General features: G+C 44.9%; 4 protein-coding genes across 5 annotated transcripts; 2 read left to right on the top strand and 2 right to left on the bottom strand.

Annotated features, from left to right (window-relative positions):
* Positions 1-21,669: 21,669 nt before the first annotated feature.
* CLSTN3 (calsyntenin 3) lies at positions 21,670-94,435 on the top strand. Of its 2 annotated transcripts, none has more exons than XM_073552978.1 (19): positions 21,670-22,016; positions 22,447-22,609; positions 51,413-51,535; positions 51,690-51,885; positions 52,977-53,185; positions 53,658-53,807; positions 55,644-55,829; positions 56,491-56,760; positions 57,074-57,186; positions 62,081-62,243; positions 62,606-62,656; positions 62,853-63,004; positions 67,893-68,041; positions 68,589-68,815; positions 69,133-69,297; positions 69,382-69,527; positions 81,511-81,643; positions 81,722-81,912; positions 93,595-94,435. In XM_073552978.1, the coding sequence occupies exons 2-19, from the start codon at positions 22,537-22,539 to the stop codon at positions 93,676-93,678; spliced, it is 2,781 nt and encodes a 926-aa protein (XP_073409079.1). In that variant the 5' UTR covers positions 21,670-22,016; positions 22,447-22,536; the 3' UTR covers positions 93,679-94,435. The 2 variants fall into 2 exon arrangements, with proteins under 2 accessions (XP_073409079.1, XP_073409080.1); XM_073552979.1 differs by lacking the exon at positions 21,670-22,016 and adding an exon at positions 22,047-22,135.
* Positions 94,436-98,136: 3,701 nt separating this feature from the next.
* On the bottom strand, positions 98,137-106,316 carry EMG1 (EMG1 N1-specific pseudouridine methyltransferase). Its single transcript, XM_073552982.1, has 6 exons — positions 106,158-106,316; positions 105,484-105,585; positions 103,089-103,230; positions 102,948-103,006; positions 101,917-102,066; positions 98,137-99,149 (listed from the first exon to the last, which is right to left on the bottom strand). Exons 1-6 carry the CDS (start codon positions 106,278-106,280, stop codon positions 99,036-99,038), a joined length of 690 nt encoding a protein of 229 aa, XP_073409083.1. The 5' UTR covers positions 106,281-106,316; the 3' UTR covers positions 98,137-99,035.
* A 55-nt stretch (positions 106,317-106,371) lies between these two features.
* On the top strand, positions 106,372-118,484 carry PHB2 (prohibitin 2). The gene is made up of 9 exons (XM_073552981.1): positions 106,372-106,529; positions 108,308-108,437; positions 108,509-108,593; positions 109,790-109,869; positions 110,622-110,806; positions 117,434-117,563; positions 117,929-118,034; positions 118,168-118,243; positions 118,356-118,484. Exons 2-9 carry the CDS (start codon positions 108,311-108,313, stop codon positions 118,434-118,436), a joined length of 870 nt encoding a protein of 289 aa, XP_073409082.1. The 5' UTR covers positions 106,372-106,529; positions 108,308-108,310; the 3' UTR covers positions 118,437-118,484.
* A 3,951-nt stretch (positions 118,485-122,435) lies between these two features.
* On the bottom strand, positions 122,436-199,798 carry PTPN6 (protein tyrosine phosphatase non-receptor type 6). The gene is made up of 16 exons (XM_073552980.1): positions 199,231-199,798; positions 183,786-183,908; positions 181,453-181,647; positions 151,515-151,695; positions 147,863-147,976; positions 147,543-147,656; positions 145,880-145,976; positions 144,021-144,100; positions 143,602-143,751; positions 143,182-143,301; positions 142,526-142,680; positions 141,469-141,536; positions 125,365-125,516; positions 125,090-125,169; positions 124,864-124,989; positions 122,436-122,571 (listed from the first exon to the last, which is right to left on the bottom strand). The coding sequence occupies exons 1-15, from the start codon at positions 199,236-199,238 to the stop codon at positions 124,869-124,871; spliced, it is 1,758 nt and encodes a 585-aa protein (XP_073409081.1). The 5' UTR covers positions 199,239-199,798; the 3' UTR covers positions 122,436-122,571; positions 124,864-124,868.
* Positions 199,799-232,049: the final 32,251 nt, after the last annotated feature.

Raw genomic sequence — 232,049 nt, 5'->3', positions numbered from 1 at the left:
GTCTTGCACTTGTCATGTTTGATTTCTTGGGCGGAATGGCTGATTGTTACATGTATTCATGTTATAACTTGTTCTTCTGCACTTTGCATTGTGAGAATCTGTTTGTGGTGTAACTGTGATTCTTACAGAGAGCAGGTGTGTGTGTGGGGAAAACCGCCAGCACTGCGGTCGGCCATTTGGTTAGGAATTTAAGGGGTTATTCCGATCTTTATAAATGAATATTTTCAGATAGTGCTTGTAAAGTGAAGCAAATTTGCAATTTACTGCATGTCCAAATTTCCACTCGTTCTTGAGATATTAACACTTTTCTTGTGTTTAGAACTCATCGCTTTGGAGTCCGACCACCGCTGGTAGACAGCAGAATATGTGCAGTGCTTACAAACTCTTTTTATAGAGCTTGTAAGTACTGTTTTGAAGCTGGCCAGGATCGCTTCAGCCCGCTGTTACCTCTTAATCCCGGCCAGCATCAATGCAGCGCTTACAAGCTAGACAGCAGAGGTGGTCGGTCTCCTAGGCAACCAGTTGTAAACAAAAGAAAAGTGTTAATATCTCAAGAACTGTTGTACAGTTTAACAAGCAGTAAATTACAAAAGTTCTTGTTTTTACAATCTCTGCCCGACAATGTCCATCTATGAAAATGGGATTTACCCTTTCAGTGTTTTGCTGACAGAAGTGAAGATTTTTGAGGGTCCTAGCCTTCTGTGCTCAGCGTCTGTCTCAGGCGAGTGGGCAGAGTCCAGTGCTTCTACAAGTGCCTGAAACTTACAAAAAGGGGAACGGGCATAACTGACATTGCTATGACGTCGTAGGTTATAGGGAGTTTGCTTCTGCGAGTTGTTCCTTGCAGAGAGAAGATATAGGGAATGGAGGAGAGACGCCCTGCGAGAAACGCATCCTTTGTAAAGCCGCAGCTGTCAATCAAGGAAAAAAAGGATGGAGAATGAATCGCTAGAAAGGTGAACTAATCTGCTCGGCCACGCCCAGGAAGCACCAAACACTTCATTAGCATATCTGAATATCAGAGCAAATTCTGGCAAACACTGCAGAGGATTTGGACCTAAATTTGCCTTTGACAATTAATTAAAGACTTCACTCCCCCTCATCTCCTTCTTCATTACCGACATATAGCCAAAGATGAGGGCAAATGAATTAAAATGCATGACTGTCGGGTCAGGTTCATCTGTAATCTGGAAATCCATTGTTGGAGGAAAGGAAGATTGACTACAAGACCAATATTTCTAATGATACCTGTGGCCTCCTGGGGTAAGTGATGGAGTCAGCGACTTTGTGCTCCGTCACTACTCGTAACAGTAGGGGTGTCTTGAGAACACCGATTCTGTTAACAACGTAGCAGACAAGGCATCCCACGACCAGACAGACCCTTCTGGCATTTGCCAGAATTGCCAGATGGCCAGTCCGGCCCTGGACGGAGATCTGAGTCATTATCTCTTGTGCGAGTTGCTGATGACATCGGGTTAATGACATTATCCTACAGGTTATTTCTGCAAATCGCATGTTGTTAGGAGTTCACAGAGTTCACGCCGGCTGACCCGCTGCAATACTGTCTATAAGAATAAATAATAACTGTATTCCTAGAACGCTAACATATTCCGTTACTTTCTGCATTTATCCCCTGGCACCGCTGTTACCTTCTCTGATAGCAGACAGTAAATGAGAACATTGGTGTTTACATCCAAAGGATAAAAAAATAGTAAACATTTGATACTTTCCTTGGTGTTGGATAGAATTGTATCCCATCTATGCCTCTTTCACACTTCAGTCTTTTGTCGTCAGTTGAAATCCGCCATTTTTTGGGGCGGAATCCGTTTTTTCCCATAGACTTACATTAGTGACGGATGGTTGTCCAGTGTATCCGTTTTTTGACGGATCCATCATAATTTTGGCGTCCACTGTCCGGAGTGGACGGACATTCAAACGTTTTTTGTCTGCGTTGAAACGGCGGATAGCAACGGATCTGTCGCTGTCCGCCAGGTGCTATAATGGACGCCTATGGGCGACGGATCCATTGCAAACCGTCAATTGACGGAATCCGCCAACGGATTCTGCTTTTTTTACTGAGCATGCCCGGAAGAGCTTCAGTCAGTCTCTCTCTCTTTTTGCAGAGCGGAAACGGATCCGTTTTTTCACACTTTGGCGGATTTCAACTGACGTCAAAAGACTGAAGTGTGAAAGAGGCCTAACACATCAGCATTATACAGCCATAATGGCCGGATCTTAATGTATCAATGCTGGTCACTGGCGTAACTACCGGGGTAGCAGCCGAAGCGGTTGCTTTGGGGCCCGGCCCATATAGGGGCCCGGGGCCCCGGCTCTGATCGGCGCTACCCGGTAGTGCAATTTAAGTACATTACTGCAGCGCTCTGGCGGGTGCTGTGGGTGGCTACGCTGTCTTGGGGGCCCGCCGGCCCGGTGCGTGTAGTGTAGGGCAGGGGTCCCCAACCACCGGTCCGCGGGCCGTTGCAGTGCTCTTGCCGATCCGCGGACACAAGGGGAGCCGGCGGCTGTGTAGCAGCTGATACTCACCCTGCATAGCGGTCCCTGTCAGCGCGGCGGTTTCATCCAGCGCTGAGCTGTCAAGTGTACCGCTCATTTAAGGTCATGAATATGGACGCCACTCCTCTCCCATAGACGTGGCGTCCATATTCATGCACCTTAATGAGCGGTAGCACGTGACCGCTCCGCACAGGAAGAAGCTGAAGCGCCACGAGATGCAGGGAGGGAAGTTCAGCGACGGGAGAGTAAGGATGATGGGAGAGGATGGGGGAGCCATATACACAAGGGACTGGTAAAACTATCTGCCTAAAGTACAGATTCTCTGTCTCTTAATGTTTTCCAGCCCTGGATACAACGTGCACTTGTGCCAGGCAATGTGATTAGTGCAGGAAGAGCAGAGATCTGGACCCTTTACTGCATTTTATAGCTGGAGTCTCCATGTATTGCTGAGAAGAAGAGCAGCTCATCTCTATGGGGCAAGGAAGGCACGGCTTTGGATGTGGAAAAAAAATTGTTATCATATTAAAGAGATCAATTCAGGAACAAAAAGATACAAAGAACAGGTGTATAACCCAGGATGTAATGTACTGTATGTACACAGTGACTGCACCAGCAGAATAGTGAGTGCAGCTCTGGAGTATAATACAGGATGTAACTCAGGATCAGTAATGTAATGTATGCACAAAGTGACTGCCCCAGCAGAATAGTGAGTGCAGCTCTGGGGTATAATACAGGATGTAACTCAGGATCAGTAATGTAATGTGTGTACACAGTGACTCCACCAGCAGAATAGTGAGTGCAGCTTTGGAGTATAATACAGGATTTAACTCAGGATAAGTAATGTAATGTGTGTACACAGTGACTCCACCAGCAGAATAGTGAGTGCAGCTCTGGAGTATAATATAGGATGTAATTCAGGATCAGTAATGTAATGTATGTACACAGTGACTGCACCAGCAGAATAGTGAATGCAGCTCTGGGGTATAATACAGGATGTAACTCAGGATCAGTAATGTAATGTATGTACACAGTGACTCCACCAGCAGAATAGTGAGTGCAGCTCTGGAGTATAATATAGGATGTAATTCAGGATCAGTAATGTAATGTATATACACAGTGACTCCACCAGCAGAATAGTGAGTGCAGCTCTGGAGTATAATACAGGAGGTAACTCAGGATCAGTAATGTAATGTATGTACACAGTGACTGCACCAGCAGAATAGTGAGTGCAGCTCTGGAGTATAATACAGGATGTAACTCAGGATCAGTAATGTAATGTATGCACACAGTGACTGCACCAGCAGAATAGTGAGTGCAGCTCTGGGGTATAATACAGGATGTAACTCAGGATCAGTAATGTAATGTATGCACAAAGTGACTGCCCCAGCAGAATAGTGAGTGCAGCTCTGGGGTATAATACAGGATGTAACTCAGGATCAGTAATGTAATGTATGTACACAGTGACTGCACCAGCAGAATAGTAAGTGCAGCTCTGGGGTATAATACAGGATGTAACTCAGGATCAGTAATGTATGTACACAGTGACTGCACCAGCAGAACAGTGAGTGCAGCTCTGGGCTATAATACAGGATGTAACTCAGGATCAGTAAAGTAATGTATGTACACAGTGACTCCACCAGCAGAATAGTGAGTGCAGCTCTGGAGTGTAATACAGGATGTAACTCAGGATCAGTAAAGTAATGTATGTACACAGTGACTGCACCAGCAGAATAGTGAGTGCAGCTCTGGAGTAAAATACAGGATGTAACTCAGGATCAGTAATGTAATGTATGTACACAGTGACTGCACCAGCAGAATAGTGAGTGCAGCTCTGGGGTATAATACAGGATGTAACTCAGGATCAGTAATGTAATGTATGTACACAGTGACTGCACCAGCAGAATAGTGAGTGCAGCTCTGGAGTATAATACAGGAGGTAACTCAGGATCAGTAATGTAATGTATGTACACAGTGACTGCATCAGCAGAATAGTGAGTGCAGCTCTGGAGTATAATACAGGAGGTAACTCAGGATCAGTAATGTAATGTATGTACACAGTGACTGCACCAGCAGAATAGTGAGTGCAGCTCTGGAGTATAATACAGGAGGTAACTCAGGATCAGTAATGTAATGTATGTACACAGTGACTGCATCAGCAGAATAGTGAGTGCAGCTCTGGAGTGTAATACAGGATGTAACTCAGGATCAGTAATGTAATGTATGGACACAGTGACTGTACCAGCAGAATAGTGAGTGCAGCTCTGGAGTATAATACAGGATGTAACTCAGGATCAGTAACGTAATGTATGGACACAGTGACTGCACCAGCAGAATAGTGAGTGCAGCTCTGGAGTATAATATAGGATGTAACTCAGGATCAGTAATGTAATGTATGGACACAGTGACTGCACCAGCAGAATAGTGAGTACAGCTCTGGAGTATAATACAGGAGGTAACTCAGGATCAGTAATGTATGTACACAGTGACTGCACCAGTAGAATAGTGAGTGCAGCTCTGGAGTATAATATACAGGAGGTAACTCAGGATCAGTAATGTAATGTATGTACACAGTGACAGCACCAGCAGAATAGTGAGTGCAGCTCTGGAGTATAATACAGGATGTAACTCAGGATCAGTAATGTAATGTATGTACACAGTGACTGCACCAGCAGAATAGTGAGTGCAGCTCTGGGGTATAATACATGATGTAACTCAGGATCAGTAATGTAATGTATGTACACAGTGACTGCACTAGCAGAATAGTGAGTGCAGCTCTGGGGTATAATACAGGATGTAACTCAGGATCAGTAATGTAATTTATGTATACAGTGACTGCACCAGCAGAATAGTGAGTGCAGCTCTGGTGTATAATACAGGATGTAACTCAGGATCAGTAATGTATGTACACAGTGACTGCACCAGAAGAATAGTGAGTGCAGCTCTGGAGTATAATACAGGGTGTAACTCAGGATCAGTAATGTAATGTATGTACACAGTGACTGCACCAGTAGACTAGTGAGTGCGGCTCTGGAGTGTAATACAGGATTTTGCTCAGAATCAGTACAGGATAACAGAATAAATCCAGTCTTGTGGAATCAGGGCCATAGTTTTTCTGCATAAAGAGCAAATCTACCCAATCACTACTGTTTCTGTATAAAGTTTTGAGTCCAGAGAGAAAATGACTAATGAAAATATAGAATTCTGGTTGAAAAGTTGTTGGGAAAAGTGTTTACAAAGTTTGAGTGAGTCATAAGATGAGTCATTTTCTTACATTAAATATTACAATAAAATATTTCTTGCCATGAAGTGACATAAGGAGAAAACTGTCTACCGTGCCTAGCGAACTGCAGCATATTATTTAGTGTGCGTCATTTTCACGTCTTCTAGGACCTTCGTGTATAATATTGAGCTCAATAGTATATCAACATGCAGTGAGCTCCCCCTAGTGGTGACTGCGGACAAGCAGAATCTACATCTATGCAGGGGATTTGGAGCTCTGCGTCAGAGAAAATGAACTTGCGATTCCCAGGAAGATACATAAGGAAATGAATCTAAACAAAACTTTGGCAACACTTGAAGGATTTAAGGTATTACATAATTATTGTACAATATTATTTGATGCTGGGGCATCAAGCAGCCCGGAGCGGGACGTGAGGTACGCTATGTATTTGTTTAGGCAGCGATATATCCATCTCCCCGTGTATAATCCTGTCTGGATAATAAGTGAGCGCGCTGGGCGTCTCTGCGGTGACAAAGAGTTTGGGATTAGGAATTGATCCCTATTCTCTGTTTTATCCTAATCCCTTCACTACTGGCAGGATCCTGTTACTGAGAACACACAGAAATTACATAAATCCTTTACATAACCTGCTCTACCTGCGAGCAGAGCAGCGGGTGCCCAGCGGGCGATACATGCAGCATGGCAGCTGGCACAAACATATTACCGTATAGGTTCATTGGTGCAACCTGTGCAGGTCCGGGGGGCCCAGAACGTCCAGGGGCCACTACCACTTCCAAAACAGGTGGAATTGGGCATTACGATGAAACAGCGGACTGCAAATCTTCTGCTTGGGGGCCCTGTTCTGTCTGTGTCCACCCCTGTATAGGACGCAATATCATCCCATTCCCCACCTATTTCCCATTTTTTTTTGCACTTTGAAGTATTAATATATAAAGTTCCTTCAGGGCCCCAAAAGGTAAAACCAGTGGAATACCCCTTCATTTATTGCATAATGAAAAGTTTGGTAACTTTATAGTAAACTTTGACACTTCAGTCCTTCAGTTTGTTCAATACCTCTGCTTGCTGCCAGCGAATGTGAACATTTCTATTCAATGCCAAACTCCACCCCCCCGCCCATACCGGTACGGTACCCAACAATTAATTTTATACATACAGCCCTATGTCTGAGGCTGATGGCGCAGCGTTACACATGACTGCAGTATCAGTCTGCGGTCTGCGACCTCACAAAAAAAGGCTCCGATTCATCGTTGCCTTTGCGCCTGTTTTTTGTCCAGTTTTGTACCCTTTTTTTTGTTTGCACCTGCAATTTTTTTTTGCGACATTTTGCTACTCGAGACTTTTTGTGCTAAGAAGTCTAAAAAAAACCCAAAAAACAGTTCAAGACAGAGAAATAGACCAATTTTAATTTTGTAAAAAAGGAATGAATTGAGTTGCACTTGCCATTTTGAGGAATTTGGCACAAAAACGGCAACTAATACCACAAGACATAAAAAGGGTAAAAACGCGATTGACAGGGACCGTAGATACAAAATAACAAAGACTTATTTATTTCAGACTATTTGCTAATCTGGACCCTAATATGGCTGATAACAGGGGGCAATAGATTGCAGCTTACTGAAGCTGTAAAGAGAACAGGAAATGTATATGTCAGCGTCCATCAGTGCGGTCATCACTGTGATATCCTGTGCAAGCCATTGGTTCCAGTATCCTCCCTGTTACACTGCCCCCTACTGGCGGAGGATGCAAATACCCATTCAGACATGAGTGCGCGACATCAGACGTCAGATCACCTGACAGGTGACGCCACCGTGAATCTTAATCACGCATTGTACAGAGCTGGTATTAGATTACTATGTATGCAGTATATTTTTGATTACTGTATATGGGTAATATGTGAGCACTGTATGGCAGCATTACAAACACTTTGCTTGTGTATGGCTATGCTTCAGTCATCTGCAGGGAAGTATTTGCAAATGACGTTTAAGTAGCATATTCTATGGCACTTATAATTCTGCACTGTATGGAGCAAATATTTATGTACTATATGGCACCTGTAATTCTGCACTGTGCAGTGTATGGGGCTGATTAGTATGGCAGTCTAATTATTTACTGCTTGGTGTTTATACTTATATACTGCAAGTAGCTTTGAATTATGTACTATATGGCTCGTATATGTATGTAATGTATGACGCTTTTAATTATGTACTGTAATGGGATTATAATTATGCACTGTATGGCACGTATACGTGTATAATGTAAGATGCGTTTAATTATCTACTATATAATTGTCTAATTCTGTCTGTCTGTCTGTAATGGAAATCCCGCCTCACTGATTGGTCGCGGCCTAACTGCCGCGACCAATCAGCAACAGTTGCTTAGTCGTCGCGGCAACAAGGCCGCATTGCTTATTGTACAGGCATATTACAGCCGTTAAAGGCATCACTGCTGCATCGCTCATTACACAGGCACAGTCCTGTACATATTCTGGATTACAATACATTAAGTAACAGCAGAACAGTGACTGCAGCTCTGGGTGTAACTTGCGTACAATACATTAGGTAACAGCAGAAAAGTGACTGCAGCTCTGGGTGTAACTGGAGTACAATACATTAGATAACAGCAGAAAAGTGAAAGCAGCTCTGGGTGTAACTGGAGTACAATACATTAGGTAACAGCAGAACAGTGACTGCAGCTGTGGGTGTAACTGGGCTACAATACATTAGGTAAAAGCAGAACAGTGACTGCAGCTGTGGGTGTAACTGGGCTACAATACATTAGGTAAAAGCAGAACAGTGACTGCAGCTCTGGGTGTAACAGGAGTACATTAGGTAACAGCAGAACAGTGACTGCAGCTCTGAGTGTAACTTGCGTACAGTACATTAGGTAAGAGCAGAACAGTGACTGCAGCTCTGGGTGTAATTTGAGTACAATACATTTGGCAAGATCTGAACAGTGACTGCAGCTCTGGCTGCACCAGGAGTATAATACATTAGGTAAGAGCAGAATGGTGACTGCAGCTCTGGGTGTAACTGGACTACAATACATTAGGTAAAAGCAGAACAGTGACTGCAGCTCTGGGTGTAACTGGAGTACAATACATTAGGTAACAGCAGAACAGCGACTGCAGCTCTGGGTGTAACTTGCGTACAATACATTAGGTAACAGCAGAACAGTGACTGCAGCTCTGGGTGTAACTGGAGTATAATACATTAGGTAAGATCTGAACAGTGACTGCAGCTCTGGGAGTAACTGGAGTATAATACATTAGGTAAGAGCAGAACGGTGACTGCAGCTCTGGGTGTAACTTGCGTACAATACATTAGGTAACAGCAGAACAGTGACTGCAGCTCTGGGTGTAACTGGAGTATAATATATTAGGTAAGATCTGAACAGTGACTGCAGCTCTGGGAGTAACTGGAGTATAATACATTAGGTAAGAGCAGAACGGTGACTGCAGCTCAGGGTGTAACTGGAGTACAATACATTAGGTAACAGCAGAACAGTGACTGCAGCTCTGGCTGTAACAGGAGTATAATACATTAGGTAAGAGCAGAATGGTGACTGCAGCTCTGGGTGTAACTGGACTACAATGCATTAGGTAAAAGCAGACCAGTAACTGCAGCTCTGGGAGTAACTGGAGTACAATACATTAGATAACAGCAGAAAAGTGAAAGCAGCTCTGGGTGTAACTGGAGTACAATACATTAGGTAACAGCAGAACAGTGACTGCAGCTGTGGGTGTAACTGGGCTACAATACATTAGGTAAAAGCAGAACAGTGACTGCAGCTCTGGGTGTAACAGGAGTACATTAGGTAACAGCAGAACAGTGACTGCAGCTCTGAGTGTAACTTGCGTACAGTACATTAGGTAAGAGCAGAACAGTGACTGCAGCTCTGGGTGTAATTTGAGTACAATACATTTGGCAAGATCTGAACAGTGACTGCAGCTCTGGCTGCACCAGGAGTCACTGCTGGCATCACCAAGGCATCACTGCTGCATCGCTCATTACACAGGCACAGTCCTGTACATATTCTGGATTACAATACATTAAGTAACAGCAGAACAGTGACTGCAGCTCTGGGTGTAACTTGCGTACAATACATTAGGTAAGAGCAGAATGGTGACTGCAGCTCTGGGTGTAACTGGACTACAATACATTAGGTAACAGCAGAACAGTGACTGCAGCTCTTGGAGTAACTAGAGTACAATATATTAGATAACAGCAGAACAGTGACAGCAGCTCTGGGTGTAACAAGAGTATAATACATTAGGTAAGAGCAGAACGGTGACTGCAGCTCTGGGTGTAACTGGAGTACAATACATTAGGTAACAGCAGAAAAGTGACTGCAGCTCTGGCTGTAAATGAAGTATAATACATTAGGTAAGAGCAGAATGGTGACTGCAGCTCTGGGTGTAACTGGACTACAATGCATTAGGTAAAAGCAGACCAGTAACTGCAGCTCTGGGAGTAACTGGAGTACAATACATTAGGTAACAGCAGAACAATGATAGCAGCTCTGGGTGTAACTTGCGTACAATACATTAGGTAACAGCGGAACAGTGACTGCAGCTCTGGCTGTAACAGGAGTATAATACATTAGGTAAGAGCAGAACGGTGACTGCAGCTCTGGGTGTAACTGGACTACAATACATTAGGTAAAAGCAGAACAGTGACTGCAGCTCTGGGAGTAACTAGAGTACATTACATTAGATAACAGCAGAACAGTGACAGCAGCTCTGGGTGTAACAGGAGTATAATACATTAGGTAAGAGCAGAACGGTGACTGCAGCTCTGGGTGTAACTGGAGTACAATACATTAGGTAACAGCAGAACAGTGTCTGCAGCTCTGCCTGTAACTGGAGTACAATACTTTAGGTAACAGCAGAACAGTGACAGCAGCTCCGGGTGTAACAGGAGTATAATACACTAGATGGTGGCCCGATTCCATCGTATCAGGTATTCTAGAGTCTCTGTTAAAATAAAAAATAGTTATATACTTACCTTCCGACTGGCCCCGGACTCTGTCCCGCCTCTCACCATGCTCTTCCTTTCCCAGTAATGCTTAGCGAGAAGGGCTGGAGATGACGTCACTCTCGCGAGAGCGCGACGTCATCAGCGGTGTTTCGCGCTAAGCATTATTGGGACTGGAAGATGCCGGGAGCATGGAGAGGAGAGAAAGAGTCCAGGGGCCGTCAGGAGGTCACTATTTTTTATTTTAGCAGAGACTCTAGAATACCCGATGCGATAGAATCGGGCCACCATCTAGTCTACTATATAATTGTCTAATTCTGTCTGTCTGTCTGTCTGTAATGGAAATTGGAAATCCCACCTCGCTGATTGGTCACGGCAGTTAGGCCACAACCAATCAGCGACAGTTGCTTAGTCATCATGGCAACACGGCCGCATTGCTTATTGTACAGGCACATTACAGCCGTTAAAGGCATCACTGCTGCGTTGCTCATTACACAGGCCCAGTCCTGTACATATTCTGGAGTACAATACATTAGGTAATTAGGCAACAGTAGAACAGTGACTGCAGCTCTGGGTGTAACTTGCGTACAATACATTAGGTGACAGCAGAAAAGTGAATGCAGCTCTGGGTGTAACTGTAGTACAATATATTAGGTAAGATCTGAACAGTGACTGCAGCTCTGGCTGTAACAGGAGTATAATACATTAGGTAAGAGCAGAACAGTGACTGCAGATCTGGGTGTAACTGGACTACAATACATTAGGTAAAAGCAGAACAGTGACTGCAGCTCTGGGAGTAGCTGGAGTACAATACATTAGATCACAGCAGAACAGTGACTGCAGATCTGGGTGTAACTGGAGTACAAAACATTAGGTAACAGCAGAACGGTAACTGCAGCTCTGGGTGTAACTGGAGTACACTACATTAGGTAACAGCAGAACAGTGACTGCAGATCTGGGTGCAACTGGAGTACACTGCATTAGGTAACAGCAGAACAGTGACTGCAGATCTGGGTGTAACTGGAGTACAATACATTAGGTAACAGCAGAACAGTGACTGCAGCTCTGGGTGTAACTGGAGTACAATACATTAGGTAACAGCAGAACAGTGACTGCAGCTCTGGGTGTAATTTGAGTACAATACATTTGGTAACAGCAGAACAGTGACTGCAGCTCTGGGTGTAATTTGAGTACAATACATTTGGTAAGATCTGAACAGTGACTGCAGCTCTGGCTGTAACAGGAGTATAATACATTAGGTAAGAGCAGAACGGTGACTGCAGCTATGGGTGTAACTGGACTACAATACATTAGGTAAAAGCAGAACAGTGACTGCAGCTCTGGGAGTAACAGGAGTATAATACACTAGATGGTGGCCCGATTCTATTGCATTGGGTATTCTAGAGTCTCTGTTAAAATAAAAAATAGTTATATACTCACCTTCCGACGACCCCCGGACTCGGTCCCTCCTCTCACCACGCTCCCGGCATCTTCCTGTCCCAGTAATGCTTAGTGAGAAGGGCCAGAGATGACGTCACTCTCGCAAGAGCACGACGTCATCAGCGGTGTTTCGTAGTACTGCATGGCACATATAGATATATACTGCATGGTGCATATAGATAACTACTGCATGACACATATAGATATATACTGCATGGCATATAGACATTGTTGCAGGGCGGAGACACTATCGAAGGCCCAGAAACAGCAGTGCTGGGAGTTACTCCAGAAAAACAGGGACCTGTTTTCAGAGTTGCCGGGGTGCACGAAGGTGGTGGAGCACGAAGTGCGGGTGAACGTGAAACCGTATCGTATTCCTGAGGCTCAGCGAGAGGTAATCTCCAAGGAGGTACAGCGTATGTTGAAGCTTGGGGTCATTGAGGAATCCAAGTATACAAACAAAAACCGTTGGCACTACCCTTGAGATACCGGAATGGTGCACAAGTAGGATCCCAATCCGTGACTATCAATGCATATAAACTTGGCACACACCCAAACGAATGATGTTGCAAAATTGGTGATTTTAATAGATGGCAGTACATACATAAACGTTTCGGTCTATGACCTTCATCAATGTACGTTAGAATGTACTGTGAGCACTTTGTGAATAGGTTTTAAGGAAAACCAATGCTGCAGGGAGGTAACTATCGCTGTCCCACGTGCAATACTGTGGCGTGTGGATGCGGTATCCGCCACAGTGAGCGCCATAGGATCCGCGGCGGATACCGCATCCACACACCACAGTATTGCACGTGGGACGGCGATAGTTACCTCCCTGCAGCATTGGTTTTCCTTAAAACCTATTCACAAAGTGCTCACAGTACATTCTAACGTACATTGATGAAGGTCATAGACCGAAACGTTTATGTATGTACTGCCATCTATTAAAATCACCAATTTTGCAACATCATTCGTTTGGGTGTGTGCCAAGTTTATATGCATTGAGGAATCCAAGAGCGGCTGGTCGAGCCCGATTGTCCTGGTCCCAAAACCTGATGGTGAATGGAGGCTCTGCAACGATTACCGGAAGCTGAATGAGGTCTCCAAGTTCGACGCTTATCCCATGCCACGCGTTGATGAGCTCATCGAGAGACTTGGACCTGCCAGGTACATAACCACTTTGGATCTGACAAAGGCATACTGGCAGATCCCCATGGCACAGGGAGCCAAGGAGAAGACGGCATCCTCCACACCAGACGGGTGCTTCCAGTATGTCCGGATGCCGTTTAGCCTGCAGGGAGCTCCAGCGACCTTCCAGAGGGCTATGGATAGAATCCTTGCACCTCATAAGCTATACCCTGCTGCTGTGGTGCCCCTGAGGCTTAGTCGCCACAGAGGTACTGCACCTTCTCCTAAGGTGTAGTGCCCCACCACCTAGGTAAGTTGGGAACTCCTTTCCTCGCTCCAACACCTGCATCCCACACACAGGATAGTGCAGCACTGACCACATTGCGGCTTCATGCTTAGAGGGTAGCAGAGCACCTTTCGTGGTTCCTTGCTTCGTAACACGAGATGTGCTGGGAGGTGGGTGGAGTTAGATATAAAAGAGTGGGAAAGTTTAGAATTGGAGGTCAGATTCACAGGAGAGTGAGAGTGAAGGCAGTCACTCAGACAGGAGTGAGGATCCCTGGAAGAAGGGATGGAGGAAGAAGTACTGCGGCTGCCTCAGTGATCTGAGCCAGCTGGCACGGGAAAGGAACAGAAGGAGAAAGACGTAGAACTGCAACCAAAGCTTCCATAAGAGAGAGAAGGAACAGCGCGGAACGAAGGAGTAGGAGAACAGAGAGGAGTTGTGGATTGGAAGAGGAACCCTGCCTATAGGTTCTCAGCGCAAGGCCGGGGCCCGATCCCTGAGGTTGTATGGACACTTATGGTTCTGCAGCAGACACCGGTGGAGTAGTTGGCTGTAAATGCACTACTCCCATCTAAGACTTGGGGCACAACAGCAACTGAATAGAGAGCCAGGACTCCGGAGAAGGGAGTCCCCGAGAGAGGCTACAGCTGTCTGTCATACAAGGAGCGTTGTTAGGAACATCTGACAGGAGGAACTTCAGAGTACCACAGTGTTATGATTGAGTCACCGTAGGAGGCAAAAACAGAAAAGCTAGCTAAGTCCAGAAAACCAGAGAAGTTGGCAGCTATCGGATTGCAGACCCCTGAACTTATCAACACAACTAGCAGTAGCCGTGGGGGGTTCCTACGATGCCCTAGACCCCTCGATCACAGCCGGAGATATAAATAGGCCTAAAGAAAGAAAGGGGAAATCTAAACTTCCCCAGAGCAGACCCCAAAGCAAAAGGCAGCCCCCCACAAATAATGACAAATTGGTTTTTAACAGGGAGAAATGCAAAGTACTACATCTGGGCAATAAAAATGAAAAAAGCATATATAGAATGGGAGGAATAAGGCTAAGTGACAGCACATGTGAAAAAGACTTGGGTATACTAATAGATCACAGACTGAATATGAGTCAACAGTGTGATGCAGCAGCAAAAAAGGCAAATGCAATTCTAGGATGTATTAACAGAAGCATACAGTCTAGATCACGTGAAGTAATTATTTCCCTCTACTCCTCTTTGGTCAGACCTCATCTGGAATATTGTGTCCAATTTTGGGCACCACATTTTAAAAAAGACATCAACAAACTGGAGCAAGTTCAGAAAAGAGCGACCAGAATGGTGACCGGTCTGCAAACCCTGTCTTATGAGGAAAGGTTGCAGGATTTGGGAATGTTTAGTTTGCAAAAGAGAAGACTGAGAGGAGACTTAATAGCTGTCTACAAATATCTAAAGGGCTGTCACATTGTAGAAGGATCAACTTTATTCTCATTTGCACAAGGAAAGACTAGAAGCAATGGGATGAAGCTGAATGGGAGGAGACACAGATTAGATATTAGAAAAAACTTTTTGACAGTTAGAGTGATCAATGAGTGGAACAGGCTGCCACAAGAAGTGGTGAGTTCTCCTTCAATGGAAGTCTTCAAACAGAGGCTGGACAGACATCTAACTGGGATGATTTAGCGAATCCTGCTTTGAGCAGGGGGTTGGACCAGATGGCCCAGGAGGTCCCTTCCAACTCTACGATTCTATGATTCTATGAATGACGGTGAAGCAAGATGAAAACACAAACACAGACAGAAAGATAGGCTGAGCAAAGACGGGGCCCAAACTAACTATATAGAAATGGACAGAAAGGCTGCTGTCTGCAATCCGTGAAAAACCCTATGAAAATAAGAGCCAACAGACTGACAGTGAAAAATGCCCTGAAGACGCTAGGCTTCAAAAAGCTATGTCAGTACTCAGGCATATACTGAAGACAGAGCTACAGGCAAAAGGAGATTCAGCTCACCCCAGCAGGGAATGGCAGAATCCAGAAAAGAAAGGAAAACAAAAACTAAACACAAATGCAACAGGCAAAGCAAAAAACTTAGCTTTAAGAGAGCAGGAATCAGACTGGTGTCCTAGGAGTCCACAGAGAAATCACCCGCAGGGCAGAATGGGCGAGGCAGCCTTATATCCAGTCTGTGACTCCACTCAGCCAGTCATCATCATTAGTCTCAGGTGTCTGATAATCAGGCTCACTACCTTTCCTTACCAGAAGAGGGAGTTCCCCGGGCCTCAGTGATGAAGGGGAAAATGAACTCACAACACCACAGTACTGGAGCTCTTCACACTACAAGGCGCAATAGAGGAGTCGTTCAGGAGAGGTACATGTTGGCGGGGTGTTGGAGAGGAGAATCCTGACTTGCCTGGGAGGTTGATTGAGTCTCTGCCCTGGAGGACACGGCACGGAGGCAGGCACCAGTGTGTACCACGAACTGTGAGTAAAGCTTTGGAACTGCAGGCCCTGGTGTCTTCCATTCATTTGTGCGCTAACACCGTCAGCACTGCTACATCTGGGTACCAACATTCCTCACACCGCTTGCGCCTATTCCCATCTTTTGCAACTACACTGCCCTGGGGTTACAGCTTCACCTGTGGGGAGCTACACCATCTATGCTGCAACACACCATCAGCCCCAGAGGATCTGCACGCAGCGTTGGCTTAACATCTTGCTTGCCAAACACCACAGGTGGCGTCACGAACTATCACATAAACTATATCACAAACCACCATTGATTTGGGCGCCCAGGGCCACGGACTGTGACACATCCCGCTGACACCGGCCTGGTACCGAGTACCCCATAGCCCTGGGACTGGGAGACCCAATTTTGGCGTCACAAACAGGATTACGAGACCCGATGCCATCGGGTTCTGTGCACCTGAAATTTGTGAGACTTTATACTTTTGAAAATGTGCAGAAGACCTGATTTGATAGACTGTAAAATGGACATTAGAAATGGCTGCTGGCGCGGAGAAGAAGGGCGTGAAGAGATGGGAGGTCCTAGGAAAGACCGCAAAGAGTATTGGGCCGGGCCTTCCCTGCCTGAATTACTATGTGACAGATACATGGCCCACCCCCCGAGGGGTTCGTATACTGGCTTGGTATGGAGGCGCTGGAAGAAGACGCCGCCCCTGGAAGGAGGGGCAGAAGAAGCCAGTGGCGGGAAAGGGGCCGAGGCAGGAAGAAGAACGCCAGAACGCCATTTTGGAGAGTGAGGGAAGGAGGCCTGCAGAGCACGGGGAAACGGATCTCCCTGGCGCCATGGCTGACGGCTCCAACCCGATCTCAGGAATGAACTGCCAGCAGCTAGAAGACGAAATTGCTGAACTGACCACCCATCTGCAGCTGAGGCAGGAGGCCTTGGAGCAGCTGAGACGGCAGCAGGCCCAGGAGGGGCCTATGCCTGCGGTACCCGCTCCACAGGTACCTGCTGACGCTGCAGCGGACTGTCCTCCGGCAGCGCTGATTTTCACTTCCACGCTGTCCATGCGGCTGAGTGTACCGGAGGACCCGAGAGCTGAGACCATGCCCCGCCTGGACCTGTTGCAGCTGCGCAGGTCCCGACCGAAACCCCCGCGGACCCAGAGCTGCCATCGGCCTCACCATCACCGACAACCATTCCGGTGGATATCCCTGCAGCTGCCCACCGTCATGAGCCTGCACCGGAGCAGAGACCGCACCGCCAGGAGGCCTCAGGTACGTCAGATGTTCCTCCACCTGGGAAGGCCCTGGGGTGCACCACGGCTGCAGTGGCTGGCCAAGTTGTGCTAGACCTGGTCTGGGACCGGGATGACTGTCCCCAGGGGGAAACATTAGAACCCCTGATAGTGGCGCCGCGGTGTAAGACAAGCTTGGAGCGGTCCCGGGAAGAGCGGGAGGAAGAAGAGAACTGGGCAGGATGTCGGACCACTATCCGGCAGCTGGCAGCTGAATACCGGGAGAGGGAGCAGCGCCGGCTAGAGATACTGGGCCCAGATCTGGACCGCAAGGAGAGGGCCCGTGCTGGTCATTACGGCCCCCGGGATGCAGCTGGATGGGGACAAGTGCTGAATATGAACAAGGAGAGGGGTTTTGGATTTATTGCGGACCCCAAGAGGATCAGTGACTTGTTCTTCAACAGGAGGGATGTCGAGTCACATCTGAGGAAGGGACATCCTGACAGAGACCTGCAGCCTGGGGAGTATGTGACATTCACCCGGCATGAGGGGCTCAGGGGGTGGTATGCCCTGAATGTACGTCGTATTCCAGATGAGCTTATTGAGAGGTACAAGCCGAAGCGAGCTGTTGCTGCCCCTCCACCCACTGTTGCCACCCAGACTGCCCAGGTACCTGCTTCCAGGAACCAGGCTGCTTTTACATCAGCTCCAGTCCGGCAGCCCAAACCAAAGATCCCTGGCTTCACACCTTGGGAAGAAGACTATTTAAAAATTGTCACCGATTACCTTGAGTCTGGTAGCAGTTCTAGTTCAGCTTCCAGAACCCCAGGAGGGGAACACAAGTAAAGAACTTTCAAATCTCGTTACCCAGGAGGGTTTGTTTGCACCAATTGTGCCTTTTTCTATTGTTCGTTATGTTTTTGTTTTTCTGGTAGCACTTTTGTTGCCTCGTTTTTGCAATGGCAGCGTTCGTCAATTTTGAACTAGCGATCATGAACTTGGAGTGATCCAAAAACTCTCACCTGTAAATAGTTGCACCTCTTTAGGTGTTCTCTCTTGGTTTTACATATAAAAGACACTTTGCGAAGATAATGTTTTACATAAGGGCACGTTGCGAAGATAATGTTTTGCATGGACACTTTTCGAAGATGATGTCTACCTCAAGGGACGCTGCAGGAGATCTCGGCTGGGAGCGGTGTCCAGCACTTACAAGAATAATTGTTGAGTGTTTTACTATAAAGTATTTGATAATGTGTTTTATAAGAGTATTAGTAACTGAGAAATGGCTTTTGTAGAAGAATTAGGAATGTCTGATATAGAGATGAGTGATATGAATAAAGAATTGAAAGTGACAGGTGACGGACCAGGTATTTGCGTTCAGCGTCTTGCGTCTAGAAAAAGAGAAAAATGAGAGAAAAATGTGTTACAGAGAATAGCACTTTGAATTGAGAATTGCACTTAGAATTAAAAATTTTAGAATTTAAGATAGAATTGTTTGTAACGTTCAAGATGAGTACCTCCTATACTAGGAAGATTAGTATAAGAAAGTTTGTTATGCATTACATAATTTTTGTATGTTTCTTTGCTGTCTACTTTGTTACCTTGCAGCCCGCGGACGTGCTGTGTTTAACGGGGGGGTATGTGGTGCCCCTGAGGCTCAGTCGCCACAGAGGTACTGCACCTTCTCCTAAGGTGTAGTGCCTCACCACCTAGGTAAGTTGGGAAGGTGCTGTGGTTAGAGTTGACAAAAATTGAGTTCTTTGGCATTAACTCAACTCGCTGTGTTTGGAGGAAGAGAAATGCTGCCTATGACCCAAAGAACACCATCCCCACTGTCACGCATGGAGGTGGAAGAATTATGTTTTTGGGGTGTTTCTCTGCTAAGGGCAAAGGACTACTTCACCGCATCAATGGGAGAATGGATGGAGCCTTGTACCGTAAAATCCTGAGTGACAAACCCCTTCCCTCCGCCAGGACATTAAAAATGGGTCATGACTGGGTCTTCCAGCAAGACAATGACCCAAAACATGCAGCCAAGGCAACAAAGGAGTGGCTCAAAAAGAAGCACATTAAGGTCATGGAGTGGCCTATCCAGTCTCCAGACCTTAATCCCATAGAAAACTTATGGAGGGAGTTGTGGCTCTGAGTTGCCAAGCGACAGCCTCAAAATCTTAATGATTTAGAGATGATCTGAAAAGAGGTGTGGACCAAAATTCCTCCTGACATGTGTGCCAACCTCATCATCAACTACAAAAAAGTATGACTGCTGTGCTTGCCAACAAGGGTTTTGCCCCCAAGTAATAAGCCTTGTTTGCCAGAGGGATCAAATACTTATTTCTCACTGCAAAATGCAAATAAATGTATGTAATTTATACAATGTGATTTTCTGGATTTTATTTTTGATATTCTATCTCTCAATGTTAAATACTTATTTCCTTCATTGTATAGATATGTACTGCATGACGCATGTAATGAACGAGGTGAGATCGTGCATCGAGCTCCAGACCGAGGAAGATTGACAGTCATCTTGTGTTTCTCCATTTTCTAATAATTGTGCCAACAGTTGCCTTCTCACCAAGCTGCTTGCCTATTGTCCTGTAGCCCATCCCAGCCTTGTGCAGGTCTACAATTTTGCCTCTGGTGTCCTTAGACAGCTCTTTGGTCTTGGCCATGGTGGAGAGGTTGGAGTGTGATTGAGTGTGTGGACAGGTGTCTTTTATACAGGTAACAAGTTCAAACATGAGCAATTAATACAGGTAATGAGTGCAGCGTAGGAGGCTTCTTAAAGAAACAGGTCTGAGAGAGACAGGATTCTTGCTGGTTGGACAGTGATCAAATACTTATTTCATGCCATAAAATTCTATTTAATTATGTAAAAATCATATAATGTGATTTTCTGTGTTTTTATTTTTAGATTCTGTGTCTCACAGTTGAAGTGTTCCTACAATAAATATTACAGACCTCTCCATTCTTTGTAGGTTGGAAAACTTGCAAAATCAGCCGTGTATCAAATACTTATTTTCTCCACTGTATATGGCAAAGCACAGCTCTTATAATTATGCACTGTATAGCGCTTACCATTATGTACTATGTGGAGCTTACAAGTATGTATTGTATGGCGCCTATAATTATGTACTGCGTGGTATGTTTATGTGTATACTGTATAGCACTATACCTAAGAGGAGGCACAAACACAAGGTGTCATTGCTGGTACCATCCAACATAAGGTTAGCACTGCACATGATGACACTCCTTACTTCCAAGGTGATGATCAAAGTTCATTACTTGTCTGATATTTTGGCCCTTATGGCTTGCTCACACAGGCGTACAACACGGCCGAGTGCCATATGATATTTTTTCGGATAGCGCTCTCTCTAATAACGTACTTTGGGGCAGAGCAGATCTGCGATTATTTTCACATGCCGATTGCTGCGAGTGGCTCCAATATTTGGATCACACGCACCCATACAAGTCAATGGAGCATGTACAATATCGGGCTACACTCGGGTGACATCTGAGTGCAGTCCGATGCCCGCTCACATAGACAATGGAGAAGATGGAGAAATTAATGTTCTCCATCATCCCCGCAACCTGTACTGCGATACTCTCCTGTGATCACACTAAGGTGACACTTGAATCAAACTCCGACAGAGTAAAAAATGGAGTCTGATGGAAGATGTGCTATTAAATATTCTGGATTTATGGATGATAATAGAAATGTATATTTGATGTGTTTGCTAAGGTAGAGAATCATTCTACTACCTAAATATATACACTTCTTTCGGATCTGGCAAGTGCTGAATTTTGAGATATTCTGGAATATCAGACAGACACAAAAAGATTGAAAGATAAAAAATAAAAATGTGTTCTGATTTTCCTGCAAATGTGACCTCTTGTCTCCGCTGGATTGTTCGGATTATTATATGCCAGAACTTCACTGTATATATATATATATATATATATATATATATATATATATACTATAAATATTTTTTTATTTTTTTTTTTAAAGGATGAATGGAAATCTTTCAGAAATTTTCCACAGAGAAGCTTTTTATTTTCTGCCGTGGATTTCCTTGCCACTTCATTAGCCTTCACCTGTTGTGGCCACGGATGCACCCTGCCGGCCTGCCAGTATGTATATTACATGCGTACAACAATATTGATCTTTATGCCTGACTGCATAGTTTTCTATATATTTACTAGAACGCCATTTTATTTTTAGCTAGGAAATTTTGTGACTGTGCCCCCCTTTTTATCTCACGTCTTGGCTGTAGGGACCTTGGGGAGACACTAATGTGGGAAGACAGAATGTAATATGATGGGTGGGGGAAAGGGAGGGGAGACAAGCGGAGAGGACATGAAGCACAAGGTAAGGGAAGGGAGGAGGGTGAGGACCACCGAGGCCCTCCTCTCCCCTCCACCACCTGCAGCAGCTTTTCCATTGGTTCTGCGGAGCTGCCAGTCTATGGCTGATGTCATCCTGCAGTGCTGCTAGACTCTGCTCCATCCTAAGGACATTACACAGACCCTCCCCCGGAGCCAAGTATCCCCCCTAAAGCTCCACATCTCCCTCCCCAACACAGAGCATCTTCCCCAAAGCAGAGCATTTCTCCCACCCCCTGGCGTACACCTCTTAGCAGATCACCGAAGCCGCCAACCTGACTGAAATTTTTAATTTTTTAATTTTTTTGCAATTTTTGCCATAATCCGTCAAGGATCGCCCCCACCCAAGGCAGAGCATTACAGGTGAGCAGCTGCAGAGCATCACATACGCAGAGCATCCCGCACACAATCAGACCAGCAAATCCATAGGAGCAGCATCTTCATCCGTGCATAATCCCGCCGCACAGGGAGCAGATGGGCAGGTTGCAGATCCCAGTGTTGGGGGGGGGATAGAAAATGGGGGGCAAGATGCAACCAGTGACATTGAGATTACTGAGTGACAGCGAGACTGCAGCTGATTTAGACCTTGCGTGACAGTGTAACAGCACAGGACTTGTGTAGAGGGGTAATTGCAAAAATGTAATATCATGTTTAACCCTTGTGCAGCCTGAGTTACTGCTGGTAGGAAAGAGACAGCACAGGTTTGAGAGACGAGACTGTCTGCGATGTCACAGAAGGAAATCATTCGTCTAGATTGATTTTGGGGGATTTTCTTGCCATTCTTTCCCTGCAGAAACATCACATGAGGTCCGCAGACAGCGCTGAATAATACCGCGAGATAGCCCCCTCTTAAGTGCATCAAGACCACTGGCGACAGCTAAGAATGATCGGGAAACTCGTCTGCCTGACGGTCCTTCTGGTCGCAGCCGTTCTGCATGCTGTTACCTGCAATAAAGGTCAGTATAGAAATGGGCGGGAGTGCCTGTATATATATATATATATATATATATATATATCTATATATATTGTGTTTTCAATACCATACAGGACTCAATGTTACAGTAATTCTCCCTAAAAACCCCCCAAAACCCTGTCTGTGAGTCGTCGTCTTCCCAGCAGAAACAGTCTTTTCGGTATCTGTTTCCGGGAAAGTTGGGTGATACCCAATATGGCCTCCACTATGGCTTCTGCGCTCCCAATAGGGAAGTTTTCACCGAAACTAGTGGTAGTTCCTACTACTATTGGCAAATATGCCAGTCTGTAGTCTGAGAAAGCTCGGTGACAACCAAACTATATATGTTACCAGTCACACAGCTTTCCCAGAAATGAAAATACGTCAGTGAATATAATTTTTAACAACACGATGGTTGCATTAAATATGAGTATTTGATAGAGAGCAGCTTTGGAAATTGCAGTATCAGGTGCAGACAGAACATGCTAGGAGTTATAGTTTCCCCACAACTGAAGAAACACTAGGCCTCATTTGTGAACACTCGCTTTGTTGCCAATAGCAACCTATCAGAGCTCAGCTTTCATTTTTTAAACTGCTCTCATAAAATAAAAGCTGAGCTGTGATTGGTTGCTATTACCAACTGAGAGTTTTGATGAATAAGGCGGCTCAGTGGCTCTTCGGTTATTGGGAAACTACAACTACAAAGACAGTTTTTACTCTTTAGGTAATTTTCATAAGCTGACTATATATGAAAACTGTCTAAAAAGAATAACTGTACTTGCTGCCCATAGTAACCAGTCACAATGCAGCTTACATTTTTCAAGAGCAGAGTATGAACTGAAAGCTGCTCTGTGATTGGTTGCTATGGGCAGCAAGGCCAGTTTGGCTTTTAGGGTAATTTTACATTACTCCTTTCTGCACGTTGATTCGTCCCATCAGGGCATACGTCTGAACCCTCCACAAAACGGAATCCGGACTTATGCTCTGACAGGGCAATAGACTATAATGGTGTCGGCAGAGCGATGTGCGCTCTGATGTGCATCATTTTCAGTCCTACTGGAGGCGGACACCCAGATGCAATCTGGTTCCATTGCTCCTGTATACCATCAGGCCCCATCATTCCTTCTGTATAACATCCAGCACCATTACCCCCTTCGCTCCGGGGCCGGTGTATAATATCCACCCCCTGCCCCGCCATGCCCTCTGCCTTTACTAGGATTTGGCAGAATGGCTCATGGTGCAGAGCTCACAGACACCAGTGCGGTCCTGTAATGGGAACAAACCAGTGTAATAAATCCATCCATGACATTTCTTCCTCCTTAATCTTCCCCCATCACTTGTAAGTCAGTTGACTGAGAAGTGGAAGGAACCGCAGCAACTCTTAACGTTACCGAGCGGGGTCACCGAGTGCTGATGAGCAGAGGGCAGAAAAGCCGCCACCACTCTTGCTGACCCCATAACTACAGAGTCCAGACCTCCTCTGGTATTAACATCAGCACAATCACTGCGACCCCCTCGAGGAGCTTCTTGGCCGAGCAGCTGCATGCAGCCGTACATCACCAAGCACAATGCCGAGTGTCGGATGGAGTGATGTAAAGTCGCCACCGCTGGACTCTGGAGGAGACGTGTTCTGTGCAGTGACGGGTCACACTTCTCTATCTGTCGTCTGATGGCAGGGTCTGGGTTTGGTGATTCCAGGAGGATGTTACCCCCTGACTGCATTCTGCCCCCTGTACAGATGGAGGAGGAGGATAATGCTATGGGCTGTTATCAGAGGTCGGCCTCGGTCCTTAGTTCCAGTGAAGAGACATGTTTATGGTTCAGCACCAGACATTGAGGACATTGAGTACAATTTGGGGATGATCCTTTTGTGTTCCCCATGACTGTGCCCAGTGCGCAGGGTCCATACAGAAATGGAGGGGGCGTTTGATGGAAGAACATGACCGGCTGCACAAAGCCTGGACACACCATCCAGTGACTAGGACAGAGGTTGTGAGCTCGGCCTGTCCCCAACAACAGGGTCTAACCTCACAAATGCTCTACTAGATCAAGGGGCAAAATCCCCATAGACACCTCCAAAATATTGTAGAAATGTTTCCCAGAACAGCGGGAGCCGTTTATATCTGCCGAGGCACGACTCCATACTAATGTCTATGGATGTAGAATGGGAGGTCAGAGAAGCCCCATGGAAGCGGAATATGTTGGTGTCCCAATACTTGTGTCCATATGGTGTATCTAAACTTCCTAGACTCTGTGCTTGTGCTTCTGTGACATTTCATAAAAAAAAAAACCCATAGTCCAGTGATTCTTAACCTATGATTCACCATTTGCAAAACTACATCTCCCAGCAAGTCTCAAAAGCCGCAGAGCCACTCAGTTGGCAAGCTAAAACATTGCAACCATCTCCCTACATCTCAGCATCCTTGACCCCTGTGATTGCAGCTGGTTAATTGCAGTCACCCCTGAATGGCCAGGTATTGCGTGGAGTTTCGATCCTATTTGGATGGACCCAGCATATGCATGCCAGCATGGCTGCAGCACCCTGCACTGGACGTTGCTAGGCAATGCCCTGCGTTTCGCTGAATAGAGCTGATGGGAATGCGCAGGGTGTGAAGGTCGGGGAGCTCTTGCCGAGGATCATTACTTATGTTAGAAAAAAAAAAATCAATCCCCTTTCATACCCGGTCGGTTCAGCTCGGCGTGATCCTAATATAGCAATGGCTGAGGATGCTGACGGGTGTAAAGTGACAGATGCTCGTCGCACGTTCTATTTGTGCTCAGAAGCAAAAGGAGTTAATGATTTATGAAAACAGCTCGGCAGACAAAACGCGCATGTGATCGTATGCATAATGTATGGGGTAAACAGATGCAGAGATCACTGTCATACATGCAAAAAAATAGCTCCCGAGGCAATCACATCTCCAAAATATGATATTATAAATCATCTCCTGGATCTCCAGCTGTAGAAAAACTACAACTCCCAGCATGCTCTGATAGCATGCAATGCAAAATCCGTACTAGGCCACCCATTTTGGTCTTGTTATGGGGCAAGGCGGCAAACTGCACTCTATTGGCACCAGCTTCTGGGTGCAAGTGCTATCTGTGCACCCTTGAGGCCATGACCCTGCTGGGATGCTGAGATGTCTGATGCCCACCCTAACTGAGGGAGCAATCCATAAGATATAATGGCTAGTGAGTGGTCACAAATTCACTTCCAAAAGGGGCCCATTGAGGCTGGGGACTAATGGATACCCAGACCCAGGAGAGGACACAGACGGAAGGGGGCCCCTGTGCAAGAACAATATATGGAACCGTCGCAGTCTAATAGCTCATTATAAGGCACAATTACACCTGCAATGCAAGTGCAAGTGGGGCCCCTGACCTCCTGGCCCCCTGCTCGGCTTCAGAGATTGCACCATTGTTATGTCTACCCCTGCCCAGACCCTTCAAAGAACCAATTACACAGCACATTTCGATCCCAATTCCCACACCTTTCTCTTACATGCACAGTGGCTCAGTGGTCAGCACTGTATGGTGGCTCAGTGGCTAGCACTGCAGCCTTGCAGCGCCGGGGTCCTGGGTTCAAATCCCACCAAGGACAACATCTGCAAGGAGTTTGCATGTTCTCCCCGTGTTTGTGTGGGTTTCCTCCCACATTTCAAAGACATTCTGATAGGGAATTTAGATTGTGAGCCCCATCGGGGACAGTGATGATAATGTCTGTAAAGCGCTCTGGAATTAATGGCGCTATATAAATGAGTAAAATAAATACAGTACTGCCCTGGATATATTCTGGAGGAACTTTTATGAATCATTTCCACTGTGCCCCAAAGTTGAAGGTGTCATTTTTCTGAATTTCTGCTAGAGTTTTGATTTTTGTTTCACTGTAAGGGGTTAAAATGATGAAAACTGTTCCCAACCCATGGATCTTCTTCTACATTCAAGCAAATACAGTATGTGCTTCTTCATTCAAGCATATGAACATATAACATTTAGATGGGGAATGCTTGCTAATTTCATGGTGGCTTTACACCACTCCAGCAGACGCTTGGCATTGTGCAGACCTCTTAGGCTTGCGTGGTTTCTCCATAAAGCTCCTGATGTACATATCCAATCTTGATGTTGAGACGGCTATGAACTCAGTTGTAAGTGTTCCTACAGAATGATTTCATTAGCGTTTTAATGTTTTGACCTCCCTGTATAAACTCTTACTGGTAAAGATATGCTATGTGTGTCCCTGAACCTTGTCCATCACACAGGGTGTCCTCATACGTCCATCTGGCTATGCCGTCTCTTTATTCTATGACCTTTTTAGCTGCAGTTTTTTGTCATTGATCGCTACAAAAATATTACTTCTGTGTTACACTAAGAACCCAGTGATTCTAATAACAGCCATGTAATACTGTACGTCTCCAGTGTTGGCGCTGCAGAGGATTTTAGCACTTGCTTCTCGGTACCTCTACTGGTTACTGGTGTTCCCAGCAATGAGACGACCTGAACCTGTTCTTTTTCTTTCAGTTCTTTTCTCCCCACTTTTATCTTTTATCATCCGCCAATGTTCTTGGGTCGCCCTCCCAGGCCTGTGGGGTACTCGGTACCGGGCCGGTATCAGCGGGATGTGTCACAGCAGCAGTGACCCGGTCCGTGGCCCTTGGCGCCCAAGTAATAGGGAGATTGAATTATGGAATGTAGTTAATTGAATGAACAGTTCGTGATACCACCTGTGGTGTTCGGCAATTGAGGTGTTAAGCCGACGCTGAATGCAGATCCTCTGGGACTGATGGTATGGTGCAGCAAAGATGTAAAAGCTCCCCACAGGTGAAGCTGTAGTCCCAGGGCAGTGTAAAGGAGATGATAGTTGGGAGACGTGGATGGTGCAGAAATGTAGCAGTGCTGAGGGTGTTGGCGCCGGAATGAGTGGAGGACACCAGGGCTTGTAGTTCCAAAGCTTCACTCACAGTCTGTACGTACACACAGGTGCCTGCCTCCGTGCCGTGTCCTCCGAGTTAGGGACTCGGTCAACCTCCAGGCAAGATGGAATCCTCCCTTCCAACACTCCGCCAACATGTGCCTTTCTGAACGTCTCCTCTATAGCGCCTTTAAGTGAAGTACTCCTAGTACTGAGTCACACTGGAGTTCCTCCTAACAGATGTTCCCAAGAACTATCTTTGTGCGGCAGACAGCTGTAGCCTACTTCGGGGACTCCTTGCTCCTAAGTCCTGGCTCACTATCAATGTTGCTGTTGTGCCCTCAAGTCTTATATGGGAGTAGTGCATTTACAGCCCACTACTCCTCCGGTGTCTGCTGCAGGACCATTAGCATCCATACAGCCTCGGGGACCGGGCCCCAGCCTTGCGCTTAGAACTTCTAGGTGGGGTTTTACTCTAACCCACGTCCTCTGTTCCCTTTTTCTCCTACGTTCCGTACTAGTCTTTCCTTCTTATAGAAGATCAGGTTTCTGTTCAATGTCTTTCTCCTTCTTTCCTTTCCCGTGTCAGCAGACCCGGGTCACTGTGATCTGCTGCAGCTCCTCCTTCCTCCATCCCTCTATCAGGGATCCTCTCTCCTCAGACTGACTGACTGAACTCCTAACCCTTCCCGCTCTTTTATGTATTCTAACTCCACCCGCCTCCCAGCACGTTTCGTGTTCCAAGCAGGGAGCCACCAAAGGTGCTCTGCTACACTCCAGGCAGGGAGCCGCAATGTGGCTTTGCTACACTACTTTGTGATGATGGGTGCAGGTGTTGGAGCATGGTCAGGAGCCTCCAACTTACCTGGATTGTAGGGTACCACACCTCAGGAGGAGGTGCAGTACCTCTGTGGCAACTGAATCCTCAGGGGCGCCACACTCTTACCTTTTCACAGCTGTACTTTCTTTATTTCCCCCCCACCCCCTTTCCTTCTTTACAGGGAACCTGTTACCATGCTTTTACATATGGGAATAGTGGTATGGGTGTGTAGGCGCTTGGCCTCAAATAAATATTATACCTTTTTTGTGGAGATCTGATGTGCAAATCATGAGAAATCTAATGTAGAAGCCATATGCAAATCAGGCAGAAGGTGTACCGGGGTGTGTCCATGCACTTGGACCACCTTTTCCAAGTGATTTGACACACACCCGCTCTGCACTCCCACCCTGATTTTGATATGGCTTCTACGCTAGACTTCTTCAAACTGGTACATCGGAGGATCTCTATTGAAAAAGGTGTCATTTTGTATTGTGGCACAAGCGTTCCACTACCTCCGTGTGAAAATGTGCTGACAGGTTCCCTTTCATTTTACACACTCAGCTTTCGTTCTTTCTTTTTCATCTTTTCCCGTCTTCTGTCCATAGTTTCCTTCTTTTTCCCTCCTTCATTCATGATCCTCTTGCCTCTTCACCTTTCCTCTTCCTCAGTCTTTATCGTATGTTCCTTTTATTTATGGTCTTGTTCTTCCACTCCATACAACTCGTCTTTTACGTCTTCCTCGGTTCTTTCTTCTTTTACTTCCTACATCATGGTATTCTTACGCTCTTTCCTTCCCCAGTATACATTATCATTCTCACCCTGGTTTTTATATTTCATGTCACCTTTCCTAATCTTACTGGTAGACATCTTCTGCTGTATCTTCATGATCTTAATCCACTCCCCTCTTTATCCCTTCAATGTCCATCTTCTGTCATCGTTTTCTCCTTTCTTCCTCTTGCCTTCTCATTACACCATTAATTGTATTGTCTATCTTTGTGTGCGCCTCCTGATGAATTCGGTGTATATTTCAACTGCTGTATGCCATCGCCAGAAAGTTACGCCACTTTTGGGGAGTAAATTATGGTGAATTTGTCGGACGTGCTTGGCCATGTCCATGAGCTTTTGTTGCTTTTTAAAGATTTGTCGTAGTTGACCAGTATTGGTGTAAAAACAACAAAAATCACAAAAAAAAATTGTGATTCATTTTCAAGCAGTTTAACCCCAGGATTCTGTTGAATGCTCCATATACAGTATTATCCTTATGATTTTGATCTTCACTTTACACTTCCTTTATTCTTCTTCTCCTCCTTATATCATCAAGTTATTGCTCTTTTTCCTTCTCCATTTTTATACTCTCAATCCAGTTGTCTCTTCGCGGCATCGTTATAAATCTATCTTTATTTTTATATATATATGATTGCCTTCTTGCTCTACTTTACAAATTCTTTAGATTCTTGATTTCTTTCGTAGATCATCCATATGTTCTTGATCTCCTCCCTATAAGATCGTTATATTCTTGATATCCTGTCAACATCATCATTATGCTCTAACGTTGCACCCTACATTATGATGATGTCCTTTATCTCATTCCCTTCTTATCTTTATATTTTTTATCTCCTCCCTACATGATCTTTATGTTCTTCATCTACTCCATACATCATGTCTATGTTCTTGATCTCTTTTGATATTATCTATATCATCCTATGTTCTTGATCTCCCTCCATACACCCATGTTCATGAGATCTTTACATAATCTTTATGATCTTGATTTACTCCTTGTAACACCTTTTTCTTTTTGATTTTCTTCCCATATCATCATTATTTCTTTCTCCACATTTACACTCTCCATGCACTTTTCTCTTCATCGCACCATTATACTTTTGTATCCTTATGTCCATGATCTGCTCCTTACTCATCTTTAAATTTTTTGTTTCCATATATCACATTATTCCTCCTGACTCCTTATCGTACCATTATTTATATTGTTTCATCCTTGTGTTCTGGTCTCTTCCCTAGATCATTTTTATGTGTTTGATATCCCATCTCCATTGTCAGTATGTTCTTCTGTAGATCTGCTCTCTACCTTATCTTGATGTTCTTTATCTCATTCCCTCTTTGCTTTTTATATTTTTAATCTCCTCCTGACATGATCTTTTTGCTCTTGATCTCTTCACGTCAGTTTTATGGTCTTTATCTTTTCACTAGATGGAGGCCCGATGCTATGGCATCGGGAGGGCGGTAATGTCACGATGGGGGCAGGCTTTGCAGCGTTGAGAATCTCTCCCCCCATGTGCTCACCCACCTATCCACTCTCTCTTTCCCCATGTGCTGACTTCTCCCGTCTGTGCTCTCTTCTTTGACCTGTCTACCCCATGTGCTCTCCCCCTTGTCTGCTGTCTCTCTCCTTCTTGTGCTGTGTTCTCCCCCCATTGCTGTCCTGTTTGAGCTGTCTACCTCTGTGCTCTGTCTCTCACCCCTGTGTCTGACCGTGTACAGAACATACCACAGCAGGGGAGGAAGCAAAAGACAATACTGACATTACAGCAGGAGATCGAAGAGGATACATTTTGTGAGGTAAAATATTGTTTAAAAACAGTCAGTGAAATATTTTACCTCCTCTGTGATCCCCTGCTGTAATGTCCGTATTGTTTTTTGCTTCCTCCCCTGCCCAGGAGATGTAGTATGCTCCGTACGCGGTCAGACACAGACAATTTTTAAAATGAACTTTCGTTCGTGGGAAAACCCATTTAATGTGACCGACTTCCTCTGCCTGTAGACACGTTGCACATCTGCCTCCGGGATCCGCCGAATGATTCACTGCGCCTGCGCGGAATTCGCGCAAGCGCAGTGCGACGGTGTTCCACTGGTGGTACTGGGCAAGAGGCTGCGTGAGAGTGTGAGTGTGTGTGGTGCGACGGTGTTCCGCTGGTGGTAACGCACAATAGGTTGGTACCAGCAGCAGTTTCCATATTGGGACACCCATCACTTGGGTGAACCAATATGGCGGATGGTGAACTTCCTCCGCTTGGAATTCTGGGATACTGTGACATCTGGACAGAACAAGAAATGAAAACATTACAAGCAATTATATAAATAGATAACCTGTCTATTAATTTGTTTTGTATCTCCTTGCTTTACAGCCTTTATAATCTTTATCTTTTAGATCTCCATCCGTCAGTATCATCTTTATGTTCTAGTTCTCCTTTCTTTATAATTACATTTCTGTTCTAGATCTCTTCATATAATCATCTGTGTTCTAGACTTGCTTCATTTTCATCACCTTTATGCTCTAGATCTCATTCCACTATCATCATATTGATGTTTTAGATCTCCTTTTTTCATCTCCTACCTTTATCATATTCTTTATGTTCTAGATATCCTTTCTTTTTCACTTTTACGTTCTAAATCTCCTTCATTTATCGCCTCCTTTATTCTCTAGATCTCCTTTCTTAATCACCTTATTAATGCTCTAGATCTCCTTCCTTAATCACCTATTTTATTCTCTAGATCGCCTTCCTTAATCACACTCCTTTATGCTCTAGATCTCCTTCCTTAATCACCTCCTTTATGCTCTAGATCACCTTCCTTCATCACCTCCTTTATGCTCTAGATCACCTTCTTTCAATCACCTCATTTATGCTGTAGATCTCCTTCCTTAATTACCTATTTTATTCTCTAGATCTCCTTCCTTAATCACACTCCTTTATGCTCTAGATTGCCTTCCTTAATCACCTCCTTTATTCTCTAGATCTTCTTCCTTCATCACCTACTTTATGCTCTAGATCGCCTTATTTCAATCACCTCCTTTATTCTCTAGATCGCCTTCCTTCATCACATCCTTTATGCTCTAGATCGCCTTCCTTAATCACCGCCTTTATTTTCTAGATCTCCTTCCTTCATCACCTCCTTTATGCTCTAGATCACCTTCAATCACCTCATTTATGCTGTAGATCTCCTTCCTTAATCACCTCCTTTATTCTCTAGATCTTCTTCCTTCATCACCTCCTTTATGCTCTAGATCTCCTTCCTTCATCACCTCCTTTATGCTCTAGATCGCCTTATTTCAATCACCTCTTTTATTCTCTAGATCTCCTTTCTTAATTACCTTTTTATGCTCTAGATCTCCTTCATTCACCTCCTTTATTGATCTCTTTTCTTTTTTTTGACATTCTCAATTCACTTGTCTCTTCTCACAATTCTACATCTTCTTCCAGCTCTGTGTAATGATTTCCATCCTTTCTCGTTTCCGTTCCTCATTTTCTAAATTTATAGATCTTCATGCTCTAACTATTCTTCTTTCCTGTCGTCCACGTTATATATTCCTCCCCGATATTCACATTCTCAGTCTTCTCATTTCCTCGTGTTATGTACAGTATGTCATCTTTTCTTCCTTGGATGTACCTTCTCAGTTGCTTTCCGTCTTCCTATTCACTTTTTCCCATCCTCTCTCATCTTTTACTTCTAGACCTTCTTTCTTTCATATTTTCCCATTTTTGTACCTTCTTGATATTTCCATCCCTTCTTTCATGTTCTTTAAATAAATCTCAACCTGTGCATATTATTTTGTTGTGTTTACTTATAAGGTTCAACGTTTTTGGTGCAATTACGGTTTTCAAATACCCTGATCTTATAATTATCTTATTAAATTATTGTTTTCTGCAGCCACCACTTGAGGGAGCTGATGAGCTTACTACATACTGTTTATACACGGAGCTCAGTAATAACACATTAGATGGTGAGCTCCCCCTGGTGGTCAATGCAGGGAAACGGGGGCTCTGTGTTGTAAAATGTCTACTCCAAGTAAGTCCCAAAAAAACAGGGCATGCTGAGGGATGTAGTATTGCAAAGGTTCGAGAATCATGAGCTAGAGACCAGTGCTCTAAAGTAACATGGTCAGCTGCTATCATTGTGTGTTATCCATCACACACTTCAGCCCTGCTCTGTGCAGCTAGAATTCTCACTGGCTATGGGCGCTGACTGCTGGGTCACGCTCATAGTATTCCGGCAATGACTACAGGCGTCTGCTGCAGACCCCGGGTTGTCATGCCGACCCATCGGCGACCCACGATCATGTGACACGTGCGCCGATGGTTGGGATTAGTGACACGCTTCTGGAGCAAGCATGTTAAATGCAGCTGTCAGAGATTGACAGCGGCATTTGACTTGTTAAGAGCAGCGGGTAGATTGCGATTCTCACAGAGGCTGTTAGGGGCACATGTCAGCTGTTCAAATCAGCTGACATGTGCTGGAAAAGTTGCGGGCTCATCGCCGGAACCCGCATCATGCAGGGGGAGCCCACCTTAGACGTCACTATACGTCTAAGGTGGGAAAGGGTTAAAGTTATGTATATCTTTACAATGTAAATACATTATTTTTACATATTTTAGTGGTTACCATTAGTTAATAAAATTACACTGTGTTTCCACCTTCATTCTTTCATTCAATTTAAGACCCCCTGATATGCAGTTTGCAGCCTATGCACACTTTGGATTTTTCTTTTGTGAGAGTGTATATCACAGTAATATAGGTTGGATATAAGGTCTGTGTCTCTCAGTAATGTGGGCTGGATGTGAGGTCTGTATGTATCTTGCTGGAAGATACATACATACATACATACAGACCTCTCCTAGTAATATAGGCTGGATGTGAGCTCTGTGTGTCTCTCCCAGTAATATAGGCTGGATGTGAGCTCTGTGTTTCTCTCACAGTAATATAGGCTGGATGTGAGCTCTGTGTGTCTCTCCCAGTAATATAGGCTGGATGTGAGCTCTGTGTTTCTCTCCCTGTAATATAAACTGGATGTGAGCTCTGTGTGTCTATCCCAGTAATATAAACTTGATGTAAGGTATGTGTGTCACTCCTAGTAATATACGCTGGATGTGAGCTCTGTGTGTCTATCCCAGTAATATAGACTTGATGTGAGGTATGTGTGTCACTCCTAGTAATATAGGCTGGATGTGAGGCCTGTGTGACTGTCCTAGTAATATAGGCTGGATGTGAGGCCTGTGTGACTGTCCCAGTAATATAGGCTGGATGTGAGGCCTGTGTGACTGTCCCAGTAATATAGGCTGGATGTGAGCTCTGTCTATCCCAGTAATATAGGCTGGATGTGGGCTCTGTCTATCCCAGTAATATAGGCTGGATGTGGGCTCTGTGTAATCTCTCTCAGTAATATAGGCTGGAATTGAGGTCTGTGTCTGTCTCCTAGTAATATAAGCTGCATGTAAGATCACTGTCTTTCCCAGTAATATAGGCTGGATGTGGGGTCTGTGTGCCTCTCCCATAGTAATATAGTAATTTTTGCCAATTCTCTGTGAAATCTAGCCCTATCTCAGGAAAAATATATCTTTGTACTGTGTTAGCCAGTTGATAAAAAAATATTAAGAAAAATATTACAATTTGAGAGTGCCCAGTGGTTGATGCCTATTAATGGCGAACGGAAAAGATGGTGATATATAGCAGTTTTCGAGACTACTTAGGTCTCGTCATCAGATTCAGTATAACAGGAAATAAGACAGGTGACGTGCAGCCATTGGCAGCAGAACTATTAATATAGGAAGAGGAGAAACAGGTGTGGCAGTAAATATTGGAGCAGTTCATAGATAAGAAGTGTGAAAGCTTTATTGTCCTCTGATTGAGGTCTGGTCCAGAGTTGTGATGCCCCCAAATGGTCTGAGGAGCACATCCCTTAATTAATTGCAAAAGTAAGGTGTTCCTCATGTTGGAGAGGACAGAGGACTTCTGACAATGATACTTCTTAGATTTGGGGGCTACCTAAAACATGAAAGTGGGAGGAAATATAGTTTTTCATCAGGCAACTTTTTGCATAGAGATATTTTTGTACCAGAAGTCATTTGACCACCCAACATACCTTAAGGCTACTTTCAGACTTGCGTTATGAGGCGCAGCGCAGGGCCGCTGCTAAGCTCCGCTCCCGACCGCGCCTCCTCTGGTCAGCTCCTCCTATGGGCGCATGACGCTGCATATATTTAGCGTTGGGTACGCTGGTCATGCGCTGGTACACTTTTGCCGGCGCATCCGCCCTTTTGGCGCTGTGCCGAGCGTGCAAAAATGCAACACGGTGCGTTTGGTGCACGTCGGCGCAGCGCCAAAAGGGCGCATGCACCGGCAGAAGCATACCAGCGCACAGCCAGCGTACCCAACGCTAAATATAAGGGTACGCTGGTCACATGCAGCGTCATGCGCCCATAGGAGGAGCTGATCGGAGGAGGCGCAGCCGGGAGCGGAGCTTAGCGACGGCCCTACGCTGGGCCTCATAACGCAAGTCTGAAAGTAGCCTTAATGAGACAATTTTCATCCAAAACGTGAAAAAACCTCTATTTAAAAAAACCCCAAAACATATTATATATGTTCCAACCCTACATATAGAGACGAACACCTTGGTGGCCTCAGAAATACGTTTTTGATTTTGTAAATCAAGAAAACAACATCCAGCCCATGAATGGCAGCACTTCCCAGGACTCACATCCAAACATGATATTTCATATTTTTTGGATAAGTTAAAATAGAGAAGATACAACGCGTTTCGGATAAGTACAGTATAACAGTATATATCCTTCTTCAGGTATCATAAAAACACAGTACAAATTCTACTAGTATAAAATTCAATTACACTTAGATATAGTAGCAGTCCTTTTATACCAGTCTCAGAAACTTGATTTGGGGTGTGGACCTAGTTCAGGAACAATCCCACTGATTGATCCAACCTTGACAACATAGATGCAAAAAAAAAGAAAAAAAAAGAGGAAAAAAAAAAAAAGCAACGTTGCTTTTTTTGTGTGTGTTTAAGCACTTAGGGCGCCGCGATTTGTCTGTTCTTCTCTCCCAAACAGGGTTTTTTTTTTTTTATATATGTTTTTTGATTTTGTGTTATACTATGTCTGATGAAGAAACCTGATTAGTCACGAATGCATATCAAAATGATTGCACTCAATTGCATTAAGGCATGTCAATGTGAAATACATGAAGTGTGACTAGCGTAATGGCTTTTGAAATTTAGGAAAGATGTAAATACTTATGTCACCCCCAAAAATTAAGAAAAGTATTCAAGGTGTGATACCTTTATTGGCTAACCAGAGAAATTATATTTGCAAGCAAGCTTTCAGGGCTCAAAAGGCCCCTTCATCAGGCTATATTACAAGTGAATTACTGAGAAAAGATGGCAACATTTAAATAGGAATTACAACAGGACATGAGATGATGCTAGCTATAGACAGGCCAAGGAAATCAAATTAAGGTTTTTGTTACACATGCAGATGAGGACCAAGTGTTCTATTAGAGAGGTGTGAACTGTGTTCATGTAATGAGTCATGAATCCAGGTGTCAAATTCAGTCCTATTGTTAGCGATTGGAACATATTTATAAATTTAAACTCCCAAATCTTCCTTTCTCTGTCACTATTAAAATGACTTTTCAATATTAGGACTTTTAGATCTGCCAAGCTGTGTTCAGGTCTAGAGAAGTGTATTCCTACAGGTGTGTCCAGCTCATTTTTTATTGTATGTCTATGCAGATTCATCCTTGTTTGTAGTTTTTGCTTAGTTTCCCCGATGTATGTCCCTGCATTGCACCTTGTACACTGTATCATGTACACGACATTGGAGGATGTACATGAAAAAGAGTCCATGGTCTTATAGTCCTGATTTGTGTTGGGTATGGGGACTTTATCTGTTGGTGATATGTGGGTGCAGGTCTTGCATTTCTTACTGTTACAAGGGACTGTGCCTGTCTCGGAAGGTGATGCGAGGGCACTTTTGACAAGGATATTCCTTAGGTTGGGAGGCAGTGGCAGTTCCAGGAATATTGCTTTCAGTCTGTGGTCTTTGTGGAATATGGGTTGGAGGTCAGCGCCAATTTTCCTTAAAATGTTCATGTGAGGGTTGTACGTGACCACAAGCGGCGCCCTGTTGTTTTCCTCCTTCTGTTCGTAATCCAGGAGGCTGCTTCTTGGGATCCTTGTAGCTCTGTGGATCTGTTCATCAATTACAAGTGGATGATATCCTTGGTGTAGGAATGTTTTCCTGAGTGATAGTAGTTGTAGTTTTCTATCCTCATTGTCTGAACAGATCCGAATGTACCTTAGAGCTTGACTGTAGATTATTGATTGTCTCGGATGAAAGCTGTTCCATCTCAGGTATGCCGGACGTCCTGTGGGTTTACGGTAAATAGTCGTTTGTACGGTATTGTCTGTGATGTATATAGTTGTGTCCAGAAAATGGATTTGGGATTTTGAAAAGTTGAGGGTGAGTTTGATGGTTGGGTGGAACTTGTTGAAGTTGTTGTGGAAGGTAAGCAAGTCCTCCTCTGAGCCTTTCCAGATTATTAGTAGGTCATTAATGTAGCGGAAGTATGCTAGAGGTTTGATAGTGCAGGATGCGAAAAAGAAATTTAGGAAAAACACATGAGATGCTTAGCACAAAATTTGGCCAAAAAATGTGAGCCCATTCATCAACGTCAAGGTGATCTCATGGATCAGATGGGTCCCTGACCTGACCACCTAGTGTGGACACTTACCTCTGGCTAATAACTTGGTAAAGCCAGTATTTATAGGAAGGTCAGAACCAAATGTGATTGGATGTAATTAAAACCACAGCTTGGTGAAGGGCGGAGTGCTCAGTCAGAAAGCTAGCATACAAATAACAGAAACAGGGCCCATCTGATTCATGAGATTTCCTTGACGATGGTGGATGGGCTCACATTTTGACATGCCTTAATGCACTTGAGTGCAACCATTTCTTCATTTTGATATATAAGCTGTTTTTGGGTATGCACTTGTTCAGACTAGTTCTTGATGTGCCGTCAGATTTCTGTTATTAGTCACGAATGCAGCTACTTGTTACCACTTTTCAATTAGCCATTAGAAGGTATAAACCACCGAGGACTCTCGAATTTTAATATTTAGCTCTACCTCAATGTGATTGGATGGAGACGTCGGTGATCAGCAATTTTCACGTCTTGCCACAAACTCTCAATGGGATTTTTTCTAAACCATCCATTGTCCTTAAAGAAGGTGAACTCATGCCCCAATCTCAAGGCTTTTCCAGCCACTGACAGGTTTTTCTCCAGGATTGCCCTGTATTTAGCTACATCCATCTTCGCATCAACTCTGATCATCTTCCCTGGCTCTGAGGAAGAAAACCTTCCCCACAGCATGAAGCTGCCACCACCATGTGTGACGATGGGGATGGTGTTTTCAGGGCAATGTGCAGTGTTAGTTTTCCGCCCCACATAGAGTTTTGCATTTAGCATAAAAAGTTCTTTGGTCTCATCATCCGAGCCCTTTCTTCCACATGCTCACTGTGTCCCCTAATTATAGGGTGGATATGAGCTCTGTGTGTCTCTCCCAGTAATATAGGCTTGATGTGAGGTCTGTGTGTCGAGGTCTGTGTGTCTCTTCCAGTAATATAGGCTGGATGTGATGTCTGTGTGTCTCTCTCAGTAATCTAGGCTGGATGTGAGCGCTGTATGTCTCTCCCAGTAATATAGGCTGGATGTGAGATCTGTGTCTCTCCTAGTAATATAGGCTGAACATGAGTTTGAATTTCTCTCCAAGTAATATAGGCTGTTTGTGAGTTTTGTGTGTCTATCTCTCTAATGTAGGCTGAATGTGAGCACTGTGTGTCTCTCCCAGTAATATAGGCTTGATGTGAGGTCTGTGTGTCTCTTCCAGTAATATAGGCTGGATGTGATGTCTGTGTATCTCTTCCAGTAATATAGGCTAGATGTGAGGTCTGTGTCCCTCTCAGTAACATAGGCTGGATGTGAGTGCCGTGTGTCTCTCCTAATAATATATGATGAATGTGAAGTTTATGTGTCTCTCTCAGTAATATAGGCTGGATGTGAGATCTGTGTCTCTCCCAGTAATATAGGCTGAACATGAGTTTGAATTTCTCTCCAAGTAACATAGGCTGTTTGTGAGTTTTGTGTGTCTATCTCTCTAATATAGGCTGAATGTGAGCACTGTGTGTCTCTCCCAGTAATATAGGCTGGATGTGAGGCCTGTTTGTCCCTCCCAGTAATATAGGCTGGATTTGAGTTAGTTTTATCTCTTCCAGTAATATAGGCTGGATATAAGTTATGTGCGTATCCAGGTTGCTTCATTAACTCATAAAACAGCACAGTTTCTATCTTGCAATTATTTTTTTGTGATTTTCTCCATGTCTTATATTCTCTTCTCTCCATAAGAATTTAGATACTTTCTCCCCTTTCCATAGTAGTCTGTGTAACTCCCACCCCTCCTCCTGCTATTTTGGATGTGGTGCTGTTTTGGAAAAAAAAATCTACCATGTTTTTCTTATTTTGTACAACCCCTTTAATGCGGCCCTTTGATATTACTCAGAGCTGCTCTTGCGGTTTCTTTCCATTGTATTTATCATTACAAATCTATTCTCCCTTTAAATGTCATAGACCAACTGCAAAACCGTCCTAATCCCACAAGACACCGGGGGAAACACTTCTTCTGTCTCTGAAGGTCACTGCCGTCAGTAGCTGTAACTCTGCTAAGATGACACTAACTTGCTTTGCAAGAATGCAGATGCTGGCACTAGTCCGTGTAAGAGGGTAGCAGATGGCTGCCGGAGACTGTGCATGAAAGCCGCTTACAGAAGCCTTTGGATTTTGGGTGCCAGTCAAATATATTCAGAGCATTATCCTGGCGTCTGGAGGTAATTCATGATGCAGAGAGGGGGAAAAAAAAGTGCTAAACCCTTTTAGAATGTTTAACGATTAGAGCAGGTGTTTCTCATAGTAACTAACAAGGCTGTACTGCTGGTTGCTACGCGGAATGTTCCTGCAGGAATTGCTTTGCAGACACTTACTAAATTTGCACGGGAAAACTGCCTTTTTACAAAATGACAGAAGATATGGTGATAATATATGGTGTTTGCAAGTGGCGTAGAAGAGGAATCAGGCAGAGGAAGTGTGCAAAAGACAAGTGCAAGGATGCTGTCAAATCCTAGACTGTTTCCCTAGGGTGTAATGAGACAACTTGTTCCCATGAACCCTTTGGATTAGGGCAGTACCAATTACCTCTATGGATTAAGGCAGTACCCATGACCCCTTTGGATTAGGACAGTACCCATGACCCCTTTGGATTAGGGCAGTATCCATGACCCCTTTGGATTAGGGAAGTACCCATGACCCCTTTGTAGTAGGGAAGTACCCATGACCCCTTTGAATTAGGGCAGTACCCATGACCCCTTTGAATTAGGGCAGTATCAATTACCTCTATGGATTAAGGCAGTACCCATGAGCCCTTTGGATTAGGACAGTACCCATGACCCCTTTGGATTAGGGCAGTATCCATGACCCCTTTGGATTAGGGAAGTACCCATGACCCCTTTGTAGTAGGGAAGTACCCATGACCCCTTTGAATTAGGGCAGTACCCATGACCCCTTTGGATTAGGGCAGTATCAATGACCACTTTGGATTAGTGCAGTACCAATGACCCCTTTGTATTATGGCAGTACCCACAAGCTCTTTGGATTAGGGCAGTACCCATGAACCTTTTGGATTAGGGAAGTACCCATGACCCCTCTGAATTAGGGCAGTACCCATTAACCTTTTGGATTAGGGCAGTATCAATGACCACATTGGATTAGTGCAGTACCAACGAGCCCTTTGTATTATGGCAGTAGCCACGAGCCCTTTGGATTAGGGCAGTACATATGAGCCTTTTGGATTAGAGCAGTATCCATGGGTCCCTTGGATTAGGAAAGTACCCATGCGTTCTTTGGAATAAGGCAGTAACTATGACCTCTTTGGATTAGGGTAGTAACCATGACCCGTTTGGATTAAGGCAGTACCTATGACATTTTTGGATTAGGGCAGTAATAATGACCCCTTTTGATTAGTGCAGTACCCATGACCCCTTTAGACTAAGGCATTACCAATGACCTCTATGGATTAGCGCAGTACCCATGACCCCTTTGGATTAGTGCAGTACCCATGACCCCTTTGGATTAGTGCAGTACCCATGACCCATTTGGATTAGGGCAGTACTCATGACCCCTTGGAGTCAGAGCAGTACCTATGAACCCTTTGGATTAGGGCAGTACCCATGACCCCTTGGAGTCAGAGCAGTACCTATGAACCCTTTCGATTAGGACAGTACCAATGACCACTTTTGATTAGGGCAGTACCCAAGACCCCTTTAGGCTAGGGCAGTACCCATGAACCAATTGGATTAGAACATTCCCAAAGACCCCTTTGAATTAGAGCATTAACATTGACCCCTTCGTATTAGGGCAATACCCATGACCCCTTAGATTAGGGCAGGTTAAATTTTTGCAAAGTTACTGAAAATCTGTTGTTAGCAAGTGAAATAAAGGCACCGCAAGTGTTCAAAAAACAAGTGCAAGGATGCATTTCAAGTTTTAGGATGTTTTGTTTTGGTGTAATGATGTATCTTATCTCCATGACCGCTATCAATTAGGGCGGGTTTATTTTTGAAAAATTGCAAATAAAATTGTGTTTGCACGTGATGTACAGTTGCGCTCAAAATTTTACATACCTCGGCAGAATTTTTGCTTTCTTGGCCTATTTTCAGTAGAACGAAGTGAAGGTTCTGGAGTGGCCATCTCAGTCTCCTGACCTTATGATTTAAAAAGAGAAAACACAGTAGTTTGACAATAAATGGCTTCACCCAACCACTAACCATGAGTGGAGGAAAAAGCTTTGGTGTTATCATTCATATTCTCTGAAAAAAGGCCAAGAAAGCAAAAATTCTGCCGGGGTATGTAAACTTTTGAGCACAACTGCAATTGCAGTGTAAGTGTGCACAGAACAAGTATGGATCGCCCCCAGGGGTCGCCAGGTTGGCGGGGTACTAGGAGCCAGGCCCGGTGGATTTCAACGGGAGATGTCACGGTAGCTGTGACCCGATCCGTGTCCCTGGGCGTCCATTGTAAAAGGGGGTTGTTGAGTGTGTGGTTGATGATTAAAGTTTATTAGTGAATGATTCGTGACGCCACCTGTGGTGTTCGGCAATGAAGATGTTAAGCCGACGCTGCAGACAGATCCTCTGGGACAGATGGTGTGGTGCAGCAATGATGTTATAGCCCTCCACAGGCAGGGCTGTAGTCCCAGGGCAGAGTAGGTGAAGTGACACGTAGATGGTGAAGTGTCGGGGGCAGGGGATGTAGCAGTGCTGGGCAGGTTGACGCCGGAATAAGTGGAGGACACCAGGGTTTGTAGTTCCAAAGCTTTACTCACAGTCTGTTGTGGCACAAGAGCCCGCATCCGTGCCGTGTCTTCCGGGTCAGGAGTTCAGCCAACCTCCAGGCAAGATGAAGTCCTCCCTTCCAACACTCCGCCAACATATGTGCCTTTTCTGAACGTCTCGTCTTTTAGCGCCTTTGAGTGAAGTACTCCCAGTACTGAGTTACACTGGAATTCCTCCTGTCAGATGTTCCTATGAATGCTGCTTGTACGGCAGACAGCTGTAGCCTGCATCGGGGACTCCTTGCTACAAAGTCCCGGCTCACTATCGTTGCTGTTGTACCCCCAAGTCTTGTGTGGGAATCAAGTGGTGACAACTTCTATTCCTCCGGTGTCTGTCGCAGGGCCATTAGTATCCATACAACCTCGGGGACCGGACCCCGGCCTTGCGCTGTGAACTTGAGAAGGGTTCTGCTCTAACCCTATTCCTTAGTCCTCCTCTCCTTACGTTCCGCACTAATCCTTCTTTCTTATGGAGAGAGTCAGGCTTTCTTTCAATGTCCCTGTGCCAGCGGACCTAGGTCACTGAGGTCGGCTGCAGCACTTCCTTCATCCATCCCACTCAGGGGATCTTCTCTCCTCCACTGACTCTGTCAGACTGACTAAATCCTAAACTCTTCCCGCTCTTTTGATGCAAACTAAACACCACCCGCCTCCCAGCACGCTTCCTGTTCCCAGCAGGGAGCCACCAAAGGGTGCTTTGCTACACTACTGTGTTGTGTGGGATGCAGGTGTTGGAGTGTGGTCAGGAGTCTCCACCTTACCTGGATGGTGGGGTACCACACCTCAGGAGGAGATGCAGTACCTCTGTGGCGACTGAACCCTCAGGGGCGCCACAAGTACAAGGGTGCATCTGGAATTTTAGGCTGTTTCCTTAGAGTGTTGTTATGATTGGGTCACCGAGGAGGAAAGCAAGACCAAGCTAAGCCACAGAAAACCAGAGATGATGGTAACTAAGCGGATTGCAGACCCCTGATCCTATCCACACAACTAGCAGTAGCCGTGGAGCGTACATACGATGATCCTAGACGCCTTGACACAGCCGGAGAAATAAATAAGCGTAAAGCAAGAAAGGGGAAATCTAAACTGCCCCAGAGCAGACTCCAAAGGAATAGATAGCCCCCAAACATATATTGTCGGTGAGACAAGATATAAACACAAACGCAGGTAGGAAAATAGACTGAGCAAACGATGGGGCCCAAACTAACCACACAGGACAGGAAAGGAAGACTCAGTCTGCAATCACACAAAAAACCCTGGTTCAAAAAATGCCCGACACGTCTGATAGAAAAATACTGAAGTCACTAGACTTTGCCCACTATATCAGCACTCTGGTATATTCTGTAAACAGAGCAAAAAGAGGCCAATCTAATAAGGGACAAAAACAAACTGGCACAAGCAGTAACATAAGGATGGAAATTCAGCACAGCCCCAGCCGGAGCTGGCTGAACACACAAATCTGAAATAGACAAAACCAGATCAAATGGGAACATTAGCAAAAGAATACTTAGCTGAGCATGCAGGGACTGAGCTGGAAACTAAGACCTCAGGAGGCAGGAAAAAATCACCAGCAGCGATAGAGGGAGTCGGCAGTCTTAAATCCAGTCAGAAAATCCAGATCTCCAGTCATCCTCCTCATTATCAGTTGGCAGGCCTCTGTTAATTAGATCAGCTCCATTACCTCCAGTAATCACCAGAGGGAGCCCGGAAAGAGAACTCACGACCCCTCTGTCAATACAACCAGCTCCTCTACCTTCACTAGTAACCATAGGTAGGCCAGAAAGCGAATTCACAACAGTACCCCCCCTTGAGGAGGGGTCACCGAACCCTCATCCACGCCACCAGGCCGATTACGATGGGCCCGGTGAAAAGCACGAACCAAACGAGAATCCAATATTTTCTCTACCTCATATTCCACATTGCTTTTAACCAATACAGGGTCAGGAGGTGCAGCCATAGAAACTACTGGCTCCACAAACCTCTTCAACAGAGATTTATGAAACACGTTATGAATCTTAAACGTAACTGGAAGAGCCAATCGGAAAGAAACAGGATTAAGAATCTCCAAAATCTTATTGTCACGTGGACCCGTCCTGTGTGACACGACCCGCAGGCCGGTAACTAAAACAACAGGACATGGCACGTGTAACTGTCCTGTGTGACACGACCCACAGGCCGGTAACTAATACAACAAGACACGGAGGAAGGGGAAACAGTTACAACGGTGGGCCCTGCGATAGGGAACAGGGACGTGGAGACCTTCTGCACTCCCCTTAGTCAGTGTCCCTCACACTCCTAACGTTCCCTAGGCCGGTTCAGCACAGGGCGCCGATCAGGATACCTGTCACCCTAGCACACCCTACCCCTATCCCTTGCTAGAGAGCTGGGTGGTGCAGGCACTGTCCCCACCGCTGCTCTAATACACACCAGGGAAAAACACAAACAGGGAAACACCACTTAGCTTTGCTCTGTAGCTCTTGCTCCCAGCAACATAGTCCAACACCAGAGTGCAGCTTTCCTCCTGAATAGCTGCTACCAAGCTCTGTCAGAGCTGCAAGGAAATCCCCTCTGACTCCTTCCACACCAGGACTCTGACTGTGCTGCAAGGAGCTCTCTCTTGCTCCTTTCTCCACCAAGGATGGTTGGACATGAGCAATATCACCAACACCTGCTCATAGACCATGTGACCCAATATAGGAAATGGGGAAGGTCAAATGATCAGGGGCAAAAAGCTGCTATATCCCCACTGGCCACCGGGAGCAAAAGGCAAAGCAAAGAAAACATCAAGTGCAATGACCCTAATGGCCACCGGGGGCAAACTATCATTAAGCACACAGCTTAAGGAAAAAAAAAGAGGTTACTAGTGCACTTTATCTGTCATGATCCAGCATGGACCATGACACTTATAAGGTCCAATGAATCTTGGCTTGAACTTTGGAGTCGCAACCTTCATAGGAATATTCTTTGACGACAACAAAACCATATCGCCAACTTTAAACCGGGGACCAATGGTCCTATGCCGGTTGGAAAACCGTTGGGCCTTTTCCTGAGAGAGGGACAACTTATCCACCACTTGGTCCCAAATCTGCTGCATTCTCTCTACCACAGTGTCAACACTTGGACAGGTCGAAGATTCTACTTGCCCTGAAGAAAATCGAGGCTGAAACCCAAAGTTACAAAAAAGGGCGACATCAAAGTGGCAGAACTAACTCTACTGTTTAGCGTGAATTCGGCCAAGGGCAAAAATGAGACCCAGTCATCCTGATCAGCAGATATAAAACTTTTCAAATAGGACTCCAAACTCTGGTTTGTTCTCTCTGTCTGCCCATTGGTCTGAGGATGAAACGCAGAGGAGAAAGATAACTGAATTCCCAGTTTGGAACAAAAAGCTCTCCAAAATCTGGAAACAAACTGGACTCCTCTGTCAGACACAATGTTCTCAGGAATCCCGTGCAACCGAACCACCTGTTGTAAAAACAAGGGTACCAACTCTGAGGAAGATGGCAACTTTGGGAGTGGTACAAGGTGGATCGTCTTAGAAAATCTATCACAAATCACCCAGATAACAGTCATTCTCTGAGAGACAGGAAGATCAGAAATAAAATCCATTGAGATATGGGTCCATGGCTTCTTGGGCACCGGCAGGGGCATCATCAACCCACTAGAACGAGAACAGGGTTTAGACCGAGAACAAGTTCCACAGGACTGCACAAAATTCCTGACATCACGAGATAAGTTAATGACACATAAACCAGACTCATATTATCTAAGCACCGGATGTGCACACACCCTATAAGTGCCTTACAATACTCCACTATGGACAAACTCAAAAACCTGAGGACAATAGGAGTTTTAAATAAAATATGTATATCCTTTATTGCTACATACAAAGATTAATTAAAATGACACACGGACAGACAATAAGATAAAATAGACAAAGTAATCAAATGGACACCAAAACCGAGAAATGTGCAGTGGTGATCAAGCCATGTTAATCAGTAGATCCCTCCCACAATAGTATTCCCCCATAATGAACATGAATGAATGTATGCCCTCACAGCGCTATCCTAAAGTCCGGCTATCCATAGCCCATAATGTCCTACTCAGGTCTGAGTAGCGCTTGCAAAAGAGGGAACCACAAGAGCACGAAAACAGGGGAGGCAGGAGGGAGATGAAGAGTAACTACTCACATGGCAGAGCACAACGCCAAGTCCCGGGACACCCGACGCGCGTTTCGCTAGTACACAACTAGCTTTCTCAAGGGAAAGTGTGGTAAGTGTTGTTCCAGGGCCTTTTTGACCACATCCCAATTGATCACGTGACTAACAGCTGATCTATGGCCCTGACGCCGTATGCAAAGCGGCGCATGCGCCCATCCCCAGCATCCACCAGCCCGCAGCGCCCGGCGGCGCCCTGTCAGTAAGCGAGCGGGGACGGCACGTCCTCAGTCGCAAACCGACCCAGGCATTGCCGGACGGACCGGGCCAGGGGAGATGGGAATGCCGCGCAGGCGCGCAGCAACAGCGCCAGGCATTGATGTTCAATATAGTACTCATGTCCACACCAAACAAATAATTGTTACATGATGCAAAGATTTAAAAAGCAGAAGAAGATGAATTGATCCTTTGACATCTGGATATACTGGGTATATAGTCATGGAAAATGGTGATCATAGGATATCAAGAGATCGTCCTTGTATGTCAGGGAATCCAACCTCTCCATCATGTAATTGATGTTATTTGAATGCATTACTAAAAGATAGCTGAAAAAAGACAAACAAACAATATTAAAAACCAAGAAAAACACAAACCCTTAAAAATACAAAAATTGGAGGAAATATACCAAATACAGATAAACATCATAAGAAGGGACCAAAATTAAGGGAATCATTCAACCCAGCGGGTTTCATTGTGCCCAACTGCACAATCCATTTCAATTCTCGTTGCGCGAGCAGCCTTTTTATGTTGCCGCCCCTAATCCCAGTATGGACCAGCTCAATCCCCCTCACCATAAAGCCAGATGGATCACAATTGTGTACCGCCTTAAAGTGACGGGGGATTGTCTTGAGATCACAATCATCACCCACTTTTTTTGCTGCAACTATATCACGAACATGCTCCCTCACACGTATCCTCAATTCCCTAGATGTAAGACCAATATAAATGAGGGGACATCCGCAGATGGCATAATATATAGCATTACTGCTATTACAGGAGATATACTCCTTGATGTCATAATTTCTCAAACCATCTGCGGAAGAAAATGAATCTATTCGAAGGACATTACTACAAGCCAAACAATGCCCACATCTAAAACAGCCTTTCACCTGTTTAATATATCCAAATGGATTTTCCTTTGGTGGCACATAATGACTTTTCGTTAGTAAGTCCTCCAATTTTTGTATTTTTAAGGGTTTGTGTTTTTCTTGGTTTTTAATATTGTTTGTTTGTCTTTTTTCAGCTATCTTTTAGTAATGCATTCAAATAACATCAATTACATGATGGAGAGGTTGGATTCCCTGACATACAAGGAGGATCTCTGGATATCCTATGATCACCATTTTCCATGACTATATACCCAGTATATCCAGATGTCAAAGGATCAATTCATCTTCTTCTGCTTTTTAAATCTTTGCATCATGTAACAATTATTTGTTTGGTGTGGACATGAGTACTATATTGAACATCAATGCCTGGCGCTGTTGCTGCGCACCTGCGCGGCATTCCCATCTCCCCTGGCCCGGTCCGTCCGGCAATGCCTGGGTCGGTTTGCGACTGAGGATGTGCCGTCCCCGCTCGCTTACTGACAGGGCGCCGCCGGGCGCTGCGGGCTGGTGGATGCTGGGGATGGGCGCATGCGCCGCTTTCCATACGGCGTCAGGGCCATAGATCAGCTGTTAGTCACGTGATCAATTGGGATGTGGTCAAAAAGGCCCTGGAACAACACTTACCACACTTTCCCTTGAGAAAGCTAGTTGTGTACTAGCGAAACGCGCGTCGGGTGTCCCGGGACTTGGCGTTGTGCTCTGCCATGTGAGTAGTTACTCTTCATCTCCCTCCTGCCTCCCCTGTTTTCGTGCTCTTGTGGTTCCCTCTTTTGCAAGCGCTACTCAGACCTGAGTAGGACATTATGGGCTATGGATAGCCGGACTTTAGGATAGCGCTGTGAGGGAATACATTCATTCATGTTCATTATGGGGGAATACTATTGTGGGAGGGATCTACTGATTAACATGGCTTGATCACCACTGCACATTTCTCGGTTTTGGTGTCCATTTGATTACTTTGTATATTTTATCTTATTGTCTGTCCGTGTGTCATTTTAATTAATCTTTGTATGTAGCAATAAAGGATATACATATTTTATTTAAAACTCCTATTGTCCTCAGGTTTTTGAGTTCATCACGAGATAAGGCAGGCCACCAAAAAGACCGACTCACCAAATCTCTGGTACCAAAAATACCTGGATGACCAGCCAATGCGGAGCAATGAACTTCAGACATCACTCTCTTCCTCCACTGGTCAGGAACATACAATTTTCCCATAGGGCAACGTTCAGGTTTGTCCTCCTGAAATTCCTCCAGGGCCCGTCTCAAATCGGGTGAGATGGCGGAAAGAACTACCCCCTCACCTAAGATGGTAGCAGGCTTGGTCACAATAGGAGAATCAGCAAAAAAACTCCTAGAAAGGGCATCTGCCTTGACATTCTTGTGATGCGCTATCTTGTCCCCATGACTTCCTTTGGATTAGGACGTATTTGTAAATGTAAATATATGGGTGTTGCTCAGAAGAGGGTCGATTTGAAGTTTCTTGGGCCCAAGACAGCCATAACGTGTCATTGGCAGGTCTGGTCTCCTCATATGGGGCACAGGAATATTTGAGCCCCCCAAGGTCCAACATCCAGGCTATAACACCATCCCCTGCCTTTGATTTAGACCCGCCCCTGCGGATCAGACTTTCTAACCTTCGAACGCTTTACAATCAGAAGCATCATGTCTATTGAGATGCACCCATTCCTGAGACAGGTACCGCTCCAAGCAAGACATACACTCGTGACTCTCATAAGGCATTTGCCAGACTGCGGCCATACTGTTAGGATTAAACCTATCTCCTAAATGTAGGCAGAAAGTGGCACTGCAGCGACAACTGCAGCAAATTTTTCAGATGACCTTGTTTTTTTATTCCCAGTGACCATATAAAATCCTCGTCATCCTCAATGCCGCCATAATACTGCTAACCACAGTGTCACATTGCAGCATGATGACACAATGATACAACTTCAATAAATAAAATTATTCCAAACAGTGACACGAAAACAACGATGGTCCTTCAGAAACCGAAAAACATTACCGTACCAGGCAGCACATTGCTATACGAAACTGAAAATAATGCCGCCAAAGTGGTCACATAAAACCGCAATATAGTGATGAAAGAATGTGATACGGTAGCTGTCTATAGATCCCATGAAGATGTGAGCAAAAAATAAGGAATGGAAAAAAAGACGCCGGCAAAAAACATTGCCACTGCCTCCATCTGTGCTTTGTTGTAAATGCATTATCTGGGATGGATGCCAGCGGGAAGGGTCGGCCATGCTTCTGTGGGACAAGGGATTGATCTTGGCCTCCAGCCATCAGCTATGGGAGGTATTTCACCTTTCCAGCTAAACTGAACATTAGCCATACATTTAATAGTGAAAATTGTCTGTCTGCCCAAGACTTCTACCCCTCTGGTTAGGACAGGGTTTGCGCAGGGCTGCCGTTAGGGGAGGGCAGACTGGGCAGTTGCCTAAGGCCTCCATGCACAGAGGGGGCCCCATTTACGGCATCTCATAATGATGTATTGATTTCAAATTCAGGTGTTTTTTCCCCCCATTTTCAGTTGCTCTGTTTACCGTCAGTGAATTGAGACCTTCTAGTTCACACGTAGCGTTTTTACTAGCTTTGTTTTCCAAACAGGTGGGAAATGACGCAGCATTTTACAGAAGTCTTTTCTTTGTATTTTTAATGCAGTTTTTTTTTTGCATTTCTGTTTCCTTGATGTTGTTCGGGAAAAACCACAAGAATTGGCATGTTATATTTAAAAAAAAATAAAAATAAAAGCAGCATGGGTTAAAAAAGCAAGTAAAAAAAAAATCCAACATGTGAATGCAATTTTAGGAATCGTATTCCTTTTGCAATTCATGTAAAATGGATGGAAAAAAAACGTAGCCGAAAAGCATTTTTTTCCGGCAGTGTTCTGCAAAAGCATCAAGATTGATGACATTTCCAAAACCTCATTCACAAATTGCATTTATGTAATTGCCGTTTTGACTTCTATTACTTTTTAAAACTGCAGCTTGTCAATTCTATAACCTTTATTTACTGATTTTTTTCACCAAATTAATTTAGAGGTCTGGGGGTGTCAAATGAGTTTAGGGTTTAGGTGTGATGCAGATTATAGGGTTTGTGGACATATTTATCCACACCTTTGCTGTAAGACATGACCCTTAAAAATGCTACATTTAATATTTGTACCTTACTCAATGCTGGAGTTTCACCCAATGAAAGGCTTTTTCATGGTCACATCTCCTGAAATTCCCTGAAAAACACATTTTGGCAAATTTCATAGGAAACTAACTGACCTATCATGAGATGATAGGCAACTGAATATCCTGGATGGCACCCAAGGAAGCATGAGGAGGACATGAGTGTTTCTCCTGAACCCAGGTGGCCATGGTGAGGGTTTTAGGCCGGAGTCCTACACAACAAATGTACGGTATTACCAATGTAGGGATAGCCCTGAATTTTTCGGATCGTCTTTGTCTTGTACTAATTACAGAATATCCCAAAATCTGCTTCTAGGTAACAAACACAAGCCATGGATGGAAGCCCAGTACCAGGGGATCATCATGGAGAATGACAACACAGTCTTACTCAACCCACCTCTCTTTGCCCTAGATAAAGATGCTCCATTGAGATACGCAGGTACTGGTCCAATAAATGGAAGGATACATCATCTATCAAAGTGATCTCCAACCTGTGTACCTCCATATCTTCAAAACTATCATTCCCATCATACCAGGAGGGCCCCAGGTTGGACATCTCTGATTCGTGGAATTAATTATCTTCCTTATCGCAGGGGAAATCTGTGGGTTCCGGATTCATGGAGCAGGAACACCCTTTGAAGCTGTTGTTCTTGATCGGACGACAGGTGAAGGTCTGATTCGAGCCAAGGGTCCGGTGGACTGTGAGGCCCAGAGGGAGCACACCTTCACCATCCAGGCACATGACTGCGGAGAGGGACCCGACGGGAGCAACAGCAAGAAATCTCACAAGTGAGCAAATTTTAGTGTGACCAAAGTGTAGAACAATGAGTCAAGATCCCATGAACGTCATCTAGAGGCCTCCTTGTAGGGCCTCCAACATTTATCCTCGTAATGTCCATTTAGGGGTGAGAACAAAACACATATGGGTCTGAGCTTTTGGAGCTGAAACTGAGTAGAATTTTCCAACTCTACGGTACTTTAAAATCTCAAAACCCCTCAAAAACTTAATGGCTATGTGTACGCGGAGTCTTTTTGCTCAGCTTTTGAGAGGAAACTGAGCAAAACTTCCGTTTTTGAGGAGGATTTGAAGAGCTTCCTGTCAAATCTCCTAAAATAAATGCTGTACGCACTCCACCACTTTCTGCTCCGAAAACTCAGCAAAAACCCTCTGTGTGTACGTACCCTTAAAGTCAAAGGGTATGGAGTTTTTTGGAGCAGATTCTCTCCAACATCCTCTTCAAAAACTACTTCAAAAACTCTTGAAAAACCGTTCTATTTCATTTCTATGGGAATTCACTTTGCTGTTCATACGAGGAGATTTCGAACATTTTTTTTTATTGTAAAGGTTTTTACATAGTTACATAAATTGAAAAGACCTAGGTCTATCAAGTTCACCCTTTCTCCTCCAATTATTGAAAAAAATGGTGGGGGAGGGAAAGAGAGTTTGAAGGGAATCCTGAAGAAAATATCTCCAAGCTAGACAATGTCCAGTCAAAAAGATGGGAAAAAAAGTCTTCCGAGTAAGAAACAATTCCAAAAATTCTTCAAAATAGCTACAGGAAAAAGAGAAAGGTCTTCCCAAAACTCCACAGAAAGGAGCGTTTCCTGAAGTAGTTTCTGCTTCAAAAACTGGAGATTGTGCTATTCAAGCCTCGTAGCCTCACAAAATTCTGTATACACATAGTCTTTGGTGCTCTGGTAGGTTGGCTGTTATCAAAACATAGTCACCCCTCTAATATTTGGTTGTTGTATGGGCATATTGGGACACCACCAGTTCTTTTACCAGCGCCTCTCCCAACTAAGTGACCGTCACAGCCGTCATGCCATCTTGTTAGCATCTCTCACTTATTTTATTTTTCTCTCTTCTTTGTCCGCCATAGAGCCACAGTTCACGTCCGAGTCAATGACGTCAACGAGTTTGCCCCCGTTTTTGGTGAACGGGTCTTCAGAGCTTCAGTCACTGAGGGTCGTATGTATGAACGGGTACTCCGAGTGCAGGCGTGGGACCAGGACTGCTCTCCTCAATACAGCCAGGTCTGCTTCTACCAGATCCTCACCCCCAACGTGCCCTTCACTATCGACAACGATGGTAAGTCACATCCATTCATCTACTCATCGGTGTAATCTACAGGGGGGGCCATTTATGTGGAAACACCTGGGTGGGCCATTTATAAAGTTGGATCCAAAATGGCCGACTTCAAAATGGCCACCATGGTCATCACCCATCTTGAAAAGTTTTCCCCCTCCCATATACTAATGTGCCACAAACAGGAAGTTGATATCACCAACCATTCCCACTTTATTTAGGTATATCCATATACATGGCCCACCTAGGTGTATCCATATAAATGGCCCACGCTGTATTGTTCCCTGGTATCGGCCATTTCAGGAATCTGAATTGCTTAGAAAGATTTTTTTTTTTGTAGGAGTCTGAGAAAGTCAACGGACACCCCCTTTAATCGAAGCCTTAATAGTTGTCACGCAGAAACAGAATTTTTATCTTTTATCGTTGACTGAATTGGATCTTATGGTTTTTCTTAGTTGGCTTTGCTTCTTGACAGGTTATATAAAGAATACGCAGCCTCTGCAGGCCAGCGGGGAACGCTTGATCAGATTTACGGTCACGGCGTATGACTGTGGGAAGAAGCGAGCCGTAGAGGACGCCGAGGTGGAGATCCAAGTGAAGCCCACCTGTAAACCCAGCTGGAGAGGTTGGTATCATGGAGCCGCTTCCCCATAAATACCTTCTTGTTGTGGACTTGGTTTGTGACATTCAGGATTACGTACCCAGGGTGACGAACTGTTATTAGGGCGCGGAATACAAAAGCATCACTGATTGTATGTGCCCCGAACAATGGTGCTTTGACTCCTGGAGCCCAGAGAACAATGATGCCCTGACACACGAGATCCTGGCACCACGGCACGCTCATAATGTGCCAGGATATAAAATGTGCATTATCCAAAAATTCTATAGCGGCTCATCGGCACATTTTTTCCTAAACTTTTTTGGGTTTTTAAATACGGTATATATTACAATTTACCTCCAGGGATATTCTGCTGCCCACCCTGGCATCGGCAACTGCAGCTGGAGCAAAGCAACCACATGCCAAGTAAATGTCGTGCAGAGACGTCAAACCTGCAAAGGGTGATACCCGGGCTTAAATAAATATATTTAGACCCTTTATATTAACCCTTTTCCAATATCCATTGTACGTGTGCGTCATATGTTGTGTGCGCACCGTATACTGCTGCGTCATACAGCCAGCACCTGCCTCTAACAATCAGCTCTGCGCTATATCGTGGTCAGTGTCTAACAGGGTGTTTCAGTGGCTCGATCCCAGTGGAGCGTCCATTTGGGCAGTCGGGTGGACATGGCAGCAGCGGGCTGAGCTTCATAGCAGATCATTACATTAAATATTGTAATACGGAAGAATTACAATAGTTCAAGCAATCAAATGATTGCAAGTTCAAGTCCCCTAGGGGAAGTAAAAAAAAAGTAATAAAAGAGTTTAAAAAAAACAGATTTGAATCACTCCCTTTTTCCAATATGAAAAAAAAAAATAAGAGAAAAATAAAAGTAATATGAAATATGAAAAAAATTAAAAGGGGAAAAAAGAAATATTAATATATACATATATATATATATATATATATATACATATTTAATTTATTTATTTTTTTCAGTACATTACATAGTAAAATGGCTGGTATTATTCAAAAATACAACATGTCCTGAAAAAATAAGTGATGAAACAGCTATGTCCATGGAGCAACAAAAAACAGTTATGGTTCTTGGAAGAAGGGGAGGAAAATATCAGACTGGACTTCAGTTGTCAAGGCTTGCTGAAAGTTGTAGGTTCTCAATAGGTCCTACTCTGAAGCTTATGGTGTAGACATATTACAACTGGAGGACGCAGGACAGTAGCCCGGTCTTTTGGTTCAGTGGTTCTCAATCAGTGGAGGATCCTCGTGGGCGGTTACCTGCAGGGGGCGGAGCCGCTGATCACCTGACTCTAGATAAAACATGTAGGACGCAGCAGAGGAAGAGTGGAAAGGAGGAGGAGGTGCTGCTGTGTAACACTGGGCAGAATGGTAAGAGCACAAGACGGGGGTCTCCTGGGGTGTAGCTTTGGCCCCAAGACCCCAACAGACTCCAGTATTACAATTGGGCTCTTTTAGAGTTTTTTAGTTGGACGCACAAGCTTCAGTCAGTGACTCTCCATAAAGAGAAGGAGGTGCCGCTGTGTAGCACTGGGCAGGATGGTAGGATGATAGGACTGTGTCTCCAGGGGTGCAGCTTTAGGGCCCTAGAGCTGAGAGGCCCTCTGCTACATAATTGTCATGCGGTAGGTAGGGGCTCTTTTATAAATTTAGGAATTGGGCCCACCACGCTTCCTTGGCTGTTAGGGCATGCTGAGAGTTGTAGTTCTGCATCAGGTCCTGGCCAGGTGCTCGTGGCATGTACACACACCTCATTGCAGCATGGTATCTGTGTATTTCTCACTGTTTGTGCCGTTACATTAAACCCGCGGTCTCTGCCCCGACAGGCTGGAACAAGCGTATAGAGTACGTTCCTGGCACCGGCAGCCTGGCCCTGTTTCCAACCATCCACCTAGAGACCTGCGAGGAGCCAATCTGGAGTATTCAGGCCACGGTGGAAATCCAGACGAGTCACATTGCCAAGGGCTGCGACCGCGATAACTATTCAGAGAAATCATTGCGCAAGCTGTGCGGTACGTCCCTCGCCGTGTAACACAATGCCCGTGGGGCTGGGAGATAAGGCACATAATTCCCTGGTATTACGCTGTAATAAGCCGCCGGTGCACAAACACAGGTTACCGCCAGCCGTATAATAGCTAGAGACAATGCAGAGCTAAATACGGGGCCCCTGGGACTTGGGGCCCAAGAACTTTCTGCTAAACCTCTGTTTTATTGCAGAAGTCCAATTATGAGTCTGGGGTGTCGGGAGATTATAAAGGGTTTTTAATTTATAAAACCCACCATATTAGGAAATATTATCTGGGGTGGTCTTTGCTTCAGGACCGAGAAGCTAGTACTAAGAGCTGGAGGACCCAGCATTATCTATATAGCTGTTGATTTACATGTAATTATTCATTTTTCCTGCAGGGGGCGTTGCAGGGAAACGGAATACTAGCTGCCAGAGATTACAGCTTTTTGCCAACAGACAAGCCCCTTAGAGGAATGTGTCAGGACATTGATAGTCTAGCTGATCCCAATCATAAGGATAAAGGGGTCAAAGCAGAGCGCCACCCTTCCAAGCGTGGTTGTGTCTGGTACTGCAGCATTAAAATAGGAGCGATCAGAGAACTAAGCCCCTTAGTTAAGAAACAACCATGTTTTATTTTATGTGTTAATACCTCTGCTTGCTTTTAGGAGCTGCTCCAGGCGATGTTGACCTTCTACCCCCATCCAGCCCCACCTATAACTGGACCCATAGCGTTCCCATACAGGACACACAGGACAGTAGCCCGGTCTTTTGGTTCAATGGTTCTCAATCAGTGGAGGTTCCTCCTGGGCGGTTACCTGCAGGGGGCGGAGCCGCCGATCACCTGACTCTCTCTTTCTGGCTGAAACATTCAGGGGGCAGCGGAGGGAAGAGCGGAAAGGAGGAGGAGGTGCTGCTCTGTAACACTGTGCAGAATGGTAAGAGCTCAGGGCGGGGGTCTCCGGGGGGTGTAGCTATGGCCCCCAGACCATAACAGACTCCGGTATTATAATTGGGCTCTTTTAGAGATTATTTAATTCAATCAGTGACTCTTCAGCTTTAGCAAAACTCCTCCTCCCAGCATTGTCTGATAGGATGCCTCTGTCAGGACACGCTGGGGGTTGTAGTTTTGCAATAGTGAGTGAGTGACAGGTTAGCAATCATTAGCAAAAGGGACTGAGCAAGCGCTAAAGGCCCACACCGCATTTTTCTCATTGCTTAGCCCCTTTTTTCATTCCCCCTTTCCTCCAGATGGCAGCTTCTCGCACTACACGCTGGCCGTGCACGGCTGCAGGATCTCATTCCTCTACTGGTCCCTTCTGGACAGCGCTCACCCGGTCAAATTCCTTTGGAAGCTGGAGCAGGTAATGATATACAACTATGACAATTGGGCATGAGAGGGTTAATGAGATCCGGTATACACGGATGCGTTATGGGGGGATACGATGCCCCAGATACCGCGCCTGTCATTTATGCCCCCCCCCGTGCTCATTGATATCATCCCACCGCCCCATAAAAGATCAACATAGTCCTCTCCTGAAATACTCTGTGCTGCTTCCATTATATAATTCCCATCTCGTTTCTTCATGCGACGTGCGGCCCCATATTCACCAACATCATCACATGACTGGACAGGACTCTGACCACCCCAATCAGTTTATTACACTCCATTACTGAAATACTCTGTGCTATACTCTTAAGAGTTTTGAACAATTGAGAACAGAATTTCACCTCCCGCACGTCTTCTTTTATCAGTACTTACAGCTAAGACATGCATTGGAAAAACAGAGAAGGACAAATCCGGTGATAGTGACACATAATCAAACACTACATATGCTACTTACATCTGAGTCTTCTAGGGGACTTATCTCTGAATTATATAAAAGACTATTGCCTGCCCATCTGGAGACATATCCACTGACTGCTGCTAAGAATAAGTGGGAACGGGACGTTGGCCCCCTGACGGAGGACCAGTGGTCCGATATTCTAGAACAGGTCCCTAAAATGGCGGTTTCTGAGTGCCAGCGGCTTTCGCAAATATATCTCATTCACAGGGTATATAAAACACCCAGCTTATTATTTAAAATGGGACTTAGGCCCAATACACAATGTGTTAGGTGTGGGCAGGATGATGCCCACTTGATGCATGTTATGTGGGAGTGCGGGCACATTGGGGATTTCTGGAGGCAGACCCTGGGACTCATAGCCCAAGTATACCATATCACAATACGACCGTCACCTCGTCTATGTTTGTTGAATTTGTGGGAGGAGGGGGTTGACCCGGACTCTGCAGTGGCCCTGGGAATAGCACGCATCCTGTATCAGGCAAGAAAGATACTTGCATATCATTGGTTGGATCCTATGCCACCAACGTTGTCAGAGCTTAAAAATAAACTAAATAATGTCATCAGATTGGAAAGGGGGGCTTATTTAAAAAGAAATGCATTAAGAAAGTTTTACAAAATTTGGCAGCCATGGATGGAGTCACCGGGTCTCCCCTCGGGCGCACTGGTACGGGATGCGATGTTGGACCAGTTGCTGTTGTGCTTGCGATGAGGGGATGCTTGGGGGGTGAAAATAAAGTCTAGTGCCCTTTGTGGCGAAGTAGATTTTGAGTGGCGCGGTGGGAGGGAGCTGGGGTGGATTGGACCTGATATCCGTGGGGGGCGGGGGGGGGCGAAATATGATGCGGAGTGGCGCGGCTGGCGGGGATGGTTTTCCCGCTGAAATGAGGCACTGATGTATAATTTTGATTTTTGTTTATTTGTGGAGCCATGTTGTTTATAGGCTCAATTTTATGCAAATATCTGTGTTTTGAGATTTCTTCTTTTTATTTATTCTTACACAGGAAGAGTTTTACCCTTTAAATAATATTTGCTCTCAATGTAAATTTTACTAGCTATATAAGATGTCATATTCTTTCTGTATTGATTCCTGAATGTTTAATAAAAAAGATCTGATTAAAAAAAAAAAGAAATACTCTGTGCTGCTAGCGCTAAACTTGCCCATCATTATTAATAAACTGTGAGATAGGCGCCACTGCATGAGGACAAAGAATCCGACAGGTTAATATCCCACCTGTCCGATCTACGTGGCCCCCTACGTGTGCAGGTCCCACATCTTAGATTGGAGGGCGTTAGTGGCTGTCAAGCTTTTGGGGTACTATAATTCTCAGCATGCCTTGCCAGTCTGTTTCTGTGCGTTATCAATTCAAAACAAAGTGATCGCTTGTAGATCCCTGCACAATACCAGTCTCCTGAAATCCTCTGTGCTGCTGTAGAGATCTCTACTATTATCATACTGTATCATAATAAATGCTCCGCGGTGGTTTCAATATTCACATTCTCAGGGCAGATATAAATATTCATAATAATCCATAATGAAATGATGAATATTCCTCATACAATCACTGACGGCTCATGCCAAGGAGGATCTGAGAGGAAAGCGGGAGGACAGATGGGAAGGAACATGTTCACACTGGCTGCAACCATCACTATGTATTAGAGAATCGCATGTATAGCAATTCCCTAAAATACTCCAATGACTGAAATCTCTCTCTTAATGAGATGGTCCGGTAATACTTATGGCCGACTTCAGCCTGTCTACGAGGGCTGACACACTAGATACAAGTCTAATGGTGCTCTTACTGGCCTGTTCACACCATCTGATGAAAACTGATCATTCTGTCCCCAAATAGCATCATGTTGTCGGCAGCATATTCTCAGTTTATACAGGACGATGTGCTGGCAATAATGACGATGCTTACACTAGCTACAATGTTGCAGGCTTAGAACTCATCATTGTTGCAACAACATAGCAAGAAGGTTCCGGCAGGGACATTGACTGATCCAGACATTGACTGATCCAGACATTGACTGATCCGGGTATTGACTGATCCGAACATTGACTGATCCGAACATTGACTGATCCGAGTATTGCCTTATCCAGGTATTGACTGAACCGGACATAGACTGATCCAGGCATTGACTCATCTAGGTATTGAATGATCAGGACGTTGACTGATCCAGGCATTAGCTCAACTGGATATTGACTTATCCGGACATTGACTGATCCAGATATTGATTGATCCAGGTATTGATTGATCCCTTTCTGATGATAACTATGCAGTCGATGATTTCTTCTGTGTCATACATGGCTCCTTATCTCACCTCCTCCTCATCACTCCTGTGACATTTCTTCTTCCCTGCATCTTCCTTCGTTCTCCTCTTGTCTTTGCTCCTGTGTGTTGTGTAAACCAGAGGAGGCACCGGCCCGGGGTGCAGAACCCAAAAGAATTACGTTTGTAGGTGTGAGGAGGAGATGGATGGGAGACACTTGACATGTCGCTGCACCACCTGCACACAGCATGGACCCTTCCCCCTCGCCTGGATTTTCCCTCATTTTGGCCTATTTTTCTTGGTGCCTATTGTACCAGCTTGTATCTCCTGTCCTCATTTACTGATCAGCCATTGTATGACAGGACATGTAGTGACATTATGGGGCCTTTACTCTCCACGTCTCTGCTCATTCTACCTCACCTTCTCCAATCATCTCCTTCTTTCCTATTATCTCTATACTGTGTACCCCTGACTGGTTCTTCCAGTCTCCCATTGTGTCCTCCTTCCAGATTCTTTCTTCCTCACCTAACTCTACCATCTCCACCTTACTAATGCATGCCTATTCTTCTCCTATCCTTCTCATCTATCCTCTCCATCTTCTTCAGTCATTTCTTTTCTCCTCCATAGATACTTATTAGCTCCTACTTACTCATTACTAATTCCTTCAACCTCAATAACTTCTCATCTCCTTTTTTTCTCCTTTCTTTTCTTTTCTTCTCATCTCGTCTCCACTTTCCTTTTACGCTCTCTTCCTCTCCTATCTTCTTTTTTAATTTCTTCTTATCTCTTTTCTCTTCTCTAAACTTTGCCCCTTCTATATTCTTGTTTCTACTCCTCTTATACTCCACCTCTTTCTTTTCATCTCATCTGTTCTTTTCTTCACTTTTATCCTTTCTTCTTTTCTTCTACTTTACTCCCTTCTTTTCTCCTCTCACGCTCTTAGCTTTCTGTACACTTTTTTTTCTCCTTTCTTCACTTCTCTCTTCTCTTCCCCCATTCTGTTGTTCTCTCCTCTCTCATCTTTTCTTTCTTTTTCCCTTCCTCTCTTCATTTATCCTCTCTTCTCCTTTCTACACTTATCCCCTCACTTCTCTCAGCTCATATGTACACTTTCACCTCTTCTCTTAGGTTCACTTTCTCTTTACTTATATTTTCTTCTACACACTTCACACCTCTTTCTTCCTACACTTCTCTCCTCTCTTCTTCCCTCTTTTCATCTCTTTACCTCTAGTTTCTCTACTCTTCTTCTGACTTTTCCCCCCACAACAACTTGTGGAAGAAAGAAGCTTAGTGCATGTTGAATTTCAACTTATTCAATTATTTTGTTCTCTGGGGAAATAAGTTGCTAGTAGAGGCATGCTTCCACCTCTTTCTTTCCTACCTTCTTGGTTTCTTACCCAGCACCATCTTTCCTTCCACCTCTTTCTTTCCTGCCTTCTTTATACCTTCTTGGTCTCTTATCCAGCACCATCTTTTCTTCCATCTGTGTCTTTCCTCCTTTCGTTATACCCTTCTTAGCTTCTTACCCACCACCATCTTTCCTTCTACCTCTTTCTCTTCTCCCTTCTTTATACCCTTCTTGGTCTCTTATCCAGCACCATCTTTCCTTCCACCTCTTTCTCTTCTCCCTTCTTTATACCCTTCTTGGCCTTATCCAGCACCATCTTTCCTTCCACCTCTTTCTTTTCTCCCTTCTTTATACCCTTCTTGGTCTTATCCAGCACCATCTTTCCTTCCACCTCTTTCTCTTCTCCCTTCTTTATACCCTTCTTGGTCTCTTATCCAGCACCATCTTTCCTTCCACCTCTTTCTCTTCTCCCTTCTTTATACCCTTCTTGGCCTTATCCAGCACCATCTTTCCTTCCACCTCTTTCTTTTCTCCCTTCTTTATACCCTTCTTGGTCTTATCCAGCACCATCTTTCCTTCCACCTCTTTCTCTTCTCCCTTCTTTATACCCTTCTTGGTCTCTTATCCAGCACCATCTTTCCTTCCACCTCTTTCTCTTCTCCCTTCTTTATACCCTTCTTGGTCTTATCCAGCACCATCTTTCCTTCCATCTCTTTGCTCGCTTGCAGTCTTCTTCTCTCTTCATCCATTGCACTTTTCTCCAACTACATCTAAGCAGCTTGTGTCTCTCAGGTCTGTGACGTGGAGTGGCATCATTATGCTCTGAGCCTCGAGTTCCCAACTGTGTCTCTGTATGTGGACGGGGTGACATACGACCCGGCACTCATGCACGATAATGGAGCCCTTACTCCTCCCAAGCGCCAGGCCAGGATGATGATTGGTGGCTGTTGGACGGGTAAGAAGGAGTCATGGGAAGCAATAATGGTGATAATGAGACTTGGAATCCTCTAAGGATTTTGGGTAAACAGTGGAGGAGATGTTCAGGCTGAAGCTACTAGTCTTGCATAGGTCTGACTTATTAGACCAGTGGCTAACTTGCCTCATTTCTCATGGTCTTACCTATTAAGCTGCTCACTTCATCTGCTTGTCCAGTGTTTCCAACTTGTCCTGCATGGACCTAACCTTTCCAATCTGTACACTCTCCTCCCGACCAAGGCTAGTACTAATTTCCCAATCCTATAAAACTCATCCTAGCTACAAACTAGTCATTAAATACCGAAACACTTTGCACAAATACGTATTGGTTTCTTTTAACAGAGGAGAAGATTTCAGTAAAAGTGAATGATGGCGAAACTTCAAGAACTTCAGGTACAATGTAAAATTGCAGCAAAAGTGCATGTGAGGTGCAAGGGCTTGGCCCACCCAAAACTGGAAACTGTTACAACCCAAAATGTTCAAAAAAAACCATCAACACACTATAGAAATGTGGCCCATTTAATTGCGGGGTCATGGTTGATCAACTGCAACTATTGGTGGCTGACCCCCATCTCTCTCTTGCACTCAGGGTCCACTGTCAGCCGCTTTTTGCGTGGTTACATCTCCGGCCTGTCACTGCGCCTGGGTCCAGTGGATTCACGGGAAGTGATCGAGTGTCTATATGCTTGTAAGGAAGGTCTCCAATATACCGATTTTGACAGCCTGGGCAAAGGAATGAAGGTAATGCAGGTGATATAGGGTGGGTCATGTGTTATGCCACATCAATATCTGTATGTATAATGTCAAGGATAACAGCAGGGAGAGTCACGCAAATCCCATCGCTGTCACCAGTTGCCAAAGATAACAGCCGGGTGGGTCGCGCAGATCCCACCGCTGCCTCCAGTTTGTCAGAGGACGCAACCCGGCTGCCTATAATCATCAGGGCAACTGCGCAATTGACTGATTAGTGATGGAGGAGGCTGCGGCTGCTTCCACTACTAGGCCGATTATTGGGGAATTCACAGTGAGCGTATGGTATATACACCTCCGATTCCAGATCATGGAATATATATATATACCAGCTGAAGAGCCCGGCGCTGCCCGGGCATAGTAGCTAACTGTGGTTAGTTATAACAAATTATAAATATCCTCCATCCCACAGTCCCGTGCCCATATACCCATCATACATATCCTCCATCCCATAGTCGAGTTCCCATATACCAATCACACATCCTCCATCCCATAGTCCCATGCCCATATACCCATCACACATCCTTCATCCCATAGTCCCGTGCCCATATACCCATCATACATGTTCGCCATCCCATAGTCAGGTGCCCATATACCCATCATACATATCCTCCATCCCATAGTCCAGCGCCCATATACCTATCATACATATCCTCCATCCCATAGTCCCGTGCCCATATACCCATCATACATATCCGCCATCCCATAGTCCCGTGCCCATATACCCTTCACACATCCTCCATTCCATAGTCAAGTGCCCATATACCCATCACACATCCTCCATCCCATAGTCAACCATTATGACATCCTAATGAGCGGCGGGGCTTGCAACCTATGATGACTTCAGCGTCGCCATGGCAACCATTATGACATCTTAATGAGGGACGGGGCTTGACGCGCACACACTGTTTCCCCATTATGTAGATAGGGGCAAAATTGTTTGGTGAATTGGAACGCGCAGGGTTAAAATTTCGCCTCACAACATAGCCTAGGACGCTCTCGGGGTCCAGACGTGTGACTGTGCCAAATGTTGTGGCTGTAACTGCGACGGTGCGGATGCCAATCCCGGACATACACACACACATGCATACATACAGTCATGGCCAAAAGTATTGACACCCCTGCAATTCTGTCAGATAATATTCAGTTTCTTCCTGAAAATGATTGCAAACACAAATTCTTTGGTATTATTATCTTCATTTAATTTGTCTTAAATGAAAAAACACAAAAGAGAATGAAGCAAAAAGCAAAACATTGATCATTTCACACAAAACTCCAAAAATAGGCCGGACAAAAGTATTGGCACCCTCAGCCTAATACTTGGTTGCACAACCTTTAGCCAAAATAATTGCGACCAACCGCTTCCGGTAACCATCAATGAGTTTCTTACAATGCTCTGCTGGAATTTTAGACCATTCTTCTTTGGCAAACTGCTCCAGGTCCCTGATATTTGAAGGGTGCCTTCTCCAAACTGCCATTTTTAGATCTCTCCACAGGTGTTCTATGGGATTCAGGTCTGGACTCATTGCTGGCCACCTAAGAAGTCTCCAGTGCTTTCTCTCAAACCATTTTCTAGTGCTTTTTGAAGTGTATTTTGGGTTATTGTCCTGCTGGAAGACCCATGACCTCTGAGGGAGACCCAGCTTTCTCACACTGGGCCCTACATTATGCTGCAAAATTTGTTGGTAGTCTTCTGACTTCATAATGCCATGCACACGGTCAAGCAGTCCAGTGCCAGAGGCAGCAAAGCAACCCCAAAACATCAGGGAACCTCCGCCATGTTTGACTGTAGGGACCGTGTACTTTTCTTTGAATGCCTCTTTTTTCTCCTGTAAACTCTATGTTGATGCTTTTGCCCTAAAAGCTCTACTTTTGTCTCATCTGACCAGAGAACATTCTTCCAAAATGTTTTAGGCTTTTTCAGGTAAGTTTTGGCAAACTCCAGCCTGGCTTTTTTATGTCTCGGGGTAAGAAGTGGAGTCTTCCTGGGTCTCCTACCATACAGTCCCTTTTCATTCAGATGCCGACGGATAGTACGGGTTGACACCGTTGTACCCTCGGACTGCAGGGCAGCTTGAACTTGTTTGGATGTTAGTCGAGGTTCTTTATCCAACATCCGCACAATCTTGCATTGAAATCTCTTGTCAATTTTTCTTTTCCGTCCACATCTAGGGAGGTTAGCCACAGTGCCATGGGCTTTAAACTTCTTGATGACACTGCGCACGGTAGACACAGGAACATTCAGGTCTATGGAGATGGACTTGTAGCCTTGAGATTGCTCATGCTTCCTCACAATTTGGTTTCTCAAGTCCTCAGACAGTTCTTTGGTCTTCTTTCTGTTCTCCATGCTCAATGTGGTACACACAAGGACACAGGACAGAGGTTGAGTCAACTTTAATCCATGTCAACTGGCTGCAAGTGTGATTTAGTTATTGCCAACACCTGTTAGGTGCCACAGGTAAGTTACAGGTGCTGTTAATTACACAAATTAGAGAAGCATCACATGATTTTTCGAACAGTGCCAATACTTTTGTCCACCCTCTTTGTTATGTTTGATGTGGAATTATATCCAATTTGGCTTTAGGACAATTCTTTTTGTGTTTTTTCATTTAAGACAAATTAAATGAAGATAATAATACCAAAGAATTTGTGTTTGCAATCATTTTCAGGAAGAAACTGAGCATTATCTGACAGAATTGCAGGGGTGTCAATACTTTTGGCCATGACTGTACATATACATACATATATATATATATACTAGCTGAAGAGCCCGGCGCTGCCCGGGCATAGTAACTAACTGTGGTTAGTTATAACAAATTATAATAATCCTCCATCCCATAGTCCCGTGCCCATATACCCATCATACATATCCTCCATCCCATAGGCCCGTGCCCATGTACCAATCATACATATCCTCCATCCCATAGTCGAGTGCCCATATACCCATCACACATCCTCCATCCCATAGTCCCATGCCCATATACCCATCATACATATCCGCCATCCCATAGTCCCATGCCCATATACCCGTCATACATATCCTCCATCCCATAGTCCAGTGCCCATATACCCATCATACATATCCTCCATCCCATAGTCCCGTGCCCATATACCCGTCATACATATCCTCCATCCCATAGTCCCGTGCCCATATACCCGTCATACATATCCTCCATCCCATAGTCCCGTGCCCATATACCCATCATACATATCCTCCATCCCATAGTCCCGTGCCCATATACCCGTCATACATATCTTCCATCCCATAGTCCCGTGCCCATATACCCATCATACATATCCACGATCCCATAGTCCAGTGCACATATACCCATCACACATCCTCCATCCCATAGTCCCGTGCCCATATACCCGTCATACATATCCTCCATCCCATAGTTCCGTGCCCATATACCCATCACACATCCTCCATCCCATAGTCAACCATTATGACATCATAATGAGGGGCGGGGCTTGATGCACACACACTTTTCCCCCATTATGTAGATAGGGGCAAAATTGTTTGGTGAATTGGAACGCGCGGGGTTAAAATTTCGCCTCACAACATAGCTTAGGACACTCTTGGGGTCCAGACGTGTGACTGTGCCAAATTTTATGGCTGTAGCTGCGACGGTGCAGATGCCAATCCCGGACATACACACACACACACATACATACATACATACATACAGTACATACACACTTGAGCTTTATATATTAGATATATACCCCGATATGATCACTGCCAACTCCGCAATAATAAAATAACCACTAGCTGCCACCACTAATCTTTTATATAGGCCTATTGGACACCCGTTACAGGTAGCGTATGGCTTCAGCGGTGCGGTTTACAGAGCAAGAGGAACAGAGCTGTTAAATTTTAGATATTTAATCTGGAAAGATAATCAGTGTGCATAAAAAAAAATATAAAAAGATAATACAACATGGGAACATAACAATATGGTGTATACAATGACATAAAATAAAAAGGATAGTGAAAAATTACTAAACCTCATGTCACAGAAATGGTTCAGAGCTTAGCAGACGGAGGTACTCATAAGGAAAACAGACAGAACCAACAGCAAGCTGTATATACCAGAACTGAGGAATGACCAAACCCAAATTCTGCTTTTATTAGATCAAGGTTATGTCCACAGAACTCCCCTTGGTGTGCCCATGCGGGGGCCTGGTTTTGGGATGTCATAGGTCCTTTACAATTTTATGAGATCCCCAACTTACAGGATATCTTCAGCCCTGGAGGTTCCAGGCAGGAGATATTGGTGTCATATTTCTAAGCGCGATTCGACCTATCTATAAAGATGAAACATGGCCTGGATAGCATCATCCATCTGACCAATATAAAATTGGATGGGTTTTGCCGGTCTTATGGTAATGTAAGTGAATGTGCTATGTTTGTCCCTCCACTATGACACCGAAAATATATGTCCTGTAAATATTGGATCTATGAACCCTGATATTCATCACCTTCTAAAGGTCTGGGAGCAATGCATTGAGCAGAGGAAGCATACTCCTGGGACGTGTACTTCCCTGCCTCTGCATAAACGAATCTTAGTATTGGTGTCTTTTTCACAGAGCAAATATCCTGTTATAATTACCTTTTTCACTGCAGGAGGCCCCTACTTCAATGGAGGCTGACATGTCCGCTTTCTCTCACTTTCTCAGTTATAATTAGTTTCTCTCTTCCTCAGCCACAATTAATTCCCATTGTGAGGGTGATATGTCCCCTCTCTGGAGATGTTTTTATGGATTTTATTATTTTCTATGACATATAATATATGCTAGTACTATATAGTCCACCCCTCCTAATATAGGATGAGCCGATGTATCTCGACTATAAAACTCTTATAACATGATTTCTCAGGTCCACGTCAATCCTGCTCAGTCACAGCTGACCCTGGAAGGGGACGATGCCCTGTCCTTCAGCCGAGCTCTGCAGCATGTGGAATACCTCAACTCTTTACAGTTTCCAACACCAGGAGTGAGACCCCTGAAACTACAGACGACGGTGAGGTGGGTGCTCCATGGCCAAGGTCAGTGGCTCAGTCGTAAGGACACCTATGGAAGTTGCAATTGCATTTGAACCTTTTTGCATTGGGAAGTCGGAATCGTTGAGGTGACCCTTCATAGTACCAGTGGATCATTAGGTGGGCTTATGTTTGACAGCAGAGCCCAAGGTCCAGCATAGTTCAATCCTTTATGAAGATTATTTTGGAGCAGCTCACTTGCGGTTGCTTAAATAGTTCTCGATCCTGGTACATACAGGTATATATACATATAATGGTTCTCCATATAGATGCAAACCTTTTACCACCACTAGGGGGCTGTATTGGTCCATGCACATTCGCCAGCTCCACACACATCGCCCTCTAGTGGCCAAAGCAGGTAATTGAGATCTTATCAAGTAAATTATGGAAATGATGATTCGTACTGAAGAAGGAGAGGGCCGACCCCTCATCACATATACGGGAAAAACAATGGTGTCTTCTCAGCTGCTGACTTCCTACAAAGAAAAGGCAAATGGTTCATACACTTTAAGCTCTACGTCTTCTTTTTCCAGGTGTCTCACGGATGAAGGATGTCTCACGGTACCAGATCTTGACGGATATCTTGTAGTGCTGCAGCCTGATGCTCCACAGGTCCAACTAGCCGGGTCCCCTCGATCAGCGCACTCTGTATCTGACTTCCAGGGGACACTAGGTGTTCCAATATTTCCAGACCTGAAGATTACCTGCACAGTTTCTCATAATATATCTCCCAACAAGCTTGAAAGAGCTCCGAGATCCGGTAAGTGACTTCTCTAGATCCTTCCTTATGGTCTCCTAAAGCATAAAGGGGAATTCCTATATGGGACTTATAAGATATATCGACAGGATATGCCATAAATGGGCCCCAATGCAGGGTGTCAGAAACAGAGAGGTGGCTCCACAATTGGGGTTTTCACCATTAATTCCTATGGGAGCTCCGAAATCTCTCACCTGCATCTATTGAACCTTTATGGCATACCAAACCAAGCCGATAAACCGTAAATGTCCCAGATTGGAATACCCCTTTAAGTTATATCTTCAAGATCCCAAATATGAATCTATTCTCTGTGTATCAAGATGTGCAGTCCCCTGACGGCATAGAGTGCGCCCTGGAGAGGTGTGAGATCGGAGTGGTGGGAGAGGATCTGAACCCAGAATATGAGAGCCTGTCCTTAGATGTGTCGTCTGCCTGGCAGCGGGGACTCGAGACCGAGAACAGCTCCCGGAGTCTGCGAGTAACAGGTTAGAGGCCTCACCAAGAAAATCAGATAAGTATACCCAAAACTCAGTGCTGTGTGCAAACCCAGAGCCGTCTCTCTTATCCAGGTGTGCAGAATGTAGCAGTGTACGAGGACATCCTCCGCAGTGTCAGCTACCGCACAGGGGTCCGAGCATCATTATATGCAAGGAAGTTTCATGTATCCTGCAGTGAGATGAATGGGAGATATATAAGTAATCAGCTCTATACTGAGGTATGTGCAAGATAGAAGTACAAGGATAAAACTACTATAATACTGCCCCTACGTACAAGAATATAACTACTATAATACTGCTCCAATGTACAAGAATATAACTACTATAATACTGCTCCTATGTACAAGAATATAACTACTATAATACTACCCCTATGTACAAGAATATAACTACTATAATACTGCCCCTATGTACAAGAATATAACTACTATAATACTGCTCCTATGTACAAGAATATAACTACTATAATACTGCTCCTATGTACAAGAATATAACTACTATAATAGTGCCTCCTATGTACAAGAATATAGCTACTATAATACTGCTCCTATGTGCAGCAATATAACTACTATAATACTGCCCCCTATGTACAAGAATATAACTACTATAATAGTGCCTCCTATGTACAAGAATATAGCTACTATAATACTGTCCCCCATGTACAGCAATATAACTACTATAATACTGCCCCCTATGTACAAGAATATAACTACTATAATACTGCCCCTATGTACAAGAATATAACTACTATAATACTACCCCTATGTACAAGAATATAACTACTATAATACTGCCCCTATGTACAAGAATATAACTACTATAATACTTCTCCTATGTACAAGAATATAACTACTATAATACTACCCCTATGTACAGCAATATAACTACTATAATACTGCCCCTATGTACAAGAATATAACTACTATAATACTGCCCCATATGTACAAGAATATAACTACTATAATACTGCCCCTATGTACAAGAATATAGCTACTATAATACTGCCCCATATGTACAAGAATATAACTACTATAATACTGCCCCTATGTACAAGAATATAACTACTATAATACTGCCCCATATGTACAAGAATATAACTACTATAATACTGCCCCTACGTACAAGAATATAACTACTATAATACTGCCCCTATGTACAAGAATATAACTACTATAATAGTGCCTCCTATGTACAAGAATATAGCTACTATAATACTGTCCCCTATGTACAGCAATATAACTACTATAATACTGCCCCCTATGTCCTATGTACAAGAATATAACTACTATAATACTGCCCCTATGTACAAGAATATAACTACTATAATACTGCCCCTATGTACAAGAATATAACTACTATAATACTGCCCCTATGTACAAGAATATAACTACTATAATACTGCTCCTATGTACAAGAATATAACTACTATAATACTACCCCTATGTACAGCAATATAACTACTATAATACTGCCCCTATGTACAAGAATATAACTACTATAATACTGCCCCATATGTACAAGAATATAACTACTATAATACTGCCCCTATGTACAAGAATATAGCTACTATAATACTGCCCCATATGTACAAGAATATAACTACTATAATACTGCCCCTATGTACAAGAATATAACTACTATAATACTGCCCCATATGTACAAGAATATAACTACTATAATACTGCCCCTACGTACAAGAATATAACTACTATAATACTGCCCCTATGTACAAGAATATAACTACTATAATACTGCTCTTATGTACAAGAATATAACTACTATAGTACTGCCCCCTATGTACAAGAATATAACTACTATAATACTGCCCCTATGTACAAGAATATAACTACTATAATACTGCCCCATATGTACAAGAATATAACTACTATAATACTGCCCCTATGTACAAGAATATAACTACTATAATACTGCCCCTATGTACAAGAATATAACTACTATATTACTGCCCCTATGTACAAGAATATAACTACTATAATACTGCCCCTATGTACAAGAATATAGCTACTATAATACTGCCCCATATGTACAAGAATATAACTACTATAATACTGCCCCTATGTACAAGAATATAACTACTATAATACTGCCCCATATGTACAAGAATATAACTACTATAATACTGCTCCTATGTACAAGAATATAACTACTATAATACTACCCCTATGTACAGCAATATAACTACTATAATACTGCCCCTATGTACAAGAATATAACTACTATAATACTGCCCCATATGTACAAGAATATAACTGCTATAATACTGCCCCTATGTACAAGAATATAGCTACTATAATACTGCCCCATATGTACAAGAATATAACTACTATAATACTGCCCCTATGTACAAGAATATAACTACTATAATACTGCCCCATATGTACAAGAATATAACTACTATAATACTGCCCCTATGTACAAGAATATAACTACTATAATACTGCCCCTATGTACAAGAATATAGCTACTATAATACTGCCCCATATGTACAAGAATATAACTACTATAATACTGCCCCTATGTACAAGAATATAACTACTATAATACTGCCCCATATGTACAAGAATATAACTACTATAATACTGCCCCTATGTACAAGAATATAACTACTATAATACTGCCCCTACGTACAAGAATATAACTACTATAATACTGCCCCTATGTACAAGAATATAACTACTATAATACTGCCTCCTAGCTGTGAGGTTGTGTGTCAGTGGTTCTCCTGATGTCTGGAGCAAGCCCAGGGAGTGGCCACCCTGGGCGGGGAAGCTCCCCTGGCAAGGCCCAGGCTTCCCGGCCTACACTGGGACTAGCCTCTCAGGCTTCTACTAATGGGAATGTTAATCCCAAAGCCACTGTGAGTCCAGTGAATGCAGCGAGTCAAAGCTGCAGCAGTTCTATGAAGAAAGAAACAGTTGTGAGTAAAGTTTTGGGAGGAAAACCTTCTCCAGTTCCAGCAAAGAAGCCAGAAGGAAAAGTCTCTGTGAGTGATGGAAACCAGCAGAATGAGAAGTCTTGTAGCTCCCCAGTCAGTAAGCAGCTCCTGCCAGGTGCACAGGTGAGATCGGCCCCAGCTGTGCAGATCACCTCTCCTGCTTCCAGGCAGAGACGGACGTCTTTGGAAAGGCAGACAATGCAGGAGAACCTACAGCAGCATGGCAGTATGGCGCAGTCAGGACGCACACGGTCACAGTCAGGTGGCAGCGATAAACCTGCTGCGGAGCCTGCATCCAGCCAAGGGGCCACAAAACCATCTATGGTGGACCCGCACAAGACAGGATTCAAAACCCCTGTACCCGTGGTCAAGACTAAGCCTGTGGAGCCGGTGCGTGCACCCGAGCTGCAGCTAGCGGATGAGATACCAGGACTTGTCCGAAAACTGGGTGAGTTACAGCAGCAAAAAAAAGCGCTGCAAATGGAGGTAGACTTCATCTATAGTCTAAAGACCGCTAATCCTGCCAGTAATGACGCCTATGACCTGAGACTGAACACACTGGGTGTACAGCTGGCGAGTGTTGTGCAGGACACTGAATCTGTGCTGGAGAGCATGGGGCCCCTGGCAGAGACCTACAGGAACCGCGAGCGGTTCGCCTCCTATAAGCAGGACTGTGCTGTAGAGGCCAGGACCCCTGATGTTCAGGACGGGACCCCCCAGCAGCGGACACGGCCAGTGTTACAGGCTGCCCGCTTCTGCTTCCAGGAGGGTAAACAACTGCAGCAGCAGGCAGCTCAGTGTGAACAGGAGCATACACTTCAGACTGCAGCAGAGGCACCACAGGTCCCAGAATGCCCCACACAGGAGCAGGACAGTATATGTGAGACTGTTTGTGCTGATGAGACAGCCGAGTGTGAACAGGAGCACACACTGCAGACTCCAGCAGAGGCACCACAGGTCCCAGAATGCCCCACACAGGAGCAGGACAGTATTTCTGAGACTGTTTGTGCTGATGAGGCTGAGGCACAGACTGTGGCTGGTGATGCTGTGCCCATGGGGTCGGGGGTTGGAGGGGTTTCATATTCTGTATTGGACGTCGCACTGTCTGATGATAATGATGCTGCTCATGATAATGTGCATGATATGTGTGATTATCCCCCTTTGCCATCCAGTCCACAGGGTGTGACAGCCCCCCCTGCTGCAGGCCCTCTCCCTGTCAGTCAGCCCAGTGTGACCCGGCAGGTGCCCCCCAGGAATGCCTGGAGCCGCGGCGCCCCATCCTTCACTTCCAGCGCCAGGTATACCGGCCAGACATTCAAGCGCATTAATGTGGTGCGGTTTAAATACATAGGTGCCAAGGAGGATCTGCCACAACGCAGGTATGTGGTGAGAGAGCTGCTCTGCGGCCAGATGGGGTTTGTGGCAAATGAGATACTGGCAGTGTCTAATCTTCAGGACAGGCAGGGCTACGAGGTCAGCTTCAAGCTCATGTCTGACCTGGATAGATTCTGGGCCAATTACCCCAAGTTCAGAGATGCTGAGGGCTGGAATAAGTTTGTGTTGGTTCCTATCTCCAGGCCAGACACTGTCACAGTGAATATCACCTTCTGGAATGAGGCCGTTCCTCCACAGGACATCGAGGTGTGGCTCCGGAGACACTGTGACCTCATCTCTGGACTCACCAAGGTCAGAGATGAGGATGGTATCTGGACAGTGGGGTGGCGGGTCTTGGTAAAATTACGACAATGTAATAACATCACTGCCCACTTACCCAACTCCTTCTTCATTGGGAGGGAGAAGGGAAGGTGTTATTATCCCGGGCAACCCAGAAAGTGCTTCAAATGTGGTGGGAAAGGTCATCTGGCTAACGCCTGTACTGTGGTGAAGTGCAGTCTGTGTGGGGCAATCGGCCATGTCGCTGCAGACTGCCGGGACGTCAGGTGCAACCTCTGTGGTAAGATGGGCCACCCTCACAGGGACTGTCCAGACGCCTGGCACAACATCTGCAGAGTCTTCCCTGATGAGTTAGTGATGGCAGGGGCAGAGGCTCAGGAGGATGAGGATGTGGTGGCAGGGACACATGAGGAGGAGTGTTTAATGTCAGGAGAGATGTTGACCAGCTCAGATGCCCACCAGGAGTCCACTCAGGCAGCACCAGAGAAGCAGGGTGCAGAGGGGAACATGGAGGTCGTCCATCAGGTCCAGCAGCCTCAGATAGCCCCCCCTTCAGCATCGCTGTCTGTATCTGATGACTGGAACATTAATAATAATAAAAGGAAGAAAAAGAACACATCCTCCCGTAAACCTGAGGCAGAATATGACACTGGTCAGAGTGCTAGTAAGAAGGTTCAGAATTCTGCAGGAGTGATGGTCGTGTCCAACAAGTATGGAGTTTTATCTGACTCCAATGGTGACGATTATGAGGAAGAGTTGAGGAAAGTTGATGCTGAGTGTGACAGGGACATAGAGGACCATCCCCCACCAAAGCGGAAGCCCTTATCTGTAGACCCTCAGGTAGAGTCTGACATGGACACCAGTGGTGGACAGAACATCTCTGACTCATGATGATGGCTATTACTCTGCTCTTTCTATATTGTGTTGTGATGGCGGGGTTCTCATTGACAGTGACCTCGAGCAATGTGAATAGCATTAAGCTGAGGAGAACTAGACACACGGTGTATGAACATCTCAAATATCTGGACACAGATGTCATCTTCCTGCAGGAGACACGACTGACATCTCTGGGGCTTATGAGAGAGGCTGAGAGGGAATGGCGGTCCGGTCCTTCTTTCTGGTCACTGGCTGTGGAGCCTTACGCCGGGGTCGCTGTCCTGTTTAACACCAATGATGTGACTGTGCATAGGATGACGGAGGTGGTCATGGGAAGATGTCTGGTCCTGGAAGTCACTGTCCATGGGAGGCGACTCCGGCTTATTAACATCTATGGGCCACAGACAGTGACGGACAGGATCCAGCTGTTTAATGACGTCAAGCCTTACCTCTTCACTTCTCTTCCAGTGGTGATGGCGGGGGACTTTAATGCCATAATGACATCAGGTGACAGCTCCTCGGGCAGGGCAGTGACCAGGGACGGTAAGGTCCTACATAACGTTATAATGCAGGCAGGACTGGCCGACGTTTTCACACAGGGTGGGCGACAGCCAAAATTCACGTATTCATGTTCCAACAGGAGCAGTAGGATAGATTTTGCTTTTGTCAGTCCTACTGAGGCTGTCGGCGCCCTGAGTGAGAAGGTCGTCCCTTACTCTGATCACCTCGCCTTGTGCTTCTCTTTGGGTTCCTCTAACCGTCCGGACATTGGTAGAGGGTTGTGGAAGCTTAATTCCAGTCTCCTGGATGATGCCTATGTTCAGAGCCGTGTTCACTCCCTTATCCAGCTTCATCTAGACAGGGTTGACTTCTATGACAACATGACCGACTGGTGGGAGGACGTCAAGGAGGATATCAGATCCCTCTTAAAGAGACTGTCAGTTAATAAAGGGAGGAATAAGTACAGCCAGTACCTAAAGCTGCGCAAAGAATTGGAGTCACTGTATTCGGCGGGCGGGGATGACAAAGTGAAGATCGACCGGCTGAAATCTGAGATAAAGCAGTATCAGTATAGCAGGTATACCTCCCTGGTTCTTGAACGGGATTATGGGTCCTTAGGGGCCCCTGATCCCTTTGAGAATTGCAGGGAGAGGGTGGCCAAAAAAATGGTCACGGGTCTCATTGACTCCCAGGGTGTATTGCAGGATTCACGGGAGGGTATCCTGGAGGTGGTGAGATCTTACTATGCTGACTTGTTTCAGAGGAAAGTTTTGGATAAAGATAAGATGGCTCAATTCTTGGAGGCAACTCCAGCGCCTGATACTAATGATCTGGACTTTTCTCCTTTGACAGCAGAATTAACGGTGGAAGAAGTTAAGGAGGCTATTGATAAGTTATATCTGAAGAAGGCACCAGGTCCAGATGGTATAACAGCAGAATTTTATAAGAAATTCAGAGACCTCCTGGCTCCAATTCTCGTGGATGTGTATAGAAATTGTCTAGAAAATCACCTGATGCCTCCATCCATGAGAGTGTCCTCGTTAATTCTGCTGTCTAAAGGTAAAGAGCCGAGTGACATCAAGAACTGGAGGCCGATTGCCCTCTTGAATGTGGACAGGAAGATTCTAGCAAAGATCCTATTTTCTAGATTAGTCTGTTTGTCCCCGGCACTGTTGGCAGGCTCTCAGTTTGGCACAGTAAAAGGGCGGAACATCTCTGGAGCAGTCATCTCGATACGAGAGATGTTTGAGAGATGTAAAGCTCTGCGGTGTGGGAGATATGTTGTTAGTCTAGACCAGGCTAAAGCCTTTGACAGGGTTGATCATGACTATCTGTGGGCCACTTTGTCAAAGTACGGTATTCCGGGACAATTTGTGGATTGGGTGAAGACGTTGCACAGAGAGGCGGTGAGCTTTCCTCTGATTAATGGTTGGCAGGGTGACACTTTTGGAGTTGGGGCGGGGGTGAGACAGGGTTGCCCAATGAGTCCGCTCCTGTATGTTTTTGCCCTAGACCCGTTTCTGAGGTCACTGCAGGAGTGCGATTTTCAGGGGGTGCCGGTCCCCCACTGCCCGCCTCTGAATGTTGTTGCCTATGCGGACGATGTGACGCTGGTGATCTCCAATCCTCGTGAGGTGCAGATGTTATCTGCGTCCATCAGAAGCTACTCAGAGGCCTCCGGGTCTCTGGTCAACCTTGAAAAGAGTCAAGCTCTGTGGACATTAGATACTGAGCCCAGCTTTGATCTGCCGCAGTTTTCCAAAGCCTCCACCCATATTAAGATCCTAGGGGTTAAATTTGGGAGGGATGATAATGCCACGCTAAATTGGGAGGAGAAATTGGAAACCGGAAATGCAAAGGTTCAGCGATGGAAGAACTGGAGGCTGACCTACAGAGAAAGGGTCACAATGTTGAAGACTTACCTGGTCCCCGTTTTCTTGTATGTCTCTGTCATTTTCCCTTTACCAGAATCTTTCTCAGCGAGGCTCTTCAGCCTGTTCTTCCAGCTCTTGTGGGGGAATAGGATGAACCTGATAAAGAGGGGAATAACATACCTACGGCGGAGAGAGGGTGGGCTGGATATGTTGAATCCAAGGGTTTTCTTTGACTCCTTGTTTCTAAAGGTGAATTTTGGGAACATGGACTCAAAGAGTAGCTCCCTGTGGGTAAATAGTATCAGGTACTGGATATTGCCTTTTGCAGAATCTTGGGTGCGAGGCGGCAGTCTCAAGAGGAGGAGATGGACAGGTGACCACCTCCCCCAGTATCTGGACTATGGTCTGAAGTGTGTTAGGAGGTGGGGACTGGAGAGGTCTTACATTGAGAGCAGTACGAGAAGAGACCTGTATGCTCGTGTATGTAGGACTTTCTTCTACTCTCCACTGGCCCTGAGAGATTGTGTCACCACCACCCTGCAGGAAAGCCTTAGGTTCCTAAACGGGAAACGGCTTCCTCCTAAACTGTTTGATGTCACTTGGCTTTCACTGCATAGTCGGCTCTTTGTCAGAGGGAACCTGAAACATCTGTGTGTCTCTGATCGGAATTGTCCCCTTGGTTGTCAGCAGGAGGAAACTATGGAGCACTTTATATGTGATTGCTGGGGAGGGAGGAAGATCTGGGAGGAAGTGTCAGATAATCTAAAAATCCCCAGACTGCGGACTCTAAAGTATCCTGACATAATCTATGGTGTCCCCTCCACTGTTAGTAACATCAACAGAGAGACGATGTACATTATAATCAGTGTCATCAAATACTATCACTGGCACATGAGAACCCGGGTGTCACTGCACAATGAGCCGTTCGATCACACCGCTGCCGCCAATCAGGTTATGTCAGAACTCCGGTGGATAAAATCACTAGAAGTTGGAAGGAGTCCAAGAAACATAACGTTATGGAGAAACGTAAAATTCAGTTAGAAAATATGATAATGTTTTTTTTTTTTTTTTGTGTTTTGTTTTTTTTTTCCCCTCTAACTTTCTTTTTCCATCCCCAGGTGTGGACACTTTAATTTATTGATGAATATGATCTGATTATTAGTGCTGTGTATATATTACCTAAGGGGTTTGTGTTTTGTAATACTGGATGATTTTTGTTTTATTATAATTGTATTTATGTTTGGGTTTTATAATAAAAATTGCCCCTATGTACAAGAATATAACTACTATAATACTGCTCCTATGTACAAGAATATAACTACTATAATACTGCTCCTCTGTACAAGAATATAACTACTATAATACTGCCCCCTATGTACAAGAATATAACTACTATAATACTGCCCCTATGTACAAGAATATAACTACTATAATACTGCCCCATATGTACAAGAATATAACTACTATAATACTGCCCCTATGTACAAGAATATAACTACTATAATACTGCCCCTATGTACAAGAATATAACTACTATAATACTGCTCCTATGTACAAGAATATAACTACTATAATACTACCCCTATGTACAGCAATATAACTACTATAATACTGCCCCTTTGTACAAGAATATAACTACTATAATACTGCCCCTATGTACAAGAATATAACTACTATAATACTGCCCCATATGTACAAGAATATTACTATAATACTCCCCCTATGTACAGCAATATAACTACTATAATACTGCCCCTATGTACAAGAATATAACTACTATAATACTGCCCCTATGTACAAGAATATAACTACTATAATACTGCCCCTATGTACAAGAATATAACTACTATAATACTGCCCCATATGTACAAGAATATTACTATAATACTGCCCCATATGTACAAGAATATAACTACTATAATACTGCTCCTATGTACAAGAATATAACTACTATAATACTGCCCCTATGTACAAGAATATAGCTACTATAATACTGCCCCATATGTACAAGAATATAACTACTATAATACTGCCCCTATGTACAAGAATATAACTACTATAATACTGCCCCATATGTACATGAATATAACTACTATAATACTGCCCCATATGTACAAGAATATAACTACTATAATACTGCCCCTATGTACAAGAATATAACTACTATAATACTGCCCATATGTACAAGAATATAACTACTATAATACTGCACCTATGTACAAGAATATAACTACTATAATACTGCCCCTATGTACAAGAATATAACTACTATAATACTGCCCCCTATGTACAAGAATATAACTACTATAATACTGCCCCTATGTACAAGAATATAACTACTATAATACTGCCTCTATGTATAAGAATATAACTACTATAATACTGCCTCTATGTATAAGAATATAACTACTATAATGCTGTCCCATATGTACAAGAATATAACTACTATAATACTGCCCCCTATGTACAAGAATATAGCTACTATAATACTGCCCCCTATGTACAAGAATATAACTACTATAATACTGCCCCCTATGTACAAGAATATAGCTACTATAATACTGCCCCCTATGTACAAGAATATAACTACTATAATACTCCCCCCTATGTACAAGAATATAGCTACTATAATACTGCCCCCTATGTACAAGAATATAACTACTATAATACTACCCCTATGTACAAGAATATAGCTACTATAATACTGCCCCCTATGTACAAGAATATAACTACTATAATACTGCCCCCTATGTACAAGAATATAGCTACTATAATACTGCACCTATGTACAAGAATATAGCTACTATAATACTGCCCCCTATGTACAAGAATATAACTACTATAATGCTGCCCCTATGTGCAAGAATATAGCTACTATAATACTGCCCCCTATGTACAAGAATATAGCTACTATAATACTGCCCCTATGTACAAGAATATAACTACTATAATACTGCCACTTTGTACAAGTTGCTTGTTTTTACAATTTTACTCATTTAATTAGATGAGAAAACTCCTTTAGGCTATGTGCCCACATTGCGTTTTAAACCGGACTCCTTCCCAGAAATTGCGCGTTTTTTTCTGCGCGATTTTGCCGCGATTTTCGCGTGCGATTTTCTCAAGCACTTTCCAAGCGATTTGAAGCATCGCTTGGAAAGTGATTGACAGGTTGGTCACATAGTGTTTGACAAGTGTGAGCAGCTTTTTACTATTGAGGCCGCCTATGCAGCATCAATAGTAAAAGATAGAATGTTAAAAATGATAAAAAAATAAAAAATCGGGGTATATTTACCTTCCGACGTCCCGCGCAGCCTCAGCGACGCTCCCGTTCCCAGCGATGCCTTGCGAGACCTGTGATGACGTTGGTCTCGCGTTGCTATAGCGATCTCACGAGAGTCACGCGAGACTACGTCATCACAGGACCGTGCCGCAAGGCATTACTGGGAACGCTGAGGCCGGGATGGCAGCGCGGGACGTCGGAAGGTAAATATACCCCGATTTTTTATTTTTTATTCTTTTTTTTACAGGGGTATGGTACCCAGGGCCTGGAGGACAGTCTCCTCTCCTCCACACCGTGGGTACCATCCGCACATGAGACGCTTAACTTCCCGCATGGTGGGCATAGCCACATGCGGGAAGTCAGCGATTCTCATGCATTCCTATGGGTGCGGAATCGCGGCAATTCTTTGCGATTCCACAAAAAGAATGAGCATGCTGCATTTTTTTCCGCGATGCGATTCCGCCGCGGAAAAAAACTCAGCATTAGCACAGCATGTGCGGAATGCCATAGGAATGCATGCGGGGCGTTCTGTACACGATTTTTAAACGTTTTCGCAGTGTTTTTGCGCCGAAAATCGCGGCAAAAACACTTAAAAATCGCATCGTGGGCACACAGCCTAAAGGTGTCTGTTACTTTTCTCACACAGATCTTGAAATCAACCCCTAATACCTGTGAAATGCTCTTACATTGTGCTACATCCTGTGTCATGTAACATCTCCACAATAAGGAGAGTTTTGCAGGTGCAGATGGGTTTACACTGTGTGGAGCGGTATTATTATATGTAGCAGGTTCTGCAATGAGATAAGAGTGGGATCGCTCACAGCTCAGCAGGGCTCGTTTATCCATCACGTCACGGTGTGATACTTGGTGATGACATTCTGTGCCAAATTAACCAATTCAGTGCGCAAAGGGCCCCAATGTAAAAGTGGCCCCAAACCGCTACATAGTGTGTTATTACATGGCACCTTATGGGACTTCACTGACCTCTATGGATGCATACAGTCATCTACACGTGTGATCCTCTCATCTTCTCAATGCAGGTTGACGTGTTACATGGGATTCACGCCGTGTCCCCCAGTCACCTCCTATCTGCTCAGCAGTTTATTCACAGTGTGCACCAGGCCCCGGCGGAGTTATCTGGCCATGCACCGGTCAGCGTCAATCACAGCTCAGGTTAGTGGCAGTGAAGACCCCCGAGCTCCACGCCCCTTGGTGCCCATCATACATGCAATCATTTTCTCTTCCTTGTAGTGTTTCCTGGGGTGGCTATGGTCATCATCGTTGTTTGCATTGGTTTCTTGGCCCTGATTGTTACTCTGGGGCTGTCGAGGATACACAACGTGAGACAAAGAGGTTCTGAGGGCGCCGAGCTAGAGGCAGCCAATCAGCGAGACCCATTCTGGGAGGACTCGGCGATGACCATAACTGTGAACCCAATGGAGGTGAGTACATTTATGTCAGGTTCTGCAACTTTCAGATATACCTTGTACTCCGATTTTTCACCATTTACAAGAGCTCTGCTTGTTGACAATGAATGGAAACACTGTCGTTGATAATTAGAGGCTGGAAATCCCACCTGACCTAATTCGGCTCATATGGCTCTTGGATTTGTTGTAATGTATATTTTATAACCTTCTATAAATTCAATACTAATATCTCTGGATACAGTGTAACATACTGCACAGGGGTGGGACTACCGGGGCAGCGGGCGAAGCAGCCGGCATGGGGCCCATCTCCATTTAGGCATGAGGTGCAGTTGGTAATAAACACAGATGATGGAAGAATGTTGTCACAATCTGAATTATCCCTGTACTGTGACATCACACTAGTTATTATCCCTGTACTCTGACATAACTGTGTACATTATCCCAGCACTCTGACATCACCATAGTTATTACCTCTGTACTCTGACATCACCGTGGTTATTATCCCCGTACTCTGACACCACTGTGGTTATTATCTCTGCACTGTGACACCACTGTGGTTATCTCTGTACTGTGACATTACTGTGGTCATTATCCCTGCACTGTGACATCACTATGGTCATTATCCCTGTACTGTGACAATACTATGATCATTATCCCTGTACTGTGACATTACTGTGGTCATTATCCCTGTACTGTGACAATACTGTGGTTATTATCCCTGTACTGTGACATTACTGTGGTCATTATCCCTGTACTGTGACAATACTGTGGTCATTATCCCTGTACTGTGACAATACTGTGGTCATTATCCCTGTACTGTGACACTACAGTGGTTATTATCACTGTACTGTGACATTACTGTGGTCATTATCCCTGTACTGTGACATTTCTGTGATCATTATCCCTGTACTGTGACATTACTGTGGTCATTATCCCTGTACTGTGACACTACAGTGGTTATTATCCCTGTACTGTGACATTACTGTGGTCATTATCCCTGTACTGTGACATTTCTGTGATCATTATCCCTGTACTGTGACATTACTGTGGTCATTATCCCTGTACTGTGACATTACTGTGGTCATTATCCCTGTACTGTGACATTACTGTGGTCATTATCCCTGTACTGTGACATTTCTGTGATCATTATCCCTGCACTGTGACATCACTATGGTCATAATCCCTCCACTGTGACAATACTATGGTCATTATCCCTGTACTGTGACATCACTATGATCATTATCCCTGTACTGTGACATTACTATTGTCGAGGTAGCTATTTAGGGAGGGCTAAATTAACCCTTCACGGTTGAGCCAGTGATTTCCAAATTATTCCAGTGTTGCTAGCAACTCAAATGACCACACAGAGACTGGGGTCTCTACTGGAGGATCGAGGCAGATCACTAAGCCCCTTTATTTTAGTCACATATTTTATAATATTTTGCTTAATTATGCAAGGTTCTCAAGTACCAATAGCATCATTTCACTTTGTAAGCCAATAATATTGCAAGAAAACCGGAACTGTATATATGTCCGTACCTAAATAGCGTAGAAAGTAGTATAATGGCACATTCTTCAGAGTTTTACACTCCCGCCTCCCTTATCTTTGCACCTGATGAGAACAGTCTGGTTTCATGACAGCCCATGCCAATTATAAAAATTTATCTTACAGCAACAAAAATGAAGAAACGAAACCTTCAGAGAATGGATAAAACGAAACTTCAGCTTTGATTTTAGTATTAACCCTTCACACTATGATCATTATCCCTGCACTGTGACATCACTATGGTCATTATCCCTGTACTGTGACATCACTATGATCATTATTAGAGTTGAGCGACTTTTGGTTTTTTAGGGTCGAGTTTCGTTTCGTGAAACCCGACTTTTCCAAAAGTCGGGTCGAGCAAGATCGTCCGATTATAGGGAAAAGTCGGGGTCGTCCCGAAACACGAAACCCAATGTAAGTTAATGGGGAATAAAAGTCGGCAGTGAGAGGAGGACAGGAAACACACCTACAGTGCCCATTTGAATGCCAAAAGCATCAATTCTTCTTACTTAAGCTTGTCAAACTTAGTTAACTTCATAATACAAGTTACGCACTGAAAAATGGGGGTTATTTGGCTAAAGTTGTGGGGGGGTAGGGCTGGCTCCAGGTTTTCATGTGCCCTGGGCGAAAGAGCGCCCCTTTAACACATACCACAACTCATCATGCTCCGATACGGCAGAGAAATAGCGGTATAGTCCAATGAAAAATACCTCACTTTTTACATCTCATGACGAGGCCGATCTATTTCTCCATACAGAATCATTGGTCCCATATAATGTTTGAAACAGTATATGATGAGCTCCACATAATGCTACAGTATATGTTGGTCCCCATGGATGAAGCTCCACTGTCTTATGGGCCCAAATAATGCTCCAAACATAATGGGCCCCATTTCTAATGTTCTAGTGTATAATGGGCCCTGTAAATGCTGCTCCAGTGTCTGATGTCCACCTTTGAAATGTTCCAGTGTATGGTGGGCCCCATCTATCATTCTCCAGAGTATAGTGCTCCCCAAAAATTGCTGTCCCAACATTGAAAACAATCAAATAAGTCTCCTCGCTAGGGAATCCCTGTACTAGTCTGGACTCCTCATCGTCCCCATCTTCCATCTCACTGCACAGTATTTCAACCTTGCAAGTGCTGTGATCCTGAGCAAGCAGGGGGGGTCCACTCGTTGGCGACGGCACTGGCACAGGGCCCCTGATAGTACGGTGGTGTGTCTGATGGCGGGTGGGCCGAACCTGCACTTTCATCTGCAGCTTCCTCTTTGTCACCGTGTAAGATGGAACTGTATATGGGAAGGGTAACCTGAGTTTCATCAGGGTCAGATTCAGGCCGTGTAGCGTGTGAGGGGAATGTAGTGGTCTGGGTCAATGTACCAGCAGATTCATCGAGCAGTGGCTGGGCATCAGTGCACTTGTGTCGCCCCCAGGAGTACGGTCGCCACAGTGGCATTACCTTCCTCCTAGGGAGTGTGATGTCATGCTTGGGAGCAACGAAGGATCTCTCTAGCAGGTTAACTGATTGGGCGGCGTTATTCCCACGAGTCATGACCCTCCAAACAGCGTTCATGAAGGCAAAGTGTTTGTTTTACGTGGGCAGTATGGTTGCAAAGCTGAACCTTAAAGGAATGTCCAGAAGGGCACCACCAGGAGTGGAGCCTACGGTTAAATTCGACTCCACCTGGGAAACCTCAACCATGCAAGCTACAGAACAGATGCACACATTGCAAGCTTAATTCCGTTAACGAACGAGACTCCGTCATGCCCCGCGGTCCGAGTCCGGCTTACTAGAGGGACACGTGAGGCTCTGGCACATGAGATTGGCCAATAACTGGTGTGTCATGCCCTTACATGTCCGTGGCTGCATGTGCGCTACACTGAAAAGGCCAGCGTTTGTCGCTTACAGGTGCAGATAACCCGCTGAACAACGTTAGTGATGGGGATCACTGATTACAATTATTACCCGCAAACAATGATTTCCCAGTAAGTGCAGGTCAACCGCAGTTCCGGAATTAGGCCTAACCGTCATTCCTGAAAAAATGAAAAACTTACGTGTGCAAACCACAGGTGCTGTAGCTTGCTTAACAGCTCGCCAGCCGTTCTCACGCCCAGTATGGATTACACGTGATTGCACAAAGGTGAGAAAGGGTACCGTATCCCCAGATAACATGTATGGATAGCGTACACATTCAAAATATATGTCTATACATCAGGAGGCAGGCTCAGACGGTGTCAGGCACAGTATGGATTTGACGGCCCAGACTACACAGCGGAGGAGCAGGGAGAGGTAAAGATTGCAAATGCTGGGGCCCTGCCCAAGCAAGGGGGGCCCACTCGTGGGCGTCGGTACTGGCACTGGGCCCCTCATAGTACGGCGGTGTGTCTGACGGCGGGTGTGCACCACCACCGTCAGAGACACTTGATTGAACTATGAGGGACCCTGTGCCAGTGCCCGTGCCCAAGAGTCGGCCTACCCACCTGTCCAGGGCAACGGCACTCGCACGGTGTCGTGCGCTAGGTGGTGACCCCGGCCATGGGGGGGGGGGAGGCAGCACAGTTAGGGAGTTTTAGAAAGTGGCATATGTTGATGTTGGACATTCAGCTGATGCAAAAGGCGAAATAGGTCAAGTCCCAGGAAGAGGTGGACCAAAGCAAGCCATTTTTCTGTCACCCTATGTGTCATCAGGGGAAGGAGGGACAAAATCCTTGGAAACCCATGCGTGGTTCATTTTAATGAAGGTTAGATCATCCACATTTTGGGTTGACAGACGGGTCCTTTTTTCTGTCAGGATTGATCCAGCTGCACTGAAGACTCTTTCCGATAGCACACTTGCAGCTGGGCAAGCGAGCTCCTGTAAGGCATATTGTGCCAATTCAGGCGAGGTGTCCAGTTTAGCGGCCCAATAGACAAAGGGGAATGACCTGTGTGGGAGAACATCGATATGGGAGGAAAAGTAGTTTGTTACCATAGTTGACAACTGCTGTCTCCTGTCACTTTCCATCGATGCTGTATTACCAGTTGTGTGAGCGGTACTTGAAAAATCAGTCCACAACATTGTCATGAAACCCCTGTCTCCAACGCCACTTCTGCTGTGTGCACCACGAACACCTCTGCCAAGCTGCCCCCGGCCCGTACGGCTCGTGTGAGAACCATCACCGCTGCTGTGTGGTGGGAATGCCTCAAGCAACCGATTTACCAGAGTTGCTTGTTTATTAGCCAATATTAGGTCAAGGTTCTCCTGTGGCATGATGTTTTGTAATTTGCCTTTATAGCGTGGATCCAGGATGCTGGCCAACCAGTAGTCGTCATCGTTCATCATTTTGGCAATGCGGGGGTCCCTTTTTAGGATCTGCAAGGCATAATCTGACATGTGGGCCAATGTTCCCGGTGTCAATGATGCACTGCGAGTGCTGGTTGGAGGAGCACTTTCTGGCAAATCCACATCCCTCCAGTCACGCACAAACCCTGTACCAGACCTTGCCACGCCAACATTTTCACTTGCCCCACGAGATGCATCCTCCTCCCCTAAGTAATCATCCCCATCATCCTCCTCCTCCTCCTCTTCTTCCTCCACCTCGTCCAGGAGAGGTCCCTGAGCAGACAATGGCTGAATGTCATCAAGGATTCCCTCCTCCTCAACATTGGCTGCAGACGCCTGCTCCTTATGGTGCGTCAAAGTTTGCATGAGCAGACGCATAAGTGGGATGCTCATGCTTAGGATGGCGTCGTCTGCGCTTACCAGCCGTGTGCATTCCTCAAAACACTGAAGGACTTTACAGAGGTCTTTCAGCTTCGACCACTGCACACCTGTCAACTCCTTGTCTGCTCTCAAAGTGCCTGGCCGTGTATCCTCCCACAAATGCATTATGGCCTGCCTCTGCTCGCACAGCCGCTCAACCATGTGCAGAGTGGAGTTCCACCTTGTTGGAATGTCGATAATGAGGCGGTGGTTGGGAAGGTGGAGCAATCGCTGCAGCTTCTGCATACGAACGGAGTATACAGGCGACCGGCGGATGTGCGCGCACAGTCTTCGCACCTTCTGGAGCAGGGCTGTTAACTCCGGATAATTTTTGAGGAAGCACTGCACCACCAGGTTCAATGTGTGAACCAAGCAAGGTATGTGGCTGAGTTTTGAAAGGGCTATGGCTGCCACAAAATTACGGCTGTTATCACTAACTACCTTGCCTGCCTCAAGATGTACACTGCCCAGCCATGACTCAGTTTGTCGCTTCAAGTACTCGGCCAGCACCTCGGCGGTGTGTCTGTCGCCCAAACACATCATCTGCAACACAGCCTGCTGACGCTTTCCACTAGCTGCTCGATAGGGGGACACCTCGTGTGCAACAGTGGCAGCTGCAGATGGAGTGCTCGTACGACTGCGCTCTGTGGATGAGCTTTCGCTTCTGGAGGAGGAGGAGGAGGAGGGTCGAACGCCTACAGCCAACTGTTTCCTATACCGTGGGCTAGGCAGCACTGTCCCACCACCGCTGTCCTCTGTGGACCCTGCATCCACCACATTAACCCAGTGCGCAGTGATGGACACGTAACGGCCCTGGCCATGCCGACTGGACCATGCATCAGTTGTGAGGTGCACCTTTCCACTCACTGACTGCTTGAGTGCATGGACAATGCGGTCTTTACATGATGGTGGAGGGCTGGGATGGCTTTGCGAGAGAAGAAGTGGCGACTGGGTAGGTCATAGCGTGGTACTGCATAGGCCATGAGTTCGCGGAAAGCTGCGCTTTCCACCAACCGATAGGGCATCATCTCAAACGAGATTAGTTTGGCAATGTGGGCGTTCAAACCCAGTGTACGCGGATGAGAGACTGAGTACTTTCTTGACCTACTCATAGTGTCTGGGAGGGTGAGCTGGACTTGAGAGCTGCATATGGTGGAAGTAGCGGTGGACAGGGCGGACTGAGAGAGGGTTGATGATGGTGATGGAGTTGGTGTTCTTTCTGATGGCCTAGATTCAGTATTTCATTGATATAACAGTGGGATTCCCTGACTGCTGTGGCCTTGCAACGACACCTCAACATTTGCTTCTGTGCTAACCGGTGGGCTTACAGTGGGGAAACAATGTAGCGTTGCTGACTACCTTCTTTGTGATCAGTTGCACATGTGGCACTTGAGGTTTGGTGTTGTGTCCACTAGGGTGACCGCAAAAAATCGATGTCGGAATTTTGTCCGTCTGGACCCCACAAAACGATTCCCCTTTCCAGATATTGAGATAGCCAAAATTTGAGCTCGATCAAACGACGTTAACCCGTGCCGCTCGTCGCTCAAAGTTTGAAAAAAATCCAAATTTAGGTATTTTAAGATTTAGGTATTTTGCATAGTCTGTTAGACTATAAAGAATGTGACAACAACATTGCAGAAATAGCCCTGACCAAATTTTCGAACCATTTGTGGTATTTGAATGGACAGTTGGTGGGATTATCGTTTTTTGATCCCACATTACAGACAATGAAAAGTTGTTAATGGCTCATAAATTGCTGAGTAGCACAGATGAACCATCAGAGCACGCTAGGGTTGTAAATCCAAAAGTTAGGAAAGAAAAATTAAAAGAGGTAGGAAGTAACCGACCTTAACGACCTTCTGACAAAAGATGAAGAACAAAAGCAATATGTCCTGCAAGTTGTAAGCAAATGCCGAGCATTATATTCTGACGTTTCAAAAACTACTTTAACAAAAGCTCTAGAATAGATTAGATAACTATGTAAAATTATCAACTCATGTAGGTTAGCGTGCTCTGATGGTTCATCTGTGCTACTGAGCAATTTATTAGCCATTAACAACTTTTCATTGTCTGTAATGGTGGGATCAAAAAACAATAATCCCACCAACTCTGCATTCAAATACCAAAAATGGTTAGAAAATTTGGTCAGGGCTATTTCTGCAATGTTGTTGTCACATTCTTTATAGTCTAACAGACTATGCAAAATACCTAAATCTTAAAATACCTCAATTTGGATTTTTTCAAACTTTGAGCGACGAGCGGCACAGGTTAACGTCGTTTGATCGAGCTCAAATTTTGGCTATCTCAATATCTGGAAAGGGGAATCGTTTTGTGGGGTCCAGACGAACAAGATTCTGACATTTTTTCCCCCCCATATGAGATCCGGTCACCCTAGTGTCCACGCTTGCAAGTGCATGCTGGCTAAATGTCTAAGCATGCAACTGGTATTCAAATTTTTCAGATTTTTCCCTCGGCTAAAGGTCTTTGCGCACTTCTTACAGATAACCTTGGCCTGATCATGAGGATTTTGTTCAAAAAAGTGCCACACTGCATTTTGCGGCCTAGCACGCTGTGATCTTTTGACCCTCTGGACAAGCTGTCCAGCAACTCTTTTGATTTTTGGAACCTGTCTTTGGAGTGCTCCGGGCCTGCCAGATAACAGCTGTTGCGATGTCGATGGCTGCTGTGGATGCTCCTCATCTGAGCTATTGGAAGCAGCACCCTCTTCCCCCAATGGACGCCAATCTGGGTCAACAACTGGGTCATCCATCACCTCCTCTTCAATGTCATGTGCACCTTCCTCTGTGTCACCGTGTATGGTGGTATAGTGTGCGGGAAGGGGCACCTGAGTCTCATCAGGGTCAGAATCTGGCTCTGTACACTACGAGGACAATGTAGTGCTCTGAGTGAATGTACCAGCAGAATCATCTATCAGCGGCTGTACATCAGTGCACTCCATGCCAGATTCATCTTGGCCTGGGTAATTCACCATTTCACTTGATAATCCAGGCATGGTATGTGAAAACAGCTCCATGGAGTAATCAGTAGTATGGCCTGCGTCATCCTTCAATCTTGGTTGGGGTGAAGGACACAAGGAAAGGTGTGGTTCATGAACATGAGCCTCCAATGACGACTCAGTGCTTTTACTTTTTACAACTTCAGAAGAGGAGGCGATAGAGCTGGAGGCTGAGTCAGCAATGTAAGACAAAACTTTTTCCTGAAGCTCTGGCTTTAAAAACGGTTTGCCAACTCCTAGAAAACTAAGCCTTCGAGGCCTTGTGGAGCCAGACGATGACGCAGGTTCAACACCTCCTGCATTCGGTCCTATTTTGCTTTTGCCACTACCATCAGATCCACCACCAACACCATCATTACCAGCTGCCAACTCCCGCCCAATTCCACGGCCTCTTCCACCAGCCTTCCTTATTTTTGGTAGAAATGTAGACAAAATCCAACAAACTATATAGTAATGTAAAACAAGGTACAAGGTGTCTATAGGACAGGGGAGATTTTGAATTTCTGCAGACACTTGTGGACACTGGACACTTTTGGATTGTGTGAGGCCCACTGAATATCAGAGCGCTATGTCACAGGCTCGATGGCACAGGTGTGAAAAAAGTGACTACAGGATAAGGGAGATTTTGAATTTCTGCACACACTAGTGGACACTGGACACTTTTGGATTGTGTGAGGCCCACTGAATATCAGAGCGCTATGTCACAGGCTCGATGGCACAGGTGTGAAAAAAGTGAATACAGGATAAGGGAGATTTTGAATTTCTGCACACACTAGTGGACACTGGACACTTTTGGATTGTGTGAGGCCCACTGAATATCAGAGCGCTATGTCACAGGCAGAAATTGGCTAGTGTATCACAAACTACAAGGTGTATGTAGACTTGGGCAGAATAGGAATCTCCCTAGAGTGTAGGTCTGTAAGAACGGAATAAGTCCTCCACTTTTCCTTCCACAGTGACACACAGATAGCTTCACTGTGGCTGTGATAACAGCCGTTACACGGTACTGTGTGAGGAGCGTACACCGCTGTATGGTGTGAAAAAATGCACGCTCAGTACCTCAGCAGGACAAAAAAAAAAATTGGGATTGCTTTTAAAAAAGCAGTTTGCGGAGCAGTGGGTAAACAGCAATGCAGCTGTCAGGAAGCCTTAGAAGGCAGCCTAACAACCAACACCGCTGATCCACCACAATATAGCCTCCCCTTGCACTGCGCACACAGTGACTGGTGTGTTGTACAGGCAAAATCGCTAGCAGCAGAAGCAGTTTTTTTTTCTTCTTCCCTGCCTAACGCTCTCCCTACAGAATTAGCAACCTCTCCCTATGCTAAGATCGGCAGAAGTAAGATGGCGGTTGGCGTGCACGCCCTTTTATAACCCCTGTGACGCTCACCAAAGCAAGCCAATCACTTGCATGCCCTTCTGAAAGATGGTGGTGACCCGTGCCTATGTCATCACGTTGCCCACAGTGTCCGTGGATCCTGATTGGCTGAAAAAGAGCGCAAAACAAACTTTTGAAACGCGACTTTGGCGCGTAAGTCGCCGACCTCGTGGCCGACCTCATCCTAGGGTCGGGTTTCGTTTCATGAAACCCGACTTTGCCAAAAGTCGGCGACTTTTGAAATTTTTCGATCCTTGTACTGTGACATTAATGTGGTCATTATCCCTGTACTATGACATTAATGTGGTCATTATCCCTGTACTGTGACATCACTATGATCATTATCCCTGTACTGTGACATTAATGTGGTCATTATCCCTGTACTGTGACATCACTATGATCATTATCCCTGTACTGCGACATCACTATGGTTATTATCCCTGTTCTGTGACATTAATGTGGTCATTATCCCTGTACTGTGACATCACTATGATCATTATCCCTGTACTGTGACATTAATGTGGTCATTATCCCTGTACTATAACATTAATGTGGTCATTATCCCTCTACTGTGACATCACTATGATCATTATCCCTGTACTGTGACATTAATGTGGTCATTATCCCTGTACTATGACATTAATGTGGTCATTATCCCTCTACTGTGACATCACTATGATCATTATCCCTGTACTGTGACATTAATGTGGTCCTTATCCCTGTACTATGACATTTATGTGGTCATTATCCCTCTACTGTGACATCACTATGATCATTATCTCTGTACTGTGACATTAATGTGGTCATTATCCCTGTACTATGACATTAACGTGGTCATTATCCCTGTACTGCGACATCACTATGGTCATTATCCCTGTACTGTGACATTAATCTGGTCATTATCCCTCTACTGTGACATCACTATGATCATTATCCCTGTACTGTGACATTAATGTGGTCATTATCCCTGTACTATGACATTAACGTGGTCATTATCCCTGTACTGCGACATCACTATGGTCATTATCCCTGTACTGTGACATTAATCTGGTCATTATCCCTCTACTGTGACATCACTATGATCATTATCCCTGTACTGTGACATTAATGTGGTCATTATCCCTGTACTATGACATTAACGTGGTCATTATCCCTGTACTGTGACATCACTATGATCATTATCCCTGTACTGCGACATCACTATGATCATTATCCCTGTACTGCGACATCACTATGATCATTATCTCTGTACTGTGACATTAATGTGGTAATTATCCCTGTACTGTGACATTACTGTGAGGAATATCCCAGTTCATTAGGATAGTAGTCATATCCTTTCCATGTTCTCCAGGTAATGCTGGCGGTGAGGCCCCATTTCATGTTTCACTATGGGGCTCAATCCAATGGTTACTGAAAGTTAATCACTTGTTCAACCGTGAAGGGTCATTTCAGATCCTCTCCCCCTCACAAATGGATCCCATTGCTAATTGCCCAAGGATGCCATCATGCTAAGACGATCAATATGAGGGTGTTTTCTGACACCATGGAGACCTTATATTATACATGGATGCAAGTCACCAGCACCTGCCACTACTTGGGTCTGGGATGTGGATGTTCATCTGAATCCATTGAAGGTCTCCATGGCAACGGTGCAGGAGACATGATGTCTCAGTAGTGCCACCGCCTCAGGGCCTATGACCATAACTGATCATCTCTCAGTGGACAAGTGAGATATTAAGAAACGTCCTTCATAAATATAATACACATTAGTCATGGAGACCTTACATGAATCTACACCACCAAATACACTAGTGTTCACAGATATCTGCCTCCACTTCTGCGGAAGTCCGTGTGACTTCAGACAGGGTCTCCATGATAACACCGAACCTGATGGGAAACAGGAGCCATATTGTCACCAGCATGTCTCAGTAGTGCAGCCTCAGGCTTTTGTCCCCCCCCACCCAAAAAAAGTGCAAACATTTGACTCGTCTCCATTTTTGTTCTTCTCCCCTCAGTCTCTGCAGTCTCGTGGCTTGGTCCCGGCTCAGAAAACATCCGTCTCGGAGAAAGAGGACCCGGAGGAGGAAGAGTCACGTTGAAAATCTTTCCGTTTCGACAGCCGCGCATCCGTGTACTTCTCGCTTATGTGTCATCCCCACCATCGTCCGGTGCGTACGCCACAATCCTGACACGAACGCGCGGTGCGCAGCCACTTCTCCGACACTCTAAGCGACGAGTGCAACGTATAGACACTCGGCGTGGGACGTCTCCTCTCTCTGGAGTGTGTCTGTCACAGCCTGGCTGTCTCTTGAAGAGTGCCACCAGCCCGACACTGGCCGGGTTGTGTATCACGTCCACCATGTCTGTTATTTCGGATGCCTCTCCCCCTCGTTTACGTCATCATTTCTCAGGGGAAAACTCGCCGCCGCCTCCATCCCGTGTTTGTAATCGTCTCATGTGATGTTTTTTACATTAAGTCCCTGAGAGGCTGCTAACGACTCCCTTCTGGTCCCCTACATCGGCCCAAATCATTTTTTGGGGTACAGCTCCACTCTAACCAGAGACTAAAGTACTGACAGATTACAGGTCCACAAGAATGGCTGAGAACCCACAGACACGAAGGCCCGAAGCCGCTCATCACCCCCAAAATGTTTATTTTATATTGTCCATCCAGGACTCTCCTTTTCCTTCTTAGTGTTACCCTCCCTTCCTGTCTCCCCCACCCTCCACCTCGTTCACGTCTTCACCCCCGTGAAGGGGGGGCTCGGATAATGGGGGTCACGACAATGAATGAAATAACACTGATTTCTGGTATAAATATATATAAAACTATATATAAAAAATATATAGAGAACACGAAGGCTCAGACGGCTTCTGATTTATGGAATTTATTTTTTACATATCTAATATTGCAGCCTAATCACGGTACACTGTAAAAAAACAGACAAACACCCAAGGGTAGTTCACATTGTGGAGTATAATTCAGGATATGTCTGTACACAGTGAATACACTAGAATAGTGAGTGCAGCTCTGGAGTATAATACAGTCATGGCCAAAAATTTTGAGAATGACACAAATATTATATTTTCACATGATCTGCTGGCCTCTGGTTTTTATGTGTATTTGTCAGATGTTTTTATCACATACAGAAATATAATTGCAATCATATTATGAGTAGCAAAAGGTTATATTGACAGTTAGAATGAGTTAATGCAGCAAGTCAATATTTGCAGTGTTGACCCTTCTTCTTCAGGACCTCAGCAATTCTCCCTGGCATGCTCTCAATCAACTTCTGGATCAAATCCTGACTGATAGCAGTCCATTCTTGCAAAATCAATGCTTTTATTTTGTCTGAATGTGAAGGTTTTTGTTTGTCCACCCGTCTCTTGATGATTGACCACAAGTTCTCAATGGGATTAAGATCTGGGGAGTTTCCAGGCCATGGTCCCAAAATCTCTATGTTTTGTTCCCTGAGCCATTTAGTTATCACCTTTGCTTTATGGCAAGGTGCTCCATCATGTTGAAAAAGGCATTGTTGATCGCCAAACTGCTCTTGGACGGTTGGGAGAAGTTGCTCTTGGAGGACATTCTGGTACCATTCTTTATTCATGGCTGTGTTTTCAGGCAAGACTGAGAGAGCCCATTCCCTTGGCTGAGAAGCCACCCCACACATGAATGGTTTCAGGATGCTTGACAGTTGGCATGAGACAAGACTGGTGGTAGCGCTCACCTGGTCTTCTCCGAATAAGCCGTTTTCCAGATGTCCCAAACAATCGAAAAGGGGATTCATCAGAGAAAATGACTTTACCCCAGTCCTCAGCAGTCCACTCCCTGTACCTCATGCAGAATATCAGTCTGTCCATGATGTTTTTTCTGGAGAGAAGTGGCTTCTTTGCTGCCCTCCTTGAGACCAGGCCTTGCTCCAAGAGTCTCCGCCTCACAGTGCGTGCAGATGCACTCACACCTGCCTGCTGCCATTCCGGAGCAAGCTCTGCACTGCTGGTAGCCCGATCCCGCAGCTGAAACACTTTTAAGAGACGGTCCTGGCGCATGCTGGTCTTTCTTGGGCGCCCTGGAGCCTTTTTGGCAACAAGGGAACCTCTCCCCTTGAAGTTCTTGATGATGCGATAGATTGTTGACTGAGGTGCAATCTTTCTAGCTGCGATACTCTTCCCTGTTAGGCCATTTTTGTGCAGTGCAATGATGACTGCACGTGTTTCTTTAGAGATAACCATGGTTAACAGAAGAGAAACAATGATGCCAAGCACCAGCCTCCTTTTAAAGTGTCCAGTGGTGTCATTCTTACTTAATCATGACAGATTGATCTCCAGCCCTGTCCTCATCAACACCCACACCTGTGTTAATGGAGCAATCACTGAAACGATGTTAGCTGGTCCTTTTAAGGCAGGGCTGCAATGATGTTGAAATGTGTTTTGGGGGATAAAGTTCATTTTCTAGGCAAATATTGACTTTGCAAGTAATTGCTGTTAAGCTGATCACTCTTTATAACATTCTGGAGTATATGCAAATTGCCATTAGAAAAAAATGAAGCAGTAGACTTTGTAAAAATTAATATTTGTGTCATTCTCAAAACTTTTGGCCATGACTGTACAGGCGGTAACTCAGGATCAGTAAAGTAATGTATGTACACAGTGACTCCACCAGCAGAATAGTGAGTGCAGCTCTGGGGTATAATACAGGAGGTAACTCAGGATCAGTAATGTAATGTATGTACACAGTGAATACACTAGAATAGTGAGTGCAGCTCTGGGGTATAATGCAGGATGTAACTCAGGATCAGTAATGTATGTACACAGTGACTACACCAGCAGAATAGTGAGTGCAGCACTGGGGTATAATGCAGGATGTAACTCAGGATCAGTAATGTATGTACACAGTGACTGCACCAGCAGAATAGTGAGTGCAGCTCTGAAGTATAATACAGGAGGTAACTCAGGATCAGTAATGTAATGTATGTACACAGTGACTGCACCAGCAGAATAGTGAGTGCAGCTCTGGAGTATAATACAGGATGTAACTCAGGCTCAGTAATGTAATGTACACAGTGACTGCACCAGCAGTATAGTGAGTGCAGCTCTGGAGTATAATACAGGAGTTAACTCAGGATCAGTAATGTATTGTATGTACACAGTGACTGCACAAGCAGAATAGTGAGTGCAGCTCTGGGGTATAATGCAGGATGTATCTCAGGATCAGTAATGTACACAGTGACTGCAGCTCTGGAGTATAATACAGGAGGTAACTCAGGATCAGTAATGTATGTACACAGTGACTGCACCAGCAGAATAGTGAGTGCAGCTCTGGAGTATAATACAGAAGGTAACTCAGGATCAGTAATGTATGTACACAGTGACTGCACCAGCAGAATAGTGAGTGCAGCTCTGGAGTATAATACAGGATGTAACTCAGGATCAGTAATGTAATGTATGTACACAGTGACTGCACCAGCAGAATAGTGAGTGCAGCTCTGGAGTATAATACAGGAGGTAACTCAGGATCAGTAATGTAATGTATGTACACAGTGACTGCACCAGCAGAATAGTGAGTGCAGCTCTGGAGTATAATACAGGATGTAACTCAGGCTCAGTAATGTAATGTACACAGTGACTGCACCAGCAGTATAGTGAGTGCAGCTCTGGAGTATAATACAGGAGTTAACTCAGGATCAGTAATGTATTGTATGTACACAGTGACTGCACAAGCAGAATAGTGAGTGCAGCTCTGGGGTATAATGCAGGATGTATCTCAGGATCAGTAATGTACACAGTGACTGCAGCTCTGGAGTATAATACAGGAGGTAACTCAGGATCAGTAATGTATGTACACAGTGACTGCACCAGAATAGTGAGAGCAGCTCTGGAGTATAATACAGGATGTAACTCAGGATCAGTAATGTACACAGTGACTGCACCAGCAGTATAGTGAGTGCAGCTCTGGAGTATAATACAGGAGGTAACTCAGGATCAGTAATGTAATGTATGTACACAGTGACTACACCAGCAGAATAGTTAGTGCAGCTCTGGGGTATAATACAGAATGTAACTCAGGATCAGTAATGTATGTACACAGTGACTGCACCAGCAGAATAGTGAGTGCAGCTCTGGGGTATAATACAGGATGGAACTCAGGATCAGTAATGTAATGTATGTACACAGTGACTGCACCAGCAGAATAGTGAGTGCAGCTCTGGAGTATAATACAGAAGGTAACTCAGGATCAGTAATGTATGTACACAGTGACTGCACCAGCAGAATAGTGAGTGCAGCTCTGGAGTATAATACAGGATGTAACTCAGGATCAGTAATGTAATGTATGTACACAGTGACTGCACCAGCAGAATAGTGAGTGCAGCTCTGGAGTATAATACAGCAGGTAACTCAGGATCAGTAATGTAATGTATGTACACAGTGACTGCACCAGCAGAATAGTGAGTGCAGCTCTGGAGTATAATACAGCAGGTAACTCAGGATCAGTAATGCAATGTATGTACACAGTGACTGCACCAACCAAATGGTGAGAAGAGGAAACATTCAAGAAAGATGCATGGTCTATTTATTAGTAATTCTCGAGTTACATATGTATACATAGTATATTTAACACATATATTTTTGTATCACATTGTTCTCCTGTCACCTCCAGAGCTGCGTGCACACTTCTCAGACCCCACTGATAATGGACAGGTTGTTTTAGAATTCTATCAACCTCTTTCCTTCAAATTCATCACCAAAACGAATTGTTTAGGAAAGCTGAAGGATAATCCCCGTCTGAGATATCATTCAGCTTTTCTAAACTTCAGTATAATGAATGTACCATAATTAGTTTTGAACCAGTGTAGGAGCATCACTGCTGAACTGGGAAAGCTGGGAGATCAATCCTATGTGAGCGGCAGTGATGGACACTAAGAGTTGTGCTTTTTGGAATACAGCATAGGACGGAGGCAGGTACAGCTCAGTGATCATCAGTGTGGACGGCATTACCATGCTGAGGTGCAATACCAAACAAAACCTTTGAACAGGTGGGGCGCTGTATTTCAGAGAAAGCAAAAGCAGCAAGTAGATTCTTCTCCTCTCTCTACATGCTTGTTCTGGCAAACAATCATTGAGATAACCCCTTTCCCAAAAACCGTGCGCACCAGTGCAAGCTAGCATATACACGATTGTATACAGAGTATACATTTACAATCATTGCAGCTTTGGTTTAATCCTAGGACTACAACTCCCAGCATGCCATACAAGTTTCATGCTTGTAGTTGTAATTTCACAGCAGCGAATGAGAAACCTTTTTATATTTAGAAGCTTTTGGAAAATAATTCACTTCTTACTCATTGTGTAAGATTTTTTTTTTTTAAGGTAATATTATACAGTAATTACATCACATAAAAAAAAGAAATACACAGAAAAATGGAAGAGAGAAGCAGCGTTTCATCTGATGCCTTCATACCACCCCCCAGACTTCTTCGAAGGCTGTGCAGACCTTGGCACAGGTCAGGGCTGCGGACAGAGGATACTGACTGATGGACACACAGCGCTCTGCAAAATCTACACTGACCTGAAAGAATAAGAAAGATATACATTTAATTATTATACATATATATATATATATATATATATATATATATATATATATATATATATAGCAAAACAACACTAAGACCAGCTAACCTCCGAACTCTGGATGGTAAATACAGTTGTGGCCAAAAGTATTGACACCCCTGCAATTCTGTCAGATAATACTCAGTTTCTTCCTGAAAATGATTGCAAACACAAATTCTTTGGTATTATTGTCTTCACTTAATTTGTCTTAAATGAAAAAAACACAAAAGAGAATGAAGCAAAAAGGAAAACATTGATTGTTTCACACAAAACTCCAAAAATGGGCCAGACAAAAGTATTGGCACCCTCAGCCTAATACTTGGTTGCACAACCTTTAGCCAAAATAACTGCGACCAACCGCTTCCGGTAACCATCAATGAGTTTCTTACAATGCTCTGCTGGAATTTTAGACCATTCTTCTTTGGCAAACTACTCCAGGTCCCGGATATTTGAAGGGTGCCTTCTCCAAACTGCCATTTTTACATCTCTCCACATGTGTTCTATGGGATTCAGGTCTGGACTCATTGCTGGCCACCTTAAAAGTCTCCAGTGCTTTCTCTCAAACCATTTTCTAGTGCTTTTTGAAGTGTGTTTTGGGTCATTGTCCTGCTGGAAGACCCGTGACCTCTGAGGGAGACCCAGCTTTCTCACACTGGGCCCTACATTATGCTGCAAAATTTGTTGGTAGTCTTCAGACTTCATAATGCCATGCACACGGTCAAGCAGTCCAGTGCCAGAGGCAGCAAAGCAACCCCAAACATCAGGGAACCTCCACCATGTTTGACTGAAGGGACCGTGTTCTTTTCTTTGAATGCCTCTTTTTTTCTCCTGTAAACTCTATGTTGATGCCTTTACCCAAAAAGCTCTACTTCTGTCTCATCTGACCAGAGAACATTCTTCCAAAACATTTTAGGCTTTTTCAGGTAAGTTTTGGCAAACTCCAGCCTGGCTTTTTTATGTCTCGGGGTAAGAAGTGGGGTCTTCCTGGGTCTCATACCATACAGTTCCTTTTCATTCAGACGCCGACGGATAGTACGGGTTGACACTGTTGTACCCTCGGACTGCAGGGCAACTTGAACTTGTTTGGATGTTAGTCGAGGTTCTTTATCCAACATCCGCACAATCTTGCGTTTGAAATCTCTTGTCAATTTTTCTTTTCCGTCCACATCTAGGGAGATTAGCCACAGTGCCATGGGCTTTAAACTTCTTGATGACACTGCGCACGGTAGACACAGGAACATTCAGGTCTTTGGAGATGGACTTGTAGCATTGAGATTGCTCATGCTTCCTCACAATTTGGTTTCTCAAGTCCTCAGACAGTTCTTTGGTCTTCTTTCTTTTCTCCATGCTCAATGTGGTACACACAAGGACACAGGACAGAGGTTGAGTCAACTTTAATCCCTGTCAACTGGCTGCAAGTGTGATTTAGTTATTGCCAACACCTGTTAGGTGCCACAGGTAAGTTACAGGTGCTGTTAATTACACAAATTAGAGAAGCATCACATGATTTTTCGAACAGTGCCAATACTTTTGTCCATCCTCTTTTTTATGTTTGGTGTGGAATTATATCCAATTTGGCTTTAGGACAATTCTTTTTGTGTTTTTTCATTTAAGACAAATTAAATGAAGATAATAATACCAAAGAATTTGTGTTTGCAATCATTTTCAGGAAGAAACTGAGTATTATCTGACAGAATTGCAGGGGTGTCAATACTTTTGGCCACAACTGTACCTGTTTCCTCTGTGCTGCACAGACCAAGACTGGGAACAAGTCCAACAATGTAGAAATCAAGGCAGAAAAGTCCAGCACACGGAAACTTCAGGTGGTATAATAAAATCCAAGAATTTTTATTGCAGATAATTTAAAGAATCCAGAGTTCAGTAACAAGATGCAGACATAATGCTGAACAGACTACGCGTTTCGGCGGTAACAACTGCTTCTGGAATACTCCTGAGTATTCCAGAAGCAGTTTGAGACCGTGAAGAAGGCAGCAGTTGTTCAGCATTATGTCTGCATCTTGTTACTGAACTCTGGATTCTTTAAATTATCTGCAATAAAAATTCTTGGATTTTATTATACCACCTGAAGTTTCCGTGTGCTGGACTTTTCTGCCTTGAGATATATATTGTATAAATAAAAGACTTGCGGAGACAACAAGTCCCAGCCTCTCCAGATACACTGCCCGCTGTCTCCTCTGGTCCTTCCTATATCTAAAAATGAAAATTGCTCTAAAAAGGTTTTAAAGCTTGCTTCCCGATTTTCAGTATATCTGCTTGCTGTCAGTGAACAGAAACATCCCAAGGCCAATTCCCCAAACGTCTGACATTAATGATCCGAGTGTGAACAGTGAGGGTCTCCTCACCCGCACTCAAGAGGCTGTCGGTCCGGGTCAGGAGACCTGCTGTCGGTCCAGACATTGCTGGCCGTGTTAGACACGTGAATGTCGGATGTGTGAGTCCGGCCTTAGACCGAAAAGCTGCACAGATCTAATGTGTCCCAGCTGTATCCGGAGGAGCCAGTCCTCTCCCACAGATGACCAATGTGTACGAGGGCAAATGGTGGGAAAAAGAAGGATCGAGGAATGTCGGCTATTACAGTATACAGGTGCGGTTTTAATATTTTTGTGTAAACCATATAGTAAAGACTCTCATATAGATTTGCAGTCGCACAGCCTCGTTGCTGCATTTCCGTCCATCATGTACTCCACTGGCTGAACACTCACCGAGCCGTGCGCGAAGGCCCCGATTACCACGATCATCGGCTCCTCGGAGGGGACGAGATCTCGCACACACCCAACACTCTCGCCCTGAAAGGAGGTGGAGATCTTCACACATCCGGCAGGGAGGTGATCTGTGATCGGATTCTTAATAACCTGGTGAAAAAGAGAAAAAAAACCTTTAATTAACCTCTTACTGACATTGCCACGTTTCACAGTGTTCATCATTAGTAGGATTAACGCGATAACCAAATTGCATACGGTTTGGGGGATTTTTTTTTTAATTTTTTTTACGTTGGGGAGGGGGAAAAAAAAAAAAATTTGCAAAAAAAAACAAACATCCTGCTTGTTTTATTTTCCAAGACCAAAATGATTTTAATTTTTTCCAGTCGATGGATCTAAGTGAGGGCTTGTCTATTTTTGCATGCCGAGCAGACGGATTTTAGTGACACCATTTTGGAGTAGATACGACGTTTACATCACTTACTTGTTTTTTTTTCACGTACTTGCAGCAGCCATGAAACTGCAATTCTAACGTTTCACATTATTACTGATCGAATTATTTAACTTTATAGATTTTGATAGATCAGACCACATGTGTATTTTTTTTATTTTGCATTACTTTATTGTTTAAATAGGGGGGGGGGGATTTCATTTTTTTTTTATATTTCTTCAAAAACTTTTTTTTTTTTTTAAACTTTATGTATTCGTCTTGCTGCTGTTAGAGCAGATCCTTACTTTCTGAGGTTGAATCAAAGTAATGTCATATGTCAGGAAGGTTTTCCAAAAATAATAAAGGTATAAAACAATTAAAAAATAAATTGGGAATGAGGGAAACAAAACAAATAGATTCCTGCAAAAAAAAACAAAAACAACCACCTGTGTCCAGACGCCCGGATTATCCAGGCATATGATTATCCAAGAGGGTAAGAACCCCTCCGGTGAACCCAGCCAAAAATGGTGTCAATGACCGAGTGATATCACAGGAGATTTAGGGTTATGTGGTACAGCACAATCTTTTTTTGAAGTGCTCTCACCTTTAAGAGTTTCTGGGGTCCGTCGGCGGCTCTAACGCTCAACTTATGCAGCAGTTGTACTAAAAGATGAGAGAAATAATAACGTTTGTAAACTGCGGCACAGATGATGCCACACGGGACGCCACGTGAGCTGCCACTTACCCATCAGGCCACAGAATCGGGGGAAGGTTCGGGGGATGCGGGTCTGCGGGTTGACCTCGATGAGGACATTCTTCTGTGTGTGGATATAGACTTGGAGTAATCCGGCCCGGTTCAGGGGACTGTCCAACAGCATCAGCAAACTCTGGGGAGATCAACGCAAGAGATGAGAAAGTGTTACAGGAGGGGGCTGGTTTGGGAACAGAACTGTATTTACCCTATAGATGACCGGCAACATGGCACTAACATCATTCTAACTTCTGCCTAGTGCAGTCCCTGCTGCGAGCCGTGCCCACCTCGCAACCCAAGGATGTTCATTATATAGCCCCCCTATACACCAAAGCTGCACTACACGGCCTACAATCATCACTATTCTCCCACCATAGCACCGCGGATCTCGTGAGGTCTCCCCAAACATCCACGTGTTCATGGCCAGGTGCAACGTGCTTTTTCCCACAGCGCATGCATGGAGATATCATTAAGAGCATGCACCTTTACGGTCATCAGAAAATCATCTGATGACCGTAAAGGTTTTTGTGCTAAATAAATAAATGTAAATATATATATATATATATATATTTTTTTTTTTACAAAAAACTAAAACTTAATTTCCATTTTTGACATTTCCCACTCGGGCTTTTACTAGACTTTAACTTCCCGTTCTTTCAGAAAATGGCACATGTTAGTGATGAGTGCCAGACAAGGTGCTATCCAGGCATGCTCGGGTGCTAACAGAGTGTATTCGGTGTGCTTGAAAAATATACTCGAGTCGAGACATTGAGCCGCGTGGACTTGAACATATTATTCGAGCATGCCGAGTACACTCGGTTAGTACCCGAGCACGTTCACTCATCACTAGCTGTACATAAGCCACAGTGGTCAGACCCCGATCCAATCCTTTGTATTTATGCATCCAAAGGCATGTGCAAAGGTCATTGTGAAGGGAGGGGAAAGAAGTGAGCTGTGATATCACCTATTGTGAATGGGGGATCCTGTGTCATCTACTGTATATAGAGGTGTTATCCATCATTGTACAGGAGGGGGTGAGCTGTGACATCACCAATTGTGAATGGGGGATCCTGTGTTGTATACCGTATATAGAGGTGTTATCCATCATTGTACAGGAGGAGGAGGTGGTGAGCTGTGACATCACCTATTGTGAATGGGGGATCCTGTGTCATCTACTGTATATAGAGGTGTTATCCATCATTGTACAGGAGGAGGTGGTGAGCTGTGACATCACCTATTGTGAATGGGGTATCCTGTGTTATATACTGTATATAGATGTGTTATCAATCATTGTACAGGAGGAGGAGGAGGTGAGCTGTGACATCACCTATTGTGATTGATGGATACTGTGTTATCTCTACCCTCTCCTAGTGTATCCTCACCCATCCCTTAAGACCGTGAGCCCTTGCGGGCAGGGTCCTCTCTCCTTCTGTACTTGTGTGTCCCTTGTCTTACACGTTTATTATACCTGTCTATATTTCCCCTTTTACATGTAAAGCGGCATGGAATAAATGGTGCTATATAAACGTATAATAATAATAATAATCTAGTGTATATAGAGGTGTTATCAGTAGTGATAAGTGAGTATATTCGTTGCTCGGGTGATCGCTGAGTATTTTGGCGTGCTCGGAGATTTTGTTTTCCATCGCCGCAGCTGCATGATTTGTGGCTGCTGGACAGGTTGAATACATGTGGAGATTCTCTAACAAACAGGCAATCCTCACATGTATTCAGTCTGTCCAGCAGCCACAAATCATGCAGCTGAGGCGACGAAAATTAAGTCTCCGAGCACATCAAAATACTCGGAGGACACGCGAGCAACGTGTATACTCACTTATCACTAGTTATCAGTCATCTTACAGGAGGAGGTGAGCTGTGACATCACCTATTGGGAATTGTGGATCCTGGGATGATAAAGAGTCTGCAGAGATCTCTCCCTGAAAGGACATGAGGCGTGAATCTACAACATATTATCACCAGACTTCTCTCACTGGACTGCTGAGGCCTGTGACTGGCTGCAGCGGTCTGATGACCAGAACAGTGCATTATCAGACGTGTCATTCCAGTCACCTAGCAGGCCTGTGACAGAAGCACGGGGACATCACTGTGGTAAACCCAAATGGCCACAGCAGCTGAGCGCGCCTCCGTTCATTTTTAAGCCGTCAATGTCCACAAGAAAGTTGTAATGAAGCTGGACGCCAAGCCGATCTGCAGCTCAGACTCCGGACCTGTGAATCAATGGCTTCTAAGCCTGAGCTCCGGCTACACGGGGGGCACCGGACCCCTCATCCACAGACCGGAGACAACCCTTTACTAGTAACCTGTCAGCATGTAGACGCTCCCGGTCTCCGTCCTGCCCCAGCGGCTCCTGACCACGGCCGCCACGTACCTGGTGTGTGATGTCCGGCCGCACCTCGCCGGGGTCTCGCCCATTCTTTACCAGGATGTTTTTATGTTGGTCACAATTTAACAATTCGTAGGTTTTTCCCACCTGAAAGAAACGATGATGGTAAATATCGGAGAGCAGCATCTGCACGTCCAGGAAGAACTGTCATGGGGATTTTACTACAGTCCACATCTTCGAGGGGAGAATTACTGAGTTGTGTCCAACCCCAGGACGACAATGGCTGCAGGTGACAACATATGGGCCGATCAGCTGATGAAGAACTACAACTCTCAGCATGTGCTGCCTGCACTGGTATGCTGGGAGCTACGGTACCAGGATGATTGGAGACCACCGCCACGGAGATCTCACAGTCAACGCCGATTGGACGGTATCGTAACACCCCTTCCACGCCAGTCATCCACCCTGGATCGACAGGATCCTGCCCAGTCATCAGGTTTCCTTACCTCCCCTCTAACTGTAATGGAACATTCCGAGCAATATCACAACTCCATTGTAATGACAAATGGGCCAAACCATTGTGCTAATTATAGGGGCTCTAAACTTAAACGCGGGACTATAATCCCAACAGTTCATAACCGCTGCACAGACTAAGCTCACATCCACCAATGCAGAGCCATGCTGATACTTCTAGTTCCCCAAGCACCTGCATACATTACCCGCACAGTCTCCAGGCTGGCTCCCTCCAATAACACGATCAGCCTCTTGTTTTTCTTCCTCTTTACTCGTGGCCCGCCGTCTTCCGTGTGCTCTACACTCGCGTGTTCCCTGCGCGCCGCCATGTCTTGTAAAAAAAAAAAAAAAAAAAAAAAAAAGTGTTGCGAACGGAGATGCAGCGACTTCCGGTGTCGCCGCCATCTTGCGGTTGGCTGAAAAGTCACGTGACGCGGAAGCTACGGCTCTAGAGGAACTAAAGAGAAGGAGGAGAGGCGGCCGCCCGGAGCTGACAGGCGGGAGCACACTTCCGGTGTCCTTCTACTGCCGGGGCTGACATACAGGAGGGGACACGTGAGAGCAGCAGGAGAACAGGGGTGAGGACGCGGGAGACTGTGGGGTCCCCGGGGGCCACTGTACATGTGTGAGCGCCGCTCTGCGGCAGACCCGGGATAAGGCGTATGTCAGGTGGCTGGATATTACCTCACATGGTGCCCGGTTCTCTGCCATTATTCCTTGTGTTATTGGGGCTGTGATGTCGCTGGATGTTCTGCCTCCTCTGTTTCGTGTGTTCGGATTCTTTGCTCATTTTATTTTTTTTGTAAATTTTGATTGTTCAGATTCTGGAGAAAATGGAAATAATCGGACCGGGGATCCTATGAATCTGTGGTGATGGTCAGGGCCGGGAGGAAGGAAAGGCCGGGGTCCTGCCGTGGGGCGCCGGGGTCTGCCGTGGGGCGCCGGGTCCTGCCGTGGGGCGCCGGGGTCCTGCCGTAGGGTTCTGGGGTGCGATGTCTGGGTCGCCTGGAGGGGGGGTGACTGTTTGGGTCTTGGGTGAGGGTCAATGTCATAGTTGTGAGGAGGGGGAAGGTCTGGGCCGGATTGAGGGGTCGGTGCAGGTGGTCACAGATGGGGACGGGGGCTGGAGTTTGTGTTGCAGGTCGGTAGGGTGAAGGGTCAGATGTGTGTCAAGGTTTTATGTGAATGTTGGGGGCGGACAGAGAGGACGTTTGGGGTCCGATCCTTTTCTTTCACTTGTAGCAATCTCGCATCCATGTCAGGATGGCCGCGCACATAATCCACTTACTGTCAGGATTACACTGGAATTCTGACATTATCGTGGTAAGCACATCAGGCTCATCAGGTCTAAGATCTGTTTAATAATGTATGAAGTTACATTATGAGATCTGGTGACACATCCGTCTTAATATGAGATCTTTCCTTCAGTCACATCATGACCTGTGACCGGCGTGATCTGATGTAACCAGTAGTAATTCTCTGGATTCCCATCATCTCATTGTTTTTACCATCAGGACTAAGGGTACGTGCACACGCTGCAGATTGGGGTGCGGATTTGGCCACTCGGGTTTTGTAAAATCCGCAGGTAAATCTGCAGGTCTAAAGACCTGCGGTTTTACCTGCGGTTTTGCTCTGCGGTTTTTCATCTCCACAATGGAGGAGATGGCAAACCGCAGCGGAATTCGCAGAAAGAATTGACATGTCGAGTCTTTCTGCGGTTTCAAAACCGCAGAAAAACCGCGCGGAAAAATCCGCACTGTCTGCACTGCGTTTTTTTGTTCCCATAGGGATTAATGGTACTGTACACCGCAGCAAAAACTGCTGCAGACCCGCAGCAGAATCCGCAGCGTGTGCACACACCCTAAAGCTGCAGACAGGAGAGCGCCATCTACTGCTGGCTCCCAAAATTTCCCTGTACACAGGAGTGCGCCGTCTACTACTGTCTCTCTCCACTCCACCCCCGTACACAGGAGAGCGCCGTCTACTACTGTCTCTCTCAACTCCACCCCCGTACACAGGAGAGCGCCGTCTACTACTGTCTCTCTCAACTCCACCCCCATACACAGGAGAGCGCCTTTTGCTGCGTCTCTATTAGACTTGTTTCAGTCCCACGTTTTTCACAAGATCTCTGCTTGTTGGCAGTGACTGGTAGCCGTGATCACCTGCAGAGGATTTGGGTCCTTCCAGTTCGGTCTCTGCTGACACAGATGAAGGAATTGTTGCAGCACGTCAGAGCAGTATTTTAAGTTATCCACTGACAGCAAGTCGAGATCTTGAAAGTGACGAATTTGAACACAAAGTACATGGAGCATTATAGGACTGTAATATGATTGGATTTTATCTTTCCCCTCTGCAGATCATGGCTCAGAACCTGAAGGACTTCGCAGGTCGTCTACCCGCCGGACCCCGGGGTCTGGGCACCGGGCTGAAGCTGCTGCTGGGTGCAGGTGCTGTGGCCTATGCTGTGAAGGAGTCGGTCTTTACAGGTAAGTGCCTCCCCTAGAAACCTCCATACCCCCAGATTCTGTGCAGTATCTCACCTTGTCTCTCTCCACAGTGGAGGGAGGTCACAGAGCCATCTTCTTCAACCGGATCGGGGGGGTGCAGCAGGACGCAATCCTCGCCGAGGGACTTCACTTCAGGTACTGACACCCGGTAATGCCGTTGTTGCACCTCTTTCCACGCTTAGTCACCCAGCTCTCCCAGACTCCAGAAGTGCAAATCTGCTTGGTTATATCTGGGATGGAGGGGTGCCCCCAGAGAGACGTCATGATGGCGTTCACCCCAGAATCTGAATAGGATCATCGGTCTCAAGAATGGGCATTTTAGTGATGAAGCGGAGCTGGAAATGTGTGAAGAACACAACCGAACCCTGAGAACCAAAGATGCAGCCAACAACAAAATCCTTACATTTCCCACAATTCTTGGCACAAGGGTGTGGGAACTTATGCAACCATTTATATTTTATTATGCTCCAATGCATATAAAGGTGTTTTGTTTTGTTTGTTTTTTAAAGTGATTAATATCTCCACCTGTTTTGTCTACAGTTCTTGTGCAAACCTATGTGTCTCCATGGTTACAGGTTACATCCTGGGGTCACATGTTGCTCACTTGTTTCTCTTTTTATAACTGTATGGATAGAAGTCAGAAGATAAATGGAGCGGAGTGACGGCTCGTTTGTAGTCTGTTACCATAGAAACATATTACACAAAGCAGCAGTTTTGTTTTTGTTTTTTTGCTTACAGAATTGAATCCATGAACTGTCAGTAATTATTCATCTTTTTCTTGCTGTCAGTGAATGAAAACATCTTAACATTCAGAGGCCAAATGCATCTCACAGCTGAGGGTTTGTTACCATTGTACCAGTCTAGATAATTTGCTGGGAGCGACAAATTCTATGTCTCCAACGGTGTCCTGTTAAATCGTTACAATGTATCTGTCTGGCTGCAGGTTTCGTATCTCAGAGAATTGTCCACACTGGATGCAATTGTAGCAGACCCTCAGCTGTGACGATTGGGTGTGCACAGATGATACTTCAATACAGATACCACGCTTTACCAGTAAGACTCGCACAGGAGCTGATTGATTCCTGTTACCCACAGGCGTTGGCGATGTATTGGTAGTGGGGTGGCACTGCAAGTGCCAGCATGTCCAGCTGATACATAATGTTCTGGATTGGTGGAGGTCTTCTCGGCACGTAGACTCTTGGCTCTCGCCGACTCTGCTTCAATGAGCCGTTTTCTCATTTGTTCTAGATCTGTAATATAACCTGAGGGATATTGCTGACTGTTTCCTCCACGCATTGTATCGCTGAGTAACACGTCTCATATTTTTTCAGATTTCCCTGGTTCCAATATCCAATTATCTACGATATCCGAGCAAAACCCCGAAAAATCTCCTCCCCGACTGGGTCCAAAGGTAAGAAGAGTCTGTGCCCTGAACAATGAACCCAAGAGGTGAAGGTTCAGAGTCTGCACTGATCTGACTGTGTACAGTGATGTCGCCGTACAGTAACCTGATGGGAGATAAAATGGGTCAACCAGCAGAATAGTGAGTGCAGCTCTGGAGTATAATACAGGAGGTAACTCAGGATCAGTAATGTATGTACACAGTGACTGCACGAGTAGAATAGTGAGTGCAGCTCTGGGGTATAATACAGGATATAACTCAGGATCAGTAATGTATGTACACAGTGACTGCACCAGCAGAATAGTGAGTGCAGCTCTGGGGTATAATACAGGATGTAACTCAGGATCAGTAATGTAATGTATGTACACAGTGACTGCACCAGCAGAATAGTGAGTGCAGCTCTGGGGTATAATACAAGATGTAACTTTGTTTTACTATTACTTTGTTTTCTGTTCTACATGAGCTTCACCGTCCTCTTGTACTCCTGTCACATCAGGAGCTGCATAGACTATTTTAATGGTTTGATTTTAGTCTCTGGACCTGAGAAGATAAGTGCAATAGAATTTACACTTTGCACAGAGATCTCAGTGTCAGTAGAATTGTGAATGCAGCTCTCGATGTGACTGAAGTAAATACTTGGTAGTAAATATTCCCAGAGTTTCTGAAGATTCTCTCTGGTTTCATCCTGTATTCTCATCTGTGTCCGGCACTTGTCCGCAGTCCTGTGCGCGGGTATATAACCCTCTGCTCGTCTATCTCAGATCTGCAGATGGTGAACATCACCCTACGCGTCCTCTCTCGCCCTCTGGCCTCAGAGCTCCCCCAGATGTACCAGCGGCTCGGTTTGGATTATGACGAGAGAGTCCTGCCCTCCATTGTGAATGAAGTCCTGAAGAGTGTGGTGGCCAAGTTCAATGCATCACAGCTCATCACACAGAGAGCCCAGGTAATGCCCCCCCGCTGAGGAGTGGGGAATCCTTGGGGGGGGGGGGGGGGGGGCTGGAAGTGTTGAGGACATTAAGTAATGACCATCCGAAGAAGGCAGGGTCATCCAATCCACTCTTCTGTATAGGGGTCTCCTGACCGTCCCTCCACAGAAAACTCGAGTGGTTGGGATTAAGTTAACTAATCATTTTAGTTAAGCGGCTGCCTGAGGCATCTCTCATAAAGCATGGCAGCTTTCGGCCGAGCTCAACGGCCCTTTATATGGGTGAGAGCCTCCGACCAACAGCTATTTAATGTACAGTGGCTTGCAAAAGTATTCACCAGGGCACCTGCGGTCAAATATTTTTCCAATCCGATTAGTGTGAGATACATCAGCACTAAATCATCTGTTGGTGAAGTGAGAAAAATATAGGCATAAGTTAAATTTATGGGATCAAATAATTAAAATTGGCATAATAATCTTTATATAGCGCCAGCATATTCCGCAGCGCTTTACAGTTTAACAGTTCCAAAAACAAGTCATAAGTAACAAGTTAACAATACAATAATTAAAGCAAAATAAGACGAAATAAGCCTCCCCTGCTGGTGAGAGCTTACAATCTACAATGAGGAGGGGGAGATACAGAGTACAGGTGTGTATTTACAATTGTGTATTTACAATGAAGGTCCAGCCATCTTGAGGGAGTGAAGGATGGATGGAGATGGTGAATGGGCTACACACGCACACTTGCACATAGAATGACTGTGATTAGTGAACGTGATAGACCGGTCTGAACAAATGTGTTTTGAGGGAGCGCCTGAAACTATGCAAATTGTGCTTAGTCCTAATTTCTTGGGGTAGAGCATTCCAGAGGATAGGAGCAGCACGGGAGAAGTCTTGGAGTCGGGAGTGGGAGGTACGGATTAGTGCAGAGGTTAGTCGAAAGTCGTTTGCAGAGCGCAGCGATCGGCTAGGCCGATAGACAGAAATGAGGGAGGAGATGTAGGGGGGTGCCGCACTGTGGAGGGCTTTTTGGGTGAGAACAAGAACTTTGAATTGGATCCTATAATGAATGGGCAGCCAGTGTAATGACTGACGAAGAGCGGACACGTCCGAGTACCGATTAGCCAGATGGACGACCCTGGCTGCTGCATTAAGTATGGACTGGAGAGGGGATAGTCGAGTGACGGGGAGGCCAATAAATAGAGCGTTGCAGTAAACCAGGCTGGAGTGGATCAATGCTACAGTGAGGGTTTTTGTTGTTTCCATGGTGAGAAAAGGGCGGATTCTAGAGATGTTCGTTAGATGTGGGCGGCAAGAGATTGTATATGGGATGTGAAGGAGAGATTGGTGTCAAACATAACACCCAGACAGCGCCCCTGCTGCCGGAGTGTTATTGTGGTACCACCCATGGAGAGGGAAATGTCAGATTTAGGGAGGTTAGTAGACGGGGGAGCAGAAGTAGTTCAGTTTTGGAGAGGTTGAGTTTCAGATAGAGAGCGGACATGATAGTGGAGACTGCGGACAGACAGTCACTGGCGTTCTGTAGTACAGCGGGGGTAAGGTCGGGGGATGATGTGTATAGTTGTGTGTCATCAGCATAAAGATGGTACTGAAAGCCAAATCTGCTGATGGTCTGTCCAATTGGGGCCATGTAGAGAGAGAAAAGAAGGGGGCCAAGGACTGAGCCCTGAGGTACCCCGACAGCGAGAGGAAGAGGAGATGAAGTGGAGCCAGAGAACAAAACACTGACGGAGCGGTCACAGAGATGGGAAGAGAACCAGGAGAGAGCAGTGTCCTTAATGCCTAGTGACTGGAGCCTAGAGAGTAGGATATGGTGGTCAACAGTGTCGAAAGCTGCAGATAGGTCAAGAAGAAAGAGCAGAGAGTGGTCATCGTTACGTTTTGCTGTCAGAAGGTCATTGGTATCTTTAAGTGCAGTTTCAGTCGAATGTAGGGGGCGGAAGCCGGACTGTGAAGGGTCTAGAAGGGAGTGAGTGCAGAGGTAACGGGTAAGGCGGGAGTGAACTAGGTGTTCCAAAAGTTTAGAGCTGAAGGGGAGATTGGAGACAGGTCTGTAGTTTGTGCAGGATGGGTCGAGAGCGGGTTTCTTTAGTAATGGAGTAACAATGGCGTGTTTGAAGGAGGATGGGAAAATGCCAGAGGAGAGGGAGAGATTAAAGATTGTAGTTAGGTGGGTTGTGACGACTGGAGAGAGAGACTGGAGGAGATGTGAGGGAATGGGGTCTGTAGTGCATGTAGTCGGATGAGAAGAAGAGAGGAGCCTGGAGACTTCTTCTGTGATGAGATCAAATGTGGAAAGTGAGCCAGGGGAGATGCAGGAAGGGATGGGAGTCACAGCACTTGGTGGTTGGGAGCAGATTTCCTGACAGATATTATCTATTTTTTCTGTAAAATGGGAGGCCAGGTCATCAGCACAAATGTCTGTGATAGGGTCTTGTGCTTTCGGCCTGAGGAGGGAGTGAAAAGTGTCAAAACGTTTCTTGGGGTTGTTGGCTAGTGAGGAGATCAGGGTGGTGAAGTAGGTTTGTTTGGTGAGGTGATGGGCAGAGTTGTAGGTTCTTGACATAAATTTGAAGTGGATGAAGTCTTCTGGTGTGCGGGTTTTTCCCCATCGGCGTTCAGCACTCCTAGAGCATCGCTGGAGAAGTTGAGTTTGCGATGTGAGCCAGGGCTGTTTTATTCTGTGCTTGGAGGTTCTGAGGGTGAGGGGAGCTACTTGTTCAAAGGTGCTTCTAAGAGTGTCATTGTAGTGATTAACAGCCAGATTAGGACAGGAATGAGAGGAGATTGGGGTATAGTGATGAGTGTAGGGAGTCTGAAAGTGTCTGAGGGTTAATGGCTTATAGATTTCTGACTGTGTGGTAGGTAGGAGTGAGCTGGGGTGGGCGAGGATTTGTGAGCGTGAAGGAGAGAATGTTGTGGTCAGAAAGTGGAACCGGTGAGTTATTTAGGTAGGAGATTGAGCAGAGCTGGACAAAGACCAGATCAAGGGTGTTACCGTCCTTGTGTGTCTCAGAGGTTGAAAACTGTGAGAGGCCTAGAGAGGTGGTTAGTGATAGAAGCTGGGATGCAGATGTGGAAGTAGGGCTGTTAATGGGGATGTTGAAGTCTCCCAGGATGAGGGTTGGAAGTTCTGAGGACATGAAGTGATGCAGCCAGGCAGAAAAGTGGTCAAGGAAGTGGGTGGGTGAGCCTGGGGGCCGGTATATGACCGCTACCCTGAGGGGGAGGGGATGGAAGAGCCTGATGGTGTGGACTTCAAAAGAAGGGAATGAGAGTGATGGAACTGGGGGGATGACCTGGAAAGTGCATTGTGGGGACAGGAGTATGCCGACTCCACCACCAGGTCTGTTTGTGGGTCTCGGGGAGTGAGAGAATTGTAAGCCACCATAGGAAATGGCAGCAGAAGAGACAGTGTCAGAATCCTGAATCCAGGTTTCAGTGAGGGCCAACAGATTCAGAGAGTTGTTCAGAAAGTAGTTGTGTAGGAAAGGAAACTTGTTACAAGCAGACTGTGGATTCCAGAGGGCATAAATAAAAGATGAAGATGAGGAAGTGCAAGTAATAATAAGATTATTATGGTTTCGATATGAGGTAGGGTAGGGGTTGAGGTTGGGGGAGGGTGGACCAGGTTTGGGGGCGATGTCCCCTGAAATCAGGAGTAGGAAGATAAAGAGCCAATAGTTGTTGGAATTGTAAGTAGTTTTTTTCTGCGATGTGTTTGGGCAAGATGGGCTGAGGTTTCTCAGGAAGGTGAGGAGCGCATGGGTGCTGTACATGGGAAAGGGAAGTATAGAGGGGCTGATGTGTAGGAGTCGTGGTGAATGTGGATGGCAAGGGAACACAGGAGGATAAAAATATAACACATGGTTAAAGGGGAGAGCAAAGTGTGGGTTACCTGACTCCTGCCCTGACTAACTGCCATGTATAAGTGCCGTTTCCCTGATGCTTAGCTTCTGGGATGCTTTGCTTATGGGATGCTTGCGTGCTGCACCCCACACTGCGTGCTTCCCCTTAGGAACTACTACATATATAGGCCACACTACAGCATCAGGAGAGAGGGATTGTGGGAGCTGGTTGGGTATAATTTGGCAGCTGGGGCCAGCACACCAGGGGATGGTTAGATGATCAAAGGCACTAGACCAGGCTGTGTCAATATGCTATAGCACCTTCCCCCTGATAAGATCTAGAGAGGCCCCAGTCACAGATCTAAAGCAGTAAAGGGCCTGTCACACTAAGCGATATCGCTAGCAATATCGTTGTAACGTCACTGATTTTGTGACGTAGCAGTGATATTGCTAGCGATATCGCTATGTCTGATACTTACCTCCGACCGGCTCCCCCGCTGATTATCACTGATCGCGCGAGAACGTCCTGGATCGTTTCTCGTTGTCAGCTTCCTGTGGCGCCGACGAGCGACGCATGGACGCGGGAGGGAGAACGTCAGGATCGCCTCGTCTGACAGGTAAGCAACGACCCCTGCGATGTCGCTGGTGAGATCTACCTGTGTGGCAGCTCACTAGCGACCACTTGGCGATGTACCAGCGATCCTGACCGCGTCATATCGCTGGTCGGGTTTGCTGGTGCATCGCTAAGTGTGACAGTACCTTAAGTATGACATACAGTGCAACAAATGAATTATACCAAAGCTTTAGCAAGCACATTAAAATATGCAGCAAAATGGTAAAGCAGCAGAAGTATGGAGTTGTACCATTTGGATATATTGCAGCAGAAAATAGAGGCAGCAGAGGTGGGAAGTTGCACCATTCAGGCTGCTTGCTAGTAGTGAATGGAGTAAATACATGCATATGTATTCACCCCTTATGCTATGAAGCCCCTAAAAATTTCTTGTGCAAGCAATTCCGTTCATAAGTCCCATGCTTTAGTGACAGGACGTCCCCCTGGGTGCAATTTAAGTGTCACATGTCTGTCAGTATATACACTTTACCTTATCTCTGATCCCCACCATAAAATCAATCATTCTCAAATGGAAAGAACATTGTACCACAACAAACCTGCCAAGAGAGGGCGGCCGCCAAAACTCTCATCCGGGCAAGGAGGGCATTAATCAGAGAGGAAGTACAGAGACCAAAAGTAACCTTGAAGGAGCAGCAGAATTCCCATGCAGAGATTGGAATATCTGTCCATACAACAACAATAAGCCGTACACTTGCATAGAGGTGGCCTTTTTGGAGGAGTGGGTGGAAAAAAGCCTTACACACACACACACACACACACACACACACACACACACACACACACACACACACACACACACACACACTGTAAGGCTTGTTTTAAGTTTTCCAAAAGATGTGGGAGACTCCCCAAATGTATGGAGGAAGGTGCTGTGGTCAGATGAGACCAAAATGGAACTTTTTGGCTTCCAAGGTAAACACAGTGTGGGGAAAAACCAACACAGCTATTCTCCCCAAGAACACCATCCCCACAGTGAAACATGGTGGTAGTCAGCATCATGTTGTGGGGATGATTTTTGACAGCAGGGACAGGGAAACTGGTCCAAGTCTAGAGAAAGATGGATGCTACAAACCTGTTTGTCAGTCATTTGAGACTGGGACAGAGGTTCACCTTCCGACAAGACAATGACCCAAAGCATACTGCTAATGCAATACTCAAATGGTTTAAGGGGAAACGTGTAAGTGTTTTGGAGTAGCCGAGTCACAGCCCAGACCTTGCTCCAATGGAGAATCTGTGGTCAGACGTGAAGATCTATTGTGAAGGAGCTGGAGCAATTTTACCTTGTGGAATGGGCAGAAAGCTCACAAAGACTTATCCAAAACAGCTGACTGCGGGGGGGGTGAATAGTTATAAACACTGAAGTTTTCCGTTATTTATTTATTTATTTTTTATAAAACAACAATAAAAAGAAAACCAAATGTTCACAGTTCGTAGGCCTGTTCTTTACATGAACTGATGCAAACCTTCCAAAAAAAAAAAAAAACTGTGAAATTCCAGGTTGTCCGGGTAGTAAAACCCCAAAAATGCCAAGGGGATGAATACTTTTACAAGCCACTGTTTATGGCCAGCATTAGGCCATTTCACAGGCGTTACCGATGAGGCAAGAGAAAGGTTGTCGGCTAACTATTGTAGGTGGCAAGGGATGACGGATTTGTGTCCTCATGTAGGGGGAAGGGATTTGTCGTTGGGATGGGGTATGTCATATCAGTGGAGTTATCCAGCGCCTCTCCCTTCTGCATGGAGAGATGCTGCTGACATGACGTCAATGGCCGCTTGCCCGGTCTCGCATGCACCTGATTCTAACTAGCAGAACAGGCAGGTGAGACCGACGCAAAGTTTGTTGCGTCTCTGGTTGCAGAAGTGATCGACCCCGGATTACACATGTGGGACTCGAGAAATGAAGTGGAGGGACAAATAATTGTTCTCAGGTGTCAATTCTGTTACCGGGAAGCACTTGGCACCGGCTCACCATGGAGCAGACAGGTGCGTCCTATGTCAGGTGCATCGAGTGGTATCAGGAGCTGTTTGTGAGGGGTGTTAAGAGGGGTGTTAAGGGTGCACCCGTTGCTTTGTGCTTGGTGTTTTTATGGGGAGAGGGTGACTGGGAGACCCCCATATAAATATTTATTATTTTTTTTTTTTAAGGTCTCTCTCTTGATCCGTCGGGAGCTGACAGAACGAGCGAAGGATTTCAGTTTGATTCTAGATGATGTGGCCATCACCGAACTGAGCTTCAGTAGAGAATACACGGCAGCGGTGGAGTCCAAGCAAGTGGGTAAGTGATCCCTGCACTGATCAGTTTAGGGGGATGTAGGGAAGCAACATTTTCCCCAAATTCCCCCTTACATGGGAGGTTTGATGACTAATATTTGTCACCACTAGGGGGAGCTCCCATCACATGAATGTCTACAGCTGTCATAGACCTGTGTGGTGAGCTCCCCCTAGTGGTGACTGCAGGAACTCAGAAATCCTTCAGTTTACATTATAGCAGAGGATTTGGAGCAGCGCTGCTCCTGACAGCCCAGCTGTGATATCGCTTGTTATGGTGGGAAAGACGCCTTTAATTCCAGACACGCGTGCTTTCTCACTGATGGTTGTGCCCAACCTTCACACATTTACCATTTTATCTCCCATCCACAGCTCAGCAGGAGGCGCAGCGAGCGCAGTTCTTGGTGGAGAAGGCAAAACAGGACCAGAAACAGAAGATTGTCCAGGCGGAGGGAGAAGCCACCGCTGCCAAGATGATATCCTTCCTTGCCAGACATGAGTCCCCCGAGACATTGCCAGTAGTGGTGGGAGTAGGTGACCTCTGCTATGGAGGGTGGGATAAGAGTGGCCGCCGTGTCAGTCTTTGTCTTTTCCTTGACCGCCATTTACATTGGTGATGCTCTTAGTAAAAATCCCGGCTATTTGAAACTAAGGCGGATCAGGGCGGCTCAGAGCATAGCGAAAACGGTGAGTGGTCGTGTAATGTGAGGATGACAGGGGGTCTCCACTCGGGTGAGATGTGATGGAGGGGGAGGACACCCTCTCCCAGGTGTGATTCTTGTGTTTCTGCACCTTTCAGATCGCCGCATCGCAGAACCGTGTATATCTGAACGCCGACAACCTCGTCCTCAACCTCCAGGACGACTCCTTCACCAGGTAAGGGGGACACGTAGAAGGAATAAACGAGTGCACGACTTATAGGATGAATGTCACAAAATTGGTGGTTGGAGCTGGAGCCACATGAGGGAAATATGCAAAACATGGCCGCCAGATGCTTTGTAACAGTGTCTGATGGTTTTTCTATGGCCACGTTCAGTATTTTACATCAGTAATTGTAAGCTAAAATCACACGTGGAACAATCGGAGGAAAAGTATAAAAGAAGCACGTCACCACTTCTGTATTTATCGCCCCCTCCTCCTGGTTTTGGCTTACAAATACTAAACATGTGAACTTGGCCTTAATGCATCGTACTGCAGGGGAGAGTTACTCAGCTCTTTACAGCAGTTTTCTGGTGTAAAAAATCACTATTTTTCCACTGTTTACTCTCGATTTATTCATCGTTATCTTTGCTCCTTTTTTTTTTTTTTTTATGGTGTGTATAGTTGTTTTTTTTCTGCACCTTATTCATTATTTAATTTTTTATTTAGAGCGCATTTACTTGGAGTTTTGGGGGGTTTTATTTGTTACTCTAATTCATCCTTTACAGCTTTTCCAATTGTCACAAATTTTGCGCAATTGAACTTAGTAACTTAGTGAGTTATGAAATCTAAGTGCACAAAATTAATGACATTTTTTTAAAAAAAACATTTGCCCCCCCAAAAAATAAGAAAAAAAAGCGGCTCAAATTTTGAGCAACGTTCATCAACCCCATTTTTGCAGAACTTGGTGGAAAGAAAAAAACAAATGCTAATGAACACAAGAAAAAAGTCACTCGTCCCCATGGCACTTTTTTAATTTTTTTTTTTTTATTATTTAAATTGGGAGAGGGAGGAGGAGGCCTGGTACAAGGAGGGGGGCAGGCCACCAAAATTCCAAAAAGCTTTACTAAGCTTTACCCCAGATTGTTAAATTACAGCTGATATCAGCACCATCTTGGAACTTATTAGTAGCCATGTTCCTCTTCGTAATTCTGGCATGTATCTCTCCAGCGGCTGCAAGGTTTAGTAAATTCTCTAATAGAGATATATATATATTATATCAGTACAGACCAAAAGTTTGGACACACCTCATTCAAAGAGTTTTCTTTATTTTCATGACTGAAAATTGTAGATTCACTCTGAAGGCATCAAAACTATGAACTAACACATGTGGAATTATATAATAAACAAAAAGTGTGAAACAACTGAAAATATGTCTTATATTCTAGGTTCTTCAAAGTAGCCACCTTTTGCTTTGATTACTGCTTTGCACACTCTTGGCATTCTCTTGATGAGCTTCAAGAGGTAGTCACCGGAAATGGTCTTCCAACAGTCTTGAAGGAGTTCCCAGAGATGCTTAGCACTTGTTGGCCCTTTTGCCTTCACTCTGCTGTCCAGCTCACCCCAAATCCATCTCGATAGGGTTCAGGTCTGGTGACTGTGGAGGTCAGGTCATCTGGTGTAGCACCCCATCACTCTCCTTCTTGGTCAAATAGCCCTTACACAGCCTGGAGGTGTGTTTGTAGTCGTCCTGTTGAAAAATAAATGATGGTCCAACTAAACGCAAACCGGATGGAATAGCATGCCGCTGCAAGATGCTGTGGTAGCCATGCTGGTTCAGTATGCCTGCAATTTTGAATAAATACCCAACAGTGTCACCAGCAAAGCACCCCCACACCATCACTCCTCCTCCTCCATGCTTCATGGTGGGAACCAGGCATGTAGAGTCCATCCGTTCACCTTTTCTGCATCACACAAAGACACGGTGGTTGGAACCAGAGATCTCAAATTTGGACTCATCAGACCAAAGCACAGATTTCCACTGGTCTAATGTCCATTCCTTGTGTTCTCTAGCCCAAACAAGTCTCTTCTGCTTGTTGTCTGTCCTTAGCAGTGGTTCCTAGCAGCTATTTTACCATGAAGGCCTGCTGCACAAAGTCTCCTCTTAACACTTGTAGAGATGTGTCTGCTGCTAGAACTCTGAGTGGCACTGACCTGGTCTCTAATCTGAGCTGCTGTTAACCTGCGATTTCTGAGGCTGGTGACTCGGATGAACTTATCCTCTGCAGCAGAGGTGACTCTTGGTCTTCCTTTCCTGGGGCGGTCCTCATGTGAGGCAGTTTCTTTGTAGCGCTTGATGTTTTTTGCCACTGCACTTGGGGACACTTTCAAAGTTTTCCCAATTTTTCGGACTGACTGACCTTCATTTCTTAAAGTTATGATGGCCACTCGTTTTTCTTTACTTGGCTGCTTTTTTTCTTGCCATAATACAAATTCTAACAGTCTATTCAGTAGGACTATCAGCTGTGTATCCACCAGACTTCTGCACAACACAACTGATGGTCCCAACCCCATTTATAAGGCAAGAAATGCCACTTATTAAACCTGACAGGGCACACCTGTGAAGCGAAAACCATTTCCGGTGACTACCTCTTGAAGCTCATCAAGAGAATGTCAAGAGTGTGCAAAGCAGTAATCAAAGCAAAAGGTGGCTACTTTGAAGAACCTAGAATATAAGACATATTTTCAGTTGTTTCACACTTTTTTGTTAATTATATAATTCCACATGTGTTAATTCATAGTCTTGATGCCTTCAGAGTGAATCTACAATTTTCATAGTCATGAAAATAAAGAAAACGCTTTGAATGAGGTGTGTCCAAACTTTTGGTCTGTACTATGTGTGTGTATGTGTGTATGTATATATATATATATATATATATATATATATATACTCCACCTGAACCCATGCTCTGACTTATATGTAATGTTTGTAGGATTTATTATACTGATTTTTTTTTTTTTTTTTTTCTTCTTTCCTTCTTCCCTGGGGTGATGTGGATCCTGCAGAGGAAGGTAGGTCCCTCCTTTATTGGATATGTTATGTCTGCATATGTGTGTGTGTAAGTGTATATATTTGTCCCTCTGATGTCCCGGCTCTCATTTTCTTTTTCTCTCTATCTCTCTGCAGCGACAGCCTTATACAGAAAGGCAAGAAATGATGAACGCTGCCGACCAAATCTGCCCCTGTAATTCTTCAGCCTCCCTCTCCCCTCCCCTCCCCCTCTTATCCCCAGAACGATCTCTGCCCGGCCCGCGCTTGAGCTGGACACGTGCCGCAGTGACATTGACCCGACAGGAGAGCACTTAGTAGTGGACTGTGTCCCCGGCTTGGAGGATACGATCATGTGTGAACTTTATAAAAAAAAATACTTCAGCAAAAATCAACCTGTTTCTGGTTTTATTTTCTTGCCCTGTGGCTGCAGCGACTTTGTGACCTGTATGTTTGCACACATTAATGAAGATCTGATTAATACTGCAGCCTAACGTGGGGACTAATGCGACTGCTGCCCGACCACCTCTGCGATATCACTGCCTCCAACCACTCTGCTGCAGCCGGGCTCCGACCGGCTCTCCGTCTCTTACAGCCTTATTCATCAGATTTCTGTATAGTAATTGTACATTAAGGGCAGTTTTTCCCCACTGTGATTGGTTCCCACAATCCTAGTATTTATTTTTTGGACAAAACCAAAAAAATAATTCGCTTGATCGCTATTATGGAGGACACATTAAAGGGCCTCTGTCCGCACAGACTGATCCATCCCAGTACCGCGGCTCGGTGCTTCATGGCGGAGTCGGTCATTTAAGTGCACCTTGTACCTCCACTCTGCTCTTTGACAACTTACAGCTAGAAAACAGTCCGGTGAGAAGGTGTGCCTAAATGTATGGCTGTGCCGCGGTGCACCAAGTCTCTTTAAAAAGGGGCTGGCTCAGGTTTGTTCTTCCAGAGGACACCGCCCTCCTGACTGACAGCTCAGGCTGGCGGCATGGCTGAGCACGCTCTGTTGCACCGTCCCCACCCGCCACCTTACCGTGGACCGTGCCGTATATTTGCTAGCGGCTGCGCCGGGCACTGCAGCTCGCTCCTATTCATTTCAATGGGATCAAGCTGTAATCTGCTGAACACCTGCTAGGCCGTCATGTCTGCAGAACTACAGAGCCCCATTAATACACGAGCCGCTACTTACTGCATGCAGAACACTTTATTAAATAGTCAGAAATTTCACTTATTTTCTAGCAAAACTGTCCAGGTTGTGCGCTGAGAAGTCTGGGATCAGGTGGGGAAAAAAAAAATTCTGAAGGGATCCGTCCGCAGAAACCTGTCGGGAAGAAAGCGGAGATTCATATTCAGAGGTGGATGCGTCAGACCGGGGCGTGCGGCCACGGGTGCCAGGGTGCGCACACTACTTTTTTTTTTTTTTAATCTGTGGACTTTCCTCATCTCAATCAGAATTACGTGGAAAATCCGATTGAAAAAACAAACAAATGTAACCTCGAGATTGTGGAAATCACACTGCAGGTTATGTAATGTTTATAAAAAGAAAAGTATGGTATAGATGAGACTTGGGGAAATCCAGTCCACGCTGCCGGAACTGTGCGCTTTTATTTATTTCCCCACCGTGAATAAACATGAAATGCTCATCATGGGAACTTCCAGGACTGATCTTGTATACACAGCCCTTCATCATTAGATCACCGGCTTATTAGCACCAATGAAAGGCAAAATCCAAGAACAAACCATATCTCTATTAAGACATCTAAATAAATTCCACAGACTGGATCAGGACAGAGACAAGATGAGAAGATAGACAGGAGAGGAGAACACCTGGATAAAGTGTCCACCCTGCAATGTCAATGTCTACCACCAGATGGCGGTGTATAACCACAGGCGCTGAAAACCCAGGAATGTTTGTGTTCCATCAGAGAGAAGCAAGAAAAAGGGGGTAAAAGAAAAGTCAAAAAAATATAAAGCATTAACCCATTCCAAAAATGTGGGACCCCAGTATTAGGCTCCCAGGAAGGATGACGATAATAGCAAAAAAAAAACAAAAGTAGCAACCCAATGAAGTGGGCACATGAGCAAGAGTTCCAGCAGGAATGCAAGGTGATGTAAGATGAAGCTTTCCGAGCAAAAAACGCGTTTGGTGCTGTTCTACCCTGGAACACCTTGTACTATTGCGGGAACTCTTGTTCATGAGCCACTTCAAGGGGCGGCTGCTTTTTTTTTTTTGCTACTATTGTCAGCCTTCTTAGGAGCCTATATTTGGGGCCTCACATTTGTGGAGCGGGTTAATGCTTTCTATTTCTTGACTTTTACCCCATTTACTATATTTCTCCTTGATGCAACACAAACATTTCTGGGGTCTCAGCGCTTGTGGTTTATACGCTGCCATCTTGTGGTAGACATTGACATTGCAGGGTGGACACTTTATCCAGATGTTCTCCTGTCTGTATCATCTTGTCTCTGTACTGATCCCGTCTGTGTATTTTATATTAGATGCATTAATAAACCCATAGAGCCCGGGTCATTACTGCATTTACACCCTGTCTAGTTGTTCATTTTAGTCGCCTGTTTTTCATTTGCGTCTTTTATTTGCTCCTTATTAATATTTATTTTGTGTTCCCATTTTCTTCTGTTCATATTTTCAGGGATTCGTTATTTCTTTTGTTTTCCATTTGTTTGTGATCAATTTATCAATGGCAACTTTTTTAAAAAAGCTGCAAAGTGTTTGCTCAGATGGACTCCAGCCCTGCCCCCCGGAGCGACTTTGGGTCGGGGATTTTTGCGTAAATTTTGCCATATAAGTTGCTGTATCTGAGCCTGTCCCGTGTGACGCCGTGCTGTATCTGAGCCTGTCCCGTGTGACGCCGTGCTGTATCTGAGCCTGTCCCGTGTGACGCCGTGCTGTATCTGAGCCTGTCCCGTGTGACGCCGTGCTGTATCTGAGCCTGTCCCGTGTGACCCCACGCTGTATCTGAATATGTCCTGTCTGACACCGTGCTGTATCTGAGCCCATCCCGCGTGATACTGCTGTATCTGAGCCCGTCCCGCGTGACACTGCTGTATCTAACCCTGTCCCGTGTGACACCGTGCTGTATCTGAGCCTGTCCCGTGTGACACCGTGCTGTATCTGAGCCTGTCCCGTGTGACACTGCGCTGTATTTAACCCTGTCCCGTGTGACACTGTGCTGTATCTGAGCCTGTCCCGTGTGACACTGCTGTATCTGAGCCTGTCCTGTCTTGACACTGCGCTGTATCTGAGCCTGTCCTGTGTGACACCGTGCTGTATCTGAACCTGTCCCGCGTGACACCGCGCTGTATCTGAACCTGTCCCGCGTGACACCGCGCTGTATCTGAACCTGTCCCGCGTGACACCGCGCTGTATCTGAACCTGTCCCGCGTGAAACCGCGCTGTATCTGAACCTGTCCAGCGTGACACCGCGCTGTATCTGAACCTGTCCCGCGTGACACCGCGCTGTATCTGAACCTGTCCCGCGTGACACCGCGCTGTATCTGAACCTGTCCCGCGTGACACCGCGCTGTATCTGAACCTGTCCCGCGTGACACCGTGCTGTGTCTGAGCCTGTCCCGTGTGACACCGTCTTCTCACCTCGGTCACTTCTTCTTCACGGAGGTCCGCGGTTTCTCCCGCTCAGACGACATTTTCTTATTCACCTTTTCTTTCTTGTCTTTCCTGCCGCTCAGATTCTCGTAAACCATTCCTTCATCTTTAGGCCTGAAACGTCAGAAGTCGGGTGTGAGGACACGGGGGGCACCGACGCCAGAGACACCGACACAGGGGGCTACACTAACACTGCAGGCCAAGGACATCTTACTTGGAGGAGCTCCGTGTCACCTTCATCTTGGACAAGGACAGACCCAGGTTTCCATATTCTGACTCTGTCGTCTTCGTTCTCTGTTGGGGGAGAATGTCTTTTCATCGGGGGCCATCACTGTATACAGTACACTTCCTCCAATCCAGACATTCTGATAGTCCGGCACAGACTGCGGTATAATCTGGAATCTACATTATAGTGCCGGATTATCAGATGCTGCATGAAAGGAATTTTTATCAGATAATGCCTCCACCGCGCGGCTGCACTTCCCGTACCTCCAGCGCCTGCAGTTTGTGCTTGGCTGAGTCGATGTACTGGGCTATGGCGGCGTAGGTAAACCGGTACTGCGCTTCCGTCTGCACCATCCCCGAGCGCTGCGATCGCACCATCTGGATGGTTTTCTGCACGTCGATGTCACAGTCCAGACCTGTGGACGACACGAGCAGTGACAGATGGAACGAGCAAATCAGTTATTCCCTGGCGTTGGTCCATGGTTGCTGGGCAGGAGCTGTGTGAGTGGCCTCCTACCTGCCGGCGTCCACGGCTCACTGCAATGTCGTGAGTGCACCACAACAATAAGCCTACTGGTGAGAAGAGCCGGAGACCCGGCAGATAGGAGACAGTTCACAGGACTCCTGTCCGGCGGCCATGCGACCCCCTTCACCTGTGTTACGCAGCCTTAACTAAGTGCTGGACCCCGACGTACGTTGCAGGCAAATTAGCTCCATAGTCTCAGCTTTAGGGCTCAACTATTGTCTGATGAGTTCTGTGGTTATCTGATGTCCACCTCCTGTCTCATCAGAGGCTCAGGCTGCCTGTCCCCTATGCTTTTCACTGCAGCTCTGTTTGGATCCTGCGTTGTCTCAACTTCTTAAATAGATAAAGGTGCTCATAAAAAGTCCTCTCTGTTCCCAAGAATAGAAAGATTTTTAAAGCTATCATTTACTATTCACTGCCGAGGTTACTGGCCACCTCTGCAGTAGTGGCCGGTCTCTTAGACAAGGAGTGCAGCACTTACAAACTTTTTGCTGTGGAGCTTGTAAGCACTTGCTCTGAAGCTGGTGGGATCTGCAGAGACAAATAAGTGTGATGCCCCCAGGAGCATGGTCGCCACAGTGGTATTGCCTTCCTCCAGGGAGGGTGATGTCAGGCTTGGAAGCAATGAAGGGTCTCTCTAGCAGTTAACCATGTCATGCAACACGGTTCACACTCCGGGCCAGCAGAGGGAGCTCTGAACCAATACTAAGGGGAAGAGTTTCTCTCTGGGGGCCAGGACGGGAAATTAGTCAGTTAGTGTGAGGAGGGCAACGAGTGTAGACGTGTGGAGAGAAGCTGGAGGTTGAGCTGAGGATAGAGAGCTCCCTCCCGGTGATAGCGCCTGATCTGTAGCCTGGTCTCCACGGTTGTAAGGATACTGAAGGTCCTGCAACAGAAACCAGAGGAATAGGAAGCTGTAAATGCTCTATTCCCACCTAAGACTCGGAGGCACAACAGCAACGGGTGAGCCAAGAGAAAGAGGGCTACAGCTGTCTGCCATACGAGGTAGATCTGAGAGGGAACAAGAAGGAGGAACTTCAGTGTAACACAGTACTGCATGTACCTCAAGTAAGCGCTAGAGAGGAGACTACACAACCCATCTGATAGAGAGATCCCTGAGTTGCTTCCAGGCTAGCCTGCTCCTGTGCCATCTGTAATCTGGACCCTGGACTGCACTTACAAGTAAAGGTAAAGAAACTGCATTCCGCTGTGTCCTTGCCTTCTTCCTGCAACTTCTTCAGCACTGCTACATCTATGTGCCAGCCACTGCACCCTCTTCCTCAACACTTATCCTCTTCATCTACTCTGCCCTGGGACTACAGCCCTGCCTGTGGAGGGCTACACCATCTTTGCTGCACCCCACCATCTGTCCCAGAGGATCTGTCTGCAGCGTCGGCTTAACACCTCCCTTGCCGAACACCACAGGTGGTGTCACAAATCACTTATAAACTTTATTTCATCACTCAATCCCCTTTTACATGGGCGCCCAGGGCCATGGACCGGGTCACCGCTGCTGTGACACTCCCCTCTAAGAGACCGGCCCGGTACCGAGTACCCCACAGCCCTGGGAGGGCGACCCATTTTGACGTCACAAACAGGATTACGGAGCCCGGTATCCCCAGGTCCTGTGTGCCAGAGACTGTGTTGTGTGCTATAGACTGTGAAATTGCCGCCATTACCCCGCTGCTTGGCGCGCGCGGGAACCCAAAGAGGTGGGCCGTCTTGGGTGGAGCCTGCCGAAGAGCGCGAAGAAGTGAAGTGCCGCGCGAGAAGTGAGAGGAGGAGGCCTGCAGCCCGATCATCCAGCCTGTAACGCGGCAGCCGCTAAGCCTGCCCAACCCCAGGCCTTGGCTAACATTAACTAGGGGGGAGAAGAGAATGTCGGAGGCAAGCGCCGATGCAGCGGCAGACGCCCCCGCAAACCCCTCAGCGCCGCAAGATGCAGGGCTCAATGCGGCTGCGGCTCCAATAGTGCAGCTGAATCCAGCAGCCAGTGTTGCCTCCAGGGCACCGCAAGAAACAGCGCCCACCGCAGCGGTCCCCATAATGCCGCTGTCTATGCCTTACATACCGGGAGCAGCCTGGCTACCGCAGTATTCAGGGGAGTCACACCCTGAGTGACTTCAAAGAGAGACTGTGCAGTTTGTTTGAGGTGTATCCTCTGTCTGAAAGCCAGAAGGTGAACATCCTTATTGGGCAGCTAACAGGTGCAGAACAGCGGGAAGTAAAAGCCTGGCAGGACACTGATAAAGAGACTGTTAAAAAGATTTTGGCCAAGCTAAGACGCACCTTTGACACTCGCCCTGCAGCTGAAATCAAGATGAGGTTCTTTGGATGTAAACAGAAAGCGCAGGACAGTATAAGGGACTACACTTTTAACCTGCAGGAGGCGCTGCGAGCCGTCAAGCAGATTGACCCTGACAGTGTGAAAGATGGAGAAGGACTGCTAAAGGAACAATTTATTGAAAGACTCCTATCTAGTACCCACAGAGCACAGCTGCGTATCACAGCCCTACAGAACCCTGATCTGGACTTTGCAGACTTCAAGGACCGGGCTATCCGGGTACTGTAGGAACCAACTGTCAACTGTCCAGCGCCCCTTGGGCGCCCAGCGATCACATACCATCAGGAGGCGGCATCTTTCCCTCTCAGCCCTGTGGAGGCTGATGCACAGACTCTGGATAAAGAGCCATCTGAAGAGCTGCGTCTTCAGGTCCAGGAGTTGACCAAAGGTATGGCTGCACTTACTAAAACCGTGCAGTCCCTGAATGTGTCCTCAAAGGAGAAGATCCAGCTTGCCTCCAGTCCAGAGGATGTCCCGTGGCTACGGAAGAAGAGGATCCCGCCACTCCGAAGGAGAAACAACGACTGCTATGACCAGGACGGATGTCCCATCTGTCGTCACTGCCACAAGGCAGGCTACATTGCAAGGTTCTGTTATTTAAACGAGCAACCCCTGGGGCAGAGGGCCAACCCCCAGGAGTAGGACCACAAGACCCAAAGAACTGGCGAGCCAAGTATGTTGGAGGGAGACCGATCCTTCCAGTGGTGATTGACAGCATCCCCATGAACGCTTTGCTGGACACTGGCTCCCAGGTGACCACTATGCCCTATATCCTCTACAAGCGGTATTGGGCTGACTCTGAACTCACCCATGACCCAAGTGATGAACTCACAGTAGTTGCCAGTAATGGTCAGTCTTTACCACAAGTGGGATGTAAAGAAATTACAGTTAAAGTGGGGAGGGTGGAGCTCAAATCTCAAGGTCTGATAGTTGTGGATATTGATCGATGAGAATGTAATCCCATGATGACTCTTGGTACAAATGTAATTGAAAATTGTCTTTCCGAGGTTATTGTCTTGTTGCAACAGGTGGGTGAGACTGCTGGTTCCAGTGAACAACGAGTTCTGCAGAAGGAGATCAAGGCCCTGATGCAAAGGCAACAGGTAGAACTGTCTGGCGGAGAAATTGGCAGCGTCAGAGTGAGTGATTCTTTCCCCATTGCGATACCCCCCAGATGTGAAATGCTAATTTGGTGTCGGGCAGCCATAGGCCTCAGAGGGAAAGATAACCAGGCATTGGTAGAGCCAGTATATTCAGATAGCAGGCCCACTGTCCTGACCGCCAGAGGGGTGGTTGATGTCCGCAAAGGGAGAGTACCTGTACGCCTCTTGAATTGTGGGGAGGAGGAGGCCACAATACCTCGGTACGCCACAGTTGCTAAGCTGCTCACTGTCGGTAATAATGCAATGCAGGCAGCAGAGCCCTTGGTCTCATCCGACCAGGTGGAGGACAATGGCCCTGTGAAGCAGCTGGAGGAGTGGTGTCAGCAACTGCAGGTGGGGACTGACTCCACCCCTTTATACCAAAAGAATGGGGTTTACAGAGTGACCCAGGAGTATGAGCGGGTATTCAGCAAACACCCACTAGATTTTGGGCAGGCAAAAGGGGTTCAACATCATATCCCCACTGGAGACCATCCACCCATAAAGGAAAGGTACAGACCTATACCCCCAACACAATACCAATGTGCTAAGGGTATGTTGAGAGAGATGAAGGAAGCAGGGGTCATCAGAGACAGTTGTAGCCCCTGGGCAGCTCCCATAGTTTTTGTAAAGAAAAAGGATGGTACTATGAGAATGTGTGTTGATTACAGAAAAATTAACAGCATTACACATAAGGATGCCTACCCATTACCTAGAATTGAGGAATCATTAGCTACACTTAAAACTGCTAACTATTTTTCCACCCTGGATCTCACTAGTGGGTATTGGCAGGTTCCCGTGGCAGAGGCAGACAAGGAGAAAATGGCCTTCACCACCCCAATGGGGCTCTGCGAGTTCAACTATATGCCGTTCAGGCTCTGCACCGCCCCAGGAACATTTCAACGGCTGATGGAATGCTGTCTGGGACACAAGAACTTCGAGACAGTCCTGTTGTACCTTGATGATGTCATTGTTTTCTCCAAGACTTACGAAGACCATCTGAAACACCTGGCTGAGTTGTTTGAAGCCTTGTCCAACTTTGGCCTGAAGGTGAAGCCTTCCAAATGCCGCCTCCTGAAGCCCAAGGTGCAGTACCTCGGTCATGTAGTGAGTGCAGAAGGTGTGGCACCAGATCCTGACAAAGTCACAGTCATCCGGGACTGGCCGAAGCCCAGCAACCTCCATGAAGTACGTCAATTCCTCGGGTTGGTAGGCTACTACCGAAGGTTCATCAAAGGCTTCACTGAAATAGCCACGCCTATGCAAAATCTTCTGGTGGGGCAGTGCAAGAAAGCCAAACAGAAAAGTTCCACATTTGAATGGAATGAGGAACTGGAGAGGTCCTTCACCCGACTGAAGATGGCTCTCACAGGAGATGAAGTTCTGGCCTACCCAGATTATGACCAACCCTTTGTCTTGTATACTGATGCCAGCAACGTGGGACTTGGAGCAGTACTGTCACAGGTACAGAATGGCAAAGAAAGAGTGATCTCCTACGCCAGCATGAAGCTTCGACCCACTGAAAGGAACTCTGACAACTACAGCTCCTTCAAACTGGAGTTCCTCACCATAGTCTGGGCTGTGACTGAACGATTCAAGCATTACCTAGCTTCAGCCAAGTTTACCATCTTCACGGATAACAACCCGTTGACTCACTTGGAAACTGCCAAACTAGGTGCACTGGAGCAGCGATGGAAGGCCCGGCTGTCTAACTATGAATTTACCATCAAGTACCGAGCAGGGCATAAGAATGCCAGTGCTGATGCGCTTTCCAGAATGCCTAATCTGCCGGATGCAGGAGAAGACCCTGAGGCACTTGAAGAAGTCGAGTTATCTGCCTTCCACCGGCCAATTACGGCCCAACGTGCCCAAGGAGTGAGAAGCAGACGGTCTATCATGAAAGAGGCCACCCTAAATCCATTGCCTCATCATGACTGGGCAGAAACGCAGGATAGCGACCCCGCCGTCCGCCTGGTAAAGGAGCTACTGTCACAAGCTGACTCACGCCCAGATCCACATGCTCCTGAAGAAACCCAGCAGTTGTGGAAGGAAAGAGGCAGGCTGTTCATTTATGAAGGAATAATAAAAAAGGGGGAGACAGAAGCGCACAATAGGGTCTTATCCAATAATATAAACGTTTCAACAGATATGGATCCACTCACCTGGTTCAGTTGTGTGAAACACAACAACCATAAGCACAAATGGGTAGGATCCGATGAACTGCAGCAATCAGCCGGTCACTAGAATTGCACATATAGGAAGGAGAGAAGTCCGGCTTTCAGAATCGCGCTGTTCCAGTCCAAAGTTCACAAGGAGTTAATCCAAGGACCAAGCAGTGATTATAACTTTCTTTTTATTCCATAAACTCTACGCGTTTCGTGTACACACTGTACACTTCCTCAGGAGCAAAGTTACACTGGCATCACATTCCATTCTCCTTATATACTAACTCCCCCAGGAAGTGAGGTAGATGCTCATTGCACTTAAAAAAAATTCACACATAACTATCAACATAATGTAAAATCACAAAAATCACTAAAATTCATCTATAAAACACACTTATATAAAAACACACGTATGTAAAACTTCACACTAGAAAAAATGTAAAACATTATAATAAAATTATGATTATACTCAATAAAAGTCTAAAATTCTTGGTACATCATATCAATTAGCAGAACAACATTCACAAATCTCTTATATAACTGCATTTATATTTTCCTTTCAGTATTAACCCTTCATTCAACATATTATACTTTTACTTTCCTTATATTTCAGGCAGATGATCATATATTAATTAATGTATGTACTCCTATGCGGATTCGATCCTGCACAGCAGACCCATGCTCTGCACTCAAGAAACTTTTCTGTTCTCTCAGCCAAAGGCTCCACATCTCCAGAGCTGTCAGTTCCTTTTCAAGGCACCAGCCAACTATTCCAATCATAGTAAAATGCCGCCGATTGTATCTCTTTATATGTTAGCGATATGATCATTCCCTTGCTGTAATGTTATAGCATGGACATCACACAATTATCAGATGCCAATACTACTCTAATCCTTAGCAGACAAATATGCAGAGCACCAAAATTATTTAAAGATGTCAGATATTTCATTTAAACCGTATGGTTGCAGAGTCTGCAACCTGTGAATCCAGTAAATTTCCTTTCTCATCAGAATGTCACTCCTGTTCACAGTGTCTTCTGAAACATAATCAATTGGGGCCACTTTAATACATGGTTTCTTCCCATGTTTTATAGTGCAATGTTTTGATACTCCATGGAACATAAAACCTTCAATTATATTGTGTCTGTGCGAATTCATGCGGTTATGCAGTTCTTGTGTGGTTTTACCCACATACTGTAAACCACATTCGCATTCTATCAGATATATCACAAAACTACTTTTACAATTCAGGGAAAACTTTATATCAAACACCTTATTATTCTGAATTGATCTGAATGTGGTCATATTATGCATAATCATGCCACAACACAGACACCGAGCGGTATTACATTTAAAGACTCCTGGTTTTTTGCACTGTTCATCCCTAATTTTTTCTTTTTTCAGGTGACTGGGGGCCAGTATATTTCTAAGAGTAGAGGATCTTTTAAAGGTTAGTCCTGGTTTATTTGGTAGCATATTCCCCAACACTGGATCATTAAGAAGAACAGACCAATGATCCTGTAAAATATTCCTAATTTTTTTATTTTGTTTAGTAAAATTAGTTAAAAAGTTTAAGGAGAAACTATCATTCTCTTTTTCTTTTTTCTTAGGATTTACTAGGTCCATCTGTTCCAAACCTGCGCACTCATTATATGCTTTTTCTAGCAGTTTTTTTGGGTAGTTTTTCTCAATAAACCTATTTTTCAATTCCTTGGCTTGTAATACAAAATCTAAACTACAATTTTTCTTAATCCTTTTATACTGGTTCTTCGGGACATTGATTAATCATTTATAATAATGGCCACTATTAAAATCTAACAGACTATTTGCATCACACTTCTTAAAAAAAGTTTTAGTAAAAATCTTCCCTTCTGAATGGAAAATGGTCAGATCCAAATAATCTATACTCTCCATATTATATACCCATGAAAAGGTGAGACCCCAATCATTCCTCTGAATGCTCTCCAGAAATTGTTCTATGTTATTACATTTATTATCAAAGACTATCATAAGGTCATCTATGTACTGTTTAAAAAATATAATATGCTCTGAAAAAATGGAATTTTCTATATAAATGAATTCAAAAATGGCCATAAATAGGTTAGCGAAAGTTGGCGCTACTTTCGAACCCATTGCGGTACCGACTTGTTGGTGATATAGTTTTCCCTGAAAGTCAAAAAAGTTATTGTGCAGTATAAACTTCATGCTATCCATTAAAAAGGCTTTCTGATTCAATGGTAAACGGGCATCTTCTTTCACATATCTCCCAAAACAATACAATCCTAGATCATGTCTAATATTTGAATAGAGGGATGCAACATCTATAGTCAGAAACATGTATGAATCTTTCCACACTATATCCTTCATCAAATGAATCAGCTGGGCAGAATCCCTAAGAAAACTTTTCACAGACATCACATGGAAATACATAATATTATCTACATACGCTGCCAATCCTGACGTGAGAGAACCTATGCCAGAAATGATGGGCCTCCCTGGGGGGTGGTTTTGATCCTTATGAATCTTAGGAAGATGATAGAAAAAAGCTCTAGGCGGATTTTTCATAGTCAGAAAATTATATTCATTTTTATTTAAAATCCCCTCCTTTTTTCCAGTTACAATTAATTTATTATATTCAGTTACCGCACTCTTATAAATATCCATTGTGACCACTTTATATGTATTCTCATCATTTAATATTCTATATGCCTCTTTCAAATATTCCTTCCTATCTTGGATTACAACTCCCCCCCCCCCTTATCAGCTGGTCTAATAACCACCTCTGTAGAACTCCTTCATTTTGGGACACACCCGGAATTTAATAGGATTAACACAGCTATTACATCTAGGCTCTTACAAGCTGAACAAGAAATAATTAAGAGAAAGGCACGCAAACTATATAGAGATAGAGATGATTATAAGAAAGCGAATAGTATTGATAAAAACACACTAGATTGTGGGAAGAACAATATAATGAATGTGAATAAGGGAGATGGGAATATACAGAAAAACACCCCTCAAATTCCTATGGTGCCTACACGTACACCCAGAAATGGAAATAAAAATTTTTTTTATAGTGAAAATACTCCAAATTTTACAAAGACTAATTTAAAGATTACACAAAAACCTTCTTTTGAAACTATAGTAAGTGAGGTCCCCAAAAACATTGATGCACAAGTAAAACAGACGGGTTTATGTGAAACAGTGATTACTGAAAATTACACTAATAAGAATGAAAATGAAAATAAAAATGGAAATGAAAATATTAATGATATGATAGCTGAAATAAGCGAACCGCGGATCATTAGTGACAATAGTGACAATGACAAAATGGATGTGACGGATAATTCAAGAAATAATGATTTGGGTGCACTAGTAAAAATAGTTGATATAAATACCACCAATAATACTAATGTTACTGGGGAAGTTATAGACTCACAGATGCAGATTAAGAAAATAATAGAACAAATAGATGCAATAAAGAGAAGTGGGAAAAATCAGGATAAAAAACAGGTGAATAGGAAAGATGGAAATAAAAGCTTGCCACCTCCTATGACTCCTATGAGGATTGAACCCCCGGATATGATTAATTTTTCAGATGATAACATGAAGAGCAATCTCCTGGATAAAATTGATGATCATAGACAAAATATTTATATTCTCCCCCAAGTGGGGTTGGATGATAATTTAATTGTGGGAGCGACAGATATTGCAGTTGCAGAGAAGGAGTCCATTGTATGTGACAACTCACAAGAGTTGAACAAAATGTGTATTATTGATAACTCTAAAAATCAGAGCAGTTTGGTCCCTTTTCTTCCAAAATTTAACAGTAGTGAACAAAAGAAGAAACAATCCTTTCAAGATGATATACCGTCTTTTTTAGTGAAGGGAAAAAACCAGCAGAATGTAATAACGCACTTTTTTTCAAACCAGCCAAGAAAAAGAAAAAGTGTTACAGAGGCTGCAGAGGGGGGCAAACGCAACAAAACAGAATAAAGATACCGACACCAGAAAACAAAATAATAAATAATATTTTTAATTTATCATCTATCATATTAAATACAGCAGAAATTTCTGTGTTGCAAAAAGGATTATCCTTTTGTCCTGTCACGAATTCACAGGAACTGGATCTTTTTATTGATTTGCAAACTTTTATCAGAAAATTAACAGTAAAAAGGCACTTCCTGATACAGGATAGTAAAAAAGTGTCTTTAGATGAGGAAGTTTCATTACAGCATACTGAAAATGGAATATTACACACTACATTGAGGAATAAATCTAATTTTTACCCGATACAGAACCAGGGACACCATTTAAAACATTTTCTGATTTAGTACTGAAGGATTTTGAGAATATAAATCCTGCAGATTATAAAAATGAAAGAAATATGACTAAAGCAGAAAGGGAGGCTGTTAAAAGTCTGAAAGAGAACACAGAGGTGGTTATTAGACCAGCTGATAAGGGGGGGGGAGTTGTAATCCAAGATAGGAAGGAATATTTGAAAGAGGCATATAGAATATTAAATGATGAGAATACATATAAAGTGGTCACAATGGATATTTATAAGAGTGCGGTAACTGAATATAATAAATTAATTGCAACTGGAAAAAAGGAGGGGATTTTAAATAAAAATGAATATAATTTTCTGACTATGAAAATTCCCCCTAGAGCTTTTTTCTATCATCTTCCTAAGATTCATAAGGATCAAAACCACCCCCCAGGGAGGCCCATCATTTCTGGCATAGGTTCTCTCACGTCAGGATTGGCAGCGTATGTAGATAATATTATGTATTTCCATGTGATGTCTGTGAAAAGTTTTCTTAGGGATTCTGCCCAGCTGATTCATTTGATGAAGGATATAGTGTGGAAAGATTCATACATGTTTCTGACTATAGATGTTGCATCCCTCTATTCAAATATTAGACATGATCTAGGATTGTATTGTTTTGGGAGATATGTGAAAGAAGATGCCCGTTTACCATTGAATCAGAAAGCCTTTTTAATGGATAGCATGAAGTTTATACTGCACAATAACTTTTTTGACTTTCAGGGAAAACTATATCACCAACAAGTCGGTACCGCAATGGGTTCGAAAGTAGCGCCAACTTTCGCTAACCTATTTATGGCCATTTTTGAATTCATTTATATAGAAAATTCCATTTTTTCAGAGCATATTATATTTTTTAAACAGTACATAGATGACCTTATGATAGTCTTTGATAATAAATGTAATAACATAGAACAATTTCTGGAGAGCATTCAGAGGAATGATTGGGGTCTCACCTTTTCATGGGTATATAATATGGAGAGTATAGATTATTTGGATCTGACCATTTTCCATTCAGAAGGGAAGATTTTTGCTAAAACTTTTTTTAAGAAGTGTGATGCAAATAGTCTGTTAGATTTTAATAGTGGCCATTATTATAAATGGTTAATCAATGTCCCGAAGAACCAGTATAAAAGGATTAAGAAAAATTGTAGTTTAGAGTCAGATTTTGTATCACAAGCCAAGGAATTGAAAAATAGGTTTATTGAGAAAAACTACCCAAAAAATCTGCTAGAAAAAGCATATAATGAGTGTGCAGGTTTGGAACAGATGGACCTAGTAAATCCTAAGAAAAAAGAAAAAGAGAATGATAGTTTCTCCTTAAACTTTTTAACTAATTTTACTAAACAAAATAAAAAAATTAGGAATATTTTACAGGATCATTGGTCTGTTCTTCTTAATGATCCAGTGTTGGGGAGTATGCTACCAAATAAACCAGGACTAACCTTTAAAAGATCCTCTACTCTTAGAAATATACTGGCCCCCAGTCGCCTGAAAAAAGAAAAAATTAGGGATGAACAGTGCAAAAAACCAGGAGTCTTTAAATGTAATACCGCTCGGTGTCTGTGTTGTGGCATGATTATGCATAATATGACCACATTCAGATCAATTCAGAATAATAAGGTGTTTGATATAAAGTTTTCCCTGAATTGTAAAAGTAGTTTTGTGATATATCTGATAGAATGCGAATGTGGTTTACAGTATGTGGGTAAAACCACACAAGAACTGCATAACCGCATGAATTCGCACAGACACAATATAATTGAAGGTTTTATGTTCCATGGAGTATCAAAACATTGCACTATAAAACATGGGAAGAAACCATGTATTAAAGTGGCCCCAATTGATTATGTTTCAGAAGACACTGTGAACAGGAGTGTCATTCTGATGAGAAAGGAAATTTACTGGATTCACAGGTTGCAGACTCTGCAACCATACGGTTTAAATGAAATATCTGACATCTTTAAATAATTTTGGTGCTCTGCATATTTGTCTGCTAAGGATTAGAGTAGTATTGGCATCTGATAATTGTGTGATGTCCATGCTATAACATTACAGCAAGGGAATGATCATATCGCTAACATATAAAGAGATACAATCGGCGGCATTTTACTATGATTGGAATAGTTGGCTGGTGCCTTGAAAAGGAACTGACAGCTCTGGAGATGTGGAGCCTTTGGCTGAGAGAACAGAAAAGTTTCTTGAGTGCAGAGCATGGGTCTGCTGTGCAGGATCGAATCCGCATAGGAGTACATACATTAATTAATATATGATCATCTGCCTGAAATATAAGGAAAGTTAAAGTATAATATGTTGAATGAAGGGTTAATACTGAAAGGAAAATATAAGTGCAGTTATATAAGAGATTTGTGAATGTTGTTCTGCTAATTGATATGATGTACCAAGAATTTTAGACTTTTATTGAGTATAATCATAATTTTATTATAATGTTTTACATTTTTTCTAGTGTGAAGTTTTACATACGTGTGTTTTTATATAAGTGTGTTTTATAGATGAATTTTAGTGATTTTTGTGATTTTACATTATGTTGATAGTTATGTGTGAATTTTTTTTAAGTGCAATGAGCACCTACCTCACTTCCTGGGGGAGTTAGTATATAAGGAGAATGGAATGTGATGCCAGTGTAACTTTGCTCCTGAGGAAGTGTACAGTGTGTACACGAAACGCGTAGAGTTTATGGAATAAAAAGAAAGTTATAATCACTGCTTGGTCCTTGGATTAACTCCTTGTGAACTTCGGACTGGAACAGCGCGATCCTGAAAGCCGGACTTCTCTCCTTCCTATATATGCATTTATGAAGGAAAGCTGTGTCGGAGGAGTATCAATGCCCGCACTCATGAGTTGGTCTGGCAGGTGGTAGTCCCACAGAGTGAGGCATCAATGGTCTTGGAAGCATACCACAATGGAGCTGAACACTTCGGATGGAAGAAGTTGGAGGCCTTGCTCCCGGAGAGATTCTACTGGGCTGGTATGAGGAAGGCCATTGAAAATTGGTGCCGGGAGTATGGACAATGCAACCTGCGCAGAAAGGACCGCAACAGCCAGCGAGCTCCTTTGCAGCCAATAATAACCAAACAACCACTTGAGTTGGTTGCCCTGGACCATGTGAAGCTGGTCCCAAGCCGTTCAGGCTACATTTATGCTCTTACCATCGTTGACCACTACTCGAGATTCCTGGTAGTTGTGCCTGTCAAGGATCAAACAGCCAGGACAGCAGCCAGAGCATTCCAACAGCACTTTTGTCGACCACACGGATATGCTGAGCGAGTGCTTACAGATCAAGGTCCAGCCTTTGAGGCGGAAGTGTTCCAGGAATTCTGTAACTTGTACAGTTGCAAGAAGATCAGGACAACCCCGTACCATCCACAGACCAATGGCATGTGTGAAAAGAAGAATCAGGTGGTGATCGACCTACTGAAGACCTTGCCTTTGGAGGAGAGGAATCTGTGGCCAGAAAAGTTGCCAGATCTGGTAGACCTCTACAATCACATTCCTGTGAATTCCACCAACTGCACTCCAGCCTACCTAATGAGAGCGAGGCCTGGTAAGCTGCCTATTGATTTGGATATGGGAATCCTTACACCTGAAGTGACATCACCAGATGCTGACTGGGATACGGAGCGGCAGCAGCAATATCGAAGAGTACAAGAGTGTGTAGAAAAGAGTCTAGCTCAGGCAAGACAAAAACAAGAAAAGAACTACAATCAGCATGCACCTGCAGTACCCTTGTCACCAGGAGAACAAGTCCTAAAGAGGAAAAGGAGGATGCATAAATTGGATGACCAATGGGAAGCTGAACCCTACACCATTCTACCCTCAAACTTTGACAATACCAAGGTGTGCCTTATAAGTAAAGATGGAGGAGAAACCTCAGCAGCAATATCGAGGGATCATTTGAAATTATGCTCTGACCAGCTAAAGGAAAGAATGGAAGAACAAAATAACATCCAACCCATAGAAGAAGAAGAAAAGGTCAGCACCATACTTGGAGAATTCCCTGCAAATTGGACTAAAGTAAATGATGCCATAGTGGTGCCAGTGTTGACATTTCCCCAACTGGTAGTACAAAAAGAAGTGACTCATGAGAACTCTGAAAATCAGGAAGTTCAAGCAGTGGAAGCCACACCAGCAGTGGAGCCAGAGAATCCTCGCCCTGCCAGTGGTGAATCTGTCATACCCATGGTGAGTCTAGGAGTTCGTAGAAGGATACTACCCAGTTTTCCCACACCAGAGTTACGTAGATCTACCCGTACTACCCAAGGTATACCACCCATCAGATTTCGCATATAACTAAGTTAAAGTAATGTAAGTGTTAACATGTATATATGTAACTGTTCAAGTTTTGTGCCTACAGATATTCTGTAAGAAATTTCCTTGTTGAGTTTTCCAGTTTTGTTTTGATGAACATTTTGGCCACAGGACTGTGTGTGGTCACTAACTTTGTACATAGTTCACCATTTGCCCAGGAATGGACCATGGACGTTGATGCATGGACTTACCATCACAGGACTATTTTTGGAGCCTTTGGTTTTTGTAATTTTTCATTTTTCTAAATTTTGTACATTTATATTTGTTTATTTGTTTATATGTGCTCCTGTTATTTTTCATCAGTTCAGGAGTACTGAATTGCACCAGGGGGGAATGTGGCACCCTCAGGAGCATGGTCGCCACAGTGGCATTGCCTTCCTCCAGGGAGGGTGATGTCAGGCTTGGAAGCAATGAAGGGTCTCTCTAGCAGTTAACCATGTCATGCAACACGGTTCTCACTCCAGGCCAGCAGAGGGAGCTCTGAACCAATACTAAGGGGAAGAGTTTCTCTCTAGGGGGCCAGGAGGGGAAATTAGTGTGAGGAGGGCAACGAGTGTAGACGTGTGGAGAGAAGCTGGAGGTTGAGCTGAGGATAGAGAGCTCCCTCCCAGTGATAGCGCATGATCTGGAGTCTGGTGTCCACGGTTGTATGGATACTGAAGGTCCTGCAACAGAAACCAGAGGAATAGGAAGCTGTAAATGCTCTATTCCCACCTAAGACTCGGAGGCACAACAGCGACGGGTGAGCCAAGAGAGACAGAGGGCTACAGCTGTCTGCCATACGAGGTAGATCCAAAAGGGAAGAAGAAGGAGGAACTTCAGTGTAACACAGTACTGCATGTACCTCAAGTAAGCGCTAGAGAGGAGACTACACAACCCATCTGACAAAGAGATTCCTAAGTTGCTTCCAGGCTAATCAGCTCCTGTGCCATCTGTAATCTGGACCCTGGACTGCACTTCAAGTAAAGGTAAAGAAACTACATTCCGCTGTTTCCTTGCCTTCTTCCTGCAACTTCTTCAGCACTGCTACATCTCTGTGCCAGCCACTGCACCCTCTTCCTCAACACTTATCCTCTTCATCTACTCTGCCCTGGGACTACAGCCCTGCCTGTGGAGGGCTATAACATCACCGCTGCACCCCACCATCTGTCCCAGAGGATCTGTCTGCAGCGTCGGCTTAACACCTCCCTTGCCGCACACCACAGGTGGCGTCACAAATCATTCATAAACTTTATTTCATCACTCAATCCCCTTTTACATGGGCGCCCAGGGCCACGGACCGGGTCACCGCTGCTGTGACATTCCCCTCTAAGAGACCGGCCCGGTACCGAGTACCCCACAGCCCTGGGAGGGCGACCCATAAGCAAACAGTTCAGGACCAGAGATGCAATGATGCCACTGGCCCGAACTGTCAGTCTTCAGGAGCGCACCGGGGACCAGGAGGCAAGGGAGCGATGTGCTCCTTAAAAAAGTAATAGATTTAACAACGACTTTAAGCACAAGCCCAGCAGGAATAAATATTGTTTTCCTTCTCACCTTTTGTCTGGATGGTGTCAACCAACATGTCAATAACGATAATAGTCCCGGTGCGGCCAATGCCGGCGCTGTGAAAAGAGCAGAGGAGGCCACGGATGATGCACATCTGACCAACATGAGGCAGAGGAGGCCACAAATGAAGCACGTCTGGCCACCATGAGGCAGAGGAGGCCACAAATGATGCACATCTGACCAACATGAGGCAGAGAAGGCCACAAATAATGCACGTCGGGCCACCATGAGGCAGAGGAGGCCACAAATGATGCACATCTGACCAACATGAGGCAGAGGAAGCCACAAATGAGGTACGTCAGGCCACAAATGATGCACGTCTGGCCACCATGAGGCAGAAGAGGCTACATATGAGGCACATCTGGCCACGAATGAGGCACATCTGGCCACCATGAGGCAGAGGAGGCCACGAATGATGCATGTCTGGCTACCATGAGGCAGAGGAGACTACACATGAGGCACGTCTCGCCACCATGAGGCAGAGGAGGCCACAAATGAGGCATGTCTGGCCACCATGAGGCAGAGGAGGCAACATATGGGGCACATCTGGTCACCAATGATGCACATCTGGCCACCATAAGGCAGAGGAGGCCACAAATGATGCACGTCTGGCCACCATGAGGCAGAGGAGGCAACATATGGGGCACATCTGGTCACCAATGATGCACATCTGGCCACCATAAGGCAGAAGAGGCTACATATGAGGCACGTCTGGCCACAATGAGGCAGAGGAGGCTACGAATGAGACATGTCTGGCCACCATGAGGCAGAGGAGGCATCTACAGTATATACAGCTATTGTTGAGGGCTTGACTTGCTGGTCTGACATAGATTATATTTCCTACTCCAGTCACATCCAGAGCTGCATTCAGAATTATGCTGCCTGTCAGACGCTCATCACAGCATGGTCTGTACAGAACTAGGAACAGGAGACGGCAGGAGGCCGCGTTCAGATCCAGAAGTCAGAGAGTTAAATAAGCGTCAGCATTGTGATTTGTACGCAGCTCTGGGTGTGACTGGAGCGCGGCCGATGCTTGTGACATTACCTGCAATGTACAATGATGGGTCCGGCGTTAGGAATGCTTTCTTGCCTGCGATTGACCTCCCCTAGAAAGCTCAGGACGCCGCCGGGGTCAGCGGGCACGCCGTGGTCCGGCCAGCTCAGGTACTGGTAGTGGTAGATTTCCCGGCTCTTGCCACCCTGAGAACACAAGCACATAGTATGAGACCCTGCCACGGCGGGAGGCACAATCTACAGCCAGACGGTGATGTAGGCGAAGACATTACTGCTGAGCGTTTGATATTATTCTGATAATTGATATACAGCAAAATTCCGATAATCCGGCGCAGATCAGGAATCCTACACAGGAGAGGAGCCCTGTAACCCTTTATTCCCTGGTCGACTAATACAGAAAATCTGTGCGACACCGGAGATGTAAGCGCCGGATTACTGAGATATTACGGCACCTGTGTTCTGATAATCTGGAGACCGCTTTCATCATTGGACTTTTCTAATCTATAAAGTAAAGATCAGATTAACTTCTAGATTTCACTTTTATTTCATCGTCCTTTGATGATTGTTTCCTTCGTTATTTCATTACATCGTTTTTTTTTTTTTGTCATTTTGGAAAATTAAAAATAGTTTGCAAAATTCTACACGGGGATCACAGAGAACTCGCCTGGTGCTCCGCTTCATACTTACATAGGACACTCGTAGAGAGCGGATCTTGTACTCGATGGCTTCATGCTCCGAATGAAATTCAACCAAAAATTTTCCAAACTCCTTGCTCCCAGACTCCGGCCAGTAGAGGACACATTTAGTCTAGAATTAAATGGAATGAGAATTGAGTCTAGAAAGGAGGAGACATAAGAAAACAAACATAAAAGCAAAAAAGAAGAGTCAAATCTAGCAGAAAGTTAGATTATAAAACTCCTGCTGCAGCCACTAGGGGGAGCTCACTGCACACACTGACGTCAGTAATAACACAGTGAGTGGTGAGCTCCCCCTAGTGGTGGCAGAATGTCATTTAAAGAAGATCTGGAGCTCAGACCAAGCAAATATAGGCTGAAAATATAAAAGAAATTTTATAAAAAAAATTGAAGAGACAACAAGAAGCCTCACCCGCCCCTTCTCTATTTCTTTGGTGGTCATCACTATGACCCGGCTATTCTCCTGCCAAACCATCTGCCAGAAGTCTCCCGTGGTGGACGCTAAACACCCCTGACAAGCAATGAAGCGTTTGGAGGGTTCATCTTCACCAATTAGTTGGTTCTAAGAAAGAAAGAAAAAAATAAATAACAAAAAAAGAAATTTTAAAATCTGAAAATTGTCACTTTTTTATTGTTTTCTGGATAGATGGAGAAACATTTGGAAGAAATGATCAAGGACACCTGGAATAGAAAAAAGGCTGTGACCCCACCATCAAAATGATCCGAGATCAACTCGGAAGAAAATGTAAAAACTTTTATGTTCTTTCTTCTTTTAAGCATCTCCTGAAGAGTCAGTGACCTCCCATCCGCCCTCCTCTCCGTGGGACTCACCGTCACGTAATTGGCATTGATGTAATCGGAGCCTGGAACGTTCGGGTCTCCGTTATGTAGGACGACTCTCGTGTGGTCAACTAGAAAGAAATAAGGTAAAATTAAAAATTATTTAATGGTGTCAACTTAAAGGGGTTGTCTTATTATTTTTTTTTTTCAGGAGCACACCACTTTTCTGCCACGTGCTTACTGGGGGATCAGTGCACCCCAAAGGACTGACGGTTGGGATCAATGGCAAGCAGAGACAAAATCAGAGGCCACAGGGGCACTAAAGCCGGCAGGATACAGCCACACATCCAGCGTCAGAGCAGCGTGTGCAAGCACTGGAGCAAAGAGCTTGTAAGTGCTGCGCTCCTTATGTAGACCAGCCACGACTGATAGGCTGACACTAAGAGAAGAAGGCTCTTAAAGCGGCTGGCACTTACGGTATAAGTTACTTAGAGAGGAAGGCACTTGAGGTGGCTGGCACTCAGAGTGGCTGGCACATAGGCTGGAACATTGGCCCTTGAGGTGACTGACACTCGGAGCGGCTCTCACTCGGAGCGACTGGCACTCGGAGCGGCTGGCATTTGGAGTGGCTGGCACTTAAAGAGGCTGGAACTTAGGGCGTCTGGCACTCGGAGCAGCTGGCACTTACGGTGGAAGTCACTTAGAGAGGAAGGCTCTTGGGGTGGCTGGCGCATAGGCTGGAACGTAGGGCAATTGGCATTTGGGGCGACTGACACTCGGAGCGGCTCTCACTCGGAGCAACTGGCACTTAGCGAGGCTGACATTTGGGGCGGCTGGCACTTAGAGAGGCTGGAACTTGGGGCGGCTGGAACTTAGAGAGGCTGGCACTTAGGGTGGCTGGCACTTAGAGAGGCTGGAACTTAGGGTGTCTGGCACTCGGAGCGGTTGGTACTTAGAGAGGCTGGCACTTAGAGAGGCTGGAACTTAGGGTGTCTGGCACTCGGAGCGGTTGGCACTTAGAGAGGCTGGCTCTTGGGGCGGCTGGCACATAGAGAGACTGGAACTTGGGGCGGCTGGCACTTAGAGTGGCTGGCACTTAGGGTGGCTGGCATTTAGAGAGGCTGGAACTTAGGGCGGCTGGAACTTAGGGTGTCTGGCACTCGGAGAGGCTGGCACTTAGAGAGGCTGGTACTTGGGGCGGCTGGCACATGGAGAGGCTGGCACTTGGGGCGGCTGGCACTTAGAGAGGCTGGCACTTAGGGTGGCTGGCATTTAGAGAGGCTGGAACTTAGGGCGGCTGGAACTTAGGGTGTCTGGCACTCGGAGAGGCTGGCACTTAGAGAGGCTGGCACTTGGGGCGGCTGGCACATGGAGAGGCTGGAACTTGGGGCGGCTGGCACATAGAGAGGCTGGAACTTAGGGCGACTGGCTCTTGGAGCGGCAGGAACTTAGAGAGGCTTGAACTTAGGGCGGCTGGCTCTTGGAGCGGCTGGCACTTAGAGGCTGGAACTTATGGCGGCTGGCTCTCGGAGCGGCTGGCTCTTACAGCAGCTCCCTTGCTTGCAATCGTCGGGAGATTTGCATCTGAGCAAACAAGTTGAAGTAGGCACCGTTGTAATTACTACTAGATCATAGTGACCAAGTCTCCCGGAATAGAAAAATGGTGGCTCTCCTTGAAGACTCGGGCAGAAAATCTTCCCAGAAAGCAGTGTGATGTCATAAAGTGGCGCTCCAACAACAACATCCACATTCAAGGGTGGATAAAAGAACGCAACGTGAAGAAAGGGTGAAAAAATAAAATAAAACCCTCCATGGATGGTCATACACACCAGGATATGGGGGCGCATGGCCCGAACATGGCCACAAATGAGGTGGAAACAAACTCATGGCTGAGATTCAGGAAAACTCACACGGAAGGATATTTTTGTATCGGTTTTTGCTTTTGTTTTCCGGCCTCTGACCCTCCGTCCTCTCGTACAATAAGTTGGATTCCTGTTTCTGAAGAACCTGTAGAGAAGAAAGACATAAGATAAATGAAGAAGCCCTCAGTAATGTCCACACCAAGCACCAACATCTACCACCGTGATGCCTCGTGGTGAAGCTCGGATGGCTGCAGTGTCTAACGGATAAATCTAAGATCTAGAAGAACATTCTTGGCCAACGCCAGAAGGAAACGAGGTCAGATGCTTTAGATTTTCCCTCCCTAGTCGTCAGCCATTTCTGACTGACGATTCCTTCCCTGCCTGGTGACTCCTCGGCTCCTTGCCCCTGGGGCCGGAGACTTTTTGCACCCCAGCCTGGCCTAAAACGCCCTATAAGACTCCATAGGATCAGCTCGTCTGCTTTAGATAAAGGCAAGAAAGAAAAATGTAAGAACACGAGCGATCGAGGGCGGTCAAAAATTACGTCTTCCGTAGAATAAATGAAAAAATTCAAAAAAGTGGGACTGTCCTACTAAGAAGGCAAAAAGGCAGCGTAAAAGAGGAATAAAAAAAAGAAGATAATTCGGACCAGACCCCTTAATATGTTACTACCCCAAACCAGGCTCCAAATTATACCCAGAACCCCCAAAATATCCAGGCTCAAATAAACTGAGACCCCAGAACAATCCCCAAAATAAATTCAAAATGAATTAAGAACCCTCCCCCCCCCAAAAAAAAAAAAAAATTAAGAACATGAATCCAAAAACAATCCCAAGGATAGTAAAACAATACCCCAGAATACATCCAGACCAGACCCCAAAATATTTCAACCCCCCCCAGACCAAAAGAAAAATTAAATTAACAATAGACAAATAAAATAGGACACGTGATAATGTCAGATCCTAAAGTAAAATCAGACCCCAAAGTTTTTTCAGACCCAAAAATTAATCCTGACCAGACCCCAAATTAAACTCACACAGCAGACCGGGCCTCAAGACTGATTTCTACCCAGAGCACAACCTAAAATTAATCCAGATCCCCAGAACCAAAAGTCCATTTGGAACTCGAGACCACACCCATATATTTCCTTACTCCCATCATTCCCGAAAAGGGTCCTCACCAGGACCCAAGTACTGAGGTGTCTGGGGGGCAAGGGGAACCCGACTCGGGTGGGTGAAAGAGGACCCAACTTGGGTTGTTAGGAGGACACGACTCGGGGCGGGAGGAGGATCCGACTCGGGAAGGGGGGGATGAGGACTACAACCATAGATTGTGGAGGACCCAACTCGAGAGGTGAGAAGGAAACGACTTGGGGCGAAGGAGGATCCGAATCGGGGGTGAGGAGGAACCGACGGGGAAAAGGAAGATCCGACTCAGGTGGGAAGGAGGATCAGAAACGGGGGTGAGGAAGATCTGACTTGGGGATGAGGATGAGGAGGACTGACTGTAATAATTGGGGCAGTATAGTCTAATCTAATGGGAGCTGTGCAGGGGGCTGCAGAACCCCTTTATTTGGAGGTCTAGTGTGACTAAGCCTAGAGGAGGAGGTTTGACCCTAATATTCCTAAACTGAGACATCCCCCTAAAATAAATAAACACCGCAGAGCAAAGTCTTATTACATAATCGTGTGGTGAACCACGGAGGACTTACATCAAACTCTTCCCAGAATCCGGCCTTCGATGTTTCCTCTTTTTCAGACTTTTTGTCAAGTTCCTTCATGCGACTCTCAATGTCGGCTGCGTTGACTCTGGTGGAGTGGTACGGCTGTGGGGGAAATGGACGGAGAAGGAAGATAATGTAGAACCCCGAGGAGAGAGGAAACAAGACCCAAGTTTATCACACAGCCCCCATATATAACGCTGAGACCGTCCTGACACAAGAAGTATAATACCCAGTGTATTCCATAGTATAGAGGAGGAAATATAATACCGCAGATCTCCACTCACCACATCATCAACTTCTGTCCTCACCTTTTTCAAGTAAACGTAGGCTCCGGAAACTTCTTCTATATGACGCTTCTTATACGCTTCAATTAAATCCGTGAGGGAATCAAACCTTATATCCCCCAAAGTATAATTTTCCCCCTACAGAGACACAGAATAACATCCAGAGTAACACATAGGGGGCAGTATTATACTAGTTATATTCTTGTACATAGGGGGCAGTATTATAGTAGTTATATTCTTGTACATAGGAGCAGTATTATACTAGTTATATTCTTGTACATAGGGGGCAGTATTATAGTAGTTATATTCTTGTACATAGGGGGCAGTATTATAGTAGTTATATTCTTGTATATAGGAGCAGTATTATAGTAGTTATATTCTTGTACATAGGAGCAGTATTATAGTAGTTATATTCTTGTACATAGGGGGCAGTATTATAGTAGTTATATTCTTGTATATAGGAGCAGTATTATAGTAGTTATATTCTTGTACATAGGGGGCAGTATTATAGTAGTTATATTCTTGTACATAGGAGCAGTATTATAGTAGTTATATTCTTGTACATAGGGGGCAGTATTATAGTAGTTATATTCTTGTATATAGGAGCAGTATTATAGTAGTTATATTCTTGTACATAGGAGCAGTATTATAGTAGTTATATTCTTGTACATAGGGGGCAGTATTATAGTAGTTATATTCTTGTATATAGGAGCAGTATTATAGTAGTTATATTCTTGTACATAGGGGGCAGTATTATAGTAGTTATATTCCTGTACATAGGGGCAGTATTATAGTAGTTATATTCTTGTACATAGGGGCAGTATTATAGTAGTTATATTCTTGTATATAGGGGCAGTATTATAGTAGTTATATTCTTGTACATAGGGGGCAGTATTATAGTAGTTATATTCTTGTACATAGGAGCAGTATTATACTAGTTATATTCTTGTACATAGGGGGCAATATTATAGTAGTTATATTCTTGTACATAGGGGGCAGTATTATAGTAGTTATATTCTTGTATATAGGAGCAGTATTATAGTAGTTATATTCTTGTACATAGGGGCAGTATTATAGTAGTTATATTCTTGTACATAGGGGCAGTATTATAATAGTTATATTCTTGTACATAGGGGGCAGTATTATAGTAGTTATATTCTTGTATATAGGAGCAGTATTATAGTAGTTATATTCTTGTACATAGGGGCAGTATTATAGTAGTTATATTCTTGTATATAGGAGCAATATTATAATAGTTATATTCTTGTACATAGGAGCAGTATTATAATAGTTATATTCTTGTACATAGGGGCAGTATTATAGTAGTTATATTCTTGTACATAGGGGCAGTATTATAGTAGTTATATTCTTGTACATAGGGGCAGTATTATAGTAGTTATATTCTTGTACATAGGGGCAGTATTATAGTAGTTATATTCTTGTACATAGGAGCAGTATTATAGTAGTTATATTCTTGTACATAGGGGCAGTATTATAGTAGTTATATTCTTGTACATAGGAGCAGTATTATAGTAATTATATTCTTGTACATAGGAGCAGTATTATAGTAGTTATATTCTTGTACATAGGAGCAGTATTAAAATAGTTATATTCTTGTACATAGGGGCAGTATTATAATAGTTATATTCTTGTACATAGGAGCAGTATTATAGTAGTTATATTTTTGTACATAGGAGCAGTATTATAGTAGTTATATTCTTGTACATAGGGGCAGTATTATAGTAGTTATATTCTTGTACATAGGGGCAGTATTATAGTAGTTATATTCTTGTACATAGGAGCAGTATTATAGTAGTTATATTCTTGTACATAGGAGCAGTATTATAGTAGCTATATTCTTGTACATAGGGGCAGTATTATAATAGTTATATTCTTGTACATAGGAGCAGTATTATAGTAGTTATATTCTTGTACATAGGGGCAGTATTATAGTAGTTATACTCTTGTACATAGGAGCAGTATTATAGTAGTAATATTCTTGTACATAGGAGCAGTATTATAGTAGTTATATTTTTGTACATAGGAGCAGTATTATAGTAGTTATATTCTTGTACATAGGAGCAGTATTATAGTAGTTATATTCTTGTACATAGAGGCAGTATTATAGTAGTTATATTCTTGTACATGGGGGCAGTATTATAGTAGTTATATTCTTGTACATAGGGGCAGTATTATAGTAGTTATATTCTTGTACATAGGGGGCAGTATTATAGTAGTTATATTCTTGTACATAGAGGCAGTATTATAGTAGTTATATTCTTGTACATAGGAGCAGTATTATAGTAGTTATATTCTTGTACATAGGGGAAGTATTATAATAGTTATATTCTTGTACATAGGGGGCAGTATTATAGTAGTTATATTCTTGTACATAGGGGGCAGTATTATAGTAGTTATATTCTTGTACATAAAGGCAGTATTATAGTAGTTATATTCTTGTACATAGGAGCAGTATTATAGTAGTTATATTCTTGTACATAGGAGCAGTATTATAGTAGTTATATTCTTGTACATAGGAGCAGTATTATAGTAGTTATATTCGTGTACATAGGGGGCAGTATTATAGTAGTTATATTTTTGTACATAGGGGGCAGTATTATAGTAGTTATATTCTTGTACATAGAGGCAGTATTATAGTAGTTATATTTTTGTACATAGGGGGCAGTATTATAGTAGTTATATTCTTGTACATAGAGGCAGTATTATAGTAGTTATATTCTTGTACATAGGGGCAGTATTATAATAGTTATATTCTTGTACATAGGGGCAGTATTATAATAGTTATATTCTTGTACATAGGGGGCAGTATTATAGTAGTTATATTCTTGTACATAGGGGCAGTATTATAGTAGTTATATTCTTGTACACAGGGGCAGTATTATAGTAGTTATATTCTTGTACATAGGAGCAGTATTATAATAGTTATATTCTTGTACATAGGGGGCAGTATTATAGTAGTTATATTCTTGTACATAGGAGCAGTATTATAGTAGTTATATTCTTGTACATAGAGGCAGTATTATAGTAGTTATATTCTTGTACATAGGGGGCAGTATTATAGTAGTTATATTCTTGTACATAGGGGCAGTATTATAGTAGTTATATTCTTGTACATAGGGGGCAGTATTATAGTAGTTATATTCTTGTACATAGGGGGCAGTAGTATATAGCTATATTCTTGTACATAGGAGCAGTATTATAGTAGTTATATTCTTGTACATAGGGGCAGTATTATAGTAGTTATATTCTTGTACATAGGGGGCAGTATTATAGTAGTTATATTCTTGTACATAGGGGGCAGTAGTATATAGCTATATTCTTGTACATAGGAGCAGTATTATAGTAGTTATATTCTTGTACATAGGGGCAGTATTATAGTAGTTATATTCTTGTACATAGAGGCAGTATTATAGTAGTTATATTCTTGTACATAGGGGGCAGTATTATAGTAGTTATATTCTTGTACATAGGGGGCAGTATTATATAGCTATATTCTTGTACATAGGAACAGTATTATAGTAGTTATATTCTTGTACATAGGGGCAGTATTATAGTAGTTATATTCTTGTACATAGGGGGCAGTATTATAGTAGTTATACTCTTGTACATAGGGACAGTATTATAGTAGTTATATTCCTGTACATAAACATTTTACCTCACATATGATCTTAATGTGTGTCACCCGAGGTTTCCCATCTTTTACATCAGCCGTCAGAACAGAGATGACAAAGTCTCCCGGTTTACTACGACTTTCTCTGACAAGGAACGTCCATGGTTCCCCCTTTTGCTGTAGTAGCTTCTCTGCATCTGGCCCAGAGAGATAACCATGGTACCATCTGTGGAATTTCAGAACATTAATAAAATCAATACATTTTCACTCCTGTTTTCCCACAAGGTGGCGCTCTACAGAAGCATAAGTTAATGTGAATGGAAAACTAGTACAGATAAGTACCCACTGGTGAAAAGAATGCAAAGCAGATAACAATACTTCTGGTAATACACAAATAAGCTGCTAAATTTAACAGAGAACCTCACATGAACGAAAGTAAAGCCGTAATAACAGTTTTCACGCCTCTATACGAGCAGAGGAAAGTAACAAAACATCACAGATGTAAGAACAATGTCCTGACAAGATGATTTCATTATAGTACAAATGATTCGAATGTAACAACCGCACAGAGAGAGTGCAGGGATAGAGAGAAACGTTGGTTTTCGAGGGCAAGCAGCTGAAGTTTGAGTGCAGCTCTGGAGGTGAATGGGGTATAAGATAGATAGATAGATAGATAGATAGATAGATGATTAATAGTTAGCATGGTAAATATTTGATTTTCTAATTAATCAGCACAGATTTTTTTCCACCATATTGCAACCTGTATAAAAAATTGTGATCACTTGGCCTCATTTATAAGCACTATCAGGACCGGAAGGTACATTCATGTGTTCCCGGCAGTGGAACAACTGCTACCAGACACTCACCCTATAACCTAGATGAGATTCTACAATATATCATTCTGCATCCTGGGAGTAGCGCAACTCTGTGCACCAGTACTGCAGAGCAGACACTCATCTCCTGCAGTGTACAGCATCACACAGGACCAGTAATGTAATATATGACTGCACCAGCAGAATAGTGAGTGCAGCTCTGGAGTATAATACAGGATGTAACTCAGGATCAGTAATGTAATATATGTACACAGTGACTGCACCAGCAGAATAGTGAGTGCAGCTCTGGGGTATAATACAGGATGTAACTCAGGATCAGTAATGTAATGTATGTATACAGTGACTGCACCAGCAGAATAGTGAGTGCAGCTCTGGGGTATAATACAGGATGTAACTCAGGGTCAGTAATGTAATGTATGTACACAGTGACTCCACCAGCAGAATAGTGAGTGCAGCTCTGGGGTATAATACAGGATGTAACTCAGGATCAGTAATGTAATGTATGTACACAGTGACTGCACCAGCAGAATAGTGAGTGCAGCTCTGGAGTATAATACAGGATGTAACTCAGGATCAGTAATGTACTGTATGTACACAGTGACTGCGCCAGCAGAATAGTGAGAGCAGCTCTGGAGTATAATACAGGATGTAACTCAAGATCAGTAATGTAATGTATGTACACAGTGACTGCACCAGCAGAATAGTGAGTGCAGCTCTGGGGTATAATACAGGATGTAACTCAGGATCAGTAATGTAATGTATGTACACAGTGACTGCACCAGCAGAATAGTGAGTGCAGCTCTGCGGTATAATACAGGATGTAACTCAGGATCAGTAATGTAATGTATGTACACAGTGACTGCACCAGCAGAATAGTGAGTGCAGCTCTGGAGTATAATACAGGATGTAACTCAGGATCAGTAATGTACTGTATGTACACAGTGACTGCGCCAGCAGAATAGTGAGAGCAGCTCTGGAGTATAATACAGGATGTAACTCAAGATCAGTAATGTAATGTATGTACACAGTGACTGCACCAGCAGAATAGTGAGTGCAGCTCTGGGGTATAATACAGGATGTAACTCAGGATCAGTAATGTAATGTATGTACACAGTGACTGCACCAGCAGAATAGTGAGTGCAGCTCTGCGGTATAATACAGGATGTAACTCAGGATCAGTAATGTATGTACACAGTGACTGCACCAGCAGGATAGTGAGTGCAGCTCTGGAGTATAATACAGGATGTAACTCAGGATCAGTAATGTAATGTATGTACACAGTGACTGCACCAGCAGAATAGTGAGTGCAGCTCTGGAGTATAATACAGGATGTAACTCAGGATCAGTAATGTAATGTATGTACACAGTGACTGCACCAGCAGAATAGTGAGTGCAGCTCTGGGGTATAATACAGGATGTAACTCAGGATCAGTAATGTAATGTATGTACACAGTGACTGCACCAGCAGAATAGTGAGTGCAGCTCTGGAGTATAATACAGGATCAGTAAAATATTTGCAAAGCTGCTCAGCATTAAATGTTGATTTGGAGTGTAAATTGATATGGGGATGTAGTAAAATTATGACATATTTGTTTTGGATTAGTGTAAGGTGAGATATTTCGGGACACTGCAGGTACCTTGCTAGCGGCCATCACATCCACAATGCACTTGCTTATCAGACACCATTACAATATGATGCACCTGCCACAGTTCCCCACAGCGCAGTTTGCATTTTGCACAAGAGGATTGTGTGGTTGAGTTGTCAGAAGTCACATGATGGAAACTTCAGTGACAAATTATTTCAAAACAGAGCAGAGAATTTTCCAACCGCAAGAAGGAAGCTCAGAGGGACACGGCGGTGCGCGATACGGGTGGGGAGTCAGGGAGGGAAGAAGGGGGAAATTGAGAACCAAGACCTGTGACTGCAAGCGAAGTGTAAAACTGAGAAGGTGCAAAATAAATATAGAACAGACAGATAAAGTGAGATGATAATAGATATATAGATAAACAGATAGATAATAGATAGATAATAGATGCACCATGAAGCCAAATGTGATTACACAATAAGACATTACTCTAATGCAGATATACAGATTTATTTAGCACTCGAGGTAATTTCAATCATCTAATAAATGCAGAAATGTATTTTTGATATTTTCCTCCAATAAAACAGTGTACTCGTCCCCATAGACATGAATGGAGCAGCTCTGCACAGCGCACTCGTCCATCAGCCCCATAGACATGAATGGAGCAGCTCTGCACAGCGCACTCGTCCATCAGCCCCATAGATATCAATGGAGCAGCTCTGCACAGCGCACTCGTCCATCAGCCCCATAGACATGAATGGAGCAGCTCTGCACAGCGCACTCGTCCATCAGCCCCATAGATATCAATGGAGCAGCTCTGCACAGCGCACTCGTCCATCAGCCCCATAGATATCAATGGAGCAGCTCTGCACAGCGCACTCGTCCATCAGCCCCATAGACATGAATGGAGCAGCTCTGCACAGCGCACTCGTCCATCAGCCCCATAGATATCAATGGAGCAGCTCTGCACAGCGCACTCGTCCATCAGCCCCATAGATATCAATGGAGCAGCTCTGCACAGCGCACTCGTCCATCAGCCCCATAGACATGAATGGAGCAGCACTGCACAGCGCACTCGTCCATCAGCCCCATAGATATCAATGGAGCAGCTCTGCACAGCGCACTCGTCCATCAGCCCCATAGATATCAATGGAGCAGCTCTGCACAGCGCACTCGTCCATCAGCACCATAGACATGAATGGAGCAGCTCTGCACAGCGCACTCGTCCATCAGCCCCATAGATATCAATGGAGCAGCTCTGCACAGCGCACTCGTCCATCAGCCCCATAGACATGAATGGAGCAGCTCTGCACAGCGCACTCGTCCATCAGCCCCATAGACATGAATGGAGCAGCTCTGCACAGCGCACTCGTCCATCAGCCCCATAGACATGAATGGAGCAGCTCTGCACAGCGCACTCGTTCATCAGCACCATAGACATGAATGGAGCAGCTCTGCACAGCGCACTCGTCCATCAGCCCCATAGACATGAATGGAGCAGCTCTGCACAGCGCACTCGTCCATCAGCCCCATAGACATGAATGGAGCAGCTCTGCACAGCGCACTCATTCATCAGCACCATAGACATGAATGGAGCAGCTCTGCACAGCACACTCGTCTATCAGCCCCATAGACATGAATGGAGCAGCTCTGCACAGCGCACTCGTCCATCAGCCCCATAGACATGAATGGAGCAGCTCTGCACAGCACACTCGTCCATCAGCCCCATAGACATGAATGGAGCAGCTCTGCACAGCGCACTCGTCCATCAGCCCCATAGATATCAATGGAGCAGCTCTGCACAGCGCACTCGTCCATCAGCCCCATAGACATGAATGGAGCAGCTCTGCACAGCGCACTCGTTCATCAGCACCATAGACATGAATGGAGCAGCTCTGCACAGCGCACTTGTTCATCAGCACCATAGACATGAATGGAGCAGCTCTGCACAGCGCACTCGTCCATCAGCCCCATAGATATCAATGGAGCAGCTCTGCACAGCGCACTCGTCCATCAGTCCCATAGATATCAATGGAGCAGCTCTGCACAGCGCACTCGTCCATCAGCCCCATAGACATGAATGGAGCAGCTCTGCACAGCGCACTCGTCCATCAGCCCCATAGACATGAATGGAGCAGCTCTGCACAGCGCACTCGTTCATCAGCACCATAGACATGAATGGAGCAGCTCTGCACAGCGCACTCGTCCATCAGCCCCATAGACATGAATGGAGCAGCTCTGCACAGCGCACTCGTCCATCAGCCCCATAGACATGAATGGAGCAGCTCTGCACAGCGCACTCATTCATCAGCACCATAGACATGAATGGAGCAGCTCTGCACAGCACACTCGTCTATCAGCCCCATAGACATGAATGGAGCAGCAGAGGTCACACAGGTCCGGGTTGACCCATTCAATCCCATCTGTGGTCAGAATGAGTGGGAGATTAGGACCTCCCCTAGTGGGGGTTCTCGCACTGGGGCCCTGATAGATCGGACACTTAGCACCAGCTCTTGATGATAGATGATGAATAGCATTTGTGAAAAAAATATTAAGAGGAGTCATCCAAGATTCATCAAAAAAGGAAACATACATGCATTTGTTCACCCCTATGCATGGGCGTAATGACAGTAGTCAAAGAGGGTGCAACCACAACAGGACCCTTAGAATCAGGGGGCCCCCTGACGCCAGCGCCATTTTCAGGTGTACAGTAGGTATGGAAAGTATTCACACCCCTTTAAATTTTTCACTCTTTGTTTCATTGCAGCCATTTGGTAAATTCAAAAAAGTTCATTTTTTTTCCTCATTAATGTACACTCTGCACCCCATCTTGAGTAAAAAATACACAAATGTAGAAATTTTTGCAAATTTATAAAAAAAAATCCCTGAAATCTCACATGGTCATAAGTATTCAGACCCTTTGCTCAGTATTGAGTAGAAGCACCTTTTGAGCTTGTACAGCCATGAGTCTTCTTGGGAATGATGCCACAAATTTTTCACCCCTGGATTTGGGGCTCCTCTGCCATTCTTCCTTGCAGATCCTCTCCAGTTCCGTCAGTTTGGATGGTGAACGTTGGTGGACAGCCATTTTCAGGTCTCTCCAGAGATGCTCAATTGGGTTTAGGTCAGGGCTCTGGCTGGGCCAGTCAAGAATGGTCACAGAGTTGTTCTGAAGCCACTCCTTTGTTATTTTAGCTGTGTGCTTAGGGTCATTGTCTTGTTGGAAGATGAACCTTCAGCCAAGTCTGAGGTCCAGAGCACTCTGGAAGAGGTTTTCATCAGGATATCTCTGTACTTGGCTGCAATCATGTTTCCCTCAATTGCAACCAGTCGTCTTGTCCCTGCAGCTGAAAAACACCCCAATATCATGAGGCTGCCTCCACCATGTTTCACTGTTGGGATTGCATTGGGCTGGAGATGAGCAGTGCCTGGTTTTCTCCACACATACCGCTTAGAATTATTTCTCATATTCTGGGAGTCCTTCATGTGTTTTTTTAGCAAACTCCATGCGGGCTTTCATATGTCTGGCACTGAGGAGAGGCTTCCATCGGGCCACTCTGCCATAAAGGCCCAACTGGTGGAGGGCTGCAGTAATAGTTGACTTTGCTGGACTTTCTCCCATCTCCCTACTACATCTGTGGAGCTCAGCGACAGTGATCTTGGGGTTCTTCTTTACCTCTCTCACCAAGGCTCTTCTCCCACGATTGCTCAGTTTGGCTGGACGGCCAGGTCTAGGAAGACTTCTGGTGGTCCCAAACTTCTTCCATTTAAGGATTATGGAGGCCACTGTGCTCTTAGGAGCCTTGAGTACTGCAGAAATTCTTTTCTAACCTCGGCCAGATCTGTGCCTTGCCACATTTCTGTCTCTGAGCTCCTTGGCCGGTTCCTTTGACCTCATGATTCTCATTTGGTCTGACATGCACTGTGAGCTGTGAGGTCTTATATAGACAGGTGTGCGCCTTTACAAATCAAGTCCTATCAGTTTAATTACACACAGCTGGACTCCAATGAAGGAGTAGAACCGTCTCAAGGAGGATCACAAGGAAATGGACAGCATGTGACTTAAATATGAGTGTCTGAGCATTGGGTCTGAATACTTAAGACCATGTGATATTTCAGTTTTTCTTTTTCAATAAATTTTCAAAAATTCCTACATTTCTTTTTTTCTTTCCGTCAAGATGGGGTGCAGAGTGTACATTAATGAGAAAAAAAATGAAATTTGTTGAATTTACCAAATGGCTGCAATGAAACAAAGAGTGAAAAATGTAAAGGGGTCTGAATACTTTCCGTACCCACTGTACGTGGATTATGTTAGTGGAGCCCTGTGTACAAGGCAGCAATTGTGAAAGCAGCTCTGGATGTGACTAGAGTATAAAATACGATGCAGCTTAACTCCTCAGCCAGAAATGATGGATCTACCTGTCACGAGTGGCTGATAGTGCTTGGCGTGTGATGGATATACCCGTCATAAAGGCTCGAGCTATGAGATCATGGCAGCCTATATACAGCGCGGCTCCTGCTGCAGATAACTCCGATCCTGACTGTTTTACCCCCTTGGACGCCGCAGTCAATAACGACCTGGGCATCTAAGGTGTTTGAAAGAGAAAGGGGGCTCCCCACGGATTATCATGCATCTGGAAGACTAATGAAGACCCCCCACAGTCTGCCATTGACATCGCACTATTAGGAAACTCCAGAATGTACCATTGACAGGTTATAATACTATTTTTATACTATTTATTCAAAGGATCGTTGCTTCAACTTCAGCAGTGGGAGAACTAAAAAAAATAAAAAAGAATTGTATTACAAAAATATATTGTTTTTTAAAGTGTCTCAACCCCTTTGTCCCATTAAATACTATTTTATTTTTTAAAATAAATTGGTTCAGAAAATAATATATATAGATCCAAAAAGTTTTGTAAAAAAATAAAAAACAAAAAAATAAAAGTTTGAATCACCCGCCCCCAATTTTTATCTAAAAATAAAGAAATTTAGAAAAAAATAAAACACACCCAGTATCAGTGCGTCCCTAAAAGTACAATCTATGAAAATATTTTTTTTAAAAATGAACTCGTAGGATAAATGTCGTAAAGAAAGAGAAAATTGCCGATTTAAGGTCGCCAAAACTCACAAAAAAAATCCAGTAAAAAGTGATCAAAACGTCTTACACACATGGACAAAACTGTTGGTACCTTTTATTAAAGTAAGAAAAATAAACAATAGTCACTTAAATAATTTACTCAATATCAACTATATAAATATAAACCAAATTTTGGATAAACAGAAAAGATTAGACAAACTAATTGCCTGGACAAAAATTATGGTATTCCTAAAAAAAAAGATTAAAAATAATTTGACCATAGGGACACGCAAAACTAAGATGTGTCCTGAAATTATCATCACGGGTGTCTACAAACTAATCAGTCAGTCGCCTATTTAGAAAGTGAAAAGTAGTCATTGTGCTGTTTGGTATCATGGTGTTTACCGCACTGAACATGGAGCAAAGAAAGCCGAGGAGAGCGATGTCTCGGGAGATTAGAAAGAATATTATGGAGAAAATGTTTCAGGTGAAGGCTATAAGACATCTCCAGATAGCTTGATGTTCCTGTTGTTACAGATGCACATATTATTCTGGAGTGTGTGGGGCTGTAACCGACCTCCCTGGATGTGACCGAAAGAGGAAAATTGGTGAGAAACTGAAGAGAAGGATAATATGAATGGTAACCAAAGAGCCCCGAACAACTCCCAGATATTAGAGGTGACCAAAAAGTCAAGGTCCATCAGGGTCAGGTCGCACCCTTCGTCACTGTCTTGGCCAAAGTGGACTTCATGGAAGATGACTAAGGAGGAAACCCACTGAAACTTTATCATAAAAATTGAGACTGGAAAGTGCCAAAATGCACAGTGTCGAGCCACAAAGCTTCTAGGAGAATGTCCAATGGATGGAGGAGACAGAACTGAAGCTTTTGACATCAAAGATGTTCATAAATGCAAAATGAAGCAAACAAAGAAAAGAACATTGTGCCTGCTGTTAAACATGGTGGAGGCTCGGTTATGGTTTGGGGAGGGTTTGCTGTATCTCGTCCAGGGAGTCTTGAATCTGTACAGGGTATAATGAAATCTCAAGACTACCAAGGAATTCTGGGACAAAATGTGCTGCCGAGTGTCAGAAAGCTCGGTCTGAGGTCATGGGTCCTCCAACAGGATAATGACCCAAAACACAGCGAAAAACATAAAATAATAGGAAAGAGAAAAGCATCGGACTCTTCTGAGGTGGAATCCTGACCCAAATCCTACAGAACATCTGAAACCTGAGATGCCTCCACACCTGAGACACCAGGAGCCATCTGCTCTCGAGGAGTCGGCCAAAATCCCTATGGATGGGGGCAGAGGTCTCATGAGAGTCACAGAAATCGTTTTTATAATAATAAAAGTGTTGGTTGTGCAACCCCAGCAGTAGCCTAAGTTTCTCCGATAGGAATAACCCTTTAAACGAGTAATCAGAGACAATTGATAGGGAGACCAGATCCGTCAACAGCAGCTCATGGTGGTTTCCCTGTGACCCAGGATCAGAGAGAACCTGAATTATTGGCTCCTGACAAGATCTGTGTCCACCTGTAACCGGGGCAGCAGATCCGCCGCAGGTTACTATAAGTCCCATCCTGTCTACAAGAACCGACGCCACATCCTTATTTCAAGACACGAAGGAGGTGGTGGTGAGGCGAGGCCAGATCTCATCCTGTACCCAAAATAGCATCACGTCTCTGAGCGCCAGCACCCGATGTGGGGTGACTACATGTTACTGAGACTAGGGGAGTTAAAGGGGTCCTCCAACTTTATACATCAGAAGCATATCCCACCTCTGGGGATGAGACCCTGGTTAGGACCCCTCCACCCATCTATCAGACATTGGGGGCATATCTGCTCTGATCTCTGAAGGTTGGAGGCCCCCTTTACCTGTGACAGTGACATGATGAGAGTCCCAGCGAATAAAAGTCATCAAGAGCTCATACACCATTTATTAGCGTGTATCTAAGCCCATCATGTATGGTATGACTATGACCTGCTGAGTCGGTGTATCTAAGCTTTATGTGTGTAACAGTATCACAGTGTATCTAGGCCTAAAAAGTATGTAAGCCCAAGATATGTGATACAGACTGCTGAGAGGTGTACCTCAGCCTATAGAATTTGATATTATTTGCTGAGCTAGTGTATCTAAGCTTACCACTGTGTTCTGAATTTATGTATCTAAGTCCCTCCTAAATTATACTCTTCAAGTGTATCTACAGTAAGCATCATCTGTTGTGATACCGTCTGCTGAGAGGTGTATCTAAGCCTATGCTGTCTACTGAGATGTGTCTAATCCAGTCATGTGTGATACTGTCTGCTCATTATCTAAGCCTCTAAAGGCTACTAAGATAGTGTATCTAAGCCTATCATGTATGATACCATTTTCTGACTTTATATATTTAATCCTATGTATCTAAGACTCTCCTAATTGATACTGTTCAAGTGTACCTAAGCCCTTCGTGTGCGATACTGTCGGCTCAGAAGCCTATACGGTCTACTGAGATGTGTCTAAGCTGATCGTGTGTGATACTGTCTGCTGAGCTGTGTATCTAAGCCACGATGTGACACAGGACATGCAACTATAGTTTACAGACAGTTAAAGTTTTACAAGAATATTAATAATTTACGGGAGAAGCGTTACCAAGTACAAGGTGCAGCCGGCGTCGGCGTCTCTCCTGTTAGCCAATATTTACATATCCAGCGTGATAATACAAAGGGGCGGAGCCAAGCCAGCAGCCAATCACATGCTGCGAGAATTCCGACAAGTGTAAATGTAATTACCACCCTTGTCATCAGGCAGGCGAATATTTAATGACAATGAAAAAAAAAAAAGACAATCGAAGACAAAATATATATAAAAAAAATCATCAAATAAAAATAGTAAAAATAAATACTGTAAAAGTGTAAAACACACTAAAAAGTTAAAAAAAAAACTTTTTCATATTTTTTATATGAATTTTTTTTAGGTTAAATGAAAACTGAACAGGATATAAGGATTAAAGGGATATGTAAAAAAAAAAAAAAAGTCTGAAAGATTCCGTCCGCCTGTATTTCAGGAATGGCTCGCCGCTGCGCAATCGCAGATCTTCATTCACTTCACGGAAAATTACCAAACGAACAACATGTCCCAGAGAGAACAACCCCTATAAAGGGCCCCGTCAGTACATTTTTACATGTAGTAATCGTGTTATGGCAGCACGGTTGGTTGTACCCCGGTAATAATGACACATTTTTATTGTAAAGATCCGACCTGCCAGTCATTAGAAATCTAATGTATAAGTCATATGCAAATGAGTCAGAAGTGCAGAGGGGGCGGGTCCATGCAGGAGGAAATGAGTCTCCTGACAAATCCACCCAGAAATGAGATATTAAAAAAAAATGTTTCCTGTCCCCCAGGGTCCAATTACAAATCTACAGAGATGAGGGCAAGATGTAGAGGTGTGAAGAATGGGTGTGACCTCCAACATGGGGTGTGGGTATGCCCAAACTGCGTCTCACTGCATGTAAGGAGATCACCGCCTGTAAGGAGCTCACCGCCTGTAAAGGGGCCTTTACACATAGCGATTACGCTAGCGATATCGCTAAAGCTTCACCGATTTTGTGACGCAGCACGCAGTGATACTTACCTCCGACCGGCTCCCCCGCTGTCTGTCGCTGATCGTGCGAGATCGTGCAGCTCCATTTCTCATCGGGCGCTTCCTGCTGGCGACGATGAACGACATGTGGACGCGGGCGGGAGGACGTCAGGATCGCCACGTCTGAAAGGTAAGTAACGACCGCTGCTGCGTCGCTACATCGCTAGTGAGATCTGCCTGTTTGGCAGCTCACTAGCAACCATTTAGCGATGCACCAGTGACCCTGACTGGGTCGTATCGTTGTCGGGATCGTTGGTGCATCGCTAAATGTAAAGGGGCCTTAAGGGGCTCACCACCTGTAAGGAGGTCACCGCCTGTAAGGGGCTCACCACCTGTAAGGAGGTCACCGCCTGTAAGGGGCTCACCGCCTGTAAGGAGGTCACCGCCTGTAAGGGGCTCACCGCCTGTAAGGAGGTCACCGCCTGTAAGGAGGTCACCGCCTGTAAGGCGCTCACCGCCTGTAAGGAGGTCACCGCCTGTAAGGGGCTCACCGCCTGTAAGGAGCTCAAAGCCTGTATGGAACTCACAGCCTGTAAGGTGCTCACTGCTTCCAAGGTGCTCACAGCCTGTAAGGAGCTCACCGCCTGTAAGGAGGTCACCGCCTGTAAGGGGCTCACCGCCTGTAAGGAGGTCACTTCCTGTAAGGGGCTCACCGCCTGTAAGGAGGTTACTGCCTGTAAGGAGGTCACTGCGGAGGTCACTGCCTGTAAGGAGCTCACCGCCTGTAAGGAGCTCACCGCCTGTAAGGAGCTCACTGCCTGTAAGGAGGTCACTGCCTGTAAGGAGCTAAAAGCCTGTATGGAACTCACAGCCTGTAAGGAGGTCACTGCCTCTAAGGAGCTCACAGCCTGTAAGGAGGTCACCGCCTGTAAGGAGCTCACCGCCTGTAAGGAGGTCACTGCCTGTAAGGAGCTCACCGCCTGTAAGGAGCTCAAAGCCTGTAAGGTGCTCACTGCCTGTAAGGAGCTCACCGCCTGTAAGGAGGTCACTGCCTGTAAGGAGCTCACCGCCTGTAAGGAGCTCAAAGCCTGTAAGGGGCTCACCGCCTGTAAGGAGCTCACTGCCTGTAAGGAGCTCACCGCCTGTAAGGACCTCAAAGCCTGTAAGTTGCTCACTGCCTGTAAGGAGCTCACTGCCTGTAAGGAGGTCACTGCATTTAAGGAGATCGCTGAACGTAAGGAGCTCACCGCATGTAAGGAGCTCATTGCCTGTAAGGAGGTCACCGCCTGTAAGGAGCTCACCGCCTGTAAGAAGCTCACTGCATGTAAGTGTGGCGCCCCCAGGAGTATGGTCGCCACACTGGCTTTGCCTTCCTCCAGGGGAGGGTAATGCCAGGCTTGGAGGCAATGATGGGTCTCTCTCACAGTCAATCCATACAAGCAACACAGTCCCACTCCGGGCCAGCAGGGGGAACTCCGAACCAGGATTAAGGGGAGGAGTGCTCTCTGTGGGCCAGGAGGAGGAGATAGTTAGTCTGCGGAGGGTGAAGTGTGCAGACGTGGAGAGAGAAGCTGGAGGTTGAGCTGCAGAAGGCGAGCTCCCTCAGCTTGAGAGAGCAAGAACTGGAGTCTGGTCTCCACGGTGGTACGGATACTAACGGTCCTGCCACAGATACCAGAGGAGTAGGGGGCTGTAAATGCCCTATTCCCAGCTAAGACTTGAGGCACAACAGCAAAACGGATAGAGAGCCGGGAGTGAAGCGTCTCTGATCAGGCTACAGCTGTCTGCCATGCAAGTGGAGTTCTAAGAACATCTGACAGGAGGAACTTCAGAGTAATTAAGTACTGGAGTGCTTCACACCACACAAGCGCTAGGAAGGAGACTGCACATCCCGTCTGTGAGAGAGAATCCCTGAGTTGCTTCCAGGCTAGCCTGCTCTGTTACCACCTGTAATCAGGACCCTGGACTGCAGTTATCAAGTAAAGGTACAGAAATTGCACCCCGCTGTGTCTTGTCTGCTTCCTACCCTGTCAGCACTGCTACATCCCCGTGCCAACCACCTATACACTGCCGTGGGGTTACAGCTTCACCTGTGGGGAGCTACACCATCTAAGCTGCAACACACCATCAGCCCCAGAGGATCTGCATGCAGCGTTGGCTAACACCTCACTTGCCAAACACCACAGGTGGCGTCACGAACTTTCCATATAAACTACATTGCAAACATCATCCGCCATTGATATTGGGCGCCCAGGGCCACGGACCGGGTCACCGCTGCTGTGACACATCCCCCTGACACCGGCCCGGTACCGAGTACCCCACAGCCCTGGGAGGGCGACCCATAAGGAGCTCACTGCATGTAAGGAGCTCACCGCCTGTAAGGTGCTCACAGCCTGTAAGGAGGTCACCGCCTGTAAGGAGCTCAAAGCCTGTAAGGTGCTCACAGCCTGTAAGGAGCTCACTGCCTGTAAGGAGGTCACTGCCTGTAAGGAGCTCAAAGCCTGTAAGGAGGTCACTGCATTTAAGGAGATCACTGAACGTAAGGAGCTCACCGCATGTAAGGAGCTCATTGCCTGTAAGGAGGTCACCGCATGTAAGGAGCTCACCGCATGTAAGGATCTCACTGCATGTAAGGTGCTCACAGCCTGAAAGGAGCTCACTGCATGTGAAGAGCTCACTATATGAAAGGAGCTCGCCGCATGTAAGGAGCTCACCGCATGTAAGGAGTTCACTGCCTGTAAGGATCTCACTGCCTGTAAGGAGCTCACCGCATGTAAGGAGCTCACTGCATGTAAGGAGTTCACCGTGTCACGATCCATGCTGGATTGTGACAGATAAAAGCACATGTAACCTTTTTTTTCCTTTAAGCTGGTTGCTTAAAGTTAGTTTTTCCCCAGGGGGCCATTAGGGTCATTACACAGTGGTGTCTTTAGTTCTAGTTTTGCCACCGGTGGTGGCTATTATTATTACACGGGAATCACTAGCAGGTGTGATTGCTCTGGCTCTTGCCTATAAAGGAGAGTCAGGTGGTCTCACTCACATTTGGTGATATTGGTCATTCCCAACCATCCTTGGTGGAGGAAGGAGCTAGAGAAGAGTTCCTTGCAGCTCAGTCAGAGTCCTGGTGTGGAAGGAGCAACAGTGAGGAGTTCCTTGCAGCTCTGACAAAGCTTTGGTGAAGTAGCAGCTATTCAGGAGGAAAGCTAAGTGGTTTTTCCCTGTTTGTAACTTTCCTTATGTGTGTTTTAGTGCAGTGGTGGGATTAGTTTCTGCACCATCCAATTCATTAGAAAGGTGGATAGGTGCAGGGCGAGCTAGGGTTTTTGGGTATCCTGCTCATCGCCAGGTGCGGAACCTGCCTAGGGACCGTCAGGAGTGTAGAGACTCTGACTCAGGGGAGTGCAGGAGGTCTCCACGTCCCTGTTCCCTATTGCAGGGCCCTCCATTGTATCGGTTTCCCTGGTGTTTCCCTTATCTCTCTAAATTTGCCCTGCTGGAGGCGGTGTATCCAGATACACGTGTAACTACTGAAATTCGCCTGCTGGAGGCGGGGTATCCGGCTGCACGTTTCACTGTTTAAATTCGCCCTGCTGGAGGCGGTGTATCCAGGGTCACGGGTGTCATAGAAATTCGCCCTGCTGGAGGTGGAGTATCCAGTCACTCGTGACATCACATTATCACCAACCCTACATTTTTTCTGCTGAGTCATGGACCCAATGCAGCCCTTTGCCCAGATGCTGTAGATCTTTACTGATGAGATTAGGGGGCTGCGCGGTGAGTTGGTGCAGCAACTGAAGCTTTTGGTGGTCTTTGGGGGCTTGGTTCAGGATCAGGCTCAGCCAAAACCCAAGATATCCCTCTCTGACAGGTTTTCTGGAGGGAGAGATCAATTCTTGGTTTTTCAGCAAGCGTGCAAATTATACTTCAGGCTGCGCCCTCGTTCATCAAGGAGTAAAGAGCAACGGGTGGGAATCATTATGTCCCTTCTTAAGGGGGATCCCCAATCCTGGGCCTTCTCCCTGCTGGACGATTCACCATCATTCGAATCCGTGGACGAGTTTTTTGCGGCTTTGGCGCTAGTGTATGGGGATCCTGATGGCATCTCCCTAGCGAAATCCCGACTCCGTAGGTGTAAACAGGGAGCCCGGGTTGCTGAGGAGTATTGCTCAGAGTTTAGGAGGTGGGCCACTGACACTCAGTGGAATGACCCTGCACTTAGGAGTCAATTTGTGCAGGGTCTGTCTCCAAAGTTGCAGGATACTCTGGTGCAGTATGCCGCCCCCAGGTCGCTGGAGGCCACCATGTCCCTTGCCATCCGGGTGGATAGACGCCTTAGGGAGAGACATACACAAAATGTGCCCCATGTTGTCCTCGCTAGGGAAGAGGACCCACCAGTGCGGACGGGGAACCCATGCAGCCCGGTGTTGTTGGTACAAAAAAGGGGTTGTCTGCGGCTCGCCGTGGTGGGGAGGGTATGCTTTTCTTGTGGGAAGCCTGCCAAGTCTCCAGACGAACCCATGCAAGTAGGAGGAGTTAGTTTGTGTACAGGGCTGCCTACGGTTCAGGGAGTGGTGTCGGCATGTTTCTACTGCGGGCAGACTGGTCATGTCCTTAAGGCTTGCCCTACGCGCGCCAAATTATCTATGCCATCTCACAAGCCGCATTCCCCTGGTTGCTTGGAGGGAGGCGAACAGGGAGTGTATATTTCCTCCATTTTACCCTCCCAAGGTACAATGTCAGCGGAGGTTTTGGCTGGCGGGGTATCGGAGGTGATACCGGTGCTTGTGGACAGCGGAGCAGGAGTCAGTCTCATGGATGCTCGCTTTGTCCAGACTCATGGCCTGAGGTTGAGGACGCTAGCCCAACCTATAGGCGTCCAGGCCATTAACTCTGTTCCTCTGAGCCAGGGGAGCTTGACTCAAGTCGTAGAAAATATCCATCTGCGGATAGGACATCATGAGGAGTCCTTGGCATGCTACGTCTTGGAGGGAATGCCGGTGCCTATCATTTTAGGCCTCCCTTGGCCTAAAAAACACAACCCGGTAATAGATTGGCGGGCTAGGGAAGTAGTCAGCTGGGGGCAGTCGTGTGAGGGCTGCTGCCTAGGGGCTACTGTCTCTGCCGTCTCTCTGCAACTGGCCCCTTCCTCTCCTGTGGGAGCAGCAGAGGTGCTGCAGGAGAGTAGGGGCAAGTCTCAACCCTCACCATTAGCCAACCCTGGGGGGCGCAGACCTCGTGGTGGAAGGGGTTGGAGGGTGGTGAGCCCTTTCATGAATTGCGGGGGTGTGAGTGTGGTGACACAGGGGGACGCCTCTGTTGTCAGTTCCAGTAAGAGTTCACCGTATTGTGACAAACTAATGTGTGGCAATAAACATTCAGGTCCGGACCTGTGTGTGAACGAGCATGTATGGGTGGCCACCAAAAAACATCCAGTGGAAGTGTGTTGCGGAGTCTTACCAGCTCGAGTTACCCCCCAAACATGCACATACACAACTCGTTCCCCATGTCGGTGCTTTGGAGATGTGTGGTGCCTCCAGAACATACATTGAAAATACCAGCGGTGCTCGTTTGTCATGAACCTGAAGTTCAGGTAGTGGCTGGGGTGAACTCTGGATCTGGGCGTCCCCTCTGTAGGATAAGGATAAGGAGGCCCCTCACTGAGGGAGGCTACTGTTACGATCCATGCTGGATGCATTTTTTTCCTTTAAGCTGGTTGCTTAAAGTTAGTTTTGCCCCCGGTGGCCATTAGAGTCATTACACAGTGGTGTCTTTAGTTCTAGTTTTGCCACCGGTGGTGGCTAGTATTATTACACGGGAATCATTAGCAGGTGTGATTGCTCTGGCTCTTGCCTTTGAAGGAGAGTTATGTGGTCTCACTCACGTTTGGTGATATTGGTCATTCCAACCATCCTTGGTGGAGGAAGGAGCTAGAGAAGAGTTCCTTGCAGCTCAGTCAGAGTCCTGGTGTGGAAGGAGCAACAGTGAGGAGTTCCTTGCAGCTCTGACAAAGCTTTGGTGAAGTAGCAGCTATTCAGGAGGAAAGCTAAGTGGTTTTTCCCTGTTTGTAACTTTCCTTATGTGTGTTTTAGTACAGTGGTGGGATTAGTTTCTGCACCGTCCAATTTATTAGAAAGGGATAGATGCAGGGCGAGGTAGGGTTTTTAGGTCAGGGCGAGGTAGGGTTTTTAGGTATCCTGCTCATCGCCAGGTGCGGAACCTGCCTAGGGACCGTCAGGAGTGTAGAGACACTGACTCAGGGGAGCGCAGGAGGTCTCCACGTCCAAGTTCCCTATTGCAGGGCCCTCCATTGTATCGGTTTCCCTGGTGTTTCCCTTATCTCTGTAAATTCGCCCTGCTGGAGGCGGTGTATCCAGATACACGTGTAACTATTGAAATTCGCCTGCTGTAGGCGGGGTATCTGGCTGCACGTTTCATTGTTTGAATTCGCACTGCTGGAGGCGGTGTATCCAGGGTCACGGGTGTCATAGAAATTCGCCCTGCTGGAGGTGGAGTATGCAGTCACTCGTGACATCACACACCGCCTGTAAGGAGCGCACTACATGTAAGGAGTTCACCGCATGTAAGGAGCTCACCGCATGTAAGGAGCTCACCGCATGTAAGGACCTCACTGCATGTAAGGACCTCACTGCATATAAGAGAGGTCACCGCCATGTAAGGAGCTTACTGCAAGTAAGGAGGTCACTGCATGTAAGTGTGGAGCCCCTGAGGCTCAGTCGCCACAGAGGTACTGCACCTTCTCCTAAGGTGTAGTGCCCCACCATCCAGGTAAGGTGGGAACTCCTTGCCACACTCCAACACCTGCATCCCACACACAGGATAGTTCAGCAGGGACACCTAGCAGCTTCAGGCTGGGGGTAGCAGAGCACCCTTCGTGGAACCCTGCTTCGTAACACGAAATGTGCTGGGAGGTGGGTGGAGTTAGTATAAAAGAAAGGGGAAAGATAGAATTACAGGTCAGTCCCTTAGGGGTGAGTCCCAGAGGAGAGGAGAGAAAGGAATCCACTCGGTGAGGAGTGAAAGGTCCCTGGAAGAAGGGATGGAGGAAGGAGTGCTGCAGCTGCCTCAGTGACCTGAGCCAGCTGGCACTGGAAAGGAAGAAGAAGGAGAGAGAGACGTAGAACTGTAACCTGCATTTCCATAAGAGAGAGAAAGACAAGTACGGAACGAAGTGGAGAGAGAACAGAGAGGAGGAGTGGGTTGGATAGGAACCCTGCCTATAGGTTCTCAGCGCAAGGCCGGGGCCAGGTCCCCGAGGTTGTATGGACACTTATGGTTCTGCAGCAGACACTGGTGGAGTAGTTGGCTGTAAATGCACTGCTCCCAACCAAGACTTGGGACACAACAGCAAAACGGATAGAGAGCCGGGATTCAGGAGAAGGGAGTCCCCGAAGCAGGCTACAGCTGTCTGTCATACAAGTGAGAGAGTTGTTAGGAACACCTGACAGGAGGAACTTCAGAGAACCACGGTACTGGAGCTCTTCACACCAATAGGCGCTATAGAGGAGTCGTTCAGAAAAGGCACATCTTGCCTGGAGGTTAGCTGAGCTTCTGCCCCGGAGGACACGGTACTGAAGCAGGCACCGGTGTGCACTACGAACTGTGAGTAAAGTTTTGAAACTGCAAGCTCTGGTGTCCGCCATTCATTCCCGCATCAGCACCGCTACATCTGGGTATCAACATCTACACCATTCTGTGCCCCTACTCCTCCATCGCACCTATACACTGCCCTGGGACTACAGCTCCACCTGTGGGAAGCTACACCATCTTAGCTGCATCACACTATCAGTCCCAGTGGATCTGCAAGCCGCGTTGGCTTACCATCTTACTGGCCAAATACCACGGGTGGCGTCACGAACTTTACATTACAAACAAATATCACCGCCATTGATATTGGGGCCCAGGGCCACGGACCGGGTCGTCGCTGCTGTGACACATCATCCCCCTGACACCGGCCCGGTACTGAGTACCCCACAGCCCTGGGTGAAGCGAGGGCAACCCATAAGGAGGTCACTGCATGTAAGGAGATCACTGCCTGTAAGGAGCTCACTGCCTGTAAGGAGAACACTGCATGTAAGGACTCGGAGCTCATCACCTTCTTGTTTGTTGCTCTTGGAAGATAACAATGTCACCACCACAGAAAGCAGTCATGTCACTCCTGTCACAATAGTGAAGCTGTGCGGTGATGGAGCAGATACCTGTAAAAAGAAAAGTAACTGCACCCAAGTGTCACCACACACAATGCAACGGCTGTCATTCACTGTGCTGCCTCTGAGGAATGAGAAGAGAGGAGAGAGAAGAGAGAGAGGAGAGAGTAAAGAGAGAGAGAGGAGAGAGGACAGGTGACGAGAGAGAGGAGAGAAAGGGGAGAGAGGAGAGATTAAAGAGAGAAAGAGAGAGGAGAGAGAGATAATAGATTATTTCCCAGAACTCTACACCGGACATTTCTATCTTTATCTGTCCAGTGCGGCCGCTGCTTCTACTGGACTCAATTCTATAGACTCACTATTTGTACGCGGTTTATTGATCTCACAGAGGTTAGCCACATGTATCACACATGAAGGGATTAGATACACTAGCACTAATCGGTATCACACATGATGGGATTAGATGCACCAGCACTAGTGTTGAGCATTCCGATACCGCAAGTATCGGGTATCGGCCGATACTTGCTGTATCGGAATTCCGATACCGACTTCCGATATTTTTTCAATATCGGAAGTCGGCATCGGAATCGGAAGTTCAAAGTTGATTGACAGCCGAAATGACGTCATCATGATGCGTGGTGTGTGCGCATCATGATGCGCCGTCATTTCGGGCCTTCCGGGGGTCTCTGCCGGCCTGCCGGGGGGCTGTGTGGACTGCCCGGGGTCTGTACCGGCCTGCCGGGGGGCTGTGCCGGCCTGCCGGTGGTCTGTGCACCCTGTGGGGGTCTGTACCGGCCTGCCGGGGGGCTGTGCCGGCCTGCCGGTGGTCTGTGCACCCTGTGGGGGTCTGTACCGGCCTGCCGGGGGGCTGTGCCGGCCTGCCGGGGGGCTGTGCACCCTGTGGGGGTCTGTACCGGCCTGCCGGGGGGCTGTGCCGGCCTGCCGGGGGGCTGTGCTGATGTCCGGGGGTCTGTGCAAGCATCGTCCGATGGGACTATAAGTGGGAAATTCCCACACAGCAATGGCATAATGTGAGACTAGGGACTTTTTTTTTTTTAAGTGGCGGAGGAATACAGTGCGGAAGGATACCTACCTTCCGTCATTGGATTCCTGCAGCCCGTAGAGAACGGCAGCATCAGCTGATGCTGCAGTTCTCTACCCAAGATCGTCGTGGGACACACTCGTGGACTGCTTCGGATCGTGGGTGAGTATTTTTGTGGTTTGTTATGTTAATATTTATTCTGTAAAAGACAATGGCTTCGGGGAACAATGTGACAAGTATTGGTAAGTATGTTACTCTATGTTATATGTACTGTATGTCTATGTATGTATTGTATGAATGTATTGTATGTAGTATGTATGTAGTATATATGTGGTATGTATGTAGCATGTAGTATGTATGTAGTATGTATGTAGCATGCATGTAGCATGCAGTATGTATGTAGCATGCATGTAGTATATATGTAGTATGTATGTGGTATGTATGTAGCATGTAGTATGTATGTAGTATGTATGTAGCATGTAGTATGTATGTAGCATGCATGTAGTATGTATGTAGTATGTATGTAGTATGTATGTGGTATGTATGTAGCATGTAGCATGCATGTAGTATGTATATAGTATATATGTGGTATGTATGTAGCATGTAGTATGTATGTAGCATGCATGTAGTATATATGTAGTATGTATGTAGCATGCAGTATGTATGTAGCATGCATGTAGTATATATGTAGTATGTATGTAGCATATATGTAGTATGTATGTAGCATGTAGTATGTATGTAGCATGCAGTATGTATGTAGCATGCATGTAGTATATATGTAGTATGTATGTAGCATATATGTAGTATGTATGTAGCATGTAGTATATATGTAGTATGCATGTTGCATGCATGTAGTATATATGTAGTATGTATGTTGCATGTAGTATATATGTAGTATGAATGTAGCATGTATGTAGTATGTATGTAGTATGTATGTATGTAGCATGCAGTATGTATGTAGCATGCATGTAGTATATATGTAGTATGTATGTAGCATGTAGTATGTATGTAGAATGCATGTAGTATATATGTAGTATGTATGTAGCATGCAGTATGTATGTAGCATGCATGTAGTATATATGTAGTATGTATGTAGCATGCATGTAGTATATATGTAGTATGTATGTAGCATATATGTAGTATGTATGTAGCATGTAGTATGTATGTAGCATGCAGTATGTATGTAGCATGCATGTAGTATATATGTAGTATGTATGTAGCATATATGTAGTATGTATGTAGCATGTAGTATATATGTAGTATGTATGTTGCATGCATGTAGTATATATGTAGTATGTATGTTGCATGTAGTATATATGTAGTATGTATGTTGCATGTAGTATATATGTAGTATGCATGTTGCATGTAGTATATACACTCACTGGCCACTTTATTAGGTACACCATGCTAGTAAGGGGTTGGACCCCCTTTTGCCTTCAGAACTGCCTCAATTCTTCGTGGCAGAGATTCAACAAGGTGCTGGAAGCATTCCTCAGAGATTTTGGACCATATTGACATGATGGCATCACACAGTTGGTGCAGATTTGTCGGCTGCACATCCCTGATGCGAATCTCCCGTTCCACCACATCCCAAAGATGCTCTATTGGATTGAGATCTGGTGACTGAGGAGGCCATTTGAGTACAGTAAACTCATTGTCATGTTCAAGAAACCAATCTGAGATGATTCGAGCTTTATGACATGGCGCATTATCCTGCTGAAAGTAGCCATCAGATGTTGGGTACATTGTGGTCATAAAGGGATGGACATGGTCAGCAACAATACTCAGGTAGGCTGTGGCGTTGCAACGATGCTCAATTGGTACCAAGGGGCCCAAAGAGTGCCCAGAAAAAATTCCCCACACCATGACACCACCACCACCACCAGCCTGAACCGTTGATACAAGGCAGGATGGATCCATGCTTTCATGTTGTTTACGCCAAATTCTGACCCTACCATCCGAATGTCGCAGCAGAAATCGAGACTCATCAGACCAGGCAACGTTTTTCCAATCTTCTACTGTCCAATTTCGATGAGCTTGTGCAAATTGTAGCCTCAGTTTCCTGTTCTTAGCTGAGAGGAGTGGTACCCAGTGTGGTCTTCTGCAGCTGTAGCCCATCTGCCTCAAAGTTCGACGCACTGTGCGTTCAGAGATGCTCTTCTGCCTACCTTGGTTGTAACGGGTGGCAATTTGAGTCACTGTTGCCTTTCTATCAGCTCGAACCAGTCTGCCCATTCTCCTCTGACCCCCCCCCCCCCCCCCCCCCCCCCCCCCCCCCCCCCCCCCCCCCCCCCCCCCCCCCCCCCCCCCCCTCTGGCATCAACATGGCATTTCCGGCCACAGAACTGCCGCTCACTGGATTTTTTTTCTTTTTCGGACCATTCTCTGTAAACCCTAGAGATGGTTGTGCGTGAAAATCCCAGTAGATCAGCAGTTTCTGAAATTCTCAGACCAGCCCTTCTGGCACCAACAATCATGCCACGTTCAAAGGCACTCAAATCACCTTTCTTCCCCATACTGATGCTCGGTTTGAACTGCAGGAGATTGTCTTGACCATGTCTACATGCCTAAATGCACTGAGTTGCCGCCATGTGATTGGCTGATTAGAAATTAAGTCTTAACACACAGTTGGACAGGTGTACCTAATAAAGTGGCCAGTGAGTGTATGTAGTATGAATGTAGCATGTATGTAGTATGTAGCATGTATGTAGTATGCATGTTGTATGTATGTAGCATGTATGTAGCATGTAATTTTTTTTTTTTTTTTTACATTCAACACATTAGCCGGATGATGGGACTACTACTGTCCCATCATTGGCTAATGTGTCAATCACTGTCATGGTAGCAGGCATCGCCCGATGGGACTTGTAGTCCCATCGGATGATGCCTGCACAGACCCCCGAAGCCTGCACAGACCACCGGCAGGCCGGCACAGCCCCCCGGCAGGCCGGCACAGCCCACCGGAGCCTGCAGAGACCACCGGCAGGCCGGCACAGCCCCCCGGCAGGCCGGCACAGCCCACCGGAGCCTGCAGAGACCACCGGCAGGCCGGCACAGCCCCCCGGCAGGCCGGCACAGACCACCGGAGCCTGCAGAGACCCCCTGGCAGGCCGGCACAGCCCCCCGAAAGGCCCGTACAGACCCCAGAGAGGCTGTACAAGGCAAAAACAGGGTTTTTCTTATTCCGATACCGGAAGTCCCATAGACTTGAATGGGATTTCCGGTATCGGAATCGGCGATACCGATACTTTTTTTTAAGATCGGCCGATCCATTCCGATCCGATACTTTGAAGTATCGGACGGTATCGCTCAACTCTAACCAGCACTAGTCGGTATCACACATGATGGGTGATAGTGTGCTGCTGAGACAGTGTACAGTGGATGCGGAAAGTATTTAGACCCCTTTAAATTTTTCACTCTTCGTTTCGTTGCAGCCATTTGGTATACTGAAAAAAGTTATTTTTTTTTCTCATTAATGTACACTCTGCACCCCATCTTGACTGAAAAAAAAACAGAAATGTAGAAATTTTTGCAAATTTATTAAAAAAAATAAACTGAAATATCACCTGGTCATAAGTATTCAGACCCTTTGCTCAGTATTCAGTAGACGCACCTTTTGAGCTAGTACAGCCATGAGTCTTCTTGGGAATGATGCAACAAGTTTTTCACCCCTGGATTTGGGGATCCTCTGCCATTCTTCCTTGCAGATCCTCTCCAGTTCCGTCAGGTTGGATGGTGAACGTTGGTGGGCAGCCATTTTCAGGTCTCTCCAGAGATGCTCAATTGGGTTTAGGTCAGGGCTCTGGCTGGGCCAGTCAAGAATGGTCACAGAGTTGTTCTGAAGCCACTCCTTTGTTATTTTATCTGTGTGCTTAGGGTCATTGTCTTGTTGTAAGGTGAACCTTCGGCCAAGTCTGAGGTCCAGAGCACTATGGAAGAGGTTTTCATCCAGGATATCTCTGTACTTTGCCGCATTCATGTTTCCTTCAATGGCAACCAGTCGTCCTGTCCCTGCAGCTGGAAAACACCCCCATAGCATGATGCTGCCACCACCATGTTTCACTGTTGGGATTGTATTGGGCAGGTGATCAGCAGTGCCTGGTTTTCTCCACACATACTGCTTAGAATTGTCACCGAAAAGTTCTATCTTTCTCTCATCAGACCAGAGAATCTTATTTCTCATAGTCTGGGAGTCCTTCATGTGTTTTTTAGCAAACTCTATGCGGGTTTCTATATGTCTGGCACTGAGGAGAGGCTTCCATCAGGCCACTCTGCCATAAAGGCCTGACTGGTGGAGGGCTGCGGTGATAGTTGAATTTGTGGAACTTTCTCCCATCTCCCTACTGCATCTGCGCAGCTCAGCCACAGTGATCTTGGGGTTCTTCTTTACCTCTATCACCAAGGCTATTCTCCCACAATTGCTCAGTTTGGCTGGACGGCCAGGTCTAGGAAGACTTCTGCTGGTCCCAACCTTCTTCCATTTAAGGATTATGGAGGCCACTGTGCTCTTAGGAACCTTGAGTACTGCAGAAATTCTTTTGTAACCTTGGCCAGATCTGTGCCTTGCCACAATTCTATCTCTGAGCTCCTTGGCCAGTTCCTTTGACCTCATGATAATCATTTGGTCTGACATGCACTGTGAGCTGTGAGGTCTTATATAGACAGGTGTGCGCCTTTACAAATCAAGTGCTATCAGTGTAATTACACACAGCTGGACACCAATGAAGGAGTAGAAACATCTCAAGGAGAATCACAAGGAAATGGACAGCATGTGACTTACATATGAGTGTCTGGGCAAAGGGTCTGGATACTTATGACCATCTGATATTTCAGTTTTTCTTTTTTATTACATTTGCAAAAATTTCTACATTTGTTTTTTTCAGTCTGGGGTGCAGAGTGTACATTAATGAGAAAAAAAATGAACTTTTTTTAATTTACCAAATGGCTGCAATTAAATAAAGAGTGAAAAATTTAAAGGGGTCTGAATACTTTCCATACCCACTGTATCTAAGCCTATCATGTGTGATACTGTGCTGTTGAGCCAGTGTATCTAAGCCTGTCAAGTGTGATACTGGGCAGCTGAGATGTGTACCTAATCCTATTTTGAATGATACTGTTTGAACCCTGAAATATAAGTTGCATGATCCTGTCTGACTGTATCTAAGCCCACCCTAAGTTATGCTCACTCAGTGTATCTAATACATCTCTGTGTGGTACTGTCTCAGTGGATCTCAGCATATTCTGTGTGATACTGTGTCTGTGTATGTGGCGCCCTGCGATGTCAGACGTCTGTGAGCTCGGATGGGCGAGCAGAGGCTCTTCAGCTATCTGTACACAAAATGTAATTAGTGTTAGGGCCATTGTGAAGTCTGGTGGGTAGCAGCCCCAGGAGGAGAACTATAGGGCCCAGGAGAATAAACCCAGCGCCTTCTATATGGTCGCTGCCGGGACTGCAACGAAATCTGTGCAACCGTGTGGGACATCGTGTCCTGCGCGACACAAGAAGATATCAATCAGGGTCCTGGGTGGTCAGCGGTGAGAGGAGAGCGGGGGTCCTGTCCTGTAGGCCCGAGATGCTCTGGATGCCAATGTCCAGGCTGAGGGGAGAAATCAGTGCACGTATAGTGCTAGATGGAGGGGAGTTAGGAGAATAGTCGGGGTCATCACACCATGGGGGACTATGGGCTCTGTGTACTGAATAACTGTGGAGAGCTACAATCATCATCATCATCGTCATCATCATCAGCAGCAGCTTCTCCAGTAAAAGCGAGGTTTTGTTGCCACTGAGGTCTGGACTTTGCTTACTGAGATCGGCTGATCCCGCTTCCCGCCCACAAATTCTCCCTTTTTATTCTGCTGAGGACGGAGCACCGTCCAGTGAGACCACTGTGACCACTGGTGGCAGAGGCGTATCCAGGGGGGGGCAGCCGGGGCATTTGCCCCGGGCGCAGTCGGGCCGCCTAATGCAGCGGTCCGCAGTGTCTACCCTGGCGGCTGCGTTCTGCCGCCCCCCCGGCCTGAGAGTCGGACGCTCTCTGTGTCGGCTGTCACAGCAGACAGGCGACACAGAGAAGCTGCGCGTGCCGGCTCCCAGGGAACAATTGTACTGGCGTCTATACAGACGTCAGTACAACTGAAGCGCTGACCGCCGGGTCAGAGCGATGTCAGCAGTGTGCCAGGTCATGTGATCACGCTGCTGACGTCACTCCCCGGCGCCCAGAGAGAACCCTGGTGGTAAATGTGCTCCACTGTGGAGCTGAAGAACCACCGAAGATGGGAGATGGGGGGGTGTTAATGAGTAGGGAAGGGGGTTAATGAGTGGGGGGTTAATGAGTGGGATGGGGTTAATGTGTGGGGGTTAATGAGTGGGGATGGGGGTTAATGAGTGGGGAAGGGGGTTAAGGAGTGGGGATGGGGGTTAATGAGTGAGGTGTTAATGAGTGGAGATGGGGTTAATGTGGGGATGGGGTTAATGAGTGGGGGGTTAATGAGTGGGAGGATTTGGAGTGGGGATGGGGTTAATGAGTGGGGATGGGGGTTAATGAGTGGGGAAGGGGTTAGTGAGTGGGGATGGGGTTAATGTGTGGGGGATTAATGAGTGGGGATGGGGGTTAATGAGTGGGGGGTTAATGAGTAGAGATGGGGTTAATGTGGGGATGGGGGATACTTAATGTGTGGGGAGATTTGGAGTGGGGATGGGGGTTAATGAGTGGGGATGGGAGTTAATGAGTGGGGATGGGGGTTAATGTGTGGGGGGATTTGGAGTGGGGGGTACATAATGTGTGGGGCAGATTTGGAGTGGGGGTACATAATGTGTGGGGGGATTTGGGAATAGGGACGGGGGTTATTGAGTGGGGATGGGGGATACTTAATGTGTGGGGGGATTTGGAGTGGGGATGGGGGGTTATTTAATGTGTGTGAGGGATTTGGAGTGTGGATGGGGGATTTAATGCGTGTGGGGGGATTTGGAGAGGGGATGGGGGGTACTTAATGTGTGTGGAGGATTGGGGATGGGGGGATTTAATGTGTGTGGGGAGATTTGAGGACACAAAATGAAGGGCATGTATGAGGAAACAGTAAGGGGGGATGGGTGCAGACAGTATGGGGGGTGAATGTATGTGAACAAAGTATGAGGAGTGAGGGTGATGGGATGTGTGCAGACACAGAATGGGGAGTCAGGGGTATGTGTGAGCAGACAGTATAGTGAGGGGGTAAATATATGAGGAGACGGTATGGTGAACAGAGTGGATGTTAGAGGAGACAGTATGAGGAGTGAGGGGAATAGTGTGAGGCGACAGTATATTGCAGAAATTTTTATTTAGGAGCATTATAATGACACTTCTATCTTTAAGGGCATCGTGTGTGTCACGATCCCGCCGCTGACACCGGTATGTCACGGATGGAGGGACGCAACGTACTGCCAACACACAGCTATCACAGGCACAGGAAGGCTTATCTTAGTTATCCCACCGCTGGCACCTTGTGATAAAAAGCAGCAAGCTAGTCTTGCCCTAACAATTTACCGCAAGGGGGTTATTTTGGTTGTCCCACCACTGCCCTCAATACTTCACGAAACTTTTCAGTTCCACTTTGGAACTCGCAGCTCTCCGGCACCCCTCCTTACCCTCAGGTCAGTCAGGGAACTACACCTGGGATAATGGGTCGCCTGCCGGCTGCAGTGAGGGAATTATAAATGCTCTGGCCGCAGCCACCCAATTTAGCTTATAGAATCCCTTCCGTCACTCTCAGCAGTGCCCAGGGCCTAGACCACATTCTGCCGCCACCAGCTCCAGATTTCTCTGCTCAAGTTATAAACTTAATAGAGGGGTTTGAAGCCAACCCAATTCAGTAGCGTAATTATCTTAAAAGCGCGTAAATTTGTCTTAGAGCATGAAGACAGAGCTAATAAGTTTTATAACTTATTCCCAAAAGGGCAGTGATTACACAGATAAAAGATGTTACAAAGTTGAAACATTAGATATGTACAATGCAAATATAAAATAAATGGGATTAATATAGAGATCAACACTTACAGTTGCTAAGATGGTCTTTAGGCTAACCATGTGGGGAGAAGGCGGAGCTACACGTCTCCACTCATCTGAGTTCCTTTTGGCATGAAATCTCCAGCTCGAATGACCAATTTTAGGGAGGGGATACCTTATCCCTTTGAGTCTGTGACATCACTGGAGGGGCAGTCTGGGGAGGGTCCTCCCCCTTCTCTTGGAGCTAGAATCTGACTACTAAACTTATAATGACTATATCTCACAGAGAGTACCTCGTATAAACACGCACATGGTATCATTTTCTTTAGCCTGTCGAAGACAATAATTCAAGACCAAACATGCAGTAATTATGTCACACCGTTTAGGAAGAATCCATTTCTCCGATTCTGTGGGTGCTAGAACCGTGAAAACTATGGGCTAGGAAGCTGGGTTGGTGCCCTTCGCAGATATGTAATTTTTATATCTCTGCCGCGTATGGTTTTCGCGATCCAGCCTCTTTAATATTTCCCATACTTGTATCCAGCCGCATGGTAGGGAATAAAGGACATTCTTTTCACTTAGCTACTTAACATTCCTTAGCTGGGGAGAAGAGAATGTTGGCACAGGAAGTGTCTGGTGTAGGGTTACAAGCAGGCAGAGGAGACACACACAGCTGCAGCTGACAGGCTGAGGAGAGGAAGGGGGGTCAAATCTACAGTGTGTGTGAGTGTGAATAGAAGCGTGTAGAGAATGGAAGAAGCTGGAATGTTCCAGGGAAGTCATATCTTACTTATCATTACAGTGTGGAGATTTGCTGCAGAAGACTGGAGAAGATGGAAGTCTACAGAGATGAGCTGTGGATGAGAAAACTCATCATGGGGAAGAAGAAGAAAAGGAGAATGACTGCAGAGACAACATCATCTCTAAGGTCATTTATCCAGGTACCTGGATGTAAATATTATTTGTGATACTGACTAATTCTCATGTTTTTATTTGTTAAGAGCAATAAAGGGGTTGTCCAGGTTTATGCTGAGTCTGCAGTCATTCTATGTGACTGGAGACTTCTGAATTCTCACAGTGCTCACTGAACGCTGTCAGGATTCTCTCGCTCTGGTAATTTACATCCATGCGGTCACATGCTGACTAGACGTGTGTGGCCTCACTCAATGAAAATGAACAGAGCGAGGCCGGGCACGTCTAGTCGGAATGTGGCCAGAAGTATATAACTCACATGCTTGTGCTGACATGACTGTACATCGGCAAGGGAGAATCCTAAAAGTGTGCAGAGCATTCGTTGTGAGAATTCAGAAGCCGGCAGTGTCAGGACTCAGCTCTGCAGGTTCCAGCAGTCATCACACGGACACTTCACTCATATGCGATTTTCATAGTTATGGTCTTGTGACAACGAGCTTCTCTTCCTGCTTTCAGTTTTTTACTGAACATTGAGAACATTAGGGAGAGCAGCTCGTGGGTACATGGCTAAGTGTGCAAGTCGCAAATGTACTTGGGGGGGCGCCGACCCAAATTCTTGCCCCGGGTGCCAGAAAGCCTAGATATGCCTCTGACTGGAGGCCATCATGCCTCGGCTTGGTGGAGGCCGACCCGGACATGTATCTAATCCAGTCGGAGGTTATTAGACGCCGGCTCTGCACCTGAGGTCCCAACCTTTGGGCCTCGGACAGAATGTTTTCTTCTGTGCCGCACGGACACAGGGCCGGTACCATACTCACCGCTCGCTGGTGGGGTCGGAGCAATTCAGGGGGTACTTCAGTGGGATGACGGTGCCATCGGTGTCCTGCAGGCAGTCGTGTTGTCCTGTGTAATAATCCACCAGTTCTGTTAATGTAGCGAACTGCTCCCCCCCGTACAGGTCGTAGTAGTCGCCCGTGTTCTGGATCCGGATGTGGGTGACAGAGTCCTCCAACCTAAGGGGGAAAAAAAGGGGAAGAATCTATCATATCTCCCCCTGAATGTGCTCTGTGGACAATGGGGATTGTATCGGCAGCATGAATGCTAATTCTCATGGAAAGTCTCTCGCCCCTGCTGGGACACCTCAAATCTTACTTCTTACCCATTGGTTTCCATTTCTCTAGTCCCATGTTACTGATAGTCATGTCAGTGGTCAGGTCCTTCTTGTCATCCGTCTCCCTCTACTACTCTACAGGGTCAACACTCTCCTTCTGAAATACTCTGTGCTGCTGGGAGACTCTGCTCCCAGTACTATGAGTCTGTTAGCTACCTGGCCCCTACTTCATTTCACTATGTGCAGTCTGTTCCTATCATAAAACTGAACCTATCTGATCCAACCCTGGCCTCACAGCATCCAAGAACGGCGCAATAATAAGGAGCAACACCCATGCTGAAATACTCTGTGCTGCTGAAAGACACCGCTATTCCCACAGTACACTACAACCTCAGTATGGGACCTCCCATTTGTCCAATTTCCTCTAATATTACGACACCATCTTGATAATGACCAGCCACTAGCACAGCACAAGAATTTCCTAAAATACTCTGTGCTGCATGCGGTCACATTTCTCTATTTATCGGCGATTTGCTTTTATTTCCAGGATTGCATCACTGCCCCTGTCACTTGCAGCCCTGAATGGAGAGGTCCCTGCTGCTCCTTCGTCCAAAGATTACCATGCTTGCTTCCTGAAATACTCTGTGCTGCTCTGCCATAAAGGGACACAATGAATTCTGAACCTGCTGAGGTCATCCCATAGATATTTATGGGACTCGACTGTCGCAAACTCTTTGGACTACGATAAAAAAAAAAAAAAAACCTTAAAGTGTTTGTTTCGCTGAAGTAGGAAGTCTATAGTCAATGACATATATAAAAGCGGTGCTTCCTCTTTGTGCTCAGGAAGCGTTGACCCCATCAGCATGGGAAAAGCAGAATGAAAGAATTGCAAAATTGGAAAAAAAAAAAGAAAAAGGCAGAAAGAAAAAAAGCAGAAAATTGTCAGTAAAGAACGACTGTAAAAAAAAACCCTCAATTTTTACTAATATCTGTTCCCCGATTCCTTTGCCCTTGAGTGATTTCCTCATAGATATACTGTATAGAATATCTGTCACCAAGTCAAAAATAGTCAGTTTTTGCTCTTATTTTATTCCCTCTACTCCTCTCATATGGTTTATGTCAAGGGGCGTGGTTTACAGAATAATAATTCTAAACATCCTAGAGACACACCCCGGAGGATCCTGTGAGACACCTAGAGACACCCCCCCGAGGATCCCGTGAGACACCTAGAGACGCAACCCCGAGGATCCCATGAGACATCTAGAGACACACCTCGGAGGATCCCATGAGACACCTAGAGACACACCCCTGAGGATCCCGTGAGACACCTAGAGACACAACCCCGAGGATCCCATGAGACATCTATAGACACACCTCGGAGGATCCCATGAGACACCTAGAGACACACCCCTGAGGATCCCGTGAGACACCTAGAGACACAACCCCGAGGATCCCGTGAGACATCTATAGACACACCTCGGAGGATCCCATGAGACACCTAGAGACACACCCCTGAGGATCCTGTGAGACACCTAGAGACACAACCCTGAGGATCCTGTGAGACATCTAGAGACACACCTCGGAGGATCCCATGAGACACCTAGAGACACACCCCTGAGGATCCCGTGAGACAAGCCCCCAAGGATCCCATGAGACATGTTTCCTTTTGAAATATCATAAAAGTTAGCCCTAAAAAAACTGAACCAGGAGAGCAGAGGGAATAAAACAAGAGCCAAATCGGCTAATTTTGACCTGGTGACAAGTCCTCTTTAAACATTCCCTTTCCTTCAACTTATGTTGGTAATTATGAATGGTGAATGCTCTGACAACTAGCGTCAGGAAGGAGCTACACAAGCAGTTTGGATTTTCTGCAAATCTTACATTATGGATCAACAATACCGATTTGTGGCCTGTAAAGAGGATGTAAATGTTTTTTCCTTATCTTCTCCTAATAGCAAACATCTAAGTGCAAAAACTAGGCTAAGCCACTGCCCACAGCCTGGAATTCTCCAACAGTCAAAGTGATCATGGTGGACTGACCTGACTGATAATGAAAAGTCTTCGGGCCTCTTCCTGCTCGGACGCACAAGAAAACTGCCATGGACTCCTCTCGCTTTCAGACGGGCCTCAGCTTCTAACCCAGTTATATCTCTATGAAACCACCTGGAAATTAAATGAGATGAGGAGATCATCAGTCAATTTACTCATAGGCTCAAATCCATCATAGAATAAAAGAAAATGGCTAAAGCACACACATTCAGATTTTCCTCTTGTGAGAGTGTCTCTCTCAGTAATAGATGCTGGTTGTTAGGTCTCTGTATTTTCCCAGTAATATAGGCTGGATGTGAGGTCTGTGTGTCTCTCCCAGTAATACAGTGGGTACGGAAAGTATTCAAACTCCTTTAAATTTTTCACTCTTTGTTTTGTTGCAGCCATTTGGCAAATTCAAAAAAGTTCATTATTTTCTCATTAATGTACACTCTGCACCCCATCTTGACTGAAAAAAAAACAGAAATGTAGAAATTTTTGCAAATTCATTAAAAAAGAAAAACTGAAATATCACATGGTCTTAAGCAGACCCTTTGCTCAGTATTGAGTAGAAGCTCCTTTTGAGCTTGTACAGCCATGAGTCTTCTTGGGAATGATGACACAAGTTTTTCACACCTGGATTTGGGGATGCTCTGCCATTCTTCCTTGCAGATCCTCTCCAGTTCCGGGAGGTTGGATGGTGAACGTTGGTGGGCAGCCATTTTCAGGTCTCTCCAGAGATGCTCAATTGGGTTTAGGTCAGGGCTCTGGCTGGGCCAGTCAAGAATGGTCACAGAGTTGTTCTGAAGCCACTCTGTTATTTTAGCTGTGTGCTTAGAGTCAGTCTTGTTGGAAGGTGAACCTTCGGCCAAGTCTGAGGTCCAGAGCACTCTGGAAGAGGTTTTCATCCAGGATATCGCTGTACTTGGCCGCATTCATGTTTCATTCAATTGCAACCAGTCGTCTTGTCCCTGCAGCTGAAAAGCACCCCATAGCATGATGCTGCCACCACCATGTTTCACTGTTGGGATTGTATTGGGCAGGTGATGAGCAGTGCCTGGTTTTCTCCACGCACACTGCTTAGAATTATCACCAAGAAGTTCTATCTTCGTCTCATCAGACCAGAGAATCTTATTTCTCACTAGATGGTGGCCCAATTCTAACGCATGGGGTATTCTAGAATATGTATGCAGTTTATTTTTGAAGATTTAATAATAATGCAATAATGCACCCCAAATCCTGATATGTATGGTTCTCTCACCCCCAATCCTGATATGCATGCTACCCCTCAACCCCCTATCCTGGTATGCATGGTCCCCTGACCCCCCAATCCTGGAATGCATGGTCCTCTCACCCCCCAATCCTGGTATGTATGGTCCTCTCACCTCTCTTTCCTGGTATACATGGTCCTCTTACTCCCCTTTGCTGGTATGCATGGTCCTCTCACACCCCACTCCTGGTATGTATGCTCACCGTCACCCCCCTTTCCTGGTATGCATGGTCCCCTCACCCCCCAATCCTGGTATGCATGGTATCCTCACCCCCCTTTCCTGGTATGCATGGTCCCCTCACCCCCCAATCCTGGTATGCATGGTATCCTCACCCCTCTTTCCTGGTATGCATGGTCCTCTTACCCCCTTTCGGGGTATGCATGATCCCCTCACCCCCCAATCCTGGTATGCATGGTCCTCTCACCCCCCAATCCTGATATGCATGGTCCCCTCACCCCCTATCCTGCTATGCATGGTTCCCTCACCCCCTTTTCCTGGTATGCATGGTCCCCTCACCCCCCTTTCTTGGTATGCATGGTCCTCTCACAACCCAATCCTGGTATGTATGCTCATCATCACCCCCCTTTTCTGGTATGCATGGTCCCCTCAACCCCCAATCCTGGTATGCATGGTATCCTCACCTGATGCACAGCGGCCGGAGCGCTGTTAAAATCCTTCCGGGCTGGGAAGCTAAACGGTGAGTGGAGTGGTAATTGTTGAATGAGTCTAGTACACAACTATATGAATTGGCGCAGGGCATTCTGGGACTCGTAGTTCCTCACTGCACCAGTATGGACGTGGGGCAGTGTACGGTCTGTATCACCTACACAGGAATATGTGCTGCCTGGAACTTGTACTGCAACATATGTAAACCCCATACAGTCCACCAGGACGGCTAATAACACAGGTCCAGTGGGTTTGTGCCCTGGGATGTGAATTATCATCGTTTCTACTTTAAAGGGGTTCTCCATAGGAGTTCTGTACCTTTCAGATATACTGTACTTAGTCGAGAGCGAGAAAGAAGACCGACGTCATCAGCGGTCTAAGCCGCAAAGCATTACTGGGAACGCGAGGCCGGGTCCGTGGAAAGAAGACAGGAGGCCGTCCGAAGGTGAGAATAACCTTTTTTTTATTTTAATTCTCTTTTTTACAGATTAAGGCCTGCGCCCAATCAGCCGCGACCAATCAGAGGCAGGCGCAGCTTACTGTTACAAACAGCTGCGCCTGTCTCTGATTGGTTGCGGCCTGGCGGCCACGACCAGTCAGCAACCCGCGATTTCGGTTACAGACAGACATGATAAGACGATTATATATATAGATATTCTGGGAGTCCTGTTGTGAGTTCATTTTCCCCTTCACCATTGAGGTCTGATGAACTCCCTCTTCTGGTGAAGGAAGGTAGTGAGGTTGATTACAAAGCACCTGAGCAGAATGATGATGACTGGGTGACTGGAATTGCTGACTGGATATAAGGCAGCCGACGCCCTTCTGCCTTGCGGGTGATTTCTCTGAGGGATTCTAGGAGACCAGTCTGATTCCTGCTCCTCAAAAGCTAAGTTTTTCTGCTCTGCTTTTTTCATTTATGTTTTGGTTTTGCTTTGCCTTGTTTTTCTGATTTCTGCCTTTCCCTGCTGGGTGAGCTGAATTCCTTTTTGCTCTGTCTTCAGAAAATACCTGAGTACTGATAAAGTCTTTTTGAAGCCTAGCGTCTTCAGGGCTTTTTTCCCTATCAGTCTGTTGGCTGTTTTTGAGAAGGTTTTGGCGGATTGCAGACAGCAGCTTTTCTATCCTGTCCTATATAGTTAGCTTGGGCCCCATCATTTGCTCAGCCTATCTTTCTATCTGTGTGTGTTTTTTCATCTTGCTTCACCGTCATTATATGTTGGGGGCTGCCTATTGCTTTGGGGTCTGCTCTGGGGCAGTTTAGATTTCCCTTTCTGTCTTTAGGCTATGTAGTTCTCGGGCTGTGATCGAGGGGTCTAGGGCACCGTAGGAACCCCCCACGGCTACTGCTAGTTGTTGTTGTTAGGTTCAGGGGTCTGCAATCCGATAGCTGCCAACTTCTCTGGTTTTCTGGACTTAGCTAGTATTTCTGTTTTTGCCTCCTATGGTGACTCATTCATAACAGAATCACCCGCCATACCGCAGATCCTAGGGTACTCAATAGCAGGAAAGAATTGTAAAGTGTGCATATTTTTTCCTCTATATCTCTGAGGCCTTAGGGGGAATTTTTTTTTCTCTCAATGGAGATAAAGCAATTGTCTGATCGTGTGGAGCAGCTCGCTGCGGAAGTGCAGGGAATTTCCACCTACCTTGCTCATTCACATGCTGCTGAACCAAAGATCCCTACTCCTGATGTGTTTTTTGGGGATCGGTCTAAATTTTTGAATTTCAAAAATAATTGTAAATTATTTTTTGCCTTGAAGCCTAACTCGTCAGGGAGCTCCGCGCAGCAGGTTAAAATTGTCATCTCTTTGCTGCGCGGCGATCCCCAGGATTGGGCGTTTTCTTTGAAACCAGATGATCCTATTCTGACTAATGTGAACGCATTTTTTCAAGCCTTGGGGTTGTTGTATGACGAACCTAATGCTATTGATCAGGCTGAAAAGACCCTGTTGGCATTGAGCCAGGGTCGAGATTCTGCAGAATTGTACTGTCAAAAATTCCGAAAGTGGGCAGTCCTTACTACCTGGAATGATAATGCCTTGGCAGCTCTCTTTCGGAAGGGTTTGTCAGAAGCCGTAAAAGATACTATGGTGGGATTTCCTGTTCCCTCTGGTCTTGACGATTCTATGTCATTAGCCATTCAGGTTGATCGGCGTTTACATGAACGCAGGACTGCACGAGAGGTGTTGCCACCTGTTGAACAAGTGTCTGAACCTATGCAATGTGATAGAGTTTTGTCCAGGGAGCAACGTCAGGAGTTCAGAAGGCGTAATAAGCTGTGTTTTTTTTGTGGAGATGCCTCGCATATTATTTCTGTCTGTCCTAAACGAGAGAAACGTTTTGCACACACGTTTTCTGTGGGTGGTGTTCAACCTAATTTTCTTCTGGCAATTACTCTGATCTGCTCCCTGTCCACATTTTCCGCCAAGGCTTTTGTGGATTCTGGAGCAGCCCTGAACCTAATGGACTTGGATTTTGCTAAACGTTGTGGATTTCCGATGACACCTCTGCGGATGCCTATCCCTTTGAGGGGGATTGATGCTACTCCTTTGGCAAAAAATAAACCTCAGTTTTGGACCCAGGTGGTAATGCGGGTCGCCCCAGACCATCAAGAAAATTGCAGATTTTTGGTGTTGCATAATTTGCATGATACCATTGTTCTGGGGTTTCCCTGGTTGCAAATTCATAATCCAGTTTTGGATTGGAAATCTGTGTCTGTGGTGAGTTGGGGTTGTCGGTGTGCCCTTAGTGAGGCTCCGGTTTTTTCCACCTCTCCTCAGTCGCATGAGCTGCCTGACTATTTGGCGGACTTTTATGATGTATTTAGTGAGAATGAGTCTGCGTCTCTGCCTCCTCACAGGAGTTATGACTGTGCAATTGAACTGAGCCCGGGGTGTAAATTTCCCAAGGGTCGGCTCTTCAATTTATCTGTACCCGAGCACAAGGCTATGCGATCCTATATTAAGGAGGCGTTGGAGAAGGGTCATATTAGACCATCCTCTTCACCCTTAGGTGCCGGGTTTTTTTTCGTGGCCAAAAAGGATGGTTCATTAAGGCCTTGTATTGATTATCGTGCCCTCAACAAAATTACTATTAAATATCAGTATCCGTTACCCCTGATTTCGGATCTATTCTCCAGAGTTAAAGGTGCTTGCTGGTTTACCAAGCTTGACCTCAGGGGGGCGTATAATCTTATCCGCATTAAGCATGGGGATGAATGGAAGACGGCGTTTAATACTCCGGAGGGACATTTTGAGTACCTGGTGATGCCTTTTGGGCTCACTAATGCCCCTTCTGTCTTCCAGTGCTTCATGAACGACATTTTCCGAGACTTTGTGGATACATTTTTGATTATCTATCTGGATGATATTTTGATCTTCTCCAAGGATTGGGATTTTCATGTGGAACATGTTCGGACTGTGTTCCGAATCTTGAGGGAGAATTCCCTGTATGTCAAAGGATCGAAATGCCTTTTTGGGGTACAGAGGATTTCATTTTTGGGATTTATTTTGTCTCCGTCAACTATTGAAATGGACCCAGCAAGGTACAGGCCATTTATGATTGGGTTCAGCCCACTTCTTTGAAGGCCCTCCAGAAGTTTTTGGGTTTTGCTAATTTTTATCGGAAATTTATAGCAAAATTTTCTAGTATTGCCAAGCCATTGACTGATCTGACTAAGAAGGGTGCTGATGTGTTGAATTGGTCTCCGGAGGCTGTTGCTTCCTTTCAGGAGCTGAAGCAAAGATTCACTTCTGCCCCGGTTTTGCGGCAACCTGATGTCTCACTCCCGTTCCAGGTAGAGGTGGACGCTTCTGAGATTGGTGCAGGAGCTGTTTTGTCCCAAAAGGATCCTGTAACATCTAAAATGAATCCCTGTGCTTTCTTTTCCCGAAACTTCTCTCCATCTGAACGTAACTATGATGTGGGGAATCGGGAACTGTTAGCCATGAAATGGGCATTTGAGGAGTGGAGTCATTGGTCGTGGTCCTCACTGACCACAAGAATTTGATTTATCTGGAGTCGGCCAAACGCTTGAACCCTAGACAGGCTAGGTGGGCCTTGTTTTTTACACGTTTTGATTTTGTGATCTCTTTTCTTCCTGGCACTAAGAATGTCAAGGCAGACGCCCTCTCTAGGAGCTTCTTTGCTGATTCTCCTGTGGTGACCAAGCCTGCTACCATCTTAGGCGAAGGGGTAGTTCTTTCTGCCATCTCGCCCGATTTGAGATGTGCTCTGGGAGAGTTCCAGGAGGACAAACCTGAGCGTTGTCCCAGTGGAAAGTTGTATGTTCCTGACCAGTGGAAGAAGAGAGTGATGTCTGAAGTTCATTGCTCTGCATTAGCCGGTCATCCAGGTATTTTTGGTACTAGAGATCTGGTGAGTCGGTCTTTTTGGTGGCCCGCCTTGTCTCGTGATGTCAGGAATTTTGTGCAGTCCTGTGGGACTTGCTCCCGGTCTAAACCTTGCTCTCGCTCTAGTGGGTTGTTGATGCCTTTGCCGGTCCCCAGGAGGCCATGGACCCATATTTCAATGGATTTCATCTCTGATTTGCCTGTCTCTCAGAGAATGACTGTTATTTGGGTGATTTGTGATAGGTTCTCTAAGATGGTTCATCTTGTACCACTCCCTAAGTTGCCATCTTCCTCTGAGTTGGTGCCCCTGTTTTTGCAGCAGGTGGTTCGCTTGCACGGGATTCCTGAGAACATTGTATCTGACAGAGGAGTTCAGTTTGTGTCTAGATTTTGGAGGACTTTCTGTTCCAAGCTGGGAATTCAGTTGTCCTTTTCCTCTGCTTTTCACCCTCAGACCAATGGGCAGACTGAGAGAACAAACCAGACCTTGGAGTCGTATTTGAGATGTTTTATTTCCACTGATCAGGATGATTGGGTTTCATTTTTGCCCTTGGCCGAATTTGCTTTAAATAATAGAGCTAGTTCTGCTACTTTGATGTCACCTTTTTATTGTAACTTTGGGTTTCATCCTCGATTTTCTTCAGGGCAGGTGGAGCCTTCTGCCTGCCCAGATGTTGACACTGTGGTGGAGAGAATGCACCAGATCTGGGACCAAGTGGTGGATAAGTTATCTCTCTCCCAGGAAAAGGCCCAGCGGTTTTCCAACCGACATAGGACCATTGGTCCCCAGTGTAAGGTTGGTTTGGTTATCATCAAAAAATATCGTTATGAAGGTGGCTTCTCCTAAGTTTAACCCTAGATTTATTGGACCTTACAAGATTTTGGAGATTATTAATCCGGTCTCTTTTCGTTTGGCTCTTCCTGTCACATTTAAAATTCATAATGTGTTTCATAAGTCCTTGTTGAAGAGGTTTGTTGAACCAGTTGTTCCTGGGGTGGCACCTCCGAACCCTGTATTAGTTGAAGGTAACATGGAATATGAGGTAGAGAAGATACTGGATTCCCGTCTGGCTAGACGGAGACTCCAGTATTTGGTTAAGTGGAAGGGTTATGGTCAGGAGGATAATTCCTGGGTCTCTGCCTCTGATATTCATGCCAAAAGATTGGTGCGTGCCTTTCATCGGGCTCACCCTGATCTCCCTGGTGGCGTGGATGAGGGTTCGGTGACCCCTCCTCAAGGGGGAGGTACTGTTGTGAGTTCATTTTCCCCTTCACCATTGAGGTCTGATGAACTCCCTCTTCTGGTGAAGGAAGGTAGTGAGGCTGATTACAAAGCACCTGAGCAGAATGATGATGACTGGGTGACTGGAATTGCTGACTGGATATAAGGCAGCCGACGCCCTTCTGCCTTGCGGGTGATTTCTCTGAGGGATTCTTGGAGACCAGTCTGATTCCTGCTCCTCAAAAGCTAAGTTTTTATGCTCTGCTTTTTTCATTTATGTTTTGGTTTTGTTTTGCCTGGTTTTTCTGATTTCTGCCTTTCCCTGCTGGGTGAGCTGAATTCCTTTTTGCTCTGTCTTCAGAAAATACCTGAGTACTGATATAGTCTTTTTGAAGTCTAGCGTCTTCAGGGCTTTTTTCCCTATCAGTCTGTTGGCTCTTGTTTTTGAGAGGGTTTTGACGGATTGCAGACAGCAGCTTTTCTATCCTGTCCTATATAGTTAGCTTGGGCCCCATCATTTGCTCAGCCTATCTTTCTATCTGTGTGAGTGTTTTTTCATCTTGCTTCACCGTCATTATATGTTGGGGGCTGCCTATTGCTTTGGGGTCTGCTCTGGGGCAGTTTAGATCTCCCTTTCTGTCTTTAGGCTATGTAGTTCTCCGGCTGTGATCGAGGGGTCTAGGGCACCGTAGGAACCCCCCACGGCTACTGCTAGTTGTCGTTGTTAGGTTCAGGGGTCTGCAATCCGATAGCTGCCAACTTCTCTGGTTTTCTGGACTTAGGTAGTATTTCTGTTTTTGCCTCCTACGGTGACTCATTCATAACAGAGTCCTTCATGTGTTTTTTAGCAAACTCTATCTTTCATATGTCTGGCCCTGAGGAGAGGCTTCCACAGGCCACTCTGCCGTAAAGGCCTGACTGGTGGAGGGCTGCAGTGATAGTTGACTTTGTGGAACTTTCTACCATCTCCCTACTGCATCTGTGGAGCTCAGCCACAGTGATCTTGGGGTTCTTCTTTACCTCTATCACCAAGGCTCTTCTCCCACGATTGCTGGACGGCCAGGTCTAGGAAGACTTCTGGTGGTCCCAAACTTCTTCCATTTAAGGATTATGGAGGCCACTGTGCTCTTAGGATCCTTGAGTATTGCAGAAATTCTTTTGTAACCTTGGCCTGATCTGTGCCTTGCCACAATTCTGTCTCTGAGCTCCTTGGCCAGTTCCTTTGACCTCATGATTCTCATTTGGTCTGACATGCACTGTGAGCTGTGAGGTCTTATATAGACAGGTGTGCGCCTTTACAGATCAAGTCCTATCAGTTTAATTAAACACAGCTGGACTCCAATGAAGGAGTAGAACCATCTCAAGGAGGATCACAAGGAAATGGACAGCATGTGTCTTACATATGAGTGTTTGAGCAAAGGGTCTGAATACTTATGACCATGTGAGATTTCAGTTTTTCTTTTTTAATAAATTTGCAAAAATTTCTACATTTGTTTTTTTCAGTCAAGATGGGGTGCAGAGTGTACATTAATGAGAAACAAATGAAGTTTTTTGAATTTACCAAATGGCTGCAATGAAACAAAGAGTGAAAAATTTAAAGGGGTCTGAATACTTTCTGTACCCTCTGTATATAGATAGATAGATAGATAGATAGATAGAAAGATAAAACTGGTTTCCAGCTCATCATTTTTGCAAGCAATAGGTATAAAAAATGTGAGGACTCCAAATTGTAATTTGTGCATTTGTTTTTTTTTCCTTTTTATATTGGAGTTACAGAACAGGCGAGCAGTTGTGTCCCTATCTAACACTTACGGCTATCCCATCTAATCCGTTATCTCTCGGATAACTCTCTTCTCGACCCCTTACAATCTAGTTTCCGCTATTTACACTCCACTGAAACTGCCCTCACTAAAGTCTCTAATGATCTAATAACAGCCAAATCGAAAGGTCATTACTCCATGCTGATTCTCCTGGATCTCTCTGCCGCATTTGACACTGTGGATCACCAGCTCCTCCTCACTTTGCTCCGCTCTATAGGCCTCAAGGACACAGCCCTCTCCTGGTTCTCCTCCTTCCTCTCTGACCGCTCCTTCACTGTATCTTTTGCCAGCTCCTCTTCCTCTCCTCGTCCCCTTAGTATCGGGGTCCTGCAGGGCTCAGTCCTAGGCCCCCTCTCTATACACTGCCCCTATTGGCAACTAATCAGCAGATTTGGGTTCCAGTATCATCTCTATGCTGATGACACCCAATTATACGCTTCTTCCCCTGATATCACCCCTACCCTAATTCAAAATTCCAAGGATTGTCTGTCTGCTGTCTCTAGCATCATGTCCTCCCTCTATCTGAAACTAAATCTCTCCAAAACTGAACTTCTTGTGTTTCTCCCCTCTACTAACCTCACTCTACCTAACATCGAAATAACCCTGGAGGGTTCAACCATAACTCCAAGCAGCATGCCCGCTGTCTTGGGGTCATATTTGACACCAAACTTTCCATTACTCCCTATATCCGATCACTCACTCACTCGCTCTTGTCACCTGCATCTTAAAAACATCTCCAGAATCCGACCTTTTCACCACCCCCGGGTTAGCCCCCCTTTAGTGATAATTTGGGTAAAAAATGATTACAGACCTTTTCTCACCTTTGAAACTGCTAAGACTCTTACTGTCGCTCTTATTCATTCTCGTCTGGACTACTGCAACTCTCTTCTGATTGGTCTCCCTCTTGCCAAACTTTCTCCTCTCCAATCCATCTTGAATGCGGCAGCCAGGGTCATATTTCTGTCCAGCCGCTTCACCGATGCCTCCATCTTGTGCCAGTCATTACACTGGCTACCTATTCACTACAGGGTCCAGTATAATCTCATCTCTCTTACCCACAAAGCTCTCCACTGTTCTGCACCGCCTTATATCTCCTCTCTCATCTCTGTCTATCGCCCTACACGTGCCCTCCGTTCTACAACTGACCTAAGACATCCCACGTAATCCGAACCTCGCACCTCCGTCTCCAAGACTTCTCTCGTGCTGCGCCAGCTCTCTGGAATGCACTTCCCCAGACGATCAGACTGATACCTAGCCCCGACCTATTCAAGCGCTCTTTGAAAACCCATCTCTTCAAACAAGCCTACCACATCAACTACTCAGCAAGCTAACTTTGCCTTGTTCCCTCCTTTCAAATATTATTCTGAATCTGCACCCTACTATTCATCTGTCTCCACCCTCCATGCACGCGATAACTGCACTTGATACTTGACTATTGCACTTAAACACACGGGCTGATGACCGGATCATGCAGCTTTATATGAAAATCCCTATTTATTATAATTGCCAGACCTGAATTAACAAGCACTTTTCACCTACTGTGTCCCCCCCCATATCCTTGTAGATTGTAAACTTGCGAGCAGGGACCTCACTCCTAATGTCACTGTTTGAATTGTCTTAACTCGTATTGAATTTATTGTCTGTACATGTCCCCGCTTAATTGTAAAGTGCTGCGGAATATGTTGGCGCTATATAAATAAAAATGATCATTATTATCATCCAGTGACTCAGACCCTATGTGTAGGTGCAGTTATTCTCTGCATTGCTTTGGAGAAGTTTCTATAGTACAAAATAAAGTTATTTTTACACAAATCTTTCTAACAAAAGAACTTTCTCACTTCTCACAAAAAAATATATAAATATTCTTCCTTTTTTTTTTCAATTTTACGCAACATTTCTTTCCAAATTTTTTGTAAAATTATCCACATTGCTAAAATTTGAGGTTAAAGGGATTCTGTGCAGATTGTATATCGGTCGGAGCTCTCAACTCTTCTGATACAGATGGAGCTCCGGATCCTCCGATTCGCGTCAGCGCTGCAGGCGGTTTTTAGGATCGGATCGCGGGATTTTTCTTAGTTGTTATACAAGTGGAGAGTGCAGCAATCTGGAAATAGATGTCCTCATGATCACACAGGGAAAGATTGGGGTGGGACAGAAATGACTGACAGCAGCGCCCTACGGTAAGGACTGGCATCAGAGAATACGCAAAAAGATAAGGGGCCGCGGCATTGTAACCACCGGTGGTGACGATATTGTTATTACGCCAATATGTACACATAGAGGAATATAGAAGTATTACAATGCAGAACAATAAAAGAAAGTAATCCCTAAAATAGAATTCTCTCAATAGAAATACAAGTTATTGTTATAAAACATGAAAAATAAAAAGGTTATATTAAATACGGTATTAAAAAATACATACGCTATAATGTTACACCTTGAAACACAAAGGGAAGAAATATGCAGCCTGTCTGTATAACACCAATAGGCAAGATAATGCTCTGCATCACATAAGTAGCGCAGGGTATCATCTAAGTGATCAAAGAACCGCACATTCTAGTTCCCCTGGGGGACTAATAAAGAATCTAAAAAATATATAGAAATATTATATTAAAATGCTTAAAATAAATGGGGAAAAAAATTCAGAATAAAAAGGCATTTAATCACATTAAAAAAAACTAGCACCCCCAAAAAAGAGACACATATCTGGTATCCCTTGGGGGACTAATAAAGAATATAAAAAATATTTTAAAATATTATATTAAAATGTTTAAAAATAACGGGAAAAAAAGAGGGAAATAAAAAAAAAATTTTCAGAATAAAAAGGCATTTTATCACATAAAAAAAAATATCGCCTCCCCCCCCAAAAAAAAAAAATATACCGTACATATCCGGTATCACTCATTTCTAACAACCAGCAGAATAAAAGTATTTCAATATTCACCCCACACAGTTAATATAAAAAATAAAAAAAAACTACTCCGGAACTACCAGATTTGTTTCTTTTTGCAAAATGAAATAATTAAAAAAAAAGTTGTACGGACCCCAAAGAATGACAAAAAAGTGATACCGATAGAAAAAGTGTTACGTTAAAAAAAAAAAAAAGGGAATTTTTTTGAGCCAAAGTAATGGAACGAACGGAAAGTAAAAGAAAACAAAAAAAAAAGTATATGAGCAATGAGGCCAAATTAGACCTTGTCATTAAGGGGTTAAAAGAGCGCACCATCTTGCACATTTTTAACATATCCGGAGGTCATCCCACATTTATCTCAAGAATGGAGTCTCCTCATGGACCCCCAAAAAAATGCAGAGCGCACACGCTTCCCCACCTCGTCCTCCAGTGGTGGGGCTCGTAGCAGTCATACATTAAGTGAGTCGTGAGGAATAGCGGTCAGTCGAAGGAGCATTTGTCATACAACTTAAAGGGGTTGTCCTGGAGAAGAATTCTTTTTTTTCCCCCTTGAATGCAGGTACAGTATCTGAGGATGAGGATCATTTTTGCAATGGAGTTTCATTACAAATTTTTCACAGTTTTGCTCTTTTATAGGCTTTTTGGTTCCCAGCACATTCACCTTTGATGTCGGCTGAATTCATAAATCAGCAAAAAAGGAGCCCAGAAAAACACAGATAAAAGAGTTAGGCAGTCAGAATGAGCTCACTAATGGATTCTCAGTTAACTCAGTCTGCAGGTAAATTGCGCAACATTTTTTTAAAATTCAACCTAAATATAAAAATGATTTATTTTAGACTAAATAAATGCTTTGAACACAAAAAAAAAAAAAAAAATATGAACAACCCCTCTAATCTAAAGGGGAAGATAACGACCAGCAGCAAGGCGGATGGAGAGAATTGCAGAATCATGGGAGAAGGTTGAAGATCTAAACAGACAACATGGTCAAAAGGAGAGAAAACGAACCGGACGGTGAATTATGATAATGATGCCGGGGGTCAAGATGGAGGATGTTTTCACCCTACAAGTAACGGATTTATGGAGTTCAGGGGAAAGTTTTACCTTCTTTTGTATCAACTGTGATCAAATGAATTGGGCACTGATTTCAAATATCGGATTCATTTTAGAGCCATCAGTTGGGAGATGAGAGGACGCCGTCCACATTAGATAATCAGGGACACCCGATCTCGGGGATATTAGTGGGTTCGGACGATATTAATGTGCATGATGATCCTAAAGAGCAGAGTGGTGTGACCAAGAAGCTTTAGAGCTATGGTATAAGTAGAGCGGTGTGAGGACCACCCTGCACTTCAGTGGCTTTGGCACAGCGGCACGTGTCAGCGTAGAGTCGGGAAGAGTCATTGTCCCTTTGAGAGGACATGGAAGTTGGTGACTGGTATCCGCTTTATATAGGAACATCAATATGGCAAGAGATGGGCGATCAAGGACTTCTTTCTATATCAAATGTGGAAAAATAATTTTGTAGTGTTTGTAACAGTCGGGCATGGGGAATAATAAGGAAGCAAAAAGCTATGACCCAAGGCTACAAAACCATCACAGTCACACTATGGACTTTCTTGTTCTTGCAAAGTATGAGAACTTTGCAAATATCATTTTTATTGTATTTAATACAGGTTACAACATGGAAAAACTACAAATCAAATGTACAGAAAGAAGCTTCCTAGATCACAAAGAGCAGTTGTAAAATATATGGAGGAGATAGGCCAGATGGGATAAGGATGAAGGACCAAGGCAACAAATGAGGACCAGTGATCGATGAAATCCAGGAGTAGTGGTACCAATGGAGGACCAGCAGAACAAGAGCCGAAAGTTAATGACAAGTCTCCAGGAGCAATCAAGGAATGAAAACAGATTTGTAAGTGTCATCTCGTAGGCAGTGAAAAAGTGTCATCATGTTCTGAGTAGGAACTTCAGGGCCACTTTTAATAAATTCGTATCTCATGGATGTTTTAGAAATTGTGGAAGAAAAAGGCTGGGAAAACTGAGAAAAAAATAGGAAAACAGAGAGAAAAAGCAAGGGAGACAGTGAGAAGCGGAAAGAGAGAAAAGGCAAGGGGGACAGAGATAAACAGCAGGGAAGACAGTGATAAGACAAGGGGGACAAGGAGAAAAGGCAAGGGGGCCAGAGAGAAACAGCAAGGGGGACAGAGAGAAACAGCAAGGGGGACAGAGCGAAATGGCAAGGGGGACAGAGAGAAAAGGCAAGGAAGGCAGAGAGAAAAGGAAGGAAGGCAGAGAGAAAAGGCAAGGGGGACAGAGAGAAAAGGCAAGGGAGAAAGAGAAAAGGCAAGGGGGACAGAGAGAAACAGCAAGGGGGACAGAGAGAAACAGCAAGGGGGACAGAGTGAAATGGCAAGGGGGACAGAGAGAAAAGGCAAGGAAGGCAGAGAGAAAAGGCAAGGAAGGCAGAGAGAAAAGGCAAGGGGGACAGAGAGAAAAGGCAAGGGACAAAGAGAAAAGGCAAGGGGGACAGAGAAAAACAGTAAGGGGGACAGAGCGAAACGGCAAGGGGGACAGAGAGAAAAGGCAAGGGGGACAGAGAGAAAAGGCAAGGGACAAAGAGAAAAGGCAAGGGGGACAGAGAGAAACAGTAAGGGGGACAGAGAGAAACAGCAAGGGGGACAGAGCGAAACGGCAAGGGGGACAGAGAGAAAAGGCAAGGAAGGCAGAGAGAAAAGGCAAGGGAGACAGAGAGAAAAGGCAAGGGAGACAGAGAAAAGGCAAGGGGGACAGAGAGAAACAGAAAGGGGGACAGAGCGAAACGGCAAGGGGGACAGAGAGAAAAGGCAAGGAAGGCAGAGAGAAAAGGCAAGAGAGACAGAGAAAAGGCAAGGGGGACAGAGAAAAAAGGCAAGGGGGACAGAGCGAAACGGCAAGGGGGACAGAGAGAAAAGGCAAGGGGGACAGAGAGAAAAGGCAAGGGAGAAACAGAGAAAAGGTAGCAGAGAAAGAAAAAAGAGAAAAATTAGAGATAGAAAATAAAAGAGGAGCCGGAAAAAGTCAGGGCAAAGAGAAAAAGTTAAGGGAGACAGAAGGAAAAGAAGGAGTCTGGGATAAAGGAAAGAGAGATAAAAAGACCATAAAGTAATAAAGGAGCGAAAGTGATACAGAGACAGAGAGCTTGTCCGGTCAGATATTATCTACATTTTCCTTACCTGACCATCTCTGAATCTTTGTCCTTGCGTGCTGTGCGGTGACCTGTCGTCGGGTTCTTCCCCTTTCTCTCGCTGTCTTTTGCTTTTCTCCGCAGCCAACTTTTACTTACATTCGCCACACGGACACAACTTCTCGAAAGCCCTTTCTACGATGGCTGTCCTGGGGCAGACCGGTGTCACTGCATCTCTCCTCTTGACATCATTGCCCCCACTCAACGCGCTCTCACCAAGAAGTTTTCTTTTCTGCCAGTTAATCCCTCTCTCGCTCTCTCAAACAGGAAGCTTGTGTTCTCTAAAGCTTCTACTTCTCATTTTCGAGCTCTGCACCTCAGGCACATTGTGTAAGCTCAGCTGCACAATACTCACAGCAACGTAAACTTGCAAAATAAAAGGCCCAGAGGCCCCAAGCGTAGAGGTAGAGACGGTACAAGGTGCGGGGAGAGACGATTTAAGGTGCAAGGTGCAGAGTGGATGGGAAATACAGCAGTATTCAGAGTATAGCACCTGCGCTCAGGTGAGAGACTTGTCTGATACAACCCCCAGGTAACCAGGCGATGCCTCCTCCCACACTGTGCAGGGCAATGCCGGGCCGGTGGGAGGGTGCGCCGGGCCAGAAATAAGATACAGGGCTAAAGATAAAAGGTCGAGGAAATAATGCGTCTGTGGAACGGAGCCTGAAGGGCAAAACCAAGACTGGATGAAATGACTTCTCTAACTTTTGCAACTTTCTAAAACATTTTAGAATTCACTTCCTACTCAATTTCAAGAACTTCACTTATTATCACTGAAAGGAAACAGATCACATTCAAAGGCTAAAAATGCAAAAAAAAAAAAAAAAGAATAAACACGACTGGTGACAGATCGCGACCATTGTATCCAGACTAAACAATCCACGCATTAACCTGCAGCGATACCTTGTATCAGACGATCAGGCCTGGAGGGAGATGTCAGCTGCCGACTAGATTCCACCGACTAGTGGAAACACTTTTTGCCTTATCTCTTTCTTTTTAATTTTCTGAATGAAAACAGAAATGATTCTATTCACCGACAGCGAATATTGTGTAATGAATTAAAAAATGGGCAGAAGTTCCAATTAATTATTAAAAGTTTTGTCAGCCTTCATTTCATCAGTGGTGGCGCTCGAAGTGAACGAAGCATGCACCTCCAGTTATTCCCAGAAACTATAAGAAGATCAACTACTGCCCCATGCACAGAATATAACTACAATAATACTGCCCCCTATGTACAAGAATATAACTACTATAATACTGCCCCTATGTACAAGAATATAACTACTATAATACTGCTCCCTATGTGCAAGAATATAACTACTATAATACTGCTCCCTATGTACAAGAATATAACTACTATAATACTGCCCCCTATGTGCAAGAATATAACTACTATAATACTGCTCCTATATACAAGAATATAACTACTATAATACTGCCCCCTATGTACAAGAATATAACTACTATAATACTGCCCCTATGTACAAGAATATAACTACTATAATACTGCCCCCTATGTACAAGAATATAACTACTATAATACTGCCTCCTATGTGCAAGAATATAACTACTATAATACTGCCCCCTATGTACAAGAATATAACTACTATAATACTGCCCCTATGTACAAGAATATAACTACTATAATACTGCCCCTATGTACAAGAATATAACTACCATAATACTGCCTCCTATGTACAAGAATATAACTACTATAATACTGCCCCCTATGTACAAGAATATAACTACTATAATACTGCCCCCTATGTAAAAGAATATAACTACTATAATACTGCCCCTATGTACAAGAATATAACTACTATAATACTGCTCCCTATGTACAAGAATATAACTACTATAATACTGCTCCCTATGTACAAGAATATAACTACTATAATACTGCCCCAATGTACAAGAATATAACTACTATAATACTGCCCCTATGTTCAAGAATATAACTACTATAATACTGCCCACTATGCACAAGAATATAACTACTATAATACTGCCACCGATGCACAAGAATATAACTACTATAATACTGCCCCCTATGTACAAGAATATAACTACTATAATTTTGCCCCTATGTACAAGAATATAACTACTATAATACTGCTCCCTATATACAAGAATATAACTAATATAACTACTATAATACTGCTCCATATGTACAAGAATATAACTACTATAATATTGCTCCCTATGTACAAGAATATATCTACTATAATACTGCTCCTATGTACAAGAATATAACTACTATAATACTACTCCTATATACAAGAATATAACTACTACAATGCTGCCCCTATGTACAGAATATAACTACTATAATACTGCCCCCTAGATACAAGAATATAAATACTATAATACTGCCCCTATGTACAAGAATATAACTACTATAATACTGCTCCTATGTACAAGAATATAACTACTATAATACTGCCCCCTATGTACAAGAATATAACTACTATAATACTGCCCCAATGTACAAGAATATAACTACTATAATACTGCCCCTATGTACAAGAATATAACTACTATAATACTGCCTCCTATGTACAAGAATATAACTACTATAATACTGCCCCCTATATACAAGAATATAACTACTATAATACTGCTCCTATGTACAATAATATAACTACTATAATACTACTCTTATATGCAAGAATATAACTACTATAATACTGCTCCTATATACAAGAATATAACTACTATAATACTGTTCCTATGTACAAGACTATAACTACTATATTACTGCTCCTATGTACAAGAATATAACTACTATAATACTGCCCCCTGTGTACAAGAATATAACTACTATAATATTGCTCCTATATACAAGAATATAGCTACTATAATACTGCTCCTATGTACAAGAATATAACTACTATAATACTGCTCCCTATGTACAAGAATATAACTACTATAATACTGCTCCTATGTACAAGAATATAACTACTATAATACTACTCCTATATACAAGAATATAACTACTATAATACTGCCCCTATGTACAGAATATAACTACTATAATACTGCTCATATGTACAAGAATATACAGTAACTACTATAATACTGTCCCTATATACAAGAATATAACTACTATAATACTGCTCCTATGTACAAGAATATAACTATTTTAATACTGCTCCTATGTACAAGAATATAACTACTATAATACTGCTCCTATGTACAAGAATATAATTACTATAATACTGCTGCTATGTACAAGAATATAACTACTATAATACTGCCCCTATGTACAGAATATAACTACTATAATACTGCTCATATGTACAAGAATATACAGTAACTACTATAATACTGTCCCTATATACAAGAATATAACTACTATAATACTGCTCCTATGTACAAGAGTATAACTACTATAATACTTCCCCCTGTGTACAAGAATATAACTACTATAATACTGCCTCCTATGTACAAGAATATAACTACTATAATTTTGCCCCTATGTACAAGAATATAACTACTATAATACTGCCACCGATGCACAAGAATATAACTACTATAATACTGCCCCCTATGTACAAGAATATAACTACTATAATTTTGCCCCTATGTACAAGAATATAACTACTATAATACTGCTCCCTATGTACAAGAATATAACTAATATAACTACTATAATACTGCTCCATATGTACAAGAATATAACTACTATAATATTGCTCCCTATGCACAAGAATATAACTACTATAATACTGCTCCTATGTACAAGAATATAACTACTATAATACTACTCCTATATACAAGAATATAACTACTGCAATGTTGCCCCTATGTACAGAATATAACTACTATAATACTGCCCCCTAGATACAAGAATATAAATACTATAATACCGCCCCTATGTACAAGAATATAACTACTATAATACTGCTCCTATGTACAAGAATATAACTACTATAATACTGCCCCCTATGTACAAGAATATAACTACTATAATACTGCCCCAATGTACAAGAATATAACTACTATAATACTGCCCCTATGTACAAGAATATAACTACTATAATACTGCCTCCTATGTACAAGAATATAACTACTATAATACTGCCCCCTATATACAAGAATATAACTACTATAATACTGCTCCTATGTACAATAATATAACTACTATAATATTACTCTTATATGCAAGAATATAACTACTATAATACTGCTCCTATATACAAGAATATAACTACTATAATACTGTTCCTATGTACAAGACTATAACTACTATATTACTGCTCCTATGTACAAGAATATAACTACTATAATACTGCCCCCTGTGTACAAGAATATAACTACTATAATATTGCTCCTGTATACAAGAATATAGCTACTATAATACTGCTCCTATGTACAAGAATATAACTACTATAATACTGCTCCCTATGTACAAGAATATAACTACTGTAATACTGCTCCTATGTACAAGAATATAACTACTATAATACTACTCCTATATACAAGAATATAACTACTACAATGCTGCCCCTATGTACAGAAATTAACTACTATAATACTGCCCCATGTACAGAATATAACTACTATAATACTGCTGCTATGTACAAGAATATAACTACTATAATACTGCCCCTATGTACAGAATATAACTACTATAATACTGCTCCTATGTACAAGAATATACAGTAACTACTATAATACTGACCCCTATATACAAGAATATAACTACTATAATACTGCTCCTATGTACAAGAGTATAACTACTATAATACTTCCCCCTGTGTACAAGAATATAACCACTATAATACTGCCTCCTATGTACAAGAATATAACTACTATAATACTGCCCCTATGTACAGAATATAACTACTATAATACTGCTCCTATGTACAAGAATATACAGTAACTACTATAATCCTGTCCCCTATATACAAGAATATAACTACTATAATATTGCTCCTATGTACAAGAGTATAACTGCTATAATACTGCCCCCTATATACAAGAATATAACTACTATAATACTGCTCCTATATACAAGAATATAACTACTATAATACTGCACCTATGTACAAGACTATAACTACTATAATACTGCTCCTATGTACAGAATATAACTACTATATTACTGCTCCTATGTACAAGAATATAACTACTATAATACTACTCCTATATACAAGAATATAACTACTATAATACTGCCTCTATGTACAGAATATAACTACTATAATACTGCTCCTATGTACAAGAATATAGCTACTATAATACTGCCCCCTGTGTACAAGAATATAACTACTATAATACTGCCCCTATATACAAGAATATAACTATTATAATACTGCTCCCTGTGTACAAGAATATAACTACTATAATACTGCCCCTATGTACAAGAATATAACTACTATAATACTGCTCCTATGTACAAGAATATAACTACTATAATACTGCCCCCTGTGTACAATATAACTACTATAATACTGCCTCCTATGTACAAGAATATAACTACTATAATACTGCTCCCTGTGTACAAGAATATAACTACTATAATACTGCCCCTATGTACAAGAATATAAGTACTATAATACTGTCCCCTATATACAAGAATATAACTACTATAATACTGCCCCTATGTACAAGAATATAACTACTATAATACTGTTTGTGAGTCATTCAGAATTATCAATATTAATGCATACATTTGAAATCCAAAAAGTAAAGAACGGATTTAAAATAGTCAAAAATTTTAGACTTTGTCATTATTTTATTGTTGCAAATGATCCAAGATCACATGCCTGTGTGACTGCAGTGACGGTCTTTGGTAAGGAAGAGGGAGTCTCAATCTGTTCTTGGAACTGGTACCCTAACTTTCTGTCCCAGGGGTACTCTTGAAGGTAGAGAGGCCCGATTCTCCGACCTTTCTCGGCTCCTGGTAAACCCTGTTCTGCCCCTTCTCCCACCCTATGAGGCATGGGACAGAAATGTAAGGTAAACAGGACACAAAGGCAAAACAGGGGTAACAGAAAACCTCTATCATACAAAAGCACTAACCAACAATAGAGAGGAGGATAGAGACAGAGAGGAATAGGAACAGGGACCAGGAGATTCACACACGTACTACAGCAAACCACAGAAAACTACTACAACTCTACTACAACCACTTAGGTTTAGCACACAGCACAGGAAGACAAATCTTTCACCAGTAGGGACAAGAAGGTCTGAACAGTTTATGCAGGAAGAGGTAATGACCAGATCAGAAGCAGCTGAAATGGAGCTCCATGTTTCTGATGGGTCATTAACCTCTTAAGCACCAGAAGAAACGAAATTCATTTAATATGGGACACATCACACCATCTCTAAAGAACACCTGTGATTCAATACCAGACGTGACTGTCTAACTCCAGGTTATCAAGGGGGAAATGACACCCTTGTGACATTGCGAGAGTTAAAAGTATGTGAACCTTCAGGACTAGGCGATACTTTAATGGAGAAATTAGAGTCTGATGTTTTCAATGATTGAAGTGATGATCAGGTTTTAATTAAATAACATGGATCTGTCAAAGTCTTATCTTCACCATATGTTTAAGGCCTCTTTCAGACGTCCATGTCTCCGGTACGTGTGGTGACAGTTTTCACACGTACCGGAGACACTTACACTCATTCACTTAAATGGGTCTGTGCATATGACAGTGTGTTTTCATGGACCATGTGTCTATGGGCAAAACACACTGATATGTCTGCTTTTTTAGCTGCAGCAGTCCTGGACACTGATGACACACGGATAACATCTTTGTGTCATCGGTGTGACATGTGGCGCTGCCTGGGAAGCAGTGGTCCAGTTTGCACTGTTCCCTGATGTTGGGTGCTGAAGACAGCTCACATCATTGCCCAGTGCTCTGCAGGCAATCAGCACAAGCAGGGGACAATGTTGAGAGTTGTATTCAAGTGCAACATGAAGAATAAAATAAAAAATCACATTATACTCACCTTAACATCTCATCCCCTGAAGCATTTGTCCCCTGTAAACAAACATAAAAAACAACAATATCCCTTACCTGTCCAAAGTTGACAGGCATCGGCTTATGGGACTATTACTCCCATCACTCTATGCCTGCTGCTGATAATAACAGCTGATGGGAGAATTCATCAGCTGGCTCCTGCTTGATAAAGAATCATTTAAAAAAATTGGTGTGGATTCCCCTGTTTTTGATAACCAGCCAGGCAAAACTGACAGCTGCGGGCTGCAACCCTCAGCTGTCAGCATTAGTAAGGCTGGTTATCAAGACTAGATGGGTCCCCACGCATTTTTTTAATTTATTTAAATAAATAATTTTTAAAAACGGCATGGGGTCTCCCCCATTTTTCACAACGAGCCAAGCTAAAGCAGACAGCTGGGGGCTGGTATTCTCAAGATGGTAAGGGGCCATGGATATTGGCACCCAGAGCCTAAAAATAGCAGCTCACAGCTGCCCCAATAAAGGCATATCTATTAGAAGCGCCAATTCTGGCACTTTGCCCTTCTCTTCCCACATGACCTGTGGTGGTGGCAAGTGGGGCTCATATTTGTGGTGTTGATGTCACCTTTGTATTGTCCGTTGACATCAAGCCCACGGCTTAGTAATGGAGACGTGTCAATAAGACACCTATCCATTACTAATCCTATAGTTATATTGTAAATAAAAACACAGCAAGTATAAAGTCCTTTATTTAAATTAAAAACAAAACACACTTTGACTTTTTCATTTAAAAATAACAACAACAGTTATACTCACCTAACGCCCATTTCATTGAAGCCCTCGTCCCCTGTAATAAAACAAAAAGATAAAAAACAACCATATCCCTTCACCTGTAATAAAACGAAAATAAAAAACAACCATATCCCTTCACCTGTAAGATGTTCTGTCCCACGCTGTAATCCGTGTCTGAGGATAAACAGTTTTCATCCTGGATGTTGCCAAGGTGCGACCATCCAGGCTGAGTACCACTTAGGAATGATCTGCCACAAGCGCAACTTCAGTGACTAGCTGTTAAATTGCATTATTAATGGACATTACAGAATAAGTATAACTCAGATATCAAAAGAAGTGAAGGCCCTGCTTGCAATCTTACACTCTACGAGTGTAAGTGTAATTATTGCCCTCTACTCCTCTTTGGTCAGACCTCATCTGGAATATTGTGTCCAGTTTTGGGCACCACATTTTAAAAAAGACATGAACAAACTGGAGCAAGTTCAGAAAAGAGCGACCAGAATGGTGACCGGTCTGCAAACCCTGTCTTATGAAGAAAGGTTGCAGGATTTGGGGAATGTTTAGCTTGCAAAACAGAAGACTGAGAGGAGACTTAATAGCTGTCTACAAATATCTAAAGGGCTGTCACATTGTAGAAGGATCATCTTTATTCTCATTTGCACAAGGAAAGACTAGAAGCAATGGGATGAAACTGAATGGGAGGAGACACAGATTAGATATTAGAAAAAACTTTTTGACGGTTAGAGTGATCAATGAGTGGAACAGGCTGCCACAAGAGGTGGTGAGTTCTCCTTCAATAGAAGTCTTCAAACAGAGGCTGGACAGACATCTGACTGGGATGATTCAGCGAATCCTGCTTTGAGCAGGGGGTTGGACCAGATGGCCCAGGAGGTCCCTTCCAACTCTATGATTCTATGAAATTGGCGCATCTAATAGATGCACCTTTTCTGGGCAGCTGTGGGCTGCTATTTTTGGCAGAGGGGCCAATTTCCATGGCCCCTTACCAGCCTGAGAACATCAGCCCCCAGCTATCTGCTTTAGCTTGGTTGGTTGTCATAAATGGGGGTACCCCATGCCATCTTTTAAAATTATTTTTAATTTTAATTTTTTTTTAAATAATGCTTTAAAAAACAGCGTGGGCAGCCCTGTATTCTTGATAACCACCCTTTGCTAAAGCTGACAGTTGAGGGTTGCAGCCCCCAGCTGTCAGTTTTGCCTGGCTGGTTATCAAAAACACAGGGGAATTCACACAATTTTATTTCTTTAAATTATTTATTTACAGCGCAGGCGCCGGCTCTCGTTGTTATCAGTTGAGCACAGCTCTCAGCATTGTCCCCTGCTCGCACAACAATCAGCACAAGCATGGGACAAGGTTGAGATTTGTATTCAACTGATAACAGCGAGAAGGCAGTGGCTGATGATAGTATTCATCAGCCGCCTGCGCTATAAATATATAATTTAAAAAAAATGGCGTGAGTTCCCCTTTGCTTTTGATAACCAGCCAGGCAAAACTGACAGCTGGAGACTGCATCCCTCAACAAAGCCTGGTTATCAGGAACACAGGGGAACCCACGCCATTTTTTTTTAATTATTTATTTATAGCTCAGGTGGCTGATGAATAAACCCATCAGCCACTGCCTGCTCTCTCTGTTATCAGTTGAATACAACTCTCAACATTGTCACATGCTTGTGCTAATTGTTGTGCGAGCAGGGGACAATGATGTGAGCTGTCTTCAACACCAAGCGCCGGGAAACAGAGAGAACAATACCGCTTGATTCCCAGGCGCCGGTAATTGTGATACTGATGCGGCACACTGGGGGCATACGGTTGCCACACGTATGCCACAAGTATTAAACACATGGACACCTAAATCTCAGGTACTGGTTTTTCCACAGTATCATGGGACCTTGGAAGAAGAGTTGCTGATGCTCATCAGTCTGGAAAAAGTAAAAAAAAAAAAAAAACTTTAAAAAATGTAGACATAACAAAATCTACAGACACTATGTGCAAACCAAGGTAATAGAGGATTATTATAATATTATTACCCCCAGCAGCGGTCGACCAATAAAGATCACTCGAAGAGCAAAACAGAATAGTCGGTGAGGTCACAAAGAAACCCAAGATAACTTCTAAACAACTAAAGGACTCTCTCACATTGGCTAGTGTTAATCATCAGAAGGCCACTGAACAACAATAGTGTGCAGGGCAGGATTCCAAGGAGAAAACTACTGCTCTCCAAAAAAACATTGCTGTTGGTTAGCACTTTGTCAAAGATCACCTGGACAAGCCAGAAGACTATTGGAACAATGTTTTGTGGATGGATGAGACCAAAACAGAGATTTGTGGTTTAGGTGAGAAATTTTATGCCTGGAAAAATAAACCTCATACATCTGTGACACACGGTGGTGGTGGTGGTAGCATCATGGTCTGTATGACGAACAGCATGGCCGGTGCCACCAATAGGCCACGATCCCACCACCGACACGGGTTTGTCCTCGGACGAAGGGACGCGACGCACTGCCAGCACATTATCTTAGTTATCCCACCACTGGCACCGTGTGACCGAAACACAGCAAGCTAATCTTGCTCTAACAATTTACCGCAGGGGGGTATTTTGGATGCCCCACCACTGCTAACAACCTTCCAAGAACTGCGGGGATTTATGTATATCCCACTTTCTCAGTTTCACTTTGGAACGCGCAGCTCTCCGGCTCCCCCCTTACCCTCAGGTGAGTCAGGGAACTGCACCTAGGATAATTAGTCGCCGGATGGGCTGCTTGTTGTGCACGTGCAATTAGACTACTGCAGTAAGGGAATTATCAATGGTGTGGCCGCAGCCCCCCTTATTCAGCATATAAGACCCTTTCCGTACTGCCAACTAGCCTAACCAAACGCACACACCATGCTGCCACCAGCCACGCTTTACTTAATCAAAGAGTTAATTAAGAGGGTCTGTGGCAAACCCCAAAATTAGAAGCGATTATCTAAAAAAGGCGCATAGTTCGTTTCTTAGAGCATGAAGACGATTTTATAATTTATTCCCAAAAGGGCAGTAATTACATAGATAAAAGTTGCTATAAAGTTGAGATATTAAATATGTACAGTACAAATATAAAACAACAAAGGATTAAAGAACAGAAAGTAACACTTACATGTGCTTAGGTGGTATTAGGCAGACCATGTGGCTGGGGGATGGACCGCTTAGCCAGACATCACCACTCATCTGGGGTTCTTGTCAGCATGGAGTCTGCAGCTCCAACTCACTGGAATTTGGTAGGGAATACCTTACAGCCTAAGGTCTGTGACCTCACGAAATGGGCGGTCTGGTGAGGTCCAACCCCCCTTTCTCTAAGTTATGATTTGGCTACAAAACTTAGAATAACTATATCTATACGAGAACAGCCCGTACCAACACACATAGGGCATCATTGTTTGTGATTTATCAAATAGAATCCAACAACACCAATCATGCCATAATTAAGACACTCTATTTGGGAGCAATCCATATCTCAGTTTCTGGAGGGATTAGGATCATGAAAATTAGGGAGTGGTAAGCTGGTTTTGTTGCCTACGCAGTGATATGGTTATTATATCTCTGAGGTGTATGGTTTTTGCAATACGACTTGTTCTAATACTTCCCATACACTTGCAGCCAGCCTCATGGCCAGAATAAAGGGATCTTTTCCCTTTAGCTGTGCAGGGGGGGAAGGAGGAGAAGGCTTTGAGAGGAAATGCCCGGTATCAGGTTTCAGATGCAGGCAGAGAGCTGTACACACACAGCTGCTAAGGGGGCAAAAAGAGGGGGCTGCAAAAAGCTACTTTCTCATACAATGGAGGATTCTAGAAGATTACAGAAAAACATCATACTTTATAGAGATTTTGCATTACACCTCCCCCCTTTAGAGGGCGCTACAGAGGCATTACCTGACGATAATCAGCCATGCGCACTTCAGCGGGTTCGCCCCGGCGGGACAACCCATCAGCATTTCCATATTCGCTGCCCTTTTTTTGTTGTACAGTAAAGTCGTACTGTTGAAGGGCAAGGCTCCAGCGGAGCAACCTTCTATTGGTTCCGGACACTGTGTGCAACCTGCTCAGAGGGTTGTGATCGGTAACCACCGTGAAGGTGCGCCCGTACAGGTAGGGCTGCAAACGTTGCAGTGCCCACACCATGGCCAGACACTCCTTCTCTATGGTCGAGTATGCCACTTCTGTTGTGAGTTCATTTTCCCCTTCATTACTGAGGCCCGAGGAACTCCCTCTTCTGGTAAAGAAAGGTAGTGAGCCTGATTGTCAAACACCTGAGGCTGATGATTGTGACTGGCTGAGTTGAGTTACGGACTGGATATAATGCTGCCGACGCCCTTCTGCCCTGCGGGTGATTTCTCTGTGGGATCCTTGGAGACCAGTCTGAATTCCTGCTCCTCCAAAGCTAAGTTTGCTGCTCGGCCTTTTGCTTTTGTGCTTTGACTTTGTTTTTGCTTTGTTTTTCTGGATTTCTGCCATTCCCTGCTGGGGTGTGCTGAATTCAGTTAGCTCTGTCTTCTGAAAATACCTGAGTGCTGATTCAGTTTTTGAAGCCTAGCTGCTTCAGGGCCTTTTTCATATCAGCTGGTTGGCTTATGTCTTTGATAGGGTTTTGGCAGATTGCAGACAGCAGCCTTCCTTTCCTTTCCTATCTAGGTAGTTTTGGGGCCCCGTCTTTGCTCAGTCTATCTTTCTGTCTGTGTTAGTATTTTCATCTTGCTTCACCGTCATTATATGTTGGGGGCTGCCTATTGCTTTGGGGTCTGCTCTGGGGCAGTTTAGATTTCCCCTTTCTTTCTTTAGGCCTATGTATTTCTCCGGCTGTGATCGAGGGGTCTAGGGCATCGTAGGAACCCCCCACGGCTACTGCTAGTTGTGTTGATAGGTTCAGGGGTCTGCAATCTGATAGTTGCCAACTTCTCTGGTTTTCTGGACTTAGCTTGTATTTCTGCTTTTGCCTCCTACGGTGACTCATTCATAACACACTTCCCTCGGCAAAAGTTTCCGTCTCAGGTACAACACGGGGTGCTCCTGGTTACCCGAGTCAACCTGGCTGAGCACAGCACCGAGGCCAAACTCGCTGGCGTCGGTCTGTACCAGAAACGGGCGACTGCTGTCGACTGCTCTCAACACTGGAGAGCTGCACAGGGCTGCTTTCAAAGCTTGGAAGGCCTCCTCACAGCTCAAGCAGATCCTCGATGCGTGGCATCAGGGGTGGTGATGGCGTTGAGCCCCCTATAGTCCACGCCAAACCGGGTGGTTCAATCCTTTTTAGGCACGAGGACTACAGGTGAGGCCCACGCGCTTTTTGACCGTCGAATCACCCCCAGCCTTAACATCTCATTGATCTCTTGGCGCATGACCTGTTGCACCTCCTCAGAGATCCGATAAGGTGTTTGCCGTAGTGGGGCGTGATTCCCGGTGTCCACCTCATGAACGGCTAACTCCGTCCTCCCAGGTCGGTTGGTGAACACGGCCCAGAAGGGTTCCAGGGCTTCCACCAACTGCAACCGCTGGGATACGGTTAGCAAACCACTTATCTCCATGTCCTCAATGGACCCATTGGCCTTGGCTTGGGACAGCATGTCCAGGAGGGGATCTTCTCCCCATCCTCGGGCAGGTTGCAGACTGGTAGGACGCAAGCTTCACGTTCGTGGTGCGCCTTCAGCATATTGATGTGATGTGCCTTGCGCCTACCCCGAGCATGGTCAAGCGTGACCACGTACAGTGGGGAAAAAAAGTATTTAGTCAGTCAGCAATAGTGCAAGTTCCACCACTTAAAAAGATGAGAGGCGTCTGTAATTTACATCATAGGTAGACCTCAACTATGGGAGACAAACTGAGAAAAAAAAATCCAGAAAATCACATTGTCTGTTTTTTTTATCATTTTATTTGCATATTATGGTGGAAAATAAGTATTTGGTCAGAAACAAGCAATCAAGATTTCTGGCTCTCACAGACCTGTAACTTCTTCTTTAAGAGTCTCCTCGTTCCTCCACTCATTACCTGTAGTAATGGCACCTGTTTAAACTTGTTATCAGTATAAAAAGACACCTGTGCACACCCTCAAACAGTCTGACTCCAAACTCCACTATGGTGAAGACCAAAGAGCTGTCAAAGGACACCAGAAACAAAATTGTAGCCCTGCACCAGGCTGGGAAGATGGAATCTGCAATAGCCAACCAGCTTGGAGTGAAGAAATCAACTGTGGGAGCAATAATTAGAAAATGGAAGACATACAAGACCACTGATAATCTCCTTCGATCTGGTGCTCCACGCAAAATCCCACCCCGTGGGGTCAGAATGATCACAAGAACGGTGAGCAAAAATCCCAGAACCACGCGGGGGGACCTAGTGAATGAACTGCAGAGAGCTGGGACCAATGTAACAAGGCCTACCATAAGTAACACACTACGCCACCATGGACTCAGATCCTGCAGTGCCAGACGTGTCCCACTGCTTAAGCCTGTACATGTCCGGGCCCGTCTGAAGTTTGCTAGAGAGCATTTGGATGATCCAGAGGAGTTTTGGGAGAATGTCCTATGGTCTAATGAAACCAAACTGGAACTGTTTGGTAGAAACACAACTTGTCGTGTTTGGAGGAAAAAGAATACTGAGTTGCATCCATCAAACACCATACCTACTGTAAAGCATGGTGGTGGAAACATCATGCTTTGGGGCTGTTTCTCTGCAAAGGGGCCAGGACGACTGATCCGGGTACATGAAAGAATGAATGGGGCCATGTATCGTGAGATTTTGAGTGCAAACCTCCTTCCATCAGCAAGGGCATTGAAGATGAAACGTGGCTGGGTCTTTCAACATGACAATGATCCAAAGCACACCGCCAGGGCAACGAAGGAGTGGCTTCGTAAGAAGCATTTCAAGGTCCTGGAGTGGCCTAGCCAGTCTCCAGATCTCAACCCTATAGAAAACCTTTGGAGGGAGTTGAAAGTCCGTGTTGCCAAGCGAAAAGCCAAAAACATCACTGCTCTAGAGGAGATCTGCATGGAGGAATGGGCCAACATACCAACAACAGTGTGTGGCAACCTTGTGAAGACTTACAGAAAACGTTTGACCTCTGTCATTGCCAACAAAGGATATATCACAAAGTATTGAGATGAAATTTTGTTTCTGACCAAATACTTATTTTCCACCATAATATGCAAATAAAATGAAAAAAAAAACCAGACAATGTGATTTTCTGGATTTTTTTTTCTCAGTTTGTCTCCCATAGTTGAGGTCTACCTATGATGTAAAATACAGACGCCTCTCATCTTTTTAAGTGGTGGAACTTGCACTATTGCTGACTGACTAAATACTTTTTTTCCCCACTGTAGGTGACCGGGTTGAGCTGTTGGTGGACGACGTATGGACCTCCCAGGCTGCCTGAAGCTTATCCATTGGTACGGAGACCAGCACCCACACCTTTTGACCCACCTGGTAGGTCCGCTCCCGGGCGTTCTGGTCGTACCAGTGCTTCTGGTCAGCATGAGCCTGCGTCATGTTGTCACGCACCAACTGCCTCAAGGTTTGCATCTTGTCACGGAAACGCATGACATAATCCACGATGGACACTTCTGTGGGGTTTGGCTCATCTTCCCAGGATTCTCTTATCAACCCAAGGGGTCCCCGGACTCGGCGGCCATACAGGAGCTCAAAGGGGGAGAACCCGGTCGAGGCCTGCGGAACTTCTCTGTAAGCGAACAGCAGGTGTGGGAGGTACCGCTCCCAGTTGCGCCCTTGGGTCTCAACCAGCATGCAGAGCATCTGTTTGAGAGTACCGTTGAAGCGTTCACACAAACCATTAGTCTGTGGGTGATACGCACTCGATACCAGGTGCTTCACCTGAATTTTCTCTCAGAGAGCCTCCATTAGGCGAGACATGAATTGGTTCCCTTGATCGGTAAGCATCTCCCTGGGAAATCCAACCCTTGAAAAGATGGTCACCAGTGCGTCAGCCACCTTATCTGCCCTGGTTGAAGACAGAGCTACTGCCTCTGGGTACCGGGTAGCGTAGTCTACCACGGTGAGAATGTATTGCTTTCCAGAGCTGCTGGGGACGGCCAGTGGGCCTACAATGTCCACCGCGATTCTCTGGAAAGGCTCCTCTATCACCGGCAAAGGAATAAGGGGAGCCTTAAGAGCAGGCCCCGCCTTACCCACTTTTTGACAAGTGCCACAGGAGCGGCAGTATTGTGTTACATCTGTCCCCATCTTGGGCCAATAGAAGTGTTGAGACAGCCGTGCCTTTGTTTTGCTGATCCCCAGGTGTCCAGCGAGTGGAATCTCATGGGCAATCCGCAACAACTCAGTTCTGAACTGTAAGGGGACGACTAGCTGTCTTTCCCTCAACCACTCCTTTTGGGCATCTCCGGGTACTGTCTCCTGGTACAACCTTCCTCGTTCCCAGGACACCCTCTCCTTATCAGACTCGGAGGTGGGCGTCTTGGCGAGACCTCTCAATTTCTCCAGGCTCGCATCTGATTGCAGAGCAGCCTGGAACTCCTTGCTGGAGGCTGCCAGAAGTGACGTCAGGGTCCCTACCTTACTGGGACCCTCTGGAACCTGCTCTGGATTCACCTCTGCTTCAGTCTCTCCTGTAGCAGAAGAGGGTCCAGAAGACAGGGCGCTACCTGCGATCTGGGCACTCTGACTGCGTGTGACAGCTGCTACGTATGCTGTCTCCCTGGGGATTTCTACAGACCCACCAGTCGGTGCTGCTATGGGCTCTACCTCCCCATCCACCCCCAACACTTCAGGAGCAGTGCTGCTTATGGGCCAGTTACCTTCCTTGGTGGTACTGGTCAGTGGCATGGCATTACCTTCCTCATGGTCCCCATGCACCTCCCCATTTCCTTGAGCACCGTTGCTTGCTCCTGCCAGGGGTTCCTCAGCCGTCTCACTCCGCAGAGTGACGGGGCTGAGCACTTCCGTACCTGTGGACACATCTACCGTTTCAAAGAAATGGTTAACAGGTTCAGTCGGCACAGATACATCATCATTCCTAGGCAAAGAATGGTTATCAGATTTCTTTGGTCCAGTTACATCACCATCAGCATCATTCCTGGGGAGAGAATGATTGTTAGTTGCATCATTACTCATCACGTCATTAGCAGGTAACACATTCAGTTTCCCATTATCATCATCATCATCAGGGTTCACGTTACCCTTATTATCAGGTTAGGGAGGGGTGTCAGGGACGTAGTATGCAACCATCCTCCCCAAGTCAGTCCCCAATAAAACATCAGTGGGCAGGTTTTCAGACACTTCCACTTCCCTCAACCCGCTCCCAGCACCCCAATCAAGAAAAACCCGGACCACTGGCAAGGGACAACGGGTGCCTCCAATCCCGGTGACAGTCAGGGTTTTCCCCTCAACAAACTCTTCAGGGGCCGCCAGTCCAGGATGGACGAGGGTTCGTTCAGCCCCGGTGTCCTTGAGGCCTGTAGCAAGACGGGCCCCCACCTGGACGGGTTGAACGTTGTCGTCCATCCTCCCAACCACACCTACCACCAAAAGAACAGAGGTGTTGGGCCCAGAGGCCTTGGCCGGGGGGTTCTTCGGCTTTTCCGGACAGGCGTAACGGAAGTGACCAGTCCGATGGCAGTTGAAACACTGGCGACTGTCAGTAGTAGGGCTGGCGTTGGCAACAGGGACAGGGCCTCCGGAGGGACGGCCAGCTGGGGCACTGGGGTTGGTTGCAGGCTTACCCCCTCTCCAGCTGGTGGTGACTGGCCTCCGCGTCTCTGGCTTCCGGTTGGCCTCATAGTTGTCGGCGATCTGCGCCGCTTTGTCCGCATTCGTTGGTTCGTGGTCCAGGATAAACTGTCGGACCTCAGCTGGGCAGAGATGCAGGAACTGGTCTTTGATTATCAGGTCCCTTAGCTGCTCAAAGGAATCATCGGACAGTCAATGGATCCACTGGTCAAAGTGGGTCCTGAGTCCTTGCTCCACATCACTATTGCTATCGTGTGGGCCACGTTGAATGTTCCGGAACTTCTTTCGGTATACCTCAGGTGTCAGCCGGTATTTGGCGATCAGGGCCTGCTTTATGGCATCATAGTCGTCGCCTTCTGACAGAAGAGAAGCAAACGCCTCTAGAGCTTTGCCTTTTAGCCCTGGGGTCAAGTACCTTGCCCATTGGTCTCTAGGCAGCTGGTACTGTCTGCAGGATTTCTCAAAGGCTCGCAGAAACGTGTCCAAGTCCCCGTCCTTTTCCATCACGGGAAAATTCTCTGGCCGGGGTTTAGGACTCTGGGCGCTGCTGGGCTCACTACTTCGGGCTGTGGGGGCATTCCCCCCTTGTCGGAGCATCTCCAGTTCATGGGCTCTCTGAGCTTCTGCTTGGCGCTCAGCTCTCTCAGCCTGTGCTTGACGTTCGGCTCGGGCCTCCTGCCGATATTGCTGGATCAGCCTCACCCGTCCCTCACTGTCTTCGGCGGGGAGTGCGTCCAAGGCTGCTTGCAGGTAGGGGTCCAATCTGTCCGGATTGTACGTGGAGCCAGCGCTCAGGAGTGGAGCCTCTGCTGCAGCCCCATTGTCACTTGGGCCAGCTTCTGCATCTGCTGGGCTCTGGTCGTTGTCCAGCTGCACCAGAGCCGCAATCAGTTGGTCTCTGGTTTTGTTTGTGGCGTCAATGCCTCGGTATGTGCATACTCCAGCAAGAGTTTCCTTTTTCTGCTGTTTGTACCAGGGTTCTCCTTTTGCCGCCATGGTTGCCAAATAAAAAATAGAAAAGAAAAACGAAGAAAAAGGGAGGGGATACTTGCAAGTACACAAAAATGTGTCAGGACTAGTAACCACTGAGTCTGTTCTCCAAAACCTATGATGCAGGATTCCCGCAGGAACCGTGCAGGTCTTTAGTGAGAGGAATGATTGCTCAAACCAAATCACTAATGCTCTAGGATTATCCCACCGCTCTGCCCCCAATATGTGACGAACAGCACGGCCGGTGCCACCAATACGCCACGATCCCACCACTGCCACCAATGTGACGAACAGCACTGCCGGTGCCACCAATACACCACGATCCCACCACCGACACGGGTTTGTCAACGGACGGAGGTACGCAACGCACTGCCAGCACACGGCTATCACAGGCACAGTGGGGATTATCTTAGTTATCCCACCACTGGCACCGCGTGACCGAAACACAGCAAGCTAATCTTGCTCTAACAATTTACCGCAGGGGGGTATTTTGGATGCCCCACCACTGCTAACAACCTTCCAAGAACTGCGGGGATTTATGTATATCCCACTTTCTCAGTTCCACTTTGGAACTCGCAGCTCTCCGGCGCCCCCCTTACCCTCAGGTCAGTCAGGGAACTGCATCTAAGATAATTAGTCGCCGGATGGGCTGCTTGTTGTGCATGGGCAATTAGACTACGGCAGTATGGGAATTATCAATGGTGTGGCCGCAGCCCCCATTATTCAGCATATAAGACCCTTTCCGTACTGCCAACTAGCCTAACCAACCACACACACCATGCTGCCACCAGCCACGCTTTACTTAATCAAAGAATTAATTAAGTGGGTCCGTGGCAAACCCCCAAATTAGTAGCGATTATCTAAAAAAGGCGCATAGTTCGTTTCTTAGAGCATGGAGACAGAGCTAATAGATTTTATAATTTATTCCCAAAAGGGCAGTAATTACATAGATAAAAGTTGCTATAAAGTTGAGACATTAAATATGTACAGTACAAATATAAAACAACAAAGGATTAAAGAACAGAAAGTAACACTTACATATGCTTAGGTGGTATTAGGCAGACCATGTGGCTGGGGGATGGGCCGCTTAGCCAGACGTCCCCACTCATCTGGGGTTCTTGTCAGCACGGACTCTGCAGCTCCAACTCACTGGAATTTGGTAGGGAATACCTTATAGCCTAGGGTCTGTGAACTCATGAAATGGGCAGTCTGGTGAGGTCCAACCCCCCTTTCTCTAAGTTATGATTTGGCTACAAAACTTAGAAGAACTATATCTAAACGAGAACAGCCCGTACCAACACACATAGGGCATCATTGTTTGTGATTTATCGAATAGAATCCAACAACACCAATCATGCCATAATTAAGACACTATTTGGGAGCAATCCATATCTCAGTTTCTGGAGGGATTAGGATCATGAAAATTAGGGAGTGGTAAGCTGGTTTCGTTGCCTACGCAGTGATATGGTTATTATATCTCTGAGGTGTATTGTTTTTGCAATATGACTTGTTCTAATACTTCCCATATACTTGCAGCCAGCCTCATGGCCAGAAAAAAGGGATCTTTTCCCTTTAGCTGTGCAGGGGGGGAGGAGGAGAAGGCTTCGAGAGGAAATGCCCGGTATCAGGTTTCAGATGCAGGCAGAGAGCTGTACACACACACAGCTGCTAAGGGGGCAAAAGGAGGAGGCTGCAGCAAAAGATGACAGGCTACTTTCTCATACAATGGAGGATTCTAGAAGATTACAAAAAAAATCATACTTTATAGACATTTTGCATTACAGTCTGGGCCAGGACGGCTGCCATCATTGATAGAACAATGAATTATGAATTCTACCTGCAAATTCTCAGTAGAACTTGGGTCATGCAGCAAAACAGCGACCTAAAGCCACAAGGCGGGATATTGAATTATTCTTCAAATTACATAATGTAACATCTTGGAATGATTTGTTTGCTTTGCTTCTTTGTCTTCTTTTAGGAATTGTGTAAGAATCTGATTTGTTATAAGTCAAATTATGCAGAAATATGAAAAATCTGAAGGTTCACAAACTTTTCAGGAGAACTGTACCTGGCTCTCCGTTCCACCACTTTCCTTAGGATTGTTTGGGGCAGCACAGAAGTTGCTATCGCTGCAAATTGTCTAAGTGACTGGATTAACGGATGAACAGGAGGAAGATTCCTGAGAAGAGATAATCCCGGATAATAAACCGCCTCATCATAACACAGAGAACGCAAAGGCGAAAAACTCTGGGGTCTGAAACGTTTTCATCTTGGGTACTCCATCCATCACCCATCCTCATTTCATCACCCATCTTATTTCCCCAAGGAGCATCACCAATCCTAAATAACGTCCTACGCGCTCGTCTAATCTTCACAAGGTATCAAACAATCATTTAAACACAATATAAAATGTATACAAGAAGTGTAAGAGATCGGATCAAAAAAAACTCAGAACAACATGTTTCTACACGAGGACCTGCAGATCTTTTCCACATCAACATTATGTGCAAAAAAAACGGATCCGCCATTTTTTTGGCGGAACCGGTTTTTTTTCCCCATTGAGTTGGCCATCCGTTGGATCCGTTTTTTTGCGGATCCGCCAAAATTTTGACGTCCGCCGACATGCCCGAACGAACCATGCAACGTTTTTTCGGGCGGCAGGATCCGCACTTCTCACTGCGCAGGCCCGAAAGACTTCACTCAGCCGGAAATTTAACCCTAAACTCTGTTCTGGTGGCTGAAAAATGTTCTCTCTCGGCAGCGGTTCCTTTAAAATTCTTCCTTTGACGGATCCGTTAAAATAACGGTCCGGTGACAAACGTTGTGGTCAGTACAGGAACGGATCCGCTATCCACCATTTTAGCGGATTTTGACTGAACAAAAAAGCTGATGTGTGAAACAGGCCTTAGTGCGATATCCCCTAACCTTCCAGCTGCAAACTTTACCCTCAGGAATCAGCCACAGAAGTACACGGAAATAGGAAACCAGTCACTGCCAAATGCCTGGAGGAGAGAAGCAATGTTATATTCTGTATCAAGCGGAGTAATATCACAAATATATGATAACTACTTGCGCTAGCTAGGTCGATCAGGGAAAAAGCTACACATAAATTTAGGTGTATATAATGAATGCACCCTCCCCTTCTTCCAAAAAGAATAATAGCATCCAACAATACTTAAAAAAACCAACACTAAAGTCAATCACAATTCAGACAGAGCGGTACCTTCGTTCAAATGGAGTACGGGGTGATTGAAAAAATCCTGGCTCCAAAGTGTCCCGATGCAGAGGCAACAATTCCGGCAGCGATAGTTCAAACGGTGAAGCCCGCAGTCCTAAATTTATGTGTAGCTTTTTCCCCGATTGACCTAGCTAGCGCAAGTAGTTATCATATGTTAATGGGTTTTTATTACAGGACAAATTAGGTGGTTTTGTCCATATTTGCTGCTGCTGGTATCGGGATTAAACGATTTGCGCCTCTGTGTATACGTTTTTATTGTAATATCACAAATATTTTCCTGCACATAGGAGGCAGTATTATAGCAGTTGTATTCTTGTACATAGGAGCAGTATTATAGTAGTTATATTCCTGTACATAGGGGCAGTATTATAGTAGTTATATTCTTGTATATAGGGGGGGCAGTATTATAGTAGTTATATTCTTGTACATAGGAGCAGTATTATAGTAGTTATATTCCTGTACATAGGGGCAGTATTATAGTAGTTATATTCTTGTATATAGGGGGGGCAGTATTATAGTAGTTATATTCTTGTACATAGGAGCAGTATTATAGTAGTTATATTCTTGTACATAGGGGCAGTATTATAGTAGTTATATTCTTGTATATAGGGGGGGCAGTATTATAGTAGTTATATTCTTGTACATAGGAGCAGTATTATAGTAGTCATATTCTTGTACATAGGAGCAGTATTATAGTAGTTATATTCTTGTACATAGGGACAGTATTATAGTAGTTATATTCTTGTACATAGGGGCAGTATTATAGTAGTTATATTCTTGTACATAGGAGCAGTATTATAGTAGTTATATTCTTGTACATAGGGGCAGTATTGTAGTAGTTATACTCTTGTACATAGGGAGCAGTAGTATAGTAGTTATATTCTTGTGCATAGGGGAAGTATTATAGTAGTTATATTCTTGTACATAGGAGCAGTATTATAGTAGTTATATTCTTGTACATAGGGGCAGTATTGTAGTAGTTATATTCTTGTACATAGGGAGCAGTATTATAGTAGTTATATTCTTGTACATAGGAGCAGTATTATAGTAGTTATATTCTTGTACATAGGAGCAGTATTATAGTAGTTATATTCTTGTACATAGGGGCAGTATTGTAGTAGTTATATTCTTGTACATAGGGAGCAGTATTATAGTAGTTATATTCTTGTACATAGGAGCAGTATTATAGTAGTTATATTCTTGTACATAGGAGCAGTATTATAGTAGTTATATTCTTGTACATAGGGAGCAGTATTATAGTAGTTATATTCTTGTACATAGGAGCAGTATTATAGTAGTTATATTCTTGTATATAGGGGTAGTATTATAGTAGTTATATTCTTGTACATAGGAGTATTATAGTAGTTATATTCTTGTACATAGGAGCAGTATTATAGTAGTTATATTCTTGTACATAGGGGGCAGTATTATAGTAGTTATATTCTTGTACATAGGGGCAGTATTATAGAAGTTATATTCTTGTACATAGGGGCAGTATTATAGAAGTTATATTCTTGTACATAGGGGCAGTATTATAGAAGTTATATTCTTGTACATAGGGGCAGTATTATAGTAGTTATATTCTTGTACATAGGAGCAGTATTATAGTGGTTATATTCTTGTACATAGGGAGCAGTATTATAGTAGTTATATTCTTGTACATAGGGAGCAGTAGTATATTAGTTATATTCTTGTACATAGGAGCAGTATTATAGTAGTTATATTCTTGTACATAGGGAGCAGTATTATAGTAGTTATATTCTTGTACATAGGAGCAGTATTATAGTAGTTATATTCTTGTATATAGGGGTAGTATTATAGTAGTTATATTCTTGTACATAGGAGTATTATAGTAGTTATATTCTTGTACATAGGAGCAGTATTATAGTAGTTATATTCTTGTACATAGGGGGCAGTATTATAGTAGTTATATTCTTGTACATAGGGGCAGTATTATAGAAGTTATATTCTTGTACATAGGGGCAGTATTATAGAAGTTATATTCTTGTACATAGGGGCAGTATTATAGAAGTTATATTCTTGTACATAGGGGCAGTATTATAGTAGTTATATTCTTGTACATAGGAGCAGTATTATAGTAGTTATATTCTTGTACATAGGGGCAGTATTATAGAAGTTATATTCTTGTACATAGGGGCAGTATTATAGAAGTTATATTCTTGTACATAGGAGCAGTATTATAGTAGTTAGATTCTTGTACATAGGAGCAGTATTATAGTAGTTATATTCTTGTACATAGGAGCAGTATTATAGAAGTTATATTCTTGTACATAGGGGCAGTATTATAGTAGTTATATTCTTGTACACGGGGCAGTATTATAGTAGTTATATTCTTGTACATAGGAGCAATATTATAGTAGTGTTACACCGCCTCCGCATACTCACCTGGCCACCGCTCCCACGCCGCAGCCCCCCGCCGCCCCACAGCCACGGCTGTCCCTACTGACAGGCTTGCGGCCGACGGGGTCTCTGCATGCAATGCGCATGCGCCATAGGCCGCGGCATCCCCTCCCTCCTGTTACTTGTGCTCCAGCAATGCCCTAACCCGGAAGCACCTACAGACCAATGGCAGACCTGACAGGGCCATATCAGGCCGTTCCCCCCTGAGAGAAGCGCCTGATCGTTGTGTTTGCTAGCACACTAGGCCCTGCTTCCTCGTGTGCTCTCTGCAGTCTCGCAGTCCTGCCTTCCGTGGTCCCTGCAGTAGCTCCGCAGTCCAGTGCTCCGTGCCGTGGGTCCAGCTCTCTATTCTCCAGTCCTGCCTCCGGTGTTCCTGCTCCATCCTGCTATCCACACTCCAGTCCTTCAGTCCTACTCCAGTCCTGCCTCCCGTGTTCCTGCTCCATCCTGTTGTCTGTGCTCCAGTCCTGCAGTCCTACTCCGGTCCAGTCTCCAGTGATCCCGCTCTGTTGCCTACGCTTCAGTCCCGCACTCCTACTCCAGTCCGTCCTGAGCCGCCCCTCTTGGTACCAGCTATCGTGGTACCCGAACTTCTGGGCCTACTCCTAACGATCCCTGTATAGGGGTCGGCTCCACCTGGCAGCACGCCCGGGGCCCCTCGGTGCCACGGTCCAGAGGGTCCACTCCTGGAGATTTGTCTCCTGACCAGCCGTGGTAACAAGTAGTTATATACTTGTACATAGGGAGCAGTATTATAGTAGTTATATTCTTCTACATAGGAGCAGTTTTATAGTAGAATCATAGAATCGCAGAGTTGGAAGGGACCTCCTGGGCCATCTGGTCCAACCCCCTGCTCAAAGCAGGATTCGCTAAATCATCCCAGACAGATATCTGTCCAGCCTCTGTTTGAAGACTTCTATTGAAGAACTCACCACTTCTCGTGGCAGCCTGTTCCACTTATTGATCACGCTAACTGTCAAAAAGTTTTTTCTAATATCTAATCTGTGTCTCCTCCCATTCAGTTTCATCCCATTGCAGATGATCCTTCTACAATGTGACAGCCCTTGAGATATTTGTAGACAGCTATTAAGTCTCCTCTCAGTCTTCTCTTTTGCAAGCTAAACATTCCCAAATCCTGCAACCTTTCCTCATAAGACAGGGTTTGCAGACCGGTCACCATTCTAGTCGCTCTTTTCTGAACTTGCTCCAGTTTGTTGATGTCTTTTTTAAAATGTGGCACCCAAAACTGGACACAATATTCCAGATGAGACCTGACCAAAGAGGAGTAGAGGGCAATAATGACTTCACGTGATCTATACTGTATGCTTCTGTTAATACATCCTAGAATTGTATCTGCATTTTTTGCTGCTGCATCACACTGTTGACTCATATTCAGTCTGTGATCTATTAGTATACCCAAGTCTTTTTCACATGTGCTGTTGCTTAGCCCTATTCCTCCCATTCTGTATATGCTTTTTTCATTTTTACTGCCCAGATGTAGTACTTTGCATTTTTCCCTGTTAAAAACCATTCTGTTAGTTGCTGCCCACTTCTCCAGTTTATTTATATCTTTTTGAATCCTCTCTCTCTCTTCTCTAGTATTAGCTATCCCTCCTAGCTTTGTGTCATCAGCAAATTTAATCAGTTTACCCTCAATTCCTTCATCTAAATTGTTGATAAAGATGTTGAACAATACAGGGCCCAGGACAGAGCCCTGTGGTACCCCACTTGAGACATTCTTCCAACTGGATGTGCAGCCATTTACGACCACTCTTTGGGTCCAATCACTAAGCCAGTTATGAATCCACCTAACAGTTGCCTTGTCCATTCCATACTTAGTCATTTTTTCAATAAGGATTGTGTGAGATACTTTGTCAAATGTGGGTCGCCCTCCCAGGGCTGTGGGGTACTCGGTACCGGGCCGGTCTCTCAGAGGGGATTGTCACAGCAGCAGTGACCCGGTCCATGGCCCTGGGCGCCCATGTAAAAGGGGTTGAGTTGGGAATAAAGTTTATAAGTGATTCGTGACGCCACCTGTGGTGTTCGGCAATGAAGATGTTAAGCCGACGCTGCAAGCAGATCCTCTGGGACAGATGGTGTAGTGCAGCAATGATGTTGCAGCCCTCTACAGGTAGGACTGTTGGTCCCAGGGCAGTGTAGTGGAATGTTTAGGAAGAGGGAGCAGTGTTTGGCACAGAGATGTAGCAGTGCTGAGGATGTTGCAAGAAGGAGGCAAGGACACAACAGGTTGCAGTTTCTTTACCTTTACTTGGCAAATGCAGTCCAGGGTCCTGATTACAGATGGCACAGGAGCAGGCTAGCCTGGAAGCAACTCAGGGATCTCTCTATCAGTGGGTTGTGTAGTCTCTGTCCTAGCGCTGGCTCGAGGTACATCCAGTACTTTGTTACACTGACGTTCCTCCTTCTTATCTTCTCTTAGAACTACCTCGTATGGCAGACAGCTGTAGCCCTCTATCTCTCTTGGCTCACCCGTCGCTGTTGTGCCTCCGAGTCTTAGTTGGGAATAGAGCATTTACAGCTTTCTATTCCTCTGGTTTCTGTTGCAGGACCTTTAGTATCCATACAACCGTGGAGACCAGGCTCCAGATCAGGTGCTATCACTGGGAGGGAGCTCTCTATCCTCAGCTCAACCTCCAGCTTCTCTCCACACGTCTACACTCGTTACCCTCCTCACACTAACTCCTAATTTCCCTTCCTGGCCCTCAGAGAGCACTCCTCCCCCAATTCTGGTTCAGAGCTCCCTCTGCTGGCCCGGAGTGTGTTGTATGCATTGGTTAACTGCTAGAGAGACCCTTCATTGCTTCCAAGCCTGACATCACCCTCCCTGGAGGAAGGCAATGCCACTGTGGCGACCATACTCCTGGGGGCACCACAAATGCTTTGCTGAAGTCAAGATATACAATATCTACAGCATTTCCCTGATCCACCCAATCAGTGATTCTGTCATAGAAGAAAATTAAGTTAGTCTGACATGACTTATTATTTACAAACCCATGCTGACTGTTTAATCACTTCATTCTTATCCAGGTACTGACATACATGTTGTTTAATAATTTGTTCAAAGATCTTTCCTGGTATAGAAGTCAGGCTCACCGGCCTATAGTTGCCTGGGTCCACCTTCTTCCCCTTTTTGAAAATAGGAACAACATTTGCTTTTCTCCAGTCTTCTGGGACTTCTCCTGTTCAAAAATTTCTTCTGCTATCTCCTTCAGTACTCTGGGGTGTAATTCATCTGGACCTGGAGACTTGAATTCCTTTAGGTTAGCTAAGTGTTTCCTCACTATATTTCTGTTTATAGTTATCCTGGATTCTTCTATTCCCTTAATAGGACAGTGAAGAACAGTTGATGTTACATTTCCTTTCTGAGAGAAAACAGATGCAAAATAGGAATTTAAAAATTCGGCCTCAACATCCTGTCTTACCATTTCATCATTTTCATCCTGTAGAAATCCTATAGCATCTTTTACTTTTCTTTTACTTTTGACATATCCCCAAAATCCTTTATTATTGCTTTTGATGTCTCTTGCAAGCCTCAATTCATTGTCAGCTTTAGTTAATCTGATTCGTGCCCTGCAGGTTCTGCAGACAGCATTATATTCTTCTTTAGATATGCCTCCCTCTTTCCATTTTATAAACATTTCTTTCTTCCTTTTTAGCATGTGCAAAAACTATTTTTACAATAAAAAGCGTCTTTTAGTGTGTGACAGCTGCCAAACATAAAAACCCGCCATAAATAGTAAATCAAACCCCCCGTTATCACCCCCTTAGTTAGGGGAAAATAATAAAATAAAAAAAGTATTTATTTCCATTTTCCCATTAGGGCTAGGGTTAGGGGTGTGTTGGGGTTAGGGTTGGAGTTAGAATTGGGTGGTTTCCACTGTTTTGGTACATCAGGGGCTTTCCAAACGTGACATGGCGTCTGATCTCAACTCCAGCCAAAAAAGTCAAATGGCGCTGCTTCCCTACCGAGCTCTGCCATACGCCCAAATAGTGGTTTACCCCCACATATGGGGTATCAGCGTACTCAGGACAAATTGCACAATAACTTTTGGGGTCCTGTTACTCTTGGGAAAATAAAAATTGGGGGTGAAAAGATCATTTTTGTGGAAAAAAATGATTTTTTTAATTGTACGGCTGTACGTTATAAACTTCTGTGAAGCCCTTGTGGGTTCAAAGCGCTCACCACATATCTAGATAAGTTCCTTGGGGGGTCTAGTTTCCAAAATGGGGTCACTTGTGGGGAGTTTCCACTGTTTAGGCACATCAGGTGCTCTCCAAACACGACATGGCACCCGATATCAATTCCAGCCAATTTTGTGTTGAAAAAGTCAAACGGCGCTGGTTCCCTTCTGAGCTCTGCCATGCGCCGAAGCAGTGGTTCCCCCCCACTTATCAGGTATCAGCGTACTCAGGACAAATTGCACAATAATTTTTGCAGTCAAATTTCTCCTGTTACCATGGGTAAAATAAAAAAAATGGACCTGAAATAATTTTTTGGTGAAAAAAAGTTAAATGTTCATTTTTTTTAAACATTCAAAAAATTCCTGTGAAGCGCCTGAAGGGTTAATAAACTTCTTGAATCTGGTTTTGAGCACTTTGAGGGGTGCAGTTTTTAGAATAGTGTCACTTTTGGGTATTTTCTATCATATAGATCCCTCAAAGTGGCTTCAAATGTGATGTGGTCCCTAAAAATAAAATGGTGTTGCACAAATGAGAAATCGCTGGTCAACTTTTAACCCTTATAACTTCCTAACAAAGAAAAAATTTGGTTCCAAAATTGTGCTGATGTAAAGTAAACATGTGGGAAATGTTACTTATCAAGTTTCTTGTGCGCCGTATCTCTGTGATTTAAGGGCATAAAAATTCAAAGTAGGAAAATTGCGAAATTTTTAAAATTTTCGCCAAATTTCCGTTTTTTGCACAAATAAACGCAAGTTATATGAATGAAATTTTACCACTAACATGAAGTACAATATGTCATGAGAAAACATTGTCAGAATCACCGGGATCCATGGAAGCGTTCCAGAGTTATTACCTCATAAAGGACAGTGGTCAGAATTGTAAAAATTGGCCGGTCATGAACGTGCAAACCACCCTTGGGGGTAAAGGGGTTAAAGTTTTTGAAATCATTTTGTATCCAAATCCGGCTTTAAACTTCTCCACAACAGTATCACGGACCTGTTGTGTTCCTTGGTCTTCATGATGCTCTCTGTGCTTCAAACAGAACCCTGAGACTATCACAGAGCAGGTGCATTTATACAGAGACTTGATTACACACAGGTGGATTATATTTATCATCATTAGTCATTTAGTACAACATTGGATCATTCAGAGATCCACAATGAATTCCTGGAGTGAGTTTGCTGCACTGAAAGTAAAGGGGCCGAATAATATTACACGTACCACTTTTCCGTTTTTGAATTTCCACAAAAATTTAAAGTAACCAATAAATTTTGTTCAACTTCACAATTGTGTCCCACTTATTGATTCTTCACCAAAAATTTACATTTGGTATCTTTATGTTTGAAGCATGATATGTGGGAAAAGGCTGAAAAGTTCCAGGGCGCCGAATACTTTCGTAAGGCACAGTATATAGGGATATCTAAATAAATGATCCCAAATCATAGTCCCTATTAAAACCCCTGGGGTGAAGGGTGCCTAATCTGTGAATCCAGAAGGTTTAATACGATCACCCCCTCGTCTGGGGAGTGGTACCTGTTCTATTACTTGAAAATGGAGTTGGGAACTTTTGTGGTTATGGGTAATAAAGTGGTATAGAATTGGTAATAGTAGATTTTTACACGGGATTGTAGATTTGTGTTTGGAGATCCGATCTTTGATTGGCTGGGTGGTTTCTCCCACATATGCTAGACCACAAGGACACTTTATTAAGTAAATCACATAACGTGTATCACAAGTATTTCTGAATTTTTTTGCCCGAGGATGATAAATGTTCTCCCCCTTAAGTACATTGCCACATTGGGTGCAATGTAGACACGGAAATGTACCGCATCTTGGGGTATGAAGGGTGCGTTGGTTAGACCTCGGAGTGGTTGTGCCGATGTCTGCACGGACCAATTGGTCCTTGATATTGGGTGCTCGTTTAAAACATGGGAGAAAGGGTTGTAGGATTTCAGTGATCTCTGGATAGGCCTCGTGTAACAGATGCCATTGTCGGCGTATGGACCTATGTATCCGATATGCAAACGGATGGTATGAGTGGACGAAAGGAATCCTTTCGTTGGCATTAGTATGAGTATAGACCGTGATACCTGTGCTTACATTAGGATGGATTGAGGGTAGCCTCTATTGTGGAATTTAGTGTGTAATTTATTTAGCCGCTGTTTGCATAAAGAATTGTCCGTTACTATAAGGTTAATTCTCTGTGTCTGAGACTTGGGAACGGATTTCTTCACAGATTCAGGATGGAAACTTTGGTAATGTAATAAACTATTACGATCGGTACTTTTTGCGTAAAGGTCCGTTGAGAGCTTGCCTTCCACGTCTTTTAAAACTAAGGTGTCAAGAAACTTAATTTTATTTCTATCAAGGGACATTGTGAAGGAGAGGCCTGGCCAGGAAGAATTGAGTAACTCAAGGAAGAGGTTAAGTGATTCCTCGGTTCGTTGCCATATACAGAAAATATCGTCGATAAAACGTTTCCAAACTAGAACGTTATCCAGGTATAGCTGACTAATGTAGATCACAGTACTCTCATAGTCTGACATGTAGCAATTAGCGTACGGTGGCACTACGTTAAAGCCCATGGCAGTGCCGCGATTTTGTAGATAGTATATATCTTGGAATAGAAAAATATTTTTCGTGAGGACAATAGACAACAATTCTAGACAAAGATTAACCTGGTCGGGTATCATACCGGAGTGGGATAATAATTTATTCACTGACTCAATGGCGTGTGAATATTGTATAGACGTGTAAAGGTCTTTTACATCAAAGGTCACTAGATAGGACTTTGTAGGGACCTTGTCTAGTTGTTGGATTGTCCTTAGGAAATCCCCTGTGTCTAACAAAAAAGAGGGTGCACTTTGGATCAGGGGTGTCAGGATTTTCTCTAGGAAGATCAACAAGGGAGAAAGAATCAACTCTGTTGATGCCACTATAGGCCTCCCCGGGGGATGCTCCAAGTTTTTATGTATCTTGGGCAGAACATAAAATACTGGGGTAATGGGGTGAGCTTTAGATGCTGACAGGTTTTGGTGTCTAGGACTCAGAGTCCGGTGTATTTACATAAGACCTCTTGAATTATTCCCCGGATTTTGCCAGTGGGGTCCCTGGGTAGTCCCGTATAAACGGTACCATCGCTTAGTTGCCTAAGTATTTCAGACACACAGAATGCTTTGTCCATTACCACCAATGCACCACCTTTATCTGCTGGTTTAATAATCAGATCAGGGTCCTCTTATAGTGACTTTAAGGCCTAGAACAGAAAATGTGCCAAATATTTTAGTAGAAAGGACTGGCGGACATATGTAAAAATGTACCGCCATATTAGTGAGCATTCCACTCCATATACATGATATCAGATAGAACAAATAGGAGTAGCAGATTCAATTGGTTAAAAAGATTTTTATCATTTTATTAAGTAACAATAAGTATATATAATGTACAAAACAGCATTATAGCAAAAAAAGCACAGGACACAAATGGAATGGAGGTAAGTAACCCATGCAAAAACGCCCATGCACGTAAAACATATAAAGATTACAAGCCACACAGTGTGGCAACCCTTAGAAGGAAGGGAATAGGTCAGACATTGCAACCGCAATATAAGTATTCCCAAGTGGGGGAAGTTGCACTGCCAGCATGGGGCGCTTACCAAGAAGGCTATGCACGGACACCGGTGAAGAGGATGAGAGGTCCCCGACGCGCGTTTTGCGTCCACACCTGGTCGCTTTCTCAAAGGGAGTGGGGTATAGACGGCCGAGCAGGACCTTTAGTAATGCTGGCAAAAGGTCACGTGTTGACAACGGGCCAATTGGGACGGCATAAGCGGCGCATGCGTCGTGTTACCACAAGGTCCTTAATGGGTCAGAGGCATCAGGCGTCCAGACGCACGCACAGGGGAGAGTGCGCACGTGTGGAGGCAGGAAGACGCCAAGGCCCAGCAAGGAAAACGAGGGAACGTGCATGCGCACTGCCAAGAGTACAGGATACTTATATGGCGGTTGCGATGTCTGACCTATTCCCTTCCTTCTAAGGGTTGCCACACTGTGTGGCTTGTAATCTTTATGTTTTACGGGCATGGGCGTTTTTGCATGGGTTACTTACCCCATTCCTTTTTTGCTATAATGCTGTTTTGTACATTATATATAGTCATTGTTACTTAATAAAATGACTTTAAGGCCTGTAGAGCTGATGCAGATAGATTGGCGGGATAGTGGAAGAGACCACGATCAATGTCCGAACAAAGATCAGAAAAGGATTTATTTATAAAACCAATAAAAGCTTCCAGGGCAGGAGAACCATGAGGAGGTCTAAAATGGCTTTTGGTTTTAAGCCCCAAGCTGGCTGCGGAGAGTAGTTTACCGCTGGAATCTGGTTCTGACCCGGGAGTATCAGTCGAGGGGGACTGAGAGAAATACACCTTAAGTCTCAAGCGGTGGAAGAAACGTTGGAGATCCATCTCCATATTAAAAGCGTTTAAGCTA

The sequence above is a fragment of the Dendrobates tinctorius genome, unplaced genomic scaffold (genome assembly GCF_039654945.1).
Source record: "Dendrobates tinctorius isolate UK_male_01 unplaced genomic scaffold, ASM3965494v1 ptg000196l, whole genome shotgun sequence".
Classification (NCBI taxonomy): domain Eukaryota; kingdom Metazoa; phylum Chordata; class Amphibia; order Anura; family Dendrobatidae; genus Dendrobates; species Dendrobates tinctorius.
This window is presented reverse-complemented; position numbering and strand designations above follow the sequence as displayed.

Bases quoted from the DNA above. Each gene is read 5' to 3' on its own strand.
- CLSTN3 (XM_073552978.1), top strand. From the start codon at position 22,537: ATGATCGGGAAACTCGTCTGCCTGACGGTCCTTCTGGTCGCAGCCGTT. The intron at 56,761-57,073 runs GTAAGAGCTCAG...CCTTTCCTCCAG, and splicing joins CTGTAACACTGTGCAGAATG to ATGGCAGCTTCTCGCACTAC. The intron at 68,042-68,588 runs GTGGGTGCTCCA...TTCTTTTTCCAG, and splicing joins AAACTACAGACGACGGTGAG to GTGTCTCACGGATGAAGGAT.
- EMG1 (XM_073552982.1), bottom strand. From the start codon at position 106,280: ATGGCGGCGCGCAGGGAACACGCGAGTGTAGAGCACACGGAAGACGGC. The intron at 103,231-105,483 runs GTACGTGGCGGC...TGATCTCCCCAG, and splicing joins GGCCGGACATCACACACCAG to AGTTTGCTGATGCTGTTGGA. The intron at 102,067-102,947 runs GTGAGAGCACTT...CTTTTTCACCAG, and splicing joins GACCCCAGAAACTCTTAAAG to GTTATTAAGAATCCGATCAC.
- PHB2 (XM_073552981.1), top strand. From the start codon at position 108,311: ATGGCTCAGAACCTGAAGGACTTCGCAGGTCGTCTACCCGCCGGACCC. The intron at 117,564-117,928 runs GTAAGTGATCCC...TCCCATCCACAG, and splicing joins GGTGGAGTCCAAGCAAGTGG to CTCAGCAGGAGGCGCAGCGA. The intron at 118,035-118,167 runs ATCCTTCCTTGC...CGCCATTTACAT, and splicing joins GCCACCGCTGCCAAGATGAT to TGGTGATGCTCTTAGTAAAA.
- PTPN6 (XM_073552980.1), bottom strand. The intron at 145,977-147,542 runs GTAAGTCCTCCG...TCTTCTCTACAG, and splicing joins GATTCTGGGAAGAGTTTGAT to GTTCTTCAGAAACAGGAATC. The intron at 143,752-144,020 runs GTGAGTCCCACG...TTTCTTTCTTAG, and splicing joins TCAATGCCAATTACGTGACG to AACCAACTAATTGGTGAAGA.